This window comes from Pelodiscus sinensis, chromosome 1 (assembly GCF_052426305.1).
Source record: "Pelodiscus sinensis isolate ZL-2025 chromosome 1, ASM5242630v1, whole genome shotgun sequence".
Taxonomy (NCBI): Eukaryota; Metazoa; Chordata; order Testudines; family Trionychidae; genus Pelodiscus; species Pelodiscus sinensis.
Genome location: NC_143052.1, coordinates 54,928,999 through 55,183,216, shown reverse-complemented (window position 1 = coordinate 55,183,216; position 254,218 = coordinate 54,928,999). Strand labels below are relative to the sequence as shown.

Here is a 254,218-nt window from a genome sequence, read left to right as displayed (position 1 = left end):
CTCTAACACAACAGCCAACCACTATGAGAGATTCTCTTGACACTTTTAAACTAAGGGTCCAGACTCCATTCTAATATTTCTTTGAACTCCATGACCACTTTCACTGCCAGTGTAAGTGGCTGCAATTTGTTTGAAATAATTAATTATACTTGATTATGCTAGTGGTCAATTTGATGTCACGTTCTCATGACTCATGGGTTGTGTCCACGAAAGCTTGTGATACCATCTGCATGTTTTGTTAGTCTTTAAGGTGCTTCTAGACTATTTGTTGTTTTTTTAAGTTTTTCATTGAATAGTAGTTAGGTATCTGTAAAAACCAAAACAAGTCTGCGACAGATGATCTCCCAGCTCTGCTCCAGTTTTCACATAACTGTCTTCCTTTCTAGATAAGTAAGATATAGGAAGAATTTTTGCTAGTTTTTCCTTGTACATTCCTGTGAGCTGTCTAGTTGATGAGGATGACATACAGAATTCCAGTTACCTTTTTGGTTCTCAGATTGATGTCCCTAAAAAGGACTGCTTTTATCACTTGAAGGAATTTTTCACTCCTAGGAGAGTAGGTGGGGTATGTTCTAGATCTTGATAAAGTGTCCATCAAGTGACACATACTACCTGAATGCTTTTGCAAGGTCTAGGAAAGAAGCTTTGGAGAGGCAGCCAAGGGTGAATAGAGAAGAGATTGTCTGCCAAAAAGAACACAGTTTTCACCATCTCCTTGTGAAGATCCTGGGGAGATGGTCTCTATCTCCAAGATGTGTCTCAATACTTTTTGTTGGATTCAAGAACAGAGAGGATAATAGTAAGAGAAAAATTCTCTATTTTGTAAATCTCTGAATGATGATGGGAAAGTCTTCCTACTTCTGTGTTTAAATAAAAAAAAACTTGATGAGCTAACATGCCCTTCTCTGTGAGAGTTTGTTACTAATGCACCACCATCTGCTGTTATGATGTGTAAGTAGGCATCCTCCATTTCTACTTTTTACTAACATCTGTACTAATAGGTGGCTTTGATTTAGAATCTTCTAACACAAATAGGTTCAGTGACTTTTGACCTAAAGACACACAGCAAAACATGCCCTGAAGAAGACTCTGTGTAAGCTTGAAAGCATGTCTGTCTCATCAACAGATAGTCCAATAAAAGATATTACACCTTGCCCACTTCCTCCCTATAAAAATGTTAACTTTGGGGTGCTAGACAATAAATGGTATATCTCATTTACCTACAGATCTTGGGTAGTTGTTCTGTATATGCCCTTTATTTTTCTAGTGCAGTGGGAGGTCAAGAGGATAATATTAAAGGGGAAGAGAAAGAGAAACTCTTCTGGACCCTCTTGCACATTTTAGAGACCATGCAATCTGATACAATCATATTCTAGACTTCCTGTAATAAGGACAATCTTCCTATTGAAAGAATGTTGCCTGGGACAGTTAGAGCTCAATTAGACCAAGTGTTTCTCAGCTGAAGAAGGTTTTGTAGGCAGAATTGATAGAAGTAGAAGTCCTTTAATTTTATTGGTGTTGTTTCCTATTGGTGGAAAAAATCTCTTCTCAGGGCTGGCAAATTCCTTCTCTCCTTCAAGCTTAAGGCTAATTTTTAATGGAGTTTCTTGGAGACACTTTTTTTTAAGTAATATCCATATTTCCAACAAAAAATATATCTCTAGAAACAAAATATGCATGTGAATGTTTTTCATGAGCATACAACATTTATTACAAAATCTCAAAGGCTCTGCAAGTTAAAAAAGAACAAGGTAAGAGTAAAAGGCTGCTTTGCACTAATTACAGAATACAATTTAGAGCAGTTTCAGCAGTAGAACATATGCTATAAAATCTGTAGGAAGATGTGTAATTATAGGTTCTTCTTTAAGTGCTACTCCCTATGTGTAATTACAGGTTCTTCAAGTGCTACTCCCTATGTGTCTTTCACTGTGATTATGCTTGTGATTCATGCTCCCAGAGTCAGAGAATTCTTGAAATCAGTGGTGTCCACTGATCCATGTAAGCACCTCAGCTCTTTTCATGTATCCAGCCAAAAAGAAAAAAGGACAGAGCAGATGGATTTCTCTTCAGTTCTTTCAGGTATGTATCCAGTAATTTAAACCAAAGGTCTCAAATTCCTGGCCACCGGCCATTCCCAGTCAGAGCAATTGCAATCTGGCCCAAGACTATCAGCAGGCCTGGAGAGGATCTCTCTGTTACTAGCCCCTAAGCACCACCCCTTCCCACCATTGCTGCGCCCTCTTTCTCCCCTCGCCCCCCTCCCCGTCCCCATAGCACCTTATTCCCCCAAGCATACTGGTTTGGGGAAGACCGCGGGGTGAGGCTGGCGCTGTGCAGAGGGAACAGTTATGCTCCCCTCCTCTGTGTTCTCCACAACAGTAGGAGCCATGGGGGAAGCAGAGTGCAGCAGGGCTAGTGTACCCACCTAAAGCTCTCCGCTTCCTTGCAGCTCCTCCCACCATGGGGAGTGTGGGATCATGAGCGCTGCTGCCAAATGGCATCTGGCACCGCTAATAATCCCCAGAGCCATTTGTTTGGGGGACAGTGTATCATGGGGGGAGGGGAAAGGACATGGCTCAAGGTCTGGTAACAGACAGGCCCCCTTCCTGGCCCAATAGGAGTTTCTCTAGTCTAGTTTACTGGTATTAGCTAACTTGGGGTTTTAATGCAGCCTTTTTCCTAGTGAATATTCTTTCTGACACCTGACAAACTTTTATTAATGTTGTGTTCTCTAAGGCAGGGGTTCTCAATCCTTTTCTTTCTGCCCCTCCCAACGTGCTATAAAAACTCCATGGCCCATGTGTGCCACAATACCTGTTTTTCTGCATTTAAAAGTTAGAATTGGCATTAAGGTATAACAAGCAATTGCTTGGGGTCCATGCCATAGGAGCCTTCACAAAGGTACATTGTTCAGGCTTTGGCTTCATCTTAGGTGGCTGAACTCAGAATCAGGTTTCATCTCCTTCTGTTTTCTATCCTGGGCCCCAGCAAGTCTAACACTGGCCCTGCTTTGGGGACCCCCTGAAATTGCTTTCAGCCTCCCATACTGCCCTGGACCCCTAGGAACCACTGCTTTAAGGAATTACTTTCAGCTTGCTTTTCACAGTTTTTCAGGTAAGTGTTATAAAAGATGGCTTGCTCACACAGAGTCTTATTTGACAGAAAGCAAAAAGAGGCAGTGAGGAAAAAGAAAAAAAGATGCAAAATGGCATACTTATAGGGGTATGTCTACACTACCCTCCTAGTTCGAACTAGGAGGGTAATGTAGGCATACCGCACTTGCAAATGAAGCCCGGGATTTGAATTTCCCGGGCTTCATTTGCATAAGCGGGGCGCCGCCATTTTTAAAACCTCGCTCGTTCGAACCCCATGCAGCGCGGCTACACGGGGCACGAACTAGGTAGTTCGAACTACCGTTACTCCTCGTTCGAACTAGCGGGGTAGTGTAGACATACCCATAGAGTGGGCAATATCATGCAGCTACACAATTGGAAGTGTAGCTTCCAATAAAATGTCATCTAGTTTCCCCCTCTGGTTCAATCTGCTTAGGATGTATTCCAGTGCTCAGAACAGCAAAGGCTATAATGTAGCCATGTGATACAATATTGCCAGTGTCAAGCATACAAAAATCAAACATGCCCCCCAAAATAATATTGCTTAAAATGTTTAAATTTTTAAAAATACATTTTTAGTTCTCCACCCTTCAGTTTTTGATCCTTTGAAGTTCACTCAGGTCACAAGCTTTCCTCTACAATAATAACAATTAAAAACAGATTTTTTTTGAATGGAAGCTTAGATTCCCATGTAATCAGGTGTCTCCAGGAGGAGGGACTTAAGAAAAAACACCAAATATGAAACTTGTAATACAATGTTAAAAGTTAGCAATACTGAGAATGGTAGACTGTGGGGTTCAAGAGAGAGAGAGAGAGAGAGCACGTGTCGGAGTGTATACACGTGTGTGTGTGTGTGTGTGTGTGTGCGCGCGCACTCACCTATGGTGATCAGTCCAGATGCTTTGCTCTTCAATCCACCTGCCTCTTCTCCACCTATGTAAACAAGTTGCTAAGCGATTCTCAAAAAGTAATACCCTTAAATGGGCAGCAATATTGTAGAGGTTCCAGTTATGAACATATCTTTCCAATTTTAGAGTCCCATAACTTGATGCTGTCTCAACCTGTGACTTCCTGTGCTGTTTTATATTGGGGTCTACATGCAGCAGTTAGGCAGAGGAATGTTTACATTTCCTCCCTGTTTGTGGATTGCAAGCAAGCAGAGATAGGCATCTACTTGCAGTTGGATTGTCAGCATCACTAATTGGCTAGTTTAGACAGTGTTGGCTTTGTGGATCCTAATCTAAATAATTTATCTCTCCCTATACATTGTTTAGGGGCCTAGGTATCTAACTCAGGCTTTGTGGATTGAAATCTTCCTGTGATTTTTTTTCAAGGTCCCTGAAAATTAGACACCATAATGCTTTGCATTTCAATGCCAAGTCCTTTCATGGGTCCCACACTTCTATTACTGGAGACCAGGTGTGACCAGTGTGGCTGCTGAAAGCTGCTATGGCTGGCTTCCCTGCACCTCTGCTGGGTGTGGGACTGGGAGAGAGTTAAGGTGTGCATCCGCAGATATACTTTAACAAACTTTACCACTGAGTCACTACCCCAGCATATGGAAAAATCTAGAGTTAGTCAACTGCAAATCTTATGTATGTCTATAAGGCAATAGAGAAATCTTAAATATGACTACAGTAAGTATAAACTTAAACAACAAATGGTCTGGTAGCACGTTATAGACTAACAAGTCCTTTTGTGCAAAGATTTTGCGCAAAAGGGCCAGTGTAGACAGGTCAGATTTGTTTTGCGCAAAAAAAGCCCCGATCACAAAAATGGCGATCGGGGCTTTTTTGCGCAAAAGCGCGTCTAGACTGGCATGGACGCTTTTCCGCAAAAAGTGCTTTTGCAGAAAAGCATCTGTGCCAATTTTGATGCTCTTTTCCACAAATGCTTTTAATGGAAAACTTTTCCGTTAAAAGCATTTGCGGAAAATCATGCCAGTCTAGACGTAGCCATTATATGTTTTGTTACTCTTTAAGGTGCTACTAGACTACTCATTGTTTAAGTTTTTCCAGCTATTTTAATGTTATTAATAAATGACAATGAAAACAGAATTCCTATTGCTATTTGTAATGTAATTTACAGTATTTTAACAGAATATAAAATCATTCTGGGTTATAAGAAAACATACAAAGCTTATAGCTACAAATAATCATTACTTCTTCTAATGATTAGCCAAGGAATTTCATTATGAATAGTGGAAAAGGAAAATAAATTCTCCTTCTATTGAATAAAAAGAGAAACTAACTTCCACTAATATCAGTAGCAGACATTCTATTTTTTATTCTATTATTTTTTAAAAGGCTACATATGAAGCATTTTTATTAACAGTTTATCCCATATATTAGTATCACTTCACTCTATATATAATTTTGTTTTTAAGAAATTAAACTATGACTGAAGGAAATTCAGTTAAGTCTGCATAGCAGCAACATTTTTTTCACACATGTGTGTCATTGCTGCCAAGTGTGCATACTACTTAAGTTTTTCAAAAGAAGGAATACTTACGTTCTATGACTTTTGGTGTAATCTACAGTGTAAATATTTTCCTGGGATTTGTTACAGGCAGGGGATAAGCAGGTAGAAACTGAAGGATGTCACTGATGTGCTGAATAAACATATCATCAACCTTCATGAAGCAGTGTCCCTTTCATGTGGTCAAGCATCCTCCTTCAAATTCCTCCTGAAAACCCAATTCTTTAGTCTTGCTTTCCACAGCTGACTTCCTATCCTGTGGTACGGGATCCTTCCCTCATCCCTATCTCAGAACTTTTTTAAAATTTTTTACACCTCTGTTAAGATTAAATTGCAAAATATCATATCTTATTCCTTCTTTATATTTCATTTTGTCTCTTATTTTTCTACTTTACTTATATAAATGACCATAAGCAGGGACTGTGTATGTACATGTTTAATATTGATAATAAAGAACTGATAGGATCAGCAATATAAAGATGTGTGGCAACAGTATTTCAAAGGAACTGAATTAAATTGATACTGACACATTAAAATGGCAAAAAAACATAAATCTGCATCAGAACACATTTCAGAACAAAAGTTCTCAGAAGTTTAAAAAACAAAAACGAGAAAAGAATGAAGTTGAATGTATCCCCTGTCAATGGTGTGGTCTAATTATTAAATTAAAATATGTATAGGTTAATAGTTTTAAGTCTACAACAGTGAACTGTTTATTCAAATGAGAAGTTTTATTTGGCGATTAGAGATTTTCTTAATCTCAGAATTTCCTGAGAAAATAAATGCCAATTCTGGAGTCATTGGCAGTACGGACAGTTCTACTGGAGGGAAATTAAGGCTAAATGATAGCACTGGAAAGAGACCTTTCCCATTAAGTTGTATCTTGTGGTGGAGTCAGGACCTCTCTTGTAAGTGGAGGACCTGATGGTGATTGAGGATACGTCTAGACTAAGTTCTTCTTTCGAAAGGAGATATGAAAATCAGCACTAATTTGCATATCTTCTTTCAATTGCTTTTTCGGAAGCAGTTTTTTCAAAAGAGAAAGCAGTTTAGACTGAGTTGTTTTTTCCGGAAGAACCCCCCATACATCATTTTTTAAGAAGAAAGGTTCTTTTGAAAAAGGGGGGTTCTTTCCAAAAAAAAAAAAAAACCCCGTCTAAACTGCTTTCTCTTCCAAAAAAAATGCTTTCGAAAAAGCGATCAGAAGAAGATATGCAAATTAGCACCACATTTGACTACATTCTTTTTTCAAAAGGAGATATGCAGGATGTACCCCGAGATTGTGATCTGAGCAAATAAAGGTTCTCAGGTGGAACATAAGAGTGCTCTCCCTGAAGTTCCAGATGTCTTGTCCGGCTATACTGAAGTGGTTGAGCAGTTACGGTTTGTGCCATAATCAAGGGAGTCAGAGCCAGTACGATTGGTAGCTCAGGCGCTCAATGCTTGCCTTTTGCTGGTATGACCAGTTCTCAAAGTTTAGGTGCCAGAGATGCTCTTGCCACTGCAGCACGGTATGGTGCTAATGGAGCCCTGGATTTGTGGACTTCCTTGTCATGACCCTGACACATTAAGGACAATTTAAGTCCTCTTTGGCTGAGTGGAAAGGCTTGTTCAACTTAGTTAGGGTTGTATCCAACTTCCTTAAAAGAGGATTTAGAGGCGGGTTTGACTAGGATTTATGAAAACTTTCCCTGTCCTCCCACCTAGACCGTGACAGGAGCATGTGGTATAGTTCCCCTGATCCTAAATGAGGCCATGCACCAGGAAGGGCACTCTTTGCTGAGTCAGGCTGAAGTATGGAGAGGGTCTGCAGCATGGGTCCAATTGCAACTTCTTCGTCTTCTCCATTAAGTGTAAGGTGAAGCTCCTGCAGGTGCAGCTGGGGAAAGTATGTCTCATACTGAACCCTGCCACAATGTGAGCTTCCCCAAGGCAGCATAGGCTATGCTGATAGCCATCACTTACTGAAAAGGAGCACAGATTTTGAAGCCTGGATTCCAGAGAATTAGCAGGGGGCCAGGGGACGGGAAGGTGGAATTCCACAGGATGGAGACAATTATAAAGCTTAATTTAAACCAACGATCTCATTCTCCTAGCCCACTGAGAAGCAGTGGATGTGGTATACCTAGACTTTAGTAAGGCATTTGATACGGTCTCGCATGATATTCTTATCAATAAACTGGGCAAATACAATTTAAATGGGGCTACTATAAGGTGGGTGCATAACTGGCTGGATAACCGTACTCAGAGAGTAGTTATTAATTGTTCAAAATCCTGCTGGAAAGGTATAACAAGTGGGGTTCCACAGAGGTCTGTTTTGGGACTGGCTCTGTTCAATATCTTCATCAACGATTTAGATATTGGCAGAAAGTTCGCTTGTTAAGTTTGCAGATGATACCAACCTGGGAGGGGTTGCAACTAATCTGGAGGATAGGGTCATAATTCAAAATGATCTGGACAAATTGGAGAAATGGTCTGAGGTAAACAGGATGAAGTTTAATAAAGACAAATGCAAAGTGCTCCACTTAGGAAGGAACAATCAGTTTCACACATACAGAATGGGAAGCGACTGTCTAGGAAGGAGAATGGCAGAAGGGGATCTAGGGGTTTTAGTGGACCACAAGCTGAATGAGAGTCAGCAGTGTGATGCTGTTGCAAAAAAAGCAAACATAATGCATCTCAGAATCAACAGGTGTGTTGTTAGCAAGACACGAGAAGTCATTCTTCTGCTCTACTCTGCGCTAGTTAGGCCTCAGTTGGAGTATTGTGTCCAGTTCTGGGCACCGCATTTCAAGAAGGATGTGGAGAAATTGGAGAGGGTCCAAAGAAGAGCAACAAGAATGTTTAAAGGTCTAGCGAACATGACCTATGAAGGAAGGCTGAAAGAATTGGGTTTGTTTAGTTTAGAAAAGAGAAGATTAAGAGGGGACATGATAGCCTTTTTCAGGTATCTATAAGGAGGAGGGAGAAAACTTGTTCATCTTGGCCTCTGAGGATAGGACAAGAAGCAATGGGCTTAAACTGCAGCAAGGGAGGTTTAGGTTGGACATTAGGAAAAAGTTCCTAACTGTCAGGGTGGTTAAACACTGGAATAAATTGCCCAGGGAGGTGGTGGAATCTCCATCTCTGGAGATATTTAAGAGTAGGTTAGATAAATGTCTATCAGGGATGGTCTAGACAGTATTTGGTCCTACCATGAGGGCAGGGGACTGGATTCGATGACCTCTCGAGGTCCCTTCCAGTGCTAGTATTCTATGATTCTATGGGCCATTCCCAGCTAGAGTGATAGACTAAACTAGACTAGAGAAACCAAGGCAGTTCGTAGTTTTAATGTGTGTTAGCAAGTAGAATTAAAGAATAGCATGTAGAATTAAAGCATGTAAGGTTACCTTGTCCTGATAATTCATATAAAAACTAAAAATATACTTGGTTTTCAGTCACATTTTACACTGCACTGAGTTAAGTCCATACTCCCCCTCCCCCACACACACACAATGTAGTTTGAATGGCTGCTCAGATTGAGAGTTGCATCTGGAATTTCCTAATAGCTAGTTTCCAAGACAAAAGTTGTGATCTTTTTGCTTAAAGGGAAGGGGATCAGCCCTTCACCAAGATAGCAGCAATGACAGCAACCACCTAAGGAAAGTTATGTTTTCTCCCCTCCCACAAAAGGACAGCTCATCTCTGCTAGCCTCATCTACAAGTCAGAGAGAGAAGAGGGGAAACTTTGTTTTAATTGGTATGTTGCAAGCATAGGCTACTATCTGCCAACCCTGTTAGAGTGGAGGTCAGTCACTCTTTAATGCTGCAGAAATTAACAAAGCTTTTGGGTGCACAGCATTGGGTCCGGAGATGCACCTCTTGAGTACCATGCTAGTGCCCCTGCAGGAGTGTCCTTAGGCATAGGCAGCAGCCTAGTTGCCCCAAATTTAGTGGGTCTCCAGCCCGTGCTTGTACCTTTTGCCTGCTGCTCTGAAGCTGCAGCTGAGCCTCCCTTCCTATCCTGCTCTAGGGTTGCCAACTCTTCAGGAACTGGGCCACTGGGTGCAACTGCAGCAGACAGCAGCTTGTCTGTGAAAGTTGGCAGCCTCCTGCCCCTGCAGCTTGTGCCTCCCGCCCACTCGCTCGGGGGAGGTGGGAGCCAGAGTTGGGCTGCATAGGTGATCAGTGCTAGTAGGAATGGCCCAGCACCCCTATCTTACTGCCCCCGCCACAGCGCCCTTTCTTCCAATGTCCCCCTTGCATAGGTGACTCGTGGTAGCACTCAGGAGGTGCACTGCGCCCCATGGCCCTGCCAAAATTTTAACTGCTAAATAGGGTGGCCCTACCCCCGCAGCCGCCTGTCGCCCCCCCAGGACGCCTCATCATCTCGCCGTGGCAGGCACCGCCATGGGGCGCCCTGGCCTCACCCATTTGCCCCACCCCGGCACCTGGCTCCTCCCAGCCCCGCCCTCTCGGCGAAAGCCTGCCCCACACCCGGGGGACGCTACCGCTACCTCAACGCGGCGACGGCCTGTCTGAGCCCCGCGCGGGGCTGCGCTTGGGCCCTGCCGGCGGGGCGGGATGCGGCGCTACGTGCGCGTGGCGCTGCTGTGCCTGGGCTGCGGCTTGTGCTCGCTGCTCTACGGCTCCAGCCAGCTGGCCCTGGAGCAGGAGCCCGGCGCGTGGAAGCCGCGGGCCCGAGACTCCGCCGCTCCGGTCCGCAGACAGCGCGGCAGCGGCGGCGGGAGGGCAGCGGCGGGAAGCGCAGGCCGCGGGGAGCCGGAGCAGCCAGACAGGTACGGATCGGCCCCGTCCCCTCAGCCTGGTTGCCCCGTCCTCCCTACGCCGGGGGGTGTTACCGGACCCGCGCCGGGGCTTTCCCGGAGCTGGGCGGCTCCAGCCCCGGCATCCACGGCGCTCCGCTGCCGGCGGGGAGCAGCCAGCGCGAGTCGCTTTTCCGCAGGAAAGTTTGCGAAGCACTTTTCAGGCCCTGCCCCCGCCAGGCTGGAGCTGGAGCAGTCCCGCCGCGCTGCGGCTGCTCGCGTCTCCTCCTGGCAGCGGGAGCGCTAGTTAGCCGGGGTCTCAGCAGCCAGGTCTGGAGGGACTGGACCGGACCCATTGGCTCTGCCCCGACCCCCGGGAGCAATGGCGACGCGCTCTCTGTACCAGCTGGTGTCACATCCCGGAGGCGGCGCCTCTCTCCATCACATTATAGCAGCGGCTCAGCCTGTGGGCTGCTGGGGCCGCTAAATGCGTCATGACCCTACTTTAATGGGGTCGCCCCAGCTGGTGTTAGTTGCTTGCGGAGTCAGGGGGAAGCTGAAACACAAACGCAGGTTGCAGCCACCTCCCCCGCATGGACGGGGTCGAGCTTTGATCCTTCCTCTTGGAGTGGTAAAATAATGTATCATTAGAAGGGAGTTGTGGTGCAATGAAGTTTGGGAACCCATGAGTTATAGTAATCTTGTAGGGCTGTTGTTTTAAACCCCCTCTAGGGGGCCATGAGCAGGTTTTCGGCGGTCCTCCATGCATGGCCAGCATTAGACTTGCTGGGGTTCAGGGCAGAAATTCCTGCCATCCAGGGTGGAAGCCGAAGTTTTAGCAACTTAGCTTCCTGGAGATCTGTGTGGCATGGGGCCCCAGACAATTCCACTATTGCTATCCTCTAATGCTGGCCTTGGCTTTTATATAGAAGAACAGTTGTGGCATACATGGGCTGGGGGGGTTTTATTGTATGTTAGGGGGCCTCAGATGGAGAAAGCTTTTGAACCTCTGTAACAGGGTGTACGATGAAAGGGGTGGGGTTAATCTAGCTTGGCTAGGAAATTACACGTGATTTGTAGTTTGTGTAGGTGGTTTAAACAAATATAATAAGGTCTTGAAAAATAGCACTCTGATAAGATAGGAGAAAGGTGGCATCTAGTCAGACAAGTTTTCAGGGGAAGTTTGTCATGTGACCAATAAGACAAAATGTGTCTGGGAAAAGGGTCTCAAATTATAGAAGATTGTTTAAAAACTGGTTCTAACAGATTAAGCAAAGTAATTTTTAATGTGATAAATGTATAATGTCTTGTTGCACACCAATGATATAATAAAATATGGACCTTTGTAAGAAGATAAAATGTCAGGTGCAGCTGGTTTTAGGATTCATACATAGATAATTTGAAAGAGAGAGACCCAGACACCATATCCTGTTTTAGCCAAGGCCCAGAAAGGGGTTGTACTCAAACAGATCAAAATGTGGTTTGTTTGCTTTTAGCTGAGCTAATAATGCTCAATAAGTTATCAGTTATTTTTAGAACTGTATAAAGGAGCAAGGCTTTTTCGGGTATTTATCAGATCCTATATGATCATGTTGGAGCAGACCAGGATGAGAGTATTATCCCAGGACTGATCCTTTCATGAGTATTCTGAACAAATGCTTATGAATGTTTGCTACTGTATCAATGTAGTAAGTAGTTGCTTATTATTTAGACATTTAGAGCAGGGGTTCTCAAACTTCATTGCACCATGACCCCTTTCTGACAACAAAAATTACTACACAACCCCAGAAGGTGGGACTGAAGCCTGAGTCCCACTTCCCCAGATTGGGAGGGGGTGGACGGAAAGCCAAAGCTGAAGGGCTTCAGCCTCAGATAGGGGTGTGTAACCTAGCCCTGACATCTAGGTTGAAGCCCTTGGTTTTGAGGCCTGGGGCTTCGGCTTGGCTTTTGAACCCCAGCAATTCTAAGCCAGCCCAAGAGACCCACAGTTTGAGAACCACTGGTTTAGAACAATTATAAAAATGCTACATATCTTTTTATTTAATTGAGAAATGTATGGTTAAATTATTGTCTTGTTCTACCTGTATTAATTAAATGAATAATAATTTTGACATAGTGACGATTGCAAAGGAGTATCATTGACATTAATTGCAATTTCTCTAAATGCTGCATCCCACTTGTTCCCCAAGAAGGTTGTGACCTATATTCTGGGGCCACAATAGAGTTCTTTCCTAGAGCAATTTAATGATGTAAGGGAAATGAGGATGTACTTTAGGTACTTCCGTAGAAGAATTCTTGGTACAGCATGGTGAATACCACTGCAATTTTAAGTGAATTTATGGTTTAAATGATGTCATGGTGATATTATATATAATGGTATTAATTCTAACATTCCAATATTGGATAAAACATTTAGGCAGAAAATGTTTTTTTTTTTAAGTTCACTATATCTCTTTGGTTCATTATTGACAGGGGTTTTTTTGGTTCTAAGGAAAAGTTCACTTGATTGCACTTTAATGTCCCATTTGAATACTATTTAAATAACTGGTGCCAAGAAAGTACTTTCTATTTAAAATGTTCTGAAATATCTAATAATTGAACAAACAGCAGTGTTTGTTTGCACAGTAGAGTCTAATCAGACTCTTTATTTATTCTAGTAAAGGAATTAATGTTACTGAATACTACATGACTGCATCATAGGTTTGTATTTCTTATGGATTCCATCTGGTTAGCAGATTGATCTAAAATGTAAGGATTGATAAGTTTTTTCATGATTACCTTAGCTACTGTACCAGAATTGTAGATATTGTTCCTGTATAAAAGATAAATATCTAATCTATTATTGTCACTTACTGGTTTTATAATCTAATTAGGAGGACATGCCCTCTGCTCACCAAGCCCACTCTCTGGGGGTAGGCAGCTCCGGCTCCCACCCTGGCTGCTGTGGAGGGCCAGACCAAGGATGGCAGCCCTGGCCTGCCTTGGCTCTCTCCCCCTCCAGACACCAGGCCCTCCTTGAGGCCAGGGTCTACCCACCTCTGGGCTGAGGCTGCAGTTGGCTTGTCTCGCTCCCTCAGGCCGCTAGGGAGTTGGGCTTGGCCAAGGCCATGGCTGGCTTGGCTTGCTCCCTACGGCCACAGGGAGGTTAGGCTAGGCTGCAGCCAGGGAGGGTCTGAGGCTTCTCCCGCCTCAGCTCTTCCTCCCCCTTGTGCCCAGCCCAAGGCTGTCCTTGCCCCTCAGCTCCTACTCTTGACCGCCCTCCCGGCCCAGGCTTTTCCTGCCTTCATCCAACCCTGAGACCACTCCAGTTGTTGTCCCCTCCCGACCCCTTTCCACCCCCCTCCACCAACTGGCTCTGGCTCTTTCCTCCCACAGCTTCCAGGGAGGGTGGCTGGGGAGAGATTGCACCTGGGAGGGAGGAAGTCTGGTTCAGAGAATAAATAATGAAATAAGTGTAGGGATGGTGAAATGCACTGATCCTCTATGCCAGATATGACAGTCTTCAGAAATTCAAGAGCTGTGACGCCCTGCAAGGCTGAAGTCCTGAGACACGTTCCCCCTCACCCTACTGAGTAGAAAGACCCTAGCCCCACCATCCTGCCACAGGGCAGAAACCCCAAGCTTGAAGAGAATGAGGTGGTGTGGGGAATGTGTGAGCTGCAGTTAAACTGTGTAAAAAGAACAACATGCATCTCATAAGCTGTGGTTTGACCACCCTTAGAATAAGGGGACATTTCTAAAAACAAGGCCTCTAACTAATAGAGGTGACCTGCAGGTGTGTTTTAAATACAAAAAGAAACTGTCTTAAAATAAGCCAGTGTAAGCATTCTCACCCCACATACCAGTGCTATTTCAAAAATTAAGGCTATAAGTGAATCCAGGTGTAAAGGAAAAACTGTTGGTCACAAGGAGAGGAAGAGTTGTGTAAAAGAAAGTTTAAAATCTTACCTGAACTAAGACTGGAAATAAGGATGACCTGTCTCAAATTGTTTTTAGGTCAACTCTGTAATTGGCAATGAGCATTACTTGTTTGTTAATGAAACAAAATACAGGACTATGTAGCACTTTAAAGACTAACAAGATGGTTTATTAGATGATGAGCTTGTTTGTTAATGGCTATAAAAACTAAGCTCATTAAGAGTTCATGGTAGGGCTATCAATTCATTGCAGTTAATGCCTGTGATTAATTGAAAGCAAAATTAATGCATTATTTATTAACACATTAATTACATTTTTGAGGATGAGGTGGGAGGAATTGGTGGTAAGGGGCTGAGGATTCGGTCTGCACATCTGAAGAGGGTGGAATGGTTGGAGCAAGTTGTGAAAGTCAAGCACACCTTGAGCAAGTCTGAAGCTGAGTGTCCCCTGACCTCTGAGCCATTCATTTTTATTCCTTGATGCTCAGAATTTATACTTAGTTTGGTAGAGGGATGTAAGACTTGGGGGTCCTCCTGATTGTCTTTCCTTGCCTGCTTCTGGACCGGCCCTTGAGACTGGCAAAGTAAACATTCCACATTATAGTCATCCTTTTACTAAATTTTAGCTCTGTCTCGAGATGTGGAGTGAAAGCTTTCAGAACCTAGTCATTAAATGTGTAGCTAACATAGTTACATGCTGAAACTTGTTACTAAGAATTGCTCAATCTAAAATTACATCAACTGCTGGAGCTGTATCTTCTGGTTGAACATAGCCATCCAAAATAGTCATCCAGTTGGATTTCTTGCTAAGGCGTAGTTTTCCTATCTGAAACAACAAAGGAGGCCATGTCTCTTTTTCATGATGAAAGAAATCGTGGTGGTTGCTACTGGCATATGTACGAATTAACAGATGCCTGGGATAGCTACACATTAGTTGTTAAGGGTCCAGCCACAACATTGCCCTTTAAGCATGTTTTTCCCCTTTGTCTTTACGGCCTAGAAAGATAGTTGCACTGAACAGTGTCTTTGTTTTGTCTTCTTTCTTGTTCTGTAAAAACACTTTCAGGGTCAGAGCTCTTTCCCCACCCTGTAAGCTGCTGATTAAGACAATATGTAATGCTGATTTAACTTAAAACCAGTAAACAACAATCAGGGGCATGTATAATTGTATCCATCATCTGCTTATTAATATTCATTGTATGGGAGTTAACTTTGCTAAATAAGGATTTAGGGGAAGTAGCGATAGACGTGTGAATTAATATACTAAAATGGATAAAGGAGTGTAACTGGTGCCAAATCGTTGCCACTCAGAGCGTTGTGTTGGGGGTCTGAGGTAAACGAGTGTCAGCAATAAAGTAGTCTGTTTATCCCATCCGCTCCTGGGTCACCTGTTTCTTTTCTAACATCTGCCACCATCACATTTTTGGCAAGCTATGTATATTAAAAGGGAACAGTTATTTTTCAGGGAGAAGAGCTGTAATATGGTCTTGCAAGGGAGAGCTCTAAACTAAAGATGTAACATTATAGTCAATTTAACTGATTAATTGATAAGCAAAAGCTTATAGGTTAATGTTATAGACTACATGCATTCTGGGCCCCACCTGCAAGTAAAGCTTTTAGCTGTCTGGCCTGCAGCTTGGCTCAGTCCTGGCTTGCACTGGGTCCAGGACCTATCCCTGCTGTGGCTCTGCATTTAAAGTGTATTAGGAGCCAGGCAGGCAAGCAGCCTGGCTTAGTTTCAGCTTATCCTGGGTCAGGGAGCTCAGACACTCACCCAGACAGAGGCTGCTGCCACCCCACACTTTGCAGCGCAAAGTGGCAGGTAGCTAGTCCATGAGGGGAGCTAGCCCCGCCACTGGGGACTAATAGAACAATCGACCAATCAATAAGAATTTGTGAAGTTAATTGACTATTCAGTTAACTGATATTTAACATCCCTACACCAAACAGGCAGGCTACATCTAGACTGGCATGATTTTCCGCAAATGCTTTTAACGGAAAAGTTTTCCGTTAAAAGCATTTGTGGGAAAGAGTGTCTAGATTGGTCACGGATGCTTTTCCGCAAAAGCATTTTTGCGCAGAAGCATCCGTGGCCAATCTAGACGCGCTTTTGCGCAAAAAAGTCCCAATCGCCATTTTTGGGATCAGAGCTTTTTTGCGCAAAACAAATCTGAGCTGTCTACACTGGCCCTTTTGCGCAAAAGCTTTTGCGAAAAAGGACTTTTGCCTGAACTGGAGCAGCATAGTATTTCCGCAAGAAGCACTGATTTCTTACATGAGATCGTCAGTGTTCTTGCGGAAATTCAAGCGGCCAGTATAGACAGCTGGCAAGTTTTTCCGCAAAAGCAAATGCTTTTGCGGAAAAACTTGCCAGTCTAGAAACAGCCGCAGAGTTTATTTTATTGGATAGGCTTGGTTAATGGCTTGGTTTTGTCTTGCAGTCTCTATTTTATTTAATCTTTTTATTGCTGATCTTGGCACCAAAAGTGGAAGTGTCCTAATAAAATTTGCGGATGACACAAAGTTGGGAGCTATTGCCAATTCAGAAAAGGATCGGGATATCATACAGGAAGATCTGGATGATCTTGTAAATTGGAGTGATAGCAATAGGATGAAATTTAATAGTGAGAAGTGTAAGATTATGCATTAGGGATTAATAACAAGAATTTTAGTTATAAGCTGGGGACACATCATTTGGAAGTAACGGAGGAGGAGAAGGACCTCGGAGTCCTGGTTTATTATAGAATGACTATGAGCCGACATTGTGACATGGCCGCGAAAAAGGCTAATACGATCTTGGGATGTATTAGGCGAGGTATTTCCAGTAGGGATAAGGAGGTGTTAGTGCCATTATACAAGGCATTGGTGAGACCCCATTTGGAATACTGTGTGCAGTTCTGGTCTCCCATGTTTAAGAAGGATGAATTCAAACTGGAACAGGTACAAAGAAGGGCCATTAGGATGATCCGAGGAATGGAAAACCTGTCTTATGAAAGGAGACTCAAGGAACTTGGCTTGTTTACCTTAACCAAAAGAAGGCTGAGGGGGGCCATGATTTCACTTCTTAAATATATTTTAAATATATTAGAGGGATAAATACCAGGGAGAGAGAGGAATTATTTAAGCTTACTACCAATGTGGACACAAGAACAAATGATATAAGCTGGCTAGTAGGAAGATTAGACGAAGGTTTCTAACCATTAGAGGAGTGAGGTTCTGGAACGGCCTTCCAAGGGAAGTAGTGGGGGCAAAAGATCTATCTGGTTTCAAGATTAAACTAGATGGGTTTATGAAGGGGATGGTTTGATGAGATAACATGATCTTGGTAACTAATTGACCATTCATTATCAGTGGGAAATAGGTCAATGGAGGGATAATAGGAGTTACTATAGAGAACTTTCTGGGTGTCTGGCTGATGAGTCTTGCCCACATGCTCAGGGTTTAGCTGATTGCCATATTTGGGGTCGGGAAGGAATTTTCCTTCAGGGTAGATTGGCAGAGACCCTGGAGGTTTTTCGCCTTCCTCTGTAGCATGGGGTACAGATCACAGCTAGAGGATTCTCTGCATCTTGGGGTCTTCAAAGTATTTGAAGGCTTCAATATCTGAGGGTATGTCTACACTACCCGGTAATGTATGCATACCGAACGTGCAAATGAAGCCCGGGATTTGAATTTCCCGGGCTTTATTTGCATAAGCTGGCCGGCGCCATTTTTAAATGCCGGCTTGTTCGAACCCCGTGCCGCGCGGCTACACGCGGCACGGGCTAGATAGTTCGAACTAGCTAGCCCGTGCCGCATGTAGCCGCGCGGCACGGGGTTCGAACAAGCCGGCATTTAAAAATGGCGCCGGCCGGCTTATGCAAATAAAGCCCGGGAAATTCAAATCCCAGGCTTCATTTGCACATTCGGTATGCATACATTACCCCGCTAGTTCGAACTAGCGGGGTAGTGTAGACATACCCTGAGATATAAGTGAGAGGATTATTCTGGGAGGGGTGGGTGAGATTCTGTGGCCTGCACTGTGCAGGGGGTCAGACTAGATGATCATAATGGTCCCTTCTGACCTTAAAGTCTATGAGTCTATTACAAACATTGTGTATTGCTGCTGTCCCGTCTCTTCTGTGACCAGTTTAAGTCTTCACTTCTCCTTGTTGAAAGGGTTTGCCTGTGACCTCAACAAGTGCCTTGACATGCAAAAGAAGCCTGGACCTTTCCAGTTCATGGTGCTTTGTATTTAGGTCCTTTTCAGGTGCTTCCTTTCTGTGTTACAGCTTCAAATTCTTTTAACCTGGCCACTGCTGCTCCTGCTAGTGCTAAAGGAACTTTGTGTTAGAGCAGCACCTCTACCGTTGCCTTTGATTATAGCATTATTTTGCTCATGAGCTTGGTCAAGTGCAACTGCAGAGAAAACATGTCTTGTTAACTGAAATTTCCTTCTAGGAACCTTTTAGCTGTGTCTGGATTCACTTGGTGAAGGCCTACCATGTCTTAGAGGCTAAACGGCATTTAGCACTTAGGTTACATGGTATTTACCATAGGTAGCTTTTACCAGGTTAAATTGTGGTTTTACCATTCTGAGAGAAACTAGTAAGAAGATGCCTCAAACAGGGACTATTTTAAAAACTGTTTCATTAATGCACACCACTTTACACTTAGTTTAAATTGCATATTTAAATTGTGATTACATAAGATAGTAGCTTCAGAGATGAATTGAGGGATATACAAATAAGTAAAACTGCAGGGTGTGTAATACAAATGTATGTAATTTTACTGAACATTGAAATGTCTTGCTCATTGATTTTTTTAAATTTTTTTTCCCCAAAGAAAGCGACGAGGAGTCCTGTGGCACCTTATAGACTAACTGAAGTGTAGGAGCATAAGCTTTCGTGGGCAAAGACCCACTTCATCAGATGCATCTGACGAAGTGGTTCTTTGCCCACGAAAGCTTATGCTCCTACACTTCAGTTAGTCTATAAGGTGCCACAGGACTCCTCGCTACTTTTGCAGATTCAGACTAACACGGCTACCCCTCTGATACTTTCCCAAAGAAATAATACGTCATGACTCTTGTTTTAGTTTTCAATATTAAATAAGCACAATTAAAATTCATTCAATTTTATGAAAACATTAGTAATGGAGAATTGTAGGGTTGAACCATTAAGCAGTTAGAAGCATGAAGACTTGCAGATACCAATCCAGGTCCATTTGGCCATGCAGCATTCTATAGCAGACAATCAAAAGTTTGTTGCGGATAGGCCAACCCTGTTCCTCAGTTTTAAATGGATGTATTCAAAGTTTGAAAATATTAGTTCTACACTTGATGAATTTGCTGGACACTTATGCAGTTTTTTCCCCATCTCCTCGTTTAATACTGGGGTTAAGTCAGTATTTACCAATATCTTGTCCTAAACTAGTTTTTCCTAGGAAATTGCTGACCTTGACTCTGTGAATGTAGTTAGTGTGATCTAAAGCAAAGAATCAGGGTGACAGTATTCCAAGGCATTTGGTGTAGAGAACAAAGTTTACTTGGTAAGTTGACAGGGCATAAATCATTATGGTAAGCTCCAGATGAAGTGTGGTATGTTAGGAGTGGAACACTGTTTTGTTGTTGTTGTTGTTTTTTGTTTTTTTAAGCTTTCAGTTATCACACTATTTATCTTACCCCACAGTACCCCATCTTCCCTGAGATCTTGGACATATTGTGTATATGCATTTTAGAGCAAGATGTTCAAAGTGTTGGCAGTTACTTGGTGTGCATGTCTAGTATGTATGACAACCACATTGGCCCGAGCAAGGGCTTCCATCCATCTACCACAGGGCTACTCAACTTTGGAAGCTCCGGGGTCCCAATGACACTCGCAGCACATGCCGAGGGCCGCAACTTAAGTGTGATTGCATGTACGTGCAAATATATATGCAAATAGCTTCTTTCACACTGACGGGCATGAATACTAGAGTTTGATAGCCAAATACAACATACTCTTTTTGATTCTACAGGATTAATAAACTCTGGACCTGTGATGTCTTGGCAGAGCACACACTTGCCACAGTTAGAGGAATAGGGGTTCTCTGTTGATTAACTTTGTTTTTGAACAAGTTTTCATCTTTTTTAAGTGTTTGGCGCAATAGTAAAACTCAGTAGTAGTTTAATATTAATTGCCCATCATATCAAAAGATATTACTGAACTACCAAGCAATTTTCACAGAACCGAGGTAGCATCTGAAATAAAAAGAGGAGTCAGATTTAAAGACCATATTGTTAGTCAAGAGTAATACAAAACGTGTCCTTGCAGGAATTGTAAAGTCCTGTTGAAATAAAACCAAGAATGGATGCCTTGTATGTCCAAACGTAAAACAACATTTGCTAGTTTTGACAATGTTGTTGAAATCACTGCCCCACAGACGGCATGGCCTGAATTGACAATAGTAATATTTCTGAAAAACTTTATTAGGTCATGCTCTAAGACTTTTGCAGTTGTCATTCTTTCATCATAAAACCCACAATTACCGGTGGGTTTTTTTTGTTTTTTTGGGTTTTTTTTTTAAACACAGATTGGACTAGTAGTGCAGAGCAGGTTGCTGAATAATTGGGTGAAATCTTGTTACATTTCTTGGCTAAGGAGCTGGTTTGTTTTTAAGACTATGGAAACCAGAAGAACAGGATGAGTGGGATTGGGAACTAGAAAGCATATGAACAATTTAAGGGATTTACGTTCTTTAGCTATTAGGTGGAGTTTGAAGGCTCATTCAGGGCTCAGATGTTCTTCTAGCTATAGTTCAATCAAGTGTGCAAAGAAACGAAGAACATTGAGTAGTTATTGTTCCATATAGATTAAGAAGAAATATATAATTAAAGTTAAAAATCTTTAATGCCTTGTGACAGGGTGTATAAACCATGCACTGGATCCGCAAGGGTTAACCCTGGTTACTAGGGATGTTAGATGTTATATAATTGAATAGTCGTGTAACTGCATACAATTTTAGCTGTTACAGCTATTTGATAGTCCCCAGGGGTGGGGCCAGCAGCCAGTGCAGTCCGGTTCTGCTCTCTGGGAGTCCCTTGCCACCCTGCACTGCTCCCTCTCTATCTGAGGCAGCAGTGAGGGGTGGCAGGGGGGAGCTGGTCCACAAGGGGAGCCAATTTTAAAACCAGCTCCTCTCATGGACCAGCTGCCTGCCACCCTGCATTGCTGCCTCTGATGCAGGTCCAAGCTCTCCGCAGACAGAGGCTACTCCATGGGATGCAGAGCAACCTCATTCAGCTCCCCACAGACAAGGGCTGCTACTGCAAAGCAGCCGTTGCCTGTGGCAGACCCAGGCTTGCCATGGACAGAGGCTGCTCCGTGAGATATGCTCTGCTTTGCGGTAGCCTCACCTGCTCTCCCCTCCGCCCCCATGCTGCTGCCTCTCATGAAGGCAACAGCACCAGGTGGGGAGACGGCAGGCGGCACTGCAGAGCCGGTTTTTAAGACAACTCCCTCCAGCACCCTTCGTGCCCTCCCTTGATGCCTCTATAGGAGGCAGCAAGGGGAGGCAGGCGGGCCCACGGGAACTGATATGCTTTGAGAGCTGGCTTGAAAAGCAGCTGCACAGGGGTGAGGAAAGGAGGTGCCTAGGCTTATCAGTTAATTGTTTACGTGACTGTAGGCTAACATCCCTACTGGCAACCTGACTGAGAAGACCTCGTCCCCACAGCCCTGCTGGGTATGCTGCAGCTGGATGTCAACTGTAAAGTCCTGTGGAGTAGCTCATTCAAGGCTGACTGCCATCTTGGAAGCTCCTGAGTAGGAACTGCCAGTAGACTCAGCCACAGAGACCAGCCAGTGAGAAACATCTGGAAAAGCCCCCAGTTCAGAGGAAAATGGCAAAGAAAATTACAACAGCGAGCCTAGTAGGAAGTAGCCCAGGATGGGAAGTTACACCCTCTGCCCTCAGCTAGTGGTGGACCTCTCCACTGCTGACAGGGCCCTAGTTTGGGACTCGGTCAGAGGGTGGGCCCGCGTCCCCGTCCCCTAACCCCATTAACCTCTAGTGAGACACTACAGTTGTTGCCATTGGCTCTGGCTGCTAGACCATACTGCCCTGCATGAAAGGAGTGGGAGGCAAATGCTGGAAGAGACTGTTGATTTTGTGATTGTGGCCATTAGGCTCTATTGCCCTAAAAGGGAGCATTGTTGTTGACTGACTGCTAGGCCTCACTGTTCTGCAGTAAATGAGTGTCCCTCCTGGACAGGGGCTTCTGCCTCCCTGTGTTGCTGCCTCTGATACAGAGGCAGCAGTGCAGAGTGGCAGGGGTTCCCAAGCAATGGTCTCAGGAGTGCACTGGCTCCTAGCCTTGCCCCCCGAGAGTGGCATTTTAGTAACTGTGTAACCAGTAAAAATTGTTGCAGCTGCATAGTTACTAAAATAAATGATATCTAACATCCCTAGTTGTTACTTACTCTGGCCATTAGGCATCACTGTCCTGTAGGGAGGAACTGTTGTTACTGACTGGGCACTAGGCCTGACCACCTCATAGAGATGAGGCTTGGTTATCGGCTCAGGGCCACTCAAACGGATAGGGATGTGGGGTTGAACACTCTTTGAGAGGCCTATTGTCCTACTCTTGAAGGGGATGGCCATGCTCACCTCATTGCACCTCTAACTCTAGAAGAGGCAAACATTTGGTATGAACTAATGGAATTAGACTCTTTCTGCTTATGGGTTTATTCTGGGAAGGAGAGAAATAGTACTCAGAGATGTCTTGCAAAGGTATCGGAAGTCTAAAGGTTAGCTGAAATAGCTGAAACTACAAAATAGAAAAAAATGTACTTCATCCCAAAGAGCTGAAGGAAAGGGTTGGTATGAATTGTTCCTAAAGGACATCTGGGGGGGAAGAGGGAGGAAATTGTCCAGAGCAATTAAACCTCAACAGCAATGACCTCTTGAGTAGCATTTTCTTGAAAGTCAACTATTGCTCATAGCTCCTGTGAAAATACTTAATTGGGATGGGAACATCGTATTAAAGAAGACTGAATTAACAATCTGTGGAGTTATATATATCGCAGAAAGCTAATGGCTAGTCTTAACATTTTTTCAGTCATGCTGTGGCATTTGAACAAAAGTTCCTCTCACAGCCAGCTAACGCAGAGAAAGCTAACTTTCTCACAGCACCTATGGCCAGTTCAGGAGATGGGGCTGTGCGGTTCTGGGAGGGTTATACAGGCTCATAAGGGCTACTGGGGGAGGAAGGTCGGGGCAGGATCTGAATGGGAGTGGAGGCACAGGGCAATGGAGGGAGGGTGGTGCAGAGACACATGGGGATGGGAGAACTGGTGTAGAACTACACAGAGATAGAGGATTGGCTGGGAGAGGACACAAAGAGACTCATGTGGGGAGGGGGTACAGAATTACATAGGGACAGGGGACTTGCTGGGTGTCAGCCGATGGTCAGGGCAGTGTGTGTGTGTGTGTGTGTGTGTGTGTGTACACCCAAGTCTTCAACTGCTGGGATGCTAGGTCCCGTTGCAGCGGGCAGCCTAGGGAAGGCTGACGGGCGCCCTGGAAAGTTTAACGTCCGTGTCTTTGACCGCTAGGACTGGGGTCCCTTTGCGGCAACAGGCTGACAGACGCCCCAGAATTTGCAGGGAGAGCTTATTACACCCGTGTCTTTAGCTGCTAGGACCAAGGTCCCGTTGCAGCGGGCAGCCTAGGGAAGGCTGACGGATGCCCCTACGGATCTGTACCCTGGAGGCGACACGATCCAAATGCACAGCTCTGCCTGCGTCTGCTCCCTATGACTGGCTGGAGTTCTTTTAAATTGTGCTTGGTTCTGTTACAGCAACTGAAGGAGTCAGGTTAAAGCTTAAACAGTTACAGGTTTATTAAAAAAGCTTATAAATCATATGGTTACAATGGCTGTTGCTCTGTTTCTTAACTGCTAGCAAATATAGATCTTAAAAAATGGTTACAAAGAAAATAAAGATAGAAAATAGAAATAATGGTACCAGTGACAGCTTAATCTTTAAAGAGCTCTAAGTCTAAATTGTACCTGTATGTGTCCAGTTAAGACAAAGGACACATACAGGTACAATTTTTACCCCCTTCTGTGCCTCTTGACTCCAGCGTATCAGGCCAGGGCCGGTCCCTCAATTCCTAGGAAAGACGAATATGAGGTGGGCGTCCCCGTGGAACCTCGGGAGGCCAATCACCTAACCCGACCAGCAGATAAATGAGAGATTGACACTCAGAGTAAATGTGCTGCTGGACCCATCTTTATACCCAAAGGGGCCCGTATCCTCTTTCTTATCTAAGATGCCAAATTGTGTTGGTCTGTCTTTGTGACGCCAGTTCTTACAAGGGAGTTTCGAGTTAATTTACAGTTGCGAGAGAGAGAACTAAATTGTGCATACTAGACATTCTTTACTGGGCACGAGATTCCTCCCCCGGACGAGTGTGTGTTCGTATCAATATGGGTTTCATTCAAGGGCAGTCCTCGGCAGCCTCTTGGTCAGCAATTGGCGTATCTCTGTTTACAGCCATCCAGGGTCACAGCAGCCAGCATATCCGGGCCTTCTGTCAAGGCTACAAAGACTCTGCTGATTTTACTGCTCTGTGTGCCCTGTGTGCTCCAAGCAAGCAAAAATGGATGTTACGGGGGGGGGGGTTCCTGTCTGGCTACACTGGGTGGGGGAACAGAGACATATGAGGACGGGGCAGATGTGCCTGATGGAATGGGAGAGGCTAGGGGTCAGCCAGGGCTGCATGGGAGAAACTCTAACAATCCTCTCCAATAAAACCTGTTCCATACACTTCCCATTCATACCCAACACCCTTCCAACTTCACACCCAGACTCTTTCTCAGAAATTTACTTTCCTCTCCCTCCGCTCATCCATTTCCCCAGACTCTCCCAAACCTTTGCATTGCTTCTGATGTGTATGGGAAATATGGTTCTGTATTGTAGTTTAAATGAATTATTACTCAGAGTTAATATGCCACATTTCCTGAATTTTTGTTGTTGTCTGTATTGTTACAGAAATACTTGCTGACAGGTATTTTGAAATGAACGATCAAAAATAATTGAAACTGGCGTGATTGTATCTTTATTTTTGACATATGAAAATTTTACAGAATTTTAGAATATTGTGCACAGAATCTTTCTTTTTTTGGTATAGAATTCCACCAGGGATAGACTATTGGATAAAGTTGTGAAAGTTGAGAACTTTAATAAAGAAAAATTTCTAGTACGTGTGCCTTTATTATTTTATGTAAAAAAAAAAAAGTGCACTTAGCTTCAGTAGCTTCTCTTAGGGTACGTCTACTCTACAGAGGAGATTGAAGCTGCTGCTGCTGATCTTTCTGGGTTCAAATAAGCTAGTTTAGTGAGGACATGCTAATTTGAACTGAGAGGGCCACAGTTGTCGATGCCAGTAGTCCTGCTTTTACGAGGAGTAAGGCAAGTCGAAGGGAGAGTGTTCTCTCTCCAACTTCCTGCAGCACCAAAAGTCACATTAACTTCCTTTGACTTAAGTTAAGCAATTAACATAGCTGAAGTTTGCATCCTAATTCGACCTTGTCCCGTAGTGTAGACATACCCTTAGAAGTTAATTGGCTTTCCCATGGCAAAATCTCAAATTGCTTATTTGAGCTAAGAGGATGCTAGCATGCCCCCTGTCCCCTTTTAATGAATGTGGCTCCTCCACCACTGAATACTTCACCTGGTGAGGGGGAACAACTGCCATGGGGCCCAGTAATTTTAAAGGGCCCAGGGTTCCCAGCTGCTGCTGTTGTGCCAGTGATGGCACCTGGACCCCAGGTCCTTTAAATTGATGGTGTAGCACTGCATGGTGCATTCTGGGAGGCTCTAAAGCAGCCGTAGCCAACCCATGGCTCACGAGCCACATGTGGCTCTTGCTCCCCAAAAGTGCGGCTTGCGAAGCTTCTCCTGCATGTTCCCCCCCGCCCCCAAACAGCCCTCTTCAGTTCTTCCCCCACTCGCCGGCTTCCCAGTGCTTACCGGGTCAGAGCTGCAGGGTTTTAAAAATGGCGCCCAAGGTGGCGGCCATCTTAAAGGGGCACCCTCCTTTTTAAAAACCATTTGTTTTTAATGTTTCTGCTCAACAATTCTGTTCTGGGGTGCTCGCTGCTTTTTTTTTTTTTTTTTTTTAACAATTCTGGTGAGGCTCTTCGCATTTTTTCTGCCACTGTTTTGGCTCTCTTTGTTAAATGGGTTGGCCACCCCTTCTCTAAAGGCTGGGGTGAGCAGTGTGATGCATTCCAGGTGGCACTGAGGACTGGCTGCCTTGGCCCGGCCCCTTCCCGGAGAGTGGAGCTGCCCCCCCCCCCCCATCTTGCCCAGTGGCCCAGCGTGGCTGTCAGCTCCTCGACTCCCAGTGCTTTGTTTTAAGGCTAGAACACTGAAATCTTCATTGACTACTTGTTGATTCTAAATTATGCACCAAACATTTTTCTAACTCCTGGATGTCTGTGGAGGAGAAATACCCAGAACTTTCAGTGAAGCCTTGAGAGTACTTGTGCCTTTTGTGGTGCCATATTCTCTGTGAATCAGTTTTTTCTGCTTTGACTTACTTTATTTTTAAACTCATTGCTGTTAAAACACTTTCTGCTCTCACCTCATTGGAGATGACCTCTGCTCTTGCCTAGCCAACACTGACTATCCAACATCTTTACTTATTAAAGCAGGCACAGCACTTAATTTTTTTTGAACGTTTCTGATACTTATGCAATGTAAATTAATAAGTTATCTTGTGTCAAAAGACTTTAACTAATTTTCAGATAGTTTTATTTGATTATTAGCTCTTGTTAACTGCTTTCTGGTGATTAAGTCTTAGAAGGCATACAGGAGATATGAACTTACAATATGAATTTCACAATTTGCTGCATGTTTGTGGGGACTCTTGTACATTTCAAAGCTGGCACGCCACATGCAGCCCCGGGGCCAGTGGAAAGTCCTGCTGACTCCGTGCTCCACATGGGTGCTTCTGCTTTGAAATGCACAAGAGCCCCTACTGGGGCTCTTGTACATTTCAGAGGAAGAATGCGGAAGTGCCTATCAACTAGTTGATTCCATCGTCTACTTGACTAGTAAATTAATCGATATTTAACATCCTTAGTTTCAAAGGAATTGTTTAAATCCAGTCCAAAATCTGTAGTAATTATGAAGGACAAGCAGGAAAGAATTCAACTTAATGTTCATGTTCCAGGTTGAGTAGGTAGTCGTGTATTCTAGATGTCCTTGAGTCTGAGAAAGGAAGTGCCAAATTGCTGTAGTAATCAAGATAATGCAATTATAATGTATTATAACATTATGCGGTTCTCTTCTTTTACACTTACACAAAACATTATTTCATCACCCATTCTCCCAAAGTGCTTTTCATCCATAGAGTGCAAAGGAGGGTAGATACATTTCAAGTTACAAAAACTCAGAGCTGTAGCTAAGCGTTTTAGCACCCTCTAGAAAGAACAACAGTGTCGTTGGATTCTATTCAACGGTGTTAAGCCCATTGCTATGGGAAGAAGAGCCTGATGCTGCTGACCCTAATTGCTCCATTTTTGTGTCCCTGTCAGCCCTATGTCCTGGGCAACTGCTCTTCTCGCTCCAGCCTAGTTATGGCCCTGGAAAAAATAAAGCGTAAGAGGTCACTTCAGAGTCTCTCTGCGCTTTGAGATCTTCAAATTTATCATTTTGAAGTGTGTGCTTAAGTGAAATTCTATAGTTGATTTGCTCGCATAGGCCTTTGAACATGCATTTTAAAAACTTTTTCTAATCACTCCTTGCCTACTACTGTGTAAAAGTGGGTGGGGCAGCAATAGAACCTGCTATTTCAGCTCTTAGTCTAGTAGAGGTCAAGAAATGATTGCATTCGTCATTAATATGAAAGAGGAAATCTTGCCAAAGATGGTGGTTATGATACTGCACAAAAATATAAGCTTTCTTGGTCTGGACATCCAGCGCCCCCGTCACCTGAAGAAGTGGGCTGTGCCAACAAAAGCTCATGATACCATCTATGTGTTTTGTTAGTATTTAAAGTGCTACCAGACTATTTGTTGTTTTTAAAGAAAATAAGGTTCTTGCACTTAGTTTTATGAACAATGGTAATAAACAAACTTTGGTTTGTCAGATTCTCATATGAAATGAAAGTTTTTGGTGGATGGAAATCATATTTAAAGAGACAAAATGTCATTTGAAAAAAGATGATATTTAAAAATCTATTCTACTTTAGGATAGGGATGTGAGAGTATTAGCTTATCGGTTAGTGGGTCAATTATACTCAGCCATATCCTGGAGCTGCAGCAGGGCAGTGAGGTGTCTTGCCCTAGGAGCCAGGCAGGCAAAGGCTGCCTGCTCTGCTGGTGGGGAGAAGGCTTCACTTTGGTAGGGTAGGGAAGCCTTCTCCCTGGGAGCTGGGCAGGCAAGGGCTGCCAGCTCCACTCCCAAGTAAGAGGCTTCTCTGCAGCAGGGAAGCCATTTCCCCAGGAGCTGGCCTGGCAGCGGCTGGTGGCCCAGCTCCTGGGGAGGCTTTGCATCTTACTTAAGCTTTATACTGCAGAGCCCGCAGTGTGTAGTTGTGTAACAGCTGAGATTTTCAGTGCTTACACGGTTACCTATTCAACTGACTTTTAACATCCCTAATTTAGGACTGATATAGGCTGTCTAGAGGAAAAAACCTCTGTTTGAAGAGTTATCATATGTTACGATAAAATACTAATGGCCCCATCTACACTAAGGCTTTGAAGCCTGTTGATTTAAAACATGGTTTTTTGAATAGAAAGCATTTATTTTTCTAGACTAGACAAGATCTTAGAAGAAAAAAGATTCTGGGAATACTTAAATGGAAGGTCACATTGCTTCTTGGCACAAGGGAGCCAGTATTCTCAAGGTACCCTTTGATTCTAATAAAATACCTCTGTAATATAGATAGTGTTTTGCCACTTGGCCATGGCAAATTTGAAAGCTTGCCCTGGACCATGTGGGGACTTACACCATCAATTTCTGCAACATTTAAGTTCTCATTGGAAAAAAAATGCACCCTGCTCTGCTCCTGGCTCTGGCTACTGGTCCTACATCCTGGGTCCCAGTTACAGCCTTGGACCTGGGGCTCTGCTCACGGCCCCGGATGCTGGCTCTGCACCAAGGGGCCTAACTGCTGACCCCCAGCTATGGCCCCCACATTGTCCCCTTTATTCCTGTCCATGTGTCTCTGACCCCTGCAGGTGATGGGAGGGGTGAGAGGTAAAAGAGGGGACCACTGCTCAAACTAATATATTTAGTGTTTGAGCTAGTAGGTATCTGGTTTATTATCTAAGCCCTGATACAGTATAAGCTAGTATTCTTTATGGAACTACTATGCCATAGTTCTGATGTTGGGGTGAAAATAATCCATTTCATTTTTTATGTAAAAAGAGTAATGTTCTTATAGGATTGTTATTTCTGTCTTATCCTGTCAGGTGTAAGAAATTGTCTGTCTCTTACTGGAATTCCTATTGGATGCTGCCCTCTGATGTTTGTGGAATGAACTGCTTTTGGGAAGCTGCTTTTAGGTAGGCTCCAATAAACATATTACTCAGTTGCAGACAGGTGCAGCCAGTATCATTTCTTATATGACAAACTGGGAAGTTAAGCACACTTGAAATTTACTTCAGATAAATTTTTTTTGTTCTCATAGTACAATTGTCTTAAACTGGACATTGCATGCCCTTTTAATGACACTTTTCATTATCAAGTAACCTAAGAAATTAAATATGAAGAAGAAATTCAGAGAATATTTAATATTTTGTATTTAATGCATTATTTCTTTTTGTTTTATTACTACTTAGGAATTATTAACTGGCTTACAAGTCCTTGCCATGTAAATATAAAAGGCAATAGAATAATTGTTATAGCAGTGAGCTTTTGTTTCAAGAGACATTATGTTGAAATGTACTCACTAGATCTCTCTCTTTAACAGGGTATTACTATTTTATAGAACGAGACTCATTTCAACATGGACATGTCTAGTGATTTTATCAAATTTAAGTGAAATCTCTACTCATAAATAGCAGACCAGGCTTGTCTATTAAATGCTAATCTTCAACATTTATTTTCTGCCTAAGACATTTACCACAAGTGAGAAAATCTTCTAACCTAACATCATGAAAAACTATTTGTGGGTCACCATTTTTAACAAATAGATAAAATTGGTTGCAGTGAGTTGTAAACCTGCAGATTAATACAGTATAGGTAGAACAAGAGTATATTTTGCAGTTTCTCATTTCTAATGCTCAGATTTTTTTATTTGAAACAGGGAGTTCCTTATTAACATTTTTCTAGGATTTCATGACTAGCTGAGAGCACTAGTTAAACAACCAGACCCTCCTCAATTCTTTTTCAACTGTCCTTGACCTGAGAGAGCTCCCAGCAGTGTTTAAGTCTGATAGTTATACTTAGTGAAAGTAGTCTTTAGTACCTTAGTTAGGGTTACTTCTCCATTTCTCCCTGTATGTTTTTTCTGTTTACTCCATTTGAATACCCCTTAGCTTAGTGCTACCATTAGGGCTGAAGTGCTATAACTTGAGCTATACCCGGTTCACTGGGCTCAAAGAGCCACCTTCTCTGCTGAAAGGCAGTCCTGTTCTTTGACGTTCACTGTGTATATCTGGTGCTTAAGGGAGACTAAAGTCCCTCAAAAGTGCTCTCAATGCACCAGCCTATAGCCTCACACCAGAAAGGAATGAGGTTTAACTGTTAATTCGAACTAAGGGGTTTCTCTCAGAATCGTGCTTCTTTGTCACGTGTATACACGGGCAGTTACTTCGGGCTAGTCAGTTTCCAAAATGGCGACCTGCTGGGAATATGCTAATCAAGCACGGGATATTTAAATCCTGCTCTTCATTAGCAATTTTGGTCGCCCTCATTAGCCTCCCTAGTTGGAACTAGGGGGCTAGGTTAGACGTACCCTCAGTGGTTCCCCCCTGCAGGCTTTTGGGGGAAGGGTGGGCTCCTGGGGCTAACTCAACCTCCAGCAGCCACTCCTGTGGCCTTGAGGCTGTTGGGTGGAGCCAGGCTCAGGGGGCAGCCCTGCCCTCCAACAGTTCCTCTCCCCCCTGCAGACTGTCTGAAAGGGGGAGTGAGAATCCAGGGGCTGCCCCTTCTCCTGTGGCCCATCCCCCACAGCCTACAGGCTCTCCATAGGGTGTGGTCAGGCTCTGGGTTAGGGGCAGGGGGACTACTCACCCAGTCTGGTGGCAGGCAAGATGGTGGACTCCCAGCCTTGCTGGCCATTCCTCAGTATCACGTTCCTTCTCTCTCTGCCCCCTCCCTTTCCATGTAATGGAAAACAGTCCCATTTCTGGCACTTCCGTTTTCCTGACACAACCAAACCGTGACCTTGGTTTAAGTTAGGGTAAGAGGAAGCTGCATACCAAAGTTGGTGCTTCTAGATCTTACAGGTTAGGAGGAGTTCTTGAACCAAACAGATTCATGTGTAACATTTTATTTCATTTTATAGTGTTTGGAACTGTACATATGAATGAGTTTTGGCCTGACTGTAAAAAGTTAACGTATTTGCAAAGCAGCTTTTTATAACTTGTAGGTAACTTTGCGTGTAACTCTTTATTCCAGTTTATGGCATTAAGATATATTTAAATTAAAGATTATGCACATATTTATCTTTTTCATAATTTATTTTGGAAGATTGTTGAGAATGGATAATATTGTAGACAGATTCTTGGCAAACCTTTCCACTGTGGGAAGATTTTTCATAGGTGGTAAATTCTCATTTACATATTATCTTAATTTGAAAGATTGTGCTATTTAATGCATTCATACAGTGTTAGGTTTGATAGTCACATGTGAACAGTTCAAGGTAAGAATGTTATTAAATGGTTTCCAAAGTAGATCAACCATGATAACACATCAACGTCTTGCTTAAACACAAGGATTCAAGGGAACACAGGTTTGTTGTGTGCTCTGTGCTGATACCAAGCTAACTTTATTTTAGCATATTGTACTAATACAGAAATGGCTTCTGTACAGAACTTGTATATTTCACAAGGCACTTCTACCATTGCCCCAGACAAATGACCAAGAATAGAGGTCACAGTTGTCTTAAAAGCAACATTAGTATGCACAGAAGTTGACTATAAATTCAATAATTTTTTTATGTTTAGACTTCATCTAGAGCAGAGGTTCCTAACCTGTTGTTGGACTGTTAATGGTCTGCTTGTGATTTGGACAGCTGCCTCATCATGTTGTGTTTTCCTCTGTATTTATTGCTGACAAACTTCATTAAAATAATTCAATTTATATATCTAAAATATTTCTAATGCTATTTTCCAATGTATGTAAGTTCTGTAGCTGTTACTGGTCATCATATGCTTAGGTGGAGGGGGAGGGGAGGATGGATAGGAGGTGGTGCTAGGGAAGAAACCTGACACTTTCGATGGTGAGTGGGAGCAGGCTTCAAACTGGGAAGGGGCATTCTGGCAGTTCCTATTTCTATTCTTCAGCAGCTGGTACTTGTGTCCTGTGCTCTCCAGAGGTTAGTGCACATGCTCTTGACCCTCTGGCTGGCTCTGTGTCTCTGCCAGAACCCACAATTGCTGGAAGACAGGAAGAGGAGATCTATTTCTACCTTCCCCCCAGAAGTCTAGCCATATCTCGTGTGTTATGGGAGCTGCTTCAGTCCCTTCTCCAGGTCCTGCACTGGCTTCTGCAAAATATTGTAGTGCAAGAAATATACATCAAATGTTTCCATTATGGGAACATTTGTCATATCCCTACAGTTTTGCTGTCCCTGGTTATGAGATCACATTGAGAAGGGACTAGGTCTGTATAAAGTGATGGTGGCATGGGGCGCTCAGTCCTGAATGGAAGGGGAAATGTTTAGACATAGACTTCTAAAGCTACATTCCTTTTCTGAAATGTGGATTTACAAATCTCGCACTTCATTTGCATAATTGCATGAAAGCACTTTTTAGAAAAAGGATTTCTCAAAAAAGAAACTGCAGTCTAGATGGTTTTGAAAGAACCTGTACACCTCAACAAAGTGCAGGCACATGGAATCAGTAGTTTGGTTCTCTTCACGGGGTCTCTAATTAATCATTTCTCACCTCTGCTCACAATTTAATGTTGCATCCTGTGCTCTATTGGTTAGCTAGTAAGATTAGGTTCTAAGGCAGGGATGGGCAATAATTTTTGCCTGGGGGTCACTTCAAAAACTTTTGAAGTAACCCCAGGCCATCCTGGAAGGGCGGGGCTACCCCAGCCCCATACCCTTATTGGTCTGGGGGTGGGAGAAGCCCCTTTGCCCTCCCTTCCCACTAGGCACCCATGCCCTATAAGAGGCTTTGCACGCTTCCCCACCCCCAGGCCAATCAGGGTCTGGGGGGCGGGGGAGCATGTGAAGCCTCCTCCTGCCCTGCGAGGTGCCATGGGCTCCTCGCAGGACCGGGGCAGGGCAAAGGAAGCTTCATGCAGCTCCTCCATCCCCAGGCCCTGATTGGCCCAGGTGCGGGGAAGCGTGCGAACCCTCCTCCACTCTCCCCCCTGGCCCTGCGAGCCGCGCGCAGCACTTCAAAGTGCCACATGCTCCTGGCAGGGTGGGAGGAGGCTTCACGCGCTCCTGTGCCTCCAGGCCAATTAAGGCCTGGGGCAGGAGAGTGCGCAAAGCCTTCTACACACTGCCCCCACTCTGTGAGCAGCGCTTTGAATTGCCGCACGCTGCTCGCAGGGCAGGGACAGAGCGGAGAAGGCTTCGGGCACTCCCCGTCCTCCAGGCCCTAATTGGCTTTGGGGTGGGGGAGCAGCAGGACCTCTGTGGGCCAGATCCACCTGCTTGCGGAGGCCCTTTTGCCCATCCTATTCTAAAGTATTCCTAGTCAGAGGTTTAAAATTAAAAAAAAAAAAAAGTTCTTTGGACAAATAATTATTTGTGACTGATTAACATTTATCACTGAGCAGAGTTTTGGCTTTTTCTGTGTTACCATGAAACTTTGTTGGAGGGGAAATAAGAACTTAACTTTGAATTAATGTTTCTGGATTAGGCATTTGCAACAGAGTGCACTCACCTATCACGAGCACCCCCGGCTGAATGCATGTGCCTGCACTTTGTTGCTGTTTGTGGAGAATGGCCCCGCTCGCTGCCTCATTGCTCTCCTGGAGCCGCTGATGCCGCTCCTGCCGGCAGCCGCTTTGTCCCCTCCCTGTAGCACCTGGGGGCGAAGTGGTGCTGGCAAGAGCGGCATCGGCGGCTCCAGGAGAGTGACTGGGCAGTGAGCAGGGCCATTCTCCCAGCCCGCGCCCTGGGGCCGCTGATGTTGCTCCTGCCAGTGCCGCTTTGTCCCCGGGAGCTACAGGGTCAGATAAAGCGGAGTATCAGATTACCGAAGGTCGGATAATTCGGACTCCACTGTACCTCCCTTTTACCACCCATAATTCATATGCCTCCACTTTGTTCTTAAACAGCATGCAGCCTTAACTTTTGGTTAGAAATAAAATACACGAGTGTGTTTGCTTATATGGATTTGAATTATATAATTTCTTCGTAAAAAATCACTATCAAATTCAGTAAGTCTCTTACAATGGATCACCCAGTCACAAAACTTTTTTTAAGGATAGTAGGAAAAACATCTCACAGCCACTAGTTGCAATACAACACATCTTTCTTATATTAGTACAAAACCAGATGAAGAAGTATGCTGAAAGTCTTCCACTAGTCCTCTATTATGGGAGCACTTGTGGCTCCATAGTTAAGGTTGGGTTGAGTGAGGGCTTTTTTGCATTTAATGCAAGGATTCAACTATTTGACTATATATGAGAAATAGTTTGTATTTTTCCTGAAACTGTGCCACTTTTTGACCAGACAGTGAATTTTCTGAGATTTTGTAGTTGAATTCATTTCAATTTACTTAAACAACAAATGGCAGGTAGCACTTTATAGACTTAACAAAACATGTAGATGGTAACATGAATTTTCATGGGCACAGCCCACTTCTTTAGATGACCTGAGTTTTGAGTTTAGGATGTACGGGTCTGCAAATCTACTAAGATGGGAAAGGTAACTGTTAAGTGTAGAGCCAGGTTTGCATTTTTATTTGTGTTTTGTATTGCAGCCATTTGTTTCTACCACACTCTCTTTTTCTAGTTAAATTTCTGTGTGGCTTACTGGCACAGAGGTTTAAAGTAAAGTTGGTAAACTGGATACAATACATCTTTGGGTGCCGAAAATCTGGAATCTCTGATGTTGCATTGGAATTCAAAGTAATTTGGAGATGCGGGTGCATCCTTTTGTTAGCCTGCAAGATGAAGAAAAGGCTGGCAGGCTTAAGGAAGAGCTCTTGAAGGGCTGACAGATCAGGGAGCTGTCACCTCGTTACCATGAGAGAGAGAGACTCCTCATTAGAGGCAGGGGGTAGCAAGGTGACTCTCAGTAATGGATACTCCAAGAACCATCACACACAGGCTGAATAATGTTCTTCAGAACTCTATAAAACTATCCTGTAGTGAAATAAGATGGTGGTGGTAAAATATAATTTGTCATTGAATTGATTTATTTGGCACCATACACACAATTTATGGATTAATCAAATGGTTATTGCACTGCATCACTACATAATGTTGATACAGTTGTTTGGGTTCCTTAAGGTAATCCAGACACATTAAAATAAGTTCAACCTTAACTCTAAATTTTGTTCTTGGTGGGATAACTACAACATCCATGGATGATGAAAGGGGAGGAAGCTGAAGTTGAGAGAGAGGAATAGGTGGACTGTTGGACTACTTAACTTGAAGCACAGCAGATTTTTTTTCTATATTACTTTCCAGTTTATGTAAAGAAGTATATATCCACTATGAATCTTCTTTATTATCAACCTCTGCCCCTACTTCTCCCCCCCAAATCCAAGACCGGACAACTCTGCTTCTCCTCCAGGTCTTTGGAGAGATGCACTCTTTTCCTCCATGTCCCCTACTACCTTGACACATTCAAGTTATAAACTCTTATATGTATTAATAATTAACAGTTGAATGGTATCGGGAAGCAAGGAGAAGAGTAAGGATTTGGATGGAGGGAAACACATTGAGAAACAGGGCTGTAGGTTCAACATGGAGGCAAGTTGGGTATAGGAGTGGAGGCAAGTGTATAGATGGGCCATAGGAGCTGTTCAGTAGGCTGTGGAGTGCCGATTGGAAGTGGGGAGAGCTAGAGCTGGAAGAGATCTGATTGAAGAGGATCTGTGCTCTGAACCAATTGTGGCCAGTTGGTCTCTCTGCTTCTACCAGTTCTTTCCTGCAGGATTACTTGAGTTCAGGTCTCTTCCCCTTATAATTCTGCTTCCCTTGAATTTCACCCAAGCGTGCTCTGTTGGTGCAGTTTCATGTCATGGAATTTTCTCTGATGTAGATGCCCCTTTTTTTTCTTAGGAAATACTATCTTTAGGCATTTCCTAAATTACCAGGTCAGGAAATGCCAATGTTAATTCTGTTCATGTGTGTGTGAGAGTGAAATAAATATATATAAATATATAAATGTTATGGTTTATTATGTGCTTGTTTTTCTGTTAGACTCTTGTTTAATCCAGCACACAGTGAATGAAGCCATTGTGCAGCATTTATTTCAAAGTAATTTACTAGAACAGAAAAAAGCTGCACCCAGTATAACTGCTTAAGTCATTCAGCAATTATCCTCTGTGCAAAATTAATGTTGTAACATTATTTATAAACACACACAGTCTTTGGAACCCTGCCTCATTTACTGCACATTATCCAGCCTCTGCATTGTATTAGGTAGGATCCTGTGAGAGGATTATAATGAGCATATAACTAAAAACTCTGTTGTAGAATACACACATAAGATTTAAGGTTATGCACTCAACTTTAATTTTTGACTTCACAATGCTTTTAACTCTGTAATCATATTCTCTTAATGTAATTATTTTGATGGAATTACTCAGTGGATGAATTTATAATAGGATGATAAATTTGTTTGTAAAGTTTCCAAGAAGGTGGATATTTCCTTTTTTGAGTGTTGCTAACACTTTTTATCTGTATAACTCTGTAATTTTGTGAATGTCAAGTGAAGTCAAACTTAACTATAATCTAGACAAAATGTAACTTAGTCCTATTTTTTCTGTCCTGTTTCAAAGTATCATTTATTAAATAAAATCCATTTTTACTTCCTAACTTCAGTTTAGAGCAGGGATATTTTGTTAATGAGATTATCCGCATAAAATGACACAACTTTTTATATCTGTTCTTGCTAAATGCTGATTCATTTTTTTTTACCATTTTTCATTAGATATGATTTTATGAAAACTCATCTTGCTGAGAAGATGCATCTAGCAGTGGTTGCCTGTGGTGAAAGGCTAGAGGAGACTGTTACTATGTTGAAATCAGCCATTATTTTCAGCATCCAGCCTTTACAGTTTCATATTTTTGCAGAGGACAAACTGCACAACAGCTTCAAAGGCATAGTAAGTATCCAAGTCACTTAGGCTATGTCTAGACTGCAGGCTTCTTTCGAAAGAGGCTCTTTCGAAAGCATCTTTCGAAAGAGCCTCTTTCGAAAGATCGCGTCTAGACTGCAGGCGGATCTTTCGAAAGAGAAATCCGCTTTTTCGAAAGAGAGCACCCAGCGAGTCTGGATGCTCTCTTTCGAAGACGGCCTCTTTACATTGAAGAACGCCTTCTTTCGAAAGAGGAGCTTTCGAAAGAAGGCGTTCTTCCTCGTGAAATGAGGTTTACCGCCATCGAAAGAAAAGCCGCGTTCTTTCGAAATAATTTTGAAAGAACGCAGCTTGAGTCTGGACGCAGGGGAAGTTTTTTCAGGAAAAGGCTACTTTTCCCGAAAAAAACCCTGAGTCTGGACACGGCCCTATTGAGGAGTACGGGATCTTTTGAAAAAGGGTTTTTTCCCCTGAAAGAACCATATCTAGATGGTGGTTTTACTTTTGAAAAGCCCTTTTTCGAAAGACCGCGCAGCCACCATTATGCAAATGAAATGTGGGAAATTAGCATCCTGGCTTCATTTGCAATTTCGATCTGTCTAATTTACATCCTTCTTTCAAAAGAGGGATGTAGTTTAGACAGGCGCTTAGTCACTTATCCCTTTTTTGTCAGCTACAGTGTGTCTCCTGCCTGCTTCACAGTCGGTGGGTGGGAAAGTCAGCATGGTAATATTCCAGAGCCCAATATTCTTGGATGTGGGACTTAGGGATCCTTCCTTGCCAAGCACTAAATCAGATGTGCCATGACCTCTGGGGAAAGAAACGTTGTCTAAACTTTCCTGCAGCATACTGCATTATGGTCTGACAAACTTCCTTCTTAGTAAAAAAACAACAAATGGTCTGGCGCGCTATAGACTAACAAAAACATGTAGATGGTATCGTGAACTTGGTCATCTGAAGAAGTGGGCTGTGCCCACAAAAGCTCATGATACCATCTACATGTTTTGTTACACGTCTATAAAGTGCTACCAGACCATTTGTTGTTGTTTTTCTGTAACACACTAACTCGGCTACCCATGAAGCTCCCTTTTTAGTGTTTCTCAACAAGCTTTGCCCAGAAACAGTAAGGCTGTTCAAACTTCTCTTGCTGGTTCTGTTCCCTGTTTCATTGTAGGGCTACTTAAGGATGGCTATCAGAACTTTTATATAAGTTAGTAGAATGACTAAGAAGTGTCCTCAGAGTGGGATGATATCCATGGCAGGTACTCTGGTAGAAAATTTATTTGCAACAGTGCTTTCTCCTATACCTCAGGCCAAAGGTTACTCTCTTTGTTTCATTGAAGTTTCTTATGGCTTATCCGTAAACCCAGTCATGACTTACTAGTTTCTGGTTCATTTTCAGGTTCCCTCCTCTGAGTCCAAAACAGTTAAACCTTTCTCTCAAAGTCCAGTTCCTCTCTGGGGCCTACACTTTATTCCTGTATGGATGTCCTTCACAGGTCTCCTGTCAGGCATGTTTGTTTTCCTCAACATTGTTGTTCTATTTTCATAGAAACACACAACTTCCTTTAAGATGTCTGTGGTACAGAATTACTGGTCTTTCTAAAACACTTTTCCCTATTCCCTAATTCCTTCCAAGTTTATTTCCCTTAACTCCTCCATGTCTGTCTCTGCCAAGTCTTTTTTTGCTTTGACAGTGTTTGAGATATCTTTAGTGTTGTGTCAATGTTTGTAAGTGTCATAGAGATTCTCAGGGGAGAGGAGCATAGAAGGCTTCAAAAAGGAGGCTTAGATCTCCTAACAGACTCCTCTTCAAAGAGAAACTGGTCACTTCAGAGACTGACTGTTCTGGAAAACTCAGTTCCTAGAGGGAGAACCATTAAGGCTCCAAACACATCTAGAATTAGGAATTATTAATACTTCTGGTTCTTTGGTGCTAAAATTGACGGCTACGTCTAGACTGTCCCCTTCTCCGGAAGAGGCATGCTAATTTCGAACTTTGGAATAGGGAAATCCGCGGGGGATTTAAATATCCCCCACGGGATTTAAATAAACATGGCCACCGCTTTTTTTCCGGCTTGGGGAAAAGCCAGAAAAGAGCGTCCAGACTGGCACGATCTTCCGGAATAAAGCCCTATTCCAGAGGATCTCTTATTCGTACTTTGAAATAAGCAGGAGCCCCCTGCCACTCAGTGTTGCTGCCATTGTATCAAAAAGCAGCTGCTGTCTCTGTTTAAAAATTGGCTCTCTGTGCAGACTGGTTCTTGCCTGCAACTCCTGTCTGTAGGGGCCTGGGGCCTGAGCTCCCCGCAGATAGAGACCGCTCTGCCATCCCAAGGAGCAGCATCTGACTGTGGCGAACTCGGGCTCACTGCGGACAGAGGCTGCTCCAGCATCCTGAATCCTCTTTTCTCCCATTCCCTTCCCTCCCCCCCGCTGCCTCTGTGGGAGGCAGCAGGAAGGGGACAGGAGGCTCTGTGTGGAGAGCTGGCTTAAAAGCCTTTGCCCCACGTGTACCAGCTTCCACCTGCCCCCTTGTCATCTGTGCTGCTGCCTCTCTATCAGAAACAGCAGTGTGGGGCTGAGGGATGCAGGCGGCTCCAGGGCATCCAGTGCTCCTGGGGAGCAAGCAGTTCATGAATGTTTTTCCACAGATTTGACAGCCCACTCCTCTCTTAGATTTAAATCTCTTCTTTATCTTATGAAGCCATGTCTGTGAAGATGGCTTTCTTGGTGGCTACCAGATGAATGGGGGCTTCAATAGCAGATTCTCTTGTTCCAATATTTTTTTGGGAAAATGTCGTTTTGACCACCCTAAATTTCTACCTATAGTATATTTTGAATTCAGTATTAACCTGGTTATTAATTTTCTGGTTTTTTTTTCTCCCCAAAGCCACACCAGAACAGGGAGAAGGCTTCACTACATACCTTAGATGTCCAGAGAGCATTGTCCTCTCTGGACAAAATCAAACCATTAGAAAGTCTCCCAGACTTTCTTTGAAGACAAATCAAAAGAATACATGGTCTCCACTCAACAACTCTTAAGGTGGATCTCTGGGTGTATTATTTCTTGCTATGAGGCTGCCATCGTTCAGACCCCTTCTAGAGTACCACCACATTCTACAAGGTCCTAGTATACTTCCGAAGCATTACTTAAAATGTTTCTAGGTGTGGAAATTTGCAAAGCTGCAACCCTGGACCTCAGTACAAACTTTCTCCAAATAGTATGCATTCCTGATCAGACGTTGCAATTAAAATGCCATTCTGTCTTTAGTGTTGGATCTGGTTCTGAAGAACCCTTCTCCTTCTCGGGATACTGAAGTGGAGTGCATGTAGCAATGCTGCTTAAAGAAGAAGAGGTTATGCACTTACGCAGTAACAGGAGTTCTTCAAGATGTGTCCCCATATGAGTGCTCCACTACCTAACTTCCTTCTACTCTGCTTTAAGTTTCATCTCATGGGACTTAGAAAAGAGAAGGAACTGAGGGCAGTTCACCCATGCAGCTGTTTATATCTTCAGGACAAGGCAAGAGGGTGTCTGAAGTGCATATGCACAGTCCAAATGGGTACTTCTACCATGAATCTTCAATCTTAGTTGTATGTACATAAGAAGTGAAGCACCACAGCTCAAAGAACTCCAGTTACTGCACAAAGTGAGTAACCCCATCACTGTATAAAATGTATTGACCCAACTGCCAACGTGAGTTCATTTTAAATCAAATCCAGCTTTCTTTCAGTAGCTTATCTTCAGGAGAAAATCTGGACTTGTTCTGTCTGACAAGGCACTCCTACTAGCTCTCAGCATGCCAGTGTCTTTGCAGATTGGAATGACAGTAGTGGGGAAAACAATCAATTGGGTTATGTCCCTTCTTGACAAATGCCAGCTGTTGAATAGAAAATTATGACTAGATTGACAGTCTGAGGCAGGAATTGGGTTAATTGATGCAAAATTATGGTGTCTGGTTATTTTTACATTAAAAGTGCAAATTACCTAGGGTTGTTCGGTGGTAGACCAATGTGATTCTATTATACCAGTTCTGATTTTAATTTTGATGATTCCCCTACAAAATCAACAGTTTTTTTTAATGTGTTCACTATCTCTTTTACTTTTGTGTGCCATCTTTGATTTGCTCTCATTTTAAAGACCTTTGCGCAACATTGTACTTTATTTTTATAGCTTAAAAAAACAACTTTCCAGGTTGGGGGAAGGAGAAGTTTGATAATTTAATTCAAGACATGCAGAAATATGTACTGATGTACATATGTACTAATTAATTGATATTATTAATCTAAACGGTGGGTTCTTCCTGTGATGTAATATTCTCTTTTATAAAATTAAGATTAAACAGTTTTATGTCCTTTCTTTACCTAGCTCAGTGGATTGCCATATCAAGGAAAATTTAATTATACCATATACCCAATAACATTTCCAACTGAGAGTGCAGCAGAATGGAAGAAACTATTCAAACCGTGTGCTTCGCAAAGGCTATTCTTACCAGTAAGTTAGCTTATTTCATAATAATAAACTGTTTACAAGTTTGGTTTTTTTTAATCATTTCATCCAGATTTGTTTTTGAATTTACCTAACTTTTGGCTGAAATTGTACAGAGAACTATTTCCAGTAAAAATAATTTGTAAAATTTTCAAAAATACTCCATTTCATTTTTTCCTCTTTAGAAGCAATTTTTTTTTTTAAATTCCATTTTCAGTTGCATGGTACACCAGTATGTTAGGCAAGGGGTTCCCAAACTTTTTGACATGGGGACCAGTAAATCAATTCACTAGCTTTTGGAGGGCTGGTAATATTTATTTACACATTTGCATATTCATTAAGCAGATGAATATTCAAATAAGTTGTTTCTGGTCCTCCCAAAGCCCCCAGTGCCAGCTTTAGCAAAGCTTTTGATAGGTCACCCACAATATTCTTGCCAGCAAGTTAAGGGAATATGGATTGCATAAATGGACTGTAAGATGGATAGAAAGCTGGCTAGACCAGGGTTTCCCAAACTTTTTACTTTAGTTAGAACCTGTTTTTTTCAGTACTGTTTTTTGCAGCCCAAAAATATAAACACATAGGAAAAAAAAAAGAATTAAAAATGAATACATTTTCAGTGTTTCCCCCGGCTGCATCCTCTACCCAGCCTGGGCCAGGGCTATGGGGACCCGGTGCCACACGGGCACTCTAGGTGGGAGCAGGAGCAGATTGGGGGTAGGGTATCTGGCTAGGAGGGAGGGTGCAAGGAGGGGTGGGGTTGCCTGGTGTCCAGTTTTGTACCTGACAGTCCGGTATTTGAGGGTTCTGTCTGGGGAAACAAATTGAGAAAATACCGGACATATAAAATGTCCAGTATTTTCTAATTAGGTAAGTTTTATTATAATTAGGTGTATCAGTCCATAGCTGCGAACTGCCTGGCTGGTAGATGTGCTAACGCATTGTGAGTGTGTCTACCAGCCAGGCAGTTCGCAACTACTCGACAGAGGGTATGGGGGGGAGCAAAATGGAATCCCCAGGGCCGGACTCACTTGTGTGTCCGGGTCTGTGTGTGCCCAGGTCAGTCCCGCTGGCCAATTCGCTCCTTCTCCACCCTTGCTTCTCCTCCCGATCTCCCCCGTGCAGCCATGCTTCCAGTGGACGGTTCCCCCCACTTCTCCTCCCGATCTCCCCTGGCCAGCCCTACTCACCCTGATGACTCCTCCCCCCAGCCCTGCTCCCCTCACCCCCTTCCAGCCAGGTGATTCTCCCCTACTTCTCCTCTCAATCTCTCCAGGCCAGCCCCGCTGCCCCCGTCCAGACCTGCTTCCGCTGACCAGCCCCCTGCCCCCATCTCCGCCGAACAGCCCGGTGCCCCCAACCCTGCTTCCCGGCGGCCAGTTCCTCCTCATCCCTCCCCCCCCCCCCCAGCCACCTCCTCCCAGCCTGCCTTGCTCCCCTCCCGGCAGCCACACTGAGGCCCGGTATTTTTTTCTTCGTGGCCTGGTATCAGGCTGCGGCCCATAGTTTGGGAAACACTGTGTTAGACTGTTCTAAATTAGGTTTCAGTTTCTTTCTATTCTTATTATAGATAAGATAATAAAAGCATGTGTGCATTTGTAAACTGCCTGAAGTAAATCCATTGTTTCATATAAATTTAGAAACTTATTTCCTTCACAGTTAATCCTCAAAGATGTGGATTCATTGCTGTATGTTGATACTGACATCCTGTTTTTGAGACCTGTTGATGATATTTGGTCTTTTCTGAAAAAATTTAATTCCACACAAATTGCTGCAATGGCACCAGAACACGAGGAACCTCGTATTGGATGGTATAATCGCTTTGCTAGACACCCTTATTATGGAATAACTGGAATAAATTCGGGAGTAATGCTAATGAATATGACACGTATAAGAAGAAAATATTTCAAGGTATGTTGCTGCCTTCGTTGATTTGTCAGCATTCACTTTTTTCATTCAGATTGTCAGGGGAAAATAGTTTCAAATAATGAGCATCAGTTTTGAAAAATAATGCTGTTTTCCAGTATACTTTTCTCTAATTCTGAGATCAGAATATTGCATAAAATAAGTTTTATTTAATAAGCTGATGTTTTCATATTTAGTTGCAACAATGTTTGTTTTACAAAAACCTGAATTTGTGACATTAACCTAAAAACATTTTTGCTGTTTCCTGAATTCTGGCAAAATGTTCACGTTAGTAATTTCCATTTGTTGCAGCAAGTTGCATTTGTCTGCAGATATTTTAATTTATTTTTCAATATACTTATATCTCTCTGAGAACCTAACGTGATTTGTGCAGTTTTTGTTGTATATGGCAAAATTAACGGCAAGTAGACTGTTCAGAGCTTCAAGTGTGCATGCATGGTAATATGACCAGGAGGTGGTGCTACTAGATCACTTACTAAAGCATTGTGACTTCTCTAATGACACATGCTATATTATTTCTTAATTTTAACCTTTACTGTAAAAAAATCACTTGGTTAAATTAAGTATCAATTGAGTTGTTTCAACAACACCTAAATCATTAAAATGGCTTTCTTCTTTTCAACTTTGCTTTTGTACTGTTACCAGTTGTATCAGTACAGAGATTGACTGTTACAGTTGAAACAAGTGAAGAGAGTACATTTTGTTCTGAAAACAATTGTTTACAGTAAATTGTGACTTCAGCCCCATTGTTAATTTCTCATGGACATTCTTGTCAGAATTTTGTTTCATTATTTTTAAGCGGGAGGGTCGGTTAAGGGGGTAGTCCATTTTGGGTAGTCTTAAGTTATAAAAGAGATGTGAAAGTGGTGGGTATTTACTACTTTTTTAACACGTTTCAAGGTATTTTGTTGTCTGTGGACTAGAACTTGGGGACTGGGTGTCAGCAGATCAAGTTTGTTTTTTTAATTGTGCCATTAAAATGCAGTGATAGCATGAACAAGTAGGCTTAGCCTTTTTGTACCTAAACTACCCACCAGGGGCGGATGAGAGTTTTGCGGAGCCCAGGGCAGCACAATATCACGGAGCCCCCCTTTGGAGGAAAAAACAGAAAAAAGGGGTCCCCCCCTGTGCCCACTCCTCCAGTAGACCCACACTGATGATGTGAGCTACCCCCTCCTCATCCCCTCTCCTAACACCTCCCTCTACACCTGCCCTGCCTCTCTCCTCCTGGTGCTGGTCCCTCCCCTGAAGGTGTCTGCCCTTCTGCTTCACCCCCAGAATCGCCTGGCACCTGCACCTTCCCTTACCCCTGCATCCTCCTGGTGCCTCCCCCATCCCTCACTGCCCCTGCGCCCTTTGCCCTCTTTTTTCCCTGATGCCCACCCCCTCGCCATCTTCTGCCCCCATTCCCCTCATGCCCCTGTGCCCTCACACATGCTTTGCTCCATCCCCACCTTCCTCATGCCCACCCCTCCTTTCAAGCCTTCTCCCAGCACCTCCCTCTCCCCCCTTTAGCCCCCAATGCCCTTACCCTCTCCTCTCCCAGCATCACCCTGTCCCCCCCCTCCGACTAACACCTCCCCTCCTGCCCTTTTCCCCATTGTGTCCACTTGGCCCCCTGGCATTTGTTTCTCCTCCTCCTTTCTTCTCCTGACCTGCCCCCCTCCCCTCAGCACAAGCCCCTTCCTCTGCCATCCACCTTCTGCCTTCCAGTGTGCAGGGCGGCCCCAGCCCAGGCTCCAGGCCATGTGCCAAACCGTGCGGTGCAACGCTGGGCCACGCAGTTTTAAAGTCGCAGGCTGTGGCATCACGCCACACCATGCCACGCCTGGGCGTCTCCCCTCTCAGCTGTTGCGCGGCATTTTAGCACGCCGCGCATGCTCTCCCTCGGCCCCACGTGGCCCGTACTGGCCGGCGCCGGGGAATTTCAAAAATGCGGGGCTGCGGTGCCCCACCACAATCCCGCCCTTTCTCCTCCAGCAGCCACCAGCCAGCCCTTCAACGGATGGCCCACCGGGAAATTCCCGGTATCCTGCCAGGCCAGTCCGCCTCTGGTGCTGGCACAGGGCCTATTGAGGCGTGTGGCCCGGGGCAGCCGCCCCGCTCGCCCTTCCCTATATCTGTCGCTGCTACCCACTCTGATGATAATCACACATAGAATTGACTTGAGCATCTAATTTAATATAGATGTGTAATACAGAAGATTGATGTGTGTGTATATATCTTGAGCACTGAAATGTTGTCTCCTTGTTTGTGAAGGAACGCTGAGTGCATAGAATTAAAGAATCATAGAATAGTAGAACTGGAAGGGACCTCCAATTCCAAAATGGAATTCTGACTTTTTTTTTCTTCAATAGTTACCAAAAGTTAATCAATCTCTGTTATTAGATTTCAACCATTCAAGAACTCTTAACTTGGTTTGCAAATTCACTGTTGGCCTTTTCCCATCTTCTTATAAAACATCTACTTGCTTAATCAAGGAAGAGACCATTGCATCTGGCATCTTCACAAATGTACTCTTTTCTTTTAATAGAAGACATATCCTCAGTCTCTTCCTTGTAGCCATTAGAATGTTAATTGTGAGGAGTGAAGACTCCTGAGAGCAAAAAGATGGAAGAGTGTTTGAAGAGGCCAGTTCCGTTTAGCTGGTGTTAGCCAAGTTAATGGCCAAGACAAATTAGTGAAAACCCATCAGTGGGAATTCTGATATTTGTGAGGCTTCAGGATCCAGAAGCATAGCTGTCTGTATACAATATAATATCACACAGCTAAATGTCATGGGCTGTAGTGATCTTCACTCAGAATTTGATTGGGAAATGGTCAAGGCTACAACCTGTGACTGGCAGGAGGATTTTGGGAAGGTAAACCTGAGTCCTCCCACTCCCATTGGTTCTGACACAGGGCCGTTTGGGCTACCAGTAATCTGGCCACCAAGGCTGCTTAAGGCTGTCTACCTGGACCACTTTCTCTTGTGCACTCTTGCCTCTATGCCGAGTCATCTTAGTCCAAGGCTTTCTCTTGTTGAGGAAATCTAAGTCAGATTAGTAAGCGGGGGTAAACAAAGTCCAGGGCCTGCAGGTGAGGGAGAGGGAAATAATTCCCTTATTGTTTCTGGGGTAGGTCCTCCATTCTTTCAGGATGGGTCCCTTTGGGCAGCTGTGTCAGATTTTAGGCTTCCCTCTGCTCTGCTATGGACTGCAGTCTGCTCACTTCCAGCTCTGCCCACCCCAATGAGCAGTTTCCCTGTCTTTTAATTCCTCCACTACGTGGAGCATGTGCTGCAGATGTGGCAAGGCAGGGCTGGGTGGGTCCCAAATCCCTTAATCTCTTGTTCCCCAGTGTGGGGTTTATACATCCCATCACATAAGAATAGGGGAATAAGTTATGGTATCTAGGGAGAAAATAGTAATAATGAATAGACCTTGGAGGACACCAGAGCCGGCCCACAACTTTTTGGCACCTGAGGCGAGAAGCTTAAATGACACTCCCATGCCACCTCGCTTGGGCCAAAACTTTGAAAGGTCTCAATTCTGCCTTCTTCCTGTTCTTCTCCTCTCATGGTACTGCTCTGCTACCTACCCCAATAAAGGAGAGCTAAACTTAAAATGCCTTGTTCAAAAATGTTAAATAACACTTACATTTGCTGTTCAGGCATTTGAAAGTTAACTAGTGTAATGCGCATCTAGAGCAGAGAGAATACAGATGCACCAGCAGTAGACACAATTTTCTACACTCAGGGTCCTAGTACAGCCCCCCCCCCCCTTCCCTTCATTCTGGCACCTGAGGCAGCCGCCTCAGTTGGCCTCATAGTAAGGCCAGCCCTGGAGGGCACGCTAACATTTTGAGATTTAGCTGTTTTACTCTCTCTTTCTCTAGTCAGTACAATAAATTGCATTAAAATAAAGTTTGTTGCACAGAGAAACATTACTTGACTAATGACAGAGTTAAGGCTGCGATCCCAACTTTGCCTATGTTCCTTTACATAGGCATTACTATAGTTTTCAGTTGCAGTGATCTAATTCTTTTTGCAAGGTTCCAATTAATTTGGTGCAAACAATGGCTAGAGCTTAGTGACTAAGACAACTGTTAAGTATTTATTTTTATCTTCATTCATTCATTATGTGGTCCCATGCCTCATAAATTGTATACCATCCAAACCTGCACTGAATAAGGAAGAGATTCTGCGAAAAAAAATAGCATGTGACTGTGTAATTGGAAACTGACTAGTAGGACATATGCATAAGAAAGGAAGAATAGAGGTTGAATGAGCAACATTAAATCTTTCCCTTTCTGACTTTTTAAATACCTGATTGTGTAATGTTAATGTACTTTTTATTATAGACATTAATAAAGAAATGTAAAAGAAAAATAGGAAATTATAACAAGTAAAATTTTCTAGACCCCAAGTTAAAACGGTTTTTGTTCAGTATATAAAGTCAGACAAGAGGGGATGTTAAAGCATGGTGGTGTTTTTGAGGGAGGAAAAATGGCGGGGGAGGGGAGATTATACTTTACCTATTCTATACTTTTGACAAACTGCTCAAGTGTTTTTTTTTCCTATAAGCATGTGTGTCTTGTAAGGATTTTTATATTGTAAACTTTGGGGCAGGATCATCATCATGTCCTACAGTGCCTGCTAAAAGGGTCCCAACCCTGGTTGGAGCTTTAAGTGATAACAAAATTTAAGTAATGAATCCCCATCATCTCCACACTGTATGAAATAAGGTATTTGCAGCCCTCCCTCCTTCACTGTGTGTGGAGTCATGGATCTTATCACATCCACATCTACTAAAAATGAAATTCCACTCAACTTTCTTATACATCAGTAATGTTCCTATCCTCTGTTTGCCAGAAGCTTGGAATGAGTGACAAGATGGACCACTTCATGGTTATCTGTTCTTCTCACAGCTCAATTCCCCAACCTGACACTCCCAGTGCAGACAGTCGGCTAGTAGAGTAAAACCTGACTCTGTGATTCCCAGAGACAGACTTGTCCAGTCTCTGTCTCCCTGAGATCTAAAAAAGACAAAGACTAATTCACTCGTGGCCACCACCCAAGTGAGTAAAAGAAACATAAAATAAACCTTTTTCCAGGAAAGAGATCACTTGGGAATCCCTCCCTCCTCCCCCCCAAGACAAAGCTCTCCCTCCTGCCCCAACCTCTGTTTTGCTTGGAGTTGGGAAAACAAACAGAATCCGCAGAGAACAATGGGCTCTGCTCCTTCTGGATGATTTAGGCACGTAGGCTTAAAGACACAATAATCAACCAATACTGGTTAATCAAAACAAAACATAACTGCTGTTGCAAGCACAGTAAATGACTGGGTGTTAAAAAGCCATGCAGTTAAATAGAGAATCAACAAGTGTAGAGAATCAACAAGTATAGCGTGTTGACTGTGTGACAGGGCATCCAAGGACAAAACCAAGAAAAGCTGCAGACCTTGGAGGACGATCCAGGAGTCAGTGGGGATGTGCGTGATCAAGAGTCCTGAGCCAACAATAACAACATCTGCCCGAGTCAACGACCTTCGAGAATGCTGTGTTGGGACTGTGAGAGAGCACAGTTTGTGAAAAGCAGGATGTGGACTTTTGGGAAGTTGAGAGGGAATAAAGATAGTTGTAATCTTGCAATAAAACGATTTCGTGCTTGCACCAGCCGGAGTCCGTGCCTTCATACACCACAGACTCGGGAGATCCCTGGGTTTTAATCTGTAGTTACAAAGAGAAAAGCAATTAACTAGCTTAGATGTGATTTCCAAACAAGGAGAAAACAATAAAACCTGACACACGTTTCAAGAAGCTCATTCCTGAGAGAGCTTGTCTCCCTCCATACCTAGACGAAACTGCTCTGATCTCAAACAAAGAAGAGAGGAAGAAAAACCCCTCTCTCTGTTTGAAATTCCTATCTGCATTTTTATTGGCTGACTACCCAAAGCCCCCTCCCTCAGGTGCATCTCCAGTTGTTTAACCCTATCGTCACTCTCCAGGTAAGTCAGATTCTCCTTAGCAGCTCCTGTTTATCACGGTTCTGTTCATTCTCTCTGAAGCATCTGGCATTAGTCTCTGTTGGAAAGCAGGATACCGGGCTAGTTGGACCTTTCTTTGGTTTGACCCAGTACATTCTTAATTCACTGAGAGTTATCTGTTTGTGGTAAATTTCTCCTGCAGTTTTTTTATTTATGTATGTTCAGTGTGTATGTGGGGAAAATCAAATAACTCCAGTTGTGTCTAAAGGGGGAACTGTGCAGAAATCATAACTTTCTAAAAGAAAACTGCTGTAAGGGTTAAAAGTTTTCCAGACCTCTCTCCCTGTAACAGAGAGAAATCAAATTAGCTCTAATCAAGACCCTTACAATGCCTCCCATCTCAAGTTCATGGAGACTCCTAGTCTGTCACAATTTGTCATGTAAACCCTTATCTTTGTCACAGTTTGCCTTGTAGACTCCTCCACTCAAGTTCTCATGTGGCTTTGTGTACTGTAAAAACTTACTTCTAGCACTCCTGGGGTGAACAGAAGTCTCAAAGTACTTCTGCTGAGACTTTGATATGTTAAAGAAGAACAATCCACAACTGAGCTGTCTAAGCATTCTGTATAAAGGATACCTGAATCTGTCTGTCAGGGCTGCTGCTTCACTCTTGGAAGTGACAGCCTGCATGCATGCATCATAAAGTTTTCTCTTTTAGGTTTCTTTCCTGCCTCACTGATTTGACCTCCGGCCTCGAACCCTTCTGGGGGCTCTGTACCCCAGGGGAGCGAGATTTCCCCTTCATGTATTAATAGTACAGTAGCACTTGTGTTTCCCATAAAAACAGAAAGCAAATTACATGCACAAAATTAATTGATGTTCAGAATTCAACCAAATCCCAATTATCTTTCACCAAACTCTAAAAGATACAGCTATTCCTTAGAAGTTAGTGTTAACATTTTCAGAAGAATTAAAATTACTGGGCACTTAAGTCAGTTTTGAAATGGATGTTAGGCATTTTAGGAATCTTTGGACGTTTTAATCTAGGTGTTTGCCTAGGAAGTATTTTCTAGATGAATTTCAAGTTTCTGCCAATTCTTGTTGAAGTACCAGAGCTCTGTTCATAAATAATTCTTACAAATTGCAAGTATGTCATCTTATTTTATCAAAAGATGTGGCTTTATATGGCTTATTCAGCAGCAATGCAAATTCTGGCTTCCTTGTCCACCTTGAAAGGCAGGGTAATGACCATTTATCATCCGTGAATTGCTCATCTACTATGAGCAATTCTCTCAGCTTTCTCTGCTTTTATTCCTGGCTTGTTCAGCATAGTGTAAAGGAAGGTGATCTTTGCAGCTGAACATTGTGGATTTCAAAGAAAGAGAGGGTGACCTAGAAGACATTATGCTGAACAGTAGAGAGAGAAGCCAGATCCATCAGCTTGAAACTCAGAACAAGCCAGCACAAGACTGATGTAAATAGTGGAAATTGGTGCATACTCAGTGCACCTATGGGTACAGGAGGAGAAGGAATAAGAGCCCACCTTCCGTATGTTTCAGAGTGTGCTGTGCACTTGAAGCTTACAATTCAGGCCAAGGCTTACACGATAATTTGTGTATTGAATATTGTATATTATGAAGTGGCATGTAAGCCACTGCAGCAACTTAGTAGCTGAGAAGGTAAAATAAAAGTTCCAACAACCAACCGTGTGGTCTAAGAACCATTCTATAGAGTTTGCTTTATTTATATAACAGAAAATTCAAACCAAGGTCAAATAAACTCAAAGTACTAATAGGATGCTTTTCCAGATTCTACTGGCTGGAAAGGTAGAGAGCCTCTTCCTGTCACCTTTTTATAGCTTGACCTGGTTACTATTCAGCCCTCCTTCCACAGCTTCAGTCCTTCCAAGTTGAGGCCCACCAGTAGTGGTGCATTAGAACAGCCTTGCTGCGGTTATCTGCTGTTGTCTTCTCCCCTTTTGTTGTTTTCCTTTGAAGTTAACTTTAACTATCTGGTCCCCTTTGAAATTTCTGCTTGGATCAGGGGATGCCCCAAACTTTGTGCTTCAATTCTTGTAATGTTTGCAAACAGCCCATGCCAGTCAGCGACCCACATAGGGGTCACTTATGCTGCTTGGGTGTAGCACACATCAGCGACAAGTGCAAGATTTCCTAATCCTTTCAGCCAAGAACCAAAAAGGAGCACACTTTTTTACCATGCACTATGCCTTATCTCCCAGGCCAGAGAGGACGCAGGGTTTGACAGGGCTGTGCTATAGTTCGTTCCTGAACCCTGGCTTACCTCTGAATGGATACTGCTGGGAGTCACCTATTGCGGATTGGACATGAGCAAGCACTTGAAATTGAACATGAGCAAGCTCTGTTCCATACTGGTGTTCTTTCAGATGTGGTACTCATGCCCATTCCACATGCCGTCCTTCTTCCCCACTGTATGAGTTTCCAGCAAGAAGGGACCGAGGGTGAGGGGAGCACACAGAGGCCCCTTGTACTGTGCCATGGAGGCGCCACTGCAGGGGTTGCTAGAGGCACTCCCCTACAGGTACTGCTGAGGGTACTTCTGGCACCTGTGTACATGGCACACATGCACTTGTGGATTAGGCATGAGCAACACATCTCAAAGAATACCAGTTACTAAACAGGTAACTGTCTTTTATCAAAATCCACAGTGTTTTCCCCATGTAGCTTTCATGTTAATCATCTGATAATAACTTCTCAACTAGCCTGTTAGTGCTAATCAGCAATTGTGAGTTTTAATGCTTAATTTTTTATACTTTATTAAAGAGTAAATTGAGTTTATTGAAACACAAAAACTGTTTCATTTAATTGTAATGCAATGTTGGTTTTTAATGAATTCAGTAAAGTACACAGTATTAAGTAAACATCAACATTACTCCATTTGGTGCCCATATTTCTCTCAGTGAAACTGCTGCTCAAAATAACACTTCCATTTATCTGAATCCCCAATTATCCAGAAGTTTTGGATATTAGGCCATTTGGGTGAACAGGATTATACTATATATGTTGAATTTTACTGTTTTTATTTGATGCATAGTTGAGGTCTTCAGTTGTGTGTTTGTATAGTTTTTAATTTTGCATTGGTGGGAAGGTGAATTGCTGATTCAACAAATCTCTCTTCATTCTTAACATTTATGTTTTCCCTACCACTTCTTGTGTGTGCATTTTTTGGGGGGGGGGGGTGTCTTTTTGTGACCAGTTCACATTTTCCCACAGTTCAATCCGCTATCTATTCAGAAGTAGCTTGTTCCACCAGTTTTGGTTGCAGCTACTTAAGAAAAGAACTTTTTGCTTCACAAACATAGGATTTTCTTATGCCCCAAACTTTTCCCCTCACCTTTAGATACCCTCTCTGCAATTATGTTTTTGGACTTAAGAATTCAGTAGCTTTTGAGGTGCTGTTCTTAAGGGATGTAGATCCTGAATCTCATTTACGAAATGGGATCTCTATTTATCAATATGGTGACAGATCCAAGATCTTGACGTTTTACTGGAATGCTCAATATTGTATTTAGAGAACAAGAATCCACTACTGTAGTGTAGGCAAAAAGGCTGTAGGCAGTATCTCCTAAGTTGGAGGTTAGGCTGAAGTGTGCCTGAGGAAGAGTATAGGACTCATACACTTTGCGAGTGTGTTGCTCATAAAAATGCAGTTTACTCCTTGTAAGTCACTAAATCTGTTCTTATCATAGAATCATAGGACTGGAAGGGACCTCGAGAGGTCATCGAGTCTTGCTCTGGTTCAGGACTGTGGGAGCATCTTAGAAGTACAGGTTTCCAGACTCAATTGGCAAGCAACCTATAATTGAACCTTCTCTGCTCCCATGTCCTTCAGCTGTTCTGGGAGGTGGCATCAATGAGTGTCTTTACCCTCAGTGTCATATAATCTTCTGATGAGTAGAACTACAAGTTGGAGTAACAAAGTTGCTGAGAGTGAGTGGGGAAGGAAAAATCAGCAAAATAAATGAAAGCACTCCAGAATCAATGGTTGGAGTGGGGAGGGTGAAAAACAAGGAAAAATGAAGACACACAAATGAAGAATTAGAGTAAATGATCGGGGGGGGGGGGGGAAGGAACGACTGGCAACTAATATGAGGGCATATTGTAAGGGGAACAAAAGGCAAACACATTCATTCACTAATCCATCCCCAGTAGGTGGCTGTAACAGAAAAAAATTCGGAAACTACTGCAATAGCTAATTACTTACTCTGTTTGACACTACCCATCATTTTTTTCATTTATTCATATGCATAGTATCACATTTGGTATTCATATTTTTGTGCTGAAGTTTGTTTAACTGGTAGGAATTCAACTGTTTCTCTCTCCATCTAGATTCAGTTCTTGGTGTGTAATCAGAGATTACTTCAACCTGGAAATCAGTGTACCAGTAGAATTGCAACTCAGCCATGTAACTTAGGGGCTCTCACCCCTCCACCCCCTTGTTTGGGAATTTTTCTCCTCCTGATTCATTTCCCTCCTCTCCATTCACTTTTTCCCAGTGGAAAGTATTGAATGGGCAGCCCATGCCTTTCCCCTACTCTACCCCCTTTAGAGTCTCAGTCTGAGCACCATTACTCAGCTAAACTAGGAGTATTCTCCCCTGTTTTACAGTGAAAATTTGAGGTTCAAGAGTGTGATTTTTTTTTTTTTAAATTCAAATTACATCTTCACAGAAAATGAATTACAGGAAAGTAATTTTCCAATTTGTATGTACAAGTGACACTGGAAAACCAAATAGATGTCTATATTTTGTCATTTGTAGGTGCCAAAATTGGGATCCAGTTTGAGGTCTGACAGTTGGGACTTATATTAGTGCTGTAAAACCTGACATGTGGGACTACCATATACATAAATAAGGAACCATGGGGATAATCAGTCTTCATTTGTTCTGTATTTGGCATCAGTTGCTGTAATTTTGGGAGGGATATATGTTCTTAATACATCACAAGTTGTCAAAGTCCCTTCCTGCTTTAAAATCAAAATTCAGCTCACTTTAATTATAGAATCCTAACCACCTTTTCTGCACTCCCTGTTTTTATGATCTTTTCACATTCTCCAGTTTTGTCAGAATAGTTCTTAAAAGTGTACATTTGAATCTACAGGTGAATCGTTTGTGTGGTTACTTTTGTAGATCAAATTAAGGGACCATAATTAAGAGTTATAAGTTAATTTTTAATTAGATTGATTCAGTGAAAAACCTTAATTTTATACATTTGTACAGTTGTTTTATAAATAATCTTTCACAGAAGTTTTTGTGTGGGAAATTTAGCCATTTTAAAGTTAGTCAAAACTTTTGTTTTGAATTCAGTGTAAAAAAGCTTTTTATCACCTAGCTCAACACCTGGTTTCTGAATTATGTCTGCTTCATTTATATTTAACAAGTCTTCAGCCCCAGTCCAATACTTTCTCTTATTAATGTAGAAAAATTGCTTGAGGTATGGGTTTTGAGGAGAGACTGGGAAATCTGAAATTCAATTTAAAATACCTTGCAAAGCCTTATGCAGCATTTTCTATTAGAATAGATTTCATATTAGATTCCATTAATCCATAGCAAAGAGTACATTTGTTTCTTGGTATTGTTAGTGTGCGAGGTGCTTTCTAGGGGAAATAATTCATGGTCGCCAATGAAAAATTATTATTTTATATGGTAATTGAGAAGAGGAGATGAACAAATTTGCAGAAGAATAACTTTTTTCTTGAAAAAGAAGACATAATCTAAGACTTACTGGACTTGGATGTAACTTAATTTTCATGAAATATGAAAACTTGTTTAAAAGAAAATCCTATGCAATTTCAGGGATTCCAGCTTTGAAAAGCAGATTACTGGGATTCTTTGATTTCTCTTTTGACATATTTCTGTTTCTTCTTTGTTTATTCCTTTTAAATAGAATGATATGACAACTGCTCAGCTGCAGTGGGGAGAAATTCTTATGCCACTACTTAAAAAATATAAACTAAACATAACATGGGGTGATCAAGATCTATTGAATATTATGTTTTTTCATAACCCAGGTATGTCTTTTTCTCATTCACACTACAACTGTAATATATTAATCTTGTATTTCAGTTCTAAATCCAGAAAATTTGCTCTTTTCAGAATTTGTAGTGGATATGTTCCAGATAAACAAAATATTATTGCTTTTAAAAGTATTCTTTATGTTGCTTTTGAGAGACCATTTAATCCAAAATAGATTTCTGTTGTACTAATTTCACCTAATTATTGCAAATATAATTGTACACAAATATTTTAATAAATCTCTGCAAGATGTTATGTTGCCAAGAAAAACCATGGATACATTTTGGTTCTCTCCCAAACAGTTTTGCTGTGAACTGTGTCCTGTATATTTTTCTGAACAGAGAGTCTTTTTGTGTTTCCCTGCCAATGGAATTACCGACCTGACCACTGCATTTATGGAAGCAATTGTAAGGAAGCTGAAGAAGAAGGAATATTTATTCTTCATGGAAACAGAGGAGTTTACCATGACGATAAACAACCAACTTTTAGGGCTATATATGAAGCAATAAAAAAAGTAAGTAACTGGATATACTACAGTCATCCATATCTTGTGTAGAATTAATTATAAAATGTATCATTTGTTACAGAATTAGGATGTGACACTTTTTCTTGTTTGTTTTTATAATCCTCACCTTCATCAATTCCAAATAATTAACACAGTAACACCCTTTAAGCAATTTGTAATTCAGATGGATTTCAGGTTTGGTTTATGACAAAAGAGAAACAGAATTGTTTGTTCTAGTTCGAAACTAACATTTTAGATCATGCAAGAATTATGATCGGGTTGGAATTTAAGATGTATCCTAGGGATGTTAGCGTGTAATTGAATAGTCATGTAACTGCATTAAGTTTTAGTAGTTGCACGACTATTCGATAGTCCCTGAGGCGGGGCTGGTGGCAAGTGCATTCTGACCCCACTTCCAGGGGTCCACCTTCCATCCCGCACTGTTGCCTCTGTAATATTTCCCTCAGGTTCACTTTTGTAGCCATCACTTTTTTTTAAGTTCATAAATCTCAATGAAATGCTGAATGTCATAATTCTGTGTTTTTTGGGGGGAGGGATCAGAGATCAGTACAGGATGGCAGGTGGGAACTGGTCCTCAAGGTGAACCAGTTTAAAAACCGGCTTCCCACGTGAATTGGCTCCCGCCTGCTGCTCTGCACTGCTGCCTCTGATACAGGTTCACTGCAGACAGAAGCTGCCCTGGGAGATGCTGGAGCAGTCTCTGTCCACAGGGAGCTCGAACTCCCCTCCAGACAGGGGCTGTTGTTGCGGAATAGGTTTTGGCTGCGGCGAGCCTGGACCACTGTGGACAGAGGCTGCTTCATGGCAGCCTCCCCTGCCTTGCCCTCCCGCCCCTCCCCGGCACTCTTGGATAGAGTTAGCAGTGCGGGGGAGAAGGTTTGGCAGGTGGCACCGCAGAGCTGGTGCTGGAGGGAACCAGCTTTTACACCAACTTCTCCCAGCACGGACTCCTGCCACCACCACACTTGCTGCCTCTCATAGAAACAGCAAGAGGAGGGGAGAAGCGACTAGTAGAGTAGTGACTCAACTAGTCACTAACATCTCTAATTTATATATGGTTCTTCTTTGAGTACTTGCTTGTGTTCGTTCCGATATATGTACGTATGTCATGTGCATCATCACTTAAGACTTTTTTCCCTTATTGGTGTCTGTTGGGTCAGTTCTGGTGCCTCTTGATATGGCATCTCTATGGGATGATTTATAGGCACCTGTCAGCCTGCTGCCTTCTCAGCTCCTTCTTTCCATCTGTGGTGGTCGCTGGCACTTGCTTGGCAAGTGATTCCTATAGTAGTCTGCTTCCTGCAAATAGATTGTAGAGAAGTCTAAATAGTTAACATACATACAGTGATGGTAGATGAAAGTTGGCAAACACCCACCTGGACTCTGGGGCAAGCCATGGTCCCAGGGTTTCGAACAGTGTGTGGTAAACACATGCCAGTCAGTGGGGGGGGGGGGGGGGGGGGAGAGAGAGAGAGAGAGACACTGACTTTTGAGAGAATGCAATCTGTGGCAGACCACTTTTGATCAAAGACAACTCAGCTGGCACTTTTGACTCTGATCCTGCCAGAGGAACTGTTAAGCACCAAGAATCTTCTTTCATGGGGTAAGCTAAGAAGAGGACACAATCCTGGCAGCACCATTGATGCCAGAGGTGCCTGAGATGGTGCAAAAACTCTTGACTCTTTCCGGCACTGCAGGTTCTGACCTCAATAAGACAAAAACTAGCCCCCTCAGAAAGCTTGCAATGATGATGAGACACCGATCTCCACCCTGGTCATCTTTGGGAGACTTGGCACTCATGGTGTACTCACCACAGCAACACAGCACTCTGCCTAGATGTCGGTCTTGTTCTCAATGCCAGTCACACTTCAGGCTTTGATAATAGATTCCATGCTGAACCCTGCATTGGCACCATTCCCAATCTTGGCACTGCTCATCACTGAGGTGCTACGCTATACTTTATGGCAATCCTCCCCATGGGAGCTCTGGTATTTGTTGTGGCACCATTGCTCATCAATGCAAGGATGCTTGGCACCATAGGGCACAGCACTCTGTTCATTGCCTAGAAGTGCGTCCTCTGGCTCGGAATTACAGGCAGAGTCATATGTCTCACAAGGAACTAGATCCAGAGTGGATCATAGAAGTCCAACAGGCGAGACCCAGGAGCTTGTGCCTTGATGGTGGGGTTCTGGCAAGTGACAGGTGCCTCATCAGAAGCCACTATGGCTCTTTTGGCTACAGGTAGTCCAAGGTTCCCCCGGGGTCTCTCTTTTCTTTCAGCATCCTGGGGGGCAAGGGCGTCCCCTTGGAAAGAGGATGAATCTCTGAAGCAGAGGTCTGGGGCTGTCACACCAAAGCAGTGGGGGACCTTCCAGGGCTGGAGGAAGTCCAGGCACCAGTGATGATCCAGATGAAGCAGTGGTGGGTATAGCTATAACCCCAGTGCTAAGCCCACCAAGAGCTCTTACGTTGGATGGCTCAGATCCTTAATCTCCAAATAAAGGAAATTGCAGAGTCAGCCCCAGCATTGGTGGACATTCTGATGGCATCAGAGCCAGCAAGAATTGCCTTGCCCCTGAATGAGGCAACAGACCATAAAAGCACTGTGGCAGACCTTGGCATCTCTTCAGCGCACTGCCATGCAGGTATAGAGGAAATATTTCGTTCCATATCAAAGGTGCGCATTCTCATCCTCCACCAGGCTCCTTAATTGCTGTGATGGCCAACAAGAAGGAAAGGCAAGGACAGCGGGACCCATCACACAAGACCAAAATGTCAAAAAAAAGTTTTTGACTCCACAGGGGGTCTTCACCTTAGACTTGCTAACCACCAATATCTGATTAGTCAATATGTTTTTAATTCTTGGTCAGCATCTAAAATTTCAGAGAGCTCCTGCCAGCTGATTCTAGTGCAGAATTTGGGGTCTTGACTGAAAAGGGCAGAGCAATAGCCAACACAACCCTCCAGGTGATGCTATACACCATGGACATGATGTCCCAAGCAATGGCTACAGGAATGGTAATGAGGACTTCCTCCTGGCTACAGTCATTTGGCTGCCCCCACAAGGTTGAAGAGGCTAAAGTTCTGCATGGTCTTTATGGCCTCACTTATTCCTTCCTTAGATCCAGGAGGTCTGGTAAACCACCCTAGACTTACCCTATGTGGAAATACACATCTTTTATGTCTACACAGCAAAGTTATTTCAGAATAATGCCATTATTCTGAAATAACTACACAAACGTCTACACAGCCATTCTGTTATTTTGAAATAATTTCGAAATAACAGGCGGCTGATTCCGAAATCTGTACACCTCATCCTACGAAGAATAATGCCTATTCTGAAATAGCTATTTTGAAATAAGGCGTATGCAGACACTCCACTACTGCTATTTCAACATAGCCCCCTCCCCCACCAAGGGCCACTCTAAATTATTCCACTCCGGTGCCTCTTGGGGCTCTAAATTGAGATAGCATGTCTACATTAGGGAAGCCTGCCTTGGACTAATCTTGAGGCTTCTTTGTAGTGTGCACGTGTTATTTCACAATAAGCTATTCCAGAATAACTATTCCAGAATAGCGTATTTTGAAATTGATGTGCAGTGTAGATGTAGCCATAATGATCTTCCAGCGACACAGAAGATGCCTTTGGTTTGTAGTAAATCAGAACTACAGTCAGTTCATGGTTCTGCCCGTTGGCCTTATTGGCAGCCCTAAGAATCTTCAAAAAATGCGTGGTGGTCTTTCTCAGAAGGAGAAGAGTGCAGGTCTATCCCTACCTAAACAATTGGTTAGTGAGAGGTCAGTACAGGTGCAGGAGTAGGTGAAACAGCATATGAATATTGTATGATCCATTTTCAAGAGCCTGGGTGTCCTGATCAGTGAGCAGAAATCTATGCTCATGCTCATCTAGACTACAGAATTCATAGGGGCGGTCCTCATTCCAAACCAGGCAAGGGCCTTCCTGCCAGAAGGGAGCCTCAGGTCAGTGCTCATTTGAGGCCTGCTAGCATGCCCCACCCCCGTGGCAAGAAACTGCCTAAAACTCCTCAGACATATGGCCTCCTACACCTACATAGTGCAATATGCATGCCTCAAACTCTGCCCTTTGCAGCTGTGGCTGGCATTGGTGTATACAGGGCATTGCCTGGATGGGTGCTGGAACTTTTATTTTTTTATAGTCAGGGTGCTTTGAACAATTGAACCACACTGTAAATCCTGTATATAATGAAAAACATTTCAAGTCAGGGCATGCTGCACCTATGATTGCCTTTTAGATAGAGTGGTTATTCTTCCTCAAGTGATACTCAGTGCTCTTCAGTGATGGTTAAATCAAGATGTGCTGAAGTTCCCTTTACCATTGGTAGGGTTGGTCATGTGTGCCTCACATACAGGATGGGGAACCTATCTGGGGCCCGTAGGATACAAGGTCTGTGAGCACAAGAGGAGGTGCTCTGCACATCAGCGTCAGGTGTTAAGGGCGGTTTTCCCTTCCCTACCAGGTGTTCTGCTCCAAGCTCCAGGATAATTCCATGTCAGTCTTCGCAGATGACCCCATGGAAATTTTTTATATAAACAAGCAAGGGGATGCATGATCATTTCCCTTATTCCTCAGAGTGTTGACATTCTGGGACTACTATTTAGCCCACTCCACTTACCTTAATGTCCCTTATCTTCCAGGCTCCTAGAACAAGATAGCAGCTCACCTGGCCAGGTCCTTCACCCACCATCAGAAGTGGTCTCTCCCACTTTTTTCTGGAGGTGAAGGTTTCCTCAGATGGACCTGTTTGGACCAGGAGCAACAGGAAATGGTCCCAGTTATGCTCATACCTGGGGCACAGTTAAGGGTCTCTCTTGGATGCCTTCCAACTGCCATGGGAAGGCAGACTCCAGCATGCTTTTCCCCCACATTCTTTATCCACAGGGTACTCTTCTGTGTCAAAAGAGACAAGGCACATGTCATTCCCATTGTGCCAGCGTGTCTGCATCTACATTGGTTTGTGCTGCTCTGGCTGGGGCAGGACCCCTATGGGCTGGGTCCCCAGCCCAGATCACGCTTCAGTTGGTTAACCGGTTAAATGTTAGGTCAACCTAACATTTAACTGATTTACTGGGGTTTTACAGATCTAATCTCACAGGGCTACTGACTCATGCTTCACCCAAACATGGAGCCTCTACATTTGATAGCATGGCACCTTTGTGGCTGAGCAAAATTGAATTGGTCTGTTCAGCACCAGTCCAAGAAGTCCTTATGGGCACTAGAAAGTGATCAGCTAGAATGGCCTTCCTTCCATCACTGTGGTCTCTTCAAAAGGGGTGGGGATCTCCTCTCTGAAAGCCACGCTCCCCTTTATTTTGGACTATCTGATCCATCTGAAAGGGGAAGATCTAGCAGTCTTGTCTGTTAGTCTGCTTGATGACAATATTCACATTCATCTTCCATTCAGTGGACAGTGCAGTTTTCTCCAACCCAGTTAGCTCTTGGTTCTTAAAGGACTTAAAATGCCTGTATCCACAGGTCAACCATCTCTGTTCCCCTTAAAATCTCAACTTGGCCCCCTCTAGTGACTGCCAGAGCCCTTGTTTGGGCTGCTAACAACTTGTCCTTCCTTTATTTGTCCTGGAAAATAGCCTTTCTGACGGCTATCGCCTCAGCTAGAAGGATGTTGAGAATTTGAGCCTCACCTTCAAGCCACCCCACACAGTCCTCTTCAAGAACAAAGTGTAGATGCAGCTGCACCTCTCGTTCATTCTGAAAGTGGTCTCTCATTTCCACAAAACTAAGGATATCTTTAAGCCCTGTACAGCTAAACATGAACAGAGGCTGCATTCTTTGGACATTAGATGAGCTTTGACTTTTTATGTAGAAAGGACCAAACCCTTTTGAAAGTACACCCAGTTATTTGTGGCTGTCGCAGAAAAGATGAAGAGCAGCCTAGTGTCAGCTTAAGAGCTTTCCTCCTTGATAAAATCCTGCATTAGCACGTGCTGTGACCTGCAAAAGGGCCACCCCTACGTTCTGTGGCGCACTCCACGTGGCCATTAGCCACATCAGTGGCATTCGTGTTGCAGTTGTTGACATCTGCAAGGCAGATACCGTGTTGTCTATTCATATGTTTACAGTGCACTACACACTTACTCAGCAGGAGAGGAATGATGCAGCCTTTGTGCAGCTATCTTCTAGTCTCTGTCTCACAGGAATTTTGATCCCACTACCTGAGTTTTCTGGCGAGTCACCTATATTGGAATAGACATGAGTAATACCTTGAAGAAAAGAATGGTTACTAACCTTTCTGTAACTTTTGTTGTTCAAGATGTGTTGCTCATGTCCATTCCACCACCCACTTCCTTGCCCCTCTGTCAGAGTTGCCAGCAAGAAGGAACTGAGAATGGGGTGGGCCAGCAGATACCTGTACATGGAGGCACCACTCCTGGGGGCATTAGAACTGACCTGACAGATAGCACTGAGGGAACAAGTCTTCTGGGGACTTCAAGCAACACGTGCACACCTTTATTGGAACACCCATGAGCCACACATCTTGAAGTACAACAGTTACGGAAAGTTTAGTAGCCATTTTTTTATCAATTTAAATGCATTCAAGATTTTCTTTTAAGCACAATGGATTCTTTTTTATTCTGCAAGTAAGGCTTCCAATAAATATTTATCACTATATCAGTATATTCACTGAAGAGCTGTAAAAAGTAGCGTTGATGCACATTTTAATGTAGCGGACTATTTTGTATATGACCTTCAAAAAACAGTTGTTTATTTTAATGGTGCTTTATTACAGGTTGTCATATGGATATAAAAATGAAGAAAAGTACTTTTGGGGGACTGAAAATACACTGCACAGAAAGAAAATGTGCTCCTATAAAAATAAGATTCTTTGTTTCCTTTGAGCAATGTCTTAAAAAAAACCAAAAAACCTTTCCTTTTTATTTATGACCCCATTTGGTTCATGAATATTCCACAGAACGTATGCAAAACAATGCTGATCTGAGGGTTTTAAGATTAACAAAATCATTCTGCCTCGAAATGTTGGTTTTGCAAATAATTTCTTTCATATCTCTTATAAAAATATTATAACTCTAAATCAATTATTGTATTTGTACTTTATGCTCGTGTTAAGTACAATATATGCTTGACATTCATTCAGTTTAATGAAATTGTTCCATCTTTATTGGTACTATAGATTACCCGTTGTACTGTTAATTCACTGTAACTCAATAAGAATTTTAATATTTTTTTTAAAAAAAGTGCATTTAGACTAGGATAATTGTACATTTTTTTCAAGCCTAAGCTGAGATGTAGCAGGCATGATATTGTGTTAACAACCCACGAATTATGTTAGTTCTTAAAAGCTTATTATACATTTGCTTGTATGTCTTGGTATGTTGATTTTATATTTTGCCTAAGCCAGGGGTTGGGGGCTGCTGATTCCCAGAAAAATCAGTCTGGGACCACACACAATGAGAAGCTAAAAAAACAAAAATAATCCCTCACTAACATGGCCCCTGACTGAGAAGGAGAAAGACACATTCCCCTTGCACACCAGAGCCTTGGGGAGCCCAGGTTAGTAGATTTTGTGTGCTCCAGCTCTGCAGAGGGGCTGGAGTGCCAGCATGGGCTCTCCAGTGTTGGGGCGGGGGAGCCCTGAGCCTCAGGGCCTGGATCCAGGCAAGCCAGGGGTCACATCTGGCCCCCGGGCCTTAGATTCCCTGTTTGAGAGATGACTCTTTCATATTGTATTCAAAACAAACTAAGCAAAGTTTTTATTAGCCTTTGCACAGTAAGTAATGGAGTTATTTTTGTTTCACAGTAATGATGGAAGGCATTTTCATAGTACTCGTGCTTCTTTGAAAAAGGAATAGTGTTCTTACACATGACCTTAATGTCATTTCTCATTTTTTCCCCTCTAGTATTCCTTTGACGATGACCTGGTTAATTTCCTGTTACAGCCCCTAGAACTGGAACTGCAGAAGACAATGCATACGTACTGTGGAAGAATATACAAAGTGTTCATAAAGCAGCTAACAAAAAGCATAAAAGATATTTATGATAGAAGATCAAAGGGAAGTTGATTTACACTGCAAACTCACAAAACTATTGAAGTCAAACAAAGACAGAATATATAAAATGTATGAAGGATGTTCATGCAAGAAGTATAATATTGCTTGCATCAGCTTATTTGTAGTATGCCCAGATAAATGTTTACCAGTGTAGATAAAATGAAGAAACTATTCATATTATGAAGAATAGAAACATTTTCCTGCAAAGATATTTTAAAGGTTTTTTTAATCACTGGTAAATTTCATTCCAGTACAAGTAAGTATGGGAGCTACTGGCTATTCCAGTTTTATTCTGCATAATTCAGTTTTCCGTCATACTGAGATGAGAAAAACACAGATGAAGATAGATCTGTTGGTAGAGTGTACCTCATGCATTATCTATGATTCTGCTAAACTGTGAATGTAGCAATAATTGAGTCAGCACTAACCTCACTTTAAAAGTGTGAGAACAAAGTTGTTTACAAGGGTAGAAGTTAATTCTGTTTTCAAAGAAATGTGATGTAACCATTGACAATCTGTGCGTGCGCCTTTATATATGTTCATCTCCTACATGTTAAAAATATTGTTTTGACAATCGTTTCAGATTTTAGATGTAAACTGCACACTATAATCAAGATTTTTAAAGTAATTAATAACTAGTGTAAGATGAATTTGTTTTCCCTGTCTATAGTTGTTATTTCGTTGTGATACAAACCTCATAACAAATTGTGTCCAGCCATCTTGCCAAAATATTCCAGCTGAATTTATTACAAAGATTCAATATGAGCTTTTTTCTTTTTATCACTTGCAATGAGACTTTTTTTTAAATTTCATTGAGCTTTCTGGAAGCAGAAATATATAATGGAAAGTTGCCTCTTATATTTAATTACTAAGAACGATTGTGTGATTTGGTAACGAACTGTGGGTGGGGCTCTTAATGGTTCACCAAAATACATATAGGACATGTTTCCTATGAAAACTATTAATCATGAGGAAATATTATACACAATAGCTAAACCCCTTCACTTCTATAAGTTTTGTGTATGTATTTAAGTGGTTCCATTGACTCCAGTGGAGCTATGCTGGTTTACAGAAGTATTATGCCCCTGTGTGTTTTTGTTTATAGGAAGCACGTTCCATTGTTTTCAGGATATACATTATTTCCTTTTGAAAAACGAAACAAAATAAGAAAAAATCCATATGCTACAATATTTTATTACTATTATATGTGAATGGTGCGTAATGCTGTTTTAAGTAATACATGACATGAGTTTAGATAACAGTTCTAATTGAAATGAAGTAATTATATGGTTGCTTTTTCTGGGAATTGCTTTATAATCTGAGTCTAAAAGATCTCTTTGCTGTCTAGTCCTCCTTGCTTTCCAGGAGGCCCCATATAATGCCATCTTTCTGTTGAAGGATGACTGGCTCTCATATCTTTCAGATTCAGCTGGATTGAAGGAGTCGCTGAGCAATACAAAAGCATACTCTCTATTGGCAGCACTGCTTCTGTAGCACTCCCAGCCCCTGCTGGTCCAGGGACCAAGAGATTGAATGGGAATTAGAAGCCAAAATCTCTTGCATGATGTGCAGTGCACAACCAATAGTCTTATTAGACAAATCTGGAGCTGTTATTAATTAAGGGTTTTGATTATAGTTATATTAAATATATTTAGATGCCAGAAGCTAAACTGCTGACTTCACACACAGAACATCTTTTATGCATACCCGTGTTGCATATGAAATAAAAAGTATGTGAGCCAGACAAATCATGTTGATTCTGCTTTACCATCTATTGCAGTTTTTCTTAAACTGTGTTCCGTGGCACACCAGTGTGCTATGTGGCAGTTGGAGGTGTGCCGCAGAGAACAACAGAGTTCAAAATGGCAACCTTTTTTTTTTTTTTTTCTCTCAATAACTTTTCCCCTGATCCTTTTTTTTTCCCCCCTCAAAAAATCCTTGGTGTTCCTCATTTAAAAAAAAATGTATTGTTTGGCGTTCCTCGGTCTTACAATAGATCAGTGTTTCTTAAACTTTTTAAGTCACCAAATGGTCACTAGAGCATATATTCTTATTTTTAGAATATTGTAGAAATCAGATTTTTTTTACATATTTACTTGTATTTTGCATGCTAAAACACCATAGAAAATTCACTTCACTATTGAAACTAGTTCATATACATGGTTTGCATTCTAATGAAGTGAAAGATATTTTTAAAAACTATTTAAAAAAATATTCCTTAAAAACTGTTTCCAGATTTAAATCTATGACAGTGAATGAAATTGTAAAGTTGAGTGACCTGCAGCATGCAGTGTATTATTTTTTTACATAAATTTTGTTTTGTATCTGTTTCTGTCTTCAGTTTTTTACTTCTATTAATAGTACTGTGTGATTATGTTTACAGACACTTTCATTAATAATATTCTGCTTTTACATATTCATAACTTATGGAGATACTCACCCTTGGGACTGATGTTTTCGTGCTTGATCTTTACACAAATGTTGGATGTTTGTTTTTTGAAAGTTTGGGTGAATCCTTTGAGCCATTTTTGAACAAAATGTTGAAGAAAAACTGCAGTAACTTTATCATATAAAAAAATTCCACTTGTATTTTCTGAACAGAATGGAAACAAAAATGTCTGAATTTGAAAATTAAAGCTTGTCATAGAATATACACTGTAAAGTTGGTTGTATTCTCATTAAAAGGATTTTGATTTAACATTTTTGAAAAATGCGTTCTGTGTAATAGATTTTAACAGTGCAAAAACTTAAGACAACCTAAGTGAACCTCTGGGTTTTGTGGAAAATGTAAACTTTTCAAAAATGGTTTAAAGGAACATGTTCTGCTAGTGACCCCTCCTACTGACTAATTAGCCTCCCAGCATATTTTTTGTCTCCTAGATTGTTGGAATTTTTTACAGTTTCTAGTCCTCTAGGATCTGCAAATTATAAAATGTTCTACTCGTAAAAACAAACTGTAACTTACAAAATGTATTTCCTGGAGACAATTAGAAGAATGAAGGGCTGTTCATGTGAGGGGAGAATCTTACGCTTCCTTAAGAATTTCTCAAACTGCACGTGGGCAAGGTTATATCCATAGAGTTGTAGAAATATGTATTTAGCCTGAAACTTGGCTGACGTGTGCTTTCTAATTTTAGAAATGTCTTGTTTACTACAGCCATTGACTGGTGCCATTTGTCATGATGCAGCATTAGCAGGCCATCTGAGGTGCCTCAAACTCTCCATTTGGCCTCCCGCTCCTTCTGATGGCCCTGGATGTGTGTGATAATCCACTTGTATGATGATTTCTGGGAGACATTCACCTGCCCCAAAACTGCACTTGAAACCACTCACCAATCTGATGCCCTCCAAGATCCTTTCTAGACCTTAAGCAGCCATAACCCTTGATTTCACAGTCGAGCTCCCCATGTCTTTCTGGCATATTGTAGTCTTTATTGTGGCCGATCAGTTGACAAAAATGGTTAATTTGCTGTCATTGCGCACCTGCTCTCTGGGAAGAAATGTCTCAGCTTCCTGGAGACTCAAGTCACAGAATGTGTCACAGCTCATCAGCATCTGCAATTTTCCATGGTTTTGGCATGATACTCTATAATTGCTCAGGGTCCACACTTGCACATTCATACTTCTCACCCACCTTCTGATGGTTAGTCTGAATAAGTGAATCAAATATTAAAACAATACATATATGCTGCTTCCTGTTTTTCTACCAGGACAAATTGTTAAGCCTCCTATTCCCAAGCAAAGTTTGCTAACCATAATGCTATGTCTCTACCACGCAGAATCAGTTTTATGCAAATTGTGGCTTCCCCCCATTTCCCTCTGACTGTACCTGTCAAGTCCATCAACTGTGCAGCCACTGACTGTGTGGCAAATTCATGAGGTCCAAGAAGAACTCCAGGCCTATCTGGATATAGACAAGGCCAAGGAAAACTACAAGTGATACTGACTGCTGGCATCAAGAAGGCCTGGCATTTATCATCAAGCAAAAAATGTGTCTTTCTGCCCCAAACTTAAACACCAGCCAACCAGGTCATAAAGTGGCCATCAATATTCTGGTCCATATTCTGTCAATCAGATAATTCAACCCATGGCTAGAACATAAGAATGGCCATATTGGGTCAGACCAAAGGTCCATCTAGCTCAGTAGCCTGTATGCCGACAGTGGCCAATACCAGATGCCCCAGAGGGAGGGATCACAACAGGTAATCCTCATGTGATCCCTCCCCTGTCACCCACCCCCAGAGAAACAGAGGCTAGGGATACCATTTCTATCCATCCTGGCTAATAGCCATTGATGGACCTAACCTTCATGAATCTATTTAGCTCTTTTTTGAACCCTGTTAAAGTTCTAGCCCTGCCTGCATCCTCTAGCAAGGAGTTCCGCAGGTTGACTGTGCGCTGAGTGAAGAAAAACTGCCGATTAATTTCATTTGGTGACCCCTAGTTCTTTTATTATGAGAATAAGTAAATAACTTTTCCTTATTCACTTTTTCCACACCAGTCATAATTTTATAGACTTCTATCATATCCCCCCTTAGTCTCCTCTTTACTAAAAAAGACCAAGTCTTTTTAATCTCTCTTCATATGGGACCTGTTCCAAACCCCCAATCATTTTTGTTGCCCTTCTTTGAACCTTTTCCAATGCCAATATATATTTTTGAGATGAGGCAACCGCATATGTATGCAGTAGTCAAGATGTGGGCGTACCATGGTTATATAGAGAGGCAATAAGATATTTGTCTGTCTTAGTCTCTATCCCTTTTAATGACTCCTAACATTCTATTTGCTTTTTTGACTATTGCTGCACACTGAGTGGATGTTTTCAGAGAACTATCCACAGTGACTCCAAGATCTTTCTCTTAAGTAGTTATAGCCAAGTTAGTCCCCATCATATGTATAGTTGGGGTTATTTTTTCCAATGTGCATTACTTTACATTTATCAACATTAAACTTCATTTGCCATCTTGTTGCCCAATCACTTAGTTTGGTGAGATCTTTTTGAAGCTCTTCACAATCTGCTTTGGTCTTAACTATCTTGAGCAGTTTGGTATCATCTGCAAATTTTGCCACCTCACTGTTTGCCCCTTTCTCCAGATCATTTATGAATAAGTTGAATAGGATGGGTCCCAGGACAGACCCTTGGGGCACATCACTAGTTACCTCTCTCCACTCAGAAAACTTACCATTTATTCCTACCCTTTGTTTCCTGTTTTTTAACCAGTTATCAATCCACGAAAGGACCTTCCCTCTTATCCCATGACAACTTTACTTGGCGAGGGACTTCGTCAAAGGCTTCTGGAAATCTAAATATACTGTATCCACTGGATCTCCCTTGTCCACATGTTTGTTGACACCCTCAAAGAACTCTAGCAGATTAGTAAGGCTTGATTTCCCTTTACAGAAACCAAAAGACCCCTCCCAAAAGACAGATGACTACGGGGCCTGCTGGTGGCCTGGGGAAAAGATTAGAATTGTGGCAAACCCTTAACTAATAGGGTGGCCTCCAGTGAACACAATCATGACAGTGTATTCTATGACTCTGCCTTCTCCCATTCTGTTTTGGTGTCTTTCTAGAGCTCTGCTTTAGAGAAGAAATTGGAGTGGCATTTATTCCTACTTCATCCATTATACCTTTGGAATGGGGCATGAGAGTATACAGTGCACATGCTTGGATTGAGCAGACACTACTTACACAAAAAGTTTGATCAAGAACACATGGGTTTATATGCATGTTAAGTGAAGTAAATATATGGACAATACACCTAAAATCCCTCCAACGACAAAGGTATAACAGCTTAAAATGTCTCAAAGTTAAAGGTAGATAAATGGAAATATGATGTATATTTAACAGTGAGGGTAGTTCACCATTGGAACAGCATTCCAAGAACTGTGATGGATATTTTTTGTCACTGACCATTTTTAAATCATGATTGGCTTTATTTCTAAAAGATACGTTTGAATTGAAATAGAAATTATTTAAGGGAAGTTCTATGACTTGTGTTATGCAAGAGGTCAAACTAAATGATCACAGTGGATCCTTCTGGACTTAAAATCTATGCATCTTACTTAGATAAGTAATTATTTTTAAGGATTTACAAGTAACTTGCAAATAGCAGGATGGTTACGTTTGATGTTGAATAGACAATAACTTTGCTCCTTTGTGTTATACAGAGGAAAATCTCTTGAACACAATATATTATCATAAATCCTAGTGTCTGGTGTGTGGGGAAGAGAGGGGGCTAGAGTCAATGATTTATTTGTTTTTTATTAAAAAGGTATTTCAATAAAATGCTTTCAAGCTTGCAAAAGATGTGTGTGTGCTAATTTGCATATAATTCAGTCTATCCACTGAGGAAGAATGAAAGGCTGAATAGCTTTTGTTAGGATTTGAATCCCTAATTAGGCCTACGTTTAGACTATGGAGTTTTTCTGGGATACCGACTTTTTGCAGAAGAGCAGATGTGCTCTTTTGGAAACCCCTGTATTCCTCGTTTCATGAGGAATAAGGGCTCTTCCGAAAGAGGAGGTTTTTCCGAAATTTGGCCCAGGATAGACAGGCCAAATTTCAGAAAAGCCTCTTCTGAATTTGTGATCCTTTTTCCGATAAAACTCTGTAGTCTAGATATTGCTAACTATACCTAGGCTAACTTTACAGGTAGCTTAATTAGTAAAGTTTGCTTAATTTTTGACACTGTAAGACCCTGTTTAAAGTTGTTTATAGTTTTGCCTGGTGGACCTGACATTTCCAGGCCAGATGTCTGCTTAGGCTGAACATTCTGGAAAGTTTCATTTATAAATGGTTCTGTGATTTCAGAGAACAGGGTTAGAGAAAACTCCCTTGCTTGGAAGCTGCTGGAAGTATTTTAATGTGGGCAAAGAGAAGCTGTAGTGCCACCTTGATTTGAAGAAGGGATTTAAAATACTGCAAGAGATTTACCTTACATCAGGATTATGCCTTTTTCTCTCCCTATGAAAATGGACCCAATTTCAGCCAAGGTGTAAGCATATAACAAATCCCAGTTAATTCATATTCAGGATAAGTTTTTTCAAAGCAACCAGCTAAATGTTGCCAATGTTGTCCAAACTGAGCACATTTCAACCCTACAGAGTGAATAAGAATGAATCTCCTCCCCCACATACATCCTACAGCATCCAAAATCCAGGCAACCTGGAGAAGGAAGGTGGTACAGTTCAGCTAATGTATACATAAGTAGCAGAGAGGAGTAGGTGGGTGAGTACTTGGGCGGGGGAAACAGATAGGAGTATGGCAAGGAGGGGAAAAGGGACAGCGACCTGTGTGGATTGGAGCAGAAGAGTGGTACTGAGACAGGATGTGTGGGAAAAGAGGTATACCCATTAGAGCTGACTTTTTTTTCCAGAAACTGGAATTGAATCCATGATTTGTAAGTTCCAGTATTTTTCTGATGTCAGCAAATAACTATGAATCCCACTGCAAAGTATGTCTCTCATCTCCTTTAGTAGTTGGCACATATGGAAGCTAACAGTCTGTTGGTCCCAGTTACTCTTAACTCAAGTGACAGAGATACTATGCTGTAGATCTAAAGGTCCTAACTCTGCTGCGGAACCATAGGTAGGTAAATAAGGTTCAGCATGATGGAAAAAGAGTTGATTTTCTGTTTAAAAAATAATTGTAGAAAATTGCTAACAAAACCATCTAGAAGAACAGAGGCAATCCTTGTCCTGGACAAGTACTCCTAAGGGCATTTGCTACCTCAGAGAAGGCCACATTCAGCAAAAGTGTGGTCTCTGCCAGCAACTAAGGCCCTGATCTCATACAGATAGAGAGCTTAGGCAAAAGATTATCTTCATGGAGACTGCTCTCTGGCCCTGTGGACTGACGTGGCAAAATATTCTCCTTTGGGCTATCATCACCCCAGGGAATATTTTCCAAGGTTCTCAGTGGTGGCTGCTCATATATGTTCTCAAGGGATAAAGAGCTACCTTTATCTCCTCTGAGCTCTGGGTACTGCTAGACTGCAGACTTCTTTCAGAAGAAGCTTTTCCGGAAGAGCTCTTCTGAAAAAACTTCTTCCAAAAGAGCGCGTCCACACTGCAAAAGCTCATTGAAAACGCCATCTGCTTTTTTGAAAGATAGCGTCCATTCAGTGTGAACGTTATCTCACATTTCAGCTGTGATTACTATGGATGGAGTGGCCACCAGGGCACCTGTGCTTTTTCCTCTTCTTTTAAAAGAACTCTCTCTTCCCCATCCCCACGCACCTTTTTCCAAAAGAGCCCTTTGGAAAAAGGCATTCTTCCTCATAGAATAAGGTTTACCAGTCTCGGAAAAACCCCTTTATTCTTTCAACTTTTTGCTGAAAGAACATGATCGCAGTGTGGACGTAAGAAGTTTTTTCAGAAAAATGGCCATTTTTCCAGAAAACTCTAGTGTAGAAATAGCCAGTCTTTCCAATAAGCTCACCAAAGCTACAACTCACTTGTTTTCAGAACTGGGTGTACACATCAACACCCAGAAGTGAACTTACTCCAATGTAACTCCTGGAATTCATGGGGCCAACCTTGCTTTGTTACTGGCCAAAGCCCTCCTACCTCAACAAGGTTCCTATCCTTTAGTCACACCCAGACACCATTCAAAACAGCCCAAAAATAACAGCCAGGCTCCGTCTTCAACTCTTGTAGCATAAAGCAGAAGAGTGCAAGCACACATGTACATGCCCATAGCCAAAAGGCACAGAACATATGAATATAGATTTCAGCAGGAGAAAAGTTCAATAAAATTAAAATAGCCAGGGACAGAAAATGGAAAGCAGGAAACAATGCCAGAGCTGTGGCAGCTAGCATGAGTACGAGAATATGAATATGAAGAAACTGTAATAAGCCCAACCATTATGCTAAAATGTGCAAGGGGCAGGGAAATGCATGTACTGAGTGCAAAAATCAATTCCTCAATATCAAGAAAGATCTGTTCTTAAGCACAATAATGGAGGAGGCTGAAAACTCAAAAGGATTGGCTAATTAAAATATGCATAAGTAACACAGACACTGAGGCACCAATAAATGTAATAACCAAGTGAAGCCTCCTCTCCTTGTTAGGGTTTTCTCCTTTTTAGAAGCAGAGAAATGTAAAGAGGGCATGAAAGTGGATGACTCAGAAGTGTCTGTGAGAGGCTATAATGCAAGAACAATTCTAGTATTGGGAGAGCGCACACTGACAATTTAAACAAAGGGAAAATGATAAAAACAAGAGTTTGTGGTAGTACATGCGCCAAACAACTGGTTTTGAGTTTACCCATGTGTGAAGTGTGTGGTCTCATTATCAGGGTGTATTCCACAGAGAAACAGACACCATAGAACCAAATATGAAAGCATTAATAGTATCAAATGAATATATATATTCACAGGGGATGTGTCTCCCAGTAACACAGAAAATGTGGAACCTCTGGTATGTGCATCTGAAAAGTTCCATAAGTCTAAAGAGAAAGGATAGAAGAGGAGCTGCAAAATGTGTCAGCAAATGGTGCCATTTGGAGAATGGAAGAACCAACAGGTAAGGTTCACTTCCTAGTTACTGCAGAGAAAAAAGCATGAGCATTGACCCTAGGAGCAGAACAAACACCTAAAAAGACAACATTTGTCCATGAGACGCAAACTGTTTCAGATGGCAAGACTCAAATTCTTCAGCAAATTAGATGCTGCATTTTAGCAGATCTTGAACATAGAGCTCCTTAAGCTGTACTTATACCCCTCCATTTGGTAGATAGTGCTTCCTAACACTATTGTTTGGAATATTCAGAAGTATTTCGCCATATCATGAGCCAGGTGCTAAAGGTGTAGTAGTTGTGAAAGTAGACGGTGATGTGATTTGGGGCAGCATCCCCATTGAACATCAGGAATGAGTGAGGAGTTCCTGTTCATAATACAATTATAGTTCCTGATCTTGATGCCAGTCTGCTTGTCATAAAGATAGCCCAAACAGGCTTGTCTCTCTGAATGAAAGTTGACATTTGCTCTTTCCAGGTCAGCCCCTACTGAATTTAGCCCTTTTGACTTGTTTCCTCCAGGTTTGACACATTCTCTAGGTGTAGTGGAGGAAGGCTGTTTGAGCACAAAAACACTCATTAAACAGAGTCCTGCAAATCCATGGATATCTGTTTTATATCTGCAGGCACGGATGTAGATATAGATATAAATTTTGTATCTAGAATCCTGCAAATCTACAGATAATCCACTTTATAGCCATAAGTATCCGCATCTGCAGATATGGATGCGGATAGCCGCTCCTCATTTTTGTGGATATGGATGTGGATACAGATACAAATTTTATATCCATGCAGAACTCTACTTATTAATGCCTTCTTGCCCAATGTGAGATTGGTACACTCCTTCATAGTGTAAAATTATATACGTATCAAAAGATGGCTGTTAGGCAGGAAGCAACCTGGGGCAATGACTTCCTTTTTCAGGAAGTCTTCTTTATGACGCTACTGGCTTCATTCCTAGTAGGGGAGAGGGAACATGGGTTCATGCTGTAGGCCAGAGAGGCTGGGAAAATGACTTCTTCCCTACCTAGGAAGATTTTATCACCATGGCTTCTCTTATATTTCAGCAGGAAGTTAGTTATGTGGAATCATAGTATGATAGCTTCCTTATCTAGGGCTGAAAATGAATGTTATTTCAGTCCTTCCATCCTAAATGCTGATGTAGACCGTGAATCTGTCTCATGCTTTAACTGCTGTGCTTGGTTCAGAGGAATTTAATCTGCTCTTAGCACCGTCTCTTTGACATTGGACCCCCTGATGAACTATTTTAATGTGCACTGTTTCAAAACGAATCTTATGGTATCTCATCTCCCTAGTATTCCCTATATTATTCCCTTTCCTTGTTAGGATTTGCAGTATTTTTCAATTTAGCATTATCTGTATCTTCTCCTATATGCTGTTAACTCCCTCATCTTAGACCAGTGGTCTCCAACCTTTTAAACCACAAGATCACTTTTTCACTTTAAGTGCAATGTAATATCTACCTCAAAACCAAATACCGTTGCCCCACTTCCTTCCTGCCCCTTCATTGAGGCCCTGCCCCTGCTCTCCCTCTTCTCCGAGGCCTCACCCTGCTCACTCCATCCCTCTTCCTCCCCTATCCTCACTCACTTTCACCAGGCTGGGGGCAGAGGGCTGGGGTACAGGCTCTGGTTTTGGGCCAAGGGGTTTGGAATGGAGGGGGGGAAGGGCTCCAGGCTTAGTCCAGGGTGGGGGGTTGGGGTCCAGGAGGGGTTTCAGGGTGCAAGCTCTGGGAAGAAGTTTGGGTGAAGGGGGACTTATGTCTGGGGCAGGAGGTTCAGGGCTGGGACAGGGATTCAGGAAACCGGCTCTGGCTGGGCACCATTTAACTGAGATGGCTTCTGCGCAGTGGAGCAGTGGGGTTAAAGCAGGCTTACCCCTGCCCTGTTCCTGTACCACTCCTGAAAGCAACTGCCATGTATAGCAATGACTCTATGGTACCATGTGCTGCTCTTATCTACAGGCACTGAGCCCACAGCTTCTACTGGCCACTCTTTCCTGTTATTGATCAATAGGAGCTGCAGGAGTGGTGTCTGCAGGCAAGGACATGCTCTTCCTCTCTCAGGGGCTGCAGGGACATGCCAGCCACTTTGAGGAGCACCAGTTACCACCAGGATAATTACTCTAGTCATGGCAGGTTAGGCATTTGAGAACTCTCTACTCAAAGAATTACACTTAAGCATAAGAGAGAAATGAAAATAATGAAATGTACAGACCAGTCCAAAACCAAAACGAACCCACTTTGCAATCAGTAACAGAACTAACAACAATCCCCCATGTACGTTTTGGGTCAGGAGATGCGAGTGAAAGACAGTGTGTGTTTGTGAGAATCTCACACACACACACACACACACACACACACACACTGTGAGTGTGACAGATTTGCATTGCCAAGCTCCCTCTGTCTCTTTCTCTCTGTGTGAAGTGGGGGAGGAGAGATACTCTAACATCAGCATCCCCCCTCTTCTCCCTTCCGCACCCTGCACAGTTAGTAGGAGGCTCCCAGGAGACAGCTCCAGGGCAGGAACAGCATAACAGTGGGGAGAGAGGCAACTGAAGTGCCAGCGCTTGGTAGCTTCCTGGCCAAACCAGTCAGCATCACCTGTTAGAGACTCCAAGATCTATCGGTAGATCCCGATCTACTGGTTGGTGACCACTGTCTTAGACAATACGTAAGTCCTTGATGGTAGGAGAAATTCACCACACATCTTTGTTTCAGTGCCAGTGGCATAGGAAAAGTATGAACCCAATAAGTCAGTGCATCGTAAGTGGAGCATCTGAAGTATACACATAACTCTGAAAAAATTCTAGTCTGGGTCCCAGATTTAGTACTACTAGACAAATGTTTTATAGTTTGTTTTCCATATTTAAGTGTACTCCTGAATGCTAAATAATGCATCAGCAATCTTGTAAAATATTAGCTGTCTCATAATTGTTTTGTACTGCTACTAGATTGATATATAATATTTACTAATCTTTAAAGGAATAATTAATTTGCAGAATTAATAATAGTTGACGGTTGTTTACTTCACAAAGCCAAGAGAAATCTCATTTTAAAATCAGTTTGGAAAATCTTTCTTGAAACTGCTTAATGGCGTTATATAAAAACAACTTATCCTCAAAGACTATAATAAACTTTAAGATTCACATTACTCTGATGCTGCCTAAAACATATATGGACCTATTAAATTGTCAATGTTTTTGAAGGGGTATTTAATACCAGCAGGTTTTTTAGAAGCATTTGCAAAGTCATATATCTTCAGTTTTACTACAATTTATATGCCACTTCATTAGCTCCATTTGAGAATTACAAGTTGAACCTCTAGAAACCAGGACTCTCTAGTCTGGACTCCCAGCAGCTCCAATGGGGCTGAGAGTCCAGCCAGAGGCAGCAGCCGCATTAGGGCCAGGAGTCCAGCTGCAGTTGGTGGCAGCCTCACCTAGGCCAGTAGTCCAGCTGTGGGCAGTGGCAACCCCAGCGGGGACAACAGCCATGATGGGGCAGCAGCACCAGGGCCAGGAGTCTGGCTAGGGACAGTAGCTGGGAGCCCTGAGTGGGGTGGGCAGCAGTGGCCAGTCCAGGGGGCCGGTGGGGGTAGCTAGAGCCGGGAGTGGAGCCAGGTGGTAGGGGCAGGGGGCAGAATTTATCTCCCCTGGTCTGACAAATTCCCCCATTTGAGACCAGACAGCTCCCGAGAATGTCGGACCAGGAAGGTCCAACCAGTACTATCAAAAACTACTTTCACATCCATCCTCCAGAATAAAATTTGAGGAATTTATTAATGTCTTTCCCCCTGTTTTTTAAGCAGCGTGTATACTTGCTGGCCCAGATTATCTTCTCCCACAGAAACCTCCAAAGCGAGACTGAAAAAAGATTTATGTGAGGATCTTGCAGATACACCTTCCTCCCCATCCCAAAGCATTTCCTTTCAGGGTATGGTCAAGGTTTTCCCTTCTGAGAGAGAGGCAGAAGAACATTTCACCACCCTGGCAGTTGAGGGACTGGAAGCCAACACCTGGGGCATAGACCCAGCAGTGTTCCCTATTTCCTTGGAAAATTGACTCCAGTCAGCTAAAATAACAGGATCTATATCTAGGTGCATAGACTACAGACTATACATACTTAGCTCTCTCAGGGACAGAGCTGGAATCATAGGTTGTCTCAAGCCCTTCAGTCATCCTAGATCCTAGATCATGTGCATAAACATCCATAGGGACAACCAGGATAGGGTGGGTAGATGCTGAATTTGTGCCCAAGCGGGCAAGGCAAGTGAGGCGATTTCCTTGGGCCTTATGCATTCAGGGCCCTGCACTGCCCAGTTCCTGGCCCCACCCACCTGGCCGCTCACTCGCTGCCTTGGGCCCCTCAAACTCTTTGGCCAGACCTGTGCCCAAGCACTTGTTTTATGCAGAAAGGACAAAGTTCTGTGGAGGGCCTTCTTTATTTGCAGAGCCATCATCTGGTCCAATGTTTAGCTAAAATCAACTATGTTAACTGAAAGAAAAACATTGCAATGCGGGGGGGATGGGGGGGGAGGGGAAGAACTTTCACCATGTTTTGTTTTGTTTTCTTTCGTATCCATACTAAGGATGATCAAGTCTTTAGAAATGTTTGATATTGAAGTAGCTCTGTTTTGTTTTTAGTTCAGCAAAGGGTGTTTAATTCTTAACAAAACTTCCCACTTGGGGTCATTCAAAAAATATTTTTGGACAGCATTTGTTTTATGTCATGCCTTCATGGGACATCCCGGAACACCAGGGATGGTTCTGCCCCTGATTCCTCCTTCCTCTGGCTCAGGCTAGAACAGCAATGGGCTCTGGTTTCTTCACACGAGGTTCTTCCTCCTGGCAACTGGGTGCATAAACTAGTAGACAACCCCGTGACCTTTACAGCTTTACAGTTTATACAGGAAATCAAGGATCAACCTATAAAGATAAATTATGTTTTATTCCTCAAAAGGTTCTGAATTAATATAAAAGTCAGAAAAAGCAAAAGGGAAGCAAATTAGATATCAAATAAATGAGTCATGAAGCAATCACACCAGAAGCCCACAAATTAAGTACAATTAAGTTCCCCCACTGGTTTTAGCTGGGACTAGAGATTGATGGGAAGGACCAGGGTCTTCTACAAAAAGCCAACTCCTCACTCTTTGGCTGTAGTGGGCCCTTGGTGGCCCCAAACCTGGCATGGTTCCTTGGGTCCTGTTGCAGCATAGCCTCATGGACACATCTGGCAATCAGTTGTCCCAGGTAAAATGGAGATTCAAGCTCTCCATCATAGGCATGTGCAGCACATTTCATTAGGGTGTGCAGCCAGAGAATGTTATTTATTTATTTTTAAAGGTGAACATTTATTGAATACTCGATCATAAAGGACATTATTTTTATTCATCAAACAAAAGGACATTATTTTTATTCATCAAATAAACTAAAGAAACTAAAACTTAACTAGACTTAATTTTTTTTAAATGAACAACTAAACTTTACTTAAAAAATACAAACTTAAGTATGGAACATTGTACTACTTAGTTTGTTTTTTACATATACAATTCGGCGCTTATTGCATAATACAGTGATCCATACTTTAAAAGTAAAAGAGCATATCATACGATTAAATTAAAACGCAAAGCCACTTTTTTTTGGAGACATTATAGGGTTACCAGGTAGTCTTAAAAAAAATATCGGAGGCACTTCATGGGGAGGAGGGACCGGCCGGGAGGAAAAGGGGATGGGGGTTGGGGCCTGGCCGGGGGAGATTGCGGGTGGGGGGGAGAGCCGATGGGAAGCAGAGCTGGTCAGTGAGGGAATGGGGGAGAGCGGAGCAGAGCAGGGCTGACCGGAGGAACTCAGGAGGAGGAGGGGAGAACTGGCCACCGGAAGCAGCGCTGGCAGGGGGTGCAGTGGGGCTGGCCGGGGAAGATCGGGAGGAGGAACCTGCTGGCAGGAGGTAGAGCTGGTGGCGGGGGTGGGAGTTGAGTACAGCAGGTCTGGCCGGGGAAGATTGGAAGGAGAAGTGGGGGAGAACCAACCGGCTGGCCAGGAGGGGGGGGGGGGAAGGAGGAGCATATCAGCCAGTGTGGAGCGGGACTGACCCGGGCAGTGCAGGTCCCAGGGTGCTCCCACCCCCCGCACAGTCCAGACGAAGTGTAAGTCAGTCCAGCTGCGGCTCCACCACACACTTGACCAGCGTACAGGAGCACAGACCAGGCTGCCCCATCTCACATGCAACCAGGGCTCCCAGCACTGATCACTCCCCACCTCTCAGCCACTCCTCCCGCCAGGCTTCCGGGCGCCCAGTTGGAAAACCAGAAAATACTGGACATCGCACATGTCCTGTATTTTCTGGATTTTTTTACTGGACAGAGCCTCCAAAAAAACGGACTGCCCAGTAGAAAACCGGACACCTGGCAACCCTAAGGCATTAGGGTGTGCCTGGGCACACCCGGCACACCCCATACGCACGCCAGTGCTCTCCATTGTGGAGCTAGGAGCTTCGGGTCAGTTACAAGCCTGCTACCGTAAAAGAAACAAAGTGATGCCTTCCCTTTGGCAACAGGGAGCTACTCTAGATCTGTTCTTCTCTGACTGCAGTCACTAAACTCCTGCAGTCAGATTTCTGCCACAAAACTTGGTTCCAGCCAGGTGCAGACTTACTAGCTATGTCTACACTGGCACCCTTTTCCGGAAATGCTTAAAACGGAACAGTTTTCCGTTATAAGTATTTCCAGAAAAAGAGCGTCTACATTGGCAGGCTGCTTTTCCGGAAAAGCACTTTTTCTGGAAAAGCGTCCATGGCCAATGTAGATGCGCTTTTCTGGAAAAAAGCCCCGATCGTCATTTTCGCGATCGGGGCTTTTTTGCAGAAAAGACTACTGTGCTGTCTACACTGGCCCTTTTCTGGAATAGTTTTTCCAGAAAAACACTGACAATTTTACAGTAGATTGTCATTGCTTTTCCGGAAAAGCAAGTGGCCAGTGTAGACAGCTGGCAAGTTATTCCGGAAAAGCGTCTGCTTTTCCGGAATAAGTGGCCCAGTGTAGACACAACCACTGGTGACTCAGCTGGTCACTGGTAACGCTTCATCCCAGGATGGTGTTTATCTGGATTCTTTCCTTTTGTCAAAGCTATCCCAGTCCTGTACGGATCCTAGGGGGCCTGCAGTAGGTGGACTGACTAGTCAGTTGGTCTTCTGGTCCAGTTTCTACCAGTTCTTTGAATCTGGTGAGGTACAGGTGAGGCAGGCAGTCTCACATCTCTGTTTAGTTGCCTCTCGGAAGGTTACATTGGCAAGGGGGCCACATTTACAGGAACTTAGGCAGCTTCTGTATGTGTCTGTCCACATGGATTCCATGCTTAGTACACATGTGCCAAAGACTGTGTGTTAGGCCTATGCCTGAACCCATGCAGAGAGATAAAAGTCAGTACACGACTTCTGCTTATTCTTAAAGGACCTTTTTTAGTTAGCTTTGTATTAATAAAATTACTAAGCCAGCTGAGATGAACAATTTATTAGGATGGCCTAATGCATTTTTCACTACCCTCATATTCTATTAGGTCAATTTGTCTCTCACTCTTCCTTTGGATCATTTAACATCATATCCTCATTCACATAATTATAGACTGGGTACTACAGATTCATTTTTTTCTTTTATGTTCTTTTCTTATGAATCTTAATGTTCTGTCAGTCATTCGTATACACATTTTACCAGGGCAATTAACATTAAATCAGTTTATAATAGTCCTATAAATTGTTTTAAAATATAAAATGTGGATGTGGAAATGTTCTGAAATTACAAAGCAATGTAGTTGAATTCGCAAGTATTTAGGGCATATTTAAGCTTCTTCCTTTTTTAAAAAAAGGAAGATACCTAACCTGTTTTTGTTTCTAATTTGGGAATGTAGGAAATTTTAATTAAGGTGGCTGTTTTAGCCTTGTAACCTACTGTGTTTCCTCGAACAGCTACTGCCTCAAGATTCTCTGTTTATCTGTGGTAGATACTGAGATATTTTAGAATCACTGTGCAGTGTAGTCCCTGGCCCTCTGCTTTAGCATCACTTTCACATTTTTATAATATGCTCCCCTTGTTTTTTTTTTTTACTTTTCATCCCAAGGTTAACATTAGAGTGGAAGAGCGATGGTGGCAGATCTGAAAGTCAAGAAGTAGAAATAGCTGTATTCTTATTGCTTCCAGAGGTTTGATATGTGTGTTATGTACATTTCTAGACATTTTAATGTAAAAAAAAAGTGATTCTTATTTACTAAACTTAAAAAAAGGAACAAGAACATAAAGTAGTGATAATTTGCAACATGTCCCATTTTTAAAAAAAATGGTGTGATAATTTGGCCTGTGTGGTGGTGTCTTATTGAGAGTCTATTTTCTCCCTTAAAATAGCTACCATTGGCCTCCTTCTCTATCTGTTTCCTTCCTTCCACCCACATCCCTCATATGTGGTCTTCCTGGCCTTTTCATGGCTATTTCCTTTTTCTACTACCCCTCAGCTATAATATTCTGCTATCCATGTTACCCACCCTTTCCATCAAGTATTCTGTCACTGGGTGCATCTAGACTGCAAGTTTTTTTCAGGAAAAATGGCCGTTTTCCCAAAAAACCTTCACTTAAGTCCACACTGCTATTGCATTATTTCAAAAGAACAGAGGGGTTTTTCCGACATTGGTAATTCTCATTCTACGAATGTAGGGTAAAAATTTCTGAGACAGGCTATGATATTCTGTTAAGAACCTCTATTCTAAATTTGGAGTCTGGAACTGGCATACTAACACAGTACATGATGGTTACTCCCTCCCCCCGCCTAGCCCATCAAAGAAAGGTAATCATAGAGCTAATGACCCAGGATGGGAGACAGGACATGACACATTCAATGGTTCTAGGAACAAATGTGCCAACATTGTCAAGTACTCCTAATGTCTGTACTTTAATCCCCAGATGGACCACAGCTGTGCAGAGACAGTGGGTCTGGCCCACGAAAGCTCATCACCTAATAAACCGTCTTTAAAGTGCTGCATAGTCCTGTCTTTTGCTTCTTGAAGCTGACAGACATATTGCCACTTAACACATAATTGATAATTGATGTCTGCTTTGTTTAAATACTTGTTTTACTAGATGTAAGGTATTATGTAAGCTATGGGTGGAAAACACTATATAACTTTATATTATTGCTCTTATTTTGCCTCAAGCATCTATCCAGGGGGTCTAGGATCTCTCCCCCCCCCCCCCATCACTTTATCTGCCCATTGAGCATCCTATATAATTAGTTGTAACCTATTGTTTGGCAGTGTTCACTGAGCCTAAGGTGTGTGTGGACGGGGAAGAGGGAGTTTTTTAAAAACAAGAGGAAAGAGGAAAAAGCACAGGTTCCCCGGTGGCCATTCCATCCATAGTAATCACAGCTTAAATGTGAGATAATGTCTACACTGAACGGACGCTATTTTTCAAAAAATTAGATGACTTTTTCGATGCTCTTTGGCAGTGTGGATGCTCTCTTTTGGAGAAGTTTTTTCAGAAGATCTCTTCCAGAAAAGCTTCTTCCGAAAGAAGCCTTCAGTCTAGACATACCCTCAATGTGTTCTACATTATGCAACTACTCCCACACCCTCTCCTCTCCTTCTGATCCTGCCCTTTGGTAGACACACTAGATAACTACTTTCAGACTAGGACTGTAATGGCAATAGGGCAATGCCACCACACTTCATAGCAAACCTCAAGCTGGAGCAATTCATCACAAGAAGATCCACCTTGTACAGGTGGATCCTCAGGTAGCTATGAACTACCATAGAAGCTTCTGTGCCATCTACTTGCTGTTAGGGCAAGGAGCAGACCTTTCCTAGACCCTGGTGATCACTATCTGGAAGTTTACAGCTGGCCCGAAGTCATCCCAAAGCCATGCTCACTGGCTTCTTGGCTGAAGTTCTGGTGATAAGACCCATTGTTTCCTCCCCAGGCAGGAGCTTTATGTTCTTTTAAAATCAGCTAATGCAAGTTTGAAATAAAACTCATGACAATATTTAATTCTTTCTGCTTCCCCCATTTAGAATCTCTGCACTGGTGGGTAAATCTGGCTAGAGATGTGTAGCAGGGAGATTGCTGAGCTAGTGGACCAGGAACAATTTAACAGGGATCTCCTGAGCCATTCTGCTTGCTTAAGGCAGACCTGGGCTCAGAGGATCCTGGAACCCATTGGCTCATCAGAGATCTGTACAATTGCTCCAAAATGCATCATGGACTAAGGGTAACTCCATTAACCAAGCTACCTAGCACACAGTGGAGTGCTTGGTTGCTGTTCTAGCTGGCTTCACAGGTGTGCAGGGGCTAATGGAAGTAAGCAACCTGTACCCACTTCCTCTTCCCCCTACCTCTGCATGTGCATAAGAGAAGTCAACATGTCTGTCTATAAACAGTGTATTTTTAATGGATTGTAGAACACAGAAGGGAGTGCTAGGCGTATAAAAATAGCTCTCACTGAAAGCATTACAAGAGGCCTGCTATGCTGCATACAGCTCTCAGGAGCAGGTTGTTGAGACCTACTTTCTTTTCCATTCAATGAAAAGAGCAAAATTGAGCAAGATACATAATGGCAGGATTTGACTAAAATGTGGGTCAATATCTTCCTTCTGTGGTAATGTATTGCTCTACCTTGCTTTTTCTGTGGGCAGATAAACAAGATGTAATTGTAGGAAATTTCTTGAAGTCTTACTGTGGATCAAAAAGGTTTTTTGAAGCTTTACTGATCTAAAAATAGCCAATGTCCATTTTTGTTGTTATAATCCAGAGGCTGTCCAAATATGTTGGATGCTCCATGTTAGTATAAGTGTATCCTGGGATGCATTGAGAAAAATCTGCATTGTAATGTTTTATAGTCTATAATTATTGAAATGAGAAACTGCTGAATTGTAGTGGTTGGCAAACCACATAGAATTTGCAATTACAGTATTAAGAATTGTAGCGCATATGAACATAGTTTTACCAGTAAATAGTACAACACAAAAATATCCTGCAAAATACCTTGGCAAGTGAATAGACTGGTGTCTATGGAAATCAGCATTCCCTCTAAGCTGCACCGCAGCACAGCTTTATAGGTGATTAATCTGCTCCGCCCAGTCAGAGGCTCAGGGCTCCATGACTGACTGGGCAGGGCTGATTAATCACCTGTGCAGTTGTGCTGCCCTGAATCTTAGAGGGAACTCTGGTGGAGATAGATTCTAGAGCAGCGTTTCTCACACTATGGGCCGTGGCCCAGTACTGGTCCACGGGAAAAAAGTACCGGGCCTCAGCATGGCTGTTCAGGCTCCCGGAGTGACCGTGCGGTGCCGGGTCCCCGAAGCCCTGGGCCGGGCTGGGCGGAGGATGCAGCCGGATGTTCCAGGCTCCGAGCAGAGACATAGCGACAGGGGAGCAAAGGGAGGGCAGTTGTCCCCGGGCGCCACACTAGGGGGGCACTGGTCTGGTCTGTGGGGAGGTGCGGGGCGCTGGGCTCACCTGGGCTGCAGGAGGAGGGAGGTGCCAGGAACCCGGCGCTGGACTCAAGGGGAGGGAGGGGCAGGGAATCAGCACTGGCCTCAGCATGTCTGCGCGGTTTGGGGGGAAGTGCAGGGAAACCGAGCTCAGCTGGTCTGCAAGAGTGAAGAGGTGTGGGATGCTGGGCTGAGCTGTGGGGGGAGGGAGGTGCGGAGCTCAGAGCTCAGTTTGGCTGCAGGAGGTGGTAGGTCCTGGGAACAGGGCTAGACTCAAAGGGAGGGAGGGGAAGGAAATCAGAGCTGGGCTCAGCAGTTCTGCGGGGTTTGGAGGGAGGTGCAAGGAAATGGGGCTCAGCTGTACTGTGAGGGAGGCATGCAGGGAACTAGTATGAGGCTCAACTGCCCACCTCCTTCCCATACTGCGTTGCCTAGTGCATTTGTCTGGGAGCTGACCTTTTCCTTGAAGACAGAGGCAAGAAAAGCATTGAGTACTTCAGCTTTTTCCACATCATCTGTCAGTAGGTTAGCTCCCTCATCCAGTAAGGGCCCCACACCCTCTCTGATCACCCTCTTATTGCTAACATGCCTGTAGAAACCTTTCGGCTACGTCTACACTGGCATGATTTTCCGGAAATGCTTTTAACGGAAAAGTTTTCCGTTAAAAGCATTTTCGGAAAAGAGCGTCTAGATTGGCAGGATGCTTTTCTGCAAAAGCACTTTTTGCGGAAAAGCGTCTGTGGCCAATCTAGACACGCTTTTCCGCAAAAAAGCCCCAATCGCCATTTTCGCGATCGGGGCTTTTTTGCGGAAAACAAATCTCTGCTGTCTACACTGGCCCTTTTGCATAAAAGGTTTTTGGAAAAAGCCTTTTGCCCGAACGGGAGCAGCATCGTATTTCCGCAAAAGCACTGACAATCTTACATGAGATCGTCAGTGCTCTTGTGGAAATTCAAGCGACCAGTGTAGACAGCTGGCAAGTTTTTCCGGAAAAGTGGCCAGTCTAGACACAGCCTTTTTGTTACCCTTCACATTCCTTGCTAGCTGCAATTCCAATTGCTCTTTCACCTTCCTGATAACTCCCCTGCATTCTCGAGCAATATATTTATACTCCTTCCTAGTCATCTGTCCAAGTTTCCACTTCTTGTAAGCTTCCTTTCTGTGTTTAAGCTCACCAAGGATGTCCCCAGTAAGCCAATCTGGTCACCTACCATATTTGTTTTTCTTGATGCGCATCGGGATGGTTTCTTCCTGTGCCTTAGTAAGGTTTCTTTAAAATACAGCCAGCTCTCCTGGACTCCTTCCCCCTTCATGTAAGCATCCCAGGGAATCTTGCCCATCAGTTCTCTGAGGGAGTCAGTCTGCTTTTCTGAAGTCCAGAGTTTGTATTTTGCTCCACCCCCAACCCTGGCAGGACTTCCTCCCACTTCCTTTTGCAAATTTTGTGGAGCATACAACATGCAGCCACCATGTAAGGGATGTTGCACTCCATGAGGTGTAGCCAGGTGAGGTGGCATATGAACTGCACCTTCAAATGGCTGAAGGTACCCTCGACGACCACGCAGGCCCTGCTGAACCTGGCGTGTAGTGTTCCTGAGAGGAGTTTAGGTGGCTGGTGTATGTCTCCATGAGCCAAGGCAAGAGAGGGTATGCTGTGTCCCCCACTATGCACATGGGCAGGGCTCAACAAATCAGTGAACATACTTGCCCATGGCGAGTAGATTTCAGCCGGTCACACCGTTCATTGGCGGCGCGCGCATGTGCAATGTGGGGCTGGTGAGTAGATTTCGCCGTGATTTGTCAAGCCCTGCACATGGGCATGTCCATGTCCCCGACCATGATGGTGCAGTCAGGGAAAAAAGTTCCAGCATACAGCTTCTGGAATATGCTAGAGTTTCTAAAGATGCGTGCATCATGCGCCTTCCACCTGACACTGATGTCTGTGAACTGGCCTCGGTGGTCCATGATGGCCTGCAGGAACAGTGAAAAGTATCCCTTGTGGTTAATGTAGAGAGCTGCCTAGTGGTCTGGAGTGCAGATGGGGATGCAGGTGCCATCAATAGCCTTGGTGAAGCCCATGTTGGCAAACCCAGTGATGATGGAGTTCATGTCACAAGGTGGATGACCCTGTGCAGCAGGATGGTGTTGGTGTTGATGGCCCTCTCCACCTATAGAAGGAGACAAATAGAGATTCATAGGGACACCAGAAGCGGCAGTGGACGGTGTGCAGGGAAGCCGGGTGGGATCCAGGTGAATAAGCCAGGCCTGCAGAGATCATGGTGCTGGGGGTTGGGTTCCTGCAGGGCCTGGGCTGCAGCCTGCAGAAACTGCTACATGAGTTGCAGCACAAGCTGCAATAGCTGTTGGCTGCCCAGAGGCAGCTCTAGCTCCATGTCTGGCAGGCTGAGGTGTCCACAAGGACAACTGCAGCAGGCAGAAGAAAAGGCTTTGCTGTCCCTTGAGGAGGTAGGCAAAGACAAAAAAACCTGAGACACAGCTATACAGGGGGTCCCCTTTAAGTAAGAGTCTCAGATAGCCTCAAGCAACAGGCACACAAAGAAGTAACTGCTGACTGACCTGATGCCCTGCCTGAAGTGGTTCCTGGTGGCCTTAAATGCGAGTTAACGTCCAATCAGTGTGGACACTCTATTTCAAAATAGCTACGTGCTATTTCGATGTGCATTTTGTGGGTAGACACACTATTTTGACATAAGCTATTTCGGAAGATATCTTCCGAAATTGCTTATTTAAATGTTTAGTGTAGATGTAGCCTAGAAGACAAATATTTCTAGCCACATTTTCTGTGTGGCGAAAAAACCTCAAACTCGCTTTTTTTGATATATCAAGAATGAATTATTTGAATATTTATTGCTATTTGTAATTATCACTCTGGGGGTATGTCTACACTACAGCACTAATTCGAACTAACTTAATTTGAATTAGTTAATTCATAGACTCATAGACTTTAAGGTCAGAAGGGACCGTTATGATCATCTAGTCTGACCTCCTGCACAGTGCAGGCCACAAAATCTCACCCACCCCTCCTAGAATAATCCTCTCACCTATATCTCAGATATTGAAGCCTTCAAATACTTTGAAGACCCCAAGATGCAGCGAATCCTCTAGCTGTGATCTGTACCCCATGCTACAGAGGAAGGCGAAAAACCTCCAGGGCCTCTGCCAATCTACCCTGGAGGAAAATTCCTTCCCGACCCCAAACATGGCGATCAGCCAAACCCTGAGCATGTGGACAAGACGCATCAGCCAGACACCCAGAAAGTTCTCTATAGTAACTCCTATCATCCCTCCATTGACCTTTTTCCCACTGATAATGAATGGTCAATTAGTTACCAAGATCATGTTATCTCATCAAACCATCCCCTTCATAAACCCATCTAATTTAATCTTGAAACCAGATATATCTTTTGCCCCCACTACTTCCCTTGGAAGGCCGTTCCAGAACTTCACTCCTCTAATGGTTAGAAACCTTCGTCTAATCTCAAGTCTAAACTTCCTACTAGCCAGCTTATATCCATTTGTTCTTGTGTCCACATTGGTATTAAACTTAAATAATTCCTCTCCCTCCCTGGTATTTATCCCTCTAATATATTTAAAAAGTGCAATCATGTCCCCCCTCAGCCTTCTTCAAACTAAGCTAATTCGAATTAGTGCATCTATACTTAAAAACTAGTTTGAATTAGTGTTTTGCTAATTCGAACTAGCATGTCCACACTGAGTGGACCCTGAACCGAAGTTAAGGCTGGCCGGAAGCAGTGCCGGCAGGGCATCAGGTTAGGACTTAGAGCATGGAGCTGCTGTCTCAGGCTAGCCGACGGCTGTGCTTAAAGGGACCCGACCCCCACCCTGGACAGACAGTTCTCAGGGGTTCCCCGCTTGCAAAGCAGTCCTGGCTTGGAGTGTCCTGAGTGCCTACACTCGGCACATCACAGCACTCGGCCATCAGCCCGGCTGCACTTGCTGCAGGCTGCCATCCGGAGGGGGGGTCAATTGAGGGGCTTCAGGAGAGTTTCCACCCTGAGGAGCCCGCAGAGCCAGCCCACTCCTCCCCATCGGGGGCTTGTACCCCATTCCTCCCTCACCTCCTTCCACTTACCCCTCCCTAGCTCCCCTTCCTGATGTACAAAATAAAGGACACGTGTTCAAAAATAGAAACTCTCTTTATTTCACAAAACTGGGGGGGGGGGGGGGAATAAAACTGTGGGAAGACGGGGGAGAGGAGACGGGAAAGGGCAGGAGAGAGTGTGGGAGAGGGGAGGGGGAAAACTGGGAGGAGGGAGCTGGAAGGGGGAGGGGAAACTCAGGGATTGGGGTGGGGGTATTGCCGGGCCAACTGCCTCTCGGCACGGCGAGGGAGGGGGCCTTGGCGTCCCCGAGGGGATGGGGTGGAGGGTGCGGAGGTTGAGGTGGGGGGTGTGGACATTGAGGAAGAGGGTGTGGGGGTTGAGGAGGAAGAGATGGGAGGGGGGGCAGGAGTGGGAGGAGGGACAGTAGTTGGGGGGGCAGCAGGCGCAGGACCAGCACAGGGCACCATGCTCTGCAGCAGGGCCTGCAGGTTTGAGTTCAGCCCTCAGACCTCAGCCAGCTGCTCCTGGCGGAGCTGGAGGTCTGCCCGCATCCAGGCCTCCACTGTGCGATGCAGGGCTCGCAAGGACCCCAGGTGCTGGTCCCAGTACTCCTGCTCCGTGGTGGTGGTCCAGAACAGGCCGCGGGTGTGGGAGTATGTCCCGGGTGGGGTGGTGCGCCCTGCACGAGCAGCTGGTGCAGCTGTAGAGAAAGAAGAGAAGTGGTCAGTTCTCCCTGGGGACGCAGCGGATGATGCCCAACCCCCCTCCCCCCCCGCAACGTGAGGGCGACCGTGCCCTGCACCGTCAGAGCCATTGTGCTTGTACAGAGGTCATGGTCAGGATGTCTGGCTCTTCCCAGGACTGGGAGCTGCCCCAAGACCGCACCCATGTCCCTGTGCCATATATAGTGTGGCCGGGGGGGAGGAGGGGGAAATGTCCCCTGCCTCCGTGTAGAGGGGACATGTGAAGGGAAAGCATCCTGCTGGGTCCCACCCCGGGGTCGGGAGCATGTCAGGTCTCTTCACACATACATGTGCCTATTGGGCCATAGCCCCTGGGTGTGACGCAGCTGAAGCCACCTGCCCAAGGGTGGCATGGTACGTGCAAACTAGCTACAGGCATAAAGGGAAACAAGAAGACCTTTTATAAATACATTAAAAGCAAGAGGAAGACGAAGGACAGGGTAGGCCCACTGCTTAGTGAGGAGGGAGAAGCAGTAACAGGAAACTTGGAAATGGCGGAGATGCTCAATGACTTCTTTGTTTCGGTCTTCACCGAGAAGTCTGGAGGTGTGCCTAACGTAATGAATACAATTAGAGAGAGGGTAAGTTTAGAAGATAGGATACCCAAAGAACAAGTTAAAAATCACTTAGGAAAGTTAGATGTCAGCAAGTCACCAGGTCCTGATGAAATGCATCCCAGGATACTCAAGGAGCTGATAGAGGAGGTATCTGAGCCTTTAGCTATGATCTTTGAAAAATCATGGCAGACAGGGGAGATTCCAGAAGACTGGAAAAGGGCAAATATTGTGCCCATCTATAAAAAGGGGAATAAGAACAACCCAGGAAACTACAGACCGGTCAGTTTAACGTCTGTCCCAGGGAAGATAATGGAGCAGGTAATTAAGGAAATCATATGCAAACACTTGGAAGGTAATAAAGTGATAGGGAATAGCCAGCATGGGTTTGTGAAGAACAAGTCATGCCAAACTAATCTGATAGCTTTCTTTGATAAGATAACGAGCCTTGTGGATAAGGGAGAAGCGGTGGATGTCCTATAACTAGACACACTAGGGCATTTCAATGCGCCCGCCAGGTGCTCGGGGCTGGCCTGGCCCCGGGCACATGGCGCATGGGCGCTTGCGGGGGGAGCGCCGGGCGCGCGGCACTCGGCGGGAGGCGGCGGGGGGAGCGCCGGCCCCGGGCGCGCGGCACTCGGCAGGAGGGGGGGGAGCAGGAGCGCCGGCCCCGGGCGCGCGGCACTCGGCAGGAGGGGGGGGAGCAGGAGCGCCGGCCTCGGGCGCGCGGCACTCGGTGGGGGGGAGGAGCAGGAGCGCCGGCCTCGGGCACGCGGCACTCGGCGGGGGGGGAGGAGCAGGAGCGCCGGCCTTGGGCACGCGGCACTCGGCGGGGGGGGAGGAGCAGGAGCGCCGGCCTCGGGCGCGCGGGACTCGGCGGGAGGGAGGGGGTGGCGGGGAACGCCGGCCCCGGGCGCGCGGCCCTTAGAGGGGGCCCTGCCCCCGGGCACGCAGCTATGGGGGGACCCCGCCCCCGGGCGCGCGGTAGGTGGGGCCCCGCCCCCGGGCGCGTGGATGGGGGGGCGCCCCCGGTCTCCGCCCCCTGGCGCCCGACAACCTAAAAAGGTTGGGGACCACTGGTCTAGAGAACATGACCTATGAAGCCAGGCTTCATGAACTGGGCTTGTTTAGTTTGGAAAAAAGAAGATTAAGGGGGGACATGATAGCGGTTTTCAAATATCTAAAAGGGTGTCACAAGGAGGAAGGCGAAAATTTGTTCCTCTTGGTTTCTGAGGACAGGACAAGGAGTAATGGGCTTAAAGTGCAGAAGGGGAGGTTTAGATTGGACATTAGGAAAAAATTCCTAACTGTCAGGGTGGTCAAATATTGGAATAAATTGCCAAGGGAGGTGGTGGAATCTCCCTCTCTGGAGATATTTAAGAACAGGTTAGATAGACATCTGTCAGGGATGGTGTAGACGGAGCTTGGTCCTGCCTTGAGGGTGGGGGGCTGGACTCGATGACCTCTTGAGGTCCCTTCCAGTCCTATTATTCTATGATTTTATGATTCTATGATTCTAGGTGTCTGCGTGATCCGTGGAAGGCATGGCCCACGCGCACGGTCTCTGGTCTCCCTCCCGCCTCCCCCCCCCCCCGAACTACTTAATTCGAATTACTTACCCGGTACGGTCTCCCTGGACGACCCTGCCACTCTGGTGCTGGAACTGCTTGCGGTGGCCCCTCCGGTGTGCCTGGGTCAGGGCCCTCCGGTCCCGGCTCGCTGTCCCTCGGGCTGGCACAGACCGCCCCACCCCCCAAGAGTCAGTCGAGGGTGGGGAAGTAGGGGCAGGTGGCAGCCCCTGATGCAGCGCCGCCCCTGCTGGCCTTGGCGTACGCCTGCTGCAGCTGCTTTACTTTTAGGCGCACCTGCACCTGGGTGTGCCTGTGTCCCTTTCAGGCCATGGTGGCTGCTATGCAGCCGTAGACAGCCGCGTTCCTCCTCCTAGTGCAGAGATCATGGACGCTGGGGGCCTGCCCCCAAACCTCAATGAGGTCCATGACTTCAGCACTAGTCCAGGAGGGCGCGCGCCGTCTAAGGTCCCTGGATGGCCCCTGGGTGCTGGGGGTCTGGGCAGGGGACAACTCGCTGGCACTGGCTCCCTGGCTTATTCTGGGGCCACCGGTTCGGGGCACAGACTGCTGTCAGGGCTGGCTGTGTCAAGTGCCGTCTGGCCACAGTCTACCCCTTTAAGGGCCTGGGTCTGGGGGAGAGGAGAGGAGTTTTCCTGGTTGTGCCCAGAGTGGCCACCAGGGAAAGCTGGGGAGGGCTAGCCTCCCACTAGTTCGAATTAAGTGGCTACACAGCCCTTAATTCGAACTAGTTAATTCAAACTAGGTATTAGTCCTCGTAGGATGAGGTTTAAGTTCGAACTAGCGGATCGCGTGTGTAGCGCTTATCAAAGTTAATTTGAACTAACGGCCGTTAGTTTGAATTAACTTTGGAGTGTAGACATACCCTGGGTTATTCTTCATCTAATCTGACCATTTTATTTTTAATCTTAAAATATCTCATTGTGTGTTGAAAGTTTGTGCCTTCACCTTCTCTAAAACAAAGTAACTTGTATCAAGTAAAGCAGTGCTTAGCTTCTGATTGTCTCAAAGGACAGGTAAAGCTGACCTAACAGGTTGGCTGATGTACAGCCACCTTAGGGGGCCTTCTGGGATGGGAGTGGTGTAACTTGAGTGTGCTGTGCTCTGAAGATCCCCAGACAATACAACAATGGAATGTTACAAGCCAGTATAAGTTCGCAGTGTCCTCAGGCTACTACATCTTATGCTGGAGGTGAAGCCAGACCTTTTCAGGCCACAATGTCCCTCCTTTTTTATCTCCTCCCTGGGTGTCTTGTGCAAAATATAACTCAGAAGGTCCCACAAATGTCAGCCAAAGATTCTCAGGCTGATTCTCCATTACCTTGAACTTTGTGTAGCCATGTGTGTGAATAATTCAATAACATTTATCTTAATTCCATAAGGTTTGTCCATGGCATCACAAGACATTGTCAGTCTGTCACAACATCAGCCAGCCTAAATCCAAGCCAATCAGGTGCTAGGACCATGGGTCTGGCTACACTAGCTGACTTTGGTGCAGTGATACGGTGTCTGATTAGTCAGGAGGTGAATGGAGGCGGGGGGAGGAATTCTGCCTGAACATTTGCAATCGATCCGAATGTCAAAGCACAAATATAGTGTGTGTATGGGGAGAGGGAATAGCCAGTAGAGACGAAAATATCATTAAAAGTCTTGGCTCTTCACCCAAGTCACAGACAGTGTAAACCAAATACAAGAGAGAGAAGGCAATATAAAGCAGATCTGAGAAAATCTACAGTAAATACAAATTCTTCAGAGTACAATTACAAGCATTTCAAACTGTCGAAACTCAACTGCCCTCCTGCTCCTTTCAGATATCTGCTTTGTTCAGTGGTCTGCAGACTGCCCAGAGTCTCTAGATTATGTCTAAGATGCCAGACAAGTCTGCATGTCCATTTGAAATTTTAGAGGTCTGTCAATGAAAAAAGTTTGAAAACTATTGTCTTAATTTAAGAAGCTGTATTAGTATTGCGACAAGGGGATATTTTCCACTACTACTTCCTACTACCTGCTTTGGAGGAGAGTTTGCCATTTGCAGCTTATTTTCCACTTAAAGTTAACAGTCTAATTGTGTTATAACAGCTGGTTGCAATGGAATAATTGCTATAAAAACATGACTTCCTGGGCAATAAAAAGAAGATGAACTCTGAATAAACAAAGATTGTGTTTTTTCATAAAAATATTCCTAATGCAGTAATTTTTAAAAACGGAGAAAAATCTATCTAAAAAATACAGGTACAACTTTTTCTGATGGAGAAATTGTCAAATTTACATACATGGAACATATACTAGTGATCTGAATAGAACTAGCTGGTCAGATGGTATTTGCTTCCCCTTCCTTCTATCTGCTTATTTGCTTGAAAATACTTTACCATTCCTATTGTAGAAACACATTCCCTACTCATCATATATCTATATCTAGCCATCTATATATGATATTTCTAATGTTACATTTCCATGTAAGATGTAGTTGCCACATGGTTGTGTTACTAGGGTGAAGGGTAGGGAGGTGACATGCACAATTATGAATGAGAGGCAAAAAGCTGCTATTAGTATTTATGTATTATTTCTTTAATTATGTATTTGTATATTTGTAATGTATATATAATTAAATACCACATTTATTAATTATTTGTGGTAGCAACTTAATGCTAGGTATTCTTCAAATACTTAAGGATAGTATCTGTCCTGAGGAGATTGTAATTAAATTGTCCATAAAACCACTTTCTTTATGAAGATGCTCAAACAATGAGAACATTTGAAGAACTATGCTCTAGATGTAAAATAGCAATGGCATATGATTTGCCAGACTTGGTTACTCCATATAATTGTAAGCATGTCCAAAAATGAATCACCATTTTCCCAAAATATTTGTTTGAAATAATCTTCTGAATAATTCAGCCTATACAGCTTGGCCTGTTGATAGTTTGAGCAACTTGTTGGGAGTTCTCAGAATTCACATTGTTTTGATTCAACACTTTGTATGTTAGTGGATTTGTTTTTGGAAGAGCAGACGTGCTTTTTCGGCATCCCTGTGAACCTTGTTTTACAAGGAAGAAGGGATGTTCTGAAAAAGGGTTGGTTTTTTTTCAACATTTGGCCCCAAATGTTGGAAAAGCTTCTTCCAAAAAAAGAAGCAGAAAAAGCTACGCAAATTGTGGTTCGCAATTTGCGTAGCTTTTTCTGGAATAACGGTGTAGTGTAGACATAGTCCTAGTGTCTCTGCACCAGGGGATTGAATGGAGGATTAACACCATTTAAGCAAGTTCACTTAAAAATTCAAATGAATAATTTCAGAAAATGTTAGCAATAGTATTTTGTGTGCTGTTTTGGGACGCTGGCAAGTTGTGAGACTGATAGACTAAAAGTGGCATAATCAATATTTCCTCACTGGTCAGTCTCTCAAACATCTTGATTGTTTTGTTTTACTTCCTTCAGTTTGTCAATATATTTCTGATAAGGTGATGACCAAAACTGAAAGGGCCTATGTAGGTTTGTTACCAAGATTGGAGTTCCATACACATATAACTTTCAGAATATGAATAGGGCACTTTGTCTGTAACTTCAGTAAGGAATGAGTTTGTGTGACACAATTGATTAAGGCGATTCCATTGAATAGCGTAGTTGAATAGACTAGTTGCTTTTAGACTATTCTCTGTGTGATCATTAAGAGATTTTCTGCCATGTTCTTCATTTAGAACATTTTCAGAATGCTGGAAACTAGCTGTATTCACCACCTGCGGGTCTATCGATCTAAGGCACCTGCCATTTTGACATCTAAGCACAGAATGGAAACCAATATCAAAAGAGTCAAGGGAGATACGTTTTTGTCTTTTTTCTTTTTCAACCAATCATAAGAGACAGGCAACATCAAGGTGACATAATAGGTTTATTGAGTGAGTCACAGACACACAAACTTAAAAAAAAATAAAACCACAGTTAGCAACTTCAAGACATCCCTGTCCTGAAAAACCCCTGCTGATACAAAGATCAATAAAAATGACCGCAGCTTTCTCATTCATCATACACTTCAGTTTAACAAGAGTAATTCAAAGTTAAAGAACGGCCTCTGCTGACAGGAACAGAGACATCAAAAGGATTATCAAAATCGAGTTGAAATTCCACATAGGATACCCATCCTAGGGTGTAGAAATTAAAGAAGACATACCCAGATAGCAGGGTAGCAAGTGGGTTCTCTGGAGCTGGCTCCACTCAGAAATTGTTGGCAGAACCTTTTTTTGTCCACTGGATTAAAACGTGCACAGACTCCCTTTTTGCCTTCAGCCTTACCCATTTTTTTGTTCCCACTCTGTATGTAAATCATGTCAGTAGACACTCTTCATTGGCTGTATCTTCTGCTTTTCAAGATAATTTAGATATATCTTCCTTGCCAAAACATAGTGCTAGCCATGGACCTGACCCTGTGAGGTGGTGGGGGCCTTCCTGCTGCACCAACTGGAGTAGGGGTCAAAGATACCTAATAACGCCTGCCACTAGCCTATGTATTCACTATGTTCACCCTAGGTTTAAAGAGGCCCTTGCTAGTTCCCCGTTAAAGCTTACACAATAGCACAATCTTCAGCCCTTTCCTTTCCCGTGGTATGGTAAAATGTTATGTACTCACATGCTGATTACTTTACTGGAAAACATTACCAGAAATGCTTGGTTGGATTCTTTTCTCTGGATCTATTATGCATGAACAGAATTTCTTTTGTAATGTTTCTGGTTCAATGTCTTGCAGCTTTGAATAGAAGGATTTATCTAGTCTGTGTTTGTCGATAGAGAAGTAGTTGAAAGTCACCTTTAGTACTTCCCTTAAAAGTAACTAATCTTTTGATACCCTGGGGCCTTGAATCAATGGTCCCAAATCAATATTTTCTATATACAGTTATTGTTTCTCTTCACCCAACACACTGTGGACTGGAAATCAACCCTCAGTGGACTGAAAATCAATGGGGGTACATTTGTGAATTTTATAGAACATTGGATAGGCTGAGAATTCAACATACCGTAATACTCTTTTGGGAAATGCACAAAGGAAATGATGTGGCACTCTACTTTGAGATAGCAGTGACATAGTTATTCAAGGCTATCAGGCAGTATTGTTTCTGAACATCTTTATGGTTCTGTCTGGAAAGAAAGCTTCTTTACTTTCTAGTAATGTGGAGCAATGCTGGAGAATCAATTAAAATACAAAACATCAGAACAGCTTTTGCTAATGTAATTGGCTTTGAGTACAGGAAGAGTTTACCAATTGCTCTGCAGTTCTTTCACACTGGACTTCATTTTAAGAAATCATTATTATTTAGTGTTGTAAAGGAGTCCCAGATTCAGCAGGATCACAGAGGGAATAGATAGTCCAAGCATATTGTCTCTGTCAGCTTAGCACAAACAGATATATTAGCTTGTTGTTATTATTTTTAAATCCCAAATGTTAGCGATAAGTATCTTTAAAAGCAGCGCTGATTGGCTGCCATTAACGGTTTTTAAGAGAAGGCCGTCTGGTCTGAAACTGATTCTCAGAAAGTGCTTGTCAGCAGTTTTGCAGAGGCTATGCTGCATAACATATTTCATGAAATAAACACATTTCTGTGGTTTAAGGCAAAACTGAGGGCTGATGGCACATCTGTTGAAGTCCAAAGCACTGTTTGCCAGATGGAATTTGCAAACTCTGCCTTACTGACCTGAAAACCAAGCCACAGGAGACCTCTGAGCCATCAGGACTTCAACAAGCAACAGTTGTTGCCAAAACAGTAATTAAAGTATTTAGGTTGGTCACAATGATATCCCTCTGCCATGTAAGTAAGCTCATAACAATTGGAGCATCGAGATTATTGGAAAACCCTTTGTCATTTAATTTCAGATAATGTAGTGTCTTTAAAACTCTCTTTTTTCTATAACAAGCACAAATGTGAAAAGCCACCTTTAGCACATGAAGCAGAAGCTAAAATGGAAATTCTGCAAAATTATTTTAATGAAATATGCAAAGGAGGGTAAATGGATAAAATCCATCAGCACACAACACAGCTGAATCCAGAGCCAGAGCAACAAATCCAAGGTGGAGAAAGAGAGGAACTAGCCAAGCCACAGGGCATCTGTCACTTCCATCAACGTTATGGCTTTGTCTGCACGAAGTGGTGAATATCGTATCATTTGCATACATTTTTGCGCAAAAAACCCCTCTTGCGCAAGAGCCGTTCTTCCTGAAAAAAAGTGGCAGAATGGCTCCTGTGCAAGAGGGGGGTTTTGTGCAAAAAGGAGCTGTGTATGCGGCTCCTTTTTGCACAAAAGCCCCTTGCGCAAAATGGTGGCTCATTAAGTATGCAAATGAGGTGTGGCAATATTCACCGCTTCACCTCATTTGCATATTTTCTTGCGCAAGAGAGGGCAGTGTAGACATAGCCTATGAGAACATGAGAATGGCCTTGCTGGATCAGACCAATGGCCCTGTTAGCCTGTCTTTCCATAGTATCCTGTCTTTCCATAGTGGCCAATGCCAGATGCTTCAAAGGGAATAAACAGAGCAGGCAATCATCAGTTGATCCATCGCTGATGATTTATTTTGCAGGACCAGGGGAGGTCATTTCTGACCTCCTGCCACTGTTTTGTTTCTTCCCCCCACTCAGTTCTGGCCCAGCCCGCTGGCCTTCCAGCTGGCTCCACACCTACTGTTGGCCCTGCTGCCCTTCCGAACCCCTGGGCAACCACATGCAGAGGGCTCTTGGCTCCCCTGGGCAGCTATGTGCTGCTTTGCCCTCTCCCTGGAAGCTGTGCACTGGGGTTCTCAGCTTCCTTAGGCAGCCACATGCCAGGGCTCTCAGCCCACCTCTAGACTCCCTGGGAAGATGTGCACCAGGGCTCTTGGCCCCATCAGGCAGCTACACGCTGGGTTTCCCAGCTCTACTAAGCAGCCCTGCTGCCATGCATTGAGCAGCCCAGCCAGCAACTCATTGCGGGCAGCCTGCTATCCTGCCAGCCCCACAGGGCTCCCTACTGTTGGCCTTCCACTGGGACTCTCTGGTCCTGCAATATCCATGCTGGACCATGGATGTTGCCAGATTAGAGTCCCAGTTTAGTGAGTTTCAACCTGTAGTTCTTTTTTGAACTCTGTTATAGACTTTTCTTTCACAACATCTTCTGGCAAGGAGTTCCACGGGGTGACTTGCAGTGTATGAAGAAATACGTCCTTCTGGTTAAATTAAATCTGCTTAATGCCATTTGGTGACCTCTAGTTCTTATAAGAAGGAGTAAATACCATTTCCTTCCTTACTTCCTTCACATGAATCATAGTTTTATAGCCCTCTTACATATCCACCTTTAGTCATCTCCTTTCCTAGCTGAAGAGTCCTAGTTTTATTAATCTCTCCTCATATGGAAACTGTTCCATACCTCTTATGATTTTTGTTGCCTTTTTCTATATCTGCAGAACAGATTATGTGCAGCTCTGTGGAATTGAATCAGGAAAGAATGTTCTGTGTTGGTTCCATATACTGAAATTAAATGTCAGCATTTCCCCACAAAATGTTTTGGAATGTTCCATTTGTTTTTATCCTGAACTGGGATGAAAACAATCAAAATGACATTTCCTATGGGATAGTTGTTCCAATTCCCGCTCCACTCCTGAATTCACAATACTCTATATAAGCCCTGCTTTGTAGCTGGCCATGGGCATGTGACAGCATGTGACCACCTACTCCACTGATTGTTACAGGGCTAGATTGTAGCCTAAGCTCTTTTTCTTTTAAAATAACCCTCTTATTATGCCCCTGCACCCTCAAATTCAAAAATCATGCCACCCACAATGTTCTCTTGACTGCTGCCTGCTGTGATGGGGATGTGATGAAATCTGGGAGAATTAAGTGTGGGAGGAAAGCCCTTGTTAGATTTGCTGTGTGGGAACAGTCAAGACTTTATAAAGACAACAAATTGGAAGCAGAAGAGACTGCAAGGAGGTAGTCTGCAATCATTTCCTGGGAGGAGGGAGATGTGTTTCACTCTAGACTGTTTCAATCAAAAAGCAAAATGATGAAGATGGTAAGAAGTAGACTGGACATTTTGAAGCTGATTCTCTTCCCACTATTGTAATTTACAGGGGTGTAGTTTGATTTATTGTGGGGTAAGCCACTGGAGAATCCATCCCCAACACCTAAAGCTTGTAATACCAGTAAAAAAGGTGGTTAATTAATTGCAATGGATTGGAGGCCTATTGCCTATAGATTTACCATTACAACACCGTGCATTCCTGATAATTGACGTGGCAAGAGCCCTGTAGGTCTTTTAAAACCTGAATATTGTCAAAAATTACATGTGATCTGCCATGAGTTAAGGCCTTGTATTAGACATAAGCGAATCCAGTGTTTTAAAGTTTTCTGTGTACATTTTATGGTATTTTTGTTCTTATTTTTCTATGGGAATTTCAGTGTGCAGGGAGCGAGAAGCATGCCATGTTGTGAGGATGCAGAGCAATGACAGAAAAAACCTTCCATAAAAAAATAAGTGCCTCAGTTCATGAAATTGCAAAGCTCTTTTCTTTGCATTATTTTTGGGGATGTGAAAAATGGAAAATAGTTTCCATGGGTGAAGGCCTCTCATTTCACACCAGAAAAACTCAGGAAAAACTCATCAAAATCTCTAACTTTGCTCCTTCAGCTGAAATTTCTTCTTTTCTTTTCTTTTCTTTTCTTTTCTTTTCTTTTCTTTTCTTTTCTTTTCTTTTCTTTTCTTTTCTTTTCTTTTCTTTTCTTTTCTTTTCTTTTCTTTTCTTTTCTTTTCTTTCCCAAAGAACACAGAATGCAGTGGCTGAAATGGTCACATTGCAGACTGATGCACATTTCTTGGCACATTACAAAATATTAGTTACTGCACATTACTGTTTGTGATATAAAAATTGCTCACTTAGCACAGCTCTAGTTCTCATTGCTAGATTTTCTTGAGAGCCCAAAAGGTCTGACTATCTTCCGCTTGAAAACTCTGGAGAACCTGTTGTGTAATTGTGGCATCACTGCAGTTTTCTCAATTCCCCACTGTAGGCCAGATTGGGTTTTGGCCTATGGAGGTGTGCCAGGAGCAGGGCTCAGCAGTTACTATGATGCTTTCCTGAGCAAAAGTACTCCCACAGTTAATGCCCACAGCAATGCTAGTCTCCCAGCAAGGGCAGAAGTATATTGGACCATGGCCCTACAAAGTGTACACACATCACTCTCTCTGAGGGTGTATTTGCATTACAAGCATTTCCAAGTATCAGAGGGGTAGCTATGTTAGTCTGGATCTCCAAAAGCAACAAGGAGTCCTGTGACACCCTATAGACTAACAGATGTATTGGAGCGTAAGCTTTCGTGGACAAAGACCCAAGACATGCATCTGACGAAGTGGGTCTTTGCCCACGAAAGCTTACGCTCCAATACATCTGTTAGTCTATAAGGTGCCACAGGACTCCTTGAAGCATTTCCAAGTATTTTTTTGAGCCAGTGCTGCTCCTGTGCTAGGCTTGAGCTATAGTGTAGACAGATTACTTGCATATTTCACCACTCTGTTGTATAATCTTGAGAGAAGGATTAGATGATACAGTAGCAAAAAAAAAAAAAAACCCCAAAACATAACAACCCTGTTTGCACTACTGCTCCCAACATCGTAGGGTTGGAGAAGATGCATCAATGCAGAAAAAGTTCTACAAACTTTCTGTGGTTCCTCAGTGCCTCCCACATCTCCTGCTGCAAGGCAGTGGTCTTTTGCAGCAACCCCAATGTGGAATTGTCCCATGAAGGACCAGCTGAGTTCTGACCTTGGATATCATTCCTGTGTTAGACCGTGTGGCTGAAACATTGCTACTATTTTCTATGGACAGCTCTGTATAATTCTTGCTCTGTTTGCTGCCTGCCTACTGGCTCTGAATCCCCATTGTCAGTCTCTGCTTATAGTATCTGGGTGCTTCTATCTCAGTGCTACGTAATGAAGCCATTATGTGAGTCACAGTTGAATATTTTGTCTGCCTAAAACCAGTGCACTGTTCACTACATGTACACTCTTAAACATACATATATATGCACAGTAGATGGTGCTGTGCTTCCCTGTCTGCACAGAAAGTGGTATCTCATTAGCAAAGCTCTTCAAAGCTAGACTGCAAGTTATTAATAATTTCTTCTGAATTGGCTGATCAATTGATGTTGCATACTTTGAGAGACAGTTTGCTTAACTGTGTACCTGTTTCATTTTATGGAACATAAAGACTTAAAGACTATATGTGGTAACTTACAACACTAAACTAAATTCTTCCTATACTGAAAGGAGAATGTTGACCCTTAAATCTTTTAGGGGGAGGCTTTTAATGTATGTGGAGATGAGGCTGGTTTTGGATTGGTAATTCTTTACCACGACAGTAACTAATATGTACATTACAAAGGACAATGCAGAGGGATGTATTTAAAGAAGTCTGCAGCATTTAATCTATTAGGAAGTCTTTAGAAATGTAAACTAATACAACCACTGAACAACATCACAGTTTAAACCTTGCATCATGTAGCAAGAATCTGCTTGAGTCTGGGGAAATTCAGTGAAATGAAAAATATTCATTTCCTCAGATGTCTATGCTTAAAGATTTCATTGCAAAAAATCTAAAACAGCCAGAGTAAATGCTGTGCTATGGCATCTAATCCAGGCTTTAAGTGTGTTGAACAAGTAAGAATGTGTAGCTACGTGACACCTGTTCACAGGGCTATGAGAAACACTGAAATTAAGGTAGACATATTGTAGTTGAATAACTGTAGCCTTTTTGCCAGCTGTAATGGACAAATCCTTAAACTGGCTTAAAGCCTGTTAAAATTGAGTAGTCCTGTGGCACCTTACAGTATGTCTACACAACATTATTTCAAAATAACTAGTGTTATTTTGAAATAATCTTGAAATACAGGCAGTCCCCGAGTTACGCGGATCCGACTTATGTCGGATCCGCAGTTACGAACGGGGTTTGCTTCCCGTCTCCCTGGTCTGCTGGTTTCCATTAGCTACATGTTTTGTTAGCCAGACCAGGGAAACGGGGAGCAAAGCCGGGGAGCACGCGGGCATCGGACAGCCCAGATCCGCCACGGCTGTCCCGCTGCTGGCGTGCCCCCCGGCTGTGCTCCCCGTCTCCCTGGTCTGCTGGAGACCAGGGAGACGGGGATTAAAGCCTCTGAGGATGCCGGCAGCGGGACAGCCGTGGCGGATCTGGGCTGTCCGATGCCCGCGTGCTCCCCGTCTTTGCTCCCCGTCTCCCTGGTCTGCTGGAGACCAACAGACCAGGGAGACGGGGAACAAAGCGGAGCAAAGCCGCGGAGCATGCGGGCAGCGGACAGCCCAGACGCGCCGCGGCTGTCCCGCTGCCGGCGTGCTCCACGGCTTTGCTCCGCTTTGCTCCCTGTCTCCCTGGTCTGCTGGAGACCAGCAGACCAGGGAGATGGGGAGCACGCCGGCAGCAGGAGAGCCGTGGCACGTCTGGGCTGTCCCGCTGCCCCCGTGCTCCGCGACTTTGCTCCGGACGCCCGTGGTACAGCAGCTGGGGCGCTGCCGGTTGGTCCCGTAGCGCTGCTCTGGGCGCTACTGAACCAACCTGGCAGCACCCCATCTGCTCTGCCCCAGGCGTCCTGATTCAGCTACTGCTGGTCAGTTTCAGCAGCGGCTGAATCAGGATGCCTGGAGCAGAGCAGCTTGGGTGCTGCTGGGTTGGTCCAGTAGTGCCGAGGAGCGGCGCTACTGGAGCAACCCAGCAGCACCCAAGCTGCTCTGCCCCAGGCGTCCCCAAGTCAGCCACTGCTGAAACTGACCAGCGTTGACTACAGGAAGCCCAAGGCAGAGTTGCTCTGCCCTGGGCTTCCTAGAATCAGCCACTGATTAGTTTCAGCAGCAGCTGACTTGGGGACGCCTGGGGTTCTTAAGTTGAATCTGTATGTAAGAACTGGCGTCCAGATTCATACTGTTGAAACTGATCAGCGGCTGATTCCAGGAAGCCCGGGGCAGAGCAACTCTGCCTCGGGCTTCCTGTAGTCAGCTGCTGGTCAGTTTCAGCAGCGGCTGAATCTGGATGCCAGTTCCGACTTACATACAGATTCAACTTAAGAACAAACCTACAGTCCCTATCTTATACGTAACCCGGGGACTGCCTGTACTGTCAAGCTGGGGGACTTCTTACTCTGACTCCTGTAACCCTCATTGTATGAGGAGTAAGGGAAATTGGAGGAAGAGTGCTCTATTTCGAAATAAGTGCTGTGCAGATGCTCCCAGTTTTGAAATAAGCTATGCAATCGATGTAGCTCAATTTGCATAGCTTATTTCGAGTTAAGCCCTTCTGCATAGATGCACCCTTAGAGAGCTTCAAGCTCATCTCATCTGAGGAAGTGAGTTTTGCCCACAAAAGCTCATAATTTTATGTGTGTGTGTGTGTGTGTGTGTGTGTGTGTGTGTGTGTGTGTGTTAGTTTCTAAGGTGCCACAGGACTACTTAATGTTTTTAAAAAAACAACAAATGGTTTGGTAACACTATAGACTAACAAAACATGTAGCTGGTATCATGAGCTTTCATGGGCACAGCCCAAATGCACAGTCTGCAGAATTAGTTGCCCTAGATTGTTGTGAAAACCAAAAGTAGAACTGGATTTAAAAAAGAACAAGAAGGTAAGCCCATCAATGGCTATTAGTGAAGGTGGTTAAGGATGGAATCCCATGCTTCAGGTGCCCCATAATCTCTAATGGCCAGAAGCTGGGACTGGACAACAGGGGCTGGCTCATGTGATGATTGCTGTGTTCTTTTCATTCCCTCTGAAGTGTCTGGTATTGGCTACTGCTACAGACAGGATACTGAGCGAAAGGAACCTTTGGCCTGACCCACTGTGAAAGCCATAAGGGATCAGGGGTCTGTAGCTGGTTGTTTGGCTGATTCATCTGCTGCACCTGAGAGGAGAACTGGCTGTGGTACTAGCCTGCTGTGTGACTCTGGGCAACTCACTTCATCTCGCTGTGCCTCTGTTCCCTCTCTCATCTATTTACATCGTAAGAGCTATAGGGCAGGGACTAGATGACATTGCCTAGCACAATGGAACCTTGATACTGGGGACTAGAGACACTACGGAATGCTATAAAAGATGAAAAAACTAAGTGGATGTATTTCTCTCTACAAAAGAAATTTTGTGATTACAATAGGGAAAATCCTGACTCCATTTGAAGTCAAAGGCAAAATTCCCATGTATTTCAATGAGGCTATGATTTAATCCATGATAAAACAGCCTGCAAACAATGATAAATTCTGTCCCCCTCTACCTGAATGGTTTGAAAAGTTAACTTTCATGCTTTGATGCAATGCTTGCTGGAGGCTTGGGAAGGGGGAAACACCTCATGCTATGGGGAAAGTAGGAAAGAAAATGACACTTAAACTTACTTGACAGGTATTTTCAAATTGATGTTAGCAGAATTTGCATGGTATTAGTAATAGAAATGTAGCCGTGTTAGTCTAGTCTAGCTGAAGCAAAATGCAGGACTATGTAGCACTTAAAAGACTAGCAAGATGGTTTATTAGATGATGAGCTTTCGTGGGCCAGACCCACTTCCTCAGATCAAATAGTGGAAGAAAATAGACACAACCATATATACCAAAGGATACAATTAAAAAAAATGAACACATATGAAAAGGACAAATCACATTTCAGAACAGAAGGGGGATGCAGGGCGGGGGGAGGAAGGAAGGTAAGTGTCTGTGAGTTAATGGTATTAGAGGTGGGGAAAGTTAGATGTCTGTAAGCTAATGGTATTAGAGGTGATAATTGGGGAAGCTATCTTGGTAATGGGTAAGGTAGTTGGGGTCTTTGTTCAATCCCCCCCGGAGAGTGTCGAATTTTAACATGAATGACAGTTCAGAGGATTCCCTTTCAAGTGAAGATGTAAAAGGTCTTTGTAGCAGAATGCAGGTGGTTAAGTCGTTGAGACAGTGTCCTTTCTGGTTGAAATGACAAGAAATAGTTTTTTCTTTGTGATCTTGTCTGATATCTGTTTTGTGGGCATTAATCCTTTGGCGAAGTGTCTGAGATGTTTGTCCAATGTACATAGCAGACGGACACTTTCGGCACATGATAGCATAAATTATATTTCTGGATGATATATTCAGGAATATGTGTTCTTGATCTTATAACTCACTTGGTTAGGTCCAATAATGGTATCAGCAGAATGAATATGTGGACAAAGCTGGCAACGGGGTTTGTTGCAAGGGAAGGTACCAGGGTTGGTATTAGTGTGGTATGTCCTGTGGTTGTTGGTAAGAATCATCTTGAGGTTAGGTGGTTGTCTATAGGAGACTATGGGTCTGTCTCCCAGAGCCTCTTGGAGTATGGTATCGTGTTCCAATATAGGCTGTAGTTTATTGATAATGTGTTGGACAGGTTTAAGTTGGGGGTTGTAGGTGATGACAAATGGTGTTCTATTATTGGTTTTCTTGGGTCTGTCTTGAAGTAGATGGTTTCTAGGTATTCGTCTGGCTCTTTCAATTTGCTTTTTTATTTCTCCGGGTGGGTAGTTGAGATTTATAAATGCTTGGTAGAGATCCTGAAGCTTCTGGTCTCTGTCAGTGGGATTAGAGCAGATGTGGTTGTATCGAAGGGCTTGGCTATAGACGATGGATCGTATGGTATGTTCTGGATGGGAGCTGGAAGCATGTAGGTAACTGTAGGAGTCAGTGGGTTTTCTGTAGAGAGTGGTGTCTAATTTTCCATTGTTGATTTGTACTGTGGTGTCCAGGAAGTGGACTTCTCGTGTAGAATGGTCCAGGCTGAGGTTGATGGTGGGGTGTAGGTTGTTGAAATCTCTGTGGAATATCTCCAGTGTTTCTTGGCCATGCATCCAGATCATAAAGATGTCATCGATGTAGCGTAAGTAGAGAAGGGGTGAAAGGGGACGGGAGTTGAGGAAACATTGTTCTAGGTCAGCCATAAAGATGTTAGCATACTGTGGGGCCATGTGTGTACCCATGGCTGTGCCGCTGATCTGGAGGTATAAGTTGTTCTCAAACTGGAAATAATTGTGGGTGAGAACAAAGTTACATAGGTCTGCTATCAGGCTGGCAGTGGTGTCCTCTGGGATAGTGTTTCTAATTGCTTGTAATCCGTCTTCATGTGGGATGTTGGTGTATAGAGCTTCTACATCCATGGTGGCAAGGATGGTGTTATTGGGGAGGTTATCAATGTTTTGTAGTTTCCTTAGGAAGTCAGTAGTGTCTTGGAGATAGCTGGGGGTGTTGGTTGCGAAGGGTTTGAGAAGAGAGTCTACATAGCTGGATAGACCAGTAGTGAGCGTGCCAATACCAGAGATGATGGGATGTCTGGGGTGTCCAGGTTTATGGATCTTGGGAAGCAGATAGAAGAATCCTGATCGGGGGTCAGAAGGTGTTTCTGTGTGGATTTGTTCCCGAGTAGCTGTGGGGAGGCTTTTAAGGAGACAGTGTAGTTTCTTTTGGTATTCTGAGGTGGGATCAGAGGAGAGAAGTTTGTAAAATGTGGTGTTCGAGAGTTGTCTGGTTGCCTCCTGGTTATAGTCGGCCTTATTCATAATGACCACAGCACCACCTTTATGGTATTAGTGAAATTCCTGTCTCAGGAAATAGTATTTTGTAAGAGAGCTGTTAATAGGATACAAAGATCCTAATATGATTAGATGAGGAGTTGATAATGGGATTTTTTTTTCATACCAGGTGTGACAGGGCGGACAGGCCAGGGCGTGGTAGGAAGCAGCCCAGAGCAGGGGGCTGACAGCACGGCTCAGTGTGTATCGGCCATATCCTCTGCCGAGCAGGCAGGTGCAACAGTCTCTGCCTAAAGGGCCCTGGGCTGGGGCCCGGAGGAGAGGGAGGGCCCAGGTCCTCTACCACCCTTTTCCCTGCCCTGGACAATCGACCCCCTGGCCCGGAGAGGCTTTTCTGGTGACTAGGACTCAAGGACCGTATATACCCTGAGGGAGGGGCCTGAACTTTGGGACTAGGCCTCTAGGACTGTACATACCCTGATAGAGGGACCTGAACTTTATGACTAGGGCCGTGTATGCTGTAGTAGCCAAGCAGAGAGCCCGGACGGGTGTCCCCCAAAGCCGAAGGGGGGACCTTCCCCCTGAGAACTTGGTGGAGAATGTGGGTGCCGGCTCACCCCTGAACCTAGGGGAGGTAAGGTGATTTGAGTGCGATTAGAGGGACAAACAGTGATTTAAAGCGGATGGAATGGCCGTGAAATCTCTGGAAGGGATGGCTGAGAGACAGCGAGAGCAGCTCCAACAGCTGGGCCAGATGCTGTAGCACTGGACTGCTCAACAACTGGAGCAACAACGACAGCTGTTCCAGAAGCTGGTGAAGTTTTGGCAAGCTCAGCAGGAGCAGTGGCTGCGATCATGGGAAAGGGTGGACAGTGGATACGCTCAGGTACTGACCGTGGGACACCAGGTTCAGGGAAGCAGGCCGGCAAAGGACGTGACTGAGGTACGGGTGGAAGAGACCCTTGTCAGGGCCCTAATAGACTCCGGGTCCAGCCAGACCTTGGTACAGGAGAACCTGGTGATGGACCCTGAGCCAGCAGGGGGTCCAGTCCTGCTGCAGTGTGGGCATGGGGACGTAAGGTCATACCCGACAGCTTGGGTACTCCTAGCAGATTCCTGTAGGAAAAGGATTTGTCAGGTGGGATTGGCCCCCCTGGCTGATGTACCCGGTGACATTGGGTAGGGATTGGCCAGGTCTCCACAGGTTACTCCAGGACTGTGCCCAGCAGGAACCATCAGAAATAGGAAGGCAGCCCTGAGGAGGGATGCTGGCAGCTCAGGGTGACACCCCAGAACCCGATAAAGAACCACAAACAGAAACTGGGGCCTTGGGCCAACCGGGACCCCAGTGGCTGCTGGTAGAAGAGAAAGAGACAGAGTGGCTGGTTGCCAGAGAGGATTTTCTGTGGGATCAGCGAGAGGACCCAACGTTAAGCCAAGCCTGGGAGTAAGTCCAGGAGACAGAGGCTGAAGAGCCAGGAGGTGCACCTGGGTGGCAAGGACTGAGGTTTGAGGTCTGAAACAACCAGCTCTACCGAGTGGTCTGAGACCCACAGATGGATGAGGAATTTGTGTAGCCCTAGTCCCCTCCAGGTAAAGAAAGGGAGTGTTGCAGATGGGCCACGCCAACCCCTGGGCCGGACACTTGGGTCGCAAGAAAACCCTACAGTGGGTGGCCCAGAGATTTTTTTGGCCAGGGATACACCGGGAGGTACGTGAGTTCTGTGAATCCTGCCCTGAATGTCAGTACACCAACCCAAAGAGAGTACCCAAGGCCCCACTGATGGCCCTGCCCATGGTAGGAGTCCCCTTTGATTGGATCGGGTTGGACGTGGTGGGGCCCTTGAGAAGGCAAGCTTAGGATGCCAATATATCCTGGTTATAGTGGATTATGCTACAAGGTACCCCGAGGCAGTGCCGTTATGGAATACTACGGCCCCTACCATAGCCGCTGAACTCCTTAAGGTGTTCTCCAGAGTGGGGATACCAAAAGAGATACTGACTGATCAGGGCACCAACGTATCATCTAAACTGATGGCAAAGCTATGCAGGCTGTTAAACATCCAAGCCCTGCAAACTACTCTATATCATTCCTAAACAGACAGCTTGGTGGAGCAGTTTAATCAGACATTGAAATGGATGCTCCAAAAGTTCGTAGAAGAGGCTCCCCGGGGCTGGGACAAAATTCTCCTAGCCTTGCTTTTTGCTGTGCAGGAAGTACCGTAAGTATGAACAGGTTTCTTCCCATTCAAGCTCCTCTACGGGCGGCAACCCCGGGGATACTTGACCTCCTGAGGGAGGACTGGGAGGTGCAGGAGTCTCGGGTGATGGGCACGGTCCCCTGTGTGTTGCAGCTAAGAGAGCACCTGCAGAAATTCAGGGAGTTTGCATGAACCAACCTGCTGCGGGCTCAGGAGACCCAAGCCCGTTACTACAAGAGGGGGACAAAGCTACGGACTTTTGAGCCCGGGGACCATGTGCTCCTACTTTTACCCTCGAAAGAATCAAAACTGCTAGCCAAATGGCAAGGCCCATTTGAGGTGGTTTGCAGAGTGGAGCCCGTCGATTATGAGGTGAGATTGATGGGTAGGAAGAGAGGAGTGTAGACTTATCACGTGAACTTGCTAAAAAAATGGAAGTCACAAGAAGGACTCTTGATTACTCCCTGCCCACCCAAGGACAATTTGGGACCTTTGGCCTTCAACCCCACCACCAACTATCTGATTGCCCTGGGAGAAGAACTGAGCCTCGAGCAAAGGGAGGGGCTACACCGCTTGGTCCAAAAGTATGCCCTCGTCTTGTCCACACAGCCAGGTCAGACTAGTGTGGTCAGCCATCATATAAGCACCTTACCGGGCCATAAAGTTCGGGATCATCACTGCCCACTACCCAGGAAGATGTACAGAAAGAGCTCCTGGCTATGCTGGAAATGGGGGTAATCGAAGAATCACGCAGCGAGTGGCAGAGCCCCATCGTGCTCGTCCCAAAGCCAGATGGGTCGATAAAATTTTGTATTGACTTTCGGAAGGTCAATGCTGTGTCGCGGTTTGATGCCTATCCCATGCCACAGGTGGATGAGTTATTAGAAAGGCTAGGTAAAGCATGCTACCTCTCCACGTTGTACTTAACAAAGGGGTACTGGCAAATCCCACTGACCCCGGCCTCCAAGGAGAATTCCGCCTTCCCCACCCTGTTTGGGCTGTGTCAATTCATCACCATGCCTTTTGGGCTACATGGCGCAGTCGCCACCTTCCAATGCTTAGTCGATCAACTATTGCGCTGCCACCAGCTATATGCCACTGCATACATAGATGACATAGTGGTCTACAGCCACACATGGCTGGAATATCTCCAACATCTGGAAGCAGTATTGAAGACCTTAGGGGAAGCGAACCTCACAGCAAACCCCAGAAAGTGCTTCTTGGGATGAAGGGAGGTGACCTACCTGGGATATACGGTCGGGAGAGGGACTTTGAAACCCTTAATTGACAAGGTTCAAGCCCTCCACGAGTGGAAAAGACCAATGATGAAGAGACAGGTCCGTCAATTCCTGGGACTGGCAGGATATTACCGCCGATTCGTCCCCGACTTTTCCGCATTGGCAGCGCCACTATCGGACCTGACCGGAAATTCCATGCCGACAAAGATACAATGGTCACAGGAGTGCGAGGGGGCTTCAGAACATTGAAAAGATGTTTGATGGAGGCGCCAGTGTTGTTTCCTCCAGACTTTGCTAAGAACTTTATCCTCCAGACAGATGCCTCCGAGAGGGGGCTAGGGGGAATGGACGGTGAAGAACACCTGGTGTTCTATATGAGCCGGAAACTCTTCCTACGGGAGCAGAAGTACTCCGCAATTGAAAAAGAGGCACTGGCAGTAAAAAGGGCCATAGACGTTCTCTGGTTCTACCTATTAGGTAGCCACTTCCAACTGGTCACAGACCATGCCCCTTTGAGATGGTTGCACAACAAGAAGGACACCAATCCCAGGATAATGCAGTGGTACTTATTGTTAAAGCCATATGATTTTGAGGTGGCTCACCTCCCGGGTAAAAATCACGTAAATGCAGATTTCTCTTCCCAAGTAGGGGAGGAGGAAGCCAGGCCAAACAGAGCATAGCCACCCGTTTAAGGGGGAGAGTGTGTGACGGGGCGGACAGGTCCTGTACTGAAGGGCAGGGAGTAGCCCAGGCCCAGCTGGCTGAGAAGGCCCCGCCCATCCAGCTCTGCTGGGCATGCTCCACGTGGAGCCAGAATATAAAGGCAGAGAGATCCCTGCAGTGAGGAAGGCTGCTGGGGGAAGGAGCAGGTCAGGCTGCACTCGTGTTTCTGCAGCAGCTGAGACCCGAGTTGCCGCCCGCAGCTGACTCCAGAGCAGAGCCAGCAGCTGCCAATCCCTGGAAGGCAGGAGCGCCAGCAGTCCCAGCGCCAGCCCCGGTAAGGACCAGTCCGGGAGGCCCACAGATTACAGGGATACCAGGGCGTGGCAGGAAGCAGCCCAGGGCAGGGGGCTGACACTGCGGCTCAGTGTGTATCAATCAGATCCCCCGCCAAGCAGGTAGGAGTGATAGTCTCTGCCTAAAGGGCCCTGGGCTGGGACCCGGCAGAGAGGGAGGGCTGGGGTCCCCTACCACCTTTTCCTGCCCTGGACAATCGACCCCCGGGCCAGGAAAGGCTTTTCTGTGACTAGGACTCAAGGGCCGTATATACCCTGATAGAGGGACCTGACCTTTCTGACTAGGGCCATGAATGCTTTAGTAGCCAAGCAGAGAGCCCGGATGGGTGGCCCCAAAGCCAAGGGGGGAGAGGGAACCCGCCCCCTGACACCAGGAAATTACATTTCACATTACCAGAGCTGATCTCTTTAATATGATATGATAATATAATAAAATCTGGGCACGGAGTCAAAAATGGACCTTATGTTGCAAAGTCAATAATTTTTGCAAATCTAGGAAGATTAGACTTTAAAATAGTGTTTGGAGAAAAAAAGTATTATTTAAGGCAGTATCCTTGGGTCTTTCACTGTTATTTGATGTCTGTCTATCTAGGCCCCCGGATTCTGGAATTTGTGCCATGCAGACAGATACCTGATCTCTTAGGAGATGTCTACACAGCAGGGCTAAAGCTGAAATAAGCTATGCAACTATACGTCAATTGTGTAGCTTAAATTGAAATAGCTTATTTTGGATTTTGGTGCTATCTACACAGCAGAAAATCTCAGAAAAAACACTCTTCCTCTGACTTCTCTTACTCCTCGTAAAAATGAGGGTTACAGGAGTTGGAGTAAGAAGTCCTCCAGTTTGACATTATTTTGACATTATGTTGAAATAACTGTTTATTGTGTAGATGCGGATTTTGTTATTTCGGAATAACATCATTTATTCCGAAATAACGCTGCTGTGTAGATATAGCCCTACAGAACCCCACTGAAATCTGTGGTGATCTGTATAGCTGCAGAGTTTTTGTGTGGAACAAGTTGCATAACAGGTTTTTTTTGGGGGGGGGGAGTTGTTTTATGGAAGGGGGGGTTGGTAAACTTCTTGTTGTTTCCTTGGGTTAGGGATGATGAGTAAAATCCTGGTTACATTGAAGTCTCATAGAGTTGAATAGGGGAAGGATTTCTTCTCTTTTTCTTCTATGGCAGAAGCTTCAGGGGGTAGCCGACTTAGTCTGTTACAGAAAAAACAACAACAAGTGGTTTGGTAGCACTTTATAGACTAATAAAATATGTAGATGGAATCATGAGTTTTCATGGGCACAACCCACTTCTTCAACTCTGGTCATCTGGAGAAGTGGGCTGAGCCCACGAAAGCTCATGATACCATCTACATGTTTTGTTAGTCTATAAAGTGCTACCAGACCATTTGTTGTTGTTTTTCTATGGCAGAGTACGCCAATGCTTAACATTGTAGTAAATAAGATAATTTCAAGAGCTACTCAGGAATTTTTAAACTAGAGGTGTTTTCACTGGAAAATGACAGCTCATTGAAATGTGTTGCCTTAATGAATTGTTTATCTTAAATGAAACACTCTGAAATTATAAAAATGATACGTTCTGATCTACTTGAACCATTATTTCCCCTAGGTTATTTTATTTTTGAAAATTTGTAATTTTTACTCCCCATCCCAATACAAAGTGGATTTTTTTTTCAAACTCTTGACAAATCTTATGGAATAAGACAACTACTTCGCGTTCAGCTCTAATTTCTTCAAACCTGCAATATGTCTGCATTCCTTTTCCTATTACTATTTTTTCAGCAATACCAAATCAAGAAACTGCTCAGGAAAAAAACAACCTGGTATTTGTATTGGTGTGACTTCCTTGTGAATTTGTAAAAAATGAATTTAAAGTCCTGTTCATGAAGCTAAAAGCGTGATCCTGTATTGACACATAGATGGTTCACCAAAGTCTAGAATGATCAGTTCTATAGCTATAGAGAATTACTGATAACAGCTTCAAAAAATGAATAAGGGAGGATTTTTTCCTTAAAAGTATGTACCTCTCAGAAGTAAAATTGCTGCAACAGCTTGCTCCAGTGGAAGTTGAGAGTACTGAGCATATTGCAGGAAGGACTACCTTTCAAAGTAGGTCTAATAGGAGAAAACATTTCCATTTCAATAAATCAGCATTTTCCTTGTGGAAAAACATTGTTAGGACATTTCTGAGCAGCTCTACTATTAACTCAGCAGCAGACTATTTTTGACTGTAAATATTACATATTCTAAGGCCAGAAAGAACCATTATACTATCTAGAATAGTGATAGAAATGTAGCCGTGTTAGTTTGGTGTAGCTGAAACAAAAAACAGGACTATGTAGCACTTTAAAGACTAACAAGATGGTTTATTAGGTGATGAGCTTTCCCTAAGAAAGCTCCCACTTCCTCAGATCAAATAGTGGAACAAAATTGGCACAACCATATATACCAAAGGATACAATACATAAAATGAACACATATGAAAAGGACAAACCAAATTTCAGAACAGAAGAGGGATGAGAAGGGGGAAGGTAAATGTCTGTGAGCTAATGATATTAGAGGTGATAATTGGGGAAGCTATCTTTGTAATGTGTAAGATACTTAATGTCTTTGTTTAGACCTAGGCATAAAGTGTCAAATTTAAGCATGAATTCCAGTTCAGAGGATTCTCTTTCAAGTCTGGTGTTAAAATGTCTTTGAAGCAGGATGCAGGTAATCAAGTCGTTGAGACAATGCCGTTTCTGGTTGAAATGGCAAGAAACAGTTTTTTTCTTTGTGATCCTGTCTAATATCTGTTTTGTGGGCATTGATTGTTTGGCGAAGTGTCTGAGACGTTTTTCCAATGTACATAGCAGACGGACACTTTTGGCACATGATAGCATAAATTATATTTCTGGATGAGCAGGAATATGTGTTCTTGATCTTATAACTCAATTGGTTAGGTCCAATAATGGTATCAGCAGAGTGAATATGTGGACAAAGCTGGCAATGGGGTTTGTTGCAAGGGAAGGTTCCAGGGTTGGCATTAGTGTGGTATGTCCTGTGGCATTGTCTCAACGACTTGATTACTCGCATCCTGCTTCAAAGACCTTTTAACACCAGACTTGAAAGAGAATCCTCTGAACTGTCATTCATGTTAAAATTCGACACTTGCCAACAAGGACTTAACAAACATTTGAACTATCTCACCCATTACCAAGACAGTTTCCCCAATTATCACCTCTAATACCATTAACTCACAAACATCCCACTCTCCCTACCTCTAATATCATCAATTCACAGACACTTACCTTCCTTCCTTCCCCCCCCCCCCCCCGCATCCCCCTCCTGTTCTGCAATGTGATTTGTCCTTTTCATATTTGTTCATTTTTTTAATTGTATCCTTTGGTATATATGGTTGTGACTATTTTCTTCCACTATTTGATCTGAGGAAGTGGGTCTGGCCCACGAAAGCTCATCATCTAATAAACCATCTTGTTAGTCTTTAAAGTGCTACATTGTCCTGCATTTTGCATTAGCTCACAGACATTTACCTTCCCCCTTCTCATTCCCCTTCCATTCTGAAATTTGATTTGTCCTTTTCATATGTGTTCATTTTTTGTATTGTATCCTTTGGTATATATGGTTGTGCCAATTTTGTTCCACTATTTGATCTGAGGAAGTGGGTCTGGCCAACGAAAGGTCATCACATAATAAACCATCTTGTTAGTCTTCAAAGTGCTACATAGTCTTGTTCATTATACTATCTAGTCTCAACTATTGTACATTGTACATTGCAGTCCATGCGAAGCGGACAGGGGACTGCAGACAGGGGAGTTGAAGAGGGAGAGCAAAGCGACCCCACCGCCGAAGAGGCTACCCGGTGAGAGTACAAGCTGTGGTGTGAGTGTGTGTGTGTGCCTGACTGTTTGAATTTTACAGTTTGAAGTGGTGTGAATTGAGTCTGATTCCAGGTGAGTGCTAGCAGTTTCAGTTTCAGCTTCTGTGGCAGTTGGGACTGAGAGCCTGCCATTGTTCCCTTGATTGCCTCTGATTAGCCTCAGGCTCAGCCTTCCCCTGTGTGACTCAGAAGGGGGCAGGCCTGACCTAGGCAAGCAGGCTTTAAAAAGCCAGAGCAGTGCGACCAGGGGAGCGAAGCGGACAGGGGACTGCAGACAGGGGAGTTGAAGAGGGAGAGCAAAGCGACCCCACCGCCGAAGAGGCTACCCGGTGAGAGTACAAGCTGTGGTGTGAGTGTGTGTGTGTGCCTGACTGTTTGAATTTTACAGTTTGAAGTGGTGTGAATTGAGTCTGATTCCAGGTGAGTGCTAGCAGTTTCAGTTTCAGCTTCTGTGGCAGTTGGGACTGAGAGCCTGCCATTGTTCCCTTGATTGCCTCTGATTAGCCTCAGGCTCAGCCTTCCCCTGTGTGACTCAGAAGGGGGCAGGCCTGACCTAGGCAAGCAGGCTTTAAAAAGCCAGAGCAGTGCGACCAGGGGAGCGAAGCGGACAGGGGACTGCAGACAGGGGAGTTGAAGAGGGAGAGCAAAGCGACCCCACCGCCGAAGAGGCTACCCGGTGAGAGTACAAGCTGTGGTGTGAGTGTGTGTGTGTGCCTGACTGTTTGAATTTTACAGTTTGAAGTGGTGTGAATTGAGTCTGATTCCAGGTGAGTGCTAGCAGTTTCAGTTTCAGCTTCTGTGGCAGTTGGGACTGAGAGCCTGCCATTGTTCCCTTGATTGCCTCTGATTAGCCTCAGGCTCAGCCTTCCCCTGTGTGACTCAGAAGGGGGCAGGCCTGACCTAGGCAAGCAGGCTTTAAAAAGCCAGAGCAGTGCGACCAGGGGAGCGAAGCGGACAGGGGACTGCAGACAGGGGAGTTGAAGAGGGAGAGCAAAGCGACCCCACCGCCGAAGAGGCTACCCGGTGAGAGTACAAGCTGTGGTGTGAGTGTGTGTGTGTGCCTGACTGTTTGAATTTTACAGTTTGAAGTGGTGTGAATTGAGTCTGATTCCAGGTGAGTGCTAGCAGTTTCAGTTTCAGCTTCTGTGGCAGTTGGGACTGAGAGCCTGCCATTGTTCCCTTGATTGCCTCTGATTAGCCTCAGGCTCAGCCTTCCCCTGTGTGACTCAGAAGGGGGCAGGCCTGACCTAGGCAAGCAGGCTTTAAAAAGCCAGAGCAGTGCGACCAGGGGACTGCAGACAGGGGAGTTGAAGAGGGAGTTGGGCAGAGGGAGTGACTGATGGTGATGAAGACCCGAAGCGCTTGTGCCAGTACTTCTCCTGTCTCCTCCACCTGTGCCTGTATCCAGACAGAGAACCTGAGCATGGATGCCTCTACCCAGGTCCTGGTGTGGTCTTGCTGTATTTGTGGCTTGCAATTCCCACTGAGTGATCTCCAGGCTGGGGGAGACAACCATTGTGAAAGGTGCCTGCTAGTGGAATCTCTCAGGCAGCAGGTGGGAGAGCTACAGGAGGAGGTGGCCAGGCTGAGGAGCATTCGAAGCCATGAGGAATTCCTGGACAGTATTCCTGTGGAGTCCACGGAGGTCACTGTCGTAGGATGTGGGACTGTTGACCAGCCACTTATGGAGGAGGCAGTGGTGCAGGGTGAGCACTGGCAGCTGGTTACTTCCGGCAGCGGGCAGTGTTCCACCCCTGCTCCTAACCCTCCCACTGTGTTACATAACCGTTACACTTTACTTTCAGCAGGAGAAAAGGAGTCATCCCCCACAGTGGAGGAGATCAGGCCTTGCACCACCAAGGTTGAGCAGTCTCCTGCCACCACTGCGAGGAGGAAACGTAGGGTAGTGGTGGTTGGAGACTCTCTTCTGAGGGGAACGGAGGCACCCATCTGTCGCCCTGACAGCTCATCTCGAGAGGTATGCTGTCTGCCAGGGGCCCGTATCCGAGATGTTACGGAGGCATTGTCGAGGATTATCCGGCCCTCTGACTACTACCCCATGCTACTCATCCACGTGGGCACAAATGATACTGCCAGGTGTGACACTGAGCGGATCAAGTGTGACTACAGGGCTTTGGGAGTACGGGTGAAGGAGTTTGGAGCGCAGGTGGTATTCTCTTCTATCCTTCCTGTCAAAGGTAGGGGCCCGGGCAGAGAGAGGTGCATTCTGGAGGTGAATGCCTGGCTGCGACGATGGTGTCACCAGGAGGGATTCGGCTTCCTTGATCACGGGGTGCTCTTCCAGGAAGGACTGGTTGGCGGAGATGGAGTTCACCTTTCCAGGAGCGGGAAGGCCTTGTTTGGACACAGACTGGCTAACCTTGTGAGGAGGGCTTTAAACTAGGTTTGTCGGGGGCAGGTGAGCAAAGCCCACAGGTAAGTGCTGAATGTGCGGGACTGGGAGATGGGTTGGAAATAGGGGGGACTACGGCCTATAATGGCAAGGAGAAAGGAGGGTCAGGGCACAACAGGGAGGCAAGATCAAATCAGTATCTTAGATGCCTATATACAAATGCGAGAAGTATGGGTAATAAGCAGGAAGAACTGGAATTGCTAACCAATAAATACAACTATGATATCATTGGTATTACAGAAACCTGGTGGGATGGGACGCATGATTGGAATGTTGGTATGGAAGGGTACGGCTTGCTCAGGAAGGACAGACAGGGAAAAAAGGGAGGAGGGGTTGCCTTGTATATTAAAAATGTACACACTTGGACTGAAGTGGAGATGAATGTAGGAGATAGCTGTGTAGAGAGTCTCTGGGTTAAGCTAAAAGGGGTAAAAAACGAGGGTGATATCATGCTAGGAGTCTACTACAGGCCACCTAGCCAGGTGGAAGAGGTGGATGAGGCCTTTTTTAAACAATTAACAAAACTATCCAAAGCCCAAGATTTGGTGGTGATGGGGGACTTCAACTATCCAGACATATGTTGGGAAACTAACACAGCGAGGCACAGGCTATCCAATAAGTTTCTGGACTGCATTGGAGACAACTTTCTGTTTCAGAAGGTTGAAAAAGCTACCAGAGGAGAAGCTGTTCTGGATTTGGTTTTAACAAATAGGGAGGAACTAGTTGAGAACTTGAAAGTGGAAGACAGTATAGGGGACAGTGATCACGAAATAATAGAGTTCATGATCTTAAGGAAAGGTAGAAGGGAGACCAGCACAATTGAGGTAATGGATTTCAGGAAGGCAGATTTTGATAAGCTCAGAGAACTTGTAGGTAAGGTCCCATGGGAAGCAAGACTGAAGGGAAAAACAACTGAGGAGAGTTGGAAGTATTTCAAAGGGACGTTGTTAAGGGCCCAAAAGCAAACAATTCCGCTGTGTAGGAAAGATAGAAAATATGGCAAAAGACCAGCTTGGCTTAACAAGGAGATCTTGCATGATCTCAAAATAAAAAAGGAGTCTCATAAAAAATGGAAATTAGGACAAATAACAAAGGATGAATATAGGCAAGCAACACGGGAATGCAGGGGCAAGATTAGAAAGGCAAAGGCACAAAATGAGATCAAATTAGCTACAGGCATAAAGGGAAACAAGAAGACCTTTTATAAATACATTAAAAGCAAGAGGAAGACCAAGGACAGGGTAGGCCCACTGCTTAGTGAGGAGGGAGAAGCAGTAACAGGAAACTTGGAAATGGCGGAGATGCTCAATGACTTCTTTGTTTCGGTCTTCACCGAGAAGTCTGGAGGTGTGCCTAACATAGTGAATACAAGCAGAGAGAGGGTAAGTTTAGAAGATAGGATACACAAAGAACAAGTTAAAAATCACTTAGGAAAGTTAGATGTCAGCAAGTCACCAGGTCCTGATGAAATGCATCCCAGGATACTCAAGGAGCTGATAGAGGAGGTATCTGAGCCTTTAGCTATGATCTTTGAAAAATCATGGCAGACAGGGGAGATTCCAGAAGACTGGAAAAGGGCAAATATTGTGCCCATCTATAAAAAGGGGAATAAGAACAACCCAGGAAACTATAGACCGGTCAGTTTAACGTCTGTCCCAGGGAAGATAATGGAGCAGGTAATTAAGGAAATCATATGCAAACACTTGGAAGGTAATAAAGTGATAGGGAATAGCCAGCATGGGTTTGTGAAGAACAAGTCATGCCAAACTAATCTGATAGCTTTCTTTGATAAGATAACGAGCCTTGTGGATAAGGGAGAAGCGGTGGATGTCATATACCTAGACTTTAGTAAGGCATTTGATACGGTCTCGCATGATATTCTTATTGATAAACTAGGCAAATATAACTTAGATAGGGCCACGATAAGGTGGGTGCATAATTGGCTGGATAACCGTAGTCAGAGAGTGGTTGTTAACGGTTCTAAATCCTGCTGGAAAGGGATAACAAGTGGAGTTCCTCAAGGGTCTGTTTTGGGACCCATACTGTTCAATATCTTCATCAATGATGTAGATATTGGGATAGAGAGTACGCTTATTAAGTTTGCAGATGATACCAAACTGGGTGGGGTTGCGACTTCTTTGGAGGATAGGGACATAATTCAGAATGACCTTAGCAAGTTAGAGAAATGGTCGGAGGTAAACAGGATGAGGTTTAATAGAGAGAAATGCAAAGTGCTCCACTTAGGAAGGAACAATCAGTTCCATACATACAAGATGGGAAGCGACTGTCTAGGAAGGAGCATGGCAGAAAGGGATCTAGGGGTCATAGTGGACCACAAGTTGAATATGAGTCAACAGTGTGATGCTGTTGCAAAAAAAGCAAATATGATTCTAGGTTGTATTAACAGGTGTGTTGTAAGCAAAACTCGTGAAGTCATTCTGCCGCTCTACTCTGCACTAGTTAGGCCTCAGCTGGAGTACTGTGTCCAGTTCTGGGCGCCACATTTCAAGAAAGATGTGGAGAAATTGGAAAGGGTACAGAGAAGAGCGACAAGAATGATTAAAGGTTTAGAGAACATGACCTATGAAGCCAGGCTTCATGAACTGGGCTTGTTTAGTTTGGAAAAAAGAAGATTAAGGGGGGACATGATAGCGGCTTTCAAATATCTAAAAGGGTGTCACAAGGAGGAAGGAGAAAATTTGTTCCTCTTGGTTTCTGAGGACAGGACAAGGAGTAATGGGCTTAAAGTGCAGCAGGGGAGGTTTAGATTGGACATTAGGAAAAAATTCCTAACTGTCAGGGTGGTCAAATATTGGAATAAATTGCCAAGGGAGGTGGTGGAATCTCCCTCTCTGGAGATATTTAAGAACAGGTTAGATAGACATCTGTCAGGGATGGTGTAGACGGAGCTTGATCCTGCCTTGAGGGCAGGGGGCTGGACTCAATGACCTCTCGAGGTCCCTTCCAGTCCTATGATTCTATGATTCTATGATTCTATGGAATCACTCTCACCCTCTCCTGTAATAGGCCAATAACTTCTGGCTGATTTACTGAACTCATCAAATCATGATTTAAAGACTCCAGGTTACAGAGAATCTACCATTTACACTAGTTGAAGCCTGCAATGTGATTAATAATGTGATTAATATAATTTGTCTGAACATGAGTAGTGCAATATTTGATGTCTGGCATAGGTTGAGGAGAGAGAGAGAGAGTGATAGTGGGTTAATTTTTCCTGATTGATACCAAGTACAAAGAAAAGTGTGTGTGCTGGCAAATGGTATTAACAGTGTATCTAGCAGACCTATTATTAATAATCATAGTTTACATAGTTATAATTCTAAAAAAGGGTCTTTATGATGTAGTAAACAAGAATAAAGTTCACCTGGTTTATGGTTTTATTAAAATCTTGGGCTATAATTGTAACCTTGCAATCATCATATGCAAATGCTTCTATTTGTAATAATGCATTAACTTCTAAAGTATTTTTTCTTGCAAGAAGAGATATTATTTTACTATTCTTTGTCACCTTTTCTCCACAGGTTTTTTTTACTACCAGTGCTTATTCTTGGGAAATATGTTAATAGTTTAGAAATGAAATTGAGGTTTTGAAGTATTTTCTGATGTGCTTTTAACACATTTATGCGGTGCCTAAGAAATAGTATTGGTTCTAAAACAAATACTTTTGGCTTTTTGAAAGCCAAAAAATGTAGCTTTCATTTCAATATGTACATCTGGATTATAAGATAGAAAACTGCTACTGATTTCTGGGGCATAATTGACCACTTCATTTGATAAGCATGTAATTGATTGATGAATGTGACCTGGTTGTATTTGAAATGTCAAAGAAAAAAATTGAGTTGTCATATTATATTGTGTTCTTGTTTGGGAAACAGACAAATATCATAACTAATGATAGCCTTCCAATGGTTATCTCAAGAATTTAGGGATTATTAATCATTGTATTATTCACAGCCATCATATGTGGTAGGCAATCCACATTTGATTCATCTTTGGTTATAAGACGTAGACAAGGAAATACCATTATATGTTTTAGAGCCTTTTTTTTAAAGGGGCATTTCTTTCAGTTACACAGATCCATCCCGTGTGACTGTCTTTCTTTTTCACTATGAAAATTTGGTTACTCTGCTCAAGAGATGACACGTCGTACTCCCCTTCTCAATCTTCAGAGTCCCTTCAATCTCTGGGGATGCAAATGACTGGACTTAGTCCCTTAAAAGTTTCACAGCTTGCTCACTCGCTCCTCATTATTTGGTCTGAAAGAGGAGGGAGGAACCAGCTGTAATAGTCATCCTGTGTGATTCCCTTCCTCTTCAGTTTAGGTAGCTGGCCCTGGAGAAGCTGCCATGATTCAGTGTGTGAGAACAGTGATGGGGAAGGCTTAATGGCTCTGTAGTACGAAGCAACTATCTTGACAAACAAACATGGGAATGAGAGTGTTTTAGTATTTTATAAATCAGTTGAAATATGTTTTATTTATGATTAGTTTTAGAATATATATTAATTTTTATTATAGATCTTTGAAAAATACCAATGCATTCCAGGAAAGGGGGAAGAAAATACCTCCTAAGAATACAGGCAATCACCTGACTGGCTGAAGAAAAGACAATTATTCATAATCTAGTTGAACTGACTCTCAGTCTAAGGGACAAACTTGGCATAGAATTTCAATGTTTAATGCATGGTCTTATTACAAAAAATTATAGAGAAATGATTTAGGATCCCTTTATTTGGAGAATAGTTTATTTAAAAATTTGGCGCTGTCTACACAGCACTTATTTCAAAATCAATCACTATTCCCTTACTCCTCATGGAATGAGGTTTACCAGGACGTCGGAATAGCGAGACTATTATATTTTGAAATAACAGGCATGCTCAAAAGATACAGAATAGCTATTTCTTCCTGTATCCCAAATTAGCGCTTCAATGTAGATGTAGCCAAAAAGACTATGATGATATCATGATTAGAAAAGGGTTTCTAATTACAGTGAAAATTTTTAATTCAGTCCAAAGAAAAGTGTGGCAATTGTCATTAGGGAACAGTGTTCTGAGCTGAAAAATGGCCCGATTTATATCCTAAATTTAATCTCAAATTTGGCATCACTAGGCATAAGCAGACTGAGCTGCTCAAGTTCCTGCTTTACTATAGGTTGGACCTGCTTGGTCCAGCACACTAAGGATCTGACCAGTCCTGGATGAAGGATTTTGCCAGACCGAAGGGGAGGGGAGGTCATATATGGCCCCCTTGCTACCAGTCGCCACAGTCCTGGACCAGCCACCGGCCTCCTGGCTGGCTCCCCTGTGCCATTGGCCTCAGTGCCCTACCAGTCCCCCCACCTCCTCCCTTCAGCAGCACAGCACCAGCACAGCTCCCTGTATGCTGGGCTCTTGGCTGGGCCAGACAGCCCTGCAGCAGCATGCCAGGCTTCTGGCCCCATGAGGCAGCCCACCTGGGTTGTGCCTGCCAGGCTTGCTAGCACAGACGCTGCATGCCGGGCAGCCCAGCTGCAGGGAGCCAGGCAGTCCAACTGCAGGGAGCCCAGCTGCCAGCCCTCCACAGGGACTCTCTGGTCCCTGCTGAACTACAGATGTTGCAGGACCCAGGAGTCCAGTTTACAGAGGTTCAACCTGTATTGTAACCCCCACACATACTGGGTGTCATTCATTGTCACATACAGTGGCACTCAGACCATTTACACAGAGAAGGAATGAGTGTGCTCTACAAACCTGGCTTTTAGCTGTAGAGGCTGGAGCCACTAAGCTCCAAAGATCCCAGGTTCGGTTCTGCCTGTTGATGTTACACTATTACCTCTCCCGCCACCCAAACACTGTTCATCTGATTTAATGTGGACTCTGTAGCAAGATTAGTATGTGGTGTGTTCACGTATTTTTTTTGATATGTGGAAAAAATACCATTAATATTTGTAAAGGATTGGTAAGGGCTAAAGGGGGCCCCAAATATTCCTCCATAGGGTTCTCAGTGGGTTAGTACTGAGTCTGCCTCCAGGAAAGGAGTAAAAAACCCTCTAATACACCTGCATGGTCTCTCCCAGAATTTGGGTCTGGATAAGACTACCTGCTGCTCCCACCCTAGATCAAATGGGCAGAGACTAGCCAGAGGCTTGACTCCATCTCCCATTGACTGGCCAGAGCAACTGAAATGGCAGGGAGGTGACAGTTGCAGGTGGAAATGAGCATCATGCAATTTGCTGCAGCATATCCTGAAAGTCTGCATCCAATTAGTTTGAAATGGCAGCTGGTGATAAGCACACACTAACCCAGCCCCTGACTTAAGTAGTTAGAACCCCACTATTGTAAAGCTTCTTGATTTTTTGAGAACATGGAAAACAAAATTATACCTTTCTAAAGAAGAGGCAACCAGTTGTACGACACAGTTGTTCACAATGATTAATGTTTTCAGCAAATGTTTAATTACAATAGACCAGTGCCTAAATTGTCATAATGAATGTGAACCTGTGTTAGAGTTCACAGCAGCCAAGACTTTTTATACTGGTGGATCACACTCTTTGAAATACTCTGCACTTAAATAGCAGGAAAAGCTGCTATTAGAAATCTCTGTAATAGCTTTTATGAAAGCTATGGCTAATTTAGAGCCCAATTAAACTCAGAAATCCAATTATTTCTGAATAACATAATTGCAAGAAAGTACCTAACATTGTAAGTATGCACCAGCTATTATGGAAGATGCTTTAATAAAAGAAAATCAGTTCTGTACCAGTGAAAAGATGTATGTAGTTATAAAAATGGCCTGCAGACTTTGGAATTCTTCTCAATCACTAAATGCGACAAAAGTGAGAAATCCCTCATTTTGGTCCCATGTGCATTTTAGTTCATGTATTTTCTAACTCCAAATGGAGAACAAAAATATATTAAAGTGGAGCCATTTAAATGAATATCTGAATAAATATTTCCTTCCCAAACCTCTAATGGAACATCTATACGCAAAAAAGCCTACTTGTCAATGAGTCACAGAACCTGAGCCAACTCTGACTTTTGAGGCTCACAATCTGAGTTAAAGGATAGTGTTATTGCCATTCCTGCTGGGGCTGAGCCTGGGTTCTAAAGACCCTCTCTTTTTGCTGCATTTCAGTGACTGGGTGCCAGCCTGGGAGGAGCAGAGTGTCTATACTGCTACTTTTAGCCCAGTAATATGAACTCCAATCAGTTGACATGAGTTCTGAGAGTCACTTCCACAGGGTTTTTTCAAACATAGCTGTAGCTAGAATAAGTACACTACAGCCCTTTGTAGTGAAAGAACAACACTGCTAAGCTCCCTGTACAAATAAATAAAACTGATCTGATCTGCTTAGACATTGACAAACAATAAGGGCGATGCTAGAAAGAGGAGACATTGGTGAGCACATGTTGAGAAAAGACCTGCCTTATAACGGAGCTCTGGATGCATACAAATCCAGAATTACTAGAAAACTGGAAAGACAGTAGGGAAACAGGAGCTGGATTATGACTCTCCCAGTCACGGCCCATACATGCTGATCTTTTACCCAGGTCTTGTGGCAAAGCCACAATGGGGTTTAATATGATAACTCATATATTAAGTTAAAGATATTGCTTCAAAGTACTGGGCTAACTCCTGTAGTCCCTTAGGCTGTGTCCAGACTCAGGGTTTTTTTTGGGAAAAGTAGCCTTTTTCCGAAAAAACTTCACCTGCATCTAGACTGCAACCGCGTTCTTTCGAAATTAAATCGAAAGAACGCGGCTTTTCTTTCGACGGCGGTAAACCTCATTTCACGAGGAAGAACGCCTTCTTTCGAAAGTGCTTCTTTCGAAAGAAGGCATTCTTGAATGTAAATAGGGCTTCTTCGAAAGAGAGCATCCAGACTCACTGGGTGCTTTCTTTCGAAAAAGCGGCTTGCTCTTTCGAAAGTTCCGCGTGCAGTCTAGACGCTCTCTTTCGAAAGAGGCTCTTTCGAAAGTATCTTTCGAAAGAGCCTCTTTCGAAAGACGCTTGCAGTCTAGACATAGCCTTACTGAGAGCCAGACCATATTGTTCTTGGTTATGCACTGAATTTAGGGGAACCCACAAAAGAGATGCAAAAAGAGAGGGAAGGTAGAGGGTTTCAGCATTTTAGGCACCATTACACCCTACTGTAATTTTACACATTTGGGGCCCCAGTAGAAATATGGCTGAGTGAGGAATGGTTGACGATAGGAGAAATCCTCTCGTGGCACCATTTATTACTAAGCCTGTAGGCCAGGCATGTCCAAAGTCCGGCCCGCGGGCCAATTGCGGCCCGTGTTCCGGTTTAATACGGCCCCACAGGTAATTTGGCAATATCTATCTTTTATGGCCCCCAACGAATCCATATGTATTGAGATGAATACATTGTAAAATCTCAGTTAATGTCAGTTGGTCTAAATCAGTTATAAATATATTTGGACACAACATGTATACTTGGTGTTATGTTCCTGTTCATATTTTTTGAACTTAAAAGTTGACAGACAACCTTTATTACCAATAATATGTAATGTACTTTACAATGTTCCTGACATATATTTCAGCTTCCTGGATTTTTTTTTCATCTGGCCTTCAGATATGAAAGGCAGAGTGATTTAACACCTGTTTAGATTTGTCATCCATGTGACGAAATGAAAAGTATGCCGTTTGCAATAAACTTTGCATAAAATAGTTAATTTGCATTTAATTTTAATGGTTCAAAGAATGTCAGGCAAAATGGTCGGCCCTCACGCATGTTCACTTCATCAAATCTGGCCCTCTTTGAAAAAAGTTTGGACACCCCTGCTGTAGGCAGACAGTGTCTTCAGTGCCTTATACAGAATTATCATGCAGGCTACCCAAGTGTCTCATCTCCCTGTAGGAAGTTAGGGCCTGAGCCCCGGCAGGGAATGAATGGGAGCCAAAGGATCTGGACTGCTATGAGTTTGGTGTGGGCCTGAGAAACAGCACAAAGCCACTGAGCCTGCATGTAAATTTACTGGACATCTGAGGCTGGTCAATATATTCAAGACTTTCCAAAGGATCTTGAGACAGCCACCCGTGAGAAGGATACTGATCCCTACCAATCCATTGGGGAGCCAAAAATTCACATCTTCTCTATTTCGGGAGTGATTTGGAAGAAAGCCCACAAGCTTAAATTGAGGGTGGTTCCTGTGAAGTTTTTACCTGAGGAAATCACAATTTGACTTTCAGTCCTTATTCAGGCAAAAATGCAGTCAGAGTTAACTGAAATTTGCCTGAGTGAGGTCTGAATAGGACATGAGGGGCCTGCTGCTGCTAAATTTCATTGTTGCTGACATACATTATTTTATAACAGAATATAATCTGTAAAATACATCATCCATGTACCCAAACAAAAATAGATTTCATGAAACCATTGAGCCCTGCTACACAAAGAACAAATTGGTTCAAACGAATAACATGGTGCTGCAGCAAGGTTATCTGTTGAACATGTCTCTCCTTTGTGCACAACCTCTCCCACTTTGATGAAAGCCAAGGTCATTGGAGCTAAAATGCTCTGTCTGTTTTTTAAAAAGATATCTGAATTATGAGCACTTAAAAACTATCTGTACAGAGCTGACAGGAAGAATTTATTATTTCAATTCTGGAAACAAGATAAAAGAAATGAAATAAAGTCTAACTTCAAAGTGTAAATTAGGGAAAGATAGTGTTCCTCTTCCAGGAGTGTGTACAGTGCTATCTATTTACAATGCTTAGACATACCATCTTTTGTTTTACATGTGTTGTGAAATAATTGCCCTAAAGGGAATCAGATATATTAAATGTAAGGTATTAGTTTTACATATTGATTTTTAGAAGGTCAGTGGCCCTTTAGGACTTGGAAGAAAAATCTATTATGCAATGTTTATGAACAGTGCCAATGATCCTCATTTGTAACTATTTCAGCACTAGAAATATTTTTTCCCCCTTGCTAATAATGCTTTTAACATGATGGGATCTTTTAAAACGTGGTTTTCAAATATCAAAGATATATGGAAGGAGTCTCCAAGTATGGTCAGAGCAATTATCAGGAAAAGGTTACACAAATAAACTGCATCAGTATTTTGTCCTTGATAAAACAAAGTAAAGAAATTATATTGCAGAAATTGAATGATGATAATATTGGAAAGCATAATGCTTACTATTGTTGGCAGAATCCTGCATGAATCCACTGCCAGTGAATTGAAGGTCTCTATAACCAAGTGCTTTCTTGTGGGGTTTTTTTTTTTTTGGATTAGCATTGTGTCAAATTTACATAGTTAAGATATAATTAACAGCCTGATTACAAAAAAAAAATCAACTATTGTTTTAAAAATATAAATTAACATAAAATGACAAGCACTAAAAGTTAATATCAACTCAGTTCTCATTTATTTTTGCATTCAAATGAATCTTACTACATTATTTAATTCATCTAAATATCACTATAATTTTCAGCTAATATAGGATAAGTAACATAATCTTCTTTTACTACCCCTCCATTATCTCTGTGTCTTTCTGGATTGTGTAGTCTAATCCAATACTTTAGAACAATATTATTTTCAGGTTAAGTTAACCTGAGTTTAGAAAAATAGTTATGATGCAAATTGCTCCTTTGCTGCCCACATGCAGCTTTGATTCCACTTCTGGTACAACTTATAGCCTTTCTTTGATCAGTAGGACACAGTCAGCAATGAAATGTACAGAAAGAAGCAGTTTTGAATAATAAACAAGCAAATCAAGCCAATTGTCTTAGAATTATGATGGTTGGTTTTCTAATGCATATGCAGAGTGGGCTGAAGAGAAAGTATGAAATTTAATTGTACCATAAAAATGTCAAGAGAAAACATATTGAATATCAAGCAGGGTAACACTCCTTCAGTAGTCATAATCTCTGGATGCTTTTTTACTTTAGCAAGTTGTTTCATTTGTAATGCTATATATGGACAAAAATAATTCTTAAGAACATATTATTTGAAAAAGAAAGTAGATTTAGAATGAATAATAAAATATAATGGACCAAATTCATCCCAGAGAATAGAACAGCAGGCTTCTGCACCTTCTCGGTATTCAGAATGTTTCTATTCAGCAAATGGAATAAAGAATTAAAAAGAGTGAAGGATCTCATTGAATGCATCTCCATGTTCATGACAACAAATGTAGAACATCCTTCAAGAGAGTGGCATGAGACCTGCAGAAGTCTGTGAGCTGCAAAACATTCAGGTCCTAACTACTCACATGCAAGGTTGCTCCACAGCAGTGGTTCCCAATCTTTTTTATACTGCAGACTGGCAAACTAATTAAAAAACTTTTGGCAGACTGGTATAGAAACATTTGAATATTTGTTATGGAAACTGAATTATTTTCTTATTTGCATATTCACTATGGTAATTAATTTTAAGCAGTGACATACATTGCATCTGTACACACACAATACATGTCATTTTTTATTATTATCCCCCCCCCCCAAGTGTTTATTTTCCACCTTAAATAAATCATATATAACACATTGCTAGTGACCCAAAGTATTTTATTAAAGCAGCCCAACAAAACATGGGGCTGCTGCTGGAAAGAGGGAAGGGGAAGGGGGCAGGGAACGGAGACCTGCAGGCTGCCCAGGCTTTTTTTTTTTTTTTTTTAAGAAGCTTGACAAAACATGAGGCTGCTCTGGAGAGAGGGAAGAAGTGCCCTGGCCCTCTCCCATCCCAGCCATTTCCTTCCTCCCTTCCTCCCACCTTACGTCCCATTCCCTACCAGCAAGCTATTGTTTGGACTTGGAGCAGGGAGCTTCTACTGCTAAAGGAGTGCCCCTCCCCTGCCAGGAAACTCTCTGTGGGTGTGGTTCGATTAGCAGCCACACGGCCACGCTGCCATACAACTTATCCCACTGAGCCAATCATCAAGCCATGGGGGCCTGCCTGGCAGTGTGTGATGGCCCAGCAGCTAGCAGTTTGCAGCCTGGCAGTTGCAGAACCAATGCAATTGTCTGCAGACCATCAGTTGGGAAACACTGCAATTGTCATAGAATTCTAACACACTTAGGACTTATATCATTCTCACAGAAACCCATCGCTAATTTGTACTATATACATTGACACAATCATTTTGTATGTCTCTTCTTTGGGCCTCTTGAAGAAAAGTAAAATTAATAGCTCATATATATAATATACTTTTCATACACATACCATCCTGAATAGTCACCTAGATGTCCTTGGATGACAATGCTTACCCTCTTCTGTAAAACGCTTTGGCACCTATGGCTGGCAAGTACTATATGGCTTGATTCAAAGCCAATTTAAATCTATAGAAAGACTCCTATTGACTTCACTGGGGTTTGACTCAAGCTCTGTATGAGCTAAGTATTACTTATTGCCTATTCAAAGATGAAGACATTTCTAGCTCTACTTAAAGAGAACCAATATATTAACTATCCTGAATATTCTTGTGTCACATGCAATGTGTCAACAACTCATTTTTAATTCTCACAAGCACCATCTGAATATTGATTCTACATGTTAATGTACAAATTATGATAATTGTCATGATGATTACTAGTGACTGAAGATGTCAAGAAGAAAGGGAAACAATTCTACCTGTATAAAATATTGGCACTGCATCCTCTCTAACTATAAAGGAAGGGAAAGAGTAGTAGCATCTGCCTTTTGCTTCCTGGTGCTTTCTGAAACAACAGACCCTCTTTTGGAGTCTGTAAACCTTATCTGATTTGTCTCCTTCTTAAGAGATTGATGCTCTTTCCACAACTTTTATAGCTGCCTTTTTCTTTGTGACAGTATTGAGAAGAGGGCCCTACAATTATAATGTATTAATTTCAAAATATGAGATTCCATTTGAAAATGTATCTACATATAAATAGTTACTTTTTGACACACGCTGGCTCAGAACTACTGCAACAATCACCTTCCCTGAGATTTTTCAGCACTTCTGCTTCAGTGCTAGCTAACAATAAGAAGTGCAGAAGTGCCTGAAAAGGACCTGTGTCTTGGCTATGGTGATTTCAGAGAAAACTCTCACACCAGAGTGCTTTGGTCTAAGTGGCTGTGAAGAAATACAGAAAGATATTTTCCTCCATGAGAAATGGAGTGCTTCAACTTCTAAGAAATAAAATCCTTTGGGACTCAACCACCATCTACTTTCACCCTAGATAGAGAATACATTTCAAGTACAAATTTGATCTTCCCAGCTTCCTGATAGGTCAGGGGTTATAGCAACCCTGTAGATTTAGATGAATACTGTGAGTTGTGGGAGATGGTCCTAAACTGGCTTAAAATATAACCTGCTAACAAAAGGAATAATTTAACCAGCACTGGTTTGAAACCCTCTGACGCAGACCTTTGCATACTAAAAATTCTTAGGATAAACAACAAGGAATCCTGTAGCACCTTAAAGACTAACAAATTCATTTGGGCATAAGCTTTCATAGGTTCAGATGAAATAGATTCCCGTCCATGAAAGCTTCTGCCCAAATAAATTTGTTCATCTTTAAGAAAAAAACAACAAATGGTCTGGTAGCACTTTATAGACTAACAAAACATGTAGATGGTATCATGAGTTTTTGTGGGCACAGCCCACTTCTTCAGATGACTGGAGTTATGAGTAGGGGATATGAAAACTTGAAATAAATAGGAGAAGGGAAAGGGGAGGAGGGGAGAGAATGATGCTCTGTCTCCCACCCCCCCTTCCTATTTTTTCTTTAAGTATCTGGATAATGGGTGCTAAACCTAAGCAGATAAAGATCAAAGTCAACAGATAGATTGCTAAGACAGGAAGGATTCCACTCAGAAAGCTGTTAGCACTTTCAACGGCAGAGTCCCCACCAGTTTAAATTGAAGGTGCTAACAGCTTTCTGCGAAGTATCCTTTTTTGTCTTAGCAATCTATCTGTTGACTTTGATCTTTATCTGCTTAGGTTTAGCACCCATTATCCAGATACTTAAAGAAAAAACAAGAAGGGGTTGGGAGACAGAGCATCATTCTCTCTCCCCCCCCCACCCTTTCTCTTCTCCTATTTATTTCGAGTTTTCATATCCCCTACTCATAACTCTGGTCATCTGAAGAAGTGGGCTGTGCCCACAAAAGCTCATGATATCATCTACATGTTTTGTAAGTCTATAAAGTGCTACCAGACCATTTGTTGTTTTTTTCTTTAACAGACTAACTCAGCTACCCCCTTTCATATTTAAGGTGCTACTGAACTCCTTGTAGGTTTTGCTGAAACAGACTAATGAAGCTACCCCTCTGATTCTTCAGATAAGAAATGTTTAGGTGGTATTATTTTATTTTTATTGGCTTCCATTATTTCAGTGCGCATATGTGCATTCATAAGACTGCATCTTGGGTATTTAGAATGTGTGAACCACGATTTAAGTATTCATCTTTCATTTGGCCATCTCTTGTTTTCTAGTGTGGAAGGATAGAGAACATACTACCAAATCTGTGAGAAATAATATCTAATTTTGAAATACCTGGGTCTTTTTGTCATCTACCTATTGCTTAAAACCCCTCATAGTATCCAGTAATACTAGTCACCAAAAGCTGGTAGTAATGTTTTGTGGCCTGTGTTAAATGAGCAAGTTCTGTCAGTCCACTTCTTTGTGGGAAGGTAATCACACCTGTACTAACTTGATACCAATGGCAGATTCTCAGCACAAAATATTTAAATGCTCCTGAAAAGCAACTAACCCAAAGGAGGTCCCTCCAGAGAATGTTTCTCTGAGGCTATGTCTAGACTGCAGGCTTCTTTTGGAAGAAGCTTTTTGTGGAAGAGACCTAGTAGGCCGCATGGTGAGGTGCTGCTCTCAGGCCAGCTTCCTACCACAAGGCTTATCCAGGGTGCCTGCAGCTTTAAGAGGGACCAGGAGACAGGAACTATAGACTCCTGATTACTTTGGACGGAGTGTCCACAAGGACACCAGTGTAATTTTTGGAGGCCTCTTCTTCTGAAAGAAAACCCTCCTCTCTGTCCAGACACACCTTTTTCAAAAAAGCTCTTTTGGAAAAAGGCTTCTTCCTCTTAGAAAGAGGATTCCCAATGCCGGAAAAACCCCTGTTCTTTTGATTTTCTTTTGGAAGAACATGATTGCAGTGTGGCTGTAATGCAGGTTTTGTCGGAAAAACAGCCATTTTCCCAACAAAACTCTGTAATTTAGACATACCATGAGGCACAGGACAGTTTGCAGAAGTTCCATGGTGGAACAAAGGATATTAACTTACACTTCTCATTGTGGCTCTTTGAGAGAGTTATAAATATATTTTCAAAGAAAATGTCTGAGTATATATTTTTCTTCACATGCGAAGAGAAAATAATACTTTATTGTTGTTTTATTTTAAATCCCTTACATTTCCATTTATTTCTAGTAGGCATTAAGATTTGAGAAACAACCTTTGTTTATCCACACATCTAAAACTTAGAGCTACTTGGTCTCTGCATCAAAGAGCTGACAGTTTAAAAGAGACAATATACAAAGACAGAGCTGAAGGGTAAGAGGATCGGGGAAACCAAATAGAAGTGCGGTGTTTAAGGTGATGATTAGTATATTTTCATAACATAATATTTGATATCACAATGCTTTTTAGGGCTTTCTGTCAAGCTATCTGAACCATTCCCAAATCCCCTTGGAACTTACTCTTTTGAGTCAGCATTCACAGTCTCAAAAAATTCAGTACAGTATGTTATATTAGTGAACCAACAAGTGTGTTGTTTGTCACACTGATTACCTTTCTGAGCTCTTTTGATAATGAAGGATTGACTGGTCTCGGAATAATACAAAGAGATACTACTTCCACATGCCTTATTAAAAGTATGGTAGTGTGCTTGATTACATTTGTATTCATATTAATTCCTAGCTAAGCATATGAAAACATAATTATGGAAATGGTGCCAGTTATTTTAAAATAGCTATATGAATATACATTTTAAATGACAACATTTGGTGTGTGTCTTTATCAAATGAAAAATCTAGATCTGCTTTAGCAAAATTGTGCATCCGCGGTAAAATATTTAGCTTCAACTGAAGGAAGGTTAATTACACCTCCATACACAAAAGTGCAGAATGAGGGGTATATTCAATTTGTGCTCTCTTTGACAGCATGCTAAAATGGTATGTTACAATAATACAGCTGGAAATTACTATGATCTAAAGTTCCCAAAGAATAGTCTTCCATTTCTGCAACAAAACATTTATTCATCCTATTAGCAGCAGGTAAATTTGTTAGTATAATAAGGGGAAATGACCACTTCATTTGTATTATCTTCCTTTAAACATTTGCTCTTACATCAAGGTTCATTTCAAAGCATATTAATGGCGTATTGAAGGTTACATTCCTAGGCCCTCTTGCTAAGCTTCTTACTTTTTAATCTACTGTCAAGAAGATTACTGACCTTCCCTTTGATGCAATGCAAAAGTTAGAAGGTCGAGTAATAAAATTTCAGACCTCTTAGTCACACATGCAGCCACTTATTCAGAGAGAAAAGGATTGTGTATGTGCTTAGCCTAAGGAGCAGAGAGTTTTATTGTACATCACAGAGGTTTCTGTTTAATGAAGAAATATGGGTATGCAAATGTGAAAATAGAATGTGATCGACTTTGTGTAATTCTGAAGAAGGCAGCAAATTTATGAAAATTAAAAAGAGGATGGAAGGAATTCGAGGTAACATAAAATCATCCTGGCAGACATGATGAAAATGGTCTCTTCTGTGGTGTCCACTCCTACTTTGTAACACATTTTGAGGGAATCAAAGGGTTTGAGGTACTTTTGGAGGCCCAAGTGGCTAGCAATGCTTTTCTGCCACAATTTGTCCTTTTCTTTTGGATAAGGCCCTTGCCACAATTTTCCATTCCTTCGTCTCTTTGGTATCTGACTATTGCAATAATGTGCTACATGACAAGGCCACTTGGGAGTGCAAGTTAGTGTGAAATGTGGCCACCTACGTAGTTGCAAACAGTGAACGCATCACATCAATGCTCAGGGATCTGCATTGCTACCAGTACGTTTCCAGTTAGAGTTCAAAGAAGTGATTTTAATTTAGAACATTAATTAGTTCATGATTTTTAAATGGGACTAGAGCTTTGGGTTCCCAGTTTAAGATGTCTCTAGTGCAGTGACTTTCAATCTTTCCAGATTACTGTACCTCTGATTTGTTTTGCATACCCCCCATAAGTTTCAGCTCACTTAAAAACATTTTGGTTACAAAATCAGGCATAAACATACAAAAGTGTCCCAGCACACTATTACTGGAAAAGTGCTTACTTTCTCAGTTTTACCATATAATTATAAAATATGAGGGTAAGTCAAAAAGTATCCGCAATGTATTTATTAAAATTAACACAACAGCAATACAGAACTCATAAGTGTATCATTTTTCAACATAGTTCCCCTGCTTTTCAAAACACTTGGACCAGCGTCGCACAAGCTTTTGTATGCCTTCAGAAAAAAATGTTTTCGGCCGGGCAGCTAGCCATGTATGCACTGCCTCCTTCAGATCATGTTTGCTGGCAAAACAACGGCCTCTTAAAACATCTTTGAGAGGTCTCTCTGTCATTTGCTCTCCAGTTCATACTGGTGGATCACGTTTCATCATCAGGAACAATGCGACTCAAAAAAGCATCACCTTCCTCATGATACCGGTTCAAAAGGCAGTTACAGATGTCCAAAAGGTTACACCTGTGCTGTTCTGAGAGTTGTTTGGGAACCCACCTTTCACAAACTTTACCGAAGTGAAGTTTGTGGTCAATGATTTCATAGGCAGAACCGTGACTAATCTGCAGTTGGTCTGTCACTTCATCAACAGTCACCCTCCTATTTTTGAGAATCAGCATGTGGACTTGTTCAATGTTCCTTTCAGTAGTTGATGCGGATGGACGCCCTGATTGTTCTTCATCAGTGACACTTGTTCGGCCATTTTTGAACCTGTCAATCCGTTCGTACACACTTCGCTGCAGCCAAACCCTGTCACCATACTGTGCTGATAGTCTTCGATGAATTTCCGCATCTCTTACACTTTCAGCCCACAAAAGTTGAACCACTGTATGCTGCTCTTCTTTGGTGCATGTGGTAAGCAGAGCAGCCATGTTGATCCCACTAGTAATGAAAGACATCTGAATGGTAAAGCCAAATATATCACTACAATATAGGGAGGTTCCGTGCTTACGGTTGCACGCTAATTCAGCAGTTGGGCCAATCACAAAAAAAGATATCAACACTCTGAAGATACTTTCTGAAGATACTTACGAGTGCCCCCTCGTAAATTCATGGGAATATAAATATTGTACTTACATTTCAGTGTGTTGTATGTAGAGTCGTATAAACAAGTTACAGTATGAAATTTTAGTTTGTACTGACTTTGCTAGTGCTTTTTACTTAGGGTGCTATAAAACTAGGCAAATATCTAGATGAGTTCATGTATCCTCAGGGGTACATGTATCACTGTTCTAAAGGTCTGATTTTTTTGGTTTTTTTTTTTTTTTGAATGTGGGTGCTCAGTTCTTTTAAAAAGTCAGGTCCCTTAATATCCTGTAAATACAGCACCCCACAGGTGAGACCTTCAAAATCACTTGTAAGTTTTGACCAGGGGAGCCAACAGGGTTGCCAGACCCCTGGGCAACATGAGGGCAGCTCTGTGCATCTGGAAGATCAGGGCCTCAGGTGGAAGGGGTGGGGCTGGAGCAACTAGTTCCCAGTGCCGCCCGAACTGTGCTGCCCTCTACCCCTAGCCCTCAGAGCTGTTCGGACTCTGCAGTAGCATCCACAGTGGCTGGGAGCCATGAGCCTTTTAGAATCATTGAAGCCCGGGGCAATTGCCCCCTTTGTCCTCCCCATTGGCCAGCCTGGTTTTGACTAAATGGCTTGAGATCTGGTTGCCCAGGAACTGCCCCTCTCCACATGAATTATTGCTGCTGCTGAGAGTAGCTGAAGTATTTGAGACTGCACCCTGTTGATTGGAACTAGAGGTGTTGTTTGTAGGGCACTTGCTGTGAAGATATTTTAGCTTTGAAACTTTCTCCTCCTCTTCCAGACATACATGTCTGTATTAAACTCCAAGGGCATGTCTACACTACCCCGCTAGTTCGAACTAGCGGGGTAATGTATGCATACCGCACTTGCTAATGAAGCCCGGGATTTGAATTTCCCGGGCTTCATTAGCATAAGCGGGGAGCCGCCATTTTTAAATCCCTGCTGCTTCGAACCCCGTGCAGCGCGGCTACACGGGGCTCGAACTAGGTAGTTCGGACTAGGGTGCCTATTCCGAACTACCGGTACACCTCATTTCACGAGGAGTAACGGTAGTTCGGATTAGGAACCTAGTCCGAACTACCTAGTTCGAGCCCCGTGTAGCCGCGCTGCACGGGGTTCGAAGCAGCGGGGATTTAAAAATGGCGGCTCCCCGCTTATGCTAATGAAGCCCGGGAAATTCAAATCCCGGGCTTCATTAGCAAGTGCGGTATGCATACATTACCCCGCTAGTTCGAACTAGTGGGGTAGTGTAGACATACCCCAAGAGAGGCTGATCATCTTTTGAATGCAAGAGATAACAGATTGCCTGGGAATATTGAATAAGAGACAATTACATAATTCAGAAGTAGGAACTGTTCATGTACTCCTCATGTACTGTTTGTATTCTAGCAACACGCACACAATGTGGCAGAAACAGTATATTTATATATACACACAGAGGTCTGTGCACTGATGAGCTTATGAACTAACCAATCCGAATGGCAGCAGAACTTTGGCACTGGAAATATGTTGGCTTGTAAGAATGAACCTCTTACATGTTATAACTAAAGTTAGTCCTGTGGTTCTATTCATGTATTACTGGTATGGGGCCAAATTTTGCCTTGGGATATGTGGGTGCAAATCTCATTGAAGTAAATCAGTTTCCTCAGGCTAACCAAGGGAAAAATTACACCCCTGAAACAGCAATTTATGGGACACTTCAGAAGTTGTTTTATTCTTTGCCAAAAGCTGCAGGGAATTTTGCTATAAGCTTTTAATGGGAACTGGAGAGGGCCCACAGAGAAGGAAATGCCTTAATATTAGCTCAGGGGAATGACAGGAGTGAGTCTTTGTAAGCTCTAAAGACTATAACATTTTACATAGGTTGCATAGATTCTTGGACAGTGATTATTGCCGTAGTACAGAGCGCCTTTCTGTAGTGCATTAAGGTACATGACTATACAGCTGTCATGTAGTGTTTACTGTCTTCCTCTGCTCAGAGAGAGAGGTGTGTGCAGTGAAGTGTATTGCTTTGATAGGGTGTAGATTATTTTTAATATAAATATACTTTTTGCTGCATGTTTATATTAGAGAAGACAAGGTCACAGAGATGCAATCAAGCAGAGTTCTTCTCCATACCAAGTAATTATTTTATACTTTGAGAGTGAAATCCTGGCCCCACTCAAATCATTGGCAAAACTACCATTGAAGGCACGTTGACATGATTTAAAGCTGCTAAAATCAACAGATTTAATTGTAGTGTCTGTAGAGCTGCTGTTACCTAGACTTGTATTGGCCCTCAACAGCATCTTGAATGAATACAGTCCTTTTTGTAACCCTATCACTTAGAATCAGTTGTGTGAGCACCTTATAGGCAATGCAGATGGTGATGCAGGTATTGCCAGCCCCAAGCACTCAGAAATTGTGATTCAGACCACAGGAAAAAAAAGAGATTCATGTAAAAATCATGGGTTTTTACAAATAAACTTTCTGGGGTGTTTTTTTCTCATCTGGCTTTTGAACTTTTAGTGTACATTTGGGTCATCTTTTTAAACTTTCCTCTTCTAGGATGAGGGTTAGAAACCTTTCAGCTAGACTGATTCAGTCAGCTCAGAGTGAGATTAAGGAAGAATATGTTGTTTTGTTTATATGTTGAATTTTTTTTACAACCGTTTTGTTGAGAAGCTCCATGTTCCAAAACCATTATTCTAGAGACTTAATTATTTTTGTTTCATCATTCAGTTTTTTGGATTTCATAACAATTAGAACAACAAATAGCAATGAGAGTTTAAGGTGAAAATAGTGGACTAATGGTTTGTGTGTTTGGAAAGGCCAATTAGTCTTGTCCTTAATCCTCAAATACTTTTCCATAGAAAAGGTTTAGTATCATTGGGAGAGAGGGCACCTATTAACGTATATTGACTGTTGTATTGTTATACATTGGGCTTCCTGTGAATCAGGATTGCGACTTTATTCAGCCTGCTAGAATTTTTTCCCCAGATTGTAGAAGATATTAAACATTATTCTGCACAATGTTTTACTAGCCCTCTTGTATTGTCCTTTTTTCAGCTTTATGTTTTTCCATATCATTCACAAAAGTCCTAATTGAATTCCCTTTTCTAGAGAAAAAAAATTTAACATAACATTCCTATGTTATTTCATGTCCAGTGAGGGAGTAGAGTTGATTCAGGAAAAAAAGCTTTTGATTCGAAGGGGAATATGTTTATTGATTTTTTTTGTAAACCCTCTGGAGGTGCGTGGTGCTGTGCAGACAGCTAAGAAGACAAAATCCCTGCCCTAAGATGCTTACAAGATTGATAATATAATGAAAAATTATGATAGACCAGGAAGGGTCAGGGAATGGTGGGGGTGAGGAAAGAAAAGAAAAACAGAGAAAAAAGTACAAGGAATTCTCTGCATGAAAGAGTCATTATTTACAAAGAATGCCATTGATTCTCTATGGGTTTTTTATAGGATTTGTTTTTTTGCTTTGTCGTATTTTTAATAATCAGGCACAAGTGAGAGTACATAGCACTGAAGCTGAGATTAAAGATGAAAGACTAACTGAAAGCCATGAGAAGAGATTTGGAGGGAAGGGAGAGAAACATTTGGTTATTTTTTTGTCATCAAAAGCAAGGAGGTTTAGGTATAAAATTCACTTGTGCTTAAATTTAACTACTGTGAGTACTTAATTGAAGGAAATGCTAAGTCTTCGTAGGAATTGGGAACTAAGTGGGATGAGTTACTTATACAATTAACTACAAAGTTTTATTAGCAATAACCAATAATATAAAAGGAACCAAAAAACCCTAATAAAACTCTGACTATTAAAAGTAACCCACAATGACATTTTTTGGAAAATGGATGAACCCTGTTATTATGTGACTAATGCCAGCCATTAAAAGAGGAAGGGAAATCCAGCACTTACTATAATAATGATTTGGAGATTTTTCTTTTAACATTGTCTCATTATCTGGCTTCAACTTCACTGTTTCCCCTCAGACATCATCATTCTGTGATGTCACCAAGTAAGCACTTACTGGATTTTGGGAGCTGTTGTGTAAGGGTCAGTTTGTAGCATTGTGTAATCTGACAGTTTTGGAAATGCTTTTATATATCCTGTTCACTCCTGAAAGGATGACAGCAACTCTCCAACACCACATTTTAAAGACCTTTCTCCTCTGATCCCACTTCAGAATACCAAAAGAAACTACACTATCTCCTTAAGGAACTCCCTGCCTCTACTCGGGACCAAATTCACACTGAAACACCTTCTGAACCCTGACCAGGATTGTTCTATTTGCTTCCCAAAATCCATAAAGTTGGACATCCCGGTTATCCCATCATTTCAAGTATTGGCACACTCACTGCCGAATTATCCAGCTATGTAGAGTTTCTCCTCAAACCCTATGTAACCAACACTTCCAGCTATCTCCGAGATACCACTGACTTCCTGAGAAAACTACGAAACATTGATAATCTCCCTGATAACACCATCCTTGCCACCATGGTTGTAGAAGTTCTGTACACCAATATTTCACATGAAGATGGATTACAAGAGATTAGAAACACTATCCCAGAGGATACCACAGCCAATCTGGTAGCAGACCTATGTAACTTTGTTCTCACCCACAATTATTTCCAATTTGGGGACAATTTATACCTCCAGATCAGCAGCATAGCCATGGGTACCCGCATGGCCCCCTAGTACGCTAACATCTTTATGGCTGACTTAGAACAATGTTTCCTCAGATCCCGTCCTCTTTTACCCCTCCTTTACTTATGCTACATCGATGACATCTTTATGATCTGGACCCATGGCCAAGAAACACTGGACACATTCCACAGAGACTTTAACAACCTACACCCCATCATCAATCTCAGCCTGGACCATTCAACATGAGAGATCCATTTCCTGGATACCACAGTACAAATCACTAATGGAAAATTAAATACCACTCTCTACAGAAAACCCGCTGACTGCTACACTTACCTACATGCCTCCAGCTTCCATCCAGGACACACCATATGATCCATGATCTACAGTCAAGCCCTTAGGTACAACTGCATCTGCTCTAATCCCACTGACAGAGACCAGAAACTTCAAGATCTCTACCAAGCATTTGTAAATCTCAATTACCCACTGGAGGAAATAAAAAAACAAAAACAAATTGAAAGAGCCAGATGAATACCCAGAAACTATCTACTTCAAGATAGGCCCAAGAAAACCAACAATAGAACACCACTTGTCATCACATATAGCCCCCAACTTAAACCCCTCCAACACATTATCAATAACCTACAACCTATACTGGAACAGGATACTACACTCTGAGAGGCTCTGAGGGACAGATTCATAGTCTCCTATAGAAAAGCACCTAACCTCAGGAAGATTCTTACCAACATCCACAGGACATTCCAACCCTGGAACTTTCCCTTGCAACAAACCCCATTGCCAACTTTGTCCACATATTTACTCTGGGGACACCATCACTGGACATAACCATGTCAGTTATATGATCAAGAACACGTATTCCTGTTCATCCAGAAATATAATTTATGACATCACGTGCAACAATGTCCTTCTGCTATGTATATTGGATGGATTTCTCAGACAGAGACCACATGTGGACCCGGGAGCAGGTCCGCTGCAAGGTCAAGGACCTGCGGCAGTCCTACTCCAGGGCCTCCCAACCAGGGGCCGACCCGGAGGCCTGCCCCCACTTTGAGGCCCTGGACTGCATCCTGGGGGCGCACACCATCCATGCCCCCTGGGTGGTGATCAACCCCGGGGCAGAGGGACCCGTCCTGGACACGGAGGAAGAGGACGCTGAGAGCCAGGAGCCTGCAGGGAGCCTGCCCAGGACCCAGAACCCCCGAGGCACCCCACAGAGCACATCGGCTGTGTCGTCTGAGGCCGGGGAGGGCTCCACATGTGAGTGCCATCATGCTCCCCTTATGTGTATGGGGTGCGTGTGGGGAGAGGGAGCCCAGGAACCGTGCGCCTGGGCCTTGCCCACCATGGAGCAGCAGCTAGGTGTCATGCAGGGGCCCTGGTCCATTCCCCACACGCCGACCTCACCTTGCAGAGGGGGGCTGGGTTTCACCAGGGAGAACTGACCACTGCTCTTGTTTCACCACAGCCGCAGGGCGCACCACCCCACCTGCAACAGCCACCCACACTCGGGCCAGCAGGCACACCAGGAACCTGGAGAACTACCAGCGGTGGCACCTGCGGCTACTGGAGCATCAGCTCCACACCCAGGACCACTGAGTCCAAGAGGACCTGCGGCTGCAGCAGCAGAGCTTGGAGGTGCTGGAGGAGCAGAGCTGTGCCCTCAGAGGTCACCTCCAGACCCTGGTGGACAGGTTCCTGCCTCCTCGTGCTCCAACCCCTGCAGCCGCCCCAGTTCTCACTTCTCCTCCCACCCCTCTCTCCCTCCTGCTTCCTCCGTACCCCCCGTCCCTCCTGCCCCACCCTCCACACCCACTCCCCCGCGACACCTCCACACCACAGTGCTGCGAGATGGGAGAGCCAGCAGGACCCCCCAACCCTGAGCTTTCCCTTCCCATCCTCCCCTTCCACCCCCTTCCAGCTCCCTCCTCCCAGGTTTCCCCCTTCCCTCTCCCACCCTCACTCCTCCCTCCCTCCACCCCAGTTATGTAAAATAAAAAGAGATTTTTGTTGGCAAAACAGGTGTCTTTATTTGACATTTGGGGGGGTTAAGGAGGCGAGGTGGGAGGGTAGAAGAAGGCCCCAGTGGGGCATGCAGGGAGAGTTCAGTCCTCCTCCTCCACCTGGAAGCTCTCCCTCAGGGCTTCCCGGATCTGGACGCCCCCCCGCTGGGCTTCCCAGATGGCAGCAGTGCGGGGCTGCATGTACTGGACAGCCATGTGGTCAGCGTCAGCCATCCATGCTGGCAGGAAAGCCTCCCCCTTCCGCTCGCACAAATTGTGTAGCACACAACATGTTGCCACCACGGGAGAGATATTGTGTTTGGCGAGTTCGAGGCGGGTGAGGAGGCACCTAAATCTGGGTTTCAGGCATCCGAAGGCCCCCTTGACCACGATGCGGGCCCTGGTGAGCCTGGCATTGAAGGCCTGGTGGGAGGGGTTGAGGTGCCCTGTGTACAGCTTCATCAGCCAGGGCTGTAGGGGGTAGGCCGCATCCCCCACCAGGCAGATGGGCATGTCCACGTCCCCAACCCTGATGTAGCAGTCAGGAAAGAAGGTCCCGGCATGCAGCCTCTGGCACACAGAGAAGTTGCGGAACACCCGTGCGTCATGTGCCTTGCCGGACCAGCCCACATTAATGTTTGTGAACTGACCCCAGTGGTCACACACGGCCTGCAGGAGCAAGGAGAAGTACCCCTTCCTGTTGATGTACTGGGAGGCCTGGTGTTCCGGGCATGGATGGGGATGTGCGTCCCGTCGATGGCCCCCCCACAGTTGGGGAAGCTGAGGGCGCCGAAACCCTGGATGACGGTGTCCAGGTTGGTGAGGCGGACCACCCTGCGGAGCAGCACCCGGTTGATGGCCTTGACCACCTGCTGAGGGACACAGCAAACCACGAATCACTGGGGCGCCTGGGTGGCTGGGAGTGTTCGCTCCCTGGCACTGCCCCGCCCCCCACTCCCAGAAGCAACCCCCACGGGTGACGTGTAGTACGGCCGGGACAGAAAGAACCCTCTGGTGCGGGGCACTTTTGCCTCCTCCCCCCACGTTTTCCCTGGGGCGGCCCATCCCCTCCTTGCAGCTCCGCTCCCCTCCAGCCCAGTGGCCAGTGGGTGCCGTACCTGCATGAGCACTGCTCCGACGGTGGATTTTCCCATGCCGAACTGGTTCCCGACGGATCGGTAGCTGTCCGTCATGGACAGCTTCCACAGGGCGATGGCCACACATTTCTGGAGGGGGATGGCGGGCCTCATGCGAGTGTCCTGTTGCCACAGAGCAGAGGCAAGCCAGTCGCAGAGCTCCAGGAAGGTGTCCCTCTTCATCCTGAAGTTCTGGGTCCATTCTCTGTCTCCCCAGTGCTCCAGGATGATGCGGTCCCACCAATCGCTGCTGGTGTCCAGACGCCAGATGTGGCGCTGCCGCCGCTCCTCCACAACCCCTGGAGAGGCCAGGGGGAGAGGCTGGGGGCTGATGTGCACCAGGTGGTACAAGGCAGCCTCCACCCATTGCTGGCAGGCTTGCAGCAGCAAGTCCAAAAACTGGAGCAGCATGCCCAGGGTGAGCTCTTGCTCCATGGTGCCAACTGCGGCGGCCCCAATGGGAAGCACCGACACAGGCAGGCAGAGAGAAAAACGCTTTGCTGTCCCTCGGCGAGGTAGGCAAGCAAGCGGAAAAGCTGAGAACTGGCTGTCCAGGGGGGTCCCTTTAAGCACAAGCCTCAGATAGCCTCAGACAGCAGCCACACAAAGCAACTAGTGACCTGATGCCCTTCTGGAACCAGTTTCTGCTGCCCTTAAATGCAACCCAGCATCCAATCAGTGCGGACGTGCTAGTTCGAATTAGCAAAACGCTAATTCGAACTAATTTTTAAGTCTAGATGCGCTAATTCGAATTAGCTTAGTGCTGTAGTGTAGACATACCCATAATTAGCTTGTAGTCCACTGTAACCTCTGGATTCCTTTCTGCTGTACACCTTTGCAGACAGTCACTTGCCATTCTGTATGTGTGAAACTGATTGTTCCTTCCTAAGTGGAGCACTTTGCATTTGTCCTTATTAATCTTCATCCTGTTTACCTCAGACCATTTCTCCAATTTGCCCAGATCATTTTGAATTATGACCCTGTCCTCCAAAGCAGTTGCAACCCCTCCCAGCTTGGTATCTTCTGCAAACTTAATAAGTGTAATCTCTATGCCGTTCAAAAACTGCTCATTCAAATTCTATAAAGTCTTGGCTCCTGGATAAGAGGAGTGGGTAGGAATATTAGTTTGGGCTTCTTGTGTTGTTTAAGTTTCTATTTAAATGTTTAGATAAACAGCACATTTTAATGTCCAGTAGCAATACTCAACTCTTGCCCTACAACCTTCTGGTTTGTACTGACAAATTATTCTATATATACTGTCTCTCTTCTTCCTCTAGTTGCACTGTGTGTGTGTGTGCTTTTATACACAGAAAAAGCGTCTCCTACAATTCCTGTACCTTGTCTTAAAGACCAACCTCCAGGTTCTGTATACATATATATGGAGAGAGAGAGATTACACAGAATTCCAATTTACCTATTTATATAAAAATCAGTTATGATGTATTCTGAGAGGGATACATCTACACAGCAGGGCTAAAGTAGAATTAAGCTACACAACTTCCGTTATGTCAATTGCACAGCTGAAATTGAAATAGCTTAATTTGGCTTTTGGCACAGTCTACACAGCAGGTAGCCGAAGGAAGAACACTCTTCCTTCAACTTCCCTTAGTTCTTGTGAAATGAGGGTTACAGGAGTTGGAGTTAGAAGTCCTCCAACTCACCATTATTTTGAAATAATGGCTTGCTGTGTAGATGCGCTCTTTGTTATTTTGGAATAATGTCAGTTATTCTGAAATAATGCTGCTGTGTAGACATGCTCAGAGAGAGTACACAAAACACAGCCATTACCCCTGAGAAAATGCATCAAAATGGCTTCTAGCTACCCTTTAGACCACATATATTTGACTCAGCCAATCAGAAGAAAAGAATCAATACCACATCTTGAGTTTTGTGACTAATCACAATGGATCAGCGCAACTCAAAATTTGAAAAAGTAACAAAAATTACTCACACAAGTTTTTCAGTTTGCTTAGCTGCAACAATTTTAAAAAAACCTCCACACCAACACAACAAATAAAAATTAACTTGAAAATTACAAAATTTTCTATTAAATGTCCTCTTCTATACCCCTTCCTTTTATAACTTTACCTACCTGAATTTTATTATGGTTAAAATTTACTGTACCTGTCACCTTCCATTCATATGCAAAATGTATAAGGGTCAACCAATCCAGCCTCAGCATGAGATATAATTACAGTTGTACCATGTAATCTCAATACTTCCCTGAATGTAATGGCCATAAATATTTGTTGTTATTGCAGTTAGTGCTTTTAGTGTACTTAGGGTGCTGTGTGTATTATACTATCCTTTGACACTCCCATTTATGCCAGGCAGTCTCAATCCCCTGTACTTTTCAAATTAAAGTGAATCCTTTTCTTGCCAGCAACTCTATTAACTACTTTTTATTAGCCTCCCCGGTATTATATTGCTTTCACAAATCTGATGCAAAAGATTAATCTGAGACAGTTTGATATATTAATGGTGAAGGAAGGTCTGAGTACAACAATTGTGTCAGTGTTGGAATATAAATTCCTATTCCATCTTGTAGAATCTTGGTATTTAAACTGGGATGTATTTTCTGCATATCCAGGGGGATTTTCCACTGCCATCAAATGATGTAACCAAGAACACAACTTGGTCCTTCAATTTTCCAGTGGTTTACATTTAATTTTTTGGTTGTGGAATAGCAGTAAAAATACACATTTTCATAGTTTCAGATGATCTCTGGCTTGAAAATGCTCTAGAGTGGAATATTGGGGTGGGATGGGATAGGTTTGCTCACATTCATTCTAGATCTTATGTGGATTGGTGAGTTTGGCTAATTTGAATTTCATTTTTAAAATGCTCAGAGGTTTATATTTGGAAACAGCTACTGAATATGACCCAGCAGCTCCTTTTTGCAACATTTTATTATCTTGACTATGCTTATAATGGTGATTATGTGCTCTGCCACTGACATCTTTATGGTTGCAGCCCCAATAGTGATATTGGTGGAAGTATATGGGACTGACTTTTACATCCGTAATGATATGGTAATGTGAGCCATTACAATGTCAGTCGTAGTTTATTGACATTATGGCTTAAGATTATGAGGACATTACAATGCCACTACAAACAAATACTGCTATATTTTTAAAGTAAGCAAGTGAAACAAAAAAATGTATCCAATGGCATGTAATATTAAACCCACAACAGAAAAAACAAATGGTTCACTTCATTTAGCTACTACCCCAAAAGTTAGTTGTGAGCACATAATTCAGCACACTCTGCATCCTATACTAACAGACTCCACAACACCAGCCAGTTGTAAAAAATGACCCAGTGCTGGTAGTCACATTTGTCTTTAGTTTTACAAAAAAGTTTTATGGAATTCAGCCAAAATTTTAGGCTCTGAGAGTATGTCTACACTACAGAGTTTTTCAAAATATCTTATTTCAAAATAGTTAATTCGAAATAGCTTATTTCGAAATAACGCGTCTACACACAAAATGCATTTCGAAATAGCGTTTGGCTATTTCCAAATAGCGTGTCCACACTGAGTGGATGCTGAATCGCATTTAAGGCTGGCCGGAACCAGGTCCGGCAGGACATCAGTTCAGGAGTTACTTGGTGTGGCTGCTGTCTAAGGCTATCTGATGTCTGTGCTTAAAGGGACCTCCCCGGACAGCCAGTTCTCAGGTTTCCCTGCTTGCTTGCCTACCTCGATGAGGGACAGCAAAGCATTTTGTCTTTGTGTGCTCTGGTTGCCCTCACTCGGGACACCGCAGCACTCTGCAACATGGAGCCAGAGCTGCCCCTGGGCACTCTGGTGCTTCTCGTGGACGTATTGCTGTGGGCCTGGCTTCACTTTCTGCAGGCTGCCATCCCAGAGGTCCATCAGGAGGCTATCAGTATCCAGGAATCCCTGTGGGAGAGCTTCCACCCTGAGGAGCACCCTGGTCTGCCCCACTGGGGGCTAGTGCCGCATTCCTCCCTCACATCCTTCCGCTTATCTCTCCCTAACCCCCCTTCCTGATGTCAAATAAAATACACGTATTTTCATGAACACAAACTCTCTTTATTTAACAAAACGGAGGGGGGGGATGAAATTCTGGTGAGACTGGGGAAAGGAGTCATGAGATGGGAGAAGAGAGGATGGGAAAGGGAAGGGGGAAGCAAGGGGAAGAAGGGGGAGGGAAAGCTCAGGGTTGGGGGTCTTGCCGGAACAACTTGATTTTCATGCAAACCTGCTCCTGGGTTCGCATGTGGCCTTTGGTGGCCAGGCTGGCAGCTATCCTGCCATAAACAGCCACGTTACTCCATCTAGTGCAGAGATCATGGACATTAGGGGCATCCCCCCCCAAACCTGAATAAGGTCCATGATCTCCACCCTGGACCAGGAAGATGCCCGCCTTCTCCGGGCCCTGGCAGGCTCCTGGGAGCTGGCACGGAGCAGTGACTGCTGGCTCTGGGCTGGCAGGCTTGGAGTTGGCACAAGCACTGTGGCCAGAGTCAACTCCTTCAAGGGCTCCGGGGAGCGGGAGGGAGAGGAGTGTTCTTGGTTGAGGCTGGAGTGGCTACCAGGGCACCCTGGGAAGGCTGGAGGCCCAGTATTTTGAAATAAGTGTCTACACAGCACTTATTTCAAAATAGCTATTTCGAATTTGGCATTATTCCTCATGGAATGAGGTTTACCAATTCGAAATAAGTGCTCCGCTATTTTGAATTAATTTCAAAATAGAGGTTTGGCTGCTAGTACAGTAGATGCTAGTACAGTTATTTCGAAATAAAGGCTGTTATTTTGAAATAACTTTGCTGTGTAGACATACCCTGATCCTGCAGTTGACAGTCAATTGCAGGTCAGGACCTTAGTTTGTGAGGCAGGAGCAAATATTTGTGAACTTCTCAGTATGTAAATCATCAAAAAAAACCTGTAATGTTTTTTTCTATTGTAACACAAAGACAGTGGCTGGAAGGTGGAAAAATGAAGTATGGCAATATTGGTTGACTGGTCTCGACCAAAATAAATAATCTGTAAACACTTGAACTCTAGGACTGTTCAAATTTTAAACCCACACACTAGTCTGAATTTCACAAACAGCCTTGATTTTAATAGGATAGAATTTGGAAAAGCAGTCTGTGTTGGCTCCCTTTGAAGTCAATGAGGGTAGAGGTTAGGGTGATGAACGATGAAGCCGAACGATGAACATTTTCAAAATCTGTCAGCTCCAGCTCCAGCTCTGAATCTTGCATCTTGGGCTCATTGCGTCATGCCAATCCTTCTACAGATTTTTCCTTTTACACTGTATCATATTCAAGACATTGACCCTCACTTTCAAGATCCATTGACAACTCTGACCATCCTCAACCCCCCTAACTCCTTCTGCTTTGCTTTGATACCAGAAGGGATGCTCTGTTTATCCACTTCTCTCACAACCATTTCCATGCCTTCTTCCTGCTATATTCTGCACAAGGAATTTATTTTCTGAGCAGGTTTGCAAAGTAACTGCCCATCTTTCTTCAGATCCTCATTAAGGCCCATTGCTACCATGATGCTCACAACCACCCAACTGGTAATGGTGATGTAGAGATCCAGGTGGAGAAAAAATGGCATTTAATAAAGATGGATTTGTATGTTCTATTTGTCCATCTACCTTCCTGTCTAAATGGTATATAAGGTTGTCTTCTCTAGTCACACCCTAGAAATATAATTAAATAGAACAGGTTTCAGTAGTAATTGATTTAGGCTTTTTGCGGAGAGAGGAATGGAAGGGTTGAACTAATGAGTGTGAAGAACCGCTATGTGAACATCAAAGAGATGAGTTTGATATTTAATTACAAAAGCAGTGGGGTTAGCAGGCATTCCTGTCTCTTGGGAAGGTAGTAAGTTTTGTGCCTTGGACCACCTGCTGTGCTCAAAAGTCTTCCTTGATTTGCTGACAGCTCCATAGCTGCAGTAGAACATAGCTGGTGTGGATGATCATGTCTATGGAGGGATAGATAATCTCTCAGGGTATGTCTACACTAGCTCATTAATTCGAGCTATGTAGGCAAATAGGCGACCAGTGTTGCAAACGAAGCCCGGGATTTAAATATCCTAGGCTTTATTTGCATGTTCCTGTCCGGTCACCATTTTGAAATATCACTAGCCCGAACTCACTGCTGCGTGTAGCTACGCGGCAGTGAGTTCGGGCTAGTGAAATTTCAAAATGGCGACCAGATGGGAACATGCAAATAAAGCCCGGGATATTTAAATCCCAGGCTTCGTTTGCAACTCTGGTTGCCTCATTTGCCTACCTAGCTCGAATTAACGAGCTAGTGTAGACATACCCTCAGGTAGCTGCCAGTTTCATACAGGGTTTTGGAAATTAGGACAGAGACCTGGAACTGAGCTCCATATATTCAAAGGAAGCTGGCACAGAAATGAGAACATGAGGATTATGCTCTTGCAGAGATCTATGTGCTAAGAATATGTGCTGCTGAGTTATTTCTGTCAATAGGTATCACTTCCCTTTGCTTTTCATCTGTTGCTTGTTGTCTTCAACTGTAAATGCTGTGAGGTGGAGACCGTGTCTTCCTGGAGGTGTACACAGAACACAGTATGCTCTGAGCACTGTTGTAATACTACTGCTAATGATGATGACCTATAGGACAGCCTGGAAGAAAGTATAGATATTCATGCTTGCATACCACCATTTGAGACAGCAGACTCAAACACGGAAAGCAACACCGAGGTCAATGAAACTAAATTGATTTATACCAGCTGTGCTATGAGTTTCCAATAAATCAGAGAAAAAATGTTTAAGGTCAGTGCAAAAGGTATTTTTTAAAGTAGAAATAAAGGTCCAAGAGAGAAACCATATGAAAGGCGCAAAGTTAATAGAGAGGAGTATGGATGTTTATCACTACTTAGCAACCTGAAAGGAAAAATCCATCTATCCAGAGTAAGAGAATGGCAGCAATGTAATCTATTGTAAATACAAAAAACTCACCACTGGTAGTGGGCTAGAAGATATTTATAATATAACATCTGTTTTAACACCCCACTTGAAAAATAGCCTGAATGAAAGAAGTATTTAAGCAGCACTTGGCACGCCACCAGTGTTGCAGAAGGCAAAAGGTGAGTATGAGGAAATGGGGGATGAAAGTGAAACCAAACATAGCAGCTTGGAGACTAGAATAGGAAACCTACTGAGTGGCATAATATAACCTTTATGTGTATACATATGCATTGCTCTTCATGCAATCCCTTTTTTCACTCCACCTCAGCAAGAAGTAGCTAGTTATCTCTCCCACTGACCTGTGTCTATCAGCGGGATACTCTGCACAGGCAGCTGTAAAAAACTACTCTGCAATGAAATGCTGAAAGGAACTGCATGACACAATCACATGAAATACAAGAATAGACACAGCAGTTTCTATGGTGCTGAGAGGAACTTCTGCTTTTCCGTTACTATTAGTGCCCAGCTAGTGAAACCAAACAGCATAAACATTGTGCCAGCTCACCTACAAGACACTGACCAGAGGCATGTCACCATTTTATGTAACCCATCTCCCAGGTGCAGTCAGCAGCAACAAGGTCCAGGTTTATCTAGAGGTTCCTCTTAACAACACAAAAAACCGGCTTGAGCCCCAACCCAGTAATCTGGCAAAATTAAACATCACCCTGAGTGCCTCACCACAAGTACTGAGTGTATGTACAATAAAATTTTATTTTGTTAAAAGGGAAAGGGAACCTAACATTCACTTGGAAAATAAATCGCAATGAACCACAACCGCAATCCAAAAGCAGGTAACCAGGAGTAAACACCCACCCCCATGGCGCATTGGGGCAAACGAGCAAAGCCGCCCAGGCAGCGGGACTCCCGCCGCCTGGGTGGCTTTGCTCGGGTGTCCCTGGTCTTCTGGGGGGGGTCCAGCAGCTTTGCTGGACCCCCCCCAGCAGACCAGGGAGACCGGGAGAAGCTTTTCTCGCCCCGGAGGACACGGGTGGCGACCCACCGCCCGTGAGCTCCGGGGCGAGAAAAGCCCCATTCGTAAGTGCAGATCTGACATAAGTTGGATCCGCGTAAGTCGGGGACTGCCTGTAAATCAAAAGACAAAATTAAATGGTTAATAGAGGAACAAAAGTGGTTGCCTATTTCCTCCAGAGGTGATATGGTGACCCAAACAACCTAACAGCATGTAAGAGCAAGCCAGAGGCAGGACTCAAGCTGTTATCATCCATCTGTGGAACTCACTAAAGAACTTCTTATTGCAATAGAAAAAAGGACTATTTCCCTCTGGGGCCTAGTAAATGCAAATGAAAAAAAAATCCTATTTTTAAAATCTTTTTGTTTAGGAATTTTCTAAAAAAACAAATAGCAAAATCCACTGAGTGAAGTAAATATTTGGGGCATTGCAGAAAAGATAATAAAAAATACACAATATTCTCAAATCACACGTTAAGTTAAGGTTGAGGGTGTGCTTTTTCAAAAATGCCTAAGTGATTAGTGCATGTGCGATACCCCCTGATGGAGCCCATTAGATGCTCCTAAGTCACTTAGGTACTTTGAAATCCCTCCTTGAAGCCTAGTCTACATGAGAGTAGACAGTTTGGCTTAACGAATGTCATCCAGATATGCAAAATGCATAGCTGGAGTCGGCTTACCTTAAGCCAAGCCACCACAGCATATACACTGCCAGAGGGTGACGGGAGCACACACGCTCATCAGCTTCCCTTACTCCTTACAGAATGAGGAGTACAGGATGCTAGCGGGAGCACCCTCCATAGAATCATAGAAACATAGAATACTAGGACTGGAAGGGACCTCGAGAGGTCATCAAGTCCAGTCCCCTGTCCTCATCGCAGGACCAAATACTGCATTTGATTTGGTGGGGTCTACGCTAGACCCGCTAAATCGAATGCTAGAAGATCGACCTCCAGAGGGTTGATCTTTTCTGTAGTGTAGACATGCCTTGAGAATTTAATACAAAATCCTAAGAAACACTCAGGTTACATCTAGACTGCAGGCTTCTTGCACAAGAAGCTTTTATCAGAAGAGATCTTCCGCAAAAGCTTCTTGCACAAGAACACATCCACACTGCAAAAGCGCATCAAAAAAGTGATGGGCCTTTGTGAAAGAGAACGTTCAGACTGCATGGATGCTCTCTCAAAAGTAAGCACTGATTGGTATGCACAGAATGGCTGCCAGGGCACCTGTGCTTTTTCCTCTTTCCTCTTTTTGCACAAAAATGCCCTTTTCCCCATCCACACACGCCTTTTTCCGAAAGAACTCTTTCATAAAAAGGCTTCTCCTTGTAGAAAGAGGAATACTAATTGCACAAAAACCCCTCTGTTCTTTCGATTCTCTTGCACAAAAACATTCCTGAGATGTGGACAGCCGTTTTTCTGCAAAAACTCTGTACTGTAGACAGCCTCAGTTAAGATTCTAAACTTGCTCCTGGGATGGATGCAGTAGAATGAGAACTAGAGTCAAGTCACAACATTTGTGAAGAGAAACTCAGTGCCAAGACCAAGAGAAAAAGACTCTGGGAGGAGATTAGAAGAAAGGGGAGAGAATGATTCAGTCCTTATCAGTATATTGTTGAGATATATCTGGGAAGAGTATGTGATGGATTTGGGAGTAAACTGATGGATTTGAGAGAAAGCTGTGTTCATAGCATATGCAAGTTTTCATAGCATTTTTGCTGAAAGCATATGGGCAAATCTGGTTCAGGCCTATGTCTATTTATACATAGGGCCGAGAGATTCTGTATGCTAGTCCGAAGCCGTGAAACTGCTTATTCAACCACCCCTTACTGGATCCTGATTCTATTTCCCCACATTGGGCCCACAGCTGCAGTAACTCATGAGGAGCTCTCCTAGCGTAAGGGGGGAAAGAGAGGATGGGGGCAATAGGTCCTGGCTAAGTCTCCCCCTGAAAAGAGTTTCAGGAGTTCATTGAGGTCTCTTCCCCTTTCTCACTTGAATGCTGATCCAGCAATGGGACTTTACTTAGAAGAATCACCATGATTTCAGGGTATCAAAGGCCAGGGGTAAGTATTTGGTCAGTTCTGGGGGCTGCTCTATCATGTGAATCATAGTTAGCAACTCTTTAGACCTCATGCTCTCTTCTTTGTGTAACCCCTCCCTCTCCTTGGAGTTTGTCAGCTGCTGCAACCCTGGACTGAACCTCAACAGGAACTACCCTGTGGACTATCATAGAATCATAGGACACTAGAACTGGAAGGGACCTCGAGAGGTCACCAAATCCAGTCCCCTGCTCTCATGGCAGGACCCAGTACCTTCTAGACCATCCCTGATAGGTGTCTATCTAACCTGCTCTTAAATATCTCCAGCGATGGAGATTCCACAACCTTCTTAGGCAATTTATTCCAGTGTTTAAACACCCTGACAGCTGGGAAGTTTTTTCCTAATGTTCAACCTAAATCTTGCTACAGTTTAAGCCCATTGCTTACAGCGATGGCTCCAGAGCCTCTGGACACCATTTCCAAACCTACTTACAATCTGGGGCAGGGATAAAAAAGGCTGCAAATTCTTGCAAAAGCCAGTAGATGGAGGCTGCTTATTGGGTGATTCATACAGACAGTTTGCTAGACCAATGATGAGCCCAGGCTCCACACTAGATTTGGAAAGGGCAGAATGACCCAGAGACAAAGGGATGACTAGTTTTACTTTCACTTTTAGAGGTTTTGGCTTTGGGACTTTGGATCCTGAGACAGATGCAGACCAGATCAGGGAATCTCTGCTTAGCTGCCCCTCCCTACAAGGGGAGACTCTGAACTGCTGTAGGCTGTTGTGTGTGGTCAGACATTCCTACCCAGTGGAAACCAGCAAACAGAGAAAAAGAAGGTCAACCCAGTGCTGGCTTCTGAGAGCCAGCTGAGACCACCCCACTACGCCAGAGCATTCCAGACCAGGGAGACATGAGAGGTCTGTGCTCCAGTAAGGGTTAAAAATACTGTAAGAGGTTCCCTCTGCACTTTCTTTAAGCTAACATGACCAAAGTGTGCAGCCCTCCCAACCCATTTCTGGACTCAATCTGGGCATTTCAATCTGCCTGGGAAGATGCCAGGGAGAGAGCTGGCATTTGGGGAACAGTTGGGAATGTTGGCAGGTGGGGAATTTGTCCTGTTGTCAGGGTTACAGACTGTTAGCTACTCTTAACTCGCGCCTTCTGTTTCTTGTCCACGGGAAAGTCCCCTTTGCTATACTGTTATTTCTGAATGTGGCATTTCATTTTTTGAGGTAAGTAATAGTATATTTTGTGTATGTGCTAGGTTATATTCCTTGTACACATTAGTAGTACAGGTTGTACCTCCCTGGTCTGGCACCCATGTGATCTGACCCATTCCGAAAGAGGGAATTTGCTGGATCGGGGAGGTCCCCTGCCACCGGCCTCCCAGGATGCTCCCCCTCCCTGTGGCTGGCTCTGCTCTGGCATCTGGGCTCCAGCAGCAGTGCTTGGACTTGGGCTCCAGCCCACTGCCTCTGGCTAGAGCTCCCCAGGGACAGAGCTCCCCAGCCAGTGCAGCCCCACTTCTCCCCCGCCCAGCCAGGGCTCCCGAAGGACAGGGCTCGCCGGCTGCCCCGCTTCTGCTGCCCCCTGCCAGGGATCCCTGGGGGCAGGGGTTGCTGGCTGCCCTGCTGCTGCCCTGCTTGGCCAGGGCTCCCAGGGACAGGGCTCACAGTTCCCACTGCTACCCTGCCTAGACAAGGGTCCCCAGGGATGGGGCTCACTGATCCCACTGCTGCCCTGCTCCATCAGGGCTCCCCAGGGATGCGGCTCCCAGCCAGTTCACACTCCTGGGTTCCAGGGCTCTCTGGTCCAGCAACATCAGAGAGTCCTGGATTTAGGTGGGTCAACCTGTATTAGTGATTTTCTCAGGCTGTGTCCAGACTCAGGGGTTTTTTCGAAAAAAGTAGCCTTTTTTTGAAAAAACCTCACCTGCGTCTAGACTGCAGCAGCGTTCTTTCGAAATTAAATCGAAAGAATGCGGCTTTTCTTTCGATGGCGGTAAACCTCATTTCACGAGGAAGAACGCCTTCTTTCGAAAGTTCCTCTTTCGAAAGAAGGCGTTCTTCAATGTAAATAGGGCTTCTTCGAGAGAGAGCATCCAGACTCACTGGATGCTTTCTTTCGAAAAAGCAAGCCGCTTTTTCGAAAGTTCAACGTGCAGTCTAGACGCTCTCTTTCGAAAGAGGCTTGCAGTCTAGACATAGCCTCTGAGAACAGCACTCTCTGTGCCCCATGCACAGGGGGGAGTTACTTCAGGTGGAGGCACCAGGCATCACAATAAATACCCTAGACTCCAACCCATCTGAAGAAGCAGGAGAAGCCACTCTGACTGGCAAGCACCAGGGAGCAGGATTGAGCCACGTCCCGGAAGAGGGACTCCACTCTTCTTTTCCTAGTAGAAAGAGTCAAATGTTGACTATTGCTGAGCTTCTTGAAGCTTAGAGCTTCCTCCAGATGTATGTACCTTTATAAATGGCATGTGCTTGGAGAAGTGCTGCAGTCTATGCTGACAAGCTTTGGTACACATTTTGTAGGCCTGGCACTTAAGGAATCTGATGGAAACTTTGATATATGGAAATCTTGGATTCATGAACTAGTTCAGAAAGTCATCACGGGTCAGAACTGCAGTAATATTGGGTGCTTTCCCTATGGCATTTTCATTATCTGACACATATAGTCAAATACAGCAGTTGGGAGAGGACAGACAAGCTTATGTCATTCATGTCTTTTTAAAGCTTCTGTAGGGCTCTTTTCATCAGTTAACCATCATGTGTTGTTTGGTTTCATATATAAGCAAGTGTGAAAGTGTCTATGAAAGGCAGCACACTGCATTGATATGCAAGTGATCTGGATTTTGGAATCAACTTTAATCCCTGCATCTAGACCAAGAGAAGGTGGAAACACTATGAAGGGCACTGAATTTAGTCATTAGGAGAGAGGAAGCAGGAGGTAACTTCTGCTGTATGTAAAAGCTCTGAGGCATGATCCAGGACATTCAGGGTATGTCTAGACTACATGGCTCCGTCGATGGAGCCATGTAGATGAGTTTACTAAACATAGGAAAATGAAGCGGTGATTTAAATAATTGCCGCTTCATTTACATCAAAATGTCCACTGCGCTGTGCCGATCAGCTGTTTGGCGGCACAGCGGGGCAGTCTGGATGTGTTGCGGTCGACAAGGGAAGCCTTTGTCGACCGCTCAGGTAAACCTCATTTCACGAGGCATACCGGATCGGTCAACAAAGGCTTCCCTTGTCGACCGCAGCACGTCCAGACTGCCCCGCTGTGTTGCCAAACAGCTGATCGGCACAGAGCGGTGGCCATTTTGATGTAAATGAAGAGGCGATTATTTAAATCGCCACTTCATTTTCCTATGTCTAGTAAACTCATCTACATGGCTCCGTCGACAGAGACATGTAGTCTAGACATACCCTCATTGGCAGAAGTCTGTCCTGTTCTTTTTGTTCTGTTTGTCAGCCTACTGAAGGTCCATAGAGAGGAGAGAACACAGCAGAAACTGGGGCACAAACACCTCTTAGAACAAAATACAAATAAAAATGCCATCATGATATTATGGAAGTGTTCTGACATCAGGCTATTTACATGCATGCTGGGGCAGATTCAAGATTCCTGTTTATATTACAAAATCTATATTTAGTGTACATGTTCAGGAAACCCCCTTTAAAAATAGATCCAACTTTGCACAGATTTGGTCCTGGGGACTTGTGGGGTGCATGTAATGCAGACATTATATCCCAGTAGTACTGCCTGTCATAGGGGAGAGAAACTTTGCATTCCTGGTTTCTTATTCTCTGTCCTGGGAGTGATATAGAGACAGCCTCTCTATGACTGACAAGTAGTGTCAGTAGAGTTGCTGCCCTTAAACCATGAAGGGCCTTGTTCAAGTTCTGGCAGCCGGAATGTGCAAGCAAGTGCAATGACTGGATGGGGGACTCTGTTAACTGATTAAATCTGCTTTAATGTCTGCATTTGGCAGACACTGTAATATTCTCTTGTTGATGCGCTCACTAACTTCCTTTAATGCTAATGGCCTCACAGACTATTTGAAACCGACCAGGCAGGCCTGCAAACATTTCTGTTGCATATGTTTTAACTTACTGATGCTATGTTCCATATGCTAAACCTGTGTGTCATCCTCTGTTCCCAACAGTTGTTATTTCAGCTTCTTACTTGTGCTTGTTATTAGAGCTTCTTTCCCTTGATTCCTGCGACTGTCATATTCCCTTGCCTTTTCTTCCCTGCACGAGAACCTTATTACCATTTTCATTTCTGTAAAATTGTTCCACTGCCTTTTCTTTTCATGAGAGCAATATACATTAAGGACAGAAGCTCTTGGTAAAGTTTCCCAGACTTACATTTGGGCTGCAATCAGCAGAATACCACAGAAGACTTAGAAGAAAATGTAAAGAGATATGCCATTTGCAGGGATGTTTCATTGTAGCCATCTGTGACAGAAATGAAACTCTCCATTACATCAATCATTGCTAGGCACCTAATGGCTTACTGTGACCGAGAACCATACCACATCATAGAGATTTCCACTTGTTAAAATATCTCATATAGTAATTAGATATGGATTTTTTTGGTGGAAATAAAAGATAATATTGTATTATCTTTCATGATCTAACAATAAGCACCTCCTTAACACCATGCTATTCATAAGGGGATCAATAGAAAAAAAGAAAATTAGACATAGATTTTAAGTATTCAGCTCACATCCATTTCTTTAAAAAAAAACGAGTAGTTCTATAGCATCTTAGAATACGTCTACACTACAGAGAAGATCGAAGCTGCCGCTATCAATTTTCCAGGGTTCGAATTAATGGGTCTAGTTAAGACACCTAATTTGAACTGAACAGGCACTTTGATTGATACTCCTTGTGGAAGTAGGACTACCGGTAAGGGAAGTCAAAGGAAGAGTGTGGACAGCGCCAAAAGTTGAGTTAAGCTACTTCAACTTCAGTTACAAAATTAATTAGCTGAAGTTGCTATCTTAGTTTGATCTTCCTCCATAGTGTAGACATGCCTATATACTATAAATATATATATATATAGTATCATGAGCTTTCATAGACACAACCCACTTTCCTCCACTCTCATCTGAGGCAGTGGGTTTTGCCCACGAAAGCTCCTGTTAACCTTTAAGATGCTAAAGGACCACTCGTTTTTTTAAAGTTACAGATTCACACGGCTACCCCTTTGATCCGTTCCTTTGTTTGAACTGAAGCTTCTTGTTCCCTGGGAATTGTGGGTCTTTCAAAATTTGTGGCAAAATAAATGAATTCAGGGAGAGGAAGAGAAGATTAAGGAAGAGAAGCAGGGAAATCCATGGGGAGCAAGACCCTATTTGCTTAACTTTAAGCACCTGCACTGTCCTTCTAAAGTCATTCAGGCCTAAAGAGTAAGGAAGCTGTAGAGAGACTATATCATAGGAGAATATGAATGCTGAAAAAACTGATTTATATGGCATGTTCATACCACTGTAACAGATGCCTGAGAAAAACCTAATATGAATGGATAAAGAAAGAGCCAAATCAAAGCATTAAAAAAGCTAGTTTATTGGCTGATGGAAAAGCAGTGAATTTAATGAGTTTTGTCGGACCTTTGTGAGAGTTGGTTAGAGGGTGAACAATCTTATTGGGCAATTGATAAAACAAATTAAGAGCTAGTCTGTGAGCTTGGTGACATGGCTCACATCCAGCCAGAGGCTACCTAAATTGTGGGTCTGGACTCAGAGGATTAAGAGGTTACTCAGCACTGGGGTGGGTAGAAAACAAGGGAGGGAATTTGCACAGCTTTTACTTCACAGCTTTGACTCTACCCCAGAGAGAGAAAGGCAGAGGAACTATTGAGAGTCAGGTGAGTCATATGACCTCCCAGGGCTACTTCTGGGTGGGCAGTTAAAGTACTACATCTTGCTCTGGGCTGCACTTCATCTCAAACCGTTTGCTGCTAAATAAAATATTTGGGATATTGCTCAATCATCACTAATGGACACTTAGGAAAAGGTGTCACTCTGAACAACAAAAATGTTGGCATTCCAAAAATGTAGTATGGGAGTAAAAATGTACAGGATATACCAAAAAATGGGTTTAAACAGCATACAAGCTGGCTAGGAACTAATGAGACAGACAAGATAAATAACTGTAGTTGTGCTGTTGGAATATCATTGGGTACCTGTCTTCCTGCAAAGGTAACCCCTTCTTTCACTATTAGTGTGACCCAAATCTTGTCCTAAGTTGATAGCATCTCTCTGAGAAGCTGGGATATTGACTTATTCGTTAATAGGGAGCTTGTATGAATAATTCACCATCTACATACTATATCTCTACTTTAAATGCATTACAAAGCATATATTAGACAGAGATTGACCTCTACTGTGGTTAACATCAAGATTTATGGTTCCAGGAAGCTCCAGAAATATTGACTTGAAACAAAGCCTTGAGGTTCACTTAATGTGGATGCTGTAATACCAAAAGGACAAAAGTCACATTTCTTTTACACTTACAAGTTTTGTTGTAAATGTTGGTCCTCCCTTTCTTGGTCTGTTATTTTTATACTGTGACTGGAATATGGCTGTAGTCATAAGCCACTCACAAACATCAGCTGGGATTTGTGTTTTGTTCAGCTGCCTCTGAGGTCCTCGCTAAATCATTATTAATGTGACTCCTCCTTTCAGCCTGAAAATAATGTTTGTTTTCATTTATTCTAATAAATGTCCTCCTTTCTCTCACTGAAATGTTATTAATTGTTTGGTTCCCTCCTTCTAACACAAAAGAATACTTATTTTTGTTTAAACAAAATCCCATTTGAGGCATCTGATGCTAGTTGGAGTGGCTAACAATAATAAGGCTGGGGGGAGGAGAGAATTCTTTTAATTTATCTCCCGTCTTTTCCCTTAAGGTTTAGTGAGGAAGGAAGATTTTTCTAGATAGTCTGGGAATCTGCTCTCCTCTCTTCACTGTTTCTGCTAATGATTTTCTAATGTATTGACTAATTATTACCTATGTGGCTTTCTTTTGTTTAAAGAAAAAGCCCCTTTTTGAGTCTTTTAATCTTATCATATGCTGCAGGTTTGATCACAAAGCATCAATTATCAATGTGACTCCTATGTGCTGCTATTTCAGTTGGGGTTTCATATGAGCTTTCCCTTTCATCTCTCTGAAGCATGGCAACCGGGCTTACGCTACCGCTGAAGCTATTCTGGAAGGATGTGCCCCGGAATGGAGAAAGAGCAGGGAACTGACAGCAGGCATTCAGACTTCTCTGTGTGTCTGTACGTTCCAGCTTTGAGGGGTTATTCATGAAAAAAACTTACTCTAATTAAACACACGCAAAAAATGCAGAAGTAATGCTAAGGGTTAGAGATACACCCAAGGAAGCAAGAGAGTCCTGATCCAAGGATCAGAACAGACAAGGATAAAATAATTGCAAGAACTATGTAAGAAAGGAAACTAAAGACCCCTCCATCTCTTTTAGCAAAGAGTCTCATAAAAACCCCGAGGAGAAACTCTCTCTGAATCTCTATGAAATCATTGCTGTAGCATCAGTGAGTAGACAAATTAGAAAAGGGAAACCAAGGCTAGTTGCAGAAGAAGTTGATGGGTGGGAGAATGAATTAAATAAGGAGAAGCCTATTAAGAATCTGTCTTTTGCCAAAGGAATAGTCTTTTCTCAGCGTATGTGAATAAATCACACTGAAAGCATGTATATTCCAAGTCCCAAAAATGTGCAAGCTTGTATCAAGAAGTGGGATGTTTCCTTGCAGATAAAAGTTCTTCAGTGACCTACTGAAAACACTTGAAAATTACTGCCCCCAATCATCTCCCCACATGGTATGGGTCTGAAAGCTTTCTAGCTTTGCTCCTGGTAGAAGAGCATCTCTACTAATTTTTACTCTGACTCTTATCATTAATTACAATCCACAGTATTCTGCAGAGAACAAAACCAAACTACCTATCCAGAAAGATTATTATGTTCTCAAACATTGCCCCCAGTTTATATCTATAGCTGCCTGAATTTGGAGCTTCATCATGGCTCTCACAAATGGAAGGTGACCAAGTTACTATTAGAACAAGAAGGAATTGGAGATGCCTTTGACAAAGATGACCAGAAGATGATACTAGCTAATGTGCATGGGTGGTTTGCTATTAGACAGCAGTTTGTTATCCCTACGAGCCCATTCAGTGCTACATTTTGCTGGAGTGCCTAAGCCTATTAGTGAATCTTACTCAAGGTTCTGGAAATGGTCTCTTGATATTTGCTTATGGTCTTCACAAGGGAAGCAGATGATGCAGGAACCTCTATATGGGACCATAGGGAAAAATTCAGCTAGTGGCCCATCATAACAAAAGCTGGGGAAATTCCAGTACCTGCATGCTTAGCCTCCTGATGGTGTAGGATAGTTGTCTATATTGTTTGTTGTAATAGACAGCCCCAAGCAGAGAATATGCAGGCTGCTTTTAACCATCTGGTTTAATTGCTTCATCTAATATTCAGTTTCAGGTATTGGCTGCATCTCTATGATTTTTTTTAAATAAGAGCATATAACTACAAACTGCAAGCCATTATCTATAGCAAGTTTCCTCATCTAGACTCTGTTGGGCAACTAAGATCTCAAAAAACCCTTGTCTCTGTTGTTGGCGAGAATTGTTGCTTGAGAAGTTTTATGTGGCTTTATTTTGAATAGGATTTAAAAGTGTGGTGTTAAAGCATAATAGTTATCACCCTCTAACTACCATGTTCTCAGAGTCTAATCATACAAGGCAAATGGAGGTTGCTGCTATTGTGCTTATGAATTCCCATATTTCAACTAACATGAGTAGTGCATAATCTGCAAAGCGGCTACATACCTTTGGGATTTGTCTTGCTTATGATGATGCTTCCTCTAACAGATATTCATTTTTAATTCTACATATAGGCTGGAAAGCCAGTTTCACAAGCCAACATTCCAGCTGCTAGGTATGTAAAACAGGGATAGAAGATCCTGTTGTGTCTCCTGGTGATGCTATATTGGGATAATAGGTACTCAGGCACTATGAACAACAACTGATCATAGGACCTTTCACCTTGGCTATGTCTATACTGTAGTCTTATTGCAGAAAAGCATATGCAAATGAAACGCAGCATGGAATATCCCCACACTACATTTGCATAAGTAATGAGCAGCCATTTTTGCGCAAGAGGATTTTGCGCAAAAACGAGCAGTGTAAACATCTCCTTTTTGTGCAAAAAAAATGAGGAAGAACGGCTCTTGTGCAAAAGTGATTTTTGTGCAAAAAGAAGCTGTCTACACTGCTTGTTTTTGCGCAAAAGCCTCTTGCGTAAAAATGGCTGCTCATTACTTATGCAAATACAGTGTAGTTATATTCCACGCTGCGCTTCATTTGCACATGCTTTTCTGCAAGAAGGCTACAGTATAGCCATAGCCCCTGATTCAGCAGTTGTAATAATTGTGCTTACAAAATTACTTCAGTTGTGAGCTCAACTGTAAGAAGGAAGCGTAACTTTGTAAGCCCTCATAATAACTTATAATAACACAAGTTGATGGGACAAGGTTTGAAAGGAACCTGTCCAAAGAAAAAGGCCTACTGATATTATTCAAGTACTATGTTAAGATCGTGCCCAATAAACAAGACAGTGTGAGACTGAAAATGAATGAGCCAAAGCTGGTATGTCAGAAACTAAGTCTCACTGGTGGACAAAAAAGTGAGAATATGGGCTATTCCACCCATTGCTACCTCCTTAAAGATAGTCTTTGAGAGAAATGTAACTACAGTAGACTTCCGATAATCCGGAACCTATGGGACCTAGGTGGTGCCGGATTATCAAATATGCCGGACTATCAGGAGGTACTATAAGCTGGTTATATGTATATACTGTGTACATTATATACTGTATATATAGTGTTCTTAACCCTTTTTATTGTACATACTGTATACAGTATACTATAATGTTTTGGGTTTTTTAAACCTTTTTTACCTTTTTTGCTCAGTTCAGCTGCTGCCGCTGTTACCTTGTGACTCATTTTTTGCCGAAGCTCACACACTAGGCTCTTGCCATTTTGATGCCGGACTACCAGGAGTGCCGGACTATTGGATGCCGGACTATTGGGCTGTGTCTACACTGGCATAAATTTCTGGAAATGCTTAAAACAGAATAGTTTTCGTTATAAGTATTTCTGGAAAAAGAGCGTCTACATTGGCAGGCTGCTTTTCCGGAAAAGCCCTTTTTCCGGAAAGCATCTGTGGCCAATGTAGACATGCTTTTCCGGAAAAGAGCCCCGATTGTCATTTTCGCGATCGGGGCTTTTTTCCAGAAAAGACTACTGGGCTGTCTACACTGGCCCTTTTCCGGAACAGTGTTCCAGAATAAGGACTTATGCCCGAGCGGGAGCAGCGTAACTTTTCCGGAATATCGGCTGATTTTGTACAGTAGAGCATCGTTGCTTTTCCGGAAATTCAAGGGCCAGTGTAGACAGCTCGCAGCTTATTCCGGAAAAGCGGCTGATTTTCCAGAATAAGTTGCCCAGTGTAGACACAGCCTTGGAGTTTTACTGTACTAGGACAAGAGTCACTGTAATGGCTGCCACTGCAACCATCTCCTGGGACCCTGGATCTTCTTCATCTTGATCTTAAAAGATGTCCTGACCAGACTGGGCCAAAGACAAAGCCTGGTATAGGTTTTTCCACAGCGAGGTTGCAAGAAAGTGAAGGGACAGTAGCTGCATCTTCTGTCTTTGCTATTGTTTTCTCTCCCCCTTCTTGTGCATTTTTGTTTTCTAGAGAATGGGATCAGACTTTAATAAATATAGCAGTAAAGACAACCCCAGCTCATCCCAACTAATCTCTTCTTTCCCCCAAAAGGACAATTATTTGATGCCATCTAAACCAGTGGCTCTCAATCAGGAGTCTGGGGTCTTCTAGCGGCAGCTAGCAGGTTTCAGGAGGTCCAACAAGCATGGCCAACATAAGATTTGATGGAGCCCAGAGCAGAAAGCTGAAACCCCCACCACATGGGGATGAAGCCTGGGGCTCTGAAACCCACCACCTGGGGCTAAAGCTGAAGTCTGTGGAATTTAGCTTTGTGGGGTCCTCTGTGGCATGGGGTCCCAGGCAATTGTCCTGCTTGACACCTCCTAATGCTGACCATTCGCTTTTATATGCAGAAAACCAATTGCTGTGGCACAGGTGGGATGTGGAGTATTCATAACATGTTGCAGGAGGCTCAGAAAGAAAAGGATTGAGAACCCCCAACCTAAACCATCAAACAAGGCTCTTTTTCTTTCAACAGGTCTCTCCAGCTAAAAGGTACAAGAGATGTTTTGAAAATGAAAACATTACTAAATACTTTACATTTCAAATGCTTCAGCTGTTTTTTTTCTTTTTTCTGTATCTTTACTAAAAGGTTAAAAGATATTTAATTATGGTTTTGCTATGGTATGTTGCAGGCCAGGTTTCATTTGCAAGTTCGAATGCCTACATTAGCCACCCTAGTTCCAACTAGGGGGCTAGTGTAGACATACCCTGATATACTAAAGTTATCCAGCCTCTGAGCTAGAATGAGTGGTTAGGCCTTTGGTATTACATCTCATCTAAGACACAACACTGTCAAGCCTACCGACGGGGATGGGGGGACAAAGGGAGCAATTGCCCCAGGGCCTGGTGAATCAAAAGAACCTGGAGCTCCTGCTGTAGCCCCCCTTTAAATTTCTGCCTGAGCACCATGCCACAAGCTCGGGTGGCTCTGACGACTGGGTGGGAAGGGTGAGCTGCAGTTCAGGCGCTGTTGAGGGCTGGCTACCATAACCACACCCCTTCCACCTGAAGCTCCACCCCTTTCAGGAGTGTGGAGCCCCCCACCTTACCCAGGGCCTGCAGAGGCTGTTGGTTCCTTTGAACACCATCAGTGGTACAGTAACCCTTAGTACCATGCTGAGACACTGGTTCACTGTCTGCTATGAGTCAGTGATATTTCCTGAAACACCACTACCACTTCTTGCCAGCTTCTCGTTTTCAGAGGTCTCCATTTAGCTGCTGTTCAGAACTGATCCATCGTATCTGAGGGCATGTTGTGGAGGCAAGGACTGTAGGCCATAACAGAGTGCTGATTACACTTAGACTAATCAAGGAGATAGATACTTTCATTTGCTTGTGGACTCTCAGTAAAACTGAAGTTTAAAAAGATAACATTAGAGGCTATTTTGGTTTGCAGGCATTCAAAAAGACAGCATGAGAAATACTCTAGAATTGAAATAACACAATAGCATTTTGTCAGGATCTTTCGTAAAAACAAATGTGCAGTTTCTAATACTTTTAGAATACGTTAGAGCCTCAGACTGCTTTGTTTGTATTGGAAATGCTCTCTGACCCATGACCATATAGGTGCTACTGAACTGTTATAATAAATACAATCCACAGCAAATGTATATGCCATCCAGAAATGTGCTGGCTCCCTGCTGGGACTCTACTTTGTGCCAGATACCTAATGCTCCTGTGGCAATAGCTGCTGGGGAGTGAGTGATAGTGTAATCTCTTTTTCTTGTTAGAACCTCTCCAAAGATCTGATATGCTAGTTGTCTGTGTATTTGAATTGTCCTAAAGAGATAGGTGGTTTCAAAATCTGCACATACTGAAAATATTCCTAGCCTGGTAAGAAAGGTTCATATTTACAACCTTTACCAAAGAAGCACCAGAGTTTTAAGTCATGTGTGAGATACGACATTAAATGATCAAGCAGCGCAGTTGCTCTAGGATCTCTGGCTATGGCGCCCCAGCCAAGAAAGGCCACTCTAACTTGGACACTATGGTAGTTACACCACAATGTATTTTAGGCAGACCTGTTGGGTCTCCAAGGAAGAGAAAAGAGCTCTCAGCTCCTTGCCAGGCCAGGGAAAGAAAGTGGCTGTGACTCAGGTGCTGAGCGGGCAGGCCTGCTCTTGGAGGCATTGCCAGTGCTGTCAGGGCTTCATGTCAGTGCCCAGCCTGTACCTCCATCAGCCCCCTATTAAAGCAGCCTCCTGCCCTATCTGCTGCTGCCCTGAACTCACATTGTGGCCACTGCTTTAACAGTGAGGAGATCATCTGGAAAGGTGCAAGGGTTTGCAGGTACCAGATGGGCTGAGAGCATGGGCTGGAATGGGCTGGGGCTGCAGAGTGTTGAAGGGCAGATGGGGGGATACTTGGGTCCAGAAGAATGGTGCAGGGATCCTGATTCTGGCAGGTGAAGGAGAAGGAGGCTGGGGGAGCATTACAGGAGGTAGCTAGGGAATGGTCCTGATCAGAATCTCTGTTATCTGCTAGAGTGTGTTTCTTCTAATTAGGTGGATTCACTGGTACACCCTTAGAAACCTGGCCTGATCCGCCAGGTAAGTTGAGTTAAGTTATTTACTTGTTCCCACAACATAAGAACTATGGGTCACTAAATGAAATTAATAGGTAGCAAATTTAAAACAAACAAAAGGAAGTATTTTTCATGCAGTGCACAATCAGCCTGTGGAACTCCTTGCCAGACGATGTTGTGAAGATAAGGTCTTTGATAGGGTTAAAAAAAAAGCCTAAATAAATTCATGGAGGATAGTTCCATCAATACTTATTATCCAGGATGGGTAGAAATGGTGTCCCTACCCTCTGTTTGTCAGATGCTGGAAATGGGTGACAGGAGAGGGATCACTTGATGATTACCTGTTCTGTTCACTCTGGGTATGTCTAGACGGACATGGAGGAGAGACCCAAAAATCCCGTTTTATGACGAGCTGTTGGCAAGTTTTCAAGAGTAGCCTCTATGCTTATCACAATAATTGTTTGAGTCTGTTGCTCAGTCATAAGTCATTAATGAAAAGCAAATATGGTCTGTGCTCAAATTGCAAGTTTTGTCATGGGAAAAATTGTGGACAAATATTTGGGGCTTGGTTCCTCATTGCATTACTCCTGGTTTACTTCCATTGTTTCCGTTCCAGTAGAGTTGTGTCAACTTTAAACTGAGTAACATACTAGTGACTCAAGTCCTTAAGCTGTTTGACTAACTACATGTGTGCTTTAGAGGGTCTGGCTACTTAGTTGAAAACTTGATATATTAAGCTGAGTTACATGTGTTTTATGTTGATGTGATATGTGCATTTATTACCAATGCGTGAAGTCTCATAATTGCAAATTGTGCAGATTTTCAATTTGCTTCAATAACTAGTAAAGTGTTAGTTTTGAACATGGGCTCTTTGTCTTATGAAGACACCACACACGAGAGATTTTGGAAACTTTTTTATGCATGCCAGAATTATTAACTTGAGATCAGTTCCTCTGAGCTCCTGCACTATAAAATTTAGCACTACATCACTTCCAGCGAGCATTTTGCGTATGTTTGTGTATTTATGGACAAGATAGGCATGTTCTGGTTTTCAAAGGTGGTAAAGGGAAGCAAAATATAGATTTTTTTGAAATTGAGAAGGGGCTCCCTAACCTTTTCTGGCACTAGGGCCCTATGTGGCCATGTTATGTCCCTGATGACATTAACAACCCTCACACAATATTCAGACATCCATGCAGATGGCAGGTATGTTCCCATACTAACTAAACCCCCAATTATCACCTCTAATATCATTAGCTCACAGACATTTACCTTCCCCTCTCCCCCTCCCGCATCCCCCTTCAGTTCTGAAATTTGATTTGTCCGTTTCATATGTGTTAATTTTTTAAAAATTGTATCCTTTGGTATATATGGTTGTGACTATTTTCTTCCACTATTTGATCTGAGGAAGTGGGTCTGGCCCATGAAAGCTCATCATCTAATAAACCATCTTGTTAGTCTTTAAAGTGCAACATAGTCCTGTATTTTGCTAAACCTACAGGAGGTTGACATAATCACAGTGCTAAAGTGCTAATTTAAAAAAAATAAAAAACCCAGACAAATATAACTGCCGTAATGACCTTGGCCCTGGGCATTTCCGAGGGTTTAATGACCAATTGGGGTTAATGGCCCAAGGTTTCACCTCAGGCTATTAACAATCTTAGACTGTCATTAAGCCTCAGGAAATGCTCAAGGTCTTTATTGCTGCTGCTTCAGCGATGCTCAAACATCTGTGAATATTTATATACTGGTTGGAAGGTGCAACAAATATAGCCTATGCACAGTATTTCCAGATGTCTCACTACCCAAAAAGGCCAGCGTTATTAGGGGCAATCATCTCCTCATCTGAGACGTGTGAAGTACTTCAAATAATCACAGAGGATTTGGTGTCCAATGTTGCTATTTATATTGCAGGGATGCTTTATATATAATGCTCACAAAGGTGTGTTCCCTGCCCTCAGGAGCTTACAAGTTAAGGAGTCCATTCAGGAAAGCTTTAAAACCATTTGTATTAGGGAATTGTTATCATTAGCTTAAATCCCGTTGACCTCCAGTGTGATCTGTACGTGTGCTTACCTTTAAGCGTGTACTTAAGTGCTCTCCTGAGTAAGGTATGGCCAAAGATAAGATGAGTACAAATAGGAGGAGAAGATAGAACATGGTGGTCTAGGAGTAGAAAACATCAGGGGGAGAGGCTATGGCTGTCATTATGCAGCCCCTATGGGAAGCTGTAAAAGTGAGGGACTCTTAAGATAGGCAGATACAGTGTGAGCTTTCCCACACATCTCTGCCAGCGTCCTTCATACTTACCCTGTAACACCACTACTATTCTATCACTGGGCTTCTCTTGTGCCAAGTTGTGTGGGAATTTAGGGCCCACTTTAGCCTTCAGTTTACATAGCTATCACTTCCACTAGGCTAAATTAAATCCCTTGTTGGCATAACTCCACTGAAGACAGAAAAGTTCACTGACTTCCATACAAGCCACTTTAGTTTACTGTTCCTTTTGGGGAAAAACATAGAAATTACTAAACATAAACCCAACAAGGTTCCTACAGAAATTTCAAGGGATTTTTCCAGATGTTATTCTAATGTCCTATAGAATTTAATCTAGAACAGGTTTATTTTTATATATCCTTAAAGATTTCTATAACAAGGATATCATTCTCTATTAAATTCTAAAGCATGGTTCAAAGAATCCTACACAAAGGTCAGTATTTTCTATTAAATCATTAGGGTTTTCCATGAGGGGTTTTTCAGGCTCAGTACCTACAGAATGAATAAGCTCATTCAGTATCACCTTTGTGCAACAAGAACAAGCCTGTTTCTCCTCACAGGGTTCCCAGAACTGAATTTTTTCAGTTTCATAGCCAGCACTGGTCATCATGTTATCTTATTTCACCAGGGGAATGGATACTCAGCACACTGCATTTCAGGAAAAGGACAGAAATAGAGTTACTGTACAATGTGTGTAGCTTTGGGAGTCTCATTTGCTGCATAGTTTTATGTTTTTCTCTAAAGAGAGCAGAGATGGAAAGTCAAAAATGTTTTGATTGCCCCTATAGTGCAATTTTTTTATATTATAATGTCCCTGTGATATAGGGAGAAGAATCATGTCTTAAAAATGAATACAGCCTTGATGCTTCCTGGCTATGCTTCATGTGCTATATTGCCCCTTCTGTATAACTGTCTGCGTGCTATAGTATTGGCTATATTATATCACCCATTATTGCTTGTTAGAATTTTTGTTTCCAAAGCTGTTTAAAACACACATTCTCCCTTCACAGAGACCATGATAACGTCCCAGTCACTCACTTAGGAAACTTCCCACCAACATACCTGGAATGTTGGGTTTGCTGATGGTTCAAGGTGTGTGGGTGTGCAGCATGATTTCATCGTGTCCTTACTGGTGCCACTTTTGTGCACAGATTTGGGATAAATCCCAGCTTCTAAAGTGGTTGGAGTGCTGACTTCTTCTTTGTGTAATCACCAATGTTAAAAGACACTGCTTGATTGAGATGAATGGTTTTTGTGGCTGAGGCATTGGATGAGGATTGAACGATCTGAGGTCAGTGGTTGGCTGTACTACAAACTTTCTGGGTAATGTAGGCCCCAGTCATGCAAAGACATTCATGTGTACACAGGAGTCCGCCCCCAGGGTTCTGCTGCTAGGACTAGGAGCATTAGAGCTCTCCATGTAAAATGGGAAATCAGAATTATAAAATTGCCTTTCTCCCACTCGGTTTTGTTTGTTTAGTCTGTAAGCTCTCTAGGGTAGGCACAATATATTACTGTGTGTTTGTACAACACTTTACACAAAATCATCCCTGCTCTCAGATCGGGGCACTAAGCACTAAACAATCTGTCTAGTGTGCCCTTCCGACCTTAAACACTACAGTAATCAAACAATAATAGTCAAAGATTTCTCATTCAAACAATCAGCATTTTGTATCTTTTGGAAGGACATGAAGTATTACAAAATGTTTTTGAATTTTTTTTAAATTTCCAGCACTCAACAAAAGATGACGGTTGACTTCAAAACAGAAGAGATCATTTTTAGTTGTAAAAGGAGCTATTAAAAACATTCAGGGCATGTCTGTCATCATACTTCCACTAGAAAATTTCAGCTGTGTTTGGTGTTGTACCTAAAGGAAGATATGTTAAAATATCCATATAATGGCTTCTAATACTTGTTTAAGATGTTGGTTTTAAGGGTGGTATAATGCTAGATTACTCAGTCCTCTTTATTTTGGGCTCACCTTGAAAACTAATTTGGGGCTGCAGCTTTTATAGAATATTCTAGTACTACTGATGGGGGCAGAAGGATGTTTGCCTTGGAAAGCTGCTAATGCCAACTCTATGAAATCAGCTTGACTGCCTATACGTCAGTGTGTTCAAGGTTAACGTTGTAAATAGTAATGAACTAGTTTACCTTAGGGACCCCCTGATACTCTATGTCCCATAACAGCAACTCCAACTGAGGATATACACACTCTTTGGAAGAGTATGATATGAATAGACATTTCATATAATTTATAATCTCTATAATTACATTTAATATTTGCCGTTCCAGTGAAAGAGTACGACTGCTCTGTTGCATGCTTATATCTCATCTCCCATAAAGATTCCTCTTCCAACAGGTGTTATAATATTGATTGACCGGTTACTCAGTCAGTTTTTAAAAGTACAATATTCTTTATCTAAAATATGCATTATTGACTGCAGGTGGGTCTCTAAATATTGACTGTCGCCATATAAAAATCAAAGAGGCCAGGATCAGGACCTCCTTAGGCCATAGTTTCATGCCACATTTTTCTTTACTATGTATTTTATTCCTATTTTAAACCTGTCTGTTTGTCCCCCCCACTCCAAAGGCTTTTGTGTTACTCTGAGGGGCAGAATTGACTGACACTCCCTTAACAGAGGCAATTCCCTCTGTTAAGTCAGAGATTTCACTGGACTCTCTGTGTGCTCTCAGGCCTGCCATCCTGGTCTTGAATTTGGATCCAGCACATCACTAGATTGCTAAAAAAAATCCCATTTTATTTTTTGTAGAACCAAATTCATACCCAGAAGCACTGCATGAATGCTTTGTTTAAGAAATAATGAAAAGGATTGTATCGGGCTGGTAGACATAAAGTGCTTTGGAGAAGGAATAGGTCAAGTACTATGTTGACAATATGCTTTTTTTTAAGTTCATTTAAACATGAATTTTATCAAAGTAGTCAGTAACCCAACCCCAAATATATTAGTCTGTGTTGGGATACTGTACCATTCTGTAGTCTCAGAGATAAGATGTATTATAAAGTCAAAGGTACATCATTGAGAATAGAAGTGGCTATTTCATTTCTAGCACAGGCTGCCGCCCATGAGGAAATTTTGACATCAGTCTGGACATGCGCCATGTGTCATTTGAGTTAATCTGCAATAAATGGACAAAGACGGTAAGTAGGTGAATGAAAAGCAAACCATTTAGGTTGAAGACAATGGGGCCAATTCATAGTAATAACTATGCCTGATGATCAGTGTTGGCATCATTTGGGGTTCAGACTGTGAGTTTTTAGGGCTGAGAGCTTTATATTTGCCTGAAAGGAGCTGTGTGTTTAGCAAGCTTTTTTCTGCACTATTTACCACCTGTGGTTTTCCTTCCTCTCTTGAAAAATGCTATTATCTCAAATGGGTTTCTTCTAATTGTGATGGATTTAATTGCTTGGACATACAAAGGTCTGTGCTGGCTGCTGTTAGCTGGACAGATTCAGAAAAAGATTGGATATCTAGGTATAGATGCCTCTCAGTGGAACTGGAATTTTTGTACTTACGTCTCTACTTACCTGCAATGGACATTGCCAGGTTTATGATACCATTCCTGGAATGATTGCCCCCCAAGAAATATTTCAATCCCATATCATCTCTATAGGAGAGATCCATAAAGAGTCTGCCTCTGTTGCATCTTTTATGCTCTGTATTTTGTTTGAAATGTGTGGTGTCGCTGCAGAACTTTGCCTCTAGCTAGCTGTGTTTTCATTCATTTCAGAAGGCTGACAATAAAAGTATATCTGACAACATTTCCAAATTTAAAAAAATAGAGAGAAAACAAAGAAATAATTCATTAGAAAGATTCAGCTGTAAACAAAAGCAGCTTCACTTTGCACTTAGAAGCAGATCTGGTAGATTATTAAGACATTCATTAGGGTATATTTTCATGCATTGAGGCATCAGGTTCAGTTCATTATTATTTGTAAGATTGTGCTATTAATTGTTTGGACAGCTGTCAAATATTAGTGAAAATATTTACGAAGCCCTCAAAATTCCAACTTTTTTAGCATGAATGATTATTTATCCAAAAATTCCAGTTGGAAATGTATTGCTCAGTGTTCAGCATTCACCATTCTCTTGTTTAGACAGTCAAACTGGTTTTGTGTTGAAAATGACTGCTCTCTCCATGAAGAGTGACTAGTTAAAAGGATCAGTTTCCAAGCAATCCATACACAGAAATTCGTTTCTTTAAATTATTCAGCAAATACTTAGGAATGATTCCCTTTTATGTGTTTATACCCAGTAGAAATGGGTCCCAATCCTGGCTGGGAAATTTGTGCATGGCAGTAATTTAAATATTTCATTGTAATGAATAACAAATACTTTTCTAGAAATCTAGCTTGACAGGCAAACATCAGAAAAACAGAACAAAACTAAATTTGCAGCTGATATTATCTGCAAAAAATAATTCAATCATCTCTATTGCAAAGTAAAAGTGAGGCCAAAAATCCTTCTCTTTTTGCCCAGGCAAAATCTAAATCAAAGAGTCTCAAAGTGTGTTTTGTGGACCACTAGTTGTCTACAAGCTCCATTCAGGTGGAGAGAAGTTGGGATGTGCAGAGCTGTCCCCAGCTCCAGGACTGCAGTTACTGGGAAGTGACAGTCCTCATTCACCACCTCAGCTCAGAGGTTGCTAAGGCAATGGAGAAACCCCTACTGATATTAAAATGAGTTGTGTGCTTTTATTGTAGAACAACAAACAGTAACTGTTGTGAAGGGGTTTTTTATATAGCGCTTTTGTCCAAAGAACTTTACAATAGTTAGCTAATGGTACAAACAATATTTGGAAAGATCATTAAGTGGTCTGCCGAGACCCTCAGCAATTTTCAAGCAGTCTGCAAAAAAAGAAAAAAAAGTTTTGAGGACCACTGACCTAACTGAAGATAAAGGAATAAGTTACACAAGTACGGCAAGCAGTAGGACTAAAAGATGTGGGAATTCACATTTTAGAACGAGTAAAACCTCTCGGAAATGACATCAAAACAAATGTAATTTTTAAAAATGATAATAAAAAATTAGAAAACCTTTTATAGCTCAGACCTAAGGTTCTTGAAAAACATCTTTATAGTTAGTATTTCTTTTGAACGTTTGCTTTTTTTAGCTATTAATTTTCACTGAGTGAAAAATTAATTAATTCCAAAAAGGAGTAAAAATTTACCTGCAGAAAGGGAAATATTATCTGGAAAGATTTAAATAAGAAAATTACCTAATACACATGGGCTGTGTCTATACTTGCATGAATTTCCGGAACTGCTTAAAACGGAATACTATTCCATTTTCAGTTTTTCCGGAAAAGGAGCGTCTACATTGGCAGGCTGCTTTTCCGGAAAAGCCCTTTTTCCGGAAAAGCGTCTGTGGCCAATGTAGATGCGCTTTTCCAGAAAAGAGCCCCGATCGCCATTTTTGCGATCGGGGCTTTTTTCTGGAAAAGACTACTGGGCTGTCTACACTGGCCCTTTTCCGGAACAGTGTTCCGGAATAAGGACTTATGCCCGAGCGGGAGCAGAATAGTTTTTCCGGAATAGCGGCTGATTTTGTACAGTAGAGCATCGTTGCTTTTCTGGAAATTCAAGGGCCAGTGTAGACAGCCGCAGCTTATTCCGGAAAAGCGGCTGATTTTCTGGAATAAGTGACCGAGTGTAGACACAGCCATGAGGTAATTGTGTTCCATCTCTACTCCTTTCCCTTGGGCTACATCTAGACTGCAGGCTTCTTTCGGAAGAAGCTTTTTTGGAAGAGATATTCAGAAAAAACTTCTTCCGAAAGAGAGCATTCACACTGCCAAAGTGCATCAAAAAAGAGATCTGCTTTTTCGAAAGATAGCATCCACACTGAATGGACACTATCTCTCATTTAAGCTGTGATTGCTATGGACAGAGTAGCCACCAGGGCACCTGTGCTTTTTCCTCTTTCCTCTTCTTTTGAAAGAACTCCCTTTTCCCCATCCCCACACACCTTTTTCCGAAAGAGCTCTTTTGGAAAAAGGCATCTTCCTCATAGAAAGAGGTTTACAGATGTCAGAAAAAACCCTCTGTTCTTTCGATTTTCTTTCAAAAAAACGTGATTGTAGTGTGGACATAAGTGAAGTTTTTTTCGGAAAAACGGCTATTTTTCCTGAAAAAATTCTGTAGTGTAGACATAGCCTTGCCTACAGAGACCTTGACTGCAGTGGAATGAGAGCAGTTTGCTGCATAGGTTGAAGGCAGGATACTAGGGTCACACAAAGGGAATATACAACCTCTGCATGCCATGGAGTTATGCTGTATTCAGGCTTCCTGGTGAGCAGAACTCAGGCTGTGGGACAGGCAGATCTGTAGTTGTGCCAATCCAACACTGTTTACTCCAAGGTGAGCTACATGTCAGCTGTGAGAGCTTTGCATCCCTCAGGCATCTTACTCTGCTGCTCCTGTAGGGAAATGATTTTTTGCCTCACTAGTCTTCTGGAACTCCTGGAAGCAGACGTGCTTAGGCTTCCAACAGATTGTATTTTCATTTCACAAATCAAGGAATGTACTGGGTCCAGGTCCCATTTTATCCACTTCCCCATGGTTTGGAAAGTTCAGATAGGTGTATCTTATTCTGCCCACATGCTGGGCCCCTGAGCAAGGTGGGGTGGGACGGCTGTGCACTCCTGGAAGTGGCGGAGCTGGGGGCAGCTAGCCCTCAGTGCCACCTGGAACATGCTGTGCTGTACAGTGCTGCACCTCCTCCCTTCCCCCCCAAGCACTCAGAGCTGCCTGGAGTGTGCTGTCTAGCAGCAGTGGTGGCCAGGAGCTCCAGGCCCTTTTAAATCACCAGGCCACAGGGTAGTCACCCCTTTTACCTTCCCCACACTCGTGTCCACGGGCCTGTTTGGTCCCATCTCTCATCTTCAAATAGAAGTAGGTGAAATCAGGAAAGATTCATGTTTTTCTCTTTTTTTGGGTGCAGAATGGAAACAAGAATTAGTTTGGAATGAGAGGCCAATTCCTCTGAAACCCCGGAGTTTGAAAGGTAGAGGCAAGAAAAGGGAAAATATGGAGTTTTGGTTTCAACTCAGGTTTTGATCTGCTCTAGCTCCCATTGAAATTGGTGGATTTCAAAGGGAGGTGGATTGGGATTCTAGAGTTGAGCAAGTAACAATTCTAAATTTTTTTTCAGAAGACAATCTTGCCTTGAAACCAGCAAATAAGAAAATACACAGGCTAATAAATCCTCTACGCTCTTGTTCATGAGCTGCTTAGAATTTCTATTTATCAGCACCAAACTGCAACTGGACTCTTTGTGATGCTGCTTGTTAGAGTCTGATCAGATGCTATCTTTGTCCAGGTTTAATTATGCATGAAACCAGAACAAGCAGACAGTAATTGATAGTGTTTCTTTCATTGTTTTAGACAGGGCTTTATCATTTTGCCGGAGACCATGGGAAATCACAATAACTGCTATACCACCACACATAAGAAATACAATCACCTCTGGCTAGAGAGTCTTTCTTTCTTTCTTTCTTTCTTTCTTTCTTTCTTTCTTTCTTTCTTTCTTTCTTTCTTTCTTTCTTTCTTTCTTTCTTTCTTTCTTTCTTTCTTTCTTTCTTTCTTTCTCTTTTCAACAAGAATCCCCTGGTGGGGCAGATAAGCAGCTATTTCTATTAATTTTGTTATCAAGCTCAGTAAGGTAACTGAAGTTCCTAGTTTAGTGATTTATTATCCAAAGCAAGCGAGATAGAGCATGCCTTTCATAAACTGTAATCAGCACTACAGGAGAGGAGACTTGTAAGGAGGAAGGTTGCTGCTAGCTATTCTATTTTCAGTAGACAATTGAAGAAACAAAGGGAATGTCCTAGCTTTTGCCTGAATCATTTTTAAATAAGGAAGAAGCTGAGCAGTTGAGCAGTGAGTCTCCTCATGTGTCAGGTATTAGTATCCTGTATATTCCAATATAGTTCAAAATAGATTGCTTAAATAATTATCATGAAAAAGATAGCTCTAAAGAGAGGTCCCAATCAAATCCCTAGATCTCAACATCCTTGATTCTGAGGGAGTAGTAGTAAACCCTGATCTGATCCCATAGATGGACCATGTTTGCACGAATCTCCACTAATTCTGCTGAGTGTCAGTAATTAAAAATTGCATAGTGGAGTGGAGAATCAATCCCATGGAGCACTTTCCGAGGCAGATAACCCACACCATAACTTTCCAGAGCCTACCTTTAATCTTCTATAGACTAGCTGTCAGCTATGTTCATGGAGCACAAAAAGGTCTCCACTCTCTACTGATTCTTACCACATAAGTATAATGGCCCAGAGGATAAATCCAAGGTTAAATAGAAAAAGAATTTAAGTACTGAATACTCCAATGATGAATGGGCAGATTTCAGTGACCCACTGATCAGAACTATATCAATACAACTGCAATGAGATTATTTACATTCGAGTTTTATTTATACACTTTACACAATGCCTGTCAGTGTACATAAAATAAATGTTGATGTTAAATGCCTAAAATTTGACATTAGTGGAGTTTATATCCAGTGTTATTGCAGCCATGCTGATCCCAAGATGTTACAGACACAGAGTGGGTAAGCTAATATCTGTTATTCGACTAATCATTTGGCATTTTTTTTGCAACTGATGAAAACTTCAGGAATATCTTCAGAGGTCTGAGAGCAATAACAAGTAGAAATTTTGGCAGGGAAATGTTGGTGAAAACATTTTTTTCACTGGAAGGTGGTGGGTCACTAAAATCAAAATATTTCATCGGAACATACTGGGTTTGATGAAACTTCAATTGAAAAGTTTTCTCAAGTCCAGGATATAGATTCATGGTCCATATTAGACTCAGATGAGTTCTACACTGCAAAGAAAAGTCGGAAAAAGATATGCAAATTACGAATTTGCGTATCTTTTTCCGCTTTTTTCCCGAAAGAGGCTTTTCTGAAATTTGGCCCGTCTACACAGGGCCAATTTTTGGAAAAAACTCCTCTTTCAGCACATCCCTTAGTCCTCATACAATGAGGAATACAGGGATGACAAAAGAACACATTTGCTTTTTCGGAAACTGTTCCAAAAAAGTGGATGCGTTCCTTGGATGCAGCAGAGCTTTTCTGGGTTACCTTCGGTATCCCAGAAAAGCTCTGCAGTGTAGAAATAGCCTCAGAGTGAAACCTATCCCAGAAAAGTCTTACTTCATAGTCAAGAAGATTGAGCAGGAAAGAGGCTAGAACAGGGAAGAGGCAAAATGGAGGTGTTTCCAGCACTTTTTATAGCTTCTGCCATGTAACAGGAAATACATTATTTCAAACAAAGCCCTCCACACAGCTAGTGGAAGATTACAGATAAATGATGGAATTTAGAATCACATGGGCAAGTCACATATCCATGCCTGCTTTTGCTTAGTTATTTATAGTAGTGGCCATTATCTATACTTAAAAACATAAGAACAGCTACAAGGGGTCAAACCAAAGGTCCATCTAGCCCAGTATCCTGTCTGCTGACAGTGGCCAATACCAGATGCCCCAGAGGGATGGAACACAACAAGGAATCATCATATGATCCCTCTTTTGTCATCCATTTCCAGACAAACAGAGGCTAGGGACACCATTCCTACCCATCCTGCCTAATAGCCATTGATGGACGTAGCTTCCATGAATCTATCTAGCTCTTTTTGGAACCCTGTTAAAGTCTTAGTCTTCACAACATCCTCTGGCAAAGAGTTCCACAGGTTGACTGTGTGCTGGGTGAAGAAAAATTTCCTTTTGTTTGTTTTAAACCTGTTGCCTATTAATTTCATTTGGTGACCCCTAGTTTTTATGTTGTGAATATTCCTTATTCACTTTTTCCACATCAGTCATGATTTTATAGACCTCTATCATATCCCCCCTTAGTCTCCTCTTTTCTAAGATGAAAAGTCCATGTCCTTTTAATCTCTCTTCATATGGGACCTGTTCCAGACCTCTAATCATTTTTGTTGCCCTTTTCTGAATCTTTTCCAATGCCAATATATCTTTTTTGAGATGAGGCAACCACATCTATAAGCAGTATTCAAGATATGGGTATTCCATGGTTTTATATAGAGGCAATAAGATATTCTCTGTCTTATTCTCTCCCTTTTTAAATGATGCTTAGTATTCTATTTGTTTTTCTGATTGCCACTGCACACTGAATGGATGTTTTCAGAGACCTATCCACAGTGACCTCAAGATCTCTCTCTTGAGTATTTGTAGCTAAATTAGTCCCCATCATATTGTATGTATAGTTGAGATTGTTTTTTCCAATGTGCATTACTTTAGATTTATCCGCATTACATTTCATTTGCCATTTTGTTGCCCAATCACTTAGTTTGGTGAGATCTTTTTGAATCACTTCACAGTCTGCTTTGGTCAAATGGAACATTCAAAGAAAAGCTCATTCAGTGTAGACGGGCATCTTCTATTGTGAGCTAAGTGTTCTTCTCATGTACCACTTCACTTGAACAGTCCCTTCAAAATGTGAAGGCTAAATACCTTGTGGGCATTACCACAAGAGCCAACATATTTTAAATACAGGTATAGCACGAATAATGATAACTTCAAATATAAAAATGATACAGGCATAGAAATGACATAATCATATTCAGCAAATCATATCCTTTCTGTTGACACCTTACTTGACACACTTTGTATCAGATTTGTTGCAATTATCTAACAGTGGCAGCAACAATGATCTACATGGTCATATTTCATCTGATCACCTCACACCTCTATCTCTCAATGTCCTGTTGCTGCAGTTGGGATTAGTGCTTGAGCTGAATCCCACTAGATTTAAAAAAGAGGGAGCTAGAGGTATAGTTTTCTCCCAAAGCTCTGGGACAAGCTTGTCAGTGGGTTCCAAAATACCCGTGACCTATTAATCTTCAGGGCATGCTGCAAAAGCACATTTAATGTGCCAGCTGCTGCTGAGGGAGAGGTTTGACGGAGGTTATCAGTGTGTGTGTGTGTGTGTGTTTGTCCAGTTTAGATTCCACTGTCTAATTTTGTTTATGTTTGTAGCTCATGCCAGGTATGCCTCCAGACTTGGCTAGGTGCCTCGTTTTCAATTCTGAATCCATTTACATAAAATAAGAATCTATTGAAGGAGACAAACATATGATCCTGACAACTTGTGATCACTAAGGATACCACTATTCATAAAACTGGTGCTGTGAGTCCAGTTCCATATCAGTTTTATAAGTCACTTGTTATAAAATTCCCCACTGTAATTTCAATTGGATACATTGTTCTTCTGTTCCCACTGTAAAAACAGTACCTTTCACTATGGCTCATATGGAATGACTGCTACAATTTAATGGTGGTGAAATTATTCCAGCACATACAGCTTGTAAAGCAGTTTGAGGTCCTTTGCGTTGAAAGTGCTGTACTAATTTGAGGAATTATTTTTATTATTTCTGGTGTTATTAAGGTGGTATTATTAACTTTATATTTCCTGCTTCTTGGCATTTAGCATAACCACCTGCTGCTAGTATTTTTGAACTGAATAAATATACTTTCAGCTCTCTATCTGAAACACTTCTTTTTAAGAAAAGCCATACCAAAATAAGAAATCACTGAGAAAACACTTTGTTACACAGCTCTCTTAATTTTTGAAAGAATTCATCCTCTGAGGTTCAGTCAGGAGAATACAAAAGATCCATCATCTTTTACACTCTGTATAGTATTTAGAATCTTGCTGCTGAGGAGGAGTATGCTGCATTTATCCCACTCTACTGTCAATCTACAAAGATTTAGACCTTTGTTTTGACTCTTAATCTTTGCTTTTATATATACACCCCCAAAATAAAACCAGTGATGTATGTATGCTGATAAATCTGTCTGTACTTTCGCTCTTCTGAGATATTTCAGGAAAAGCTTGACGCTTGTAATCAGAACTAGATGCTGCCTTGAATTGATTCTGTTCCCTTCCTCCCCCCTTTCCTGTCTTGGTTCATTTTAAACATGAAAATAGTGAGAAGAGTAGAAGTGGTCTGAGGCAGCCTGAAGGAAGAGAGTAACAGCAGCAGAAGCAGTGTTGATGCACTTGAGGTTATGCTGCCAATCTGTTTCTTTCCCCCTTTATCAGAACATGTTAAACTAGCCACACACATTTTACCTAGTGCATGAACTGTGTTACATACAATGGGTACGTCTAGACTACATGGCTCCGTCGACGGAGCCATGTAAAATAGTTTATTTGGCATAGCCAAAGAAGTGGGGATATAAATAATCCACGCTTCATTAAAATAAAAATGTCTGCCGCGCTGTGCCGACGATCAGCTGATCCGGCACAGCGCGGCAGTCTAGACGTGGCACGGTCGACAAAGGAAGCCTTTGTTGACCACTTCGGTATGCCCTGTGGAAAAAAAAAAGCACACAAAAGTTTCAACGGAGGACCCCAGGAATTTTTTTAATTGAGCAAAAAAAAAAAAAAAAAAAAAAACAGCACAAAAAATCCCCCACCAACACACACTCTCCCACAGCACAGAAAAACCTTGCACTAAACTCACACCTCCTGTGGCACAGGCAGCCGACGCACTCCTCCTCTGGGGCCAGCAGGGGCGGCAGATTTGTATAATTTTTCGTGGTGCCCCATTAGCCACACTCCCTGACCCCCATTAACCACGCCCTGACCCCCATTAGCCACCCCCCTTACCCACATTAGCCACACCCCCTAAACCCGATTAACTAGGCCTCTGGGTGTAACACACTCGGGGCAAGATGGACACATGACCAGAAGTAAAAGGTGTCATGTCACCCCTCTTGAAGGAATTTTCCCACCTTCCTCCTACCAAACCCCCCTCATGCAACTATCCCGGAATTGCATTAACCCATGTGTGACATTAACTCGGGGGCAGAGAGGCTGGGGGAAGTGTTCTCTCTAAGGCTTTGTCTACACTTGTGGTTTCTTGCTCAAGTACAGCCGTTCTTGTGCAAGAACCCACAGAGCATCCACACTGCCCTCCTTCTCTTGCGCAAGGAAATTTATGGTATGGCGTGGTAAGAGAGGGTGTCTTGCACAAGAGCTACACTCTTTTCTAACAGGTGTAAGCTCTCTTGAGCAAGAGGGCAGTGTGGATGCTCGGCAGGGATTTCTTGTGCAAGAAACCCCTATGGCTAACATGGCCATTGGAGCTTTCTTGCTCAAGAGAGCGTCCACACTGCCATGGATGCTCTTGCGCAAAAGCACAGCTCATACATGGCAGTGTGGACATGTTCTTGCGCAAGACTTCTTGCACAAGAACCCTTGCGCAAGATGTTCTTGCATAAGAAGCCGCCAGTGTAGACATAGGCTAAGAGTTTCTTCCCATGAGCAGAATGGATTTTGTGTTGTGCACCAGTACTGAGTTCATGTGGCTTGTTTGGATGTGCCACTGTGGCACCCAAGTTATTAATAAATATTTTATAAACCTTTACCTTCTCTCTGCTACCATGTCTCCTCCCCTTGCTCCATCAGCTCCCCTGGTGCCTGCTGCCTCCTAACTCTTCACCCTCCTCTGCTGTCCCGACTCTGGCCCTTCTCACTGCCCTCAGCCTTCTTGCAACCTGCCCCCCTCCACCAGCCCTTCTCTCCCCTCTGTGCCCACTCCTCCAGTAGCGCCACTCTGATCATGTGAGCTACCCTTCCTCATCCCTTCTTCTAACATCTCCCTCTACACACCTGCCCTGCCTCTCTCCTTTGGTGCTGGTCCCTCCACTGCAGGTGTCTGCCCTTCTGCTTCACCCCAGAATCCCCTGGCACCTGCACCCTCCTGGTGCCTCCCTCTTCCCTTACTGCCCCTGCCCCCTTTTTCCCTGAAGCCCACCCCTCACCACTCTCTGCCCTGTTCCCTTCCTGCCCCCTCTGTGCCCTCACACATGACTTGCTCCATTCCCACCTTTCTCATGCCCACCCCTTCTTTCAAGCCTTCTCCCAGCACCTCCCTCTCCCCTTCTATCCCCCAATGCCATCCCCCTCTTGTCTCCTATCCCAGCATCATCCTGTCCCCCCTCCCATTGACACCTCCCCTCCTGCCCTTTTCCTCATTGTCTGCACTTGGCCCCCTGGCATTTGTCTCTCCTCCACCCTGTCTCTTGGTGCCTTCCTCTTCCCCCTCCCCCTCCTCCTCCGCACAAGCCCCTTCCTCTCTCCCTCCGCACAAGCACCGTCCTCTCCCCCTAGTTTTCCCTCCTCCCCTACCTTCTGCCTTCCATTTTGCGGGGCCGGAGTCTGCCCTCGGGCCCCGGACTCCAAAACCAGATCTGCCAGGCCACGTGGTGCCTAGGAGTTTTAAAGTCCTGGGCCGTGACATCATGTCACGCCCGGGCATACTCCTCGCCCACCTGAGAATGCCGCGTATGGCAGCAGCAGCCAGTGATGGGGAGCTGCACTGAAAGCAGTGCACGGCAGGGACGGGATGGGGCTGAGGGGGACACTCTGGGGGCTGGGTGGGAGGATGCATGGGGGGGCCAGCAGGTGGGGGCCCGGGGGACCGCTCCAGGAAGAGCTGGGGGAGAGACCAAGCTCCAAATATTGCTCGAGCAGGGCCCCCAGCTCTGAATATTAACTCGCCGCCCATGGCGCCTGGCACACATCCAGGTTCAGGGCACACACACATCCATTCGGGGCATTCGAGCGAATCGGCCTAAGGCCAGCCCTGAGCACGGCAGCCATTTTTATTTTAATGAAGCGGGGATTATTTAAATCCCCGCTTCTTTGACTATACTAAATAAACTATTTTACATGGCTCCATCAATGGAGCCATGTAGTCTAGATGTAGCCAATTAACTATCAGTACAGGTTCTTGTCTCTTAGCCCTGGGTCTAGGGAGTTATTTCAAAATAACTTCCCTTATTTCAAATCAACAAGCATCCACACTATCAAGCCCAATATTTTGAGATAAGGGGCTGGTTATTTTAAAATAATAACTCCTGCTTTTCATGAGGAATAACGCTTATTTCAAAATAGTTATTTTAAAATAGCATTAGTGTGGGTGCTATGCTACTGCTATTTCAAAATAACTACTCTCCAGAGTAATTCAAAGTAATTACTCCCCTGTGCTTCCTGGAGCTCTAAGTCGAGGTAGCACGTCCACATTAAAGCTACATCTACACTGCGGAGCTCTTTCGGGATAGCGGAAGTATTCCAAATAGCTATTCCGTGTCTTTTGAGCTAGTTCGTTATATTGAAATATAATGGGCTCACTATTCCAACTTCCGTATAAACTTCATTCCATGAGGATTGAGGGATGTTTCGGAATAGCACTCTATTTCAATGTTTGGCGCTGTGTAGAAATTGCATAGCTTATTTCAAGATAAGGGTGTTGTGTAGATGCACCCTATGGGAGCCTGCCTTAGACTAATTTTGAGGCTTCCCTGTAGTGTGGACATGCTTTTTGAAATAGTTATTTCAGGAGTTAATATTTCAAAATACGTTATTTTGAAATAATTTCCTCGTGTAGACATGCCCCCAGAGAGTGTCTACATTGCAGCTACATGTTTCCTTCCTCAGGCAGATAGGCATACAACTCAGCTAGCTTCTCCTTCTGGCTGGGGAGCATACTCAGCCACACTCTGGCTCCTCCCCCTTTCACTTCCCCTCTGGGGGTATGTCTACACTACCCCCCTAGTTCGAACTAGGGTGGTTAATGTAGGCAACCGAAGTTGCAAATGAAGCCCGGGATTTGAATTTCTTGCCGGGCGCCGCCATTTTTAAAGTCCCGCTAGTTCGGACTCCGTGCCCGCGGCTACACGCGGCATAGAGTAGCTAGTTTGGATTAGGCTTCCTATTCCGAACTACTGGTACACCTCGTTCCACGAGGAGTAACGGTAGTTCGGAATAGGAAGCCTAATTTCGAACTAGCTACTCTGTGTCGTGTGTAGCCACGGACACAGAGTCCGAACTAGCGGGGCTTTAAAAATGGCGGCGCCCGGCAAGATGCAAATGAAGCCCGGGAAATTCAAATCCCAGGCTTCATTTGCAACTTCGGTTGCCTACATTAACCACCCTAGTTCAAACTAGGGTGGTAGTGTAGACATACCCTGGCTGCCTTATCTAGCCTTCTGGCTAATGAGGCCCACAGCTGCTTCCCATTAACTCCTCAGGCATAGGATTGCTCAGCCAGCTTCCATTGCCCTTTTCAGCCAGGCAGTAGTGGCAGAGCTCTGCCTTAGCCAGCAGTCTCTCACAGTATATACTTTTGATTGCAACATTCTTGTGCACATCACTTTCTTCCAAGACAGTAAGCTTATGGGGGAAAAGAACATAGCTTCTGCCTATTTGAACTGAGCCTCGTACAATGGGGCTGGAGAGAAGGTTGCTATAGTTTTGGAGGAGAGATTTTTGCCAGTAGAAGAGCAGGAGACAGATTTCTGGAGGAGACTTAAATAGGGAGGCTACTTCTGAAGATGACTGAATGCCTCCAAGAATTACATGGTATGCCTGGGGAAGGGATGGATTCCCTCAGTAGTCAGAGCTGTATTTTCACTAAACTTCCCCTCTCTCCCATTTCTTAATACTTGTAAACAGAAATTAAAACAAAACAAAGTGGGGAGAGAAACATTTATTTAATATTTTAGGTGAAGAAACAGGGCACTTGAAACCTTATTACAATGGTCTCGTAGAGGGTGTAGCATTAGATTTTCTATATCATTTTGGTTATTAGGTGATGTTGCCATTTGGAAATTTTCTAAGTTAATACCTTTGTGTGTGTGTGTGCAGCACATACGTTTATTTTCCTAGAAAAAACACTTATCATTGTTATTAATATTGAAAAAGATAGACATATTGAGCTGAAACTCCTTTTCCTCTTCTAAAATTTAATATGTTCTTACTGTTTTGAAAGGTAGAAACAAAACACCGGGTAAACACAGCTGCTATTTCCTACTAAATTATGGACTTTTAATGCCAGGTTTTAAATAATTCACTGGTTTACTGGGCTTTTTTAGTTCTTGTAGCTTTTTTTTTACAGGTGGTAGCTTTTAATGCCATCTGCTTATTTTTCAGGCAACTTATTCTGACTCTGACATTTTCCTTTGTTTTGGGTCATGGTGGACTTGATGCTGCTGTGCTGGCCTCATTTTAAAAGATGATTTAAGAATCTTACTGTATATTCACTAGGATCACTGGTAATTAGTCTTTTAAGCTGTTGCCAGATGGAGCAGACAAATGATTAGAAGTTGTCTGGCAAGCCTTAGTGCAAGTGATTTATAGATTTATTTCTTATTAATCTGCCCCTGAGGGAAAAATGCAAGGAACATACAGTGTGCCTTTTTAGTAAAATTGGTTTACATCTTTTTGACACAACTGTTTGCTGTCAGAAAATGCTTTTACATCTCGTTTTGTGAGATGTCTATTTTGAAGAAATTTTCAATTGGAAAATTTCAGAACAATTCACTTCAACTTCCTTGTTTCCTTTCAATAATGCCAAAACATTTAATTTAAACTTTTATTTTATATAATAATATAATTTCTATTAATATAGATCTAGTGCTGTAATACATTATATTAGTATTACTGAAATGAAATGCTCCCAAAATGTTTCAAAGCCAGAATGTTTTGATGTTTCAAATATAACTTATTTTTTTATTTCAATTATGCAAAAAATTAATAATTCACTATAGAAAGGGAAGTCAGTTTTCTGACCAGTCGTGTGAGAGGGTCAGTGTTCCCTAGATGGACAGCTATTAATGCAACACTAGAGGAACATGGAATGCAGGAAGTTTGGCTGGAAGGAACTCAGTCACATGGACAGATCTACAAAGTTGGAGTTTTGAGGGGTTAGGGAAGGCAGCAGCTGTGCGCTCTAAAACGTGGCTTGCTTTTCATCCTGTTCCCCGGACTATCAGGGAGTGAGGGGAAAGTACTTTTATTCCATGGATGCCTCTCACACCTGGCTGGTGAGCTGACTCCAAATATGGAGATTGGTTAGACTTTAAGCATGTGGGCAAGACCCACCAGCCAGACACCTGGAAAGAATTCCCTGTATTAATTCAGATCCCTCCACATATAATATTCTATCACTGGCCATTGGAAATATTTGCTGCTAGCAGTTGCAGATCGGCTATTTGCCATTGTAGATAGTCTCATCATATCATTCCCTTCACAAATTTATCAAGCTCTGTCTTGAAGCCAGTTAAGTGTCATGTCCCCTTCTGCTCCTCTTGGAAGGCTGTTTCAGAAATTCATTCCTTTGAACAAGAGTAAACTTGTCAATGTCCAGTTTATATCTATTTGTTCTTGTGGTAACACTGGTGCGTAATTTAAGTAACTCTTCTCCCTCCCAAACCTTTATCCCTCTGATATATTTATAGAGAACAATCTCCGTTCAGGCTTCTTTTGGTTAGGCTAAACAAGCTAAGCTCTTTTGAGTTTTCCCTCATGAATGAAGTTTTCCACTCCTGTAGTAACCCTAGTAGACTTTCTACTATCTACCTGTTCCAGCCTGAATTCATTTTTCTTAAGCAAGGGAGACCAGAACTGAATACAATATTCCAGATAAGGTCTCATCAGTGCCTTGTATAATGGTACTAACACTTCTTTGTCTCTAGTCAAAATACCTCTAGTCTGATGAATCCTAGCATCACATTAGCCTTTTTTTCACAGCCATATCACATTGTCAGCTCATAGTCATCCTATGATCAACCAATGCAGTCAGGTCTTCCTCCTTATTGTTTCCAACTGATAAATCCCCAATTTATAGGGAAAAAAATGTTGTTAGTCAATACATAATATGACCTTGTATTTTTACTAATAAATTTCTTTCTCTTCTTATTTCTCCTCTTTTCAAGGTCATCCACATCTATTTATATGATATCCTAGTCCTTTTCTGTATTGGGGATACCTCCTAACTTTGTGTCATCTGCAGCTTTTGTTATCACATTTCCACTTTTTGTGTCAAGGTCATTATATAAGACTGGTCCCAAGTTCGATCCCTGAGAAGCTCCACTAGTTTTCTCCCTCCAGTCTGACAGTTCACCTTTGACTATGACCTGTTGTAGTCCTTCCTTTAACAAGTTCCTTATCCACCTTTCAGTTCTCATATTAATCCCCCTCTTCTCCAATTTAACTGACAATTTGCCATGTGGAACTGTATCAAATGTCTTACTGAAATACGGGTAGATTAGATTTGCTGCATTTCTTTGGTCTAAAAAATCAGTTATCTTCTCAAAAAAGTCTGGCATGATCTATCTTTTGTAAAACCATGTTGTATCTTATCCCAATTACCATTCACCTCTATATCCTTAACGACTTCCTCCCCTCCTCCCCAAATCAGTTCCAAGACCTTGCATACAGCTGAGGTCAAACTAACAGTCCAGTAGTTTCCTGGATCACTTTTTCTCCCTTTCTTAAAAATAGGAACTATATTAGCAGTTCTTCATATGGTATGGCCCCCAAATTTACAGATTTATTAAAAATCCTTGCTATTGGATTTGCAATTTCATGTCAGTTATTTTAATATTTTTGGATGGAGACTATCCAGTCCTCCCCCTCACCTTGATTTTATCCCATTAAATTTTTTCAGGTGTGGTAATTTCCACTTTCATATGCATGTTCCCAGTACCACCTTGCCACTATTTCCAAACGCTTCATTACCCTTTTTAAAAACTGATGTCTAAAAAAAATCAAACTATTTGTTTAGGTGTTGGGCCATGCTTAGATTATCTTTTAATTTTCACTCCATCATCAATGTTAGCTGACTTGACTTGTTTTCTTTTAGTTTATATGGCTATAGAGCCTTTTACTATTGGCTTAAATTTCATTTGCAAGGTCCAACTCTGCTTGACTTTTTCCAGTTCTCATTTTATCTCTGTCTTGCCAAGAGGTAGCTTTCCATGCTGATCCATCCCATTGTCCATTCCTTCTAGAATTTCTGCTTTCTCCTAATCACCTGTTTGACATGTTTGCTCCTCCAATTTGATCTGTAACCCTTCCCTGTGAATATTTTCCCCTGACTTGGGATGCAGGTTTTAGACAGCTTCTTCAATTTTGAGTTTGAGTTCTTCATTCCAGTTCACTTTCCTAAATAGTTTCCTTAAGTTTTTAAGTGTGTTCTTTTGAAAGCAAGGGTCCTAATTGCAGATCTACTTTATTTATCCATTCATTTAGTTTAAACTGAATTAGTTCATGATCATGCAAACCAAAGTTCTGCCCTACAATCAGTTCTTCTATGATATCCTTACTACTCACCAGTCCCAAACCTAAAATGGCATAAGCTCCAGCAACTACGTGATGAAAAGAATTGTCAGCTATTATATCTAGGAAAAGCTGGGCCCTACTATTATTAGCAGCACTTATCCTCCCAGTCTATATGGGGAAATTAAAGTCTTGCATAACCACACAATTCCCAGAAGTTTTGATTTCATTAAAATATTAAATATCCATACTGGATCCTGGGGGTATCTAAAATATCCCAAGGACTATCCCAAGGGAACTTAAGGTAGCTTTCTTCCTCAAAGTGATTTTGGCACAGAATCTATCTTGTCCATTCAGTCACTTTTAAGTTCTTTACAATCTATCACATCATTAATATGCAGTGCTATAGACATACAGGCTGTGTCTAGACTGGCAAGTTTTTCCGCGAAAGCAGCTGCTTTTGTGGAAAAACTTGCCAGCTGTTTACACTGTCCGCTTGAATTTCCGCAAGAACACTGACTTCCTACTGTCTGAAATCAGTGCTTCTTGTAGAAATAATATGCTGCTCTTGTTCGGGCAAAAGTCCTTTTGCGCAAAGCTTTTGCACAAAAGGGCCAGTGTAGACAGCTCAGATTTGTTTTGAGCAAAAAAGCCCCGATCGTGAAAATGGCGATCGGGGCTTTTTTGCGGAAAAGCGCGTCTAGATTGGCACGGACGCTTTTCCTAAAAAAGTGCTTTTGCGGAAAAGCGTCCGCGCCAATCTAGATGCTCTTTTCTGCAAATGCTTTTAATGGAAAACTTTTCCATTAAAAGCATTTGCGGAAAATCATGCCAGTCTAGACGTAGCCACATTGAATATCTTCTCTGAGATCCCAGTAAAATCAAGGCAATCAGACATGTCGGCTCCAGTGGGTTAAAGAGGTAAAAGGCTTCATAGGAATGATACATTTTGTGGCCAATTTCTGTCCATACTTGGCTGCAGTTGCAGGATCCATATGCCAACTCAAAAGGCAAGGTGCTGACTATAGGGCCCCAACAGCAAGCATTTCACATGCTGGAATGAATGACAACAGCTATCCTTGTCCTGAAGTGCTATTGGGCAGGAGAATCACTGATCACAGTATGATCCATCAGAGAAAGGACTGGGTATACTACTTTTGCAGTAGTAGCTGGTTGCTAGTGATATCTGAGCCATTTCACAGACTGAATAAACCCAAATTGAAAAAGTGCTTCTGGCTGTGGCATTTGGAGTGGAGTTATTCTATCAGTACACTATTACTCCTTGTAATAGTGTGACCAGACCAGAAAACCCTAGAGCAAAGCACCTTCTTAGTGCTTCAAAGAGATTGCAGGGCATGTTGATATGCCTTCAGTGCTACCATACAGAGATCAGCTAATCTCCAGCTTGACTACTGGTGTTAGCTGACACCCTAATAAGGGCAAAAATACCCAGCATTTGAGTGAGCTGGAGGAAGGGGATCAGAACACTGAATCCATTAAGATGCTGCAGTTTCCACAGTAAAGTTGAAGTAAATCAAAGAGGCTGTGGAAAAGGACATCCAAGTACAGGTAGTCAAGAGAACAATACTAGCAGGGGGCAGGGGAAGTACTGGTGGGAGCAGAACCACATTTTCAAATTAAAGATGAGCTGAATGTGTAGGCTGGAGTCACGTTTTGAGAACAGAGATGTTACCCTTGTCTCATTATAAGGATGTCATGCAAAAAATATCTGCCTCTTACAAGGGCACTTTTTGTTTACTGGCCAAAAATGAATACACAGCTGTGTGCCTTGATAGAATCTGTGACATCTGCTGATCATGTGATAGCCACTTGCAGAAAGAGACTCTGTTACCACATGAGCTGCCTACCCAACCATAGGAAAAGGTGGGAGCAGACTTATTTACAATCAGTGAAAACCAATACTTGATTACAGTGGATTACTATTTAGATTTTTTGGAGGTTAATGCCCTTCCTGATACAAGAAGCAAATCAGACTGAAGGCAGATTGGCAGTCCGAAGGCCCACTTTGTAAGATATGGAATCCCTGGTCCCCAGTTTGCTGTGGAAGAATTCAATGGGAGTTCGATTACCACACCTTTTCCCCAGCTTACTCCCTGAGTAAAGCAGAGTTAGCTGTGAAAACAGCTGAAAGTCTGTTACACAAGGCTGTTTCTTCTAGTTCAGATCTGTGGTTAGCATTTTTGGTACATAAGAATACCCCATCATAGAGGGAACCAAAACAGTTCCATGCAGGCATTGATGGGTCAAGGACCAAAACCCTGCTACCAGTGAGGGGCAGTGTTCCCTGTAAGTTGGACGCTTGTGTGGATGCTCAGGAGAGATTCAAATGCTGCCTAGCTGATTAGCAGTGCCTCCACAGCTAGGTTTTGTTTCTACTTGAGGTGCACATTCACACATGCCTTGGCACACACAAAATTTATTCCACACATGTTTAGAAAAGATTAGAGGGAATATTGGTAATATTGGTGAGGACAGACCTATTGAACTCAGCAAGACAGAGGTGTTGCCAGGAAGAGATGGCCACCAGTCAGAGACAATAAGCTCTAGAATACAGGTTAGCTAAAGACCTACTGGCATGGACTGTAGGTGAAGCTGTTGCTTGCCAAGGCAAGCTTCCCAGCCTATGGCCCTGCCCATACTCCACCCCCAGTATGCCCATGCCCTGCGCCTTCCACACTATCTCTCTTTTCTCTTCCTTCCCTCTCTACTCACCCCTTCCAGCCATATCTTTGAACTCAGATGCAGGAAACGACATTGGAAAAAACACTCTTCTAAAATTTCGTTCTAAAGAAAATGGAGCCTGTTTTCCTTTGCATGCCTGATTGTAAAGACATGCAGAAGGTACTGAATACAAGTACTAAATCTGGGAATAAAAATGTCAATCACAAGTTGTTTTATATACCCTGAAATTGGTTAGAGATTTATTTGCAAAAACTTAGTAGTAAGGGCAAGTCAACTGTCCTGCTGAATACAACATTAAATATTATGAAATACATGATGCCACTCTTCTCCAGTTTACATTTTCTTCATCAGTATTTCTAAGCTGATTTTATATTTTAAATGTACTCTTAAGCCTTCATAAAGAAATGATTCCAGATTACTACGTATTTAAGGCACTGAAACAATGACATTATTTCAATTAGTCAATCAAAGTGGTTTAGTGTATACTTAACAATTATCATTGCTTTTAGAAAAAGGGAACACTCATTTATTTTGTGTGATCTCTATAACAAAAGACATATTCATGAAATTTTACTGTATATGTTTGATAAAAATATGATTCCAAAGATTTTAGGAAGAACAAAGGATTTTATATCTTACTAAGGTACTGATTTTGGTGGAGGGTTAAAACCGATTCATCAAATAGTCAGAAGTAAAGAAAAGGAAACTCATTTGTCCAGCTATCTGGAAGAAAGGGGATGTTGTCCCTTTTAGGGTTCTCCTCAATGAGGTGGTGGGGAAAGGAGAGCAGGGATAGAGATGGACAGAAAAGACAGAAAGATTTTGGAAGCAAGTATTTGTAATATAATAATTACAATTAAACTGTGTATTTCAGATAAGGGTGTTCTTTTGAGGAATTTATTTTTTTAAAAAACCTGTATGTCTGAAGGCATTTAAGGCTAAAGCTGACTACTCAAATGAGGAGTAACGTTAGTTCGAACCAAGGGGTTTGGTTCAAACCAACACGTCCCGGCGCGCACTTTCACTTTTGAAACAGCTGTTGAGCGGAGTAATGCGCCGGCGAGATTATGCTAATGAAGTGCAGGATATTTAAATCCCTGCTTCATTAGCAATTTCAGTTGCCTTCATTTGCATCCCTAGCTTGAACTAGGGAGCAAGTGTAGACGCACCCTAAGATAATAGAACCCCTCCTGGGAAGACTCTCACCAGGCTGCAACAGCCCGCCATGGGAGCCTGCAGGATCAGAATAGGGCAGGGTTTCTAAAAATGGCCCGCAGCCCCACTCTGAGAAAGCAGCTGCTTCCATTTGTTTATTTACTGGCTCAGCAGCCACCGAGCCTCGCAGCTCCCATTGACTGTGGTTTGCCATTTGCTGTTATGGGGAGCTGCAGAAAGCAGCAACCCAGTCCATGCTGCCTCCTGCGGCTCCCCTAGGCTGCAAATGGTGAACGGCATCCAATGGGAGCCACGAGGCTCCATGGCTGCGGAGCCGATAAATAAAAAACGGGAACGACCAGTTAGCAGTTTTCTTAGAGTGGATTCACAAACCACTTTGAGAAACGCTAGACTAGGGATAGGAAGTGGAACTAGGTTGAGCATTATGACCCAGAGAAGGCATTGCTTCCCCTTGCCTCTTATATCCACCGCTCGTGCTTACTGGTCATACAAGGAGAGCACACGAGAGGGACAAGTGACCTGAAGGAGCAGGAGACACTTATAAACCAGAGACACAACCTCCAGAGATGCAGTGATCATCATGGGACAGAAAGACCGAGAACCACCTAGAGGCCACCCTACAGAAAAGGAGAAGAAGCCACAGAGATGCTTTGCTAGACTAACAGACAAGTGATGGAGAAAGCGATAGTCACTCTGGGTGTGATCACCAGCTAAGGAGCCCCAATTATCTGAAAGCATCTGAGTCTGTGGTAAAGACAACACTCAATGATATGTGCTAGCTACTCTGGACTACACATTAATTAATCTCATTCCTTCAATAAAATTGAAAGGTTTTCCCCAAATAATGAGGAAAAAAATTCCTATAATCTGATCACTTAGATAAAGCCACAGAAACGCTATATGTAATTTTGCTCTGATTATATAATCTGCTAAATCCTCCTGTTTGCAAGAAGAGAGGAAAGTTGAATCTGAATTAGTTCTAGCCTAAAGCAATTTGAGTGCAACAAAGAGAGACAGGGAGAGTGACATTGGCAAGCTGTCCTGATCTGTAGTACAGTGGGAAAGGGAATATTTATGAACAGACAGGCCTGAAGGGACACACATGTTGGACTCTGGAGAGACATTGTGTCTTCAGTCACTGGCTGCAGCAATCTGAGGTGATTTTGTGCATAGGTATAACTTTAAACAGAAGTCCCTAAATCCCTCTCAAAGCCCTCTAGTCTGTTCCTTCCCCCAAAGCAGACCTAGCAATCTGTTCAGTGTTCAGTGTGCCTATGTTTGGAGGGGAATTAGAGTAACTGTGATACAAGAAAAGCAATCTGGATGGGTGAAGAAAGATGCTACTTATGTAAAATTTTAACGAGTTTTGGAATCTCTTTATTTGATTTCTAACCGCCCTTAGATTCATTTCACACTGACAATAATTTAATTCTTCAATATATTTAAACCAAAAGGTTTGACTGACAGTGAATCCTTTCAGAAAGGAAAATGATGCAGGCTAGAGAAGGAGAGATGAAGGCATTGAAGAAAATCAGAGAGCCGATAACAATGGGGGTGGCAATCATTCAAAGGTGTTAGCAAAGTGAGCTAGAATATATAAGAATTGAACTCTTTCTATTTCCCACCTCAATGTACAGCTCTCCAATGTTGCTTTGTGATTCAGAGAGGAAAAGGTTTGTGCTACCTCCCCAGAGGGGCATCTGCACTCAGCCATATTATTTCACAAAGTAAAATTATGCCGTATTAGAGCCAGTGAAAAAAGGAAAGTGAAAGAAGACAGAAGGGCAAAGGATGGCCAGGATAGACTCTGCTCATTGTTTATTGCCTCTTTCTTCTTCTGAAGTGGCCTTCTGCAACACTTTCCTCGATTCCAGTTCTATCCAAGTATGATGTAGCCGCAAGAGATTATTTTGGCAAAATTTCTCCTCTGTTGCTAGCACCAGGGTAGTTCCCCCACTGGTATCAACAGTGAGAGAGCTGGTATAAGAAGGCTCTGACTGCTGCCCAAATTTGAAAAGCCAGGTTCTTTGGACGTGCTCTGGCTATAGTTAGACAGCATAGCTTAACACTGGAGCCCGAGGTACAAAAGTGCTATTACTGTTACTGCCAGGGTGGAGCAGAACACCAGCAAGAGCAGGATATTTCTGACAAAAATACCTTCAGTCACAAGCATGGACTCCGTCTTGGTATATATGACACATAGCAACAGTGGTATAAAATCCTTTTAGCAAGTTTGTCTGGCCAGGCAACCTGTGCCAGGAGCTGGGACTGGACAACAGGATGGATCGATCATTCAGTACCTTGCCCTGTGCTTGCTCTTGGTCTTTGAGAATCTGGCACTGGCCAGTGTCAGCAGACAAGATTCTGAGCTAGATGGACCATGGAAATTCTTATGTTCAAATACCGAGTCACAATAAACCAGATATCTGTGACCTTCTGGCTTAATTATTGCAATATATACTTGCGACAGAACCCACAACAATAAAGGCATTCTAGGAGGTCAGAACACATCAGCCTGCCTGCTGACAAGCACTGCTCAAAGGAAATACTATATCTGGTGCCCTGAACCCTACATTAGTTGTCCTCTGAATTTTAGCTCAAAGTTATAGTCTTATGGTTTTATTCTCTAGCTCACTCCTGCTCTGCGGTAAAGCACCAGATCTGGCCAGCTTGAAAGTCCCCTGGTGCATAGTGTAGATCCCACAGAACAGTTCTACACCCTTTTTAGTATAAAGGACTTAATGGGGCATGGCACGAGCCTCTGGCTTCTGGAATGGTTCTGTTTAGCCATAGAAAGCCATGTATAAGTTAGAATAGCCCTCAGGCTTTTCTGACTTATGTCAGGCATTGAACCAACCCCTAAATGGCAAGAAAATTGTGAGGTAAGACTACCTTTACTAGTACAACATGTAGATATTGAAATGATGAGCACTTTTGAAAGTGTTAAACTCTAAGCAGAAAAACCTGTAGGGATACCAAAGTGGCTGCTTGTTCAGTGGGCCCTGGTCTACATCCTTATTTCAAAATAACAAGCAGAGCAGCCACACTACCAAGCCTGTTGTTTTGAAATAACGGGTTGGTTATTTTTAAACAATAACTGCTGCTTTCCACGAGGAATAACGCTAATTTTGAAATAGTTATTTTAAAATAGTGTTAGTGTGGATGCTCTGGTGCTGCTATTTTGAAATAACTACTCCCCAGAGTTATTCAAACTAATTACTCCCTCGTGGTTCCTGGGGTTCTAAGGCAAGGTAGCACGTCCATGTTAACGGAGCCTGCCTCAGACTAATTTCGAGGCTTCCCTGTAGTGTGGACATTTATTTTGAAATTCAGGAATTATTATTTCAAATTTAGTTATTTCAAAATTATTTCCTAGTGTAGACATGCCCCAAAACTGAGAAGAGGCAAAGATACAATGATTATCTGACTCCATTTATCTGCATACACTGAGTGACATGTATCAGGTGCCATTATATCCACTGCTCCCCACAGTGCTGCAGGCAAATTTCACTGCTATGGGACTGGTGAGTTCCTCAAGCTGACAAGTTAGCCAAAGGCTGACAAATATTTATTACAAAACTTATTCTATGGTTGAAAAATAGTTCATTTGAGATATGTGAGGTTTCCATCGACTCACTCTTATGGACAAGTTCTTAGATAAACTTTGTTTAAGAAAATGGAAGTACAGTGCCCATTTTCTGGAGGAGGAACTCATGATCACATGTTATCTGCAGTGTTAACTAATTCTGGATACTATCATCCCAAATTATTTCTTCACATGTGTCATCACCACTATATGGAAATAGAAACATTATTATTGTCTATGATGAAACGAGGAGGAGCAGTTAATTTGAGGAAAGGGTTTTGGATCGGACTACCGTGTCTACACACGACAAGTTATGATTCGGGCGACCAGCATTTAAAATGGAGACCAGCCGCGAATATGCTAATCAAGTGCGGGATATTTAAATCCCACGCTTCATTAGCAACTTCCGTATGCTTCATTTGCCTCCCTAGTTGGAACTAGGGAGCAAGTGTAGACACACACAGAGAGTCAGAGTGAGCACAGTATTATAACCAGAAGACCTGTATGAGGTGACAGACAAACCCTCCATCTCCTCAGTAGAGCTGCTGAAAAAAGTATCAACATAACTTATTTCATGAAAAAATTGCTGATTTATTGTAACCAGTATTTTGTGAAAACATTGCCTGCATACCAGGTGAGTTCACTGAGCAGGGGTTATTTGTATTCTGAGGTGGTGGGGTGGGTGGTGGGAGGGGAAAGAAAATAAATAAATAAATAAAAAGAAATGTTGAGAATGTTCACAAAATGAAAATCTTGTTCTCTGGCCAGCCTTACTTCTCATCTTGCCTAGAGTCCAGTGCATCAGCTCCCAAACACAACAGTACCTCCATCGTCAAATCTCTAAATCACTTTTAAATCTCCCCTTGTCTATTGCAGAATAGTTCTCTATTTCTGGGGCCCTGTTTACATGAGAAAGAGATCTACCAGTTATATAGTTAAATAGATTAGTTATATCAGCAAATCCCATCACATGAACATTTTTATTCTGGTATAAGAGTGACATTTTTTATTTATCTTAAACCATTTTTCAAGCAACCTACGTTAAATTGAATTACATTACACTAAAAAGAAACTCTTGTACCACAATAGGAGAGAGAGACAGAGAGAGTTCGTGTTATACTGTTATAACAATTTCAGTTTAAGTTCCACCTTATACTATTCAGATAAAACTTCCCCAGCTCTAGCAAGCTCTAGACAAGATCTAAGTCACTGAGCTGACCTAGCACATACTCATTTTCTTTTCAACAAATTATCTCAGAAAAATCTATTTTCTCCTTTCTCCGATGTTACAAGAAAGCCTCATATTATGAAATTCTGGTGTAAACAGGGTCTGAATGAGCTCTCCTCTGACGTCTAGTGATACGATGGGGATGAAAGACTTCAGGAACCGACCTTGTTTACCTAGTTACACATCCTCTGGCAAGGTGGTCAGCATTATGGAGCTGCTTTGCTCAAATGATCACTTTTGGCTGGTGTTGGAGCTGATTAAGAGTCAGATTAAGAGCTGATTAAGAGTCTGATTAAGAGTCAGATGAAAGTCTTTTGTTGTGGCTTCCTAGAGCTGAAATCATGGATAAGCATAGTGTCGCTGATGAAAGAGACTGCCCAGCCTGCATTTGTACTGAGGCACCCCAACTAACAGCAGAGAGCTATATTAAGTTCTGGGACCTAAAGACACTCCAGCAGGTGCAATAGAAATGGCAGCGGTGGAGTCAGTGTCAGCCGAACAGCTGACAGTGGAGCAAGAAGCCAATGAGCTGAGTCTGTGATGGCAGAGCAAGCCAAGGTGCCTTCCACCCTACCGGCTGAGGAGCGATCCCATGCGAATGCACCTTTGAAGTCCTTGTTTTTGCTGACCAAGGACAACAACTGTCAATGGGTGTGGTGGTGAGAGAGGGGAGTGACCAGTTGAAAGAATTTTTGTTGTTTGGACTTCTTGGCAAGTGTATTGATGGGTGTTTTGCTCGCGGCCATATACTCCTGAACAATGCATATCACGCTTTCCCAAATTAAGGCCAGATTACTTTCCCCTTTTTATAAAATATTCCTTTTCTACACACAAGTGCTTATGAGGGGAGAACTATTGTTTTCTGAGGTGCCCTGAGGTGATGTGCTATTTTCCCAGGTTACTAGAGAAGGGCTTGAGCCCATTCTATGTTGTATTCTAAAAAAGGATCCCCTAGATACTGAACCCAGCCATTGTTGCTGCCAATTCCACCTGGAAGAAGGATTACACTATTCTGTTTTGTTGTTGTTTTCCTTATCCTATATTTATATTGCAGTAGTGCTCAGAAGACCCAGTGACACTGCCAGCAGAATTATTTTGGGTTGAATAGTGTTGACTAACCTGTGCTCCACATTCCACATGAAAACATAGCAGGATTTGAGGGGTTTTTTCATAGATCACATTTTATACTTATCCTATCCTAAAGTGCTTCATGAACTAGACACTGGGGCTGCATGTCTAGACTGGCATGATTTTGCGCAATTACTTTTAACGGAAAAGTTTGGCAATACAGCAGCTAAAGTGTGCCTGCACTAATTCATAGGTAGTCATGGGCATTTGAAAACTATTTGACTGAGACAAGGGATATTGGATGAGTCACTGGAGCTACCACTACTCTTTTCCAAAAGTGGCATGAATTTTTAGTGAAACCGTGTATTTGCTGAATGATTTGGAAAATACTATGAAATTGAGCAAATATAATTATTAGGCTAGTTTTCTTTAACCAGGCCCACACGGCCTCTGTAACTCCCACCTATATAGATAGAAAGAATATCAATGTAATGTTCCACCAAACAACAGCTACTGTCTCAATGCAGCTTTTTCTTCCAAACAATCAACAATGAGTGTAGGTTCTAGTTTTACCATAATGCCAGAACTTGCAATCTTTGTGCAAACAAGGTTCAAAGCAAAAAGCGGTTCTAATGGATGAATAATTCAGGGGTACAGTAGGCATAAGGCTGACTACAAGCAGACTAGCAGTCATCAGTCCCATACCAAAGTCACTTACTTATAGATCATTTTTCATGAAAATGAATTCAAACCACGTATGTGCTTGTACACTATGATGGCAAGAACTATAAGAAAGGATAAGATAGAATCAAGTAGGGGAAATATTTCCAACTCCATTTGTGTTTTATCACCATGGCAAATATGTATCCTAGACCTACACTATTAGCATATGAAAGGCTTTCTTCACAAATGTCACATTTTATAAAAATATAACTTTCATCAATCAATTCTGAGTTTTGAAGTCTTTAAATCTTAGTTCCAATCAGCAGGGGAAAGGGTCTTCTGAAAAGCCAGCTTTCCTCTCAGAAATTATTCCTGCTTCAAACATGTGCTTCCTTCAGTCCATCTTCTGAGTTAGATCAAAACAGGGGTTTTTTGGGGGGAAAGGCATTTGTACTAGGTTTAGGTTCACCAGCCGGCTAATGCCTGTCATGTTCATTTACAGCTACCATTAGCCAAATAGAAAGCAAAGTAACCCGACAGATAAAAGTATTTCCCTTTTTACCTGTTCACAGATATAGTGGGACCTGCACAAGTATGATGACCAATTATTTCTGCCCAGACAGGACTGAGAGAAGCACGTTTCTTGATGAGTCATGTGAACTATAAAATTAGCCTGTTTTATTCTGTGCGTAAAAGAAAACTGAAAGCACGGAATGTATATTATATATGCATTTCACTGCACTTGATAACTTTTAAACCCCATTAAACCAAGCCGTGTTTTTCCTGTATGTAGAATAACTCTATCAAAGGACTCTATTTTATTCATTGCATTTGGCAGTCACAGCCACATAGTAAATGATCGCATTATATGCAGCATCCTAATGTTGTGCAGAATGTAAATGCTGAGGAGGATAATGAATAGGGCAATTGGAGAACAAAATTACATTTCCTACTCACGGCTCTGATCAGCCCTAGTTAGCATGCCCATAAGTAAAGAGTTAGTTATTGGAAGGTTGCTAGTGATTAAATGAGTAAGGAAACACATTTGTTTCATAAAGGACAACACATGGTAATAAATGGGTACGTTAGCCGGCACTACCGATGGACTGAATTCATTTAGGTGAAACCATGCAGAAAGATAGTTGTCATTCTGTGATGATACATCACGTATCTGTGTTTTATTAAGTGGACTTTTCTGTTTTGGGTCTGATTTTTAAATGCGACACAGTATTTTTATGATTATGTTCTCTAATTGACTTTTGTGTTTAATTGACCTCCCAAGAGTCTTGCTGTGAGAGTTTTCATTTGATTGCATACAAACCCATGAGGTAATCTGGCAAATCTAGATGAAAATTCAGTCTTATTCAGAAAGGTAAAACCAAACTGCTTCCGTATAATGTGTCTAGTTACCAATAGACTGACAGTTACCTACATAGCAATTTTATTCTGTCCCTCTGCTAATGCTAATTTGCACTGATTTCTAGTGAGAGGTTGAACCTCTTTAGTTTGGCACCCTTGTGATCTGACTGGTGCTGAACCAGAGAATTTGCCGGACCACAGGAGATCAATATTGCCTAGGAGTATTACCAATACTTCCACTGCTTACTGGGCTCTTAGAACACATTTAGGTTAAATTAGAGCTAAATAATAGCACAGAACACTGAGAGCCAGGACTGGTGGCTATAAACAAACTTTATGGGATCACGGGATACTTGGTCAAACCCATGATAAGTGGACCTCCATCTAACTAATATCATGCTGGAGCACAGATGTTGCCGGACCAGAGCATGCCGGACTAGAGAAGTTCAACCTGTAGAGTCTCTTCTCTGCATCATGTGGGATTACATCTGCACTCCACATTTGTAGGTTCTCTCACAGTTTTGAGTTACCCATTTTTATGGCCAGGAATCATTTTGGCTGCTGACTGGTGAGTGACTCAGCTGCAGACAGTTGGCTATAGGATGGAGGGAATATCAGGATGGCCCTAGCACTATAAGCAGCCAGACAGCCTCCACATCTCCATAGCCACATTTTGACTGGGGCTCTCCTTCAATTTTGAAAGGAACTCAGCTGTGGATTTTGCAGGACACAGAGACTAACCCTCTGTATCAGACAATTGGAAACTACAGGAATAAGCACTTAGCCCCGATGACTGGTTTATGTTTACCACTTTATTCAGTATCATCTGCAGCCAAAGTAAAGTAATACACTCAAACGAGGTGACTGTACCCATTTTCATCTCAGCCCCAGAAATCCATACAGTTCATTGAGTTGCAGACTTTGCAGGTCGTGAGTGAATCTGTACCATGGGGCTGTATTGCTCTTAAGTTTGCAATCAGAGGCTTCCACTAAATTAACTGCTGTGAACAGTACACAGATAGAGTTGAACATAAGCTTATTTACTTTTATATTGTTTTCTGACCAGAGAAAGGCCTCTGCTGGAGGATTGTCACTGCTTCTTCCTTGAATCTCCTGGTCTCTTTTCATAACTACGTACTGCTACTTTTACATCTTTTTATATCCTCCTTTCCTCCTCCAGCAAAGTGCCCACCTAGTCTTGTAACAAATTCTAGCTTCTGTCAACTTGTCCCAATTCCATTTCTGGAATGACAAACCTGCCAAGAACAATTACTTTTCCTAACCTGTAGTCTTTCCCTTTGTGTAGGATCAAGCTGGATGTCCAGTAAAATTTAAAAAAATACCTTCAATGATAGCACTGTCTTACCTTTCGGGGGTTGGAGTGTTAGAGATTGTGAGACACTCATCAGAGAGGTGACGCTAGAGTCAGGATGTTGGTCCTGGAAGAGGAGGCAACAATACATTTGGTTTCCCCTGCTTCCAATCAGATACAGAATAGCTTTTAACCAAAGCTGTAAAGTGGTGCTGATGACATTTTGCGTACTCACTTTCAGACAAGGGCAGGCAAAGTAAAATGCTTTTTCTTGAAATGTCTGTTTGCTTTCAGTATTGTTATCGTCCTGTCGGACCCAGGACATTTGAGAGAGAGAATCTCCAAAGTGTGTCTCATTCATCAACAAAAGTGGATCTAATACAAAATGTTCTCTCACTCATCTTGTTTGCCTTATGTTTCCCTGGCACATAAATCCTTTAAAACCAGTTGGTACATGGCTGAGATCTCCAAAATGGGATTGGGTAACAATGAACTGGGAATTAATACTGTGCTCTGTATGTGCACGTTCCAGTGAAATCGATGGGAATTTTGTGTGTCATCTATCTTAAAAAAGCCATAAAAATGTCCCTGAAAAATTGCTCTGAACTGCGGGTTGATACTGGATTAATTTAATTCTTATGTCATATTATGGAGGTTTAAAGGAACAAAACCCTTTTCACTACTATCCACTGATAACTCAAGGAATGAAGTGCTCATAACTGCAGAGTATTTTTATTTAGGAGTGAATATACCCTTCTCTCCCCCAGGGCTAGAATTGTATATGCTGTGATATCAGTTCATCTCTGAAACAGAACAGCCATTTCTCCTTGGTAGAACTGAGGAATAGAAAACAAGGATATATTTTTTCATATCCCAGTGGATAGCATTTCAGGTGTTATGTAGGTGGTCGTGGTCGGAGTTTGAGAGAATATCATTGAGGGGATATTCAGCAGAAGAATTTCTGGCTGCAGGGAAATGGAAATGGAAAGTTACAGCTCTGTAAAGAACCAGTGTGAACCACGTCACAGCACTGGAAGCGAGTTCATCGAGATGGTTTAGGTAAACTGCTGTGAGAGTTTTATTCCAGTGAGCATGCTGTGGCCACACTTTCAGTTTAAAGCGTGGCTGTGGCAACGCTGCTGTGGCAGCACTTTATATTTTTCTGTGCAGACAGAGTCAGAGTTGGTCATGGGTAAAACCACCATGATGGGAGCCCACAGTGCTTAGGAGGTGCAGGTTTCACCCACCACGTGTGGTGGTTGGGAATTACAGGGGCCCCAAGCTCCCAGATACAGCAGATGGAAGGAGAGGTCATAGTCCCAGGAGCTCCCAGGAGCTGCAGACAGTGAGATGCCCCAGAGCTCAGAGTCACTGAGGGGAGACTCCTGAACTCCCACCCCTGGCAATGGGGGCACCATGCAGCTCCTTGAAGGGGCAGAGCTGCATGGAGTTATTTCAAAATAACTTTGTAGTGTAGACATACCCTTAGAGTTCCCTAAGTCTCCCACTCAACTGGTGATAGTAGCAAAAATTACTTATGGATGGTGCTATGTGAGAGCTTAGCATCTGTGAAACATTCAGGAGCGCTTCTACACTATGGACTAAATTGACCAATTGTAGGCGTGTAACTTCAACAGAAGGTGACTGCATCATGGCTGCAAATGCTTTAAAATGCGTTCATCTCTGTCTTGCTTCAACTAGATATTCCTCACTCATCAGCTGATCTCATCCTAGCACTGGGCCATCTTTGTGATAATAAGCTATTGGTTGGTGGGTGCAGGTGTAGCAGATCCAGGCTGTTTGAGAAGCCATCTCTCCCCCTCTCCCCCACGTGCATGATCTTTACAGCGAAGTGGGGCAATGGTTCTTCCCAGAACCTACTGCTCAGTTCTGATGCTAGCTGTATGCACTCAGGATTTTTGAAGTTGTTTTCCACCCTGGAAAGCTCCCTGATTATGGCAGCTTGAAGTGAAGGCTAGAAGGAAAGTTCTCTTGGCCTGAGATACAGCCACAGCATAAGCTTTTGAGGAACACATTGTTTTATTCTGCTTTTATCAGCCTTCATTTTCCTCCTTCAACACCCTTCTCTTCATCTGGCACAGGGGGTTAGAAATCCAAGGAGATCTGTGTGGACCATGTACTGGCCATAGTCTCAGCTGTGGAAGCAAATGTAAATAAGATAATGATTCACCAGATCCTTGAATTCTCACCCTGTGGGTGGAATTTTTTTGTCCTTTGCAAGCTTTGAAATTTGGTGAAATGAGACTTTGTGGTTGAATCAGGATTCTGGTCTGTCTTATTGCTTGGGATCTAGAAAGCGCTGACCGCTGCCTTAATGAGGTGATGAATTGTCTAAGACAATGTCTAGGTTTTGATGTCCTTGATATTGACCCCTAGGACCAGAGAGATGACCTGTGAAAGTGCTAAGAAGGCAAGTGTGGATATGAGTTTGAGAATCTCTGCATCTGTATCATTGTTGGTATGCATCTTGATATTTCCCGGGACAAGAAGGTATCAATCAACAAGCTCCTTTATGAATCCATTAATAGATAGTGGTCTGTGACTGTTAGCACTGACTCTGGTTTAATTTGTCAGAGTAAAGTCAAATGAACTTGTCTTACCTGACACACTTCTTCTGGATTTGATGTTTGATAACAAGGTGAATGCTGCGCTGCCTGAGTTTATCCTCTTCTCCTTCAGAAACTTACTTTTAAAAAAAATAATAGCAGAGATTCTTCCATAATTACATGACTCCATATGCAGTATCCCTAGACATGGGTCTTTGAGGCCTATGCTCTACATCATTCCTTACACTTCCTTTATTTTATATTGAGTATGTTTGTGGGAGCTGATGTGGAGTTGTTTTGTAATGTCCTTGCTCAATGGACAGTTGTGTGATGGATGAGATTAAGCATTAATTTGCTATTGCTGTTCTGTTTTTGTTACAGATTGAGAATCTTAATTTTTACGAAGATTCTTAGGAAAGTTGAATTCTATGTGTCTCATCTGTTTAAATCTAAGTGAGTAAATTAAAGGTACCTTTTGGAATAAGATATTTTATTCTCCACATAAAAATATTAAGAAAATAATAGTGACGTGGGTACAAATGAATTGGGACGCACATTAAAATAAACCTAATCTCCCTGCATGGAAAGTTACTATATAGTCAAATGATAGTAACATCCATGAAACCTGCCACTCTTGCTGGTATGTTCGTTGCTACTGTAAAAAAATCTTGCAGTCTCCAATTGTTTTTATGTTTTATAACAATAATTATGTTGTAGATGTCAGCTAATGTCAAATGCTGACAGCTTCTTCCTTTTTCCTCTGATTTGTGTAATTTAAATTAGATGTGGATTTGTATGATTTCTGCTGGATTTTTCCTCTTTAATAGAGAAGATAAGCTACATTCACTTATATACCTTAGACAGACAATAGGCCCCTTACATGGTGCCTTCTGAATTAATGTTTTGATAAATATAACAATACTCTCTTCGATGAGTGGAAAATGCAACCATTATACTGTCAATGTTAATGGAATTTTGCACACATTTCAGTGCCAGATCTTCCCTATATTCATAACTTCTAAAACTGCCATTTGGGAAAATGGGAATAATTTGAATGCTACAAAATAGATGAATATTTAATAAAGCATTCCTTTAAAGGTAAGTATCCAGTTTAAATATCATAATGAGCCTGATCCTGATTGCATAGTAGTCAATGGGAGATTTGTCATTTAATTAAGAGGAAACCAGATCAGGCACAATATATTTACTTATGTATAGTTTCCCTACATACAAGTTTAAGAACTTTTAGGTTATGTGTGGTAGAATTCCAAAGACTTGTGTAATAGACGCTGTTGAAATTGGCATTGACAGTAGATGGAACCCAAGAGTAAAGTGTGGCAGGATGTAGATTGCAAATAGGGACCCTCTTGCCAAAGAGGCTACTTTATACTGTCAATTTATTTGTCTGGTTGTTTTTGTTGTTCTGAGACAATTAAAGTCATTCAGTGAATTAAAAAGACAAAATTGCCTTACTGGAGCTTGGGAAACGTGTCATTTTATTTGTGTTACTACGGGCTCGTCTCCACTGCTGGTGGGATCAATGCTATGATGATCAATCCACCAGGGGTTGATTTAGCAAGTCTAGTGAAAATCTGCTAAATTGACTGCTGATGGCTCTCCCATCAATGGCAAAAGTTCCTTTGATTTCAGTGGAAGCTGGACCACATCTTTGGGAGTACTCACAGAAGTAAGCATGTTGCAGGAGCAAGCCTTGCATAATGCCAGAGTGCCTACCGGGAATTGTTCAAATCTAATTAAATTGCTTTTCCCACTGGATTTTATTTTTAAATACCATGCAAGCATTTTTACTGAATTTAGGTTTAGTTAAATCTTATTTATATGAAACTTAAACCTTGGGTCTAAGTCAACCTCGCACTATGCCTTTAATTGTGCTTTGAGCAATGTCTTTTGTGTTGTCCCAAATTTATTTCCCTCTCTTTTTATCTCTGTTCTGAAAGTATTGTACTCTGAACAAAACATCCATTCTTTGAAATGTATACAATGTGTGTATGTTTAAGGCTATTTAGGGCAAAACTTAAACAAATCTGAAAGAAAAGGAAAATAATTTTAAAGGTACTGATGTGAATGGGAAAATATTTATAAGACTATATGGAGAATATAGTCCTTTCATTTTGAAGCTAAACCATAGCTCTACCTCCAGCTCTAAAAGTGAAGATGGCTCATCTGTTAAATAGCTCCTGGTACTTGATGATCTATGATGATTAATTATAATATGCAAAGACTATCCCAGGTGTAAAGACCTAATAAAGCCAAAGATGACCCAAGCGGGTTATTAACTCCTATCCTAGTGGTAAAATGAGCCAACTTGTTATCTAATAATCAACTATTCATATTTGTGATTATGAGTGTGTATACAGTGTGTAAAACAAGGATGTTAGCTTGTTTTCATCTACATTCTCTCATTTACTTTGGATATGCAAGTATATGACTTGGATATTGCTTGCAAATCTCGCAAACACAATTCAGTGCTCTACAGGGACTCAGCTGTATTGCTTCCTGAGTCTCTCTCTAGGAAGGAAGAGTTGTGTATTAATTTCTTTCCCTCTTCCCCTACTCGTTCATAATGAATGACCCTACATGGGAGAAACCTTATTAAGGTATATGTTTAATGATTGCCCCAGTGATATGACTGACCTAATAACAAATTGAAATGTTAGTCACTCCATCACCCACAACTAATATTTAAACCTGTCAACTCCCACTAAAATGCTTTCATAGGGCACATCTACACTCCACACTTATTTTGGAATAAGCTATTTTGGAAGAAATACTATAAAATGGATTATTTTGAAATAGCGCATCTACACAGCAAATGCCTGTTGAAATAGCGCTGAGACATTTCAAAATAGAGCGTCCACTCTCATTGGACATTGAATCGCATTTAAGACCACCCGGAAGCACTTCTGGCAGGGTATCAGAACAGCAGTTACTTCCCGGAGCTGCTGCCTGAGGCTGTCCGAGCCTCGAGATTAAAGGGACTCCCCTGTACAGCCATGTCTCCGGTTCTTCACCTTTGTCTACCTCACTGATGGACAGCAAAGACTTTTCTCTGCCTGTTGCAGTTGCCCATGCAGACACCTCAGCTCTCTAGCCATGGAGCAGGAGCTGCCTTACAGGTGGTGCTGCACCTCCTGCAGCTCTTTCTGCAGGATGCCTTCCAGGCCCTGTAGGAATACAACCCCCAGTTCATTGCGGGAACCTTCCTCCTCTCTCTGGGTATGTCTACACTACAGCGCTAATTCGAACTAACTTATTTCAAATTAGTTAATTTGAAATAAGCTAATTCGAAATAACGACTCTAGACCCAAAAGCTAATTCGAATTAGAGTTTTGTGAATTCAAAATAGCATGTCCACACTGATTGGACGCTGGGTCGCATTTAAGTGCAGCTGAAACTGGTTCCAGCAGGTGGCTGCTTTGTGTGGCTGCTGTCTGAGGCTATCTGAGGCACGTGCTTAAAGGGACCCCACCCTAGACAGCTGGTTCTCAGCTTTTCCGCTTGCTTGCCTACCTCACCGAGGGACAGCAAAGTGTTTTCCTCTCGGCCTGCCTGTGGCAGTGGTTCCCATTGGCACCATGGAGCCAGAGCTCACCTTGGGCATGCTGCTCCAGTTTTTGGACTTTCTACTGCAAGCCTGCCAGCAATGGATGGAGGCTGCCTGGCACCATCTGGTGCACGTCATCCCCCTGCCTCTCCCCCTGGCCTCCCTGGGGGCCGTGGAGGAGCCGCAGCAGCGCCCGGACACCAGCAGCGTGAGGCCATCGCCCTGTGGAAGCTCTCTACGCCGGACAGCTACCGATCCGTCGGGAACCAGTTTGGCATAGGGAAATCCACCGTCAGAGCAGTGCTCATGCAGGTACGGCACTCACCTGCCACTGGGCCGGAGGCGAGAGGGGCTGCAAGGAGGGAATGGGCCGCCCCAGGGAAAATGGGGGGGGAGGGGGAAGGAAGGAGGAGGCAAAAATGCCCTGCACAGGAGGGTTCAATCTGTCCCGGCCGTACTACACGCCACCCACGGGGGTTGCTTCTGGGAGTGGGGTGCGGGGCAGTGCAAGGGAACAAATGCTCCCAGGCACCCAGGCACCCCAGTGATTCGCGGTTTGCTGTGTCTCTCTGCAGGTGGTCAAGGCCATCAACCGGGTGCTGCTCCACAGGGTGGTCCGCCTTGCCAACCCAGATGCGGTCATCCAGGGGTTCAGCACCCTCGGCTTCCCCAACTGCGGGGGGCCATTGACGGGACGCACATCCCCATCCATGCCCCGGAACACCAGGCGTCCCAGTACATCAACCGCAAGGGGTACTTCTCCGTCCTCCTGCAGGCTGTGTCTGACCACAGGGGACAGTTCACAGACATTAATGTGGGCTCGTCCAGCAAGGCACAAGAAGCCAGGGTGTTCTGCAACTTCTCCGTTTGCCAGAGGCTTCATGCCAGGACCTTCTTCCCTGACCTCCACAGAGCTCCAGGAAGGTGTCCATCTTCATCCTGAAGTTCTGGGTCCACTGTTGGTCTCCCCAGCACTCCAGGATGATGCGGTCCCACCAATCGCTGCTGGTGTCCAGACGCCAGATGCGGCAGGGCACGCTGGCGTCCGGGTGCTGCTACGGCTCCTCCATGGCCCCCAGGGAGGCCAGGTGGAGACGTAGGGGGCTGACGTGCATCAGGTGGTGCCTGGCAGCCTCCAGCCATTGCTGGCAGGCTTGCAGCAGCAAGTCCAAAAACTGCACCAGAAAGCCCAGGGCGAGCTCTGGCTCCATGTTGCCAACTGCAGCGGCGTCCCCAAAGGGAACCACCGACACAGGCAGGCAGAGAGAAAAACACTTTGCTATCCCTCGGTGAGGTAGGCAAGCAAGCGGAAAAGCTGAGAACCAGCTGCCCTGGGGGTCCCTTTAAGCACAAGCCTCAGATAGCCTCAGACAGCAGCCACACAAAGCAGCTACTGACCTGATGCCCTGCCGGAACCGGTTTCTGCTGCCCTTAAATGCACCCCAGCATCCAATCGGTGTGGACGCGCTAGTTCGAATTAGCAAAATGCTAATTCGAACTAGTTTTTAAGTCTAGATGCGCTAATTCGAATTAGTTAGTTTGAATTAGTGCTGTAGTGTAGACATACCCCAGCTGTAGCCCTTCCCCAGGAAGGTGACAATGGGTGTCTCCAGCCCTGAGTCCACTATGAGGGTGGGAAAAAGAGACTGACCCACCCCCCAGGATGGACCTGGGAGTAATGGGGGCAGATCTGGAGTCTCACCCTGGAATGGGAGATGTACTTCCTGGCTCTGGCATAGGACTGCCTCAGCTCCTTCACCTTCATCCTGAACTACTCCTGGGTGTGGCTATGGCCCTTAGTGGACAGGCTATCAGCCATCCAGCTGTAGATATTGGTGCTGGAGGTTTGCTTCCTTGTCCCAGACATCAATGCGGTCCAGGATCTCTGCACCAGACCAGGAAGGCACCCATCTCTTTCAGACCCTGTCAGGGTCCTGGGAGCTGTCTGAGGCAGTGCTGGCATCTGTGGGGGGCTCTGCTGGAGTGGTGGGCTTGGCCATGGCAGCAGGGAAGGCAGTGCAAGGTCTTGCTGTGTGGCATGATGTGAGCAGGGCCTGCTATGTGCCACAAGCCCTCTCCCTTCTGCCTGCAGCTTTAAGGACTGCAGGGGAAGGGTAGCTATAGAGTTGTGATGAGTGTGGACAGAACGGCCAGCAAGGGACCTATGGATATGTCTACCCTACCACCCTAGTTCGAACTAGGGTGGTTAATGTAGTCAATCAAAGTTGCAAATGAAGCCCGGGAACGAGGTGTAATGGTAGTTCGAAAGCCTAATTCAAACTACCTACTCTATGCCGCGTGTAGCCGCGGGCACGGAGTCCGAACTACCAGGGATTTAAAAATGGCGGCGCCCGGCAAGATGTAAATGAAGCCCGGGATATTTAAATCCCGGGCTTCATTTGCAACTTCGATTGACTACATTAACCACCCTAGTTCGAACTAGGGTGGTAGTGTGACATACCCTGTGGGATTTCCTGGAGGCCTCTTATTTCAAAATAACTCCAGCCACCCTGTCTACACATGCACTATTATGAAATAGCTATTTTGCAATAGGCTTTATTCCTCATAAAATAAGAATTAAAGAATCTGCAACAAGCTGCCCGTTATTTTGAAATTATTTCACAACGGCTTGCTGTGTAGAGGTCCTCGGCAGCCGAAATAACACTGCTATGAACACATGCTTCGCAGCAGCCTCCCCTGCTCCACCCTCTGTGCTGCTACCTTTGATAGAGTGCTCCAAGCGGATCCAGTGCTCATGGGGAGCTAGCGTTTAAACCAGCTCCTCATGGGTACTAGCTTCCTCTCCCTCCCGCCCTTGCTGCCTTTGCTAGAATGGCAGCAAGGGTGGGGAGTAATGCATGTAGACAACAAGGGCATGTAGGGCATGTATCACCTGGGGCATGTAGTAATCTACACAATTACATCCCTAGCACCTAAGTTAGAGAGTTAGATCAAGGTGCAGGCAAGTGGTTTGGCTGTGTCATATCAGGCACGGCATGGCTGCGTCTAGACTGGCAAGTTTTTCCTCAAAAAACTTTTTCCGCAGCTGCTTTTGTGGAAAAACTTGCCAGCTGTCAACACTGGCCACTTGAATTTGTGCAAGAACACTGACAATCTAATATAAGATTGTCAGTGTTCTTGCACAAATACTATGCTGCTCCCGTTCGGGAAAAAGCCCTCTTGCGCAAATGTATTAGCACAAGAGGGCCAGTGTAGACAGCTAAAAAGTGTTTTGCGAAAAAAAGCACCAATGGCGAAAATGGCAATTGGGGCTTTCTTGCACAAAACCGTGACTAGATTGGCACGGACGCTTTTCTGCAAAAAGTGCTTTTGCGCAAAAGCGTCCGTGCCAATCTAGATGCTCTTTTCCACAAATGCTTTTAACGGAAAAACATTTCTGTTAAAAGCATTTGCGGAAAATCATGCCAGTCTAGACGTAGCCCATGGGTTTCCTTTACTGTTTCTCCATATCAAGTCTTTAAAAATTACACCCACACTGGGATCTAAGTGACCTTGATCCTGGCTTGTTCACTCAAAGAAGATCAAAGGTGCAGCACCACTTCACAGGAATCCTTTGAAGACTGGAAATAGTGATAAGATTTTGGCAGCAGGCCACTGGGGTTGTCTGACCTGATGCTAAAACACAGTTCTACTCTGATAAGTGACTTGGTAAATCTGTCAGGGAGGCTTCCATATTTATTGTCTCTCACAGATGTCTTTATTCATGTGCCCTGCTTGCAAATTACAGGACAGAAATTCTACCTGCTAATCTCGCAAACTCATTAAACTCCCTCATCTCACCAGTCATCATTAGTACCAAATATCTGAAGGATAAATTAAACCCTCAGGCTATGTCTAGACTACACTGATCTATTGGAAAAAGGTTTGGCCTACACTGGGCCAAATTTAGGAAAAGCCTCCTGTTTCAGAAGAGCCCTTCTTCCTCGTGGAAGGAGTAAGACAGAGCTTCTGAAAGAGCGCATCTGCTGTTCCTCAAAAAAAAAAAAGCAGAGGAGCAAATGCGTTCCGTGGACGCGGCAGAGTTTTTCCAGTATATCCCAGAAAAACTCCATGATACCTCTGGTATCCCGGAAAAAACCCCATAACATAGACATAGCCTCTGTGATGTGTGTCTGCTACACCACTGGCTTCAGATTATGCCATTAGTGATACTTCTGAAACTCTCTTCATGTCAATATGTTTCCAAGGGGTTTTCATTGTTTGGAACTGAGTAAACAATTTTGTTGATGATGTGCAAAATTATACAGAATCTGCAGCTTCTTACCTGTGTCAGCTCTGCCAGGCAAATAGGAGTAAAAAAAGCAATAAAATCTTGAAATTGTTAAGTCTTTGGTGCACCAAAGCATGTTTGTATTTGGGGAATTCAGAGAACATTTTGATAGTGATAGTAATCAGCTTTGGGCTACCTAATATGTCTAAAAACTTTGCTTATATTTTTTCTTACATTGGATTTTAATCCTGAGCTTTTTGCTTCCTGGTATAGAAGGGCACTAACCTGCAATGAAGTCTGCACAGGTGAAGGGGGGCACTAGAACATATTCCACTGCAAAATCGGAATATGTAGCTCTGATCCTGCAAAGCTGTAGACACAAGCCTACTTTCATGGATTGTGAGTACAGGTTGAACTTCCATAATCTGGATTTCCTTAGCCTGGCAACACTCAGGTCTGGCATTGTCGGTGACCCTGTGGGAACATTCAGGGGAACAAACTTATGGGGGGGCGGACCAGGAGCATTGCTTGTCTAGGAGGTCAATAGACGGGAGCCCCTAGTGGCCAGAGGACAGCAGAATAGCTAGGGAAAAGTGAAGACCTGAACGGTCATAGATCTCCCCTGGTCCAGAGAATTCCCTGGTTCAGGACTGGTCAGATCCCATGATTGCCAGACAAAGGAGGTTCAACCTTGTAATGTCAGTTCAGTGGGACTACTAGCAATTCACAAAGTTGAGCACATGCATAAACCTTTGCAGAATCAGGACCTAAGACTGTAATAATAATAATTGTATTTTCCCCCTTTAATCATTCCAATAATGCCTGCATATTTAGGCCTCGCTCCTGAAATGGGACCGCATTTTCAGTCTGAATCCCAAGTACTTGAAAGAGACTGCTCACAAGTTATCTACAGACCAGAAAGTCATTTCACATAACAAATACATTGAGGAAATCACCAATTGCTTGCAGAACTTCGTGAATGCAAACAGAAAAAGGGCTAAGGTCCTCTGACTCAGCACATATGTAAGTAGCTACTCATATTAGTAGTCCCACTAGCTTCTTTCAGACATCTGACATGAGTAAATTACACTCAGTCTTTTGCAACTCAGGAGCTTAAATTTATTGACCACATTATTATTTGCTGTCAATTATTTACTCAAATCTAAAACATTTTTTATAAACTGTACTGAATAATGTTCAATGTTCTTGTATTAGCGAACACTCTTGTCCTTAATATTTACAAGAAATATTCTTAAGTCTCATACCTAGCATATGTCCCTTGCTTATTTTGGAAATTTTCCTTTCAGGCCCAGTTGGCCATTATCAGTCCTGCTGAATCTATTGCTAGAGGGCATGAAGAATATTAAATCATCTTTGATCTTTTCCCCTCATGTGCATTTCTCTCCTTTTTTATTTTCTTCCCATCCCAAATAATCTAAACAGCAATTTAATGTCTTTATTTTTTTTTACTGATATTAGGTTTACTTCAGTTTTAAATAGAAACATGTGCACTCTTAGAGCGCCTCTGTTTTCTTTTTATTTAAATCACCCCTGTATATGGATACTGATACCTTAGAAATTTCTTCTTTTACTGCTTTCCATTTTTTCTCTAGATCCTGATTAGTTTTAAGGAGCAAATACCAAAACCAATAGCCATAAAATTGACCTATTTTATATTAAAATAATAGAAGATGGAGATGGAAGAGACAATTAGATCGTCCATGCCATCTCCCTGCCAATACAAGATTACTCCTAGGCTACGTCTAGACTAGCATGATTTTCCGGAAATGCTTTTAACGGAAAAGTTTTCCGTTAAAAGCATTTTCTGAAAAGAGAGTCTAAATCGGCACAGACACTTTTCCGCAAAAGCACTTTTTGCGGAAAAGCGTCAGTGACAATCTAGACGAGCTTTTCCGCAAAAAAGCCCCAATCGCCATTTTAGCCATCGGGGCTTTTTTGCGCAAAACAGTACTGTGCTGTCTACACTGGCCCTCTTGTGCAAAAGTTTTGCGCAAAAAGGGACTTTAGCCCGATCAGGAGCAGCATAGTATTTCCGCAAAAAGCACTGATTTCTTACAGTAGGAAGTCAGTGCTTTTGCGGAAATTCAAGCGGCCAGTGTAGACAGCTGGCAAGTTTTTCCGCAAAAGCAGCTGATTTTCCGGAAAAACTGGCCAGTCTAGACACAGCCCTAGAGAGCATTTTCTAGTGCTTTGTTTTCTCACTTTCTAGGGGATCCCAGAACTGAGTCACCTTGCTGATGGGAAACGGACTAGTTTTAAATCATATTGCAGTTCCTGACCTCTCAATCACTTAGGATTGTTTGGGTTGCTAAGAACATAAGAACATAAGAACGGCCGTACTGGGTCAGACCAAAGGTCCTTCTAGCCCAGTATCGTGTCTGCCGACAGTGGTCAGCACCAGATGCCCCAGAGAGGGAGGACCGAAGACAATGATCAAGCGATTTGTCTCCTGCCATCTCTCACCAGCCTCTGACAAACAGAGGCCAAAGACACCATTTTATCCCCTGGCTAATAGCCTTTTATGGACCTAACCTCCATGAAATTATCCAGCTTCTCTTTAAACTCTATTGTAGTCTTAGCCTTCACAGCCTCCTCTGGCAAGGAGTTCCACAGGTTGACTACATGCTGTGTGAAGAAGAACTTTCTTTTATTAGTTTTAAACCTGCTACTCATTAATTTCATTTGGTGTCCTCTAGTTCTTCTATTTAGGGAACTAATAAATAACTTTTCTTTATCGGCCCTTTCCACACCACTCATGATTTTATAGACCTCTATCATATCCCCCCTCAGTCTCCTCTTTTCTAAACTGAAAAGTCCCAGTCACTTTAACCTCTCCTCATATGGGACCCGTTCCAAACCCCTAATCATTTTAGTTTTTTTTTTCCCTCTCCAAGGTCTCCAATCCTCTCCAAGCTCTGCCAGACTTTGCTTTGCCTTGTAGTTAACACCTGGTGCAACCCAGTTCCTGAGCCCCCTGGAAGAATGCTCTCCTGGAGCAGAGGCATTGACAGCCTGCACAGGCCCTGGGCAAGGTGTGTGTGTGTGGGGGGGGGGAGAGCGGGCTGGCTCCATGCTCCCAGAATAGGAGCCTCGGGCAAAGGGGCAGTGTCCAGTGGCAATTTAAAGGGCCCAAGTTAAAGGCCATTAGCAGCCGTGTGAGTCAGGCACTCTGGGTCTTTTTGTATTGCTGGGCAGAGGGGCAACTGCCTCCTTTGCCCCCCTATTGCCAGGCCTGCCCTGGAGTATATGTCACTGGGCATTCCTATGATGACCAGATGAACAAGGAGAGAGTGCAAACACCAGCCAGCTCACTTGAGTCAATTAAGAATTCGTGCTTTGCGTAAGATTACAGTACTGACACGTACTTCAGATAAATCAAGAAGTTTATGGCTGCATCTAGACTGCCAAGTTTTTCCGCAAAAACTTGCCAGCTGTCTACACTGGCCACTTGAATTTGCGCAAGAGCACTGACGATGTAATGTAAGATTGTCAGTGTTCTTGTGCAAATACTATGCTGCTCCCACTCTGGAAAAAGCCCTCTTGCACAAATGCTTTTGTGCAAGAGGGCCAGAGCAGACAGCTAAAAAGTGTTTTGCGCAATAAAGCCCTAGTGGCGAAAATGGCGATCGGGGCTTTCTGGTGCAAAACCGCATCTAGATTGGGCACGGACGCTTTTCCGCAAGAAAGTGCTTTTGCGCAAAAGTGTCCGTGCCAATCTAGATACTCTTCTCCGCAAATGCTTTTAATGGAAAAACTTTTGCCCAAACGGGAGCAGCATAGTATTTCCGCAAAGAAGCACTGATTTCTTACAGTAAGGAAGTCAGTGCTTTTGCAAAAATTCAAGCGGCGAGTGTAGATAGCTGGCAAGTTTTTCTGGAAAAACGTCTGATTTTCCAGAAAAACTGGCCTGTCTAGACAACAGCCCATTTGTCTACCTCTTTTTGCTAACTTGGGGCTTTGAGCTGAGCACTGTATTCCAGACATATATATCTGCAGAGTCTCTGCTGCATTGAGCCAATGTCTATGTGTGTGTCACTCAAAATAGTGTTGGCCTTTCACAGTTATACTCCAAAGTGTTGTTTAATTTGTTGTCCATTGTACCCTTGGGGTTCTCCTCTCCTGGGCTGTGTCCAGACTCAGGGTTTTTTTCGAAAAGTAGCCTTTTTTCTAAAAAACTTCACCTGCGTCTAGACTGCAGCCGCGTTCTTTCGAAATTAAATCGAAAGAACGCGGCTTTTCTTTCGATGGCGGTAAACCTCATTGCACAAGGAAGAACGCCTTTTTTGACGGAGATCCGTCGAAAATAAGTGAGTGTGGACGCGGGGAGGCCATTTTTTCGAAAATAATGGCCTCCAGGAAGAAGCCCTGGTGGACAATCTGGGGCATGACTTGCATGTCTCTGGTTCCTGTCTGCAGCCATTTCTTAAAGGGACAGGCACCCTCACAGCCACTTGTGGCAGCAAAGCAGCCAGAGCACACGGCTGGTGAAGTGCAGCATGTCCCAGCCCCAAGACCCTCCTGGCCCTTCTAGAGAGCCTTCTGGGGACCCAACCAGGGGCTCCAAACGCTGGCCACCGTCATGGTCTGGGCCAGAGCTCAAGACCCTTCTGGAGCTCTGGGGAGAGGAGGAGGTCTTACAAGCCCTAAAAAGCAGGCAGCGAAATGCGGACATTTATGGCCGCATGGCAGAGGCCCTGGCCCAGAAAGGACACTATCCCTGCACCCAGGACCAGGTGCGCTCCAAAGTTAAGGAGCTGCACCAAGGATATGTGAAGGCCAGGGAGGATGGCTCCCGTTCTGGGGCAGCCCCCCACTCCTGCCCCTATTATACTGAGCAGGACCACATCCTGGGTGGTGGTGGTGAAGCACGCACACCACGGCATCTCGTGCAGTCAGGCTTGGCGGACGCTGTGGTGGACGTGCCAGAGCAGGACCCAGAGCAGTCTGGAGACGGGGACATGGTGCCAGAGGAGGACAGTGAGGAGACGGCGACCCTCACCCTGGAGCCAGTCACACAGACCCCAGAGGCCTCCCAGGTGTCATCTGACGCCGGAGATGAAGCAGCAGGTGAGTGCAGTGAGGTTGTGTAACACCTGGGGGAGGGGGAGGTAGGTGGGTGTATAGTGGGTGATGCACAAGGGAAACCTGTAATGCTCAGGCTGATGCCCAGGTCACACACGGTATTACCTTCAGAATGTCTGATTCCCCTGTCTCAAGGAGAGGGCATGCCCTTTTGGACAGCTGTTGCACACATGACTGATTGTGATAGAAATGTAGCCATGTTACTCTGATCTGAGGAAGTGGGTCTGGGCCATGAAAGCTCATCCCCTAATAAACCATCCTGTTAGTATTTTAAGTGGTACATAGTCCAGTTTTTTATGACTGATTGTGTCTTCCTCTTTTCCTCCACAGCTGGACCAGCCGTGCAAGAGGGCCGCAGCACCCCAGCCCCACCTCCATCTCGGGGACATGGGAGCCGCAGACACAGGCATGTGTATGCGGACATCCTGAGGCAGCATGTGGAGGCCGTGCAGGAGCTCAACACCATCCTGTGAGAGAGGGCGGAGGCAGAGGATCGGTGGCATGACCGGCTGATGGAGGAGCTGGTCCAGCAGCGCACATCCCTGAGTGCCACTCTCAGGGAGGTCTGCGGCTTGCCTGTTCCTGTGCCTGGTCCTGCTCCTCCAGCACCCCATGACCCCGCCCCACAAAACCCCCCTTCCACAGTAGCATCCCTTTCCCCCCTTGGACCTCCCTCTCCCCCAGCCCCCCAGTTCTCCAGCCCCTCTCTCCCCCTGGCCCTCCTCTCCCCCAGGCCTCCCAGTCCCAAGAGCACTTACCCGCTGTTATCCAGCCAACTGACAGGCACACCACCCGATCCCGTGGCCATGGTGGACCCCGAACACGAGGCTCAAGCAGGAGACTGAAATCAGGCAAGCACCATTCAACCTGATCCCCTTCCCCCCTCCAGGTTTCAAGTCCCCTTCCCCCTCCAGGTTTCAAGCACCCCCATCACCCCAGTTAAATGACAAAGAATGTGTTAAACAAAATGTTTATTGTACATAGTTTGGCATGAAAGTATATTTTCTACACCAAAAATGAACAAAAGCTTTTTTATGTTTGCAACAGTTATACTATTTTCCAGTGAGTGATATTTAAAAAAATAAAACAGAACTTATTATTTTGAGACAAACCCTGGTGTTTATTATTTCTTCAAACAGAGTCAGGAGATGGGTTGTGGAGGGAAGCTTCTATTGGGCCAGGGCCCAGTCCCCAGGCAGAAGCCCCTCAGTAGAGTCAGTGGCCTCCAATTGAGAATTGCTCCCATTGGGCCTCCCGTATGCAAACAGCAGACTGGTGAGCCTGGCGGATAGCAGCTGTCCGGGGCTGGGCAAAGTGCCTTTCCTGACCATCAGCACCTGTACCCCACCCTGGTAGGAAGGCCTCCCCTTTCCTCTCCACCAGGTTATAGAGAATGCAACACGCGGCCACCACCTCAGGGATGTTGCTCTCCCCCATGTCTAGGCGTGTGAGCAAGCACCGGAATCTGCCTTTTAAACATCCGAACGCACATTCCACCTGGTTGCGAGCCTGGTTAAGGTGAGCATTAAACTGCTCCTTGCTCGCATCCAGGTGGCCAGTGTAGGGCTTCATCAGCCATGGCATCAGGGGGTAGGCAGCATCAGCCACTATGCACACCAGCATGTGCACATCCCCAACCACAAAGTCGTGATGTGGGAAAAATGTTCCTGCCTGAAGCCTCCGGTAGAGGTACGAGTTCCTGAAGATGCGGGCATCGTGTGCCCGCCCTGACCACCCAACACAAATGTCAGAAAACTGGCCACGATGGTTGACCAGGGCCTGGAGGACCATAGAAAAGTGGCCCTTTCTGTTAATGAATTGGGCTGCTCGATGGGGTGGTGCATGGATTGGAATGTGTGTCCCATCGAGCGCTCCTCCACAATTCGGGAAGCCAAGGGCAGCAAAGCCGGCCATGACGCTGTCCAGATCTGCTAGACAGACGATCCTGTTCAGCAGCTCCGAATTGATGGCCCTCACCACCTGCAGAACGAGACAAACAACAAAATGTTAGAAGGGGTGCCTTATCTCTTAGGAGGAGAACCCACCACCCACCTTCCCTCTCAGACACCCCGGGAATCTCCTCCTCAGAACTCCCCCCCAACAATTCAGGGTGAGTGGAGGAGCTCCCTCCCACTCACTCTCCACTTTGCGCTTCCTGACAGTCTCCCTTCCCCCCACCCCAAACTGTGACTGTCCCCAGACAATGACTTACCTCCATCAGGATGTATCCAACAGTAGACCTGCCCACTCCAAATTGGTGTCCCACGGAGCGGTAGCTGTTGGGGGTTGCCAGCTTCCAGAGGGCAATGGCGACCCTCTTTTCCATGGGGATAGCGGGCCGCAGGTGGGTGTCTTGCCGTTGCAGAGTAGGGGAGAGCCAGGTACACAGCTCCTGGAAAGTGGTCTTTCGCATCCGGAAGTTGCGTAGCCACTCTTGGTCATCCCAGAGCTGCATAACGAGCTGGTCCCACCAGTCAGAGCTGGTGTCAAGCTTCCAAAAACACCTGTCCACAAAGAAGTTTGGAGGCAAGGCCAGTGGGGCTGCATGACAGACTATCCCTTCGTACCTGTGGTCTGGGTCCAGATGGGGAAGTAGCCTCATGACTGTGTCATGCAGATGCAGCAACACTTGCAATATGATGGCATGGGGCCATCGCTTGCCCAGGGGCAGCTCTGGCTCCATGCCGAAAAAACGGGTCTAAAATAGAAAAACCTCCAAACAAAAAACCTGCTGGGGTGTCCCAGGAAGCTGAGCACTCCAAACCAGCACTGCAAAGGCACTCCAAACCAGCACTCCAAACCAGCACTAGAGGGACAGCAAAGGCAGCTGCAGAAGCAGAGCAACGGGTGTTCAGGGGCGTCCCTTTAACCACGCGTCTCTGCAAAGGGCAGGCAGCAGCACCCGGAAGGAAATGCTGCCCCCATGCCCTGGCAGAAGCAGTTCCGGGTGGCTTTTAATTTTGAAAGAGCGTCCAGCAGTCAGGACGCTCTTTTTCAAAAAAGCGGATCGATTTTCCGATCCGCGTATTGTAGTCTAGACGCGCTTTTTCGAAAGAGGCTTTTTCAAAAGATACTTGCAGTATAGACATAGCCCTACTGAGTTTTTATTTTCCCCAAACTGAACATTTTCCCCTGAGGTATGTATTAGTCTGTGTCTTTCAAAGCTAGATCTCATTTTGCTGTTTTGAGCCCAGGTTTCTCTAAATTCCTACATATTATATTTCTTTATTCTGATTGGTACTTGTGATGCTTCCCAGTATAGTATTATTTGCAAATGTAATTAATGCACTCTTTACACACATATCTTCATGGTGATTAATAAAGTTGTTAAATAAATGTTGGACCAAATAGAATTCCCCATGGTACTACACTGCCAGCTATGTACATTACTGTTATTATTATTCTTTGCTTGTGGCTTTTTAGCCCTGTGACAGAGTCCTTACTGAATTTGAATTTTCCATTTGAATTTTCATGGATGCTTTTATGAGATGTTGTGTTAGTACTGGACTAACTCCCTCTATCTATTTGTCTGCAGTATTGCTAAACCCAAATAGTCAAAAGTCATGAGTCAGGCTCACCCAAAATAATGAGATTGGCTTTAAAATCATGAGATTATGTAAAAATACTGGAGATGGTGTTTTTATTTGCCTTCTGCTTTGTGAGCCTTTAGGGTATGCTGGGGACACATTTTGAGTTTTCTTTACAAGGGCTAGAAACTTACTTTATCTGTAAAAATGGAGGCTAAAATCATCACATAGCCACTTGACTCCAGGATCTGGGGCTTTAAGGAAAACCATAATGAACATGACAAATGAGAAAATGATGAGAATTGGCAACACTGTATCTGTCTTTAGGTTGTTAGCTGTTTGAGCGAGGACACCTTCTTCACTGTAATAATAATCTTAACATCACCATTGTGCCTTGGAGTGATTAGTTTTAGGAGTGAGAATCTATAAGTCTTCCTCGCCTCTTCATATTTGGCATATGTCAAGTGTGATGATAGAGTTTGTGGGTTTAAGCTAATACATAGCCTACGATGTGTGCAGGTGTAACTGCCACCAGGTAGAGTTGAACCAGGGACCTCTGTATAGGCACCTCTACCCTCTTGAGTTAAAAACCAGCTGCCTCTCAGCCCTTGCTGTAGAGATCTCTTGAGCTTAGCTGTTGCTGTGATCTAGGTACCACTTGCATTGCTCAGTAACCACACTAGGGCTATGTCTAGACTGCAAGCCTCTTTCGAAAGAGAGCGTCTAGACTGCACGTTGAACTTTCGAAAAAGCGGCTTGCTTTTTCGAAAGAAAGCATCCAGTGAGTCTGGATGCTCTCTTTCGAAGAAGCCCTATTTACATTCAAGAACACCTTCTTTCGAAAGAGGAACTTTCGAAAGAAGGCGTTCTTCCTCGTAAATTGAGGTTTACCGCCATCGAAAGAAAAGCCGCGTTCTTTTGATTTAATTTCGAAAGAACGCGGCTTGAGTCTGGACGCAGGTGAAGTTTTTTCGAAAAAAGGCTACTTTTTTCTAAAAAAAACCTGAGTCTGGACACAGCCTAGGTGTGTGGGTTACACTTGGATACAGACTGAGACCATGGCCAATCCCAGGGATATAGGGATGATACTGTACAACATAACAAACCATCACCCGTGGCTTCTCTTCAGTAGCTGAGTTAAAACATCTGGGAACAATTAAGTATATTTTTCCTTTTTAAAATAAAAAAGGTCAAATGAGGGAAGAGGAGGGTGATTCCTGTGCAGAGTAGGATGAACATGGGAGCCTCCTGAAAAAAGGAGAAGAGAATAGTCTTTGACCCTCTCAGTGATATCTACACTTGGCAAAATGTTTAAAGTCTTCAATATGCAGAGAAGCTGAGAGTAGCAGACCAGGAGAGGGCAGCAGAGCAGAGCAGGCTCCGGGGCTCTCCAGTTCAGGTGAGTGGGAAGAGGAGTGGAGGGACCCGTGCTGTTGCCCCACACCAGACCCCATAATCCTCGAGCTTGGATAAAGGGTGGAGTGGGGTGAAGCAGAGGCAGGGCAGGGCCTGCGGCAGGGAGGTTGCCCTAGATCTGACACCTGGGGCACTGGGAGGGATTGCCCCAGACCCTATCCCCACCAAGGATAACCCTGTACACTGATTTAAACTAACACCACATTTCACCTAAACCACCAAAGAGCTGTCGAAGGGTAGAGACTGTCAGCATTGACTTAGTAGAATTTTAACTAAAGGTTGTATCTCTAAAATCCAGGATTCTCTGGTCTGGCAACATCCATGGTCCAGCAGGACTGAAGATGCTCCTGGACCAGAGAGCTCAGAAGCCTAAGGACAGGAGGGACAGCTGGGGCTGGGGAAAACAGGGTTAGTTGCAGGCAGCACAGGACCAAGGCTGGAGCCCCCGTAGCCAGCAGCAGTGTGGGGCTGGGGCCGGAGTCTTCTGGCAGCCCCATGGCAGCATGGGGCCAGAATCTCCCAAGGAGCGTGGAGCCAGAGCCCCTACAGTAGCCCTTGGGAGCGCGAGGCTGGGACCAGAGCACCATGGCAACCCCTGGGAATGCAGGGCTGAGCCAGAACCCCATGGCAGCCCCTGGGACCGTGAGTCTGGGACTGGAGCGCCAAGGCAGCTAGCAACAGCACAGGGCCAGGGCCAGAGTTCCCTGGAAGCCTCCAGAAATGCAGGGCCAAAGCCCCCAGAGCAGCCTCCTGGAGCAGGGGACTAGGACTGGAGCCCTGCAACAGCCCCTGGGAGTGAAGGGCTGGGCCAGAGCTCTGTAGCAGGAGCCGGAACCTGTACCGCTCAGGAAGCCAGGAGTAGCTAGCCAAGCAGTTCAGCTAGTTTGTGGGGGAGGGTGAGGCAGGGTGTCTGTTGGGGCAGTCTGCTAGCAACATGGGCTTGGGGACTGGTGGCAGACCTCCTTAGCTCTGGCAAATTCTCTTGTTGGGGACCAGTCAGGTCCTGACCATGCCGGACCAGGGAGGTCCAACCTGTAGTGACCTAGAAGTGAGGCTCTTTGTCCAATTGCCAATATCCTGAGCCATTCGTTCCCCTGTTGGGATGATGATTACTGGATTTCTATACGGATTGGTAGCCAATTGTATAAGTATCACATGCCTTGTGTTGTGATCTACAGAAGTACTGATGTCTTTCCATATAAAACCACACCAATCATCTTTGCAATGATTTGTTAAAAACAGAAAAGGCAGAAGAGGGAAGGTAAAAGGAGTTCACTATTGTCAAGAAGAAGAAGAGAAAGTGAGCACTAAAGAACTGTTTTCTTTAGTTAGAAAACAGACTTGTATAATTCACAACACCCATTTCTGGGTCACTACACCATTTTTAAGAAGAGACAACAAAGCATCAAAGCACTGAGTACAAGGAACAAAAGTTCAGGTCTGCCACTAAATGGTGCCATTGCCTATGTTTCTGAGGAAACATAAAAGTGCTATTAGAAAACTTTGCATTGCTTATGCTAAATTTCTGTTACATTTTAAAAGATCCTAATACTAAAGGTTGACAGGCCTGGTATTTACTGCTCTTCATTATTGTTGAGGAAAACATGTACGGAATACATACAATACAAGCTAGTGGCATCTGTTCTGGAATTTTGCCATTATGTATTGTTGGTGCTAGCTACACTTGTAAATAAGATTAAATGAACCATGCACCTGTGAGGAGAAAGCATAATTACAGAGAAAAGATGGCATTTAATCCATATTTTTTAAATAAAATTAATAGTTAGGGTCTGATATTGATCCCAATGAAATGAGTACAAATTTTGCACTGACCCTGGCCTATGGTGGTGGTTCTTTGCATTTGGAAGTAATTTTGCCGGAAGTGTCTGTTAGACAAAGCAGGAGTAGCATGATCACAGTTCTGTCATTCTGAAGAATCCCAGAAAAATTGTCACTTGCTTGCACATGGAAGGAGCAATAAGGGAACCACTCTGGAGCCTGATAACACATTTGCCTCAAATATTCTCTTCTGAGAAGATTAGCTGTTTCAGAAAACAGAATGCAATCCTGTTTTCCAGCCTGAGAGCAGAAACTCAGTCAACAAACTCCTGCTGGCTGTTGTGTGTGTGTAAAGAGAAGGGAGGAAGCCATAAGGAGTCTCTTACAAACCTGATTCCCATGTATCACCAGGTCAGGATAGCAACCTAAGACTTGAGTGTATAATGTGATACTGCACAGTGTGAAGAGGGTATATTCTACCAGGTGAGTCACATAGTCAGGCTTCCAAACTCCTAACACATTTTGTTAGTGAGGGTGCAGGGCATACACTTTATCATTCTTCTTTTTTTAAAGGAGCAGTATATCAGCTTCTCTGAGCCAATTTGCCCTGCACTGTCAGATTGTCTCTGCTTTTATCACTTGGCCAGCACTGCAGCTTACCCCTTCCTACTACCAGTGTAATTACAGATAGCCAGTCCAGGGTTTTGCCCTTTGTTTTTGATATTGTTCTAGAGTCAAAGAAAGGTATGTTTGCTGAAAAGGGGTGTCCAGGAGGGACTTAGATAGTGGTTTTGGAGTGTCACATGAGAAATACCACTTTCTTCCTTATTGGCCAGATAGGATCAGAGTCAGGAAATGCTCATGTCTCAGGAAGAAAGTGATCTTTGCTTTCCAGAGTGGTGAAATGCTCTTTATGTCTTATCTTTTATATACCTTCTGTCTTATCTATAGCTATATTCATGTGAGCAAGATACAGGCCTGGGACTTGTCCCATGAAATAGGCATTTTAGTGCATTGTATGTATTCTCAGTGTTTCTAAGTTGTTTTGTAGTTATCTGTAAATACATGCCAGTATTTAACAGATATAGGGAGGCTGACTTTAAATATTAGACTTACTCCATGCACAGTAATAAAGATAGCATTATCTAGCCTTCAACTGTATATTTATGCTGTAGAAGCTCATCTGAAAATAATTGTACATACAGTAGTAAGCTATATCAAAAGAGAATTACAACTTTATTCAAGGAGGGCCACCTATTCAAAAGAGGCCAATGTAGCAATCAGAGAAGAAAGAGAATTTAGGTAAGACCATTTAGTAAAAAGAATCTTCATCACAGATGAAATAAAATAAGCAGTAGCCATCTTATGCCATGTGCTTTATGCTTTAATGCTACTTCAGAATGAACTCTCTATACAACACACACATATACAAATGTTGTTGCAGATGTATTTTTGTGTGAATAGAGTAGCTTTTCATAAAAAAGCTTTCTGTTGGCACAGAAGTTGAAGCCAAAGTTTGTAAATTTATATCTAAAATGGTTATAAAATGAGTGAGGATAGTTTATTGTAGAAATAACCCCCTCGGATTGGTTATTAACACTATTAATGAGTTGCTAGTTAGAGTATTAATGGTCCATCACCAAAAACGGCAGGCAACGACCTATTTCAAAGGGATTATCACTTAAATAATGGAACTACACCTATCCTTAGTCAGTTTTGTAGGTATCAGGACACTAAAACCAGTTTATTACATGTGAAAAAACCATCATGAAGAGAGATAAAACATATAGTAATTTTCTGATTGTCGTCAGCTTTGCATTTTGTGGCCAGTTGACTTAATTGCTTCTGGGTTTCCTTGTCTGTTATTAATATAATGCTTCATATCGGGGAATTTTATGAGTGTGCTATTCAGAAATTCAAGGAACATTTTTTGGTGGGCAGGATGAAAACATATTTTTATATCCAATTTTATGTCACGTTTTACCCATATTTGATTTTAATGACAATATTTGGAAATGGTCTTATTTCATGTCAGAATTGTGAAGTATATTTTAGGGTTTTTTTGGTAATCAGTATATATTTGTTTAAAAAAGAGCATCTGGAATACATCTAATGACATGAAGTCTGCTTAAATACAATGGTGAGGGGCACCAACACAAAATGCTAAGATAGGGGAAGACTATTGTGAAAGACTATTATTTCCTTTCATTAAAATTCGTAAGGTTGTCCATTTGTTTCTCAAACAGCTCCCTCAATGTGAGGAGTCCCTGGCACCTGAGTTGCGTCTTCCCCTCCCTGTCCCTGTCCTTCCGCCTCCCTTTCCCTTGAAGTCACACACCTGCATTGCCTCTGCCCCCCAAGACCCGCCCCTTGATCACTCCTCTCCACCACTACCCTTGTTGCTTACCCTTACAGCCAGTAAAATGTGAGAGGGCATAGCCATGGTGCCCTAACTTCCCCTCTTCTGGTACCCCTGAACGACACTCATGCTCAACTTTACATGTCAGTAATCTCATTGACTTCAGTGGGGATGTTCATGCATGTTAACAGTTTGGGGGAGGGGTCTTAATTCCCTCCATATAGTTATGTTGTTTCTCAGGGCCCAATCCTGAAAACCTTAACCAACATGAGCAATCTTACCCAAGTACTCCGTAGGACAGAAATTGGACATTTACTGGGTGAATGAGGATTATTATTCACATAAACATAAATTTCCTTGAGTGTGAACTAAGGATTTCAGGACTGAATTCCTAATGTGTAGTAATCTGAGAAAGAAAAGCTATTTTAGAAAATTATAGTGGCAGCTCATGGGATTATTGTTAACATATTCAATATTAAAATTTCTTTTTTAAAGTAAATTTTGATCAGTTTTAGTGACTATCCTGTCATATTTCTAAAGCCCACATCTGAGAGACTAAAAGCCTTGGTTAAAGAAAAAACAAGTTCAGTGCACACACAGATGGTAAAACCTCAGATTAAATTAAAAAATAAGTTAAATTAAAAATCATCCTTCATTGTCTGAGGAAATGGTGGGGCCATGAAACAGTGTGGTTGTTCCATGGATTCCTTTGGGCATTATTGCCTTCATTTAAACAAATTTTGGATCACCAAAGGATGATTTTTTAATTTAAAATGAAGGCCTACCATCTGTGTACATTTTGGACGCCTTTCCCTTATGTATTATCTACACAAATAGCACCAGTTCTGATGTATTGTCTATGGTGTGAAGATAATAACAGAGGATAGAGGCAGGTGTAGCTCAAACAAATACTATAACATGCTAGCTTCCTCTACCTAGCGCATTAGTGTACTACCGCTGATATTCAGTGCTGGAATAAATAAGCCAGGCAGCATCATGATTTTCTGATATGGACAACTGACCACTAAGAATAAATGGAGATTACGAAATCTGTTTGGTTTTAATTCAGGTGTCCAGAGATGAAAGACTGTTTTCCATCCCTAACAGGTCACATCTCCTTGCCTCCTGTCAGTCTTTTCTGAACTTCACCCTTTAGGTTTTCCTATGTGTAACTATTTTAAACAAGATGTAGGTAAAAAAATATGTAGATGTTTTACCACATTTATATGTAACAATAAAGTTACTATGCTCTGTAAAACCAGCACAACAGTATAACCAATAGCTTTACTTTTCAAATACAGAATAAAACTTAGCATACCCTAACATTATTTTAGTGCTACTAACCCTGTTTTGAATTCATATGAGTGTGATGGTTTAATTAGCTAGGCAACTTCTCCCTGTCTTGTGTACTCCATGCAAATGAATGACATTCAGCACATACATTCTTTCAGTGTCTTGTTGCTCTTTACAGCCCGTGAATCCTATCTACCATCCCACACCTTGCACTTGCATGAATGATTACCTCCAGTATCATTTCCTCCTAAATGGCCTTGCAATGCTTTTATCCACAAAAAGAAAGCTTGGTGGATGAACCAGCCCACAGGCATTTCCAAAGGTTTTGGTAACTTTATTCCAAAGCCATTAACTCTAATAAATACTAGATGCAATAATGGAAGTTGATAAAAATGCTATTTTATATTTTAAAAATGTACACTTCATTATACACTATAATTTAACTAGAAAGCAGAGAAAGTGACTGTCTAGATTAGAATCAGAGATGTATAAAGTTGCAGTCTCATGGTAAGAAAGAGGCAGGACTTTGGCAACCATGCAGAAATGAAGGTACACCTCCTACTAAATAACGTAGTTTCACATTGTGAAAAACGCTCAACCATTGGCAGCTGCAATATATAACATCTGTCCTTCTTCAGAGTGTATTACAGGTATGCCAACATTGTGTCTAATACCAATTTATTCTGTTCATGTTCTTGTATTGTTCCAGCCACCAACGTATCCAAGTGCCTATTGTCCAAAGTGAGAATTGAGAGAGTAAATGCATTTCTCACTTGAGAACACTCAGGTTTATATAATGATGTCAATACAAAGCCTACCACAGTGTTAGAGAGTCATTATAATTTGTAACTAAATAACCTAGTTTTAATCATACGTTTCAGTACAATAGAACACACCGTATTGACTTTCATGGTAATACTGTCAATGTGTGTCTGAAAGGAGAGATCAAATTCCTCAATAGAGCCTCCTAAAACTTTCACATTTTCAATTTTTAAATGAATTTTTAATCAAAATGTCTGATTTCAGGAACAAAGCAGGAAGAATTTTATTATAAAAATAGTGTAAAATCTATCCAATTTTTGATCAGCTAGAGAATTCATAAATAAACATAATCAAAATTTGAATATTGACCCTGTCCAAAAAGTGTGTGTGTGACATACCCAGAATACAAACTGGACTTAAGACCAGCTGCATCCCTTTGCCTCTCTTAACTTGTAGTGCCTTTTTATACTGCTTTGTGGTGAGAACTACCATTCCTGTTCTGCCTCCAGCATGCAAATCACTCTCAGTTATATTGCGCGAGTGCTATAGCTGCTCACACTTGACTAACACTACAGAGCAATACTAGCAAACTTTCAGTCCCCAATTTTTCCCAGTATTGAGTGTATTTTTTTTCTATTAATAAAATGAGACTTTATATGAGCTTGTATTGTCCAGAAGAGTGCTGGTGGGCAACACAAAACATACGTTTCTGGGTAAAGTCCAATCCAGTTTGTACCATGGGTATGTCACACTCCCAGGTGGAGTTTCCCAACACCTTAATCCAAATACACTGCTTTAGATAAGATAAAGAAACAAGTTTATTAACTACAAAAGGATAGATTTTAACTAAGTATAGATAATGAGGTCTAAAAGTCAGAGTTGGTTACTTTTAGAAACAAAAATTAATTGCAATTAATGCCTAATTTAACAAACTGGAGTGAGTTCAAAGCAAAATCCCCCCCACTACATGTTTCAACATTTCTATGATATAAACTTTCAGACAGGATACCTCCCATAGTCCAGTACTACCTCCTTCGTTCTTCAGGTGTGGTTGATGCCGTGGGCAGAGAGAAACGAAGGAATAATTTTAGGCTTCTGTCCTGTTTTATCATTTTTTCCCTTCTTCAAGTAACATCTACAGCTGAGTTTCAGGAGACAAAAACTCAGGGGCTACGTCAGACTGGCATAATTTTTCGCAAATGCTTTTAACGGAAAAGTTTTTCCGTTAAAAGCATTTGCAGAAAAGAGCATCTAGATTGTCATGGACACTTTTCCATGTGGAAAAGCATCCGTGGCCAATCTAGATGCGGTTTTGCACAAGAAAGCCCCGATCGCCATTTTTGCCATTGGGGCTTTTTTGTGCAAAACAGTTTTTAGCTCTCTACACTGGCCCGCTTGCGCAAAAACATTTCCGGAAAAGGGCTTTTGCCCGAATGGGAACGTCAAAGCATTTGCGCAAAAAGCACTGATTTCAGACAGTAGAACGTCAGTGCTTTTGCGCAAAATCAAGCGGCCAGTTTTTTTTGCGGAAAAACTTGCCAGTCTAGACGCAGCCAGTGGGTATGTCTAGGCTGCACCCTCTGTCGGCAGAGGGATGCAGATTAGGCAGGTCAACATTGCAAATGAGGCAGGGATTTAAGTATCCCGCGCCTAATTTGCATAAAAATGGCCACTGAGTTTTGCCGACTCAGCACTTTGTCAGCAAAAAGCAGCAGCCTAGAGGGGGATCTGTTGAGAAAGAAAGCCTTTTTCAACAGATCCCTTATGCCTCCTGGAGTCACTGAGTCAAATCCAAAAGCTAGAAATATGAGGGAAGACCCAGAAGTAGGATTAAGTGAAAGATGATTATTTCATTACAAGTTTGATCATGGGCAACAAAAGAAAATAATAGCTGCCAAGAATCCCCTGTAATATCAGTAATTTCAGTTAAGAGATCCATTCGCATAAAAGAAAAGGCTAACTTGAAAGACACAGGGTACTTAGGAAGGTAACAATCGGGGTTTCATCGCAGCTGTCGAGATCTGGTTTTAAGGGAGAAAGTTAATGAATGTCTGTTTCTAAAAACTGGACAGTGCAGATAGTCCCATCGAATATGGATGCTGTTGATGCTGGTGGCTAAGGCTGGGTATTGCAGTGCTTTGGGGGAACTGAGCTGCCCTCTGGCCAGTGCTTCCCATGTGATTCAGAGACCACTACCAGGGCACAGTTGTTTTGTGCTACAAGGAATGAGGCAGCTGTTTGTTCTCAACCAGGAAGGACATTGTAAATCCCACCACTTTCCTGAAGCAGGATGTTGGACTGAAAAGGAAACTCAGCAGGTCCTGCTTTTAGTAAGAACAGCAGGCATTAAATACCACTGTTGCCTAGAGCTCTTATTTGTAAGACAGGAGGAATTCTTTGTTCTGGGTCCTGTGACAACACAGTTCCTGCCCAAAAAGTCTATAGTCTAAATTGAGACCAGACAAAACAAGAGGATATAACAAGTGCAGGGTATAAGGAAAGCTTTACTCTTCCCTGCATGTCTTATTCTGGCACAAAGATGAACCATCTGAATTTCTTCTCCTAGTGGCAGTTGTAGGCAGAGATGCTGATGTCATCCCCACAACAACTGCCCTTCTTACACTAGCTATAGGGCTGTTGCCTTAGACCTCACCTCTGGAGCAGACCTCCAGTGACTTCAGTGAAGAGGAGCCCCATATGCATCAACAAAGATGGAGTGATTTGCTGAAGGAACAGAAAACTATTCTTTTTGGCTTGATGAAGACCCATCAGGAACTAAACTAAGGTTGGGTATCTGCACAAGATATGAAAGGGATTGGGACTTTGGGCACTTTAAATGTGCAGGAGGATAGGGCATGTCATGGCAGGAATTAATCCAAGTTGGAATTTATTATAGAAATCAGTTGAACCTCTGTCATCAGCGTGGCAGAGATTCGACAGTTCTCTGCCACTTAAAAAAGTTCTTACTAAACTGAGATATTCCCTGGCCTTTCTGATAAATGTCTGTGTACTCTGTGTCATTGGTTCCCAATTCGGAATGTTAAATATTGGTTAACTGAATAGTCGATTAACCTCATGAATTCTTATCGGTTATTCAACTATGCTATAGTCCCCAGGGATGGGGCCAGCTGTCAGTGTTCTCTGGCCCCACTCCTGAGGAGCCCCCTGCTACTCCGCGCTGCTGCCTCTGTATCAGAGGCAACGGTGTGGGGTGCCAGGCAGGAGCTTGTCCATGAGGAGAGTCAGTTTAAAAACCAGCTTCCTGTCGCCTTGCGCTGCTGCCTCTGTCTGGGGAGGGCGTCTGTGCTCCAGGGCCCAGCGTGAGCCACAACTGAGCCAGGCTGCCTGCCCATCTGGCTCCTAATACACGTTAAATGCAGAGCCACAGCAGGGGTAGATCCCAGACACAGCACAAGCTGGGACTGAGACAGGCTGCTGGCCAGGTTGCTAAAAAATTTACTGACGGGTGATGGGAGGGGAGGCGCAATGCATATAGTCTATAGCATTAACCTATAAGCTTTTGCTTATCTGTTAATTGACTTCACTATTACATCCCTATTCCCAACCTTTTTTATACGGTAGACCAGCAAACCCATTCACAAACTTGGCAGACCAGTAACATTTTATTTGAATATTTGCATATTCATTATGATAATTAATGTTAAAAGGTCACATATTATTTTACATCGCATCTGTATGCACACAATACGTGTCGTAGGGATGACTGATGCCTGCAGAGGGAGGGGTGCAGGGAGGGGCACCGCAGGGGCACCCACAGGGGCAGGCGTCACATGGGGCACCCTATTTAGCAACTGAAATTTTGTCAGGGGCATAGGAGCTGGTGCCCCCAAGTGCTATCACCAATCGCCTCTGCCCTCCCCTCTCCTGCCCCATAGAGTGGGGGGAGCTGCCATTGTATCTCCCCCATCTCCTTTTGTACGACCCTTGCTCTGTGTCTCTGCCTACCCCAGCCAGGCTGCTCTTGCTCTCACAGTCTTCCCCCCCTCCCCACGCGTCCCCTTCCCCATAGCCTCCTTTTCCCTCCCTGTGACCCCCTCAGAGTTTCCCTCCATTGCATCCCTCCTCTTATCTGCCCCATAAGTCTCCCCTGAATCTCCCCAACTTCCCTTCAGTACCTCCTGCATCCCCCTCCTGCCCCCGCCTCACACATCCCTGTTCCCCCTCACTCTTTTATCTTCCCCTGCCACTCTTCAGCCCTTTCCACCCCTTTCAGCGCTGGCTTCCCTTGCTCTGCACATGCTGGGAGCTGGTGGCAGCTTTCCTGGGCCATGGGCAGCGATTGCAGCCAGCTCTGCTGGAAAGCAACCCAGGGCCAAACCCTCACTCTGCAGCCCAGGGCACTGGGAACTCTGTTCCCAGGAGCGGAGGGGGGTGTCTCTTACCTGCCTCCCAAGCACTGCCCACCCTGTGGCAGGGGCAGGGCTGGGCAAGAGCTGGCTAGGCTGAGTACTGCCCTGGGAGAGGCTCGTGGGAGCAGCAGGACTGGCCCTGCTGGAGAGTCCCCTTCCCAGCTGCAGGTTGGTCCCTGGGTGCCCCACAGCTGTCCCTGCTGGGACTTGGGGATCCCATCTGGAGCCTGGCCCCAGAATCACCACAAGCAGCGGCTGCAAGCCACTTCCTGTTGCCAGGCCTGAGCTAGCAACCACTTCCCCTAGCTCCTGCTGCTGCTGCTGGATCCTAACACAACACCCTTTGCACTGAAGCCCCTGCCAGCTCCCAGAGCCCCTGCCTGCTGCTGCTGGGTCCCAGTGAGACACCTGCCAAGCTGCAATGTGCCACGGCTCAGCCATCAGCAGTTGGCGGCCCGGCACCGATCTACAGACCGGAGTGCTCTGAGTAGTGGGAGTAGAGGAACATTCTACTTTCCATTGCGTGACATTTTCATGGTGAAATTTTTATGGCATTCTTTCCAAAGACATGTAAGCTGCTCAAATTAATTTAATGTTTGGTTTTTAAATTTCAGGAAATCTACATTTAAAAAAATGTCACTGTGCTTATTAATTGTGCCACTAATTCTCATGAGTTGGGGGTAGGAGGGAGAGAGAGGCTTTTTTTTTTTATAAACAATCTGTTGAAAGTAGTCCATAACAAAGGAATAATCTTTTTGAAATGTGAGTTAATTTAGTGCTTATGAAAATGAGTAGTTAAAGGAAATGACTTAATCTGGGCTTATCTGGGTCCCTCAGAGGCTTCCCTGTGCTACTCTGCTCATGTCATTTAATTGTGATGATCAAAAATTATGAGAGTCTGGTCCACATTTCACTTGTGCACAAAATACTTTTGCATACATAAAAATGTTGAGCCAAAACATCTGTTTGGACCAAATTTACCATTTATGAATAATGAAATGCAATGTCTTTTGAGAAGCAGCATAATAGGAGAGTGGATGATTGGTCAAAAGGGGTTTAGTTTTGCTTGTCTGACAACATCATATTGTCCAGTACAGAAAGCAAAGAAACTTGGAACCATGAACCGAGTATTTGTTCTGAATTGCATATAAAATGCATATCAAGACTGATCGGTATGGGAAAAGCCAAACACGCTCAAGAAAACTCTATATCCTTACCTACCACACTTCAAAAACAGCTTACAAATTTGTTTAGCACCAAATTAAAATCATACAAAAAGTGAGGCCTTTTCTGTGTTGCCACTGACTGTATACGGGGGCTGTGTCTAGACTGGCAAGTTTTTCCGCAAAATCAGATGATTTTGCGGAAAAACTTGCCAGCTGTCTACACTGGCCACTTGAATTTCTGGAAAAGCACTGACGATCTCCTGTAAAATTATCAGTGCTTTTACGGAAATACTATGCTGCTCCCGTTCGGGCAAAAGTCTTTTTCCGAAAGACTTTTGCGCGAAAGGGCCAGTGTAGACAGCATAGTACTGTTTTCCACAAAAAAAGACCCGATCGCGAAAATGGCGATCCGGTCTTTTTTGCGGAAAACCGCATCTAGATTGGCCACGGATGCTTTTCCGCAAAAAGTGCTTTTGCGGAAAAGCATCCTGCCAATCTAAACATGCTTTTCTGAAAATGCTTTTAACGGAAAACTTTTCCATTAAAACCATTTTCGGAAATTCATGCCAGTGTAGACGTAGCCCAAATGTAAGACTCACAGCTGACTCTTGCCGACATTGCTGAGGTGCATGTGGCTGTACGGCACACACAGAGCAGCATGGGGTGTTTGTCATCAGTATAATTATCAATTTGAAACTTAGGCTCTAATAAATTGAGTTACTTTGTGTAAGTACTGCTGCTTGTGACAACCAATAAAGACAAACTAACCTTACACAATGAACAGGACAAAGATAATGTTCATTGTTTTTTCACTGATTTCTCCTTTGTGGATGGTTGGGTGGAGTAATCCTGTAAACTACATATTGAGATGGTCAGTGTAAATCAGTGTAAGATGCACCTTGTGGGAGGAGAGAAAGGATGTGATTGTAGAAGGAAAATCGATGAACAGTAAGATGGAGGAAAGAATAAATCAGGATGCTTTATGCCTTCTTCCACCTTACTGTTAATTGCTTTTCCTACTACAAACCTGCTCTTCTGCCCATCATGTGCAAGGTAGCTACCCTTACTCAGCTTACATCAAGACATAACTTACCATGACATTTGCATGTGGCAAGTAAAAGTGGAAAAAGTACAAGAGTAAAAGTGTAGTTTATAGATGCTTGCTAGGCCTGGACTGAATATTGTGGGTAAGTGCGATAGTCATTTCCATGCTGAATGTTACACATCTCTTCATTCCTCTATTGACAAAGAAATGTCAGCCTCTCCGACAGTTTTAAATCAATAGCCAGTCACTTTGAATACACTCAGCTACTGAACTATACCAGTCCTGCACTAGAAGCTCCTTCTAGTTGGGCTTTGCCTCTGACGTTTCTAAATACTAATACTAATACTGTGCTGAAGGTGGTATTTGAGATGTCTTCAAAATAATTCCCTAGTTTGGGTCCCAGGCTCTAGAACCTGAACTGGGCATAAATCTTGGCATGATCAAAGCAGTGAGTACAAGAGTGTAGGGCTGAGTGTGGCAATTGCTGCTGCTTTGTTCTAGTGGCCAATTCCACTGAAGTCCTGAGGAGAGGGATGCTGATCCAAATGCCTGCCCACATCATGTTCACTACTCTCATTAATAGATTCCTACCCATTAGAAATTAGTCTCATGTACCTCCAGTATATATAAGTAACACAACATGCACACTGTGCTCTTTGTGATCATCCTGTAGTGCAAAACCTGAATTCTGACAGTCACAGAATCCCCGGGGGGGGGGGGGGGGGGGGGGGGAGGCCAGGGGCTATGGGACTATTGTGCCCCCTTAATTCTCTCCAGCCTTGACTATGTCTCACAATGCCTTGCTAGTGACAGGCAGCAACCTCTCCATGCACTGTTGTCACTCAGCCCACCTGCATGCAGAACCCAGTGCTCAGCTGCTAGAGTGCATGAATGCTCCCAGAGTCACTCATGACTCTATGAGTAAGGCACCAGCCAAATCTCAGGACTGGACCTGTACACCTGAGCAGATTTGCTGCACGCTTCATATAAACTCACTGGTAAAGATAAACAGTAAAACAAGTTTATTGACTATGCAGATAGAATTTAACTGACTATAACTATTAGGGGAAAGGTCAGAGTAGTTACCAAAATGAAATATTAACACACAGTCTAAACTTTCAACCCTATTAGACTGAGCAACAACTAGATCAAACAGTTTTTCTCAGCCAGCTGGATACTGCAATCCACAGTACAACTTATTTCACCTTTGAAATCTGGGCCAGTTCCTTCTGTCTTCAGTCTTCTCAGTGTCCTGGTTGCTTGCAGCATGACTGATGGGCCTTGCTGAGTCCCTAAGCAAATTTGAGTAATTCCGTTTGTGTAGCCTCATAGAGGTGCGTCATTGAATTGTTGCTTCCTTGCTGAATAATGACTGGTGATGTCTGTTCAACAGCCCCTATCTGGCTGTTGGCTGCTTCCCTTGTCATTGTCTCTGTAGAGTTAGTATCTGGCTGCCTCCCAAACCCACAGCATATTTTAGTGAAAAGCATACAGAACAATTCTTGTAACTTCATATGCATTGATGATATTTATATATACGGATAAGGACATGACTTTCAGCAGATCATAACCTTTCCTCTGATACCTCACATGGCATGCTTTATATGCAATATCACAAATGTATTGGAGATTACAGGGTATTCCCGTAAGGCATAGAATGTCACTCTCACATCTTAGTTCCCCAAGGGCAATATATTTTGTTATATAGTTCACCCCAATACAGTTATCTGATAAGCATATATGTTGATGTTCCTGATATTAGAATTAATCTTTTGCTTTACAATGTGATGGGTGGGAAGCTCGATAGATATAGCATGTGGAGATATCTGAGATACATTTATAGAGGAGTTGAGCTGTTAGTGAAAGTGGTGAATGTGATATGATAGAAGCGACGAGGAGTCCTGTGGCACCTTATAGACTAACTGAAGTGTAGGAGCATAAGCTTTCGTGGGCAAAGACCCACTTCGTCAGATGCATGTAGTGGAAATTTCCAGAGGCAGGAATAAATATGCAGGCCAGGATCAGGCTGGAGATGATGAGGTGATCCAATCAAGGAGGATGAGGCCCACTTCTAGCAGCTGATCTGGAGGTGTGAATTCCAAGGGAATTTTTCTGTAATGAGTTGGCCTGGGTTCCCCATAACCTTCCCCACAGCACTCCAGAGTCTACCCTGGAGAGGGGAGACTGGGACTAACCTGTGATGAAGGTGGCTCAGTAGGCTTTGACCCTTGCCTCTAGTAAAGGGCGAGAGGCTACATTGAGGGCAAACACTAACTGCTCAGAGCAGGACCCCCTGAGGCAAAGCTGGAGCTCTGCCACAATACACACTAGAAGAAACTTACTGAGGTGCATTGAAAGGTAACTTGTAATGCTTAGTATTTTACTTATTAAAGAAATAGGAGTGTAACCAAATCATGTCTTTTTTCACTTAACCCTTATCACTGCAGCCCTGCACCTTAGCCCAGAGAACAGAAAATGGTCAAGAGAGAGTATTTCTTCTTTTCCTGTACATGCTCTCTGAGATAATAAAGGCGTAAATTACAGTGAAGTTAACAAACAGAGACCCTTTGACATTTGACACAAGAGCCTTTTCTCTTTAATTTGGCATCCTAATAATACTCTGAATCCCTTCCTTCCAGCAAGTCCCTGGCAAATGCTTTATTGTGTCTGTTGTTTCTCCTCCGGGGCTGTACATTAGGTTAAAATATCACAAATAGCTGCTATTAAAGTGTGAGTCACAGTAGCTATAATTTTTCATGACATCCAGAGGAAATGTGACATGTCATTGATGCTCTCAGATCTTCAGGCAAATGTTTAATGACATACTCAGCATGCTGTGCAAACTTCACTATCTACCAAACAAAAGGTTACAATTGGAGCACTATAAATATTAGGAAATGTCACTAGACAATAGCACCGAAAGGTTCTTTTCCTCCTGATCACTGAAGGCAAGATAAATATCAGACTCTGGTTTGCAGCTCATTTTTACATATCCAGTTATTTTTGTATGGCTCCTGTAAATTTTCTGTTGAATGTTCTATGGAATAGTCCTGCCTCTGTTTATGTTTAGTTGAAAGACATGGGCTTCCTCATCTCTTCTGATATAAGCTTGTGCTTCAGTGGGACAGAGTACAGGCTTATGATGTGTATCTGTTTACATTATGAAAAAGGAGGAATTGAATAAAAAAACACTGATGTGGGGGCAAGAAGAATCAGACAAGACTCCCTTCATTCTGGAAACAATTCCTATACTGTTCTTATACTGCAATATGAATGTTTGTGTGCAAACTCAGGAAAGCATTCATAACATATATCAGTTCACTGTCATGGTCTCATGACTCACTGACATTAACTTTCTAAAATTAGAGACTGCATTTTTAGTTAGGGTATGTCTAGACTACATGGCTCCGTCGACGGAGCCACGTAGATAAGTTTACTAGACATAGGAAAATGAAGCGGCAATTTAAATAATCACCGCTTCATTTACATCAAAATGGCCACCACGCTGTGCCGATCAGCTGATTGGTGGCACAGCGGGGCAGTCTGGACACGTCGCAGTCAACAAGTGAAGCCTTTGTCGACCGCTCCAGTATGCCTCGTGAAATGAAGTTTACCGGAGCAGTCGACAAAGGCTTCACTTGTCGACCGTGGCGCGTCCAGACTGCCCCGCTGTGCCACCAAACAGCTGATCGGCACAGCCCAGCGGCCATTTTGATGTAAATGAAGTGGCGATTGTTTAAATCGCCACTTCATTTTCCTATGTCTAGTAAACTCATTTACGTGGCTCCGTCAACGGAGCCATGTAGTCTAGACATACCCGTAGTGTTTATGGTTCCTCTTAGGTAACAGGGCTATTTTGGTAGTAACCAGCAAATGACTGCTAATGTATATATCAGTGTTTCTTAAACTGTGTTCTGACACACACCGGTGTGCTGCTAGGCAGTCGGAGGTGTGCCGCAGAGAACAATAGAATTAAAAATGGCCATCCTTAAAGGGGCAGGCGACCTTTTTACTTTTTTTTTTTTTGCTCAATAATTTTCCTCCGACCCTTTTTTCCTCCATAACTGTCCCACTTGCCCTCCTCCCCCTGCTTTTTTTTGGTCAACAAAAAATCCTTGTTCTTCATAAAAAAATTATTGTTTGGTGTTCCTCGGTCTTAAAAAGTTTAAGAAAAACTGGTATATATAATGATCAATGGATTGTAAGAAGAACATGTAAGAAGAATAAATATAAATCTCTGCATTTTTTTAATCTAAAATTGTAAAGTATTGTATCCACTGATGGGTAAAGTCCTGAATGTTATGGATATTTAAAATCATGCAGGGTTCTAAATTAATCATAATATGAAAAGGAAAAACAAATTGTTCAGTTATATCATAGATGGACACCAGGGCTGTAGCCTGCATCAAAAAAAAAAACCTCTGATAAACAGGGCAAAAATGACTATAGCATTATACAAGGCCATGGAAAGGGCTCACCTAGTCTTCAACCTCTACTGTGTCAGGTTGGGGCAATTAACTTTGCCTTTAGAGAGGGGAACAATTTCTGGTGGGGATCTAGAGATGGGCTACTGAATGGATCATATGTATAGGAAGGATATTATTTATGGTATTATGACAGGCTAAAGAGCTTAAGACGACACAGCTGGGAGAAGGTGAAGCCTCGGGGTGAAAACTCTTTGCAGCATATTAACACTGAACTGGGGATTAGAAAATCTTGGACAAGGTGAGAGTTATGCCTATCTTCAAAAAGGGACACAGGAAATGACAGACTAGTCAACCTAACTTCACTAGCCAGAAAGATATTAGGACCAATTATAATTCAGTTTCTAAGTTCCTAAATTTCTAAGTGGTTTTCACATTTTTTAGGCTGTGTAGCCCTTTCCAAATAAGGTAATCTCTAGCTTACCCTTCTGAAAGAGAGTCATAAAATACCTCTGGAAACAGTGGGGACAAAAGGTCTGTAAGGGATGATACATTGCACAAGCACTGGAGTGTGTTGTCCCAGATACAATTATTTTACAGTATATACACTTTTGCTTTGCATAAAAATAGTCCCATAGATGAGTTCCGGTTGTTGTAAACATTAAATTGGAAGTTTCAATGTCATTTTATTATCATTGAGAGCTTCATTCATTTTAATCACTCAGTACTGACAGAACCATAATAGTCTGGCTCATTGCAGAGCTCTAAAATTGTCCCAGCATTGGCTGGCCGTGCTGCTCTCAGCAGATGTCTCCCCACTAGTGCCTGCCCACTACATTAGGGAAGGGCAAATACCAGTCGATGGGCCAGATCCGGTCCACTTGGGTTAGCCCCTGGCAGGCTACCACTGCTATATTTACCTGCATCTACACAGGTATACGTGCTTGCAGCTCCTGTTGGCTGTAGATCACCATTCCTGGCCAATGGGAGCTGCAGGAAGCAATATACCAGTCTGGACTGTTGCACAGCCTACAGGAGCTGTAATTGCTCATACCTGGGGAAATATAGTGGCAACAGCCTGTCAGAGGCTAACTAACCCTGGTGAACCCGTGCTGTTTTATTGTCCACTCTTGCATTATATGCACCACCATGCAATGGATGGGAACCCCCCAACCCACCCATAAAGAGAAATCAGAGTCCTCAGCCATCCCTACACTGGGATGAAGAGCACCTGCATCTTCTCTTCCCCACACAAAGGAAGAGGGGGACCCCCCAGGTCCCACCATCCCAAGGCACAGGCAAAGAGATTCCTCCTATTACCACAATTGTACAAGTATCCCAGTTTGAAAACCACTGACATAAACGATGATAGGGTGATTTGTCAAGAAGAAATCATGTCAAATCAACCTCATGACTTTTTTTGACAGGGTTACCTGCTAGTGGATGGTGGGAAGAAGTACACATAATATATATTCATTATATATAAGACTTTTCAACATAGTCCTATATGATATTCTTATAAGAAGGAAATGTAGATGAAATTATTGTACAGTGGGTGCACTACTAGTTGAAAAACCACACTTAGGGTATGTCTATACTACCCCGCTAGTTTGAACTAGCGGGGTAATGTAGGCATACCGCACTTGCAAATGAAGCCCGGGATTTGAATTTCCCGGGCTTCATTTGCATAAGTGGGGCTCCGCCATTTTTAAATCCCCGCTGGTTCGAACCCCGTGCCGCGCGGCTACACGCGGCACGAACTAGGTAGTTCGAACTAGGCTTCCTAGTTCGAACTACCGTTACTCCTCGTGGAATGAGGAGTAACAGTAGTTAGAACTAGGAAGCCTAGTTCGAACTACCTAGTTCGTGCCGCGTGTAGCCGCGCGGCACGGGGTTCGAACCAGCGGGGTTTAAAAATGGCGGAGTCCCGCTTATGCAAATGAAGCCCAGGAAATTCAAATCCTGGGCTTCATTTGCAAGTGCGGTATGCCTACATTACCCTCCTAGTTCGAACTAGGAGGGTAGTGTAGACATACCCTTAGAGAGGTTATCAATGGTTCACTGTTAATCTGGGAGGGCATATCTAGTGGGGTCTTCTGGCATGAGTACTAGGTCTGGTACTACTAAATATTTTCATTAATAGAATAATGCAATGGAGAATATGCTTATAAAATTTGCAGATGACACCAAACTGGGTAGTGCTTTTGAGGCCAGAATTAGAATTCAAAACAACCTTGACAAATTTAGAACTGATATGAATTCAATAAGATGAAATTCAATAAAAATAAAAGCAAAGCACTTTTCTTAGGAAAGAAAAATCAAATATACAAAAAAAAAAGAGAATAACTGGGTAAGCGGTAGCACATATTTAACATGGTGAATGTCCATAAAACTCAGGATCATAGGCCAAAATATAGAAAAAACAAGTTAAAAATACTTAAAACGAGTTACTTGTCTTGAAGTCATTGGGGTCTACTGAAGTACATCTTAGAATATTCAATGAGCTAACTGAGATGATATCTGAGCTATTAGCGATTATCTTTGAAAAGTCATGGACGATGGGAGAGATTGCAGGGAAGTAGGAAAGGACAAATATAGTGTCAATCTATAAAGAGGGAAATAAGGACAATCCAGGGAAAACCAGTCAGTTTAACTTCAGTGCCTCTGTAAAATCATGGAGCCAATAATTAATCAATTCGCAAACACTCAGAAGATAATAAGGTGCTCAGTAGCAGTCAGTCTGGATTTTTCAAGAACAAATCATGTCAAATCAACCCAACAGCTTTCTTTGACATCTTGTGGATAGGGAAGGGGGAAGGGCAGTAGTAGATATGGCATAGCCTGACTTAGGTAAGGCTTTTGATACTGTTTCACATGACCTTCCCATACTTAGATAGTGACTTTGTGGGTGCTGTGGGGCTGGAGCACCCAAGGGAAAAAATAATGGGTGTTTGGCACCCACTGGCAGTCCAGAAAGTCAGCTCCTTTTCTTTCCCCACAGAGCCTCTTGCCTGCCAATGGCCCACCAATCAGCTCTTCTCCTCTCACACACCGCAATCAGCTCTTCATCAGTGTACAAGAGGCACTGGGGGAAGGGATAGGAGTTGGGGCAAGAAGAGGGATAGAACAGGGACAGAAAGAGGCGGAGTGGGGGCTTCGGGAAAGTGTAAAGTGGGGTGGGGCCTACGGCAGAGTTGGAGTCCAGCACTCCCAGGGGAAATCCCAAAGTCAGCACCTCTGTTTTCATAAACAAGCTAGGGAAATACAATGTGGATGGAGCTACTATAAAATGAATGCATAACCAACTGGAAAACAATTTTTCCAAAGTTATCAATTGTTCACAGTCAAGCTAGAAGGGCATAACAAGTGGAGTCCTGCAGGGATTAGTTCGGAGTCCAGTTCTATTCAATAGCTTCATCAATTATTAGATAATGACATAGAGAGTGACATAAGAGTATGCTTATATAGTTTGTGGATGATACCACCCTGGGAGGAGTTGCAAGTTGCAAGGAGTTGGGACATTTGTCGTTTTGACTGGACATTGGACTGGACAATTTTGGTTTTGTTTCAAAATAGGGTGTGTATAGACAGCACAGTTTGAGTTATTTCAAAATAAGCGGCCTCCAGAGCTTCCCACAGAACTCTGTAGTTCCCCTACCCCTGCATCTCTTAAAGCTACAGCCACAGGGGAAAGGGTTTGTGGCACACAGCAGGCCCAACTCAATATGTGCCACACAGCAGAGCCCTGACAACAGTCCTCGTGGACTGATACCTTGACAGATCCCCGTGCAAGGGAGCAGGCAGCCACCTCCCTCGTGGACTGATGCAGAGATCCTGGATCTCATTGAGCTCTGGGGGGAACATCCAGGATCTCCCCATCAGATGGCGAAATGAGGACATTTAAGGCCGCATGGCCGACAGCCTGGCTCAGAGGGGACACAGCTGCGCTCTGGACCAGGTTAGAATGAAAATAAAGAAACTCCGCCAGGCCTATGCCAACCCCAGACCTACCACTTCTTCACCCAGTTTGGGTATGTCTACACTGCCACCCTAGTTCGAACTAGGGAGGCTAATATAGGCATTCGAACTTGCAAATGAAGCCCGGAATTTAAATATCCCGGGCTTTATTTGCATGTTCCCGGGTGCCACTATTTTTAAATGCCCCGTAGTTCGAACTACCTACCCACGGCGACACGTGGCACGGACTAGGTAGTTCGAATTAAAGCTCCTAATTCGAACTACCGTTACTCCTCCTGCAATGAGGAGTAAATTCGAACATTTACTGAAAATTCGAACATTTGCAAGTTCGAATGCCTACATTAGCTGCCCTAGCTCGAACTAAGGGTACGTCTAGACTACATGCCTCTGGCGACAGAGGCATGTAGATTAGGCTACCCGACAGAGTAAAATGAAGCGGCGATTTAAATAATCGCCGCTTCATTTAAATTTACATGGCTGCCGCGTTGAGCCGACAAACAGCTGATCCCAGGAGGCATACCTGGGTTGTCGACAACTCCCTTTGATGTCGGCAGGGGAGCGTCCAGACTATCGCGCTGAGCCGACAAACAGCTGATCAGCTGTTTGTCGGCTCAACGCGGCAGCCATGTAAATTTAAATGAAGCGGCGATTATTTAAATCGCCGCTTCATTTTACTCTGTCGGGTAGCCTAATCTACATGCCTCTGTCGCCAGAGGCATGTAGTCTAGACGTACCCTAAGGTGGCAGTGTAGACATACCCTTTGATGGGTGCCCCTTCCCCCCGCTTGTTGTTGACTTCAGCCTGGGCATGCCTGTTGTCAGCCTCCCAGAGGGCGTGGCTGTGGAGGAGGATGCTGAGGACAATGAGGTCAGTCTGTCTGTGGAGCCAGTACCTCCTTCCCAGGATGTCACTCAGGGCTTGGACGAGGCTGGAAGGCCCATCAGATGAGTTCCATTACTTTCCCTGGACACATGTCGGGGGAGATGGTGGGTGGTGAGGGGCTGCACACTCCTTACCCAGTCTTCTTAGTTTTGGGATCGCACAGCAGCCTGTGCACATTGGTGCACATGGAGTGCTAGTCTGGAGCACACAGCCACAATGAGGCAGCCGCTCAGGAATCTTGTGCTGCTGCTCACAGGGTTTCTGGACAAGCCTGCCTTACTCCCGACACCATTGTGGGACACCTTCCCACCGCAAGGCACTACTAGGGAGGACAGGCTCACGGATACACACACAACAGAGCAGCACATAGCACACAGGCATGCCCACACTCCCGGGGCAACAAGCGCTCCCGGGGAAGCAGAGGACACTGGTCCCCTGCCAGGGGAGCCTGCCAGGAGAGCAAGGGAGAGAAAATGGAGGGGACCCCAGCAGCATCTTCCCCAGCAAGTGGCGTCTGCCACTCACACACACCTCCCCCAATTCCCTCCCCTGTTTTCCCTCAGAGGGCAGGGGTACAAGACGGCATGGAGGGAAGCTGAGCCACCCCATCATCCCTCTCCCACCCGCAGGCTCCTGGCCTGGCCAACACCTTCCCATGCCTGCTTGTCCCCAGGACATGGATATAATGAGGCTTCCCCCAGAACATCTGTGTCCCTGAAGGAACGAATCCACTGTCTAGGCTGAAAATGGCCTTGCTCAAAGCACATTGCCTTCATTACGGTGTCAGCTCAGAGATGAGGACTTGGCTTCAGGAATGCTGTCTCCTGCGATCACGGCCCTTCTCACTTTTCCTTACAGCTGAACCAGCTGTGAGTGAGGCATGAGCCACACCTCTTGTGCTAGCCATCAGACCCTGTGTGACCCACTGGCTGCTCTGGTTGCCCTTGCAGACACCACAGCACTCCTAGCCATAGAGCCGGACCTGCCTTCAAGCACTCAACAGCTTCTAGACCCAGATGAAGGTGACTCCAAGATGATCTGCAGCAGGAGCACATCGCCTGGCTACATGCTCTGCAGCAGTTTCTGGAACAGCAGGACCACAGACCGGAGGTGGACCTGGAGCTGCACTGCACCACCTGGCAGGACCTGTTGCAGCAGGCCCAGACCATGTGCACAGCTTACATGGCCGCCATCAACCACCTGGTGTCCGCTGCTGCTCCTGTCCCCTCCCTTATGGCTTCTCCCCCTAACCCTCCCCATGGCTGCCAAAGGCCCCACATATAAGGCGGTGGGACCACCCAAAGCAGGCACCATGCCCATCCCCATCCCTGAGCCTCTTCTCTCTCCTCCCAGGTTCTTTCCCCAGTCCCTTCCGTGTTACAATTACCCCAATTAAACAAAAATAGAGTTTCTTATTTCAAAACAAAAGGTCTGGTTTATTTTATCAACATGGGAAGGGGAGGGAGGAAAGGAAGAGGAAAAGGAATGGCAGGGGAAGGGAGGGATATGGGAAGAAAGGCACAGTGGGGCAATGCACAGGTCCCTTGTGGGGAGGCTCAGGGGAGAGTATTACTGGGGTCCTTGTGTAAAAACTCTCCCTCAGGGCCTCTTGGATGTGCAGAGCCCCCTGATGGGCCTGCTGGATGGCAGCCATTCATGGCTGTTCAAAGACCCTGGCCAACTGCCAGCCTCTGCCCCCCACCATGACAGGAATGTCTCCTTCTTATTTTCACATATATTGTGCAGGACACAGCAAGCCACCATCACCTGGGGGACTTCCTGCTTGCTCAGGTCCAGGTGGGTGAAGAGGCAGCAGAACCGCCCTTTCAAATGGCTGAAGGTACCCTCGACAACAATGCAGGCCCTGTTGAGCCTGGCATTGAAACTTTCCTTGCTTTGTTCCAGGTCTCCCAAGTAAGGCTTTCTCAGCCAGGGGAGCAAAGGGTAGGCAGCATCCCTCACAGTGCACATGGGCATGTCCACTTCCCCAACCCTGATGGTGAGGTCAAGGAAAAAAGTGCTGGCTTGCATCTTCTGGTACAGGATGGACTTCCTAAAAATGTGGGCGTCATGTGCCAACACCCAATGTTAATGTTGGCAAACCAGTCTCAGTGGTCCATGAAGGCCTGCAGAACCATAGAAAATTACTCCTTCCAGTTGATATATTTGGACACCTGGGGGTAGGGGCCCAGATGAGGATGTGGGTGCTGTCAATGACCCCCTGCAGATGGAGAAGACCATGGTGGCAAAACCAGAGATGATGGGGGTCCATGTCACCCAGGATGATGAACCTGAAAAGCAGGACGGTGTTGATGGCCCTCACCACCTGAAGAAGGAATCACATGATTGCCAGGGTCCTCGGGAGGTCCCTGGGCCCAACCACTCCTCACATGCCACAAGCAACCCCCAAATTAATCCAGCTCCTGGCAGGGCTTGCTGAAGGTGGGAATGAAAAACCTTTCAGGGAGAGAGCCTCCACGATTCCCTCCCCTTCCCTAGGGAACGCCATTCCAGCAGTTCAACAATCTCCTAGGACAATAGCACAAGAATGCCATACCTGCATGACCATGGCCCCAGTGGTAGCTCTTCCCATGTCAAACAGATTCTGGATGGAGCAGCAGCTATCTGGTGTGGTGAGCTTCCACAGTGCGATGGCGACCTGCCTCTGGAGGCGGGATGGCGAGTCGCATGTGGGTGTCTCATCACCTGAGGGCAGGGGTGAGCCACTTACACAGTTCCAGGAAGGTGTTCTTCTGTATGCAGAAATTCCACAATAAGCTGGGGGTTGTGTTCTTTCAGGGCCTGGAAAGCATCCCAGAAAAAGAGCTGCAGAAGGTGCACCACAACCCGTAAGGCAGTTCTGGCTTCATGGATGGAGTGCTGTGGTATCTGCAAGGGAAATCAGAGCAGGCAGTGAAAAGATTTTGCTGTCCTTCAAGGAGGTAGGCAAAGAAGAGGAGCCCAAGACATGACTATACAGGGGGATCCCTTTAAGCAGGAGCCTCAAACAGCCTCAGGCAGCAGCTCCAGGAAGTGAGTGCTGTCCTGATGCCCTGCCCAAAGTGCTTCTGGGGGGCTTTAAATGTGTTTCAGACTCCAATCACTGTGGACTCTCTATTTCAAAATAGCTCAGCACTTTTCTGATGGGCATTTGTAGTGTAGATGCACTATTTTATACTAATTTTTATTCCAAAATAGCTTATATTGAAATAAGCATGTGGTATAGACGAACTCTGAGTGGGGACATGGTAGTAGTTTTCAAGTAAACAAAAGATTATTAGAAGGATGAGGGAGAAAAAATATTCTCCTTAACCTCTGATAGTAAGACACGAAGCAGTTGCTTTAATTGCAGCAATGAAAGGTTACGAAAAGTTTTCTAGCTATCATGGTAGTTAAATACTGGAATACATTTCCTTGGAAGACATGCATTCTCTGCCATTGGGGATGTTTAAGAGCAGTATTAGACAAACACTGGTCAAGGATAGTATAAATCGGTGTTTCTTAAACTATATTCTGTGGCACACCGGTGTGCTGCAGAGAACAATAGAATTCAAAATGGCCGCCCTTAAAGGAGCGGGCGACTTTTTTTGTTCAATAAAAACTCATTGGTGTTCCTCATTAAAAAAATATTGTTTGATGATCCTCCATCTTAAAAAGTTTAAGAAACACTGGTCTAAATAGTACTTAGTCCTGCCATGCAGGGCACTTAACTAGATGTAGATGCTGGAACTAGGAATGCTGCAAGTGCAGCCACATCCCCTGTCTTGAACTGGTTTTCATTACATACAGGGTTTACAGTTTGGATCACTGCCCTCAGCATCCCCACTGTACAGACTGTTCCAGCAGCACTAAGACTAGATGGCATCTTGAGATCAGGGATGTTAGGTTCAGAAAAGACAAAGCCAGTGTCCTGTTTTCTTCTCTTTGCCTTTCTATCCCAAAGAACCTACTGACGCAATTGTTGCTATAAGCCCAGAAAAGAGTCTCCTTTCCATGCATCTTTCTTTTTTCATTTTTGTCACCTACTGGGTCCCTACTACACGGGGGAAAGTAGACAGAGATAAGGAGCTGCCTGAAAGTAGTTCCTCAGCACAGCTTAACTTTAAATGTGCTAATTTACATAACAGAGAATTTGGAGGCCCCAAAACCTCACCTAACAAAACAGCTGGAGTTCCCAAATGCCAACATGTTAGTACAGACACGCTCTTTGGATATAAAAATCGTCTTTGCAGCTACCAGAGAGAATCAGTGGGACCCACACAGGAATTACCTGTGGTCCAATGTTCCACTTTCAAACCAAGTACAATAGAGAAAGATTGTCAAACACTAGAGAATTGCTGCTTGAATCAGTCACATCAGTGCAATCTGATAGCCAAACTTCTCTCAGGAAATTATAATAAAAAGTAGAGAAACTAAAGCTAGAGCAGGCTTAAACATTTAAACGTAATTACTGATGTGGATAAGGGACTTTGAGTAGTTGAGAGCAAGAAGGCACAAATGGATGATTTGGAGAACTGAGAGAGAGGAAATAACACAAGAATGAAAGGACAATCAGAAAGGACTGACAAGGGGAGTCTGTGTGAGACTCTTAAAAATATTGAGCCCTTCTTAAGGAAACTCTTGGGAAAGAAGTAAGAATCTCCTTTGTATATAGACTGAGCACACTGTATACAGTTTCCACAATGCATGAGAGTAATTAACTGTCAGCACAATTTCACAACCGTCAGGTCTTGGTGGATTCTTGGATGTTTTTCTAACAGATAGGCACTTGGAATTATTCTGAGGAGTTCTATGGCTGTGCTAGAGGCTGTCACACTGGATGATTGCAATGGTCCCTTCTGCAATGGATTCTATGAGACTAGGAACTTGCTGTGATATTTGATTCCAGGACAATGATTATTTGGCTCCACTAATCTAAACACAAGGATCACTCAGTGAGAAGCATTACAGAATGATATGGTCCATTGGCAGACCAGAGACAAAAAGGGTTTTAAAATTTGTCCTAACTTCCTCTAAAACAAAGCATGGAGTTTAGCAGAATGAGAGAGGAAGGCTGGCGCAGTCATCAGGAGATAGCCAAGAGCTAGGTTCAAATCCCTGCTCCATCGCAGACTTCTCATGTGACCCTGGGCAAGTTACTCAGCCACTTGTTCCTCTAATGCAAAATAGTGATAACTTCTCTGCCTCACAGGGTGGTGGCAATGGGGCCTTTTAAATACCGCAGAAAGAAAGAAAATCACCAAATTATTCAGGCTTCCCATTTGTACTTTTCTGTTTCCGTGTAACTCAAGATTATATGATTAAGCCTGCAGGGAGAAGTAAAAAACCCTTAAAAGCTGGTATTACATTTTGAGATTAGCAATAGATCCCTATTAATAAGGCAGTAGATCAAGTCCCCAGGGACCTGCAACCAGAAAAGGCATATTCCAAGTAAAATAAATGTTGAGCAAACAGATAAGGTTAAAGAAGAAGGAAAAGCAGGAAAGAGAAGAGCCTGCCTAAGGCATCAAACAAAGACAGTGGGAATTTGGAGCTTGTTAATTTGTCTAGTAGTCTCCTAGAATCCTCTCAAATTCCAGAATCAATGGAAGCTCATTTTTAATTGATTTGAAACCTAACAAAGATAAATTTGTGCTTATCATAGACCTGAATACCTGTTAAATATTGATGGTGCGATATTCTGGTGGGCTAATTGGCTGGACTTTCTACAACCATAATTAATTAGTGGAAACTAGATAAAGTTAATTTAAAGCCATTAATTAATAGATAACATATGGAGAGTTGTAAGAATGATCTATTTGGCCCAGATGTCTGTAATGTTATTGTCCTGTGAACAAGAGAAAGCCTTCAGGTATGTTAAATGAAACTTATGGGATTTATGGATAGTTGACTGACTGAGGGGCTTAATAAAGGAATTCTAAGTTAGCAATGGCTCCTCTGAGCCTTTAGAGAGGAATGTGGCAGGGATACCTCCTATTTGTGATGGACATGGAACCTTTTGCACAAAAACTCAAGAAAAATGACAGTATCTTTGGAATAAATTGCAGGTAGGTTGGGAATAAAGTTACCTTGTTCCCATGGAATTTTAATGAAGGTTGTTGATTCCCTTCCTTTTTCTTTTCAATCAAATCTGGAGTAAAGAGACATTTCAGGCTTTCAAGTCAATTATAGTTACATGTGTTCCAACTGTGACACTGTTTTTTTCATATTGTGGTGATGTGTGCAAAGCAAAAATCAAAGCAGTGACCTACCCACTCCATAGCACTACAAAGTTACTCTCACACTTTTAGATAGCAGGGATGCATCCCATGTGGTCCACCGTCTATATGAAAGAATCTCGTAGGTGGAGAAAAGACAACCTGTATCCTCAAGTTCAACTTTGACAAAATTTTCAATTAATTCTTTCTCTGGAAGAACATTGTAATTCAATGGAGTATGGACATTTCCCATATTGCAAAAGATCACAGATTGTCTGACACAATGCCTTCTCACTCGTTAACATTTTCAGAAATTGAAACTGACAGAAGACACAACAAAACAGGAAATACAGAAAACTTGTTTTACCATAAAAAGTCTACAATCTTTAGTCTTTGTCTTAATACACTTGAACCTCTTTAATCCAGTAACCCTGGGAAACTGAGTTTGCTGGATTAAAGATTTTACCATTCCAGGGAGGCAATGAGGAGGATGGGGGTAAGGTGCTTACTTGGTACTCTGCATCCCCAGCCACTCCCTGTCACTATGGCCTGGTCTACGCTAAATGGGAAAGTTGACTTAAGACATGCAACTCCAGCTACGTTAATTACATAGCTGGAGCTGACTTACCTTTAATCGAGTTTTCATCCTGTCCACACAGCAGGAGGTCAATGGGAGCAGGACTACTGGCGCCGAAGTGAACATGCTCTCAGTTCAAATTAGCGGGTCTTCACTAGACCTGCTAATTCAAGCTCCAAAAGATCAACTGCGGAAGGGTTAATCTTCCATATAGTGCCTGTGGGAGAGGCGGGAAAAAGCATCCAGCAGAGTGTGTCGCTGTGCTGCTGTTCTCCTAGATAGGGGTAGGGCAGAGGCATAGCGAGGGTGTTATGTGCCCAGGGGCAAAGACAAAATTTGCACACATCCCGCCGCCGTGTGGCAGGGTCCTGAACCTGGCGCACCTGCTGAGCCCAACCCTGGGAGGAGGGGAGAGGAGCTTGTACCATATTTTCCCCTACCCCCTCCAGTTTGGGGCTGGGCCGCCGCATGCACTAACCCACCGGCGGAGATGGAGGAGGGTCGGGCTGGGGGCAGAGAGGCGGGGAGGAGGCTCTAGCTGCCAGCAGTGGGGGTAGAAGGAGCAGGTGAGCCCGAGGGATGACAGGGGGAGTGGAGGGGAACTAAATTGGTGCCCCCTAGTGTGGCACCTGGAGGCAACTACCCCTCCCATCCACTCACTACACCACTGAGGGAGGGGAAGTAGCAGTGCACAGAACCACTTCCACCTTCATCTCCCAGGGTCCATATCACGGGTTTTTCCAAATTAGGAACACTCTGAGTACAGAGGTTATAGTGCATAGAGGGAGATTTTTTAAGGCCCAAATGGCAGACACCTAATCCTAATTGACAGTCAATGGGCAGTAGATATTGTAGCCACCATTCATACTTTTGAAAATCTTCCCCATATAGTATAAATAGAACAAGGAGATTTAAATTTCTCTTCCTGCACCAGCACTTCTTCCAACAATCACCACAGTGCTACAAATATAATTTGAAATGTAACAAAGCTGTTTTCCATTTATCTAGCCCCTTCTCCCCCCCAAAAAATAGGTATAAAATATAAACATGCAACAGACTTCCCAGGATCTTGTAGCACTGG

The 254,218-nt window shown here is 43.5% G+C and overlaps 2 protein-coding genes across 3 annotated transcripts; both read left to right on the top strand.

Annotated features, from left to right (window-relative positions):
- The first annotated feature begins 10,039 nt into the window (after positions 1–10,039).
- Positions 10,040–67,401, top strand: GXYLT1 (glucoside xylosyltransferase 1). Of its 2 annotated transcripts, XM_075930109.2 has the most exons (8): positions 10,040–10,369; positions 29,702–29,794; positions 37,528–37,702; positions 42,048–42,173; positions 43,827–44,078; positions 55,983–56,106; positions 56,452–56,624; positions 64,554–67,401. In XM_075930109.2, exons 1-8 carry the CDS (start codon positions 10,155–10,157, stop codon positions 64,713–64,715), a joined length of 1,320 nt encoding a protein of 439 aa, XP_075786224.1. In that variant the 5' UTR covers positions 10,040–10,154; the 3' UTR covers positions 64,716–67,401. The 2 variants fall into 2 exon arrangements, with proteins under 2 accessions (XP_075786224.1, XP_075786231.1); XM_075930116.2 differs by lacking the exon at positions 29,702–29,794 and having other exon boundaries at positions 10,042–10,369.
- Positions 67,402–118,427: 51,026 nt separating this feature from the next.
- Positions 118,428–249,216, top strand: LOC149525569 (uncharacterized). The gene is made up of 5 exons (XM_089775870.1): positions 118,428–118,668; positions 118,770–120,660; positions 248,110–248,277; positions 248,591–248,728; positions 249,163–249,216. Exons 2-5 carry the CDS (start codon positions 119,155–119,157, stop codon positions 249,214–249,216), a joined length of 1,866 nt encoding a protein of 621 aa, XP_089631996.1. The 5' UTR covers positions 118,428–118,668; positions 118,770–119,154.
- The last annotated feature ends 5,002 nt before the right edge of the window (positions 249,217–254,218 follow it).

Excerpts from the sequence above, each read along its gene's own strand:
- GXYLT1 (XM_075930109.2), top strand. The coding sequence starts at position 10,155 with ATGCGGCGCTACGTGCGCGTGGCGCTGCTGTGCCTGGGCTGCGGCTTG. Across the intron at positions 42,174-43,826 it reads CGCAAAGGCTATTCTTACCA|TTAATCCTCAAAGATGTGGA; the intron begins GTAAGTTAGCTT and ends TTTCCTTCACAG. Across the intron at positions 56,107-56,451 it reads TATGTTTTTTCATAACCCAG|AGAGTCTTTTTGTGTTTCCC; the intron begins GTATGTCTTTTT and ends TTTTCTGAACAG.
- LOC149525569 (XM_089775870.1), top strand. The coding sequence starts at position 119,155 with ATGGGTAATAAGCAGGAAGAACTGGAATTGCTAACCAATAAATACAAC. Across the intron at positions 248,278-248,590 it reads CTTTGTTCCAGGTCTCCCAA|ATGGAGAAGACCATGGTGGC; the intron begins GTAAGGCTTTCT and ends GACCCCCTGCAG. Across the intron at positions 248,729-249,162 it reads ATTGCCAGGGTCCTCGGGAG|GGCCTGGAAAGCATCCCAGA; the intron begins GTCCCTGGGCCC and ends GTGTTCTTTCAG.